Source organism: Vipera berus, assembly GCF_964194415.1.
Source record: "Vipera berus genome assembly, chromosome: 1".
Classification (NCBI taxonomy): Eukaryota; Metazoa; Chordata; class Lepidosauria; order Squamata; family Viperidae; genus Vipera; species Vipera berus.
Window position 1 is genome coordinate 215,651,154 of NC_138202.1, and position 288,358 is coordinate 215,939,511.

At 40.9% G+C, this 288,358-nt stretch overlaps 1 protein-coding gene and 1 long non-coding RNA gene across 2 annotated transcripts; one reads left to right on the forward strand and one right to left on the reverse strand.

Moving 5' to 3' along the window:
• Nucleotides 1–97,003: 97,003 nt before the first annotated feature.
• LRATD1 (LRAT domain containing 1) lies at nucleotides 97,004–99,290 on the reverse strand. Its single transcript, XM_081314463.1, has 2 exons — nucleotides 99,051–99,290; nucleotides 97,004–98,293 (listed from the first exon to the last, which is right to left on the reverse strand). Exon 2 carries the CDS (start codon nucleotides 98,254–98,256, stop codon nucleotides 97,393–97,395), a length of 864 nt encoding a protein of 287 aa, XP_081170589.1. The 5' UTR covers nucleotides 98,257–98,293; nucleotides 99,051–99,290; the 3' UTR covers nucleotides 97,004–97,392.
• Nucleotides 99,291–99,441: 151 nt separating this feature from the next.
• On the forward strand, nucleotides 99,442–106,051 carry LOC308667904. The gene is made up of 3 exons (XR_014026419.1): nucleotides 99,442–99,616; nucleotides 104,249–104,392; nucleotides 105,066–106,051. It is a non-coding gene; the product is annotated as an uncharacterized lncRNA (long non-coding RNA).
• Nucleotides 106,052–288,358: the final 182,307 nt, after the last annotated feature.

Here is a 288,358-nt window from a genome sequence, read left to right on the forward strand (position 1 = left end):
AGTCATTCTTCTGTATGTAATTTTTAAAATTACTGCCAAGAAATGTAAACGCTTTCTCATCTGTAACTTTGTCTAATAGAAACACATTTTTAAAGCAACAATCTGTTATGTATGGTGACGGTTAACACAAATACTTCTGATACGTATGTTTTTGTATACAACTTGTCAAAACACTTGTGTTGGTGTATTTCCAACTACATTTTTGGGCTAACTTTTCATTAGAGAGCACTGAATATGAATAACTCTCATTGGCATTACTCATTACTGCTCATTGGTGCTACACTGGAACCTGATGTGATATTTGATGCTATTTCATTCCCATAAAAATCCGTGGCAGATTTCTTTATAAAGTGGATTGTCTCCTTTCCTGTGTTATATCTATGTTGGAAATAGCTTAGGAACATAAGAACAGTCTGTCTGGTCTAGAACTGTTTTAGTTGGTTATTGCTGTCCAGCCTCTCAGACAAAGAGATTCCTTTCTAATGTTTGTTAAGAGTAAATCTCGCTTAGCAGAATGTCTCTCCCTTTAAGCTGGACTCCTGAGGAATAGATGGATATGCATTTTCAGAAGGCAACTGGACTTCCTTGTTTTTCTTTGAAGAGGTCTTTGCTTCTCACCCAAGAAGCTTCTTCAGCTCTGACTGGATGGTGGGGAAGTCAGAGCTGAAGAAGCTTCTTGGATGAAAAGCAAAACCTCTTCAAAGAGAAAAAAAAACCAAGAAAGCCCAATTGCTTCCTTAAAAAACACCTTTGGGACAATCATGACCTGGATGACTGAGAATCTAGACATATGGATATGCAGTATCTATATAGCATCCGGGGGTTTGTTTTTGCAACCAACTTTGACACTATATTCTTTTGGGATTGTTTGTTTGTTCGTTCATTCATTCATTCATCTCTTTTCTTGGTGCAATTTATCCATCCATCCTACAACTCTGGGATTTCCTGGTGACCTCTCAGTCAAATTCAGGCCAAATCTGTTTTATTTGCTTGTTTGTATGTTTGTTTTCTTGGTGCAACTTCTCCATCCACTCTACAGCCCCTGGGATTTCTTGGTGATCTCTCAGACAAATTCAAGCCAGATCTGATCTTGCTTAGCTTTTTCAACTTCAGTGACGAGATTTTTTTTTTTAAGGGAAGATTTTAGGGTGGGGACCTCTTCTGTCACTGACCTGTGTCCCCTCCCTAACTATGTTATTCACAGGATAGCCTAGAAAAGTTGTGTCCATTTTGTTGTTGTTTTCCATTAATCCTGACGTGATAGATTTTATCTAACTAAGTAGCATTTTCAAGCCCAACCTGAATTTTGTTTTGTTTCAGTTCTTCCTCTTCTTTCCCCATTCCAAAAATGAGTTTATGGGACCTCCCAAATTGGTCTGTTAAAGCCTTCTATGTATGAAACATCTATTGTAGATTGGCTCAGCCAATCTGAATGTATACATGGTTGTGCTTTGACAATAAAGGTTCATTCATTCATTCATTCTGTGCATGACCAAGGGAAAAGGGGCTCTTCAGTCCACACATGTAATCATAAGGGCTAGAAGCATCTTCTTTTTTTCCCTTAAGCCAAAAGGCAGCAATGTAATTGCCACTCTAAAGGCAAGACACTCTTTCACATGCTGCTATATGGTTCGAATATTTAAAATGCTGATGGTGCACTGTATACATTTATTCTTAATCAAAAGGCTGCAACAGTTTCGGTAATTTAGTAAAATGGATGGTTCTTGTGAAAGAAATATTATAATAAGGCTCACTCCAAATGCACTCTTTCAATATTAATGAACATAATACCACACATTGAGAATATGAGAACATTAGGCCTCACATTTACCTGAATGTGAGAAGCTGAGGAGCTGTGTTAAGGGATAATGAAATTACAGGTCATGGACAACAGCATCCGTATAATTGTAGCTTTCTCCCACATGCTCTTCTGCAACCGAGGGTTGACTAGCTGGGTCATCCAGTACATCGTTGAAGGGATTCCTGTAAAGAGAAACACTGGTCAATACCAAATAGAGCCCAATATGGTAAATATTTGATATAGGGGGGAAAATGAAGGAAGAAATGTATTTTAATTAACTCATCCTAGAACTGTGTTGTTGTCCAACTAAGTAGGAAAAGAATGACTGCCTGGGGGTGAGTGGGTAGGAAAGAAGCTTGCAGGAGGTCAGCCTTTAGAGCCATATCCAATGCATTTCAAAGATATTTAGAGCTTTTTTATTGACTTTAAAGAGTACTGGCAGCTACATTTGGAAGCTTACTGCAAGAGAGGACCATTGGGGAAAGATCAAGGCTAGCCAAGAATAAGGGGCAGAAGTTTATTTATTTATTTATTTATTGTATATATTTTATTGGTATTTTTTAACATAACATAAATCATTCAGTAATTTGTAAACAGTATGTTGTCTGGGTAACATTTATAAGACAATCTTTAACAATTAATTTCTATAATCTATATTCCATATGTTAATTTCAGTTGATTTCCCCTTTCGCCAAAGCATCTTTCTTTGTAAAACATTAGATTAAAACGATTCTCATTATTTTGATAAACAACAAGTATATAATTTTTCCAATAATCCTATTTTTCATTTTAGTTGCCTTATCGTAAATCCTGTTACCATGCTTATTTCAGCTTATTTCTCCCTTCTCAAGGCTGTAATTCAAGGGTAGCGTTTCTTAAACTTTTTTACCATCTCATTCCCCCTTCCCACTTGTAAAAATTATGGAGGACCCCAAAAGAGTTTTTATTTCTAGGGGTTATTTTTTTTACTGTTATTTACCATATTAAAAATTAAAATGGACACATTTGCTACTGCTGCTGCTACTCCTTCTGTCAAATGTTTGAGAGGATTTTAACACGATCGCTTTTCAACCTAGGTAGGCAAATAATTTTGATATTTGCAGACCATTTTTCAACATAGTTTGGCAAAAAAAAAGATTTTGCAGGTCCCTGAAAAGGTCTTGAGGGACCCCTATGGGTCCTAGGGTCACATTTTAAGAAACACTGGTCTAGAGGAAGAGCTTGATCAGGAGGCAGTCATGCTCACAAACTGATAGACATAACTGTACTTGTTGCATCCTATGCTATAAAGTGGGAGTGTTGTTGAAAAGCAACATATTCTTACACCAGTTGTTTGGCCATTCTAAGGATAGATTGATGGGGAAATGAGATTGCAGATAACCAAGGCAAAATCTATCCTGCTTCTGCATGAGGCTACAAGGGTGCTTTTAGAAAGGGGAAATGACAGCTAGGAACAGACATTGCTAAGGCCACTGCCTGATACGAAAGAAGAGTGTGCCATTTTAACAACCTCCTTTTGCTCCTCACTCTGTGGATGTGCCAAATGTAGCACCTTGTGTTTATGTGTGTAAAGGGACTGGGTCCTTATCCACCTGGAAAAAGCTCATAGAAGAGGAGGATTTAGAAGTAAGATCATAAACCCAGCTAATCCAAAGGAAATTTAACCAATTAAAACTGCAGAAGGAAGCACTGTCCACCAGAGGAACATCCTAGGTCCGTAGTGGCAAACGTATGGCACACATGCCATGAGCAGCATGCAGAGCCTCCCTGTGGGCACACACACCATTGCCCCAGAGGGACGTGAGGCTGGGCTGTTCCTCTCCCCCTCTCCACATGCGCCAGCACTCTCACTCTCTTTCTCTATCAACACTGGGAGTCAGGGAACAGCTGCAAGAGCTGGGCGGATCCGGGCTGGGTGGTGGAGGAGTAGCAAGGTCGCCAGAGAGAGTGCAACTGGGAAAGGTAGAACCGCCGGGGCTGGGAGGACCAGGGAAGGGGAGCTGGGGAAGCAGGGTTTCTGTGGGCGATTCAAAGGGAGGCGACACAGTGAGGCACCCACACCTGACGCTGGGTTGATTTAATGCTCCCAGCAGAGAGCTTCTTCATGACTTCCCCTCCTGATCAAAGGGCAGCTGATGCTAAGGGCTGGGCTGCAACAACGGCACCCGCACACCCAAAAGTCAGGGTAGGTGGAAGGCCAGGGGATCTCCGTAAGGGTGCGTGAACGAAGGCAGAAAGCGATGCTGTAACCCAACGCCACCTGGCCAGCAAGTCAGCCTTCCAGTTATTTTAGCACAAAATTGCTTTGGGTTGCCCTGTCTGTAAAGTTGAGCTAGACCTGGTGCTGCTGGATATTGCTGCGAGCCGTTGTTTTGGCAAGAAAACAATGGCGGCCAGTTGGACCTTTTCTTTTTTTTTGCCTATTGGCATGGAAAGCATTTGTCTTGGTTGCACTCGGCTTCCGAACAGGTGGCTGTGCCATTTGCTGAAAAAGGGGTGGATGGGTCGTGCGAATCTGAAATACTTCATTATTAGCTGTGTTACTGGAAGCCTTGCATGTTGCAGGTCTAAAGCGTTTCTATCCCAACATAGCCTTTTTCCATTCTTGTAACATGCTGTATCTCCATAGCATTCGCAAAATTATCTCCATAATGTTCCCTTTTTTGTGAATGCCCCATTATCTTAAATGTATCCCTCTTTCCCCAACTCTCCTCCCTCCCTTCTTTTCATCTGTCACCAAATTTCCTTTCTGCACCTCTGTTCTTTTCATCCTATTTCATTACTCATCAGTTCCCTTTTCATACCTGCTATTTGTAAACAAATAGCAACAGGTTGTCAACCATTTATGCAGACTCAGACCTTATTGTCACGAAGTGTGTGCATGCATGAGCAAGCACACATATGCTTTACTTTTATCTTGCATAGAAACATTTGTTTGTTTCATCGGCGATTCAGGAAGACGCATAGCACAGTTTACAAGGATTGATGGGTAACTGCTCCTACTGCACATATTTTTCCAACATATTATAAAAACCACATATTGTCAGTAACAACAGCAAAAGAAAATGCCTGCATGTTTATGTGTGTTTTTGCATTCATCAGACACTACTATAGCTTTAGTAATTTTCACCTACTTCTTCCCATTCTCTAAAGACAGTAACATTTTTGACAACATCAGGCCAAAGGAATAAACATCACACATAACACACAACCTTCCTTCCTTCCTAGACTAACTGAACCCTAGTCAAGACACACTGATATGTGTGCACACACACACATATATACATACACACACACACACATAAAGAGAGAGACACATATAGAGATAGAGAGATATGTACATACACACACACAGAGTATGTATGCATATATATGCATAAGTGTATATAGGTGTATGTATGTGTATATATATATATATATATATATATATATATATATATATATATATATATATATATATATATATATATATATATATATATATATATATATATATATATATATATGGATCTTTGGTTATTCGGGTTTTTCCCCCCGTAGAACTAAAGGTGTAGGAGCGACGTTTCGACGGAATCCCATCCGTCATCCTCAGGCTGGTGGCTTCTGCTTCTGCTTCCTTCTTCTGGGAGAAGCATGTGGCTGTTTGTTCCTCTTTTTTAAACTGCCAGAGGGGGTGTGTTCTGTGGGTGGAGGTGTGCTCTGATTGGGTGGGGGATTAAGTGTGTTCTGATTGGGTGGGAGTGTGTTTTGAATGGTGGGTGTGTTCTGATTGGGTGGGGGTGTGTTTTGAGTGGATGGGCTGGTCTCAGCTGCCAGCCTTAGACCTGAGCTGGTGAGTTGTGCTGCTTTTGTTCGGCTTCGTGTTTGTGGTGGTGCCATGTTTTTATAGTGGGTGTCAGTTTGCTTATTGTGTGGTTTGGAGGGGTTTAAAGTGGCTGATGTTGCAGCTGTAGTTAGGTTTCTGTTTTGTGGTTGTGCCTCGTTATCATTGTGGGTTCGGATTTGCTTTTTGAATGGTTGTGTGGTGGTGATGTCATGTGGTGTTATCATGAGTTTGGGTCTGGTATTCTTGGTGGTTGGGACTCGTCTGTCAATCAAGGTGGGTTTCCAAATGGTTGGTAGGCGAGAGGTATCATCTCGTTTGTTCATGCTGTGGGGGCGTTTTTCTATCTCAATGGCTTCTCTGATTATTCTGTTGTTAAAATGTTCAATTTTGGCGATAGTTTTGGTTTTTTTAAAATCAATTTCATGTCCCGTGGCTTCAAAGTGTTGGAACAGGGATGAAGTTTGTTCTACCTTTCTGAGTGAGTTTTTGTGCTCTTCAATGCATGCACTTATTCTTCTGTTGGTCTGTCCGATGTATGTGGTGGGGCAGGTGGTGCATGGGATTTCGTATACTCCTTGGTTTTCTAAGCCAATTATGTCCTTGGGGTTTCTTAGGATGGTGGATATTTTTCTGTATGTGTAGAATGCTGTTTTGATGTTGTGTTTTTGGAGGACCTTGCTGATTCTGTCTGTGGTCCCTTTTAAGTATGGGAAGAGGGCTTTGCCATTTTCTTGTTCTCTGTCTTGGGTTTTTGTGGGTGTCTCTCTTCGGATTAAGTTGGTAATCGTGTTTCTTTGGAATCCATTGGCTGTTAGTACATTAGTGAGAGTGTGTAGTTCGGTTTTTTGGTGTTGTTCGTCAGCTAGGTGTTTTGTTCTGGAGATGAGTGTCTTGGCTACGGAGTTGATCTGTGCTGGGTGGTGGTGTGAGAGTGCGTTCAGATAGCGGTTTGTGTGTGTTTTTTTATGGTAGATAGTGTGTCCTAGGGAGCCGTTGGATTTCTTGTAGACTAAGACATCAAGGAAGGGAAGTTGATTGTTAGCTTCTGTTTCCATGGTGAATTGTATTTTGGGGTGTAGGCTATTGAGGTGTGTGAGGAAGTCATCCAGTTTTTCTTTGCCGTGAGGCCAGATTATGAAGGTGTCATCTACGTATCTGAGCCAGAGTTTGGGTTTGTGGTTGGATTTTTCTAGAGCGAGGGTTTCAAAGTGTTCCATGTAGAGGTTTGCGATGACAGGTGAAAGGGGTGATCCCATGGGTGCTCCTTCCATTTGTTTGTATCTTTGTCCATTGTAGATGAAGTATGTGTTAGATAGGCAGTGGTTGGTCAGATCTAGGATGTGTTTTGGGGGATTGTATTTATTTAGGATAGCTGTCAAGGCTTCTTTGATTGGCACTTGGGTGAAGAGGGATACGACATCGAAGCTCACAAGTAGGTCACAGGGCTGTAAGTTTAGTTTACTTATGATCTCTATGAATTGGAATGAATTTTGTACGTGTGAGGTGATGGAATTTGCGTAAGGCTGTAGTTGTTTGGCAAGAAATTTGGCTAGATTTTGTAGAGGTGAGCCTATGGAGCTGACTATGGGTCTGAGTGGGGTTCCTTCTTTGTGTATCTTGGGCAGACCATAGAGCTTAGGACATCCCTGGATGATTTTTCTCTGGGAATGATTGTTTTCTGGATCTCTTCACTGATGGGGCTGGCTTTTATTTTGGATTTTGTGGTTTTTTCCAGGTAGGTGGTGGGATCTGTCTTGAGGAGTTTGTATGTGGAGTCTCGGAGTAGGTTGGATAATTTGGTATGGTAGTCAGATGAGTTCATTACCACCGTGGCGTTGCCTTTGTCTGCTGGCAGAATGATTATGCTGGTGTCATTTTTTAGGTTAAGTAGTGCTGTCTGTTCCTCTTTGGGTAAGTTGCTTTTGGGTGGTTTGCTGGTGCAGAGGATGTTGGTAACTTCGAGTCTGATTTTGTTGGCGTCATCAGGGTTAACTATCGCCAAAATTGAACATTTTAACAACAGAATAATCAGAGAAGCCATTGAGATAGAAAAACGCCCCCACAGCATGAACAAACGAGATGATACCTCTCGCCTACCAACCATTTGGAAACCCACCTTGATTGACAGACGAGTCCCAACCACCAAGAATACCAGACCCAAACTCATGATAACACCACATGACATCACCACCACACAGCCATTCAAAAAGCAAATCCGAACCCACAATGATAACGAGGCACAACCACAAAACAGAAACCTAACTACAGCTGCAACATCAGCCACTTTAAACCCCTCCAAACCACACAATAAGCAAACTGACACCCACTATAAAAACATGGCACCACCACAAACACGAAGCCGAACAAAAGCAGCACAACTCACCAGCTCAGGTCTAAGGCTGGCAGCTGAGACCAGCCCATCCACTCAAAACACACCCCCACCCAATCAGAACACACCCACCATTCAAAACACACTCCCACCCAATCAGAACACACTTAATCCCCCACCCAATCAGAGCACACCTCCACCCACAGAACACACCCCCTCTGGCAGTTTAAAAAAGAGGAACAAACAGCCACATGCTTCTCCCAGAAGAAGGAAGCAGAAGCAGAAGCCACCAGCCTGAGGATGACGGATGGGATTCCGTCGAAACGTCGCTCCTACACCTTTAGTTCTACACGGGGAAAAACCCGAATAACCAAAGATCCACATACGAACACCCGCGAAAACCTCAGAAAACATATATATATATATATATATATATATATATATATATATATATATATATATATATATATATATATATATATATATATATATATATATATATATATATATATATATATATATATATATATATATATATATGACTCTGCCATTAAACATAGAAATTCTATAGAAATTGTCATGCTTTGAGGTTACCCATGAAGCACGTTTGTTTGGGGGGGGATCCCCACTCCGATTGTTAAGCTTGCTTAAACCCTCTTCCTCTTTCTCCGCCTCACCAGAACCCCCCTTTGTCTGCAACCAGCCCCTGCCCCAGCCCCTGCCTCATCTTGCCCTGCGGCAATGGCACCCCCGCCCTGCCCCCTCCCTTGCCTCACCTCACCCTGCAGGACGAGCCTCCTGTCCACTGCCCCACCCGTCAGAGACCCCCTGAATCTCTCCCAACCCTGCCTGGCCCCCACAGATATCCCTCCCCAGGAGCAACTTCGAGGTGGTCATGCCCACCCTGGCCATGCACAGTGGGCCACACCCACCCAGTGGGCCACACCCAGCTGACACCAGGCAATACATAAGTGGATTTGGGGTTGCAGTTTGGGCACTTGGTCTCTAAAAGGTTTGCCATCACTGTCCTAGGTTACAAAAAGCATAACAGAGTCACAGTTTGGGAAGGAACCTCAGATTCTTCCATGCAATCTCCACCAATCTATAAAATCTATTGCTATAGCAGCCTTGAAAAGATCAGCATTTAGCCCAGTGCTTTTCAATTGTGTGAACATCAACTCCCATAATTCCTCAGTCAGCTTGCTTGAATTCTGGGAGTTGAAGTCCACATACCTTAAAGTTGCTAAGATTGAGAAAACCTGATTTAGCCTCTGGTTCATCACAGGTTGCAAGAATGAGGAAGCTCTCCCCACTGCTAGCTGCTAGTCATAGTAAACAAGATTGTTGTTGTTAGTTGCGAAGTCATGTCTGACCCATTGTGACCACATGGACAACGTTCCTCCAGGCCTTCCTGTCTTCTACCATCTTCTGGAGTCTATTTAGGCTCACGCCTACTGCTTCAGTGACTCCATCCAGCCACCTCTTTCTCTGTCGTCCCCTTCTTCTATTGCCCTCAACCTTTCCCAGCATTAGTCTCTTCTTCAGTGAGTCCTTCCTTCTCATTAAGTGGCCAAAGTGTTTGAGTTTCAACTTCAGGATCTGGCCTTCTAAAGAGGAGTCAGGGTTGATCTCCTCTAGGACTGACCGGTTTGATCGCCTTGCAGTCCAAGAGACTCGCAGGAGTCTTCTCCAGCACCATAGTTCAAAGGCTTCAATTCTTTGGCGCTCAGCCTTTCTTATGGTCTAACTTTCACAGCCATACATTGCAACTGGGAAGACCATAGCCTTTTGTTGGCAGGGTGATGTTTCTACTTTTTAGTGTGCTTGTTGTGTAGCGGGTTCTTTGGCGCAGGAAAGAAGGCGAGACAAGTGAGTTCAGGCAAACTCATGGTTTATTGCTTGCAGACTGTGAACTGAACTGAGCTGTAACTAGCTGCAATTTATAGTCTAGCCCCTAGGCAGCAGCCAATATGTTTGAAGCAACCATTGCTGCCTAAGGACAGACAATAGCAGCACTGGAGACTTGTAGTCTGGGTTGCTGAAGAGCCGTTAGCTGCTCCAGCTACCCACGTGGTATTACATTTGAGCCCAATACATAACAGTGCTGTCTAGATTTGCCATGGCTTTCCTCCCCAGGAGCAAGCGTCTTTTAATTTCTTGGCTGCAGTCCCCATCTGTGGTGATCTTGGAGCCCAGGAAAATAAAATCTGTCACTACCTCCATTTCTTCCCCATCTATTTGCCAGGAATTGAGAGGGCCAGATGCCGTGATCTTGGTTTTCTTAATGTTTAGTTTCAACCCAAGTTTTGCACTCTGCTTCTTCACTCGTAACAAGAGGCTCTTTAGTTCCTCTTCACTTTCTGCCATTAGAGTGGTATCATCTGCATATCTTAGGTTGTTGATATTTTTCCCAGCAATTTTAATTTGATTTGATTCATCTAGCCCTGCCTTTCTCGTGATGTACTCTGCATATAAGTTAAACAGGCAGGGTGACAGTATACAGCTTTGCCGGACTCCTTTCCCAATTTTGAACCAATCAGTGGTTCCATATCCAGTTCTCACTGTTGCTTCTTGGCCCAAATATAGGTTTTTCAAGAGACAAATAAGATGGTCTGGTACGCCCATCTCTTTAAGAACTTGCCACAGTTTGTTATCATCCACACAATCAAAGGCTTTAGCATAGTCAATGAAGCAGAAGTAGATGTTTTTCTGGAACTCCCTAGCTTTCTCCATGATCTAGTGTATGTTGGCAATTTGATCTCTAGTTCCTCTGCCTCTTCAAAATCCTGCCTGTACTTCTGGTAGTTCTTGATCCACATACTGCTGGAGTCTAGCTTGTAGGATTTTAAGCATAACTTTACTAGCATGTGAAATGAGTGCAATGGTGCGATAGTTTGAACATTCTTTGGCACTGCCTTTCTTTGGAATTGGAATGTAAACTGATCTTTTCCAATCCTGTGGCCACTGTTGAGTAAACAAGTTATAATAATAATAATAATAATAATAATTTTATTTGTATACCGCCCTTCTCCCAAAGGACTCAGGGTGGTGAACAGGGCAATAAATACTAATACAAGGATACAAAAATTAAGAAAAGATTAAACAAAGTGCCCAATACCTTAAAACAATAAGTTAAAATACGTTAAAAGCAATAATAAAACCCAAAACCCATCAGGCCAGGCGGGCTTGTTCAAACAAGTAGGTCTTAAGATCCCGTCGGAAGGAGTGAAGGTCGGGCGCCATCCGGAGCTCAACCGGTAAACGGTTCCACAAATCCGGCGCACCCACAGAGAAGGACCTCCCCCTGGGGGCCACCAGACGGCATTCTCTGACCGGTGGCACCTTGAGGAGGGCCTCTCTCTGTGGGAGCGCACTGGGCAGAGGGAAGTTGATGCTGGCCGCAGGTGCTCCCTAAGGTACTCCGGACCCATGCCATTATAGAGTAAGATAAGCAGTGACTGATGTTATATTAGCTTCATGTGTTCAGCTAAGCCCACAGTTTTTTCAGCTTGGCTCTGAAAAGTACTTGAGAATTCAGTTTGAGGAAGAACTAATTTATTTTAAAAAAAGAGACTGAAAGCACCAGCAAATTTCACATGTTTTCAACTCAAACGGAACATTGACCTCTGAACTGGAGGACAGAAAACCATTTCTTAGGTGTTTCCCCCCCTCCCTCCAGGAGGAGGGAGCTATATCTTCTTTTCCCTTAGCAGCAGAAAAATAGTTATGACATGCTGTATGATGTTCCTGCTATGGGTCCAAAAATCAGGCCTCTGTTCCAGTGGAATTTGGAGCTAACAGAACAATTAAACACCCATGATTTCTTAAGTAATTAATGTCTTGCTAGACTGAACCTTTCATTGCTCACTGTGGTTTATCTAGTGCAAACCTGAAATTAAATGGCCTGCTATAGATAGGCTCATTAGTTAAATGTGAAATTGCTGCTGGGGTTTGCCAATAAAATCCATCTTTTTTTTCTTCCTTTCATACAAAATCATAGAAGCGTGATGCTTGGGGGCTTTTCAGGTCATCTAGTCAAGCGAGGTGCAGGACTAGCTAGCTTCTATTATGGCCTCCAAGGAAGGGGAACATGCCTCTTCTTTAGACAATATATTCATAGACAACTCTTACCATCACATTTTTCCTACCATCTCCACAGAGCCTGCATCCCTGTGATTTCAGCACACTAGGTCAGGGGTTTACAACCTTAACAACTTTAAGTCTTGTGGACTTCAGCTCCCAGAATTCCAGAGCAGAGCTGGCTGAGGAATTCTGGGAGCTGAAGTCCACAAGACTTAAAGTTGTCAAGGTTGCAGATCCCCTGCACTAGGTCTAGTCAAGCCTTTCAGGGTGATAGAGAACAAATCATTACCTACTCTAAATAACAATATTTTAGATAACTGAAGTTTGCTATCCCTTGGCTCCAGATATGACTTTGTCCTGCTGTGACACAGAGAATAAAGTAGTGCCAAATTTACCTAAACACTGTGACACTAAATCACTGATACACAAAGAACCCTGCTAATTTCGGGTCCGGCCATTTCTTTCTAGAAAAGCTAGTAATTTAGAGCTTTCTACTCCAGTTATAAACACAGTTAAAGGCCTCTGGGTTCCCAGAAACCTTGCTGTGTTGAAGAGTTGCACTGATCTATTTTTTGTTTAGCTGTGGTATATATCAACCTTGCATTCCATTGATATGTTGGGCCTCTGCGGGCTCTCTTTTTCCAGTCTTTTTCCATTTGTGAGAACTTACATCCCACCATACCTCTTCCTTCCTGATCCTGGCAGGTCCTTTAAGAAGCAAGGTTGCTTGATGGCTTCCCGTTATGGGAGCTAATTGTTTCGTGATTAGCCCAAGAGGTACACATAACATCAGGTAACATCCTGAACATGATTCTGACGTTTTGACTTGGGGAAGACATACGGTAATTCATTCAGAGGTTTCTGGCGCAACATAGCTACAGAGTTTATGATACAAACACTTTTTAAATTTACATTTGCTGTGGAATGAAGGGGTAAGAGATTTTGTCATGCCAGGATCTATGGCAGCTCAGGGTAAGGTAAAGGATTAAATGAATTCTTGGTCCTTCGTTCATCAATTTGAAGTTGGTGCCTATTTAGAATCTGCTTTTGAGGGATATGGGTATCATATGGAAATGCATAGCAATGATTGAACACAGTCATTATTTTTTTCATTACTATTACAGATCATATGTTTATCCCAATTATGTACTGTAATATTAATTATGTAGATTACTGTTGATCGTCTTATTTTTATTAGCTCACAGCAAATCTAATGAATCTGATCTGTTGCAATGGAAAGAGAATATTTGTTTCATTTCTGATATTTTTCCCAAGCAAAATCACAAATAGAGAGCAAAATCACCTTATTGGCATCAGTTGTTAATCCTTTCTATCTTTTTAACATGAGTTCATATTAGAATAGCAGCTGTAGCAGCAGTAACAAACATTAATTTGTCCTTAGAGAGATAATTTGCATGAAGGGTCTGTTTCTGAATGACCCCTACTAAAAAGAGCCTTGCTTCCCTATTCCCTAGCAACTTGGAGAGAAGAAAGAAAGAAAGAAAGAAAGAAAGAAAGAAAGAAAGAAAGAAAGAAAGAAAGAAAGAAAGAAAGGAAGGAAGGAAGGAAGGAAGGAAGGAAGGAAGGAAGGAAGGAAGGAAGGAAGGAAGGAAGGAAGGAAGGAAGGAAGAGAGAAGAAGAGAAATTAGGCTTCTGTACAAAGAGGCAGTCTTCTTATTCAGCTTTTTCCTTTATTTCTTCATTTCTGTTGTGCCTCTTTTATTTCTTAATCCACAGAGGTTCTGAGTCCACTCAGCCCAGCCTGTTTATTAAGATATTTTTGCTAACAGCACAAAATGGGGCTCCCAGAAAAGGGGATGGAGGGAAAGTCAACATTTCCCAAAACGGGATGCTGCACATTTCTGCTAAAATAAAAGAAATGAGAGGGTGAAATTTATTGGAAGATGAAGGATGGCCTAAAATATGATCTTGTACGCAGTTGCCTTTTTTTTTTTTTTGCTTTGGTTGAAACCAAAATTAAATGGGAATGATGTATGTAGAGGTTCTAAAGAAGGGTTGAATGAGTCATGAACAGTAGAACTTTTGGATGTGAGACAGCAGAACTGTTGCTGCAATTCATGATGTTGTTTGCATTCAAGGGGATATCTACAAAGGAGATATTCTCTCTCCCCAATTTCAGCCTTTGTGACTCTCCGGATATGGAAAATGTTTTAAAATGTAAACTTTTTCCCACACAAACTGAGGAGATTTCAAGCCACTCTCTGAATTTGCTATGAATCAGATCTAGATCTGCATATTCATGACTGTCCTTATATCCTGCCTTAGCTCCAGGAGACACACATGGGGCACAGGGATAGGGAATGTGCAATGGGTTCTGGAGGCAGAGAAATGCCAACATGCCCATGGGAAACAATTGCAGGTAGTCCTCAACTTGCAACAGTTCATTTAGTGACCATTTGAAGTTACAACGGCATTGAAAAAAGTGACTTATGACTGTTTTTCACACTTAGGACGCATGGTCACATGATCAAAATTCAGACACTTGGCAACTGACTCATATTTATGACGGCTGCCGTGTCCCTGGGGTCCTGTGACAAAATTTTGCAACTTTCTGACAAAGTCAATGGTGAAGCCAGATTCACCTAACAATTGTGTTACTAACTTAACAACGACAGTGATTCACTTAACTGTGGCAAGAAAGGTTGTAAAATGGGGCAAAATTTGTTTAACAATTGTCTCACCTAGCAATAAAAGTTTGGGGCTCGGTTGTGGTCATAATCAAGGATTACCAGTAGTCTTTTTACAAGAGAGATTTGTTCCATTTTTCCTCTTTTCTGAATGTAGAAATAATTCATCCTTGACAGTGAATTGTCACATTTTCTTTTGCCCCCTGTAAATAACTATGGGGACAGGTCTCTAGTCATTTTGTCCCACTCTCTTGCTAGGTTGGTCTGAGAATGAAAGACTCGACCCTCGTTGAACAAAGAATGAATCTAATTCCCTCCAAAATCTTACCAGTATATTAAACCAGTGGTCCCCAACCTTTTTGGCTTGGCAGCCCAGCAGGGTGGGAAGGGAATGGTCCCGTGTGAGCAGCAGGCACACACACTCTTGTAAAAAGAGCTTCACATGTGAGCACAAGTGGTCACCACTCACACAAGTGGAGCTGTGCATGCTTGTGTGGCCTAGTTCCGAATGGACTGTGGCCCGGTAGTGGGCTGCAGCCTGGGGGTTGGGGATTCCTGCACTAAACTAGGTATATTTAGAAGAAGGTCACTACAGGAAAACTAGAGCTAGATCATCCTCAACATGCAATGTCTTCTCTTGGCTTGACGATCTCCAACCAGAACTTGCCCACTTTGTTGTTGTTAGTTGCAAAGTCATGTCTGACCCATCGCGACCCCATGGACAACATTCCTCCAGGCCTTCCTGTCCTCTACCATCTTCTGGAGTCCATTTAAGCTCACGCCTACTGCTTAAGTGATTCCATCCAGCCACCTCATTCTCTGTTGTCCCTTTCTTCTCTTGCCCTCAATCTTTCCCAGCATTAGGCTCTTCTCCAGTGAGTCCTTCCTTCTCATTAGGTGGCCAAAGTATTTGAGTTTCAGCTTCAGGATCTGGCCTTCTAAAGAGTAGTCAGGGTTGATCTCCTCTAGGACTGACCGGTTTGATTGCCTTGCAGTCCAAGGGACTCACAGGAGTCTTCTCCAGCACCATAGTTCAAAGGCCTCAATTCTTTGGTGCTCAGACTTTCTTATGGTCCAACTTTCACTGCCATACTTTGCTACTGGGAAGACCATAGCCTTGACTATGCGCACTTTTGCTGACAGGGTGATGTCTCTGCTTTTTAGTGTGCTGTCTAGATTTGCCATGGCTTTCCTCCCCAGGAGCAAGCGTCTAGAACTTGCCCACACTGCGTGTCAAAGACTCTGTGCTCTGCTACAAAACTCTGGGATAGCTCTCCTCTTCACCCTCTAGACAACCTCTTTGTTGCACTGATATATTGTTATGTGTTTAGCCTTAATGGAAAACTGCTGTGGCCTGAGGGCAAGGTCATAAATAGCCTCCATTTCTCTATTTCTTTCTCCTTGTCTGGAACTTGGCCACTTAGATTGGCCACTAACTCTATCTAGTGTCACCTTTCCAAGTTGGGGAATGTTGATTGTGGCTCATTTTTAGTTCTATGTTCATTTCTTTGTTTTTGTAAGTTTATTTTGCATTTTCTTTTTTTAGCCTTGCCTAAAGCTACATGGAAAAAGAAATCAACTGCATTCTGTTTATTTTCTTTCATTCAGAGACCAACTTAAAAAATAAACCAACAAAAATGCATTCAAAAGAAATAAAGCAAACTGAGGGATGAAAAAAGCATAAAATCAAGTAAGATTTATGGATAAAGCCCAAAAGAAGTAAAGTAATAAATTATTGATTAGTACTAATTTACTATCATTGGAAAATTCCCATAAATGCCAGCCAACCAATCCATGCTCAGGTAAATTTACCATTGATTTATGAGGACGAATGCAATACAACAAAACTTGGTGACTTTCTTAAGACATTTCTGGAAAAAATATCTGCTAGTAAGAACTGCACAATGTAGCTTTGTTATCTAAGGAGGAGAAGATGCAGGAATGCTAAACTAGAGAATTACATATAAGATTAATTTCTATGTAGACAGGGATCAGCCTTACTGAGAACTTTTGAAAAGAATTCTATTGTGCATTTTACTTCCTGTCCACATGGGGATGGCATCTAGTCAAATCTAGTAGCCAGGGGTCCCCAACCCCCGGTCCATGGACCAGTACTGGACCGCGGCATGCCAGCAACCGGTCTGTACAAACAAGGAAAGCCCCAGCCATAGGATGCAGGCAGCACACAAATCCACATCCCCTTTGGTCCGCAGAAAAACCTCTCTCCACGTAACCGGTCCCTGGTGCACAAAACGTTGGGGACCTCTGTTGTAGCCAACATCTTTATCAGTGGTTTTCTAGGTATCTTACTTGCTCTGTGATCAAAAGCAAGGTAGAACCAATTGTTCAGAAATAGCAGTAATATATTTGTATAATTAAATATCCCAGATAGGGCTGTGTGACTGTAATGAGCTATAAATATAAGGGGAAATATTCCTTTAAAACTAGCAAATGTACAACCAGTTATTCTTTGCAGAATCAGCAGAGGAAAAGAATGGCAATTTGTCTCTTCAGAGAGGCCATGCATAATGTATAATGATGAAAGAGGCAAGGAATATAGGAAATTTCATTTCTATATAAACTTCAGTGAGGTCACTTAATTTATTACACTCTTTAAAACTGCAACTATCTTTCCTGGATGGATTTTCACTCTATCACAACTCCAGCCTTCTAACTTCTACTTCCATTAGTTTAATCTGAAGATAATACCGTGTTTTTCCATCTATAAGACACACCCTTGTATAAGACACTCTGGCATGCGAGTTTCTCCGTGTCGATCAGCTGTTCTGCGGAGCAGAAGGGAAGATGATGCAGCTCCTTGAGGAAAGTGCAGTAATCAGAAATCAGTGGTAAACTCATTTGAGCATGAAGTGGTTGGCTGACATTTATAGGAATTTTCTAACATTAGTTACTACCTTATTGCTAATCAGTAATTTATTATTTTACTTTTTTGGTAAACATTTGGAGAGATTTCTCCAAATGTACCCTGAGTCTATCAACTACCACTTTTCCAAAACAGGCAAAGCTCAACTAGAATCACTGTAGCTTCAATTTATTTATTTATTTTAAAAAAGAATATTTATAACATAGCTAAGATGTTTGAAAATCCCTAAGAAATTATTCATATTGTGAACTCCTTCAGAGGTTTTTCCTAAGCAAAACTTTAATATTTGCATCAGGGTTTTGCCTGGACCAATATTGTTAGCAAACATAACTGGATCCAGAGTTTTCTACTTCTTAACACAACCTTTTCCTTCTCCAACTGTTTTGCATAAATCATGATAGTTATATGTATAAGTATATATGGCTGTTATATACATATACATATACATACACATAATACATATACATACATACACACACACGCACACACACACACACACACACACATATATGTATGTGTGTGTGTGTATATATATATATATATATATATATATATATATATATATATATATATATATATATATATATATATATATATATATATATATAATTTGTTTTCGTAGATTTTCATAGGTACATGTATGTAGGTCTTGGAGTATTCGGGTCTTTTCCCGTGTAAGATTGATAGTGTCTTGGCAACGTTTCGACAAGGTCCCACTCGTCATCTTCAGGCTGGTGTCTTCGGCTTTGTGCTTGTGTGAGCAAAGCGTGATCGGAGCTGCCGTCTCTCTATAAATATTGGTGGGGGTGTGTGGGGTGCTGGCTTAGTTGCTGTAAGCGGGTTGGTTGGCTGTGTTGTTACATGTTGATTGGTTGATGGGGTTATTGTTTGTGGATTAGTCAGCTGTTTTGTAACATCCTGTGTGGCTGAGGTGTTGGCTGTGTGCCCATTAGTCTTTTGTGTTGTAACGACCTGGATAATGGACTGTGTGATGACATCCTGAGCTCTTGTGTAGTGATATCCTGAGTTCTGTGCTTGCTCGCACAAGCATGAAGCCGAAGACACCAGCCTGAAGATGACGAGTGGGACCTCGTCGAAACGTCACCAAGACACTCTCAATCTTACACGGGAAAAGACCCGAATACGCCAAGACCTACATACCTGTACCCGTGAAAATCTACGAAAACAAATATATATATATATAGGGGTGTTTTTCTAGTCATCAAAGTTACTGGACCCAAAAGAGGAGAATTGACAGTTTCTGCCACACAAGTGGGGAAGATGTGAAAGTTCCCTTCTTTTGCATCTGGCCACCTACAGTATGCCAGTCTGTATAAATCATGACTGGAGAAAAGAAAAGAAGCTGTGTGAATCAGCATTAAAACCCCATAGAAAACTAGAATCCAATACATTTTCCTTTTGAAGTATAGGCTGCATATTTACAGTGTAAAAAGCACCCGATGAGTTTCCCCATATCATTGTCATACTTTCCATACCTTACTTTGAAGATGGGATGGTGAGAATGAGGGATGCTTGCTATCAACTCTCTGGTGCCTGTATTATATATGATGTAACATGATGTAAACATTCCCTTGAGTGTATATGTTAACAGTACAAAAGCATCGTCAAAGCATATATAAGGAAAGCCGCCTGACAGGAATACACGCGGGAACTTTGACAGCTGTCAAAGTTCCCCGTACTGCGCAGGCGCCTCCACTGACAGCTCGCAGCTGTCAAACTCCGGACCATGAAGAAGACTGAGCTGTCAAAGCGTCCGCCACACTGCGCAGGCGCAGCCACTGACAGCTCGCGGCTGTCAAAACACCACACCACGCGGAAGCCGGAGCTGTCAACAGAAGACGTCGCTGATTGGTCCCTGCCTGACACGGCGCCAAAAATAATACATCTGATTGGTCCTCGCTACCAGCTGCCGGCTATAAAAGCCGGACAAGTTATTCTCTGTTGTCTTGCTCCAAATAAACTTGTTGTTTAACTAGCCTGTCGTCCCGAGCGGTCCTTCGGCTACTTCACTGGCGACGAAGGTGGGATCGCTCCGGAGCTGAAGTCACGGCCGAGGAAGAGAGTTCCCGGCAAGAGCTGACACGGAAGTTCTAACTTCCATCGGAGCAACCCAGGACCGGACGACATGGCAAACTTCGGCCGTGTGAGGGAGTTTGATACCCGCCATCCCGAGAGATGGCAATCACACCTCGGCCAAGTTGAAGGATTTCTCCTCGTCAGTAAAATTACTGACGACCGAGCAAAGGCCGCCGCCCTGCTGTACATCAGCGGGCCCCCGGTGTACGACGCAGCCGTCGGGCTGTTCAGCCCAGTGCCCATCACGGACGTCTCCTACGCGGACCTGGTGGACCAGCTGAACAAGTACTACATGCCGGCTCGCTCGGAACTGTACTGGCGGGTGCAATTCGCACAAAAGAAACAACGGCAGGACGAGCCCGCCAACGAGTTCATCGCCGGGGTCAGACACGCCGCGCGGAACTGCTGCTTCCCCGACCTGGAAGACCGCATCAGGGACCAGGTGGTGATCGGTCTGAGGGACGAGAAGCTACAAAAAAAACTGACGTCCAAACCTGACATGAATCTGGCTGAGCTGACCAGGGAGATCATGGCATATGAACACAGCCACAAAAAGAAGCCGACGAACACGACCCCAGAGACCCCGGCGACCGTCTACCAGGAAAGCGCAACCTTCAGCGACAGCGGAGAGTCGGTAGATTTCACCGATGGAGAAGCCCTACAGCGCAGGATGGAGCACCGACAGCCGAGGAGGGGAAAAACGTCGGACCGCCGAGGAGTCAGGGACCCTCCACCGCCACCCCCGCGTTACGTGCAACGAGCCGCCTGTGCCAGCTGCGGGGGCAACCATGCCCGTGGAAGCTGCCGTTTTAGGAACGCAAAATGCCACAACTGCGGGAAGACTGGCCACATCAAGCCGGTGTGCCGCAGCAAGGGCCGGGACAACGTCAATGAGGTGGAGGCAAACCCCCCAGGTAGGCCAGCTGCCCAGGCCAACAGGGAAACCCCACCAGGCAACCGGGTTGAGACAATCGATAGGGTAAACTGCATAAGTTCCAAGGTTAAGGTCTGGGTCAGAATTCAGGGGGTGCCTTGCCACATGGAGGTGGATTCAGGGTCAGCGGTCTCCTTAATTTCGCTAACTACCTATCAGGAGATCTGTCTGAAAGGCCGAAGACAAATTCCCCTGAAACAAACTCAGGTTCACCTTGCAGACTTCCAGAAAACCCCTATTCCGTTGGAAGGGAAAGCCAAGGTCCTTGTACAGTATAAGGGGTTCAAAGGCACCCTGGAGGTTTTAGTTACGCCAGGGAACCGTACCAACTTGATAGGGCTTAACTGGTTCACGCCACTAGGCATCGCCTTATCTGGGGTTAATACCATTCAAACACCCAGCCTGGAAGCCGTTTGCGAAAAGTACGCCGACGTTTTCGAGGGCACTTTAGGGAAATATACAGGTCCCCCCATTTCCCTGCAATTAAATCCAGCAATCCAACCAATTAAAATAAGAGCTAGGAGGGTACCCTTTGCCCTCAAAGAAAAAATTGAAAACGAGCTTGACCGACTCGTGAGTCTAGGGGTGCTGGAGCCAACAGATGGGGGAACCTGGGAGACCCCTATTGTCACCCCAATCAAACCTAATGGCGAAGTGAGAGTATGCGCTGACTATAAGGCGACAGTCAACCTAGCCCTCAGCCCCCATGCTTACCCGGTGCCAGCGGTAAGGGACGTATTTGCTTCCATCCGCTCTGGCACCATTTTCGCCAAGCTTGACCTCTCGCAGGCATATTTACAGCTGCCTGTCACAGACGACACCGCGGAAGCGCAAACCATTGTCACCCACCGCGGTGCTTTTAAAGTTAAGAGGCTTCAGTTCGGCATATCTGCAGCCCCGGGTATCTTCCAGGGTATCATGGAAAAGACCCTGAAAGGAATACCCGGGGTCTGCCCATATTTCGACGATGTTCTCATCGCCGGAGAAAATGAAGCTAGTTTAGCTGACAGGCTGTCAGCTGTGCTGAGCCGGCTCAGAGAAGCCGGTCTCAAACTTAAGCGGGAAAAGTGCTCCATTGGAGTCACTTCTACAGAATTCCTAGGGTATAAAATCGATAGCCAGGGCATCCACCCCACCTCTGAGAAACTAAGGGCTATTCAAACCGCACCCAGCCCTAGGAATAAGCAAGAGCTTCAATCCTTTTTGGGACTGTTAAACTTTTACCATGCTTTCATTCCCCACAAAGCCACTATTGCAGAGCCTCTCCATAGGCTCCTCGACAAGGGTACAACTTGGTCCTGGACCAAGGAACATGAAAATAGTTTCCAATCGTTAAAAAAGATTATCTGTCAAAGCTCAACCATCACCCTTTTCAGAGAAGACACCCCAATATGCATCGCTTGCGATGCCTCTCCCTACGGAATTGGGGCAGTCTTAAGTCACCTATTCAAGGATGGCACACAACGACCCATAGCCTTCTACTCCCGCACTCTGACCAAAGCTGAAAGAAACTATGCACAAATTGACAGGGAAGCCCTAGCGATAGTAGCAGGGGTCAAAAAATTTCATGATTATCTGTATGGAAGACCATTTACGATATTTACAGATCACAAACCCCTGCTAGGCATATTTACTTGGAATAAAATTACACCACAAATTCTCTCCCCGAGAATCTTAAGATGGTCAACGTTCTTAGCAGCCTATTCTTATCAACTAATACATAAACCAGGTAAGGAATTAGGACATGCTGACTGCCTCAGCAGACTGCCCATACAAACCAGGGACTCAGATCCAGCCCCAGCCAGCCTAATTTTAGCAATCTCTCAGCTTCCAGAATGCCCCCTGACAGCAAACATTATAGCTAATAATTCAGCAAAAGATAAAATACTTGCCAGAGTCCTCAAATGGGCCACAACAGGGTGGCCAGCTCAAAACCCACAACCCCAATTCCAACCTTATTATAACAGGAAAAACGAGATTTCAACACATAGAGGATGCCTGCTATGGGGAAATAGGGTCATCATACCAGAGAAAAACATAGACCAAACATTACACATTTTACATGAAGGGCACCCTGGAATTGTAAAAATGAAAGCAATGGCTAGAAGTTATGTATGGTGGCCTGGCATAGATAAACAAATAGAAAAGTATGTGGGTGGGTGTTATACCTGTCAGGAGACCAGGAGCGAACCCCCCCAGGCACCGATCCATAAATGGGAGACTACAAGGAACCCTTGGTCACGTATACATATAGATTTTGCAGGACCTATCCAGGGCCAAAGTTTCTTAATAGCAGTAGACAGCTATTCCAAATGGCTGGAAGTCACGCCCCTTAGAAAAACAACGTCCGCAGCCACTATTCAAGCCTTAAGAAAAATATTCGCAACGCACGGCCTACCTGACACCATAGTTTCCGACAATGGACCTCAATTCACTTCTCGTGAATTTCAGATCTTCGCTACGAAGAATTGTATTAGGCTGGTCACGTCGGCGCCGTTCCACCCGTCGTCGAACGGAATGGCTGAAATTATGGTACGATCCACGAAAGAAGCATTAAAAAAATTCGTTAAAGGGAACTGGCAGAGGCGACTCAGCCAGTTCCTCTTGTCACAACACACAATGCCATGCTCCACGACGGGCAAATCACCGGCGGAATTAAGATGGGGGAGGAGGCTAATAACACGTCTCGACAGACTGCACCCCGACACATACCCAGAAGAAAAACAGCACCCCCACCCCGGCCGCACACTCAACCCTGGTCAATTAATATGGGCAAGATCATACACAGATAAAAACAAGTGGGTTCAAGGGACAGTAATAAAACAAACAGGACCCATCTCATACCTCATAGCTACGCAGGCACAGGGCAACATACGCCGCCATATTGACCAGCTCAGACCCAGACAACCGCCACACAATTCCGAGCAACCAACCAACGCCGACTCACAACCCCCACCGGAAATGCTGCCTATCCCAAACCAGGAAGTTGAACACCAAAACGAAGAACCAGAACCAGACCATCCACCACCCCTTCGCCGATCATCCAGGAATCGAAGACCACCCACCTACCTAAAGGACTATCAGTGGGCAGGGTCAAACATCCAAGAGGAAAGGAACGCACCAGGGGAGGGGTAAGGGGTGTATTATATATGATGTAACATGATGTAAACATTCCCTTGAGTGTATATGTTAACAGTACAAAAGCATCGTCAAAGCATATATAAGGAAAGCCGCCTGACAGGAATACACGCGGGAACTTTGACAGCTGTCAAAGTTCCCCGTACTGCGCAGGCGCCTCCACTGACAGCTCGCAGCTGTCAAACTCCGGACCATGAAGAAGACTGAGCTGTCAAAGCGTCCGCCACACTGCGCAGGCGCAGCCACTGACAGCTCGCGGCTGTCAAAACACCACACCACGCGGAAGCCGGAGCTGTCAACAGAAGACGTCGCTGATTGGTCCCTGCCTGACACGGCGCCAAAAATAATACATCTGATTGGTCCTCGCTACCAGCTGCCGGCTATAAAAGCCGGACAAGTTATTCTCTGTTGTCTTGCTCCAAATAAACTTGTTGTTTAACTAGCCTGTCGTCCCGAGCGGTCCTTCGGCTACTTCAGTGCCCATATCAGATTAACACATGAAGAGATTCTCTGTGTGAGTGGCAATTAAATGCAGGCTTTTATGCACATATTGAAATGAATGGTCTGTGCATCCTTGTTTGTTCAGCCCCACATCCTACCCTTGACTTAAACATCCTACACAAAGGGTTTTGCTGCTATACTGGCAACTGTGTGATATACAAATATGACAAATTAATCAATAAGTGATCATCCCTATCAGATCTGCCTTATGTTGGCTGTCAAAATTGAGAGCAGCTCTCAATGGCAATTCAATGTTCCAATATTTGCTGGGTTCCTACAAAGACAAGGGAGTCAAACTATCTTCCAAAGCACAAAAAGGCAAGACAAGAAACAACAGAGAAGCAACCTAGAACCAAGGGGGAAATTCCTAATGGCTATAGCAGGGGTAAGCAACCTTGGCTCTTTTATGACTCGTGGACTTCAACTCCCAGAATTCCTGAGCCAGCCATTCCTGGCTCAGGAATTCTGGGAGTTGAAGTCCACGAGTCATAAAAGAACCAAGGTTGTCTACCCCTGCAGCAATCAAGCAAAGGAACAGTTTGCCTTCAGAAGTTGTGAATGCTCCATCACTTTCAAAAAGAGACTGGACAACCATTTGTCTGAAATGGTAAAGAATCTCCTGCTTGAGCAGGGGGTTGGAGTAGAAGACCTACAAGGTTCCTTCCAACTCTATTATTCTATGTTCTACATCTTTATTCACTACCAGCTAAGAATTATCCAGATTTTGCAGCATGGATATGATACAAACTACAGCTGGATGTGGCCTTCCACCTAGGGTCATTTCACCTGCACTGCCAGAAAGAAATATACTCACCCAGCTTTCACAAGAGAGGGATAGAGAATTGCCTCAGCACAGATGGAGCAGAGAACTCCCTGGAAATGGTGGTGATACCAGTGGTACTCTAATTGCTAGAAAGGCAGCACATGGGAGAAGAATGGCCTCCTGGAAGAGGATTGTTGGGCTACCCTACAAGTTCCTGTTGTCTAGTAGAGTGATGTTGCCAACTTCATGTCAGTTAATTACTATAACTAGCCTATAATCCAACATTATACTCTAGACAAGTTAGAACCACAGCCCCTGTAATATTTATTCAGCTTGCTGGAATTATACCCTGACGGATCAATCTCCCACAATGCATTCATTGTAATTCATTTTAATTCATTTGAAATTGTGACTCTGTTGACAGTAATATTTTAGATACTATTGGTTTATTGTAATTTTAGATGCTATCATATTTAATATAATTTTAGTATTTACATTATAATTTAATATAGGCTGTATCCTGGATCTCACTTATAGATGTTAGTTAGGTTGTTTTAGAAATATATTTTATTTCTGTCTTTAACTTTGTTTTGTTTAATATCTCTACTGGCCTATGATCGCAATAAACTGAATTGAATTGAATGGCTGGAACTGTAGCCTTAGTAACCATCTTGAGGACAGTATGCTAGTATAAGGTATTTTAGACTGTATGTACTTTTTTTCTAAAAAAACCCCATAATTTCAAAGATAAGGATTACAGGAAACTGTGGAAGTAGTCCACTTAAAATCTAAGAAAATAAAACTCGAAAGCATTAGAATTCTGAATATTCTCTGGCCCATTTATTCCATATTTTTTTCTTTCTGTGTGAAAAGTTTGAAGAGATACCGGCTCAGAAATTGGATGCAGCAGCCATGGGATTTTAATTAAAGATTATGGGCTTCTAATCACCTTGGGCCTACTGCTTCCCACATTTTAAGTTGAATCATCTATTTGGTACAGTCATCAGGCAGTGGGAATGGAAGATGAACAATGCTGCATTTTATGACTCCTTGTTCACTGACTAAGCATTGAGAGACAACCAGGAGAATATATTTTTAAGAAATGACAGGAAAGAGAAGTGCAGTCTATGGTTCTGGTAGCTGTTGCTTAGCAGAAGTACTTTGGGACAGGACTCATGATCACCAAAACAAATGAGATTATTAATTTTATCACCTTTTCATTTTAAGTACAGGTAGTCCTCGACGTATGACCAAACTGAGCCAAAAATTTCTGTTGTTAGCAAATTTTGCCCCTTTTTACGACCTTTCTTGCCGAATTGCTGCAGTTGATATTTTAGTTGTTAGGCCTGGCTTCCCCATTGACTTTGCTTGTGAGAAGGTCACAAAAGGGGATCACATGAGCTTGGGACACAGCAATGGTCATAAGTATGAACCGGCTGCCAAGCATCTGAATTTTGATCACATGATCATGGAGACGCTGCAAAAGTCGTAACTGTGGAAAATGGCCATAAATTACATTTTTCAGTGCCTTGTAACTTTGAACAGCCACTAAACAAACTCTTGTAAGTTGAGGACTACCTATAATCATGTCATCTTATATTGGGAAATTTTTTTGAAAAACTTATGAAAAACAACTTTGCTTACAACCTTGCTTGCTCTATTGTAGTGTTTTATTTTGAAGCACTCTTTTTTTTTACTCCACATTATTTTCTTTTCAAGAACTAAATTTAGCAGTGTTCACTCCAGGTGTGTAAATGCATGCAAAAACAAAGTAAGAGCAACAACATCATCCCTGTTAGAGATTAGACAGGCACCCACTTTGACACACTTCTGCAAGGCCTGGTTCTGAAGGCCTGGTTCTGCCAATGGGCCTGGAGAACCCAGATTGGAATGGAGTCCAGCAAGTGGCTTATTTGATTGTGTGTTGTCGCTGTGTGTGTGTTACTGATTTTTATTCTTTTATATTGTATTTTTATTGTTTGTAAGCCACCCAGAGTCACTGAGAGTGAGTGAGCGGCCATATAAATCTTCTAAATAAATAACAATTGTTGTGTCTGTAAATAGTTTGCAAACAAGGGAAATAGCAGATTGCAAAAGCAGGGTTTAGAGCGGGAGATTCAGGTGCAATCATTGGTTAAAGTAACAAGAAGCGGGAAAAGAGTGTTCGATGATTGGTTACAGTTCAAACAGTTCCACTATAAAAGCTTGCAACATTTGACAGTTGACAGTTGACTTATGTGTATTCAATAAACTCTTTCATTGTGAATCACTCTGAGTCCTCGTCTATCAGAACCAAACAATTGGCGACGAAGGTGGGATAGACAGAAGACCAGAGAACTGGCGAAATAGCTGCGCAAAGGCGGCAAATTCGAAAAGGTGTCACAGTCAACCGAGCGGCCGCAGCGGAATAAAGAAAAATTCTCCGAATGGCGCAAATAGGGTCATTGAAAGAATTCGACCCAAACTTCCCAGAAGATTGGGAAGAATACATTGGACAAGTCGAAGGATTCCTGCTTGTGAACGGAATTACTGACGACCGGAAAAAGGCGGCAGCATTACTAACAATTTGCGGCACACCAGTTTATCGGATCGCTGTTGGACTATGTCAACCACAGCCGGTCTCAAGTGTGCCATATGCTGACCTCTTAGCCAAACTAAAGGTTCACTTCACGCCTAGGAGATCCGAACTCTTCTGGCGGCGCATTTTTGAGAAAAGGAACCAGAGACCGGGCGAATCAATACAAAAATTCGTTGCTGCCGTCAGGGAAGCCGCTGTACGATGTAAATACGACAATTTAGAAATAAGAATTCGGGACCGAGTAGTACTGGGCTTACGAGACGAGCAGCTGCAAAACAGAATAATCGCCAAACCCACCGGCGATCTGCAGGAAGTGCTGGATGAACTTTTAACATACGAATCCACCGGGTATCGCGACCCCCCCGCAGTAGCATGGCAGTGTCTGCCGAAATCAACCAAGAAGGCTATGTGGACTGCGGGGAGGTGGACCAGCAGTGGGAAGAAGACATCGCTGAAGTCTCCAGACGATTCGGGAAATTGGCGCCAAAACCATCCCGAAGTAAGGGGCCTGAACCTAACCGCCGTCAACAACCCGCAACACCGCAAAGACAAACGACAGGGGCCCAACGACCTTGGAGAGACTCCACAACGAGACCGCGCGACAATGACAACCAGTGCGGCAGCTGCGGAGGCAACCATCCCCGCGCCACTTGCCGATTCCGTACCGCAAGATGTAGAGCGTGTGGGAAGACCGGCCACATCCAGGCCATCTGCAGGAGCCGCGCACGCGACAACCGCCTTCATGAAGTGGATGTGTGGCCCGAAGGTAAGGTAACCCCTTACTTTAGTGGCAAAGAGACCCCTAGACCGAGGGTTAAAATTCCAAACCGAGGGGAGGTGGCGCGTGTCAATCGCAGTAGGAAGGGAAAAAATAGCAATTTTCCAGAAGGAAAATTAAAAATCATAGTCCAATTGCAAGGGGTTCCTTGCAAAATGGAAATAGACTCAGGGGCTTCAGTGTCAATAATATCCAGTGAAACCCTTGAAAGGATTGAACAAATAAGTGGAAGAAAAATTCCACTTAGTTCAACAAAAATCCAATTAACTGATTTCCAAAAAACCCCAATTAAAATAAAGGGAAAAATTGCCATTAGCGTTAAATTTAAGGGGTTTAAGGGGTTTTTAGAATTAATAGTTACTGAGGGACAAAGGACTAGTCTAATTGGCCTTAACTGGTTCCCAGCCCTGGGCATTTGGATTGGGGGAATAAATTCAATTATTAAAAATAAGACCCTCGAATCAGTCTGCAATGAATTTGCAGACGTATTCGATGGATCTCTTGGTAAATACAAAGGGCCCCCAATAAAATTTAATTTAGACCCGTCAGTAAAACCTATCAGGCTTAAGGCCCGTAGGGTGCCTTTCGCCCTGAAGCAAAAAATCGAGGCCGAGCTCGACAAGCTTGTAGGCCAAGGCGTCTTAGAACCAGTCGAGGGAGGTTTGTGGGAAACGCCGATCGTCACACCCCTCAAACCTAATGGGGATGTGAGGATCTGCGCTGACTACAAAGCCACCCTGAACCTGGGAATGAAAAAACATGCTTACCCGGTCCCGACGGTGAAGCAGGTCCTCGCCACGATACAGGACGGTGCCATGTTTGCCAAGTTAGACTTGGCGCAGGCGTACTTGCAATTAACTGTTTCTGAAGAGGCTGCAGAAGCTCAGACGATAGTTACCCACAAGGGGGCGTTCCGAGTCCACAGACTGCAATTTGGTATTGCAGCAGCTCCAGGCATCTTTCAAGAAGTGATGGAGAGGACCTTAAAGGGCATACCTGGTGTATGCCCTTACTTTGATGATGTCTTGATAGCTGGAAAAAATGAAGAAATATTAGCAGAGCGGCTTGAACAGGTATTGCAAAGATTTAGGAGGGCTGGATTGAAATTAAAAAAGGAAAAATGTTGCATAGGGGTCAAGTCCACTGAATTCCTTGGATTCAGGATTGACAAAAATGGAATTCATCCTACCCCTGATAAAATCAAAGCAATTAAATTGGCTCCTGAGCCAAAAAACAAGGCTGAACTACAAGCCTTCCTTGGTTTAGTAAACTTCTATCATACATTTGTGCCACACAAAGCTGCCATTGCAGAACCCCTCCATAGACTTTTAGATAAAAAGACCCCTTGGCAGTGGCTTAATAAACATAGAGTGAGTTTCCAAAATTTAAAGGACATTCTTTCCAGCCAATCCACAGTAACCCATTTTATTGAAAATAAACCAATTTATTTAGCATGCGATGCTTCACCGTATGGTGTGGGGGCTGTTATCAGCCACTTAGACAACCAGGGTACACAAAGACCAATTGCATATTATTCCAGGACGCTAACCAAAGCAGAGCGGAATTATGCTCAGATAGACAAGGAAGCATTAGCAATCGTGGCAGGAGTAAAAAAGTTCCATGATTACCTTTATGGTAGGAACTTTACCATACTCACTGACCATAAGCCCCTATTGGGACTGTTTACCACGGACAAACAGACACCCCAAATCATGTCTCCCAGAATGCTGAGATGGTCCATTTTCCTCTCAGCATATTCATTTTCTCTCCAACACAGACCGGGCAAAGACATGGGACATGCTGACGCCCTCAGCAGACTGCCATTAAATATCACTGAGGATGACCCTGCCCCTGTGGGACAAATAATGTCCCTCCTGGACATTCCTGATTGGCCTTTAACTGCCAAAGACATAGCTCTGGCAACAAATAATGACCATATTCTAAAGAGAATTATGGCCTGGGTCCTTAGTGGGTGGCCAAATACTAACCCAGATGCCAAGTACATTCCTTATTTTAGAAGGAAAGATGAACTGTCAGTTCATTTGGGATGCATACTGTGGGGAAACCGTGTGGTCATTCCTGAAATCCACAGACCAGCTATATTATTAGAGTTACATGAGGGGCACCCAGGAATAGTACGTATGAAGGCATTGGCTAGGAGCCACTTGTGGTGGCCAGGACTTGACAATGACATTGAGGAATGCGTTACCAATTGCTATTTGTGCCAACGTTCTAGGCCTGAGCAACAACACACCCATACGCATAAGTGGGAGTTAGCCAGGAATCCTTGGTCCAGGATTCACATTGACTTTGCTGGACCTTTCCAAGGGTTAACCTTCCTGGTAGTAGTGGACAGCTTCTCTAGATGGCTAGAGGTAGTACCAGTCAGTTCATTAACCTCAGGTAAAACAATACAGGTATTAAGGGGCCTCTTTGCCACTCATGGGTTACCTGATGTAATTGTGTCTGATAATGGGCCCCAATTCACCTCTGTTGAATTCCAGGATTTCCTCAAGGCCAACTCGATTAAACACAAGACATCAGCACCCTTCCACCCGTCCACCAACGGCTTGGCTGAACGAAATGTGAGGACCACTAAAGACGCATTAAAGAGAATCATCCGTGGCGACTGGCATCAAAGACTGGCCGAATTTTTGCTGACCCAACATACGACCCCATGTACAGCTACCGGCAAAAGCCCAGCTGAAATGAGGTGGGGAAAGAGACTAACCACCAAATTGGACAGATTACACCCTGACAGACTTCTACCAAGTGCAGAACTGGACATTCCAAACAGATCATTCAAAGTGGGGGATTTAATCTGGGCCAGGAACTATGCACAAGGGGACAAATGGATCCCAGGGGTGGTGACGGAAATATTGGGTCCCTTGACTTACACTATTGAGGGGGAAGGGAATAGGATCAGCAAAAGACACATAGATCAGCTTAGAAAGAGAACTAGTGGTTGTTTGCCAACTGATGGGGATCAAAGTATATTCGGGGGGAACTTTACATCTAGGTTCATTGATAACAACACGCCTGATAGTGGGGAAGCAGAAACTCAAAATAACTCATCCCCTGGGAACCAACAACAATTTAGTCAAATTAACTGGGAAATACCCCCTCGGAGTAGGCCAGCTATAGCTGATCTTCAAACACAACAGAATCCACAAAGTAGTAACAGGGAAGCGTCAGAGTCAGCAAGCCAAGAGTCCAGGTCCAACAGAGGGAACCAGCCAAGCAGACAACCAGATAGGAATGACCCTTGTATCCGTAGCAATAGATACCCTTCAAGAGTCCATAGGCCACCAAAATATTTAAAGGATTTTATACATAAATAACAACAACTGGGGGGTAAGGGGTGTTGTGTCTGTAAATAGTTTGCAAACAAGGGAAATAGCAGATTGCAAAAGCAGGGTTTAGAGCGGGAGATTCAGGTGCAATCATTGGTTAAAGTAACAAGAAGCGGGAAAAGAGTGTTCGATGATTGGTTACAGTTCAAACAGTTCCACTATAAAAGCTTGCAACATTTGACAGTTGACAGTTGACTTATGTGTATTCAATAAACTCTTTCATTGTGAATCACTCTGAGTCCTCGTCTATCAGAACCAAACAACAATGACTCTTGTTCAACGGGGTGGGCCTTATATCACAATCCTCCATCTGCCATCTTGCTGATTCTGACAGCTCCAATGATGAATGCTGTGCATCATCATTCAATCTTTAGATCTATTTCTTAGTTTAGACTTAAGGGAAAACATTAATTATGTGACAAACACTAATTATGTCTTAGATTCTATTTTATCCTTGAAAAATCTCTGATGACTGACCCGTAACTGTCTCCATGAATAGGCAAAGCTTGTTACTGGAGACCTTATTTGAGGAAGTAACACCTTCCTTCTGATTTATGAGGGACCGATACTTCTCCAAGCTCATACTTTTAATCATTTTTAATTCTGTCCTTTTATTTTTGATATCTATTAGACACAAAAATATTTTAAAGGGCTTCTTTAAATGAAACAAACCCCAAAGGTGGTCATTTTATTACCAGCACATGTTGCTTATTTTCAGAAGCAATTATTGTTTGATGACATATTTCCTGATGCTTTTTTTTTAGCTTGCTAAAACTGAAACTCCAAAGCTAGACCATGCTCATGACAATAAATCATGAATTAAGGATGACATAATTATTTATTGATCAGAATGTTACCATTGTGATTAGCAGTGCATTCTATCGTTCTCATCTCCTGGAAAATAACAAAACAACTTTTTTTTCTGCTCAGAAAATATGCAGAGACACAAACTTAATCAACTGAATTTAATATCCTGCCATATCTAGAAACAAAACAAAAAGCAGTAATTTTATTGGTCTGTTTGTTGTACTTCTAAACCATTCAATAATCCCAGCTCACTGGGATGGTGTACAAATATGTGACAGCATATAATGAAATAGATAAAACATCAAAACAAAGGAAACAGAATAATAAGCAGGATAAAAAATAAACAGCAGTACCAACAACAGGAACAGGAATAATAGCAAGGATAATAATAATAATAATAATAATAATAATAATAATAATAATAATAATAATAATAATAATAATAATAATAATAATAATAATAATAATAATAATAAAAGTTGGAAGGGACCTTGGAGGTCATCTAGTCCGATCCCCGACTCAGGCAGGAAACCCTATACCAATTCAGACAAATGGCTGTCCAATCTCTTAAAGACTTCCAGTGTTGGAGCATTCACAGCTTCTGGAGGCAGGTTGTTCCACTGATTAATTGTTCTAACTATCAGGAAGTCTCTCCTTAGTTCTAGCTTGTTTCTCTCTTTGGTTAGTTTCCATCCATCGCTTCTTTTCTTTCCTTCAGATGCTTTGGAAAATAGCTTTACTCCCTTTTCTTTGTGGCAACCCCTGAGATATTGGAACACTGCTATCATGTCACCCCCTCATCCTTCTCTTCATTAAACTAGACATACCCAATTCCAGCAACTGTTCCTTGTAAGTTTTAGCCTCCACTCCCTTAATCATCTTTGTTGCTCTTCTCTGTACTCTTTCTAGAGCCTCAATGTCTTTTTTACATCATGGTGACCAAAACTGGATGCAGTATTCCAAGTGTGGCCTTACCAAGGCATTGTAAAGTGGTATTAATACTTCATGTGATCTTGATTCTATCCCTCTGTTAATGCAGCCTAGCACTGTGTTGGCTTTTTTGGCAGCTGCAGCACACTGCTGGCTCATATTATTTAAGTGATTGTCCACTAGGACTCCGAGATCTCACAGTTACTACTATTGAGCAAGGTACCTCCTAAACTATACCTGTGCATTTGGTTCTTCTTGCCTAAATGTAGAATCTTACTTTTTTCACTATTGAATTTCATTTTGTTAGATAGCGCCCAATGTTCAAGTCTGTCAAGATCCTTCTGTATCTTAAGCCTGTCTTTTGGAGTGTTGGCTATTCCTGCCAGCTTGGTGTCATCTGCATATCATATGAGAATGCAATACACCCACTCCTTGTTTAGCAGCTAACTTGCTTAGTGACCATTTGAAAATACAATGGTAATAAAAAATACTAAATAAAAAAATTAAAAAATGATATGACCAATATGAACGTTTACAACCAAACTTTGTGCAACAATGGACACTGGAACGAGAGTAACACTGGCATAGCTGTATGAGAGAACTTTATCTGAGTGAGATGGCAGCAAAGAGTGATCATCATAGCACTTCTCTCTCTCTCTCTCTCTCTCTCTTCTAATTAATTTTGTAATTAATTAATTTCTTAATTAATTAATAATGAAATTCTTGAAAAGTTATAATGGGTGCTAAAATATTTGTGACAATAATAAAGTATTTACTTGGCACAAAATATTGTAGTATTTGTCCAGTGGTGGGATTCAAATATGTGAACAACTGGTTCTCTGTGTGGATGCCGCTTCTGGAAGTCCATTCTGGGCCTGGGCAAAAAAAAATTAGCTACCGGTTCTGCCAAAGTGGTGCGAACTGGCTGAATCCCACCACTGTATTTGTCCCTATAAATCTTTCCATGAAGAGAATTGCACAAACTCGGCTGCCATTCAAAAGGCCTATTTTGCCTCATATAAGAACTGTTTGCAATATTATAAAATAACTTTTTTTAAAAAAGCAAGAATCTCTAACATTTATATATTGCCACTGTTTAAAAAAAAATCTGACTAGCCAAATCGTATTCAGTCCTTCCTGTTGGGCTGAATTTTGAACTGTTTTTAAATAGTGTATAAACCCAGAGAAATTGCTTTTCCCGTGTACCATTTTTTTGCTGCCGATTACTGTTTCTCTTCCCATAAATTGCAACCATAATGGGGGGAAATTAAACAGCATCAGTAAATTGCAGCTGGAGGGGAAAGTATTTTCATTTGAAAAAATAGGCAGGGAAAAAAGCTTCTCTATTTATTCTCAATCCCACTTAGTTCCTAACTCATTTTCTTCCTCCCCCAAACTAAGAATCTATCTAGTGTTATATTTTGACTTCTGCAAGCAATCCACACATACGTTAGCTTTAGAAGAAATGGATCAATCAATTTAAAGCAGGTCCCTGTGGCTTTCTTTGACTCTTGGAATTTTAGACCATTCTCCTGATGCTATTTTTGTACAGGTAATCCTCGAGTTGCAACCACTACTTTGGCGACTGTTCAGAGTTATGATGCTGCTGAATGAGGGCTATTTATGACTGGTCCTTGGAGTTTGGGCCATTGTAGCATCCTCATGGTCACACAGTTACAATGCGGGTGCTCGGTGCCAGCTCATAATAATCGTATCACAGAAATCCACAGTGACCTGATCATGATTTCTGAGGTTCCCTTTCGGCTTTCCACAAGCAAAATTATGAAGAAGCCTGCAGGGAAGTTAGAAGTTATTCTGTCTCCTGAACCCTTTTTCCCACCTGTGCTCCATTCTGCCTGCCTGTGGCATCTGCATTCCCTGAGACATGCAAGCACCCTCCTTCATAACATCTGCTCATGACATACCCTGCCCTCTGCAGCACCTGTGCAACACTTCCCCACCCCCCATTTTATAATGCCTATCCACAGCACCTCCATCCCCTGCGGCACTCCCATACTCCTGCCAGAGGCTCCCCCACAGCACCTGTAAACTGCCCTGAAATTCTTGCCAGGGACTCCTGTTTATGACCCACATAGTCCCAGGAGTACAACAGCAACTGGGACTGCAGGCTTCCCACTGCTAGGACCGCATCACATGACAGAAATTTCTATCCCAATTGCTATCATAACCTGAGAACTACTGTTATTTGATGTATTATCTGCCAGGGATCGCTTTCTTGATGAGTCCTTATGCTCCTGATGACACTTGCTTTGTTCATGAAACCTCCTAGCTGGACTGATTAGCAGAACAGATTATATATTGCTATGTCTTGATTCCACTTTTTTGATTCCACAAAACTCTGGCAGAAATTTTCAGCCCACTCGAGTCCATAACATTTTTATAAAATGATACATTGGATGACCATTAGAAATTGTTTTGACCTCAAAATGTTTCCATCTTGAAAAAGCTATTCTGTGTGATTGAGTTTGAAACACACTGTGTAGGTTTATACACGTGTGTTCCAAGGATGGTGGTGTGAGGCTAGATCATAACTTCTAAACTCTGAAACGCAGTTTTAACCTTCAGATTTGAGTGTTTTAAATTGAAAACAAAACATTATGTCCAAAACGTTTTGTTTGAAGGTCAGAACAAAATAATTCAGTCTTTTCTCCTCTTTTATTATAATGTTTTATAAGATGTTGTTTTGAGTTTTATTTCAAGTGCTCTCAGCAAGGAAAGAAAAATACTGGTTGGAAAGAATACAAAGGATTATAGAACATAGGATCATAACACTGGGAGGGACATGGAGGTCTTCTAGTCCAACCCCCTGCCCAAAGCAGGAGTCCTTATTGCATCCTGGACAAATGGTTGTCCAATCTTTTCTCAAAAACCGCTACTGATGGAGCGCCCACAACTCTGGGAGACAAAGCTGTTCCACTGATTAACTGTTCTCACTGTCAGGAAATTTGTCCTTAGTTCCAGGTTGCTTCTCTCTTTGATTAGTTTCCATCCGTTGCTTCTTGTCCTGTAGAAAGGACACGGATTCATTTCTCTGGTTATCACCATGGAATCCTATCTATCTGTATTCACACAGAAGCTTCACTAAGTTCACAGGATCTATTTCTATATAACCTACAAAATTCAACATCTTGTAGCTCTCTGTTTCCATTGGCTGTGTTGAGGCTGACGTGTATTAAAGTCCTAAATATCTTGAAGGCACTGCCTGCTTCTGAAATAGAAAATTACAGTCCTACTTATTTTCTTAGATCCATTGACCACTTGAAATATTCTAACTGTCCAAGTTTTCTTACTGTTGTTGGTAAATTCCACAACTGGACCAATAAAAATAAAGCCCAGCTAAATGGCAACACCTAGGTGACACTGGCTGATCTCAGAAGGTTATACAGGGTCAGGCAGGAGGCTACCAAGAAACATCCGGACTGAAATCTAGACCTGGAAGTTCTTCAGAAGAAAATAACAGCCAGAAAAGTTAACCTGAAGGAGATTTTATTAAAATGGCCCAAAGGAAAATGCATGTTTTTGAGTTTTTCCATATCTTCATCAAGTAGGATGTATATAAAGCAGGGGCTGGGGAAGAATTTCTAAAATGCAAATATTTGCCATATATGATAGTCATGAGGCTTGTTCTCATCTAAATATGATGCATGTTATTTGAACACATTTATTAGTGGGAGGTGCAGTCAGTATCATTTCCGTTTCACTTCACTTTTAGACAGTGCTTTTTTTGTAAGAAAAATGGTGCCGGATATATATATATATATATATATATATATATATATATATATATATATATATATATATATATATATATATATTATATTCAGTTCTTAGTAGGATCAGTGGTTGAGAAGTATTTTTTTTTAATTTGGGGTCACACTTTTATACTAAAAAATTAAAAAAAGATTTTTAAAATGATTTTTTAAAATAAAAAATTACCTTTTGCACATAGTCAATCACTATACACACACCCACACATGTCAGTTGTGTAACAAAACATAACAATCACCCCCCACAGTAAGGACTCAGCGCGCAACCACACAATCACGTGCTGAGCAGCGCCATCACAACCAGCGCAAAGTACACATGCATTGGACTTGACACACAAGCAGCCTGCATGCACCATTTTAATGATTTTGCCACCGACCTGCTATGCTCAACAGGCAGATTCAAGTCTACGTGGACCAAACATCAAATTTTCAAAAGTTACTTTTAAAACTTGGAAAAATCCATCGAAAAATGGTGCCGGAACTCCGTTCCGGTGCATTCTATGACAAAAAAAGCACTGCTTTTAGAGAAGGGGGGTCCACCCAGTTCTATTCCCCACTCTGTTTCTCACTCCAAGAGAAGCTGGCAGACTTTGGCAAAGAGTGGAAGAGAAACGAACATGCAGCAAAGTCAAAAATTAATCTGGGATTTTTCCTTCCTTCCTTCCTTCCTTCCTTCCTTCCTTCCTTCCTTCCTTCCTTCCTTCCTTCCTTCCTCCTTCCCTCCCTTTTTTTGCTCTTGAGCATTGTAAATCTCTCAGTACTACAATGTTATAATTATTTTTCTGTGTTTAATGGTAACAATTAACTATAGTTATATATTCCATTGCTTTGTTGTATTTTACTGGCTATGTTTGTTGCTTTTGTACACCACTTAATGGCGCTGACTCCAGAGGTTTATAAATGCATCAATCAGCATAACAATGCTTTGTTTTAATGATTTTTGGTAAGCAGCGGCAGTAAATAATCCAGCAATACCAGAGAAGTAAACTAGCAACCATATTTCTTTTTTTTCCCCCATCTTCCCAGCAACCCTTTATGCTGGTCAGGATATAAACATGGTAGAATTCAGGATCATAATCATCATTATTATATTGTATGTGGCTTTGAAAACACTAGAAAAAAAGCATCAGTCATAAAATAGACCATTTCTGGACACTCCATTTTAAAGCAATAGTGAAGCCAATTCATCACCATGTGGTTAGCTCTATCAATAGAGCAAAAGCTGTTTTTCATTAAGGATTCTGAGGAAAACCTTGGGGAAGTTTCCCTCTCTTCTTTTTATCCAACAGTAAATGAATCAGGTTCAACCAGAAACACCATATGGCTTTGTGAACTGTATGCATCAGAACTGAGGAAGTTGTAGCTATCTCATGATAGGGCCAGATTATCTTCTCACTACTCTCAAAATGGAAGGTTCTCTCAGACTTAGGAGGGATGGGAGTATTACGAAGGGAAAATCACTCAGGAAAGTTCCAGATCTATCCTGTTCCTTTCCAATGGTCTTTCTTCTTGCTACTCTTCCTGTAACACCAGAGGAAATAGAATTGCTCTTTCCTTCTTCTCCCCCTTTCTCCACCAAAGCTTCTGTCTCCTGTGGATACTGATAACCACATGAGCATCAAGCATCCTAATGCCTATACACAACTATTTATGCAATTATAAATCCAATTTCTTAATGGCCCATTCAATACACTTTGCTTTAGATAGCCATATTTATCAGTTACTGCAGAAGAAATACTGGCTGATCTACACAGACATTTTAATGTGACAGCTTCAGTCAGTGGTGGGATTCAAATATGTGAACAACTGGTTCTCTGTGTGGATGCCACTTCCGGAAGTCCATTCTGGGCCTGGGCAACAAAAAATTAGCTACCGGTTCTGCCGAAGTGGTGCGAACTGGCTGAATCTCACCACTGGCTTCAGTCTGGAAAATAATAGCAATAGCAGATTTATACACTGCTCCATAGTGCTTTACAGCACTCTCAGGGTCATTTACAATATCAGCATATTGTAAATGCATATATGCATATCCAGTAATCTGAGTCCTCATTTTACTGATCTGAGAAGAATGGAAGGCTGAATCAACCTTGAACCAGTTAGGATCAAACTGCTGGCAGTGGGCAGAGTTAGCCTGCAATACTGCATTCTAACCACTGCTCCACCATGGCTCATAATGTCTTACACACAACAGAAGGTTGACAGCTATTTATCATAGATACTTCAGCTGGGATTCCTGCTTTGAACTGAGTTGACTAAGTGGCCCTTTCTAATTATATGTAATCTTGCATTTTGGAATATTTTATTCTACCAGAACTACATGGGATTCAACATCCATCTTGAAGAAGGTTGAAGGGAAAAAATATTTTGTTAGTTGAATTGTTTTGTTTTCCACCTTAATGAATGGTACAATTTTAGAACTGTGTGTGTGTGTGTGTGTGTGTGTGTGTGTGTGTGTGTGTGTGTGTGTGTGAGAGAGAGAGAGAGAGAGAGAGAGAGAAAGCAAGAGATGCAAAGAGAGAGACAAAAGAATTATCTGTAAGTGGTACATGGATGAATAAGAAAATGTGTGAGAGAAAATCCATTGTGGGCATTTGCTGGAAGAATTATTTTCCTCCAGTTTTCCACATGAGGGCACATCTGAAGGAAAACCTTTACCATGGCTGAAGAGGAAAATCTGTCTGTTGCTGATTTTTGCCTTTCCCAAGTATAATGGTATTTTCTGTTAAACTAGGGCTACCTACTCAAACATTTTCTCTAAATCATGACAGCTGTGTCAGCAGCACCAGTTGATTGCTTAGGAATCTTCCATCCCTGAACATAAAAAAGTTGTTTGAAAAGACTTCAATCTTCTGCAAAGCTGTTCCTAATGGTAAATGAATTACTTTTTTTTTAAGAAACAATAGCTCTAGGTCAGTAATTGGCAGAGCTACATGAAGAGTGATTACCTCTCTCTCTCTCTCTCTCCCTCTCTCTCTCTCTCTCTCTCTCTCTCTCTCTCTCTCTCTCTCTCTCTCTCTCTCTCTCTCTCTCTCTCTCTCTTTAAAAGCTTCTTTCAACATTTTCCAATCATCCTTTTTTCTGTGCTTGATGCTCATAGCTGTTAAAATAAATAGCAGAATGCCTAACTTATAAGGGATAATAGTTTTGCAATAAATGCAATGATTATTTTGTGTTCAGTCAAGAATACCATGTTAGAATGCTAATGTCTTAGAAGTCCAGGTTAAACAGCATATCATTTGCTACCCATTGTGTATAATTGTTTTTTAGCCAACAAAAAGCTAAAGAGGTTAACCTGCTTCAAAGTGTAGACAAACCTGATGTATTTTTGGCTGTCATAAATGCACGGAGCATGTGTGAAAGAATGAGAGACAGAATTTAGATCATTCAATCATCTAACAGGTAGTAGCTCTTTCCTTGGACATAATGGGAAGGGAATAGCAAAACAGAAATGAACTTCATGGAAGCATTAAAATTGGCAGGGAATAAATAGTGTCAAATCCCATCGCTGGTAGCATTGGATTTGCTGCCAGCTTCTTGTGATTGAAGCTTATTTGCATGTGTGATCATTTAAACTGAACTGCAAGCAGGAGAGCTATATTCTATTAAGTCTTTCAATCCCAAGCATTAATGCTGCATTTTATTAAACAAGCCTTTTTGTTTGTTGCAAACTACAGCTGAGTTTGGCTCTTGCCTTGACATGCTGTGACTGATTCCTGGACTCATATGCTCCAGGGGTAGGAGAAAAAAAATGCACACCTTGATGTCTATAGATCTCATTTACATGGTAATATTTTGGCAGTATGGTTTTATTTTCTTAGTAATCAACAGATGAATCTTCATGTCTACCTTAAAACAAATATAGGCTGCAGAATAGGCAGAGATGCAAATATCCTTTTCTTTTCCATTCTTGGTATACCATATTAGATCAAAATATTTAGTTGCCTATTTTGTCTCAGGGATCAGAAAACAGTTATCGTACTCATAGCAGTAAACCTACAGATAATTGTAATAATTGGAGCCATATATTTCAATGTCATTTATTAGAGTATCCTTATGGATTGCCTATAGCATGGGTGTCAAACTCGATCACGTCACATGAAGTATCATGGCGTATCATGACATTTTTTGCCTTTGCGGAGCTGGGGTGGGCGTGGCCTGCACTTGATGCATCTGGCCCATGGGCCGCCAGTTTGACACCCCTAGCCTATAAGGTTTAAAAGTGGAATCTCCCTATTGCAGTGGTTCTTCTTTCTCTGTGGATGATTCCACTTGGTGCTGGCAAGAAACGAGAGTCTGACCCAAAATTCCTGACATCAAGATTGAGTAACCTAAAGAATTTCCAGCTTCAGTCTTGAATGGAGTTTCATTTTCCATTATAGGAGTGGTGCTCAATTGGGGTGGTATTTTTGCACTAAGAGCTTTTGTTCAAAGGGCAGGTAGCAGCTGTGAGCAGGAAGACCTTCACCCAGATTCATGTTGTACATTGCTGATGTCCATTTTGAAACTAGGAGGCCCTCCATGCAATCACTTAGTTACCTTATCTGTGGATTATTGCAACACACTCTAAATGGCCACTGAATTCCCCCAGAAGCTGCAGCTGGTCCAGAAAGAGGCAGCCCAGGCTGTTATCGGCATGCCAATACTTCATGAGCTGCACTGGTTGCCAATTAGGTATTGGGTGCAATTCAAGATGCTGCTATAAAGCCCTTCATGTCATGAGGAGCTGTTAGTTCAATTAGTTTCATCCATTATGTACAATTGGACTGAGTTGGTTTGCTCTAGGTCCCATCAGTCAGATAGTATCATCTGATGAGAACCTGGAAGAGGCCCTTCTCTGTTGCAGCACCTGCTTTCTGGAACAGCATCCCTCCAGGAATTTGTATACCCATGACAAGGATGTGCAGAGTACCTCTTGAGCTAACAAGAGCGTGCACAGAAAAAGAGGATACTGAGAGTAGTCAAGTTTATGCAGCAACCACACAGATACACTGAGGTGTGTAAAAAAGTTTACTTGTGGAAAAATACAATAGCACAGTCCAAGATAAAACAGTCCAGGTCATTACACGAGTAAAGAGATGATAGCAAATAACAATAGTCCAAGGAGTATCCAATTCAGTCTTCTTACCAGTCTGTAAGTCAAAACACAGTTCTTCAGGTTTAGCAAACAGTAGCAAACCCACAAACCACAATAATCAGCAAGTAACAGCAAAACGTTACAGAGAGAATAAGAGAGAGAGAGAAGCTATGTCTCTAGCTCCCTCTTATGGCCGTTGGAAAAACAGCATTGGCCAATCATCACACATTTAAAGTGATACAATACAGTTTCTATTACAACAGTTAGGCCTAACATATTCTCATTTAAATAGGCTTTTGAAAAATGGCTTTCCCCACAAGTCTTGGGCTAAAGTAGACAGTAGACCTCTTATGGGAATAGGCATGTTAGTTTCTATGTTTTATCTTTCTATCCAAATGTCATTATTCTTTCTTCTCCTGTCTTCTTCAAGTCAATGAACCAACCATCCAGGCTTTCCTATGCTGATGAACAAAGGAGAGTGCAAAACGACTTCCTTTGTACAACTTTTCATGTAATTAGAATATACAATATAAAAGTATATTAGGTAAAAAAATATTAAATCCTGTCTCAGATTTGAATGAATATATGTAATAACTTTCTCCCCAATGGAAAAAAAGAATGTTTTAAGCAAAGCATTGAGTTTAATTTCTAACAGTATGTTTTATTCAAACCTTTTACATGTATTATTTTTGTTCAAACAGTGGAGTCCAAAATTCTGATATTGCTTTTTTTGTTGCTATTGAATAAGATCACTTAAGATCTATTATATTTTTGGCATTGATGTTAATGCCTGTTCCTAATTCTTAGGCAGAATGGGAATCTTTCATTTTTTTATTCTATTAACCATTAACATTTGCATATCAAGAATAATTGTCAGAATATTTCTGTCATAGGAGTGCTTGCAGTAGATGAGATATTTTTGCGACTGAAAATGCTGCAGGACTGAAGTGGGATATCAGTGGATATGGTAAGCATAAAAATCATCACTAAGCCATAATAGGCAGGTATTTGTCTTTTAAATGAAGAATGATGTGTGTTTCAAAAAAATAATGAGAGACTAGAATGTGTAAGAAAAAAAGATAAAAGAGCAAAGTAAGAAAAGTAGAAAAGAAATATTTTAAAAAGTGACTTCCAGTCCTCATCTCAACAAATATGAACAAAGTTAATATTTCTTCACTCCCTATAAGGTTACATGCAAATATCTCTTCTTCCCACAAACCATCCTTTATTCATATACACATCAATAAATCATTAACATTACAGTCCTGGTGTCAGCAAAAAGTCCATAAGAGTTCCCAGAATTTTATAAAAACATGTCGTTGTTTAACCTTGGGTAAACAAACCAACTTTGCACTCCTTCCTTTTGCTTCTAACGATCTTTAATTATTCAGATTTAACCAGTGGTGGGATTCAGATATGTGAACAACTAGTTCTTTGTGTGGATGCTGCTTCCGGAAGTCCATTCTGGGCCTGGGCAACAAAAAAATTAGCTACCGGTTCTGCCAAACTGGTGCAAACTGACTGAATCCCACCACTGAATTTAACCAACAGAAGAGAATTCATTCAGATGTTGCCATAGGGTCTGATGTCTCTTCAGTTTTTCTTTTCCCCAGATCAAAGGCTTCTTTGACCCTTGAACAGACGTCTTTTGTTAATCCATTAAGTAGTCATTATCCTGGTCATAAAGGGACACGGTGGCTTAGTGGGTTAGGACGCTGAGCTTGTTGATCAGAAGGTCGCCAGTTTGGTGGGTCGAATCCCGAGTGCCGCATCATAGAGTGAGCGCCTGTTACTCGTCCCAGCTTCTGCCAACCTAGCAGTTCAAAAGCACATAAAAATGCAAGTTAAAAAATAGGGACCACTATGGTAGGAAGGTAACAGCATTGCGTGCACCTTTGGCGTCTAGTCATGCCAGACACATGACCACGGAGATGTCCTCGGACAAGCGCTGGCTCTTCGGCTTTGAAATGGAGATGAGCACCGGCCCCTAGAGTCAGAAACGACTAGCACGCATATGCGGCGGAACCTTTACCTTTACCTTTATCCTGGTCATTCTGTTGGCCAGCCATTTGTATTTCCACTTTTACTGCCATCTTTGTTTTATAACCCACTTTTTAATTTTTTTGCACTATTTAAATAATTTCTGTATATTCTAATATTTCTGTATCAATTTGAGGTTTGTTTTAGCTCTTTATTCTGTAGATGTCCCATCTATCATTTATCTTTTGGACATAGTCTATGCATAGAAGTAGGTATCATTGCCAACATTGTAGCTACTAGGTTCTGTCCACATTCTTCAAATATCTCCTGAAGTATTTCAAATGTTATTATCCTTTTCTGTCATTTTGTCTCAATGCTAACCAAAGCTAGAAGCAAGCCTATCTCTTTTTAATTTTTCCTTTTATGCCTAGAATTTCTAGTCCTATCTAGTGTTAATTTTCTGAAAACATATGTCTTGAATTTCTGTTATGACTGAGTTATAATGAAGATTAAACAATTTAATACTCTGAAGGTATTGTTTTTGATATAATTATTTACAATATCTTGTAGCAAAAGTTTTTAAACTCCAAATTTGGTCCCTTAATTCATTTATAATGTTCTTAGATCAGGGCTTTTCAACCAGTGGTATGGGTACCACCTGTGGTACATTGGCACCTGGCAGGTGGTACGCGACCATACTACAAACGTGGTAGTGGGGGAGGGGAATGAGCTGAACTGGTGGCAGCACCGCACAAGCCTGAGTGAGAGATAGCTGGAGCTGCAGGGCTGTCAGGGCTCAGCAGAAGCACCAGGATCAGTGCTTCTTCGGGGCTGTCAGGGCTCAGTGGAAGCACCAGGATCACCACCAGGCTCCAGGTGGAGCTCGGCGCTGACCCTGGTGCTTCTGAGCCCAGAAGAAGCACCGATCAGCTGCAATGTTGCAGCATCTTCAGGGTCTTGTGATTTACATTCAGATGCTTGGCAACTGATTCATATTTATGACGTTCACACTGTCCCAGGGTCATGTGAAGTGACCAAAACGTGCTGCAATCACCCAGCATACGGGGGGGGGGAGATAAAAACCAAATACCTCCCACCCCACCCCACCCCTGCTGCCAATCCTCAACAGAAATGCTCACAACAATGAAAACCTTAGACAGGAGGAAGAGCACCGCCAGGCAGGCAGGTGTCTTGCTCAGCTGTGGCTAGGGGCACTTTTTTCAGTGCCATTGTAACTTTGAACAGTCACTAAGCAAACTGTTGTAAGTCGAGGACTACTTCTACATCATTTTTTTTCCTTTTTGGGAGGGGGGTCATCAAATTTTTGACACCTTGCTAGCCGACTGGTGGTACTCAGATGTTGCCATATCCTAAAAGTGGTAGAATGGGTGAAAAGGTTGAAAAGCCCTGTCTTAGATTACTTACTTTTTGACACGTATTTCAAATTCCTTAAATTCTTAAGTTTATAGTTTTTCTTTTATTCTGGAATGAAAGTAAACTCACCAGGTGGCTTTGCAATCTTGTTGTGTTGATGTCATTTAATAGCCCTAACTTAGTTAAGTAGGTGATTTCCAATAGTGATTAGAAGTGTGATGGCTTTTCTTCCTCTCCTGGCATTGAGATCCATGAGAAAATGCTATGCTGTGGCCTCATCTCTCACTCTCTCCTTATCCAGAGAGATTTCATGGGATCAGACTACTTGCTTGTCATTGAGTTGTGGCTAAGTCACTATTCAATTGCTAGCTTGCTATTCCTCACCCAGAAGTTCCCTGTCTTGATCTTCCTTGAGTATATCGCTTTTTTGCAATTTATTTGCATAACAACAACCTTGGAGGTCATCCATTCTAACCCCCTGCTCAGGCAGGAAACCCTACACCATTTCAGAAAAATGGCTGTCCAGTCTCTTCTTAAAAACTTCCAGTGTTGGATCATTCACAGCTTCTGGAGGCAGGTTGTTCTGCTGATTAACTGTTCTAGTTCCACTGATTAATTTGTGTGGTTTGAGTATACCTTTATTTATTTATTTTTTATTTATTTTTATTACATTTATATCCCGCCCTTCTCCGAAGACTCAGGGCGGCTTACAAGCTTAGCAGTAGCCTTCATTCTATGTATATGCCTGCTTGTTAGGGCTTTCACACACACACCCCCAAGCGGCATTATTACAAAGTCAGCTTATTGCCCCCAACAATCTGGGTCCTCATTTTACCTACCTCGGAAGGATGGAAGGCTGAGTCAATCTTGAGCCTGGTGGGATGCGAATCTGCACTAATTGCAGGCAGCTGGTGTTACTTAAGGAGGCATTAGCCCACTGCTCCACCAAGGCTCATAATGCACTAACAATAGTAGTAAGATATCTTTTTTTCAAACTATTACTATATCACTCATAAAATTTAGGAGCAAGTATATCAGAAAATGTATTATAACATTCCACAGGAAAGCCATAAAATCCTAGTGTTTACAATTATCCAATGTTAAGATCATTTTTTAAAAAAATCATTAAAAGAGTAGTAGTATTTATTGCTAAAAACCTAATTGTAGGAGATTGATTTTAGGGGGGGGGGGAGAACCTCATGAGAAACAGGTTGACTATAAGATTTTAGGAGAATTTTTAAAATGGGAAGTTACATCTTCAGAGGAACTATGTAACTTATCTATTTCATTTCTACTAGCTGTAATCTTTTTTTAATCCTTAAGTGATTTGCCAAGATGTAACCAGATCTTCCACCATTTTCCCAATATTTAATGTAAAAATGTTAAAACATCTTTGTGCGTTTTTCCACTCCTGTTTCATTTTTTTCTGTTAAATTGAAAAGCAAAAAAGAAAACTAAACTATGATTACCAAATTCAGGAAAACCAGAATAAAAAGCTTAGTTATAAAAGCATAAAAGCCCTTTCCAGTTACAGAACGTAAGGGCATAGAACAGGGGTAGGCAACCTTGGCTCTTTTATGACTCGTGGACTTCAACTCCCAGAATTCCTGAGCCAGCCATGCTGAGGGGAAAGGCAGAGGTTTCCAAGCTGAGCCATGCTGGCTCAGGAATTCTGGGAGTTGAAGTCCACAAGTCATAAAAGAGCCAAGGTTGCCTACCCGTGGCATAGACTGAAGATCTGCCAATTATGAGGGTCATGATCTTGGAATCATGATTTTAATTTTACTTCCTATACTTTAGGAGGAGAATTGGTTCCACTGCCAGCTTTGTTCAACTGAAGGGCCATCTGTGATCACCTTATGGCTTTCTCATAGGTAGACCAGAGCAGAAAATCAACTGCACAGGAAGGCTACAATGACTTTTATTGAGATTGGTTATTATAACTGAATCTTGCAAGTCTGGCCATGCTGTACCTTTTTCTTCTAATTGTACTGTAGCTCAGTGAATTAGGAAGGTATCTAAGCTGGTCACTGTTCTGGACTTCTGAAAAATGTCTTAGTTTACTTTTTCCCAGACAATAGTTCCTGCATCAAGGTTGTTGTGTAGTGAGTTCGTTGCACAGGAATGAAGACGAGGTGAGTGAGTTCAGCAATAAACATGTTTATTTGCTTGCAAGATCTGAACTAGAGAACAGGGCTGCAGATAGCAGCAATTTATAGCCTGGCCCCTAGGTGGCAGCCAATAGGTTTAAAGCAACCTATTGCCACCTAGGGGCAGCCAATAGCAGCATTGGAGATGGGGTGTCTGAGCTGCTGGGAGCCGTTAGCTAGCTCCAGCTTACCACGTGGTGTCACAATCAAGCCCAATACATTACACCCCTCCCCTCTTAGGACGAACAACATCATAGCAACAAGAATGATTACAACAATACAAATTACAAAGTTTAACAATAGTATGAATAGGCTCCCGTTAACAGTACAATAAGACATTAATCAACATTATAGCTCCACTACTTTTTTGGTACAGTCTCATAGTCCACAATTAACACAAAGTACATACAACATTATAGCAGGAGGTTTGTGTGCCCTTGTGGAACGTCTGAGGGGTTCAGTCACTTTCTGGTCTACCAGCTTACCCACCTGGCCGGGTAGACCAGTGTCTCTTAATACAATTGAGTCAGGATAATTCGGTGCTCTCTGGCTGGCGTCTCCAGGTTGGCCCACCCCAGAGTCAGTGTGTTCAGCAGAGTCAGCACAGTGGCTGTGAGGATCAGGTTGGCTTGCTCCGTCAGGGGATCCATGTTGCACTTCTGGACTCCCCTCTTCTACAGCCAACTCCTCATTTCTTGAGCTGTGAGAGCCTTCAGAGTCTATGCATGGGTCAGCTTGGCTGCCAGATTGGGGACCTTGGAAGGGACTTATGACACAGTCTTCGCTTAGTGGCCGTTCTGGAAACTGCTTTCTGAGTTGATCAATGTGGCGTCTGACAACTCACCCTCCCTCCAGCCCCACTTTGTAAGAGAGAGGGCCTGACGTTTTAGTAATTTTTCCAGGTACCCACAGATACCCATGCCCATAGTTTCTTGCCCACACCCCATCACCCACTTGCAGCCCACTTGGGGGTTTTGGTCAAGAGGCTTCTGCTGCCACTCTTTCTGGATGCGACCTGTCCAGTTTTGTGATCAAATGCCTCCCTCATCGTAGTTCTGCAGGGCTTTTCGCAGTGGCAGTGCAGGGCGTGGAATGCTGGCAAAGTAAAAAATCTGCCAATCTGTGATGCCAGTCCCCAGTCACTATGTATTTCAGTGACTCTTTTGTGGTCCTTACCATGCTTTCAGCTTGACCGTTACTGGACAGATGAAAGGGGGCAGACGTTGCATGTCTGATGAGATTTGCCCTCAGGAAAGCCTGAAATTCAGCAGCAGTGAATTGGGCCCCATTGTTTGAAACTAAGACATCTGGCAGCCCATGTGTGGCAAAGAGTTTGCTCAGCACCTGGATGGTCCTAGCAGTAGTCATGTTTGCAACTGTAATTACTTCAAGCAATTTGGAGTGGCTGTCTACCATTATAAGGAAGAGCTGTCCCTGAAAGGGCCCAGCGAAATCTATGTGAATTCTGGACCAGGGAGTGTGTGTTTCCTCCCACCTGTGAACTGGAGCATGCGGCATTTCAGGCCTTGATTGCTGGCATGTATAACATCCATGCACCTGTGCCTCGATGGCCTTGTCTAAACCTGGCCACCATAGGTAGCTTCTTGCTAAAGCTTTCATACAGACAATACCGGTTACTTGGATGCCTAATGCATCAAACCAATCGAGTCCAATTAGGCTCATTCTCTGCCCCCCTACTACTACAACATCCAGGTGCCCAAAAAATCCTTTAAATTTAATGGCCAAGTTTGCTTCACCCTTGACTGTGACTTTAGCATTTTGAAAATCGGTTAAAATTATGTCAGAGGGCCTTAGCTTGACCCATTTTCTACTGAGACTGCACATGAGATTAAATGTGTCCAGAGAAATGATGGAAACGGCTGAGCCTGTGTCCAACTCCATTTTACAGGGGACGCCTTGTAGCTCCACCTGAAGTTTAAATTTGGGTCTGAGGGGGTGTCGGGCCCTGGTACAGCAGACACTTCTGTGGCTTGCACAAAACCCCACATTGAATGGCCCCGGGGCCCTGGTACCTCTCCTGGTCAGATCTTCTGACTGGCGCGTCAGTGGCTGGTCCCTTTGGTGAGCTCTGCATACTGCTGCAATGTGGCCAGTTTTGCCGCAGGCCTGGCACGTGGCTGACCGGAACCTGCAGTCTGCGCATTGGTGGCGGCCGCCACAACCTGGACATCTAGGTAAGAGATCTGCCTTGTAAGGAGTCTCTTGTTGCTTGCTGCTATGGTGCTGTGTGTCAGGCTGTCTGGGTAGCTTGTCGACTTTGGCCTCTTCCTCTTCTGATTCCTTGGTGTGTTCGGCATCCTCGTGGTGGACAGCTTCTTCGCGATGCGTTGTTTTGGTGGGCTGGATCGTTCAGACAGCTCCCCCAGCAGCTTTGTCTGCCATGACTTCATCCTGGGCTTCAGCGAATGACAGGTTTGCTCTAGTAAAAAGTTTTTGCTGCATCTCCCGATTTCACAGGCTGCAGATGAGCTGGTCTCGAAGTCGCTCTTCGATGTCTGAAAATCGACACAGGCGTGCGGCCTGCCTCAAGGCCACGATATACTCCAACGCAGTCTCACCCGGCTGCTGTATTCGTTGTTCAAAGGCGTAGCGCCATGCAATCATCGACATCTTCGGTTGGAAGTGTTCTCCGAGCTTCTTCTTTAGCTCAGCGTAGGAGACTGACTCCAGCGGCGTTGGTGCGAACAGGTTTTCAGCCAGATCAAATGTTGCTGGGCCACACACAAAGAGCAGCGTGGTGGCCTTCAGTCCATCCTCTGCAACCTGGTTCACCCAAAGGTAGTTTTCGACCTGGGACAGGTACGAGGGCCATCCTTCTGTTCGCTTGATGTCGAACTCTCACAGCCTTCCAACCTTAGGCATTCTTCTGGTGTTCGCGGCTTGTTCCTGTGTCTTCTGATCCTGCTTCTCTGTTGCCAAGGGACTGATCCACTGAGCGTATGGCCGTTAGCGTGTCTGGCTAGCTGACCGTAGGGGGGGAATGCTTTTCCTGCCAGGCGTGCACTGCCTCTCCCCTAGTGACTTGCAGCTCCTTCGGAGAAGCAGGATCCCACCTTCGTCGCCAGTGTTGTGTAGTGAGTTTGTTGCGCACGAATGAAGACGAGGCAAGTGAGTTCAGCAATGACCATGTTTATTTGCTTGCAGGATCTGAACTAGAGAACAGGGCTGCAGCTAGCAGCAATTTATAGCCTTCCCCCTAGGTGGCAGCCAATAGGTTTAAAGCAACCTATTGCCACCTAGGGGCAGCCAATAGCAGCACTGGAGACCGGGTGTCTGAGTTGCTGGGAGCCGTTAGTTAGCTTCAGCTTACCACGTGGTGTCACAATCAAGCCCAATACATTACACCAGTCATCTTACTTACTATCTATCTACAGGCTATCTTGAATCTTCCCTCTGAGATGTACAGTAGGGCAGGGGTCCCCAACCCCGGGTCCATGGAACAGTACTGGGCCGTGGCATGCCAGCAACCAGTCTGCACAAACAAGCAAAGCCCCATGCGCGAGATGCAGTCAGCACACAAAACCATGCACCCTCCAGTCTGTGGAAAAACCTCTCTCCACGGAACAGGACCCTGGTGCCCAAAAGGTTGGGGACCTCTGCGTTAGAGAATCAAATGTAGGAAGTCTCTACAGTACACATTACTGTATATACATCTCTGAAAAAACACAGTATTCAGAATGTAAAAAAGCAGAGTTAAGGCCAGAAAGCCATATACTTTTATGATGAGTTGGGGCCTATCTACTCAACTATTTTTTTCTGACATCCAATAAATATATCATAATTTCTTTTGCTCTCCTTTTCTTTTCCCTTCTCATTTTCTACTGCATCTGTGCACAGACTTGAAAAGGCACTTCAATTCAACAAAGCTCCGATCAAGTGGTCAAAAGCAGGACTTCCCTTTGAGTATTACAGTGGATGTTCTACTCCAGATGATTTAAAGGACTTCTGCATAGGAAGCTCTTTCCATAAGAGGGAAATGGCCAGTTGATTCCATTTCAGTATTTCAATCTGAGGCTTTGTTACTCAATTTCTGAGTGAAGCCATCACATGGTGAACCACATCACTGCACTGGTGTGCATTAAGGAAACATCTTGAGCCTTGACTGCCCCATCCGACAGTCTAACCCAGGCATGTCAAACTTGCGACATCACGTGATGTTGCGCGACATATCACAACTTTTTCTCCCATTGCCGGCAATGGGGTGGGCACGGTTTCAGGGCGACGCATCCAGCCTGCGGGCTAGCAGTTTCACATGCCTGGTCTAACCCATTGTACAAAAAAATAGTTCATCATGCCTGCAAACGGAGGCACTTGTAGTGTTTCTTCCAATGATTAGAAATAAAAAAGGCCAAAAGAAAGCTTTCTTATATAGTATTTCCAAGTGACCCATCATTAACTTTGTGAAACAGTCAGTTGGGAAACCCAGTGGCAGGGACAAAGAATATGCAACAGATTGTGCGCTCACTTCCAAATACTGATTGCTGTGTTGCAAAATGCTAATTACAGAGCTAGAGAAGATGCAGACCAGAGCAAACCAAATGATCAGATGGGGTATGAAAGTGATTCCCTGATGGGAAAAAGTGTATGCTATTTATAAAATAAGTGCAGGGAACATAGCAGAAATTTACAAAATTCATTGCCATATAGCCATGTTGTGAACTTCAATATGCATAGGGCCTTATGAGAAAAATGAATTATACCAAGACACAATGGACGGATAAACAATGGAATTCTCTTCCAAGATATGAGTGTATGGCCACAAATTAATACAAGAAAGGGCAATCAATGGCCACTTGTCTTCATACTTATCATAGACAGTTAAATAACAGTTGCCAGGTATTGAAGACTTGACTTTCCATAAGCAACTAAGGAAACTTAGCAGTAGTGATTTACAGACTTTTCTTTTTTTTAAATCATAGTTTAATGTGATCTTTTAGCTGGCTTATTCGGCCTACTTCCAAGCATGTACAGTTTCAGGAATTGACATGTTCGACTTTTTCCCTGAAAGAGATGATCAAGTTACTCATACTTATCCTATCAACTCCTGATATTCTATAAATAATTATCTCCGTGGCCTTAATGTTTAGGGGTTTTTGTTTTCATATGGACTGCTGAAGATTTTGCAAAAAGAAAAGTCTTCTGAACTGTGCATTGTGGCTTTGTTCTTCTGAATCTTATTCAAAGTCAGTCTTATTTTCAAATCTTCCCTTCCTAGCCTGAGGTATCCATCAGGGACTATTCTATAGTACCTTAGTCGTAACCATGGTAACCAACAAGTTCTTTTTTCTTTTCATTTATGCCAGTTTTAAATCTTGTTCATACCAAGAAAAAATATTATGTTTAAAAACAAAGCACAAACAAAACACATGTTAATATGTGGATTATTATTTTTTTTTACTTGCATTTCAAAATATTAATTGTCCATCTGTTCCTGAAGTTACTCAGGTTTCAGCACCTATTTTTTTTCCACAAAAGCCTGCAATAGGTAGTGATAAAGTACAAATGGGCAAATTTATAATCACACAGAAGGGCAAGGCCAGGATTTCCCATTTTTCTTCATTGGTTGAGATTGATTTTATTTATATAGCGTGGTGTTTTTGTGAGTAAATTTGTTTGGGGTCTTAAATTATATTTGACCTACCTCAGAACAGTCTGCAACCTAGTTGGCTGCAATAAAACTGTACCAAGTGAAGAAAAGATTAAAATATTAAGGTATTTGGAAGATGTAGAGAAGAATCTCAGCTCAGAAGAATATGGGGGGTGGGTGGGGAAGCTTCTAAAGTTTGGGAGAGAAGAGGCAAATGAGAGAAAGAAAGAAAAAAGTAGGCTTCGAGGGCGAAACAAATTGGAGACCTGAATGAGAATGAGAGAATGAGAGAACCCAAAAAAGGATGAGAGGGAAACTGTTACATGAGATGGTACCCTAAGATAATTACAGGGAGTACTTGTTTAGCAACTGTGGGGTGCAAGCAACCAGATACAGATACAAAGGATTCAAAATTACTGATCAAGCAAAGAGCTTGTAATATAGATAGAATAGAATATAAGGGTAAAGTAGTGTATCAGCAGAATCTTATTAAAAAGACTTTTGTTGATTTTTATTCTAAGTTGTATGCTAGAGATAAGATTAGAGATGTAGATATAGATGGATACTTGCTGAAAGCTAATATTCCTGTTCTTACACAAGAACAAAAGGAAGGGATGAACCAATTGATAACTGACAAAGAATTTTTTTTAGCAATTAAACAATTAAAAGTGGGTAAAGCACCGGGAACTGATGGTTTGACTGCCGTTTACTATAAAAATTTACAGTTAGAAATGGTGGAACCTTTAAGAGAATTGTTTAAGACAATTCAATTGGGAGGAGGAGTGCCTCCATCGTGGAAAACTGCCTTTATTTCGTTGATCCCGAAGGAAGATCAGGATGCTACCCAAGCCAAAAACTACAGACCAATATCGCTTTTAAATACTGACTATAAGATATTTGCAAAAATTTTAGCCAATAGATTAATGAAGGTAATGCAGCAAGTGATTCATAGTGATTAAACTAGATTTATAAGTGGTAGACAAATGAAGAATAATGTGAGACATATTGTAGACTTATTGGAATTCTTGGAAAGAAATAATCAGATCCCTGCAGTGCTGATCTTTTTGGATGCTGAAAAAGCCTTTGATCAATTGGACTGGCAATTTTTGATGAAAGTATTAGAGTAAATGGAATTTGGGGAAACAAATTTACAACCTATTAGGGCAATATATCAGAAGCAAACAGCTCATATAATAGTAAATAACAGTCTGACAGAATTATGTAATATTGAAAAGGGCACAAGACAGGGGTGTCCGTTGTCACCTTTATTGTTTGTTTTAACATTGGAAATATTACTGATTAAAATACGAGATTCAAATAAAATCAGGGGAATTCAAATAAGAGATCAGGATTACAAATTGAGGGCGTTTGCGGGTAACCTGGTTATTACAGTAACTCAGCCGGATTACTCAGTTGTAGAATTGATGGAGATAATAATGTTATATGCGAAGGTTTCTGGATTTAAGATAAATACACAAAAAACTAAAATACTGTCTAAGAATATGACTATAGCACAAAAGGCTGCTCTAGAAGAGCTAACGGGATTTGAAATAGTTAAAAAGATTAAATATTTGGGGGTATATCTGTCAGCCTCAAATGTGAAGTTATATAAAAATAATTATGAAATGTTATGGGGAAAAATACAAAAAGAACTAGATAGTTGGAAAAAACAATTGTCTTTATTGGGAAGAATTACAGCAGTGAAGATGAATGTTTTGCCAAAATTTTTATTTTTGTTTCAAATGATACCTATACTTAAAAAGGATTTAAATTTGGAGGAATGGCAAAAAGGAATTAATAAATTTGTCTGGGCAGGGAAAAAGCCACGAGTTAAATTTAAGATAATGCAAGATATGCGTGAAAGAGGTGGTCTTAAAATGCCTAATTTTAAATTATATTATGAGGCTGCTGCTTTGTCATCGATAAGTGACTGGTTTAATTTAACACAAGGGAGATTATTAAATCTTGAGGGTCATGATTTGTTATTTGGTTGGCATGCATATTTATTGTATGATAAGAAGGTGGATAATGTGTTTAAGATACATATTTTAAGGTTTGCTCTGTTGCGAGTTTGGAAAAAGTACAGACACAAGTTAAATTATAAGATCCCTATTTGGGCAATACCTAAACATGCAATAGAAAATATAAATGTGGGATTTAAACAGGATGAGACTACATATAAGGAAATCTTAAGTTTAGAAAGGAATGTATGGCAATTAAAGCCATATAATATTTTAAAAGAAGAAAAGATTGTACAAACTTGGTTCCAGTATGGGCAATTACAGGCAAGATGGAAAGAGGACCAGAAAGTTGGCTTTTCGATGATTGATGAAAATTTGGTAAAACAAATTAGAGATCAAGGTCAAGCACATATAAAAAGGATATATAATGCATTGATAGAAATTGATTCAGAAACAGAACTTGTTAAAGATTGTATGATAAAGTGGGCCCAGAATTTTCAAGAAGTTATAACAATGGATACTTGGGAAAGATCTGGGTTAGAAATGTAAAATTTACACAGGTCCAAAACTTAAGAGAGAATTTTTTTTATTGAAAAGTTTTACCATACATTTTATCTTTAACAATCCCCCCTCCCCCCACCCCTACCTAACCCTCCCTATCCCTCCCCCCGATTCCCCCCTCCCCCCGACTTCCCAGAGCTAAGTACAAGGTATAGAAACAAAGAACAATCATAAACATCCATATGCTAAAAACAATAAACTATTGATTCTATCGCCCTCTAGCTCATATAAAATGACTACAAGCAATACTAATGTTACATATAAAAAGAAAGGAAAAAAAAGAAAAAGAAAAAAGAAAACTTATTCAAATGCTAAGTGAAACTTTTTAGTCCCATATTTGTTCTGAATATAATCAATCCACTTTTTCCACTCCATAATATAACGTTCTTGAGAATGATCTTTCAAGTAAGCCGAGATCTTTGCCATTTCCGCCAGGTCAGAAACCTTTAGAGTCCATTCTTCTATAGTCGGCAGTTCCTCCTTTTTCCAATATTGACCTATTAAGAGTCTTGCTGCTGTAATTAAATTCATCAACAACTTAATGTCCACAACAGTAGCATCTGTAATTATGCCCAGCAAAAACAATTGCGGACAAAACTTTATCCTTTGCTTAAAGATCTTCTGCATATTCCACCAAATTTTTATCCAAAAGGCCTTAACCTTTTTGCAGGTCCACCATATATGAAAATACGTTGCATCTTCACCACCACACCTCCAACATTTAGGTTGATAATTCGGATACATACTTGCAAGCTTTTTAGGATCTAATTGCCATCTATAAAACATTTTATAAAAGTTCTCTCTTAGGTTTTGGGCTTGCGTAAATTTTACGTTCCTCACGCAGATCTTTTCCCACGTGTCCATTGTAATAACTTCTTGAATATTCTGGGCCCATTTTATCATACAGTCTTTAACAAGTTCTGTTTCTGAGTCAATATCTATCAATGCAAGATAAATCCGTTTGATATGTGCTGGATCCTGATTTCTAATTTGCTTTATCAAATTTTCATCGGTCATTGAGAAACCAATTTTCTGATCTTCTTTCCACCTGGCACGTAACTGAGTATATTGAAACCAAGTTTGAACGATCTTCTCATCTCGCAAGAGATTGTACGCTTCAAACACCAAACATTCCTTTCCAAGCTTAAGATCTCCTTATACGTAGTCACATCATGTTTGAAGCTAACATTTATGTTTTCTATTGCATGTTTCGGGATTGCCCACAACGGCATCTTGTAGTCTAACTTATGTCTATACTTCTTCCAAACTCTCAACAATGCCTGTCTTAAAATATGCACTTTAAACACATTATCTACCTTCTTATCATACAACAAATATGCATGCCAGCCAAATAACAAGTCGTGGCCCTCAAGATTTAATAATCTCCCTTGTGTCAAATTAATCCAATCACTTATTCCTGACAACGCAGCAGCTTCATAATATAATTTAAGATTAGGCATTTTAAGACCACCTCTTTCACGAGTGTCCTGCATAATCTTAAGTTTAACTCGTGGCCTTTTCCCTGCCCACACAAATTTATTGATACCCCGTTGCCATTCTTCCAAATTAGAGTCTTTTTTAAGAATCGGTATCATTTGGAATAAAAATAAAAATTTAGGCAGGACATTCATTTTCACTGCTGCAATTCTTCCCAGTAAAGACAATTGCAATTTCTCCCAACTCTCCAATTCTTTTTGAATTTTTCCCCATAGCTTTTCATAATTATTTTTATATAACTTTGCATTTGAGGGTGACAAATACACCCCCAAATATTTGACCCTTTTAACAATCTCAAATCCAGTTAATCCTTCTAAAAGGGCCTTTTGTGGTGTTGTCATGTTTTTGGCCAAAATTTTTGTTTTTTGTACATTAACCTTAAATCCAGAAACCTTCCCATATTGCATTATTATCTCCATCAGGTCCACAACAGAGTTTTCTGGCTGAGTCACCGTAACAACCAGATCGTCTGCAAACGCCCTCAGTCTATAATCCTGATCTCTAATTTGAATACCCTTAATTTTTTCCGAGTTCCGTATTTTTATCAATAATATCTCCAATGTTAAAACAAATAATAAAGGTGATAACGGACACCCTTGTCTTGTGCCCTTCTCAATATTGCATACTTCAGTGAGACTATTGTTAACTATTATACGGGCAGTTTGTTTTTGATATAATGCCCTAATTGGTTGTAAAAATTTATCCCCAAAATTCATTTTATCTAAAACTTTCATCAAAAATTGCCAATTCAATTGATCAAAAGCTTTTTCAGCATCTAAAAAAAATTAGCGCCGCAGGGATCTGGTTGTTCCTTTCCAAAAACTCCACCACATCAACTATATGCCTCACATTATTTTTCATTTGTCTACCACTAATAAACCCGGTTTGATCCCCATGAATCATCTGTTGCAGAACCCTCATCAGTCTATTAGCTAACACCTTAGCAAATATCTTGTAGTCTGTATTTAAAAGTGATATTGGTCTGTAGTTTTTTACTTGAGTAGCATCTTGATCTTCCTTCGGAATCAAAGAAATAAAAGCAGTTCTCCAAGACGGAGGCACCTTTCCCCCCCTCTGAATTGCCTGAAACAATTTTTATAAAATGTTTTATAGGTGGCACTTAGACCCTAAAAATTAGCAAGTATGTATCTGAACTGCCAGCCTAAATGTTGGAGGTGTGGTTTTGAGGGTGCAACAAATTTTCATATATGGTGGACTTGTAAAAAGGTTAAAGCCTTTTGGATTAAAATTTGGTGGAATATGCAAAAGATATTTAAGAAAAGGATAAAGTTTTCTCCGCAATTGTTTTTATTGGGTATTATTACAGATACTACTGTTATAGACACTAAGTTGATGTTGCATCTAATTACGGCGGCAAGACTTTTAATTGCGCAATATTGGAAGAAGGAGGAACTGCCGACTATAGAAGAGTGGACTTTGAAAGTTTCCAACTTGGCGGAAATGGCAAAGATTTCAGCATATTTGAAAGACCAATCGCAACAGAGATATATTGTGGAATGGAAAAGATGGATTGAATATATTCAGAATAAATATGGGACTAAAAAGTTTCATTTAGCATTTGAATAAGTAGTGAATTTTTATGATGTATGATTAGTTATTTGTTACTTTATTAATATTATCACTATGGAGAGTTAAAGTCCGATAGAACTTAATGTTTTATTTTTGTTGTTAGCATATTTTAGTTTATGTTTGTATTATTATACCCTGTATTCAGCTCTGGGAAGTCGGGGAGGGGGCAGGGGAGGGGAGGGGAGGGTTGGGGAGAGGGGAGGGGGAAGAGGGAGTCTACTGTATTTAAAAATGTATTGTAAAACTTTTTAATAAAAAAAAATTACTGGTCAAGCCTATGCACAGGCATCTTCTCAGATTAATTGTCTGCACCTGGGTAGAACTAGGTACTAGATGGCATTCAGGGAGGGTTGGACTTCATCGTCTTCTGACTACATAGAGACTTCAAACTGATTCCTCGCTTGACTCCTCCCCCTGGCTCTGCCAGTCTCTCCCCTACAGCAACTTCAGTTGGGACTGGTTGGTTGCGAAGGGAAGTGGCTGCCAAGAGAAACTCTGACTGTGCTTGATCTCGCTTCAGCTATCCTTTGCTTTAGAGACCTGCAAAGGTTATATGTGCAAGAATTGCTCACCAAGTTACTTCTCCATCACCATCATAACTATGAATGGTCACTGTATGAGGCAGTTGCTAAATGAGGATTACTGTCTATTTGCCAAGGGAGTGAAGACAGCCAATCCAGCTGGGAAGGACAGAGGAAAAAAAATCCAGAAAACTGCCCCATGTTTTTCAATGGAGGAGGCAGCCAGGCGGCAGCTCAGAAAGTAGCTCCCACTCTCTTCTAAGCCACCTTCCATCTGGTCACATGACCCAGAGTGGAATTTGCTATTAAGAATGGGAAAGAATTCTAGAAGCTGTATAGGCTTCCCTTGCCTTGGTTTCCCCAGAAAATTTGGCTCATCTGAGCTCACCCTGAAAGAAAGAACTGCAATTCTTCCTATTTGAAATCACAAAGATACTCAAGGCACTTAAACCATTACAGGTGTGGTTAACCCAACCTGAGTTTCCAGGTTCTCTCATGGGCTGGTGGCCTAGCAAGTCAGCAGCAGGCTTATTTGGCAGTCTTGATGTGAGACCTGTGTTCAATCAAGGATTCAGTTATCTAACATGTCAGTAGGCAATCCGTTATAAAATAAATAACAGCACTTAATGTACCCTGAACTGTCCCAGTAAATAAGCCTGTAATTAATATATTCTTTGGACTAATTAAAAGTATCAAAACTCCAGGAAAACACAAAAACTTTTCAGAGTATTCTCCATATACAGTATGCAGGTTTTCTTCCTGCCTTTACATTGTAATTTTATATAGCAATAGCAATAACTATTGCTCTCTCTAAGAGGTTTACAGAGTCAGCATATTGCCCCCATCAATCTGGGTCCTCATTTTATTGACCTCGGAAAGATAGAAGGCTGAGTCAATCTTGAGCCGGTCAGGATCAAACTGCCAAACTGCTAGCAGTTGGCAGTCAGCAGAATTAGCCTGCAGTACTGCATTCTAACCACTGTACTACCACGGCTCTGTATTCTTATATAAAATACAGTCATCCATACTTTTGACATAATTCCTTCTCTCTCTCTCTCTCTCTCTCTCTCTCTCTCTCTCTCTCTCTCTCTCTCTCTCTGTGTGTGTGTGTGTGTGTGTGTGTGTGTAAATTGGCCACTAAACTACTTGTGCAAGCCAGCTGGAGTTTTCCAATAATGCTGACCTGGACTATTGGAAAACCATGACATCAATAACTAAATCCATGAAGCAGCTTGTTCTCTAATTAATTTTTTTTCAGGTTACATAAAATATCTGAATCTAAAACTAAAATCTGATATCCAAAGGATGTTAGGGAAGATTTAAAATGAGACTGTTAAAGCCTCATTTGTAAAGAAAGCTCGGCCACAAATGACACCGAATTAGTCTATGACAGATGAAATCATCTTTGGGGAGTAAATGCCTACATGTTTGTTGCTACCTATTTATTGTGTACTACATGGCTCCTTAACTGTCATTAGGAGCTTCTCTGTAGTTAAATGTGTTGTGCAAACATGGAGCGGCTGTCATTTAAAGATAACATTCACCAGTGTCTGAAAACAAGTAACAGTAAAGCCACAAGTACTTGGGAATAGCCTAAAAGTTCCTTGCCCTGTCAGTCCATCTATCCCACCCCATTTTAAAAATAGGGAAACAGCCTGAGCTGCACTATGGATTCCAATAAAATGAAATAAATGAATGGCTACAAAAGAGATTTCTTGTTTAAAGGCTGTTTTATGGTTGTCTTTTAGATCACATAGTGTACTGGGACTTCTGCAAATACCCTGACCAGTATCTATATTTAGCACATGCATTAAAGATGTCAATACTATACTATCAAATATAAGCACTAACTGACTGCAAAAAAAAAAAAAACCAACTAATGTACAGCACATCTGCAGTTATAACCTGTGATGCAAAATCAGCAAAGAAAAAACAAAGCCAAACAGTGCACCACCATAATGGAAGACCTGGCTGGAAAATAAGAATAGCAAACTGAGATCAGGTGCAAGACCAATGAATATCACATAAAAATAAGGAAGATTAAAGAAGCAATGGAAATAATAAAGTACCAAACAACTGCTATAGCTAGGAAGATCGGCAGATATGAAGCTCGAATTGCACACTATAGGCAGAATCTCCAATTTCAGTCCAATCAGAAACATTTATGTTTTTAATTTTGTCTATTTTTTGTTTTAATATTTTTAGCTTTTAAAAAAAACACTATTGCTTGTATCTCACCCTCCTTATGTTCATCTATGACCATAATAAAGATTTGGTTTGATGTTCATAGTTATTCATTATTGTCCCAGGATCAATGAATCAGACATCACAAAAAGACAGACATTTATTTTGTGCCAGATAATATTACTAATTGATCCACACAGAATAGTATTATTACTGTCCAGCTATCCATCATGGCAATTGTATTTTTCTCATTTGAAATTGGAGTTACTAGGAAATGAATATGATACTTTTGGAATTCATTGTTGTTAGCTGTGAAGTCGTGTCCAACCCATCGCAACCCCATGGACAATGTTCCTCCAGGCCTTCCTGTCCTCTACCATCTTCTGGAGTCCATTTAAGCTTACGCCTACTGCTTCAGTGACTCCATCTAGTCACTTCAATCTCTGTCGTCCCCTTCTTCTATTGCCCTCAATTTTTCCCAACATTAGACTCTTCTCCAGTGAGTCTTTCCTTCTCATTAGGTGGCCAAAGTATTTGAGTTTCAACTTCAGGATCTGGCCTTCTAAAGAGCAGTCAGGGTTGATCTCCTCTAGGACTGACCAGTTTGATCTCCTTGCAGTCCAAGGGACTCGCAGGAGTCTTTTCCAGCATCATAGATCAAAGGCTTCAATTCTTTGGCACTCAGCCTTTCTTATGGTCCAACTTTCACAGCCATACATTGCAACTGGGAAGACCATAGCCTTGACTATACGCACTTTTGTTGACAGGGTGATGTCTCTGCTTTTTAGTTGGAATTCATAGCACATGTCTATTGATTAAGTGTGAAACTTTGAGGAAATTGCAAAGTTTTGATGATTTAGTTTGACTTAGAACTTCTCAACATCACAACTGCAAGAAACTTCAGAAATTTCAGCAATATATAGCTTGATTATCCTACCACCAGTATTCTCAAAAGTATTTCAAATAGCTAATCATGCTATTATCAAAGCAAACAGCTTTACTTTGATTCTTATCTGTTGCCATGGAACAAAAGAAGTTATTATCATGCTACTAAGAGCAAAACTTAAAATTATTGTTCTGTCTACTCAAATGCTTGAATTTTAATGGCATATCAAAGCTGTATTCAAATGCTCAGAAAGAATGAATACCAACTTATTTGAATTTCATGGAACATATTCTTCCTTTCCAGCTGCCATTTCTATATTTGGCATAATTTCAAATACTTCCTCTTGGATCATTTTCCATAAAGTAGTTATACAGTAAAATTTATATGCATTACCTGCCTTTAGCATTTTATTGTACTGTAATACTGTCAGTGTAGATATTCAAGATCATGCCAATAATAAAAATAGCTGGAAACCCTTTTTCACTTGTGAACTGAAGTTCACAGTCTGCATTTTTATCAGTTCCCTTATTTGTTGTGCATGTTTGTCTGTAGAGCACAATTGTGTTTATAGTAGACATCTTATATGGTCCTCAGTTCCCTAAAGATCATACAACCTGGACTCAAATGGAATAAATAACATACAAACATGATTTAATCTTAAAATCTTAGTTGAATTAGCTATCATTTGTATGTCTTACTCATTGGATTCCCAACATATTCTGTCCTGAGCTTTAATAAGCAAATAACCGTGCAGAGCTTCCTGGTTTCCTAATATAGATGCTATAATATGGTCCTGTCACATCACTGGAGGATTTCTGAGACACATGATTTTTTAAAGCCTATTTTAATATATTCTGCCTCAACCAGGGGTAGGCAACCTTGGCTCTTTTATGACTCGTGGACTTCAACTCCCAGAATTCCTGAGCCAGCTGGCTCAGGAATTCTGGGAGTTGATGTCCTCGAGTCATAAAAGAGCCAAGGTTGCCTACCTCTGCTCTAGACTAATCCTAGACATATGTAGTGTAGTTAGGAGTGCTTATAACCAGCTTTGGATTGTGTACCAACTACGCCTTTTCCTGGAAAGGGTCAGCCTGCCAACTTTTACCCAATAATATCCTCATGTTTAGGGTAGAGTAATGCACAGAGTATGTGCACTTATGACAATGGGATGGCCAAACTGCTGAGTGGGACATCTGGTCATAAGTTGTGATGTTTCTGTTAAAGCAACTATGCTGCTTTCCAGTCATTTTATTGACTGAATTGGTTTAAAATGGCATAGCAAGCCTTAAACAACTGGGGATACCTGACAGACTGCTTTCAACATTATAGATTTGGTTGATTATGGAGTTTCATGGAAAATGCTGGTATTATTTAAGAGATGCCTACTGTTATCTCTTTGTCTCCTAATTCTTAGCTCAGGTCCTTCCTTCTCAGAAAGTTTTTTTTCTTGTTCTTCTTCTGTTCAGTTGTGTCAGAGACTGCCTGAAGACATTCCTGCAGTTTTCTTGGCAAGGTTTTTCAGAAGTGGTTTGTCCTTGCCTTCTTCCCTGGACTGAGAGAGAGTAACTAGCCCAAAGTCATCCAGTTGGCTTCATGCCAATTTGGGACTAGAATGATTTCTAGCTTGGTACTATAACTACTACTCCCAACTGGCTGTGATTTCATTTTCTAATTATTTTTCCCTTTTCCTACTTTTTAAGTGAGCATATTGCCAGTTATTTTAACATATACTATTTCATCAGAAGACTTTAATAACTGTTACTTTATCATAAGCTATTTTGAGATGTTATTGATAATTGGTAGAGCTGCATAGTTACTTCATTAAGATAGAAAATGTTAGACTTTGCAGAATAATATGCTAGAGTAGTAAACAAGCCATAGCAAAGTACACATGTACATATTCATACATGATTTTTTTTTTGCTTTGGCAGTTATTACATAATACAATGATCATACATAATCTGTTTAGTTTTGGCTTAGGATGTTGGGTGGTCTGTAAACAATGTTTTAGCAGGTTACATGAATAGGCTGTTGTGGCTTAGTCAAGAAGTCATGGTTAAAATAAATCACAACTCAGTGCAGTGTAAGAACTGAAACAATGAATCTCGGAAGATTTGAACAAAGAACCAAAGTTATTTTAATTTTCTCCCTCCTTTCCCTGTAAAGATGTGTATTGCGGTCTATGATTCAGGAGAAGCAAAAAATGACTCAGAACTGGATGAAGGCAAACCCCCAGAAATACACTTTGCCTGAGTCTAACGGTATGTAGGAAAAACCTTGGGATGTAATGGTATGTAGGAAAGACCTCGAGAGATGAGCTCAGGAGATGCTGCATAGGGAGAAAGGGCACAGCCAGCAGCTGGATAGTGGACAAAATAAGAAACTCAGGTGGGACCATCCTAGTTACTTAAACTATAAAGGAGATGGTGGGAGATTTGAACTTTCAGACTTACAAGATTCTGTTCGTGTAGCTTCTGTTCATGTAAAGTAGAATTAGCTTATCTGGTTATGTTACCTGTCTAGTCTACCTGGTAAGGGAACATACTGTTTTCCTGTCACTGTTCCCCTGTAATTGGCATTTCGAAGAAGACTTTCCTCATCTGTGAGATATTAATAATAATAAATAATATACCTTTATTGTCAAAGTACAACATGCGTACATTGAGATTAGCTGAGCCTCCCCCCCCGTGCTCTCTCCCCCCCAACACACAGTGGCACAAACCCTCCATCCTACCACACCATGTGAACCAACTACACCACACATCGGCCTCCCAAGTCAATTCTGCATAAGTTCACAGAGATTATGTCCCATTTAAAAGCCTAACAGCCCATGGATAAAAACTATTTTTCAGCCTGTTGGTACGGCTGGCTATATTCCTATATCTCCTACCGGATGGGTGTGAGTCCAGGGTGTGAGTCATCCCTGAGAATCTTCCTCACTCTTTTAGTCTTCAAGACTAAAAGCTTTCAATAGTGCTCTTCCCCATATTAATTTGGCCTTGTTTTAAAGCTATAGAGTTAGTAAACTTGTTAGCAATAGATCAAGTTCTACAAGTACAGGCAATCCTCAACTTACAATAGTTCATTTAGTGACCTTTCAAAGTTACAACGGCACTAAAAACAGTGACCTATGACCATTTTTCACACTTATGACTGTTGCAACATCCGCATGGTCAAGTGATCAAAATTCAGTTGGCAACTGAGTCATATTTATGATGGTTGCAGTGTTCCAGGATCACGGGATCATCTTTTGCAAACTTCTGAAAAGCAAAGTCAACGGGGGGGGGGGGGGAGCAGATTCACTTAAAAACCATGTAACTAACAACAACAACAACAACAACATCATCATAATAATAATAATAATAATAATAATAATAATAATAATAATAATAATAATAATAATAATAATAATAATAATAATAAGAAGAAGAAGAAGAAGAAGAAGAAGAAGAAGAAGAAGAAGAAGAAGAAGAAGAAGAAGAAGAAGAAGAAGAAGAAGAAGAAGAAGAAGTAGTTGGAAGGGACCTTGGAGGTCATCTAGTCCAACCCCCTGCTCAGGCAGGAAACCCTATACCATTTCAGGCAAATGGCTGTCCAGTCTCTTCTTAAAAAACTTCCAGTGTTGGAGCATTCACCACTTCTGGAGGCAGGTTGTTCCACTGGTTAATTGTTCTAACTGTCAGGAAGTTTCTCCTTAGTTCTAGGTTGCTTCTCTCCTTGACTTGTTTCCATCCGTTGCTTCTTGTCCTGCTTTCAGGTGCTTTGGAGAATAGCTTGACTCCCTCTTCTTTGTGGCAGCCCCTGAGATATTGGAACACTGCTATCATGTCACCCCTCACCCTTCTCTTCATTAAACTACACATACCCAATTCCAGCAACCATTCCCTATTACATCAATTCACTTAATAACTGTGGCAGGAAAGGTGATAAAATGGGGCAAAACTCACTTAACAACAAAAAAATGGGCTCAGTTGTGGTCATAAGTCGAGGACTACCTGCGTTGTGTAAAGAATTTATTTATTTTATTTTAGGGGAGCTTCATTGGCTGAGTCCTGGTCCCAGTGTGTGCATTTTCCATACATACTGTACATGACTTTTCCCTTCCCTTCCTCTACTTATGAGTTTTATACACCATGATTATGTTCTAACCCATCCAGATATGACCTTTGTAAGCCAAAACATCCAAAGTATAAGCAAGTGTTTGGATCCTCTGATCATTTTCATCACTTTCTTATGCACGTTTTCCAGTTCTGCTGTACATGGGACGTTTGGATGAGGGAAATTTCCCCCTAATGTACCATTTTATACTTATTTGAATTCTACTGCATTTTTAATTTGGGTAGTTACTCATTCCTTCTGGAGTTGTTCACAGTTACTTAGGGGTTTCTTTGTGTTAAATAGTTTGGCATCATCTACAAACTTACTCAACACACTGCTTACTCCAAGTCAAGACCATTAATGTTTAAAAGTACTAGCCCCAAGACAGATCCTCCAGAGACCCCATTTCTTACCTATCTCCAGTGAGAAAACTGCCCATTTAGTTTTCCTGTTTACTTTCTGTCCCTTAAAAGGATAGCTCCTCTTTATCTCATGACATTTAAATATCCCCAAGAGGAAGTTTGTCAGACTGTTAAATCTCAGTACATTGTATTGGCGGGATTACACCTATCTTGATGCCTGTTGATGCAAAAAACATTTTAAAAGCTGAGGCTGGATTTATCTTTGCAGAATCCATGTTGATTTTCTGTCCCTTGGTGCACCTAGTTATTTTTCTTTTATTACAGTTTCCACTAATTTGTCCAGGAGAGGCCCTGAGCGGTCTTATGATTTCCCAGATCTCCCTCAAATCCCTTTAAAAGTAACCGGCATATTGGCTATTTGAGTTCTCTGACATTAAGCTTTATTTGAAGAACAATTTAGATGTTTTTGATGGAAGGTTCAGCAATTGCACTTTTGATTGTTTAAAGAACTAGGCAGATGTCATCAGGATCTAGTAATTGGTTACTGTAAAGCAGGGGTGTCATTGAGGGCTGCATCAGCATTGCGGTTGCCCTCAGGGGGGCGGGTGGGTGTGGCCAGGGTGGGCGTGGCCTACTGGGTGGGTGTGGCTAGAGTGAGTATGGCCAACTGGGTGGGTGTGGCCAGCTCTACATCATTTGCCTCAAGGGTGCCTATGGGGGCCTGGGCAGGAGTGGGACAGATTTGAGGGTCTCTGGTGGAAGCGGGGTCTCTGGGCCAGGGCCAAGGCAGTGGGGGCCGTTCCCTCACTGTTTCCAGGATGGCTTCACGGGCCACATGAAACCCCCGGGCCTTGTGTTTGACATGTCTTCTGTCAGGTTTTTCAATATGTCTTACAATATTATTTCTTCCTTCCCCCATTTACTTAAATAATTCAGATTCCCCTCACAAGGAAGCAGTACAGATCCAGGTATGTCTCTTACATTTTCAATAGCAAAGACAATTCAAAGAACTCATTTCCTTTGTAGTTTCCCTATCCTCCTTCAGTATTCCTTTCCTTCTTTTGATGTCTAACAGCCCAATCACTTTCTTGGATATAATTTTCTGCTTCAAATTATATTTAAAGAAATTCTTATTTTTCTCTTTAATGCTTTTCTTTTAACCATACACTCCTTAAACACTTTTCTCCATTTATTTATTATTTATTCAATTTCTATAGCTGCCCATCTCAATCAATGACTCTAGGTGGCTTACAATTCCAAAAGTACAGGTAGTCCTTGACTTACGACAGCTCATTAGTGACTGTTCAAAGTTACAACGGCACTGAAAAAAGTGACTTATGACCATTTTTCACACTTATGACCATTGCAGCATCCCCATCGTCAAGTGATCAAAATTCAGATGCTTGGCAACTGACTCTTATTTATGACAGTTGCCATGTCCTGGTGTCATGTGATAAAATTTTGTGACTTTCTGACAAGCAAAGTCAATGGGGAAGCCAGATTCACTTAACAACCTTTTTACTAAATTAACAACTGCAATGAATCAATTAACTATGGCAAGAAAGGTCGTAAAATGTGGCAAAATTCACTTAACAGAAATTTCAGGCTCAGTTGAGGTCATAAGTGGAGGACTACATGTATAAAAAAATTAAAACAATAAAAACCCTTTCAATACAATAAGAACATCCAAAATAAGTACACTGTACATCACAGCTGAGATACTTAGCCAGTTTCTTATCACCTCACACTTTTTTCCCCTCCTTTTTTCAGTCTCCTGTACATCAGTCCACTTATTTCTGAGAAATAGTTGAATGTGTCTCTGTTGGACCCAGCCAATGTTTTCTAACTTGCCCATGTGCATTAAGATAATTGTTTGCTCAGTCCCACAATGAATCTGTTCAGAGTCACCATTTAGGATTTGAATCTGATTTTTCCAAGATCAGCTGTTATTCTGGATCAAACTGCTGTATTGTGATTGATCCCTTTGTTAAGACTCCTGTGCTGGTCTATATAAGCAGGTGTTATCACTATTAACAATTCTTTCCAGATAGCAGAACTCGTGGAAACACCTTTTATCATCTAGAAATACCTTTATTTGCATGTACAGTAGATTACAGCAGATGAGGTGTGTTAAGATGATATTTGGTTGGTATTCCCAAGGTCAGAAGACGGTAATTACTCACAGTGTCTGCATGTGTGTCTGCCAGTTATGAAGGAGCACATGTGTGTCTCCCAGTTATGGAGGAAGAAAGCCTCCAGGGAGCAAGAAGGAGGAAGTCCATCCCAGAAAAGGGGAGGAAAGAGGAAATACATCATAGGGTAGGATGGGGTCTGGCTGCCCACATTGTAATTTCCCCAAAACAGCCACATGGTGGCAGCACAGCTGTTCTGACGCACACAACCACAGAAGAGGTTTTGAACTGTCTTCATCATGATGTGGGCACAAGTGTACTACAGTAATGGTAATTAAAATTTCCCATTATTATAAAAATGTTGCCTTTGCAAGCCTTCCTAATTTCTAACATTTGAAGATTTCTCTGGGCCTTTTGTTCAGATGAGGAATAACCTTGCCCTAAAACCAGATGATGCCAGCCATAGCAGCTCTGTGGAGGATCTGGTAGTCTAATCTTTGCTAGTGTGCTGTGTTTTTATCCTCCTTGGGCTTGAGCAACACTTACTCCTTTGTGCCTTTCCCTGCCGTTTATATAAAGTTGCATCCAGAAAACTTTATATCCTACTAATTCTCTCCACTATGTTCTTGTTTGTAACCAAGGGCTCTATCATTCTCAAGAGACCTCTAGTATTGGGGGGGGGGGGGAAATGAAAATAATGGGAAAATAGAGGAGGGGAAGAGAAAGAGGAAAAAGTGTAGGGTAAAGGGGAAAAGAAAGGGAAAAGCATTGACTTCCAACTCTTTTTGGTGCAGTATATACAATAACATACAACCTCAACTTTTTACTTTTACATAATATATACTAGCCATATCTAAAATCAATCATTCAGAATAGGGCTGGAAAGGACCTTGGAAGTCTTCTAGTCCGATCAGGAGACCCTATACCAGAGGTAGGCAACCTCGGCTCTTTTTTGACTCATGGACTTCAACTCCCAGAATTCCTGAGCCAGCCATGCCATGGCTGGCTCAGGAATTCTGGGAGTTGAAGTCCATGAGTCAAAAAAGAGCCGAGGTTGCCTACCCCTGCCCTATACCATTTCAGACAAGTGACTGTCCAGTTTCTTCTTAAAAACCTCCAGTGATGAAACACCCACAACTTCTGACAGCAAGCTATTCCACTCTCTAATCAGCAAAACCTAAAATCAAAGTTTCATTTTTTTCCCACTTCAAGCACAAGTCCAAAAGCAGTTTCCAAGTAGAAACAAAGTTAATTGCATTGTTGTCTTTAATCAGTCAATATAGCCATCTTTGCTAACGCCATCAACTTTTGCAGCCCTTTGTCCCGTTGTGGGAATCTGTATTTTATATTTGGATAAACGAATAAAAAAATTGAAGTGCCAAAAGACTTCTAGCATCAACACAGAAACACTTGTTGTTGGCATCAGATTTTTCATTTCCTGTCTTGTCCATCTTGGCCCTATTCCTTATAGCAATTTCTGAACAGCTGCACCCTTCTGAGCCACACACTGCCCAGTGTCCAATGGTTTCATCCAAAGATTGGTTTGTGATGCAGTTCTCCCACGGCCAAGTTGCTTTTGGATTAGGTGGAGACCCACATTCTTGTATGAGTTCAACTTATCCAAAAAAAGTTCCCTGGTGTCCAGTATATCTAAACCTACTTCCTGGCCCCATCATGAACAACATTTCTGTTCTTACGCGTCTAGGGAAGAGTCAGAATAAAATTGCCACAGCTTGTGCTAGAGTAATTCTAGCCTTTGGAACAAATCGACCAGGTAACACCCTCTGAACCCAGCAACGAGAAAAAGATTTGTTGTACAATAATAGGATAATTTTAATAAACTGGTATCTTGTGCTTATGCTGTGGAAAATTTCAGAGCTGTTACTGTATTGCTTTAGAGTGGTTTGTTGTTAAACAACAGCTGTTGCTAAGTAGGCAGTGTGAAGGATAATAACTGCTGCTGATTGCCTCAGCCATATTGTGGCAACTTGGTTGGCTGATGCAATTTTTTTTCCCTTTTCTATTGGCAATAGCAAACTTATTGTTCTAAGTGACCATTTATATGATAATTTTAAAGGGAAAATGTAGTGCACATTTGAGATAGCAAATAAGGACAAAATTGCATACACAATTTATGCCAATAATGGAGCCCTCCCTCTAGGTTACGCCAATCTGTAACATGTGCATTGTGCTATTATAGAATACATTTTAGAATTACCCTTTAGCAGAAACACAGTCAGAAATTGACAAGGACATCCATGAGTATTGTTGTGTGGCCAGGTTTCTTTGCTGCATCCTTCTAGCTGAATGCAGACCATGGATTGTGGCCTTTAGATCCTTCCTAAGGACGTCGTATGATCAGATTTGCTAAGGAGTGAAGTCCCAATTGCTTCTTGCCAGAAAGTTTTTGCCGAGTTGCCCAGAGGAGTGTGGGCATTACAGGGAGAGACCAACATCCAATTTCACAAAGGGGCTCAAAGGAGAATCCATCAAGAGCAGCTGCATTGCTCCACATGGAAGAAATGTTCCTTGGCAATGTGGTTCTTCCTGCTTAGTGATCTGGTGCTTTGAAACAGAGGAAGTAATTGACTCCTTGGCCATCGGACAGCTGTTATACAAAGATGCTGCAAAAGCCTGGGGTTGAATTCCAGCAATTTTTGTTCTGTTAATTCTCTTTACAGAACATAAGGATTTGGAACAACTCATTATTCTACACACCATTAACTCAGGGAAAGCAATTTTTTTTTTTACCTATCACAAGGCCTTGACACAGCCTGTGAAGACTGTGACCCAACATAGAGAAAGGCTGCAATGCTGGGAGAAAACCTCACTGATGTCAATTAAACTTAACTTTGTGAAAACACAAATGGTTTCCCTAATTTAAGTTAGTTTAGCTGCATCACGACTGGGATTGGACATTCTTTTCAGAAGGCAGGAAAGAAGCCTCCATAGTTAAATCACTGGTTGTTACATAACTGAGTGAGTAAAAGCCTTGGAATAAATAACAGTATTCCGGTACGATTAGGGATTTTTTTTAAAATGCACCTTAGTTTTTCAGGTAGGATTCACACAGAAGCAAAAGTACATTTTTACTGGCTGTGAGAAAGGGAGGAAGGGAGGGAGGGAAATTATATAATTATTGGCATGTTATATGCAGTCAGCTTTATAAATACCGTCTGCAGAGTTTATTCTTTAAATCATAGACTTGTAGAACTGTGGACTTGGAAAGATCAGAGAAATAAATTATTTCTGGGCAGAAAAATAAGCTAACACATCCAGAGAGAAGACTGTCCAAACTTTTCTTTAAAATTGTCAGAAATTGAGAACCTGCAACCTCCTCACAGGTGGGCTATTTTAGTTTGATATAGATCTTACTATCAGGGACATTTTCCTTGTATTCAAATGAAATTTAGGTAGCTGCATTTATACCTCTGATTTCACATCCTTCTTCTTTGTGACCATGGAAAATAGTTCTTGACTGTCTTCCCTATAGCTCCCTTTATGAGTGTTTAAGCATGGCTATCATGTTTCCTAAGTTTTCTTCTGTTCATTCTGAGAATAGCCGATGATCCTTCAACCTATCTTCAGGGGGAATTTCCTTAAATTTCTGTATTGTCTTTATTGCCCTGCTGAACCTTCTCTAACCTGGCCGTATCTTTTTGGAAATGTGGTGCCCAGAATCGTATACAATAGCTTGAGTGTGGTGTCCTGAGTGCTGAATAGAGAGGAAAAAGATTTCACACATTTTTGATGTGCTGCTGCTGCTGCTTCTAACGCAGCCAAGAACATTGTTGGTCATAAATATATAAGTTGTGCATGGTCGCTTAAGCCCTCTGGAAGCTAAACTGGTTCTACGTGTATGGACCCAGCTAACAAAGGGTGCTTCAATATTTGCCCACATAACCCCTCTCCTGCAGGAGCTATAGTGACTGTCAGCCTGCTTCTGGGTATAATTCAAGATGCTGGTTACCAGCTTTAAGACCTTGCATAGCTCAGGGCTTGGTTATCTCAGAGACTGCCAATTCAGTAAGATCTGGGGGAGAGCTCCTGCTGATGATCTCATCTCCAAAGGAGTTCGATCTGCAGAAGTACCCTAGGAGGGCTTTCTCACCCTTCCTATGAAACAGCTTGCTCTCATATGTAAGAACCACCTCCTTCTTAATGAGTTGCCATTAAGAAGTCAAAATGTAGCTGTGGGAGAGAGAATTTGGAGGAGGAGGATAGATTGGGAGTTTACCCTTGCTGTATGGAGCCATTTGCTCATTGTGTATTGTGTTCTTTTGACTCCCCTGCTTTTTTGTGCATACAGTACTCTGCCCAGAGTTGTTGCAGGTACAGCAGCATAGCAGTATTAGTGATAAATAATAATTATCAATAACAAACACCAAGCCTGGATAGTGGATATTTGCAGTAACTGGAGACAGCAGAACAGAAGAAAAAGAACTGGGGAGGAAAAAAAAATCACAAAACACAAAAACCTGCAAATAAAAGTGGAATGACTGTGGCAAAATAAAGCAAAGATAGTACCTACAATAATAGTCAGGAGAACCACTTGAAGCCCAGTGGCATTGACAAAATCACCATCAGTCAATTGCAAACGACAGCTTTCCTTGGAACACCTTATATCCTGTGACAATACATTTAACTCCACCAAAGAAAAACATCTACCTATCCCAGATCCTAAGGAAGTACTCGATAGGTGGGAAAAATGCCAAATCCAGTCTAAACATCTGGCTGACTGTATGCCAATTGTTCCAATCCATCTTCTACAGGTGGAGTTTCAGTAGATATTGTTGTAGTAGGGATCTTTCTAACCAAAGACCATGCAGAGGAGAACATTGTTAAACAATTTGTTAGTTATTGGGAGAGAATGTATTCTGTCTCTTGGTTGTTTGTGCCTTCACTAACGTCTGGAATCAGTGTTACCCTCAATAACAATGGCTTGAAACCTATGATTACAGACTTTTTAAAAAAATATTTCAAGTTATAAAACTGCATTGGTCCAAGTCATTTGATGCATGTTCCAGCAGTATTTAAAGTCATAATCTGGTATCACCATGAAGGTTATTGAGAACCAAACTAAAATGAACAAGGTTGTTTAAAACTGAAATGAGGTAGGGTTGAGAAACAACTCTATAATTCCAAATATTAAAGATATCTGAGTTCTTGATGGTTCTTGTCAGCCAAGTACCACTTCTATAGTCGTGTTCCTGTTTTTTTGAATCTTCAGGACTGTCTTCTTCTCCTAAACCTGTGGTGGCGAACCTATGGCACGCGTGACACAAGTGGCACGCAGAGCCCTCTCTGTGAGCACACATGCTGCTGCCCCACTCCTAGGCCTTCAGCTGGGTTTTATAAAATCTTTTCGCTTTAGGCCTCCACCGCCATGTGCAAAAAAAAAAAGGTTCCATCAATCAATCAATTCCAACTTCTTGCGGGGAAAAAAAGATCTTGCGAAGTTGGAATTGATGGATTGAACTTTTTAGCTCCATCCAGTCTGCCGTTACCACTGCAGCCATGCCCACCCAATGGGCCACACCCACCCAATGGGCCATGCCCACCAGGCACCTGACGATACATAAGTGGGTTTGGGGTTGCAGTTTGGACACTCAGTCTCTAAAAGGTTCACCATCACTGTCCTAAACCATTTTATAAATATAGCTGGGTAAAGACTTTTGTGATCAAAAAGATTAAATGGATTTCCACCCTCCACTCTCTGATGCAGAATATTCCCCATTTTACTTTCAGGAATATGCTTCCAATTGTTCCAGTCTTGCCCTAACCCTAACTCTAATCCTTAGTTGGGAACAATTATTGTAGAATGAAAGAACACTAAGTTTTCAGAAAGCCTGACAAATATTACATAACCAAATTATTTTTTAATTTTATTTTAATTCCATTTATATCCCGCCCTTCTCCGAAGACTCAGGGCGGCTTACAAGCTTAGCAGTAGCCTTCATTCTATGTATATGCCTGCTTATTAGGGCTTTCACACACACCCCAAGCGGCATTATTACAAAGTCAGCTTAATTGCCCCCAACAATCTGGGTCCTCATTATCTATATGGTTTTATAATAAAGGGGGAAATGGTATGACAATTCCTGTCAGCCCCTTATATCCTTGTTTGTTATTGCTCAAGATTGCTTGGGCCCCAATATCCAATCCTAACAGCACTACTGATAGCCCAGTATCATATGGCCTGTGACCTTCTCCCTTCCAGGTCAATCTTTAAAAATTGTTTTGCTGCCTTGAAAAATTCAATGATTACTAAAAAAAAAATCATCATAAAATGAGAGAGGAGTCCACTCATGAAGGTTCAATTTGATTTATTGCTAAAAGCCTATGCCCAGGAGTATTCTCAATTAATGGTCAGCACTTGGAGTTAGATAAAGGTCTACGGCAGTCAAAGGGAGGGTTGGTCTTTGTCCATTTGTGATTCTAGGCTGATCCTCTTCCCCTTGGCTCTGCCAGTCCTTCTTTTCAAGATAGTTGAAATCAGTATAATCATATCTCTGTCGTATTCATATTTGCTACATTATAAAAGCAGACCCTAGTTGGTAGCTTCAATGAGACAACAGCAGGTCATAGATCCTGTGGAATATTGATTTGTGGTGGAATAGTGTGAGAAAAACTTAATTCGTAATCTCATTTGTTGAAGAGATGAATCAGCTATACTGAGTAGGAGTTACTGTATTTCCAACCAGTCTCTGGGAGGGCCATTGGCAGAGAACCCTCTTAGTTTGCATGCAGGTTCCGATCTTTAAATAAGGTTAGAAAACTCCTACCTAAAATCTGGATAATTGCTGCCAATCAGTGTTAGTAATATCGGTACAGATGGACTAAGGTTTGGACATGAGAACAGCACCCACTACTTTAAAGCCATTAGCTACAGATTTCTTTAACTTCTAGGAATACATTCAGATTATATATAATCAAGATATATTTTCATACTTGAGCACTTATACAATAGTGTGGCTATAGATTTGAAAATGCAGGACCGTGTGACTCTCAAAGTAATGTAATGATGATTGATCACATTTTCCACTGGAGCTACATTCAGATTGACACTCAAAACACTGAAGCAATCTACTAAATGAGGCAAACTAGAAACCTACAGATGGATCTTCTTAGCATGTACGATTCAGTGAGATATGTAATGAATGTAGTCCACTGTAAAATTTCCTTGCAATTTTTATAAAACTGTATCCTACTGTAAGATACAGCTGAGTTTCTGTAGCAGAATCTCTCAACTAAACCAAATGTCTTTAGCTCTCTTTTCTACGAAGTTTAAGTGTTTAGCATTGTGCAAGAATAAGAATCTTTGATCTCTGCAATATTTTTGTGCACACTGTAAGTAAAACATGGACAAAACAAGAAGTTGCCAAGAGAAAATGCTATGCTTGCAGCAGGACTTTGGTCACTTTCTGCCACTGTCATGAAGAGCTGCCGGTAATATCAATCATGATGCTATTAGCTCTCTTATCAGCATTCAGTACCATGGATGATGTTAGCCTTCTAGGCCAGGGGTCCTCAACCCCTGGGCCGTGGACCAGTACTGGTTCATGGCCTGTTAGGATCTGGGCTGTGAATCTGGAGGTAAGTAGTGGGTGAGTGAACAAAACTTCACCTGTGCATGCATGGGATCTAGATTGCACACAAAACCATCACACACACACCCTGGTCATGGCAAAACTATCTTCCATGAAACCGGTCCCTGGTGCCAAAAAGTTTGGGGAGTGATGTTCTAGGCCAGGGGTTCTAGTGCTGACTCAGGAATTCACCAGAGCCTTGGTGGAGCAGTGGGCTAATGCCTCCTTAAGTAACACCAGCTGCCTGCAATTATTGCAGGTTCGCATCTCACCAGGCTCAAGGTTGACTCAGCCTTCCATCCTTCCGAGGTAGGTAAAATGAGGACCCAGATTGTTGGGAGCAATAAGCTGACTTTGTAAAAATGCCGCTGGGGGGGGGGAAAGCCCTAATAAGCAGGCATATACATAGAATGAAGGCTATTGCTAAGCACTTTGATTTGTGCTTAGATTGTAAGCCACCCTGAGTCTTCGGAGAAGGGGACTAAATGGGATTAAAATAAAAAAAATTCTGGGAGTTGAAGTCCATGAGTCATAAAAGAGCCGAGGTTGCTTACCCCTGTTCTAGGCTGTTTGTGAGAGTTGGAGATAGGAGGCAACAATTTAAGTGGTTCTGCTCCTTCCTCAGTTGGAGGTTCAAGTCAGAATGCACAGGAAAAGATCAGTTTTCCAATAGCTGCTTTAACATGAGGTACAAGTTATGTATGTAAACTCCTGGGCCCTACTAGGAGTGATTTGGTGTTTGAAGGTGTGAACATGGTTGAGTAAAAAAAAATCAGATTTAAATCCATGTGTGATGCTTATTTTGGGTAATTGAACTGGCATGATTATGGTTTCAAGTTTGATGAGAGGGAATCCCACTTCCCATAAAGAGCCTGTGACTTAAGGGATCCTCCTGGACTATTAGAGCAGCAGATGAAGATTTAGCAGTGTGATCCCAATGGTATGGCAGCTGTAGTAGTTGCCAGACTGCTTCTAGGACTATCGTTATTTGGAAAACATTGGTTTCCAAAGGATATTTTCCCCGAGGACTCTCAGGACTGTTTGTTTGATATAGCATGAACTACACATGTAGTAGCCAACTCTGTGGCAATTTAAAATATATGCAGTCCTATGAGAAAAATGTAAAGTCAGAAGTAATGTAGAATCCACAGTACATAATTCTAATCAAAATCATGCTCTTCTTCAAAAGCCACAAAATGTAGGATTGGTGAATTTGGAAGCCTCCTTCGTCACTTATACCTGGGTCACTTCACAAGAAGACTCCTAATTTCTGAATATTGAGCATTTTGGCAAAGCTTGGCAAAAAGTCTGGCGCTATTAGATTACTGCTGTTACAAAAGAAAAAATAAATAAAAACAGAGCAGAACAGGTTGCACAGCTGCAGAACAGGTTGCACAGCTTTGGTTAATGCGTGTGTCGTATTATTACCATAAAACAATGCATGTAATTGTAATAGCCTTTCTTACAGTTTATTCTTCCATGCAAGAACAATTTGAAGCTGACTACTTATGGATCCAAGTTTCCCTCTTGACACTTCACTTGGTGCTTGCCTGCCACGTTGTTGGTCCTCCTGGCTCTTTAAGTTTCAATTACAAATAATAAATCAGAAGCTGGCACGCCTCTACATTTCTTATAATACCTCTGGGATCCTTGGAAGTTTTTAGAAAATAAAAAGGGGAATGGTTTCAGCTCTGTTTCTAGTTCAAATTATAATGAAAATAAAAAGAAGGGAAAGTAGCAGGGTGTCTCCTAGGATTAAAGTTGGTAGTAAGGAATAACTATCCCAGCTTCTTTTGTACCAGTGAACCAGCATGCTGGAGGACTTCAGATCTTGAACTGCTTTTAGTGAGACTCACGGTCAAGTCTATCCTCTTCCATCAAAGCTCTTTAGATGACTTTATATTTATTAAACACATTCATATGGCCACTCAACTCACACACACAGGTGACTCTGTGCTGCTTGGAACATTAAAAAACTGTAACACAAAACCCTATTCCACCCATCCCCATGGCAGCAGTAATACAATCAAATCAACCACTTGATTGGCTCCATCTTCATCCGTGGTCCTCAGACTCACTGACAAAAGCCCATTTTCAGGGCTTTTCAGTAAAGCAACAAGCTGGGGGCCAATCACACCTTGGGGGAAATGAGGTTTCAGAGAGAAGTGGCTGTCACCATGATCCCATCAGATGCTCTTCCCTAATAATGGGACCCACGACATCCTCTGCCTTTCGATCTTGGTGGGTCAGGTGGATGTAATAGGGTAGAGCCTGTCCCAAGCCATTTTGGGCTTTAAAGGTAAGAACTCGTACCTTGAATTGTACCCAGAAGCATATTGGCACTAATTGCAGCTCCTGCAAGAGAGATGACACATGTGCAAGTCTAGGTTTGCACAAAACTGTTCAGGCCACTGCATTCTGCACCAGCTGAAGCATTAGGACACGTGGGCTTTCCAAGCCCCGCTTTCCTCATCAAGGTCGTTGTGGAGGAAAATAGGAGAAAGAAGTATCATGTATGTTACCATGGATCCTTGCCCCAAAACTAGTGCTCTACCACTTTTTGCAGTGCTGGGATTGGCTTTTAAACAACTGCAAATGTGGGGGAACCGAAGAGTACCCTGGGATGTGAGGCTATAACTTTGCAGCCTATTGTGTCCTCCAACTACACTGGATTAAAAAAAGCCCAAATTCTACAACTGCATGATAAGTTATCTCATTTAATTCTGACTGCTGGACCACAAATCAGATAGCTCGAAGTACGAATTTTAAGATTGTTATTAATTTTGCCTGGTGGCTTAAGGCAATCAATTATTTCTTCTCAGAATTAATCTCTCTATCCCATCTGCAATATGAGGGTAATGCTGACTTCCTTATAGGATAGTTGGAATATTGCAGTAAGACAAAATATAGGGGTGTTTTGAGCATGTCAAGTATTATCTCAACTTCACATAGTTCCTAAGCAGCTACTTTTACACTTTCCAAAATCATAAAATAAAATATTAGGGAAAATAAATGTTTAGGGGGGGGGAGAAGGTGGCTAGTGTCCAGGAGAAAAATGTCAGTAATTCACACAGCTCTTCTTAATTCACTAAATCCCTAATCCCTTCAATCCCAAAAGTAGCCATGGAGTCAATATAAGAGCTACTTATATTGTAGAAAAACTCTCCAACGCTGAAATTGTGTCAAAGTCGTTTTCAGGGCTCTTATAATGTATTATTGCCACCTTGAATTATTTGAAAAATAATAAAGGCAGGATAAAATAAAATAATACTGTAAAACATTAAGCAAAAAGCCGAAGTTCTCATCCCACTCCGGTTAAATTATGGATCCCATTCATTTCAGCTTTCATTGTTTGGGTGAAGACAAAAAAGTCTCTCTTGATAGTTAAAATGTTGTTCATCCCTGCCTTGAAGAACGGGGAACCCTCCATCTTCTGGTGCACCCCATATATCTTTTCACCCATCTTGAATGTAACACGGTATTCCTCTCTGATGATAAATCAGTTCTATTCTGAGGAGCACAACCTGCACAAGATAAAGTCATCATTATCTAATTTTTCTCATCTAGATTAAGAAATAATTTACTGTACAAAAAAAATCAAAAACAAAGCACCATCGGGGATCATTTGTCAATAATGTCCTTGGAAGCTTTACATTTCATAGGTCAGTGGATCCTGAGAAATGAACATAATAATCTGTCATCTTTTTGTTTTAATCTTCTGCCTCACTTGCTCCAGTCTTCCAAATCACTTTCAACGTACTGCAGTGAAATCTTTTTATTTAACATCCAAATAATGACTCTTCCAAGTTGCCAAGAACTCATTCAAACTTTTTCGATGTGGAAGCTTCACCTTCCTAAATCTAGAAGGTTTGCAAGAGATTGCTTGCAATTTCTTATGGACTAAAAATTAAAAGGACCCTGCACATAATCGGAATAGTCACGGTTGCACATTTGGAATAACCCGTGTCATGGACAGTGTTGTTCTGTTCTCATTCTGAAAACAGGTACATCTTCAGTAACTTCTGACTCCCGTTAAGCCTGGAGTTTGGCTTATGATAATTTATTTTAGTTGCCCAGTTTAAAATCTGCATAATATCATTGCAACCGTCTTTTCTTCTTAAATCAAAAACCAAAAGGTGGGGAACCTTGAAAGATGAGGAAAAAAAATCTTTTGTAAGATGGTTGGAGTCAGATTGCATTACGCTTGCTCAAGGGGGTTTAAATTGTAACAAAATTAAAACATAGTGACTCCATGTACTATTGAATGTTGACTCAACTGACAGAAAATAACTTGCCTGGTTTGTTTTAAAACAAGAAATGCTTTTCTTCAAGTATAAGACAAAGTTCTGTTTTAGGAAAGAATGGGCAAAGCAGTCTAAGTCCTGTTTGATGTCAGTTTTGCATCTATCCAGTGTACTATACGATGTCTAAATAGTCTGTGATTAAGAAGCATACATCAGTAATAGGCATTTTTGTAGGTAATTTCCCCTAACATTAGAAATACCCATTCTTTTGTCTGTGATTTTTGAATTAAGAATTTCATTGCAATGCTTGAAGAAGTATACTGACCAACAGAAAACTGTCTTTCACTCTGTACAGGTACTCCTTGACTTATGACCACAATTGAGCCCAAAATTTCTGTTGCTAAGAGAGACAGTTCTTAAGTGAATTTTGTCCCATTTTATGACCTTTCTTGCCACCGTTGTAAAGTGAATCACCATAGTTGTTAAGTTAATAACATGTTTGTAAAATGAATCTGGCTTTCCCATTGACTTTGCTTTGTCAGAAGATTGCAAAAGCTGATCACATGACCCCAGGACACGGCAGCCATCATAAATATGAGTCAGCTGCCAAGCGTCCGAATTTTGATCCCGTGACCGTGGGGTTACTGCAATGGTTGTAAGTGTAAGAAACGGTCACAAGTCACTTTTTTCAGTGCAGATCTATTGTAAGTCAAGGACTACCTGTATAGTAATTTAGAAAGAGAAATTCTTTAAAAATCCAAATTAAATTAATTTATCTCTAATTCCAGACTAGCAGAGATGCTGGGGCACATTTAACTCTTCCTCCCCATCAATTTTAGAGTTCCCATGCCAAAATTACTATCCAAAATGGAATAAAGAAGAATAGAAAAAAGAAGAAGAAAACGCAGGCAAGATACATTTACCTGATTTTTTTTCCCCACTAAGGGATAACAACTGTGGGAGACATTTAGGCCAGGAAGGTATCAACAAAGAAGAAAAGTTGTCTGCTCCAATCACAATCAGATTCCCTATCCCAACTAGAGACCTTCGGGCTGGATTGGCTTCATCTAACTTAGAGACTTTGCCATCAAGAAGCATTAAGGGAGAACACAGTTCTGACTACAAATGTAAAGGGAAAGGCTTTTCACCCACTACACTTACTCATGATTAACTGAACTGTTAAGTCAACATTCTCAACTTGCATGACCCAGAATCACAACACCAAGTCTGACTAAAATGTAGCTGGTTAGCAATGTTATGAGATGACAGCTACTTCCTGCGGACTACCAAGTTTCTCTTCTAAAGTTTCACCTGTTTTTGGTTGGTATTCCCCATAACAACAGGATTTATGCATCCTCCAGACAGATTTTGAGATCGCAGTGCCCTGAAAGTCAGCAGGTTGCAATTTATAGTTTTAGCCATGTCAACTTCCTATCCATTTTTTAAAATAATAATCAGGATTTACAGTAATGGTCCTATTGCACTGTCTCAGTGATAGAGCTTTGTGAGTAAACAGCACCCAGGGCCACCCTAATATACATTCAACAGCAATAGCACTTAAGACTTATATACTACTTCATAGTGCTTTACAGTTCTCTCTAAACAATTTACAGAGTCTGTATTTTGCCCCCAACAATCTGGACCCTCATTTTCCTGACCTTGGAAGGATGAGAGTCTAAGTCAACTTTGATCCAGTCAGGATTGAAGTGCTGGCAATCAGCAATCAGCAGAATTAGCCTGCAATACTGCATTCTAACCATTGCACCACCCTGGTTCAATGTCCTGTGTGCAATTTTTACTCGTTGCACCCTGAAGCTGAGCCTGACAGACATCCAGGCACTCTTTAGGAGCATGAAGGGAATATGAATTGGATCACTGTCCAAAGAAATGTGCACTATCAGAATTTGCAGATCTCAGGACTTGGATTGGGAGGAAAATAGGTCAAGGTGTTTAGTTCAAGTAGTCTTGCTGTTACTTGAGCAAGCAGCATGTGCTATGATTGATATCTGCTGGTAAATTGAGGTTTACATTATTACCTTCATGGAGAATTCTATTTATTGGAAGAAGTAACAAAATTAAGGATTTCTGGTTTTATGCTTGGACAGAGAATGTCCCTTGTGTGGCTTCCCTTGGTTATGTGATGTTTAACCAGGGCTCACTCCAGCAAACTTCAATTATGGCAACCAGCACAAATGTATATATCCCAATTCCAAAGTCTGACACTTTGGTGCTATAGATTCTCAGAAAAATAGTCATGGTACATTTAAAGTTCCACAGAAAACAGTAGAATTCAAGATACGTCTTGCTGAAATAAGTGGGAAAGGTTAATTAAAACTCAAGCAGTTTGTTTGGAGCGAAGAGTACACTCATGGTAAGAATTAATATAAAACTGATTCTATTGAGAAAATTGGATTCATAGGACTACAAACTACAACATGATGTAATGGAAGCATAAGACAAGCACAGATGAGCATAGCCTGTTGTCATCTTTCGTGTACCTAATCTTTGTCAGCTCCAACAAGGTCCAATTCAGTATAGGTACTCCCTCAATTTCCAACTATGTAGTTGCTTAGCAACTGTTTGAAATTATGACAAGACTCTGAAAAAGGACTTTTGACCGGGTTCCAACATCTGCCTCCCCAGTCACAGAACCACATTTTGGGTGCTTGGCAACTGGGCCATGTTTACAGCCGTTTGCAGCACCTTGAAGTCATGTGACTGCAATGTACATTTTTGTCGGAAACTGGCATTTTCTCCTAGTTTCTGGCAAAACTGCCCGACAGCAAACCATAGGTTCACTTAACAACCAAAGCTTTCACTTAATGACTGCCAGGAAAAAAAGTCATAAAACTGGATCTGGTTATGCGGCAATCCACTTTATGACCATGATGACTTACAGCCATAATTGCAAACTTAATTACAGTCATAAACTGAGGATTATCTGTAATGTTGTTCTGAGCTCAAGTGAACATTTCAGTGTACCTGAGCTTAGAAATCTCATTACAAATACCTCACTGAAAATCCATGTTATTACTGAAATTTAACATTCTGAAAGTAATCTGTATTTGAATAAATTATTTCAAGGTAATCGAGTTATACTATTTCTTAATACTGATAGAAACAATATAAATAATAGGAATGATAATGACTTAGGCTTACATCCTGTATTTCCCCTGGCTGCTTCTATGGCTGGTGATGGATTTGAACTACATGATAATCTCTGACGTTTAGTGAATTTTACATTTTAAAAAGAAATGTAGTGTTTGAGAAATCAAATCTTAAAAATGGGGATGGTCACTATTTACCTGAGAACATGTTTTTTCCAGCTATCAAGCCACACCCTCAAGGTGCAACTTTGCAGTAAATCTCCTTATCGTGCATAGAAACAAACCATCTTAGCACGAAATAAAACAGAGGGAAAGCTGGAACTTGCCCATGCTATACATTGGCTTAGTAAAATAAACCATGACATATTTACTTGTAAGGATTTGGAAGGGGAAATAAAGACAGTGCTTCTACCTCATGAAAAATATTTCTATCTCCAAATGTAAGAAAAATTGCACCTTAATCCAATACATTGGTAATCTATTGTAGGTCCACAAGAATCTTATTTTAAGAGATCTCCCATTCAGTTTTAAAAGAGAGAGAGAGTGCTATGAGGCTGCCACCCTTTTAAGTGAATGTGTATTAATCATCTGTATTTCTCAGTAAACACTGCTAGTTTTGCAGAGCACTAAGTCATGATTTTCTGCATAATCCTTAGTTGGCTGAGTTTGCACATCATATTAAGCCACAAAACACACGGAGTAGGGTCATACTAAATTCAGATCAACCAAACCACATTTTGTTCCTTATTACAGGTAGTCCTCCACTTACGACCTCAATTGAGCCCAAAGTTTTTGTTGCTAAGTGAAACACTTGTTGCCTCATCTCACAGCCTTTCTTGCTACAGTTTTTAAGTGAATCGATGCAGTTGTTAAATTAGTAACACAGTTAAGTGAATCTGGCTTCCCTGTTGAATGTGCTTATCAGGAGGTCACAAAAGGTGATCAGATGATCCCAGGTCACTGCAACGGTCATAGTCATTTGCCAAGCATCTGAATTTTCATCACGTGACCATGGGGATGCTGCAATGGTTGTTAGGTGTGAAAAACGGCCATAAGTCACCTTTTTTTATAAAGTGCCGCCGTAACTTCCAATGGTCACCAAATGAACTGTTGTAAGTCGAGGACTCCCTGTGTAATGTGAAGCGAACACATTGTTCCAGAGATTTCTTTGAAAAGAAACCTCCTCTATAGTTTTTTTTAAAAAAAGTTAAGACTTTTGACTAACGTGTGCATTAGGCAATGTTTTATCCTTTGCTGCTGAACATTATGACTGACCTTTGGTGAAGGGGACAAGGTTTAAGAACTGTGGGTTTAATACTTGTTTTGTCAGAGCTGCTTTTTGTGCACTTTGGTTCTGAGGTAATCTGTGCCTGGGGAGGAACAGTGACTGGAAAATGAGGACCTCTGCTGTTGCCCCACCCCCCCATCAACTGGTTTCTTTCTTCCCCACCAACCCTCTTGGAAATCTGGAGAGGATTGAAGGGGAATTCTTTGCCCACCTCCCCCTCCCCCAGGTCTGGCTAAAGACAGAGAGGGAAGCCACCATAACTATAACGTTAGGAATCTGGTGCTCAGCCAAGCTGAGACTGGTGCTACAGGGCCTCTGGTCTACTCCAAGATTTAAGCAACTTTCTTAAAAGGTGCCAGAAGAAGAGAAGGTTCCACAATGCAGTTAGAAAGAGGTAAAGCAGTTTTTTAGACTAACAACTCAAGTTTCCAATCTTGCCTGAGGTCAGCCCTTCATCTGTGACAACCAGCCAGTTCTCTAAAGACCCCCAAACTCCTTCTCCTCCCTCCTCCCCCAAAAGTGACAGACCCCCTTCTTTTCCTCTATTTAGACTGTCAAGCCTCAGGTTGACTCCCTCCGGAAACATCAGGCTGGCTTGTTCTTTAAAAGGCCAACAGCTCCCTGGTGTACTTAGGCATCAGCGACTGTGTTTATTCAATTCCTCAAGAGGTGACTTTGTTCCCATCACTAAGCAAATGCTTCTGGCGACACGAAAGACCCAGGAGAAAATCATTTTATAACTCTGCTTCTTTGGAATAGCATCCCTCCCCAATGAAATTAGGCAGCCCCCTAAACCAGGGGTCCCCAACCCCCAGTCCGTGGGCCGGTACCGGCCACGGCATGCCAGCAACTGGGCCACACACACAAGCAAAACTCCATCTGCGAGGTGCAGGCAGCACACAAAACCATGCACCCTCCGGTCCGCAGAAAAACCTCTCTCCACAGAACCGGTCCCTGGTGCCTAAAAGGTTGGGGACCTTTGCCCTAAACCTAAGAAGCAAGCAAGCAAGCAAGCAAGCAAGCAAGCAAGCAAGCATGCATGTTCTGATGTTGTTAAAGCTCCAAGAGACAGTGTTTGATCTCACATTTTTCATTTTCAGAAGAAGAAAAATCAGAAAACAAATATTTTATGCCTTCTTCATTCTCAGTGTGAAATTCTGTGCTATTTCATATGCTTTCTCCAAAAAAGGTGAATTTTAAAAGAAAGAAAAAGTTACAGGCACATTTCAGCCTTTTATACTTGAAAGTGTGCTCCTTTGCTGGAACTTTTGTCTCTCCTCTGATGTTATACCCCTATTAAAAGAAAGCAAAGCTTCCACACATCCAAATACAAAATATAACTTGCTCCAGAAACTCCCCAATCTGCAGAAAGTGTCCAAAGAGCTGCATTTTCATTCTATTTACATTCTCAGAACAGAAACAAAAAGCAGAGAAAATCCATTGGCAGAGGATTTTCCATCCCTTATATGAAGGAGCATGTACATCTTCCTTGAGAAATAAAATGATTAACTGAAAAGGTTTCATTTCCCTGCATGCAATCTTTCCAAGCCATGGAGAATAAAGAGAGAGCAATGAAGAGGTTTTTCCCCCTTTTTTTAGTTTTTGGGTTTGAAATTGCTAGCTGATTGAGCATCTGGTGTAATCTTCATGCTCAGTGAAAATTTCATATACATTAAAAGATGAGAAAAGGGAGAAAGTGACCCCATTTTATTCTGAGGCCAACCAAAGGACAAGAAAATAATACATTTAAACTATTCCACCAGTCCTTCAACCTACCTATTATGTCCTTTTCAAGTTTCTTAAAAGTTGAACTGAAATTTCACAAACATTTTTCAGAGTTTCTAACCTCACTTCATAGTTTTTTCTTTTGAATATTCTCCAGTTTCTGGATAAGGTGCCCGTTATCACTTTTCTACACAGCCTTAATAATGTTTCAGGATGTCCTTCGCTTTGCTGATGGATTACATCATAAACTCTTAGCAACCATCTAGATTTTTTTCCCATGGTGATCTGTACCCAATTGGGCTTTTCAGCGCCTCGAACATTGCATCCATTGTCACTAAAGTCCATCTACCTTGCTGCTCTTCTTCTTTTGTTCCACTTTTCCCAGGATTATAGGAACGTCCAAGAGAGTTGGGTCTGCACATAATGGGGCCAAAGAATGACAATCTGAAGCCGGTCACTTATGTCTTAAGGGAGAACTCTGGATTTTTTTTTCTAGTGATCCATTGTGGTTTATCCTCTTGTCTGTCCACAGTATTCTCTTTTAAGTATGATCTTCATTAGATTTTTTTTAACATAGATAAAAGATAAATATGGGAAAATATAGAAAAAGAACATAAGAAAAGAAGAAAAAGTGCAGTAGAAATGAAATATTTAAAAAGTTTAAAGAAGCAACTTCTGATCTTTCTTACAGCAGGCACATACTTTTTTTCTTCCCCATCAAGGCTACCTCACTTATTCTGATATTCAACCCTTTTCAATCAGAAAATCCAGAAATCCTAGCTATCCATGGTATACTTTGAAATCTTCCATTTCAAAAGCAACAATATTCTTACTATTTCACTTTTCTAAGTCCACTTGGCATTGTAAGATATAAAAAAACAGCACTTGGACTGCCATTATGGTAGTAAGCAACACTTAATTTCCCATCACTCATTACTTGCACAAATTGTGTGGAGAATTTTGAGAACCCATTTGACCACATAGCTTTTAACATCAACCCAAGGTAAGACAGGGATGTATAACTATTGCCATTCTTGTTTCTCCTCTCCATGGACTTTGTTACACAGAGCTATGAATAACCCTAGCTTGGGCACCCCATGGACAATAGCCTGTCTAACAGATTTAGATTTTACAGATGACATCACACTGCTTGGCAAAACAAAAGGGTGCTTGCAAGAAATGGCCACCAGTTTAGATAATGAGATTGCCTTACGTATATATTTTCAGAAGTCCACGTTCATCCACGTCGGAAGTGTTCAGGATAATGTGCCTATAACAGTCTGTGGCCAGGCTATAGAACAAGTGCAACAATTTACCTATCTTGATAGCACTATGTCTATCAATGGAGGTACAGTTAAGGACATTAACCATCAAATTGGAAGGGCAACGGATGTATTTCAATGCATGTGCCCAATTTGATCTACGATAGTCCTAAGTATTTCCACAAAGATTAAACTCTTCAAGAGTGCTGTTATACCAACTGCAATATATGCTCGCAAAACACGGAAGTATACAGCCAAGATGATTAAAACAGTTAAATGTTTTCTAACAATGCTGTTTGAGAAGACATCTCCACATCTCATATCGTGACCACCTCACTAATGAAGAGATCCTACAAAGATCTGATTTAGAACACCTATTGAAAATTGTGAACGAACTCTGAATGTGGCTTGTTGGCCATATATTACGTATGCCTAAAGACCGGCATCCAAAAATTGCACTACGTTGGATACCTCCTGGAGGAATGAACAACACAAGGCTGGCTTAGGAAAATATGGTGCCAAACACGTAAGGAAGATTTTGGGATTACTAATCACCCTTGGGATGCCGAAAATGCCCTGAATGATCAAAACCATTGGAAATCACTTACATCCCAATGTGCCCTGCGTAGGAGCTAATCATGATGATTTGACCACACATTTAAATCCTATATCGTGCTAGCCCTCCACAGATTTTCTTAATAGATCACCAAAATATCTAAGCAGAATAACTCCAAAATTAATAAAGAAAAGGAGAAGAGGCAAGTATTACAATTTGTGAAACCATTTTAGGTTTTAAAAAATCCCAACAATCCAAAATGTTGTGGGATCCATCATGATATTGAACTTTACAAGCTTGTAAATCCATTACAACCAGGCATCTAAAAAGAAGTGCAATGCTACAGTGATTTACATGTGGCTTGTGAACAAATCATAATTGCTGGTGTCACACAATGCCCACTAGAATAAACTATGGTCCACAAAGTACGGTAGCTGTTGCCCACAAGGTGATAATGCCCAATCATACAAACCCTGGGATGCTTATAATACAAGTCTGGACTGCAATTGTTAGATAATGAAGTATGCTGGTGAAAGTCGATTAAGCCAATAACAGCATGTTTAGCCTTCAAGCAGCATTAGTGAATGAAAAATGAATACAAGAAAATTCTCCCCAGATTGAATGGCAGCTGCCGACTGCAAATGACACAAATACTTTAAAGATCTACAATCAGGTGTTCTCTTCACAGTTTCACTGTTTTGAGGGCAATTTTTTGGATTTATTTTTGAAGCTTAGCCCCATCCATCTATTATTTTATAAGTCAGCTGTAATGTTACTGATTCCATGAAGTCACAGACTAGAATTTTTCCTCTTATCATCACAGATTTTATTTTCAGACCTAACCTGATAAACATCCTAACAGGAAATTAAAAGGAATGGAAAAGAAAATCTGATTTAGTAACTGTTGTTTAACTGGCTAAATTTAGAAAGACTCTTTGGACATTATTGGCAAAAAGATCATTTTAATGCTGCTTGCCCTAAAATTAACTGATATGTTTTATAAAAGCAAATTATGATCGAGCAAGCCTTGGAAAGCTCTCCAAAGGTATTGCAAGAATGCTTAGAATAGGAAAATTAAGGGAAGATGAACTACCATAATAAGAAATCAATTAATATTACGTGGAAAAAATAACAACTTTTTAAAATTTCTGAAAATAGAAAATCAAGAAAACATAATTAACTAAAAATCCTAAGGTATGTTTCAGCCAAAAACGTATAGCTTCTTTTGCAATCCTATGTATACAGAACTAGTCTTTCTACTACCCAGAACAAAGGATTTCAGATTAAAAGCTTACTGCTTTGTGTGAAACTTTTAAGCCCTTATGCAACTCTGCTGGTGAAATCACCAGAATTTAATCTGCTTCACTGCACTTGGCTCAATCAGAATAATGATTAATTAATTTCTTCCTGAGTAATCCACTACCTTGTGCAAATAATCAGAGTGAAACAGAGAAGAAAACAGCAATCTTAACTACTATTAGAACTTTCTGCCTACATGTAGCAGGGCTATTTTTCATGATGACTGATGCCTTCAGAAGATTTATATTGCCCTTCCTTATATGCATCCTATTGTCGATGGTAAGTTTGCCGAGACTGGATGACATTTACACCCACTGCAGCCCTGCTGTGAAGCCATACTTTTCTTTTCCCCATAGAATTAAATGGCACAAAGGAAAAGAAGGGTTTCATAGATTGGAACAACACTGTGTCATGTCCAGATTTTGTTTCTTGAACTCACTCACATAAGAATGGAACATTAAAAGAAAGGGATGAACAATCTTCATTAGGAATGAACAAACTTATTTAACTCTGAATATCATTTTCCTGATTATAAATTGATTTCAGCCTGCTCCAATTGGACCCAGTTAAAACAAAGACAGCATGAACATTGATATACCTTGTACTGTTTAATATGGATTTCTCCTAATATATCTATTTCATATGCACTTTCCCAGAAGTAGATGCTTTCCCTGAAAGATTTCTACTTAAAAGCAATTTTGTCCAATCATCCCCCATAGGCAAGCATAGGCAACCTGCATCCTGCAGGTACTACAATTCCTACCATCTCTTGCCACTGACCATCAAAACTGAGTGCCTTGGGGGCTGGTTCAAATCACCTACAAGACACCTGGCTGTTTATACCTGTTCTTTTAGGGCACTCTCCCTTTTTATTGCTTTTGAGCAAAAATGAGTATGTTGCCTACTGTATTGCAAATTCTGGAAGGGATAAGGTTTTGTAAAGATTCACAAGGTGCAGTGAATCAGAAGGATCGGATTTGCTCTCTTCTTCCCTTAATCAAGTTATAATAGGTTAAATCAAATCTGTACAATATGCAGTCCACCGAATTGAAAGAAAATACTATGGCATCCGGTTAATTGTTAATTATTATAATCAAACGTTCAGTAATATTATTCAGCTCTTGATAAATTGCCATCCTAGATTGCCATTAAGACTGGGGATGGAGATCTGATGGGAGTCCAAATTGAGCAGATGAGATAGAATTAAGGTAGTTATTACAAAGGGGGTTGTCATCATTCAGTCATTTTATTAGTTTCAGTAGAAAGCCCTGAACAGCTTTAAGAATTCAAGTAGCTGCTTAATTTCTAAGCGCATGAAAGTCTATTGCAAAACCCACTTAAACTAGGTGCTTGAATTTAAGATGATTTAGTGCTACTGAAACCATGTCACGCTTAATAAAAAACCAATGGAACCAGATTGACTAATACTTTTAGCTGGAGTGTGTGGATCATTTTCAAAGTTTCAGCCAAGTGTATTGCTATTTATATGTTGAAAGCTGAGCTTGAAGAGAATGGCTTCTCTAAATTGCTCATTCTCAGCGCTTTTTCTTTCTGAATGGGACTATGCTATATGCAATAATGCATACTGCTATTTTCAGTTGTGGAAGCCCTTCTACAAGTCAGTCTTCTAATTAAGATAGGATAAAAGAATTCAAAATGAATTACAGAAAGTCCTTGACTTATGACTTATGACAATTGAGCCCAAAATTTCTGTTGTTAAGTGAGGCATTTATTAAGTGAATTTTGCCCCACTGTACGGCCTTTCTTGCATCAGTTGTTAAGTGAATCACTGCAGATAAATTAATAACATGGTTGTTAAGGGAATCTGGCTTCCCCATTGACTTTGGTTTTAAGGTCGCAAAAACTGATCACATGACCTTGGGACACAGCAACCGTCATAAATATGAACCAGTTGCCAAGCATCCGAATTTTGATCACGTAAAGTGCTGCAATGGTTGTAAATGTGAAAGATGGCCATAAGTCACATTTTTCAGTGCCGTTGTAACTTTGAACGGTCACTAAATGATCTGTTGTAAGTCGAGGACTACCGGTAGTTATTCCCGTGATTATCCCAGTGTGAGAATAACTTATGTGTAAACTGGAATTTTCATTATGGGAGTGATTCAAAGAGAGTTTCCAGAAGCGAATATATGGCAAAATATTTGGCCTTGAGAAAGACTCAAACATGCTTAAATGCTGATTGTTCTGTAAAGCAGTGTCAACCTGAAATCAGTACTTGAAATGGAATATAATTTGGACCTTAGATTCTAAAATATGCATACACAAACCTCCTTTTCAATGATCCAAGCATAGAAACCTCCTTTTCAATTATGCCTATTGAAGTAAATTTTAAGGAATGAACATGAAGTCCCAAAAGATGGAGGCTTAACACTCACCACAATCTCAATGCTTCAAGAAATTGGCATGCTTTTACAGAAAACACATAATAGATATACATAACCATTGTTGATGTGAAGTACAAACCACCACAAAGCTACAGCCACTCAAATCTTTTATAGTAAGCACACTCCTTATTTCAAAAGACCCTAAAATAGTGCAGAATGGATTTATTTTGTCTTTAGTCTGACTAAATCAGTATGGAGTGTGATCAAAGGGAATGATAAAATATTGCAGGATCCAGCCTGAATCCGTCACTGAGACCAGAGGCTTTTCCTTCTGAGCTTTTCAGACTCATGCCAGAGCCCATCTTCAGGGATGTTCTCTCTAGATATTATCTCTAGAGAGCAGTTCCCTGAAGATGGGCTCCAGCATGAGTCTGAAAGCTCTGAAGGCAAAACCTCTGGTCCCGGTGACCGACCCAGATTGGATCCTGCAACATTATCCCAGGACACATATATTTACCTTCATTCGTGATAAAAATTATTTGCTAAATAGGCAGGAGGGGAAGATATTTTAACCCAGGGGTCTTCAAACTTGGCCCTTTTATGACTTGTGTGGACTTCAACTCCCAGAATTCCTTAGCCAATGTGCCTGGCTGAAGAATTCTGAGAGTTGAAGTCCACAAGTCATAAAAGGACCAAGCTTGAAGACCCCTGTTCTAACCTTTTGTCTTGGAAAGTTTAATTCAGTCAATCATCACATATTTAAGAAAGGGGAGGAGTGTTTTTCATGTGTTACTTCTCCTATTATGAGAGCTCTGGTGAAGGCATGTCTCCCGCTGACATCACCGAGATGACATCATTCAAATGGAGGAAAGAGGGGTCATTCCATTGGAATGTTTGCATATTATACCCTTACTAAGGAGTGGAGTCCAATTCAGGTGGTGGCCTTCAGTGACTATTGGATGTATCAGTGATCTTCATATGGATTACAGCACCAATAGTGATTGTGCCAAACTGTTTCGCAGAAAGCAATGCAGATGCACATGTGGCTACGTCAACTATTTCTGTTCACACATAACTAAAGCATTGCATTGGTGATCATATGAACAGATGTTAAACCAATACTGATGTAGCTATCAACCAAGCTATGAGCAGCAAGCATATATCTCACTATATTCTCAGTGGAGTTCTTTCCAATTGAATATTTACAGGTTATTAAATCCGAAGGAAGTAAAAGCCCTTATTTATCTAATGAATTTCTAAAGATAAGAAAACATAGAACTAATGAACCAACCAACATTGGAAGTCAGTTTTCTTTCTTGCTAGTGCCTCAGATTTGATGTATTTTTTGCCATGCTCACAATTCAACTATCAGTCAGTTATTCTATAGCAAAATAATATATTGAGGCAATAGCTATTAATTTAAGACTCGTGAAGATTGCATTGTGAAGGGCAAAGAAATGTATAATTTTGTATGCTATTGCTTAATAAGCTTTCAGAGTAGGAGTATGTGCAAGAAATTGATCAGTTGAAAAACATCACATTAATATAATTAGAATGTACTCCGCTCAGAATATTGAGAGATGTCCCTATTTTTCTTTACTCAGATTTGATTAACACTAAGGACAGACAATAGAATAAAGATTGAAGTACTCCGCTCTTTCAAGGTTCATTTTCTGTACTTAACAACAACAAAAAAGTCAACCAAATTGGGCTTGTGATCAGTTTGAATTTCAAAGCAAACTCAGCAACAATCTCTTTGTGGCTTTTGCTATGAACTATCAACAAAGAACAGCTTATTATTGTGTGGAATCTATACTCACCTTTTTTAGTTTTCCTGAAGAATATTCTGGGCAGGCAGAGAATAGAGCAGCATACAATAGCTATGAAATATGTGGGAGTCCAAAGCTGAAATGATCCATAAATCACTTAAGCAAAGTAGGGCCATGGAAGAAAAAGAATTATGCTTGAGTAATTGCACAGAAGAGTTCAAGTATTATTCCAAAGAAACATACAAAAGCATAATTATATTGCTTGCATTCAATCTGATTCATAGGTTACCAAGTCATAAATCCCCAAACCAAAACAATTTGGCTTAGTTCTATCTAAAGATACAGTTTCTATGTATTTACCTCAGGATAAATCTCACTGAATCAGACAGTATTGTATGTGACTGTAGACGCATAGCAGAAAGACTGCAATCCTGAGTCTGCTTACCTGAGTCCACTGAAGATAGAGGGACTTACTTTTGAGTAAAAGGATAGAGTAAATCTATAAATAGAAACACAAATTCCAACCCATAGCTATGTTATGTTATTGTTGTTTTCATTACTATTCTTATTGGTTTCTTGAGAGGTATGGATTGTGGGAATAGATTAAGCCTCTCACCTCCAGTTCCCCTCAAGCACAGAACTATAACTGGAGAAATAAGCAGTAGCACAATCCTATGCAAGTTTATTCAGAAATAATAGTCCCCAAGAATGCATATGGGATTAAAATAGTTTTTTAGATCACTGAAACATGGCTGCCTTCCAAGCAGAAGGAAACATTTAAGAAACCACTAAGAACATTATCAAGTGCAATACAAGTTAAAATCTTGAGTGGATTATTAAAAAGAAAACCATATTATTTCCCTTCCAATGTGTTTAACTGAACAACATTTTAAGGCTTGTTCGGCCCACCACACTATTTAGTTTAAATCTACTGTGTGTGTTGTAATTTTTGATCCAGTCCAAGTCTGCCTTCCCCAACGGTGCCCTAACTATAAAACACCTAGAATTGACATTCAGGAGAATTTAAGAGTTAAATGGGAATTCTAAAAGCAATAGTCACAAGGTCTCAGAAGGCCAAGTACAAAATATTTATATTTCATAGGGTATAATCACAAGTAGCAGCAAGCCCCAGTTGCCTTAATGTGGGGATGTTTCTGAATAGATAGGTATGGAATTGCAGTTTTAGTCTTTTTAATCCAAATCACTTGGTTGAAACATAGGATAGGCTTAATGAAATTCTATGCCCCAGCTTCCCAATTTTAGCCAGACTATGCCTGTGAAGTCTAAAACAAAAACAACAGAAAGGGGAAAAGCATTATAAAGGGACTAAATCCCCTTCATCTTTTTGAAATTCCAGTGCAGTTCCAGGAAACAGAACAGATCTAACTTATTCTGCAGTTATTGATACCAAGTTGGGAAGCAGGTACATTTAATAAGTAACTAAGTAAATAAATAAATAACCATGTTTATCACATGGCCATTTGCACGGTGCCAAATGCTGAAACATGGGATATCATTATGTAAGTGCTGTGACTTTCCTACATGTAAAGATTATATTTATTATAAAGGATATAATTACAATCAACACAGCATTTATGTGCCAATGTCACCACCGATGTGCTGTCATTTTGGCAACAGGCAACCCTAAATAACACCACATGGCTTTACCATAAACTAAAATCTCCACTCCAAACAGGAGACTGTTAATTGCTGAAGGCAGGGAAGGCAACTGCTACCTCTTAAAAGAAATTATAACTATGCAATAAAGCTAAAGCATTTCTCGGTGACCTTATATCCATATAAGGGATTTTTGCCAATTCAGATTTTTTAAAGAATTCTCAGGGTAACACAAGATTTCCTGATGACACCCCTATCCAAATACCAACCTCATTCTGCTTAGCTTTTTCAAGATCAGTCAAGGTCACTGAGGAAATGCTTCATAAACACCAATATGGCTTAATTTAAAGGATTATTTTTTTTGCTGTTTAGCCATGCAGTGGCCTAAGCACAGCCTTTCACAACCTAATGCCACCTGAACAGATTTAAGACTGTAACTCCCTGGGACTGCAATTGTCCTGGTGGCAACAGCTGCATAAAGTTAGACCCAGGACTGACACTGTATTGTGAAACCCTTTGCATGCTTACTCAGAAAACAAGCCCAGATAAGTGCATCAGATGGCCATTTTTTCCCCTCACAATTCTACTGCATTGTTTATATCAGTCTAACACTCTGGAACCTGATAAACGAGCCTTTTAGGAAACAGATTTTAGAAAAACCCTGGTGAGTAATTCTACGAGATTTTTCATCCCATAAAATTGCCATGCTGTAAAGAAGTAATTGCATTCCCTCTGGAGGTAGTGGACTTCGAAAGCATCAAGGTCAACTGCGGCCAAAATATCAGGAGGGCACCAGGTTGCCCCCCCCTTCCCCATCAACAACCCATCAAAAGTTCTTGCATACTCAGAACAGGCAGAACTCAAAAAAACACACACATACACAAAACCCGCCCTAACCTCAGTCCCTTAACAAATAAAAAAAAATCAGCCCTCGTTCTTAGGAATTAAAGCCAGGAACGTTTGCTTTTTTCTTTTTTTAAAGGGGGGTGGTGGTGTAATTTTTTCTCAAAACATTTTTATTTAAGCAGGATGGGAAGTATAATGAACACGGATAGCCCCGAGCGACTTTGTCCACAGACTTTGTTCATGGCGTGGCTGGCCCCACCCCACCCTCCGGGTCGTCGGGCTCACGGTGGTGACGACGATCCCTGTTCGTGGAAGGCGAACCAACCTCTGGCCGAGGCCAAGGGAAGGGCAGCCGCTGGTTTCGTTTGGTTTTCCCTCCATGGGAAAAGACCGGAGGAGGAAAGGCGGAAGAAGCCGAGCAACCAGGCGGCGGAGCGAGTCTGCGGGGAGGACGGGTGGTGCTTGCCGATCTGGCCACGGCTGGTCACCCTTCTCCCTTCCCCCCCCCCGGTCGCGCCGGCTCCGCTTTTTATTCTTTGCCATCCACGATCGCCAGCTCTTGGATCACCCTCAGTTTACCGCTGGCATCGATCCTGCGCTTCTCTCTAATGAGGTCCTCCAAGCTTTGGAACCGCACCGTGTGGCCCTTGTTGTCTGCCAGGTGGATCTTGAGATAGTATTGCTGCTGAGGCTGAGAGCCCGAGGCCGGTTGGAGCTCGCCGCCGGCTTTGAACTCCCGTTTGCCGAAGCGGCACCAAGCGGCGAAGCTCTCCGAGTTCGTCCAGCAAATCTCGTGGCTCTTTAAGCCCAAGTGGCTGCAGGCGTTCTGCACTACCAGCTCGGCCACTAGGGGGCGGAAGCGGTACCAGCTACTCACCACCCGGCCCACGTTGCCGGTGGCCGCCGCCTCGTACAAGCTGTCCTGCCGAATCTGGCCCTGGTGCAAGTGGATGATCTGAGCGTTGCCCACGTAGACTGCCCACTGCGGGGGCGGCGGAGGGTGGTCGGACGGACCCAGGTAGAGCAGCTCCAGCAAGTCTCCCGGCTTGCACAGAGCCGGCAGGGCTGACGCCGGATAGACGCTCAAATCGCCAGTCTGGGAGTCCCCGCTCACCTTGGAGAAGATGCATTCCTGGCCGCGGAAGGCGGAGAACTGGGTCTCGCTCAGCACAAGCTGCGGCGGGTGGTGGCGGGTGGGGGACTCTTGGGCCGGGCTGCTCGACCCCTTCACGCAGTACTTGTCCGGCTGCCCGCGCTCGTCCAGATCCTCCTCCTCGTCGGAGAAGAAGTATGCCACTCCGACGCGCAGCTCGTCTTTCTCGATCCCCGAGGGGTCCCCGGTCGGCAGCTCGCTGTAACTCAGGTGAGTGATGCGATCCAGTTGATTTCCCATCAATGACAGGGCGCGGCGAGAGCAGGAATCGCCGGATCTGAGGGACAAGCAAACGGGAGAGAAGAGCGGGAGATTAACGCCAATGAGGACCTGGGGGGGGTTCGAACATAACAATGAACACGCACCCGACACGAAAAGGGGCGCAAGCGGGTTCTCAGCGCCCCATCTTGGCCAAGGAAGAGAAAACTGTCGCCGGCCGATTTTTCTTGCTTTTTGTTTTTCCCCCTAACACGCCCACCCTTTCGCTCGACACTACCTTTAGGACGGGCAGGGGCTGGTTCCTGGTCGCCAGAGGTTGCGAGAAACCCTGGGCTGCCCTGTTTGCCAACAACCCCCCCCCCCCGATCTGCTGCCGCCTCTCCTAGGAGACCTAGCGGTGCACAAAGGAAAAAGAGCGGCGGCGGCGGCGAGGTCGCTGTTTGGGACGGCACCCCAAAGCTCTTCCCTCCCCAAAGAATCAAAGCCGCATCCGGGCTCGGTGTTGAGATGTCCCAGCGAGTGGATTCCTCCCGCCCTTCGCTTTGTCTCCAGTTGTCGTTCCCCGCGTCTCCCGTTCCTTCTCCAAAGCGGCGACGGCGGCGGCCACTTCTCGCGGAGAAGTCGGCCGATTCCAAGTCGCCGCTCTTCGGCTTCTCGTGCACGCCTCGGTCCTCGCTCTGCCTTGTCTTTTAACTCCTGGCCCGAAGAAATCCCGCCAAGCAAAAAACCCGTCCCGCCGGCGGCCTTCCCAGAAACCGAGCACTAGACGCGACGGATGCAAGGTGGGAACGAGCATGTCGACCACAGCTGCGTACCCGGAATCGCCCAGATGCCGACCAAGCCCCCGAACTCCTTTAAAGTCCTTTGGTCGCCATGGGGAGGGGGGGGGCTGCTGCTGCTGCTGCCGCTGAGGCCGAGGAGTGGAGCCAGGTGCCCCTCAGCAGGACCCGCCGCCGCCGCCGCCGCCGTCCAAGCGCTGGCGACCCCGGCCCCCCGAGTATCTGAGCTCCCGCTCGCGCCCTTCACCTGCGCGGTCCGACTCAGCTCTGGGCTCCCCCTCGACAGCACCGGCGAGTCTAAAGTAACAGATACTCCTGACGCCAAGGCCCGCCCCCCGGTCGCGCTCATTGGCTGCACGGCTCTGCGCTTGGAAAGCTCGAGCCATTCTCTGGGGTGTCAATCACGGGAACTCCAAGGGTGGGATTCCAGACGCCCGCCGTCTGCTCTCTCCCTGCGGCGGCGAGACCCCGACCGGCTTCCTCTGCTTCTCCTGCCCGGCTCCCTTGGCGGTGTTTGAGGTGGCGGCTCCGCTTGTGGTAAGCAGCCGCCGTAGGAAGGGAAGCCCAGAGCTAATCCCCGCCCCCAGCCGGTATCCCACCAGGTAACGCATAACCGTGCCATTAATAGCACTTAATTCGCCCATTGTTATTTGTCCATAAGGATCTTCCTAGGCTTCCAAACCGCGCTTAGATTTAAGAGTCCAGCTTTTCTTTCAACGTTACCCAGAGTTCCCGATTACACGTAAACTCAACTTGGTTTGCAAAGGGAGGGAGAAAAAAAAACCCACACAATTCGGAATCACGAAGGAAATCTTTGTGTATTTCTCGAGAATGTGCCCATTACGCTTAAATGAGTACCCATTTATGTGGTTTGCGGGTGTGGGTGTGAATGGAAGGGGAAGGCTTTATGGCATGTTCTGAACAAAAGCAGTAAATACAACTATCAGAGGTTGGGGAGTTATAATCTCAGTTGCCACAGATACCAAACTGCGCTGCCTTCCCAGTTATCCTGAGAAGGAGGGGATTTTGCAGGAATGATTGTCAGCAGGGGATAAAAGAGTTGTTTTGGAAGTGGTGGGCTCTTTTTCTCTGGATGTCTTTAAGCATAAGCTGGATATACAGGAAACCCTTCCTTAATTTGGATTTCTGCACCAAGCAGGGAAATGAACCCAGTAGTCTGAATGTCCTCTTCCATCTCTAAGGATGGCATAGACTAGTTTTATTCTCAATTTGTAGAGCATACCTCCATACATAATCAGCTAAGTTAAAATCAGTTATTAATGATCCTTTATAAAAGACCGATAGAAGAGTTGGACCAAAATGCATACGGTGTGACAGAGCAGAACAAAGCAAGGAAGTCACTCTAAAGCTAATAATAACAATATTATTACTAGGCAGTAATGAGTAAAATGTGCAAATTAAATAGCTCTGAAAAACAGTAGGCAGCAAGAGAAGAGAAAAGGGAAGATAGGGAACCAAAATCCATTAAGAACTATAAACATCAAGGGTCAAAGGCTAGTGAATAAAGTAGGTTAAAAGAATATAGGAAATGGACCATAACTAGACAAAATGAAGAAATATAAAATAACCAATAGCATGTTTGCCAATTTGCAGAGTTCAGGATTGAAAATATTTTATGAGGGAGCAACCTTCAACAATGATAAATCCCATTATTTCTTTCAAATGTGGGGAGTTTTCAGTATTCTCCTTAACCCCTACACAAGCTTAGCTGAGTTGGTCTTGGTGATGTTTACTCCACCGCAGGATTCATTTTGTAGCCAATTGCTGTTATTACTGGCATCAATTCCTGTGTAATATTGTGAACTTTCTTCAGGTAATTTTTAGTGATCTGTCTCTATAAGATCAAGATACAAATGCTGGCTTTTTTTCATTTCGTTCAACTTGGAGCCCTACTATTGAGACTGCTTTTTAATGCATATGACTTATAGGTAAAGGTTCCCCCGCACATGCGTGCTAGTCGTTTCCGACTCTAGGGGCCGGTGCTCATCTCCGTTTCAAAGCCGAAGAGCCAGCGTTTGTCCGAGGACATCTCCGTCGTCATGTGGCCAGCATGACTAGACGCCAAAGGCGCACGGAATGCTGTTACCTTCCCACCGTAGTGGTCCCTATTTTTCTACTTGCATTTTTACGTGCTTTCGAACTGCTAGGTTGGCAGAAGCTGGGACGAGTAACAGGCGCTCACTCTGTTACGCGGCACTCGGGATTCGACCTGCCAAACTGCCGACCTGATCGACAAGCTCAGCGTCCTAACCATATGACTTATCTCTATTGAAATAAATGGTGAGCCTTTATGGTTGTATTACCCATCCAGGCCCACTTTTGCTTCAAATCCTGCCTTGAAATGTATTTATGGGAGTGTCTATTGTTAAATGATAGGGCACATACTTTAAGAGAGCCTAAACTAGTGATGGCAAACCTTTTAGAGACTGAGTGCCCAAACTGCAACCCAAAACCCACTTATGTATTGTTGGGTGCCGGGTGGGCGTGGCCCATTGGGTGGGTGTCGCCCATTGGGTGGGCATGGCCAGTTGCGTCGGCGTGGCTGTGGTGGTGATGGGACACTGGGTGGGACTAAAAAGTTCAATCAATCAATTCTAACTTTGTGAGATCTTTTTTTTTCCCTGCGAGTTGAAATTGATTGATTGAACCTTTTTTTTTTTTTGCACACGGTGGCGGAGGCCTAAAGCGAAAAGGTTTTATAAAACCCAACTGAAGGTCTAGGACTGGGGCGATGGTGTGCGTGCCCACAGAGAGGGCTCTGCGTGCCACCCGTGGCATGCATGCCATAGGTTCGCCACCACAGGCCAAAAGCCTGAGAAGGAGGGGGAGGAGGAATATTGGTATGTTAGATCTATTTTGGATGCAGTAAAAGAGTGGTAAGTCAAAGATAGCAAAAATATTCCCTCTGTTTTCTCCAGAACAACCTTGTGAGGCTGGCTAGGCTGAGAGAGAGTGACTGGTCCAAAGTCACCCACCTGGCTTTCATGGCAAAGGTGAAACTAGAATTCACAGTCACCTGGTTTCTAGCCTGGGGACATAACCACTAGACCAAACTGGACAATTTGCTGCTGCCCAGGAAGATAATCACTTGACCAGGGAAGAGACCTGGGTTTTAAGTACGTATGTAAGTAAAGCCGAGGAAAGGGTTCTTGACTTTTTGGATCTGGGGTTTTGAGAACATTGTGTAGCTCTTTCACAAAAGATTGATGGGGATGCTGCCCATTCATAATGGGGGACATAATCAGTTATAAGCACTAATGCTCCCTGTCATTTTCTTCTCAACTGATGCTATATATTATCCTTTTCCTTTTTTAGGAAGAGATGGGGATGCCTCTAGTCTAGCCAAACTACTGGCTATAGCCACCCTCATTTTGGGGGGGGAAGATTTTTGGAAATACACATGCCAGAAGGTCGCTTTTGGTTTACAGTGTGCTGACTTTCCATTTTAGTTATATAAAAATGAATTTTAATATAGAAGTTAGCTAAGGCAGAGAACATTCTGTGCAATTCAGTAGTCATGGACGGATTACTCTGTGGCAAACTTGTGTGAACTTGTATGAACTTCCAACAAGGTGGTGGGTCAAATAAATGCTCCACCTCAAGCACCTGAAAGATCCAAAAGGGTTTCCTAAAATGTTTCTCTTTTTTCTCTTATCTTCTGATACTTGTTGAAACTCTGGATATTCTGTGCCATAGAATAGCATTCTAGAGGCAGGCTTTAACTGACCAGTAGGCACTGTCACATCTGGAGGGAAAGATTGGCATAGTCATTATCCCTCATAAGTATTGCTTTCCTTTTAGAGCAGTGGTGTCCAACCTTGAGAACTTTTAAGACTTTGGACTTCAAATCCCAGAATTCCCCAGCCAGCTTTTTAGAGCCAAGACAGCCCCCCCAGTTTAATGACTAGTTGAGAGCTGTAATTTGAAAGGGATGGGGCTTGAGCCTAAATGAAGGATTTCTTGAAATGAATGAAAATGAGCACAGAGGAAAGTCCACTCGGAGTGTTATACCATCGCAATGCAAGCAGTAGCTGAATGCCTACTCTTCTGCCTCTGTCACATGTCCACAGAACGAGCTTGTGTTGTTCTTCCACACTGCAGTGCTTTCAGGACCAGAGACGCTACATTGCCTCGTTTTGTAATTAGTTTTGCATGTCGCTTGCTTTCTCCTGCTGTATCCGTGGATAGGAATGCCTTTGTCTACAGCTGGCATCTCATCAGGAACTTGCTTCATTTAGATTACTGTTTTAATTAACTTCAGAACACAAGCATCAGTTCATTCTCAGCAGCCTGACAATGCAAGGACCTGCCAAATAAATAGACTGCATTTCAATGTCAGAGTGGTTCAAGGTGTACCCTTGTCAGCTCCTGAACAAAAATAAGCTGCTTAGTAGTCAGATTAGCCATTGGGTTTGCATTGTGGTTTGTGTGACTTCTTTCTCTTCCCAGCCACAAAACAAATGTTTACTTGCCTTTCCAGCTGCAGCAGTAGTTCCAATATGTAGCATTCGTGAATTGTTGGTTAAAAAGAAGACTCTTGTAACCCAAGAAAGCATAGTTAGAAGCAATTTGCTCCTCTGAATTATTGCTGTGCTTTGATGGGAACCTCAAAATGGGAAAAATAAACCTTTTGTGGTTCATTGCTTATATATTGCTATAGTATACTAATCTACCTACATCCAGCCTTTTAGGATATGTGTCAGCCTTCCCAGGTAGACCAGACAGAAACATGATCAGATGAGCTAATTCTATTTTACTATAAGGCTACATTAACAGAATCTTCCAAGTCTGAAAATACAAATCTCCTGCAGACTCCTTTAGAGCCTGAGAAGCTAGGGAGGATCCATTCTGAGCCTCTTTCTCCATCCATTATGCAGCTGCAGGCTATGCTCTCTCTTATCTAACTTTTCCCTAGGCCAGAGTCCCCCTTTGGGGCACCAGGAACCGCTTCCGTGGAGAGAGGTTTTTTCGTGGACCGGAGGATGTGCGATTTTGTGTGCTCCGCATCCCGCGGATGGGGCTTTGCTTGTTTGTGCGGATCGTTGCTGGCATGCCGTGACCCTGTACTTGTCCACAGACTGGGGGTTGGGGAACCCTGGCCGAGGCCTTTCTCACATACCATTACACATGGATTCAGAAGGAGATCCATTCGAACTGGGATTGTGCTGGCTTCTCTCTATACTAATGCTATAATCCTATATGGTTTTGCCCAGGAATAAATCCCATTGAATTGGACTGGACCAACTTCAGAGCAGATACAGATTGGATTGCACATCTAAGTCATAGTTCAAGTCTGCCTACACAGCATCTCTTGATTCTCATATTTAAAAATACTTTGGTGTATGGGTAGTCCTACGGTAAGTATTCCAGGTACATGAACATTTTGGAGAAAAATACTTTAGATTTTACAGACTGTAAGAGCAATATGGTATACTTAATTAGAACTTGAGATAAGCCTAAAATACCCCAAGCATAAGCCAAACTCTTTCCACATAGAGTAGAGTAGCAATGTATTTTCCTACAACTGGCTGTAGGATCAGGGTTGGATTGCTTCCATGTGGGCAAATTCTTGGCACTTTCCTGATAATAGTTCATTTAGTGACTGTTCAAAGTTACAATGATACTGAAAAAAACTGACACATGACCATTTTTCACAGTTACGACTTTTGAAGCATCCTCATGATCATGTGATCAAAATCCAGATGCTTGGCAACTGGTAAATACTTATGATCGTTGCTGTGTCCCAAGTTCATGTGATCACCTTTTGCAACCCATCCAGTAGTATCTCTTTCAGTGAACACCCTCATCAACTACTGCTCTGGAAAAGTATCAATGACTAAACTCAGCCAGCAGGAAAATAGGGTTAAAGTTAGCGCTAGGGTTGATTTTCTTATCATTAACCCAATCTCACATATACAGATTACGCATTCCACATTGATTAACAATCAAAGTCATAATGGCTTAGCAATATAACTGAATGACTACAAGCAAACTGCACTATGCTCCAACTTGCTTGTTTCTTTATTTCAGGTTGAAAGGTTGTTGAAGTGGCCAAATAAGAATGAAGGTGCAGGAAGACATGATGCTGCTTCTTTCTTGAAGTTCAGAATGGGCAGGATCTGGGAGAAGAATCCTGCAGTTAGAAAGTCACAGGCATATTTTTTTAAAATCCTTTGAATGTTTTCTTGTGACCTCTGCACAGGAGAGGAAGTGAATGTTATCTTTTCTGCCTCTAATCTCCTGATTACAGGTCTGGAGAATTGCAAAAGAAGAGGGCCTGAGACTCCAGGGAAAGGAGAAGATTCAGTATCTTCTCTCCTCTTTTATGTAATTGTTCTCAATGGAGCTACATTCAAAGGGGCTTGCATTGACCAAATAGGAATTCTCGCTCCAGCTCCATATTTGTAACATATTCATTTATCCAAATATTAAATCTTCCTTCCTTCCTTCCAGCAATTTGTGAGGTCCACAAACTCCCAGTTTAAGCCCTTCCAAACATATGTCTCAGTCATCAAGGCAGTTTGTTGCCTATGTGAACTATGTGAGTTTTCATGAACTGCAGGATATTTTCCCCAGATTTTCAATGCGGCAGCACTGTTTCTTGTTATAATGTGTAGATTCCTTTCTTTGCTTCCTCCAAAAAAAGTTCAGTAGATGAGGACAGCAACCTGCAGCAGTCCTGTCCCAAAGCAATACAATTCTGTAAAAAACATTGCCCTCTTCTCAGTGTTATTGTAAAGAGTTGTCTATTGGACAAAACAGATAAATAATAGGGAGAAAAGATTTCATATTTTTGTTGAATCATCAGTTTGATAGCTTGTAGTGTTAGCTTTCATTTCAGATTTCTTTAAACAGAAATGAAAAATAGTCTATTTGTTCATATGATTTGTTTTTCATGCTGAATTTGTTTTGGATTATCTATCTCTAAACAGTTCCTTATAAAACCAGTTTTAACTAATCTACAGTCTAAACATTAGAACCAAAGAGGTCATGGCAAAATTATTTCTAGTGTTTACTCAAGATTCTTGTCACCATTCTCCATCAAAAGCTGGTATACTCATGCCATGTTTATGCCCCTCCCATAATAGCAGACAGATTGAATTTCTGCTTTTGAACAAAAGTTTAAAGTTCGCTGTGGGTAAACAGGATTTGTTTTATTTTGGCCTCAGCTTTCACTCAGAAGACATGCAAACATCAAATCTGTATTGTTATGGTGGAGACTGGGAACATTTAGAAAGATCAGCACTATCTATTAATACAACCTATGAAAGGACTAAATGGTCAAGGCCAAACTTTAAACAGATGCCTCCTTAATTAGCTTTATAATAGATTGAACAAGCTTGTGAAACATTGCCAAATCTTTAAATCATATTCAAACACACACGTATAGCCTAATAATCACATTTCTTGAAACCTTTTAGCAAGGCTACATTGACTATTTTCTGGACAATTATTGCCTCACCTTTCTCACCTACAAGCAAAACCTGTTTGTTTGGGTGTGTTCTTGCCACAGCTGAAATGTTCTCATGCACTGATTTTGAAATGTCAGCAATCTTGGCTTTGCTGCCACGCTTGTTGGAATCTGCCAGAAGCTCCACTTTGCCTTGACCCTGAATAATAAGGGTCAGTTGAGGGAAAACCAGCTAGGAAAGTCAGCCACACCTACCTGCTAGATTTGGAGCAAGATTCATAGTTCCTTCGAGAGAAATATGCCCCAGAAAGAAGGAAGGAAACTACAGTTCTTTTCTGCTTTTCATTTTGGCCCAAAGAACCATTTCAAACCCAAGTGCAAAAATGGATGGCCTGACTGACACACTGGTAAAGAAGATGGATTAAAAAAAACTACCAATAATTGTTAAATGTCCAAATAAGAATAAAAATATTCTGAAATCCCCTAGCTCAGAGTTCCCCAACCTTTTCAGCTTTGCAGATCGGCCGGCGGGGGGGAGAGAGGGGAAGATGGACAGGGGATGGCTTAGTGCAAGTGGTGGGCAAGTGCACTCAAAAGCTCCATTTGCACAAGTGGGCATGTGTGCCCACCACTCATACAAATGAGCACACGCATGGACGCTCACCTATCTCTTCTGCAGCCTGGTTCTGAACGGTTCACAGCCCATTACTGGGCCGCAGCCTGGGGGGTTTGGGGACCCTTGCCCTAGCTCTTAGAAATGCTTTTAGGAAAAAGAAGAATATGAAATACTAGGCAATATTGAATAGAGTGTATATGAGGGTTTTTACAGAATCTACAAGATAGATCTCATAGCCATCTTCTAAATAATCCTGAGAGATGTCAATTTGAGATGGAATTGTGACTCCTCATTTGAGAAACCTTACAGCAGGAGAGCGGTTTAGCTGTTTAATAGAGCTATGCACAAATGCCTTGTTTTTATCCTATTGGTAGGTAAAGAAAGCACAGGACCACTTTGCCAGAATTCTCCAGCAGTTTCTCGAGCCTGTCAGTAGCAGTAACATTGAGATCAAGCAATAACAGCATCAACAGAGCCAGTTTGATCTAGTGGTTAAGACATTTGGCTAGAAATTAGGATACAGTGAGTTCTAGTCCCACCTGAGGCATGAAAGTCAGCTGGGCCAGTCACACACTCAGCCCAGCCCACCTCACAAGATAGTTGTTGTGGGGAAAATAGGAGAGGGAAGTATTAGGTTCACCACCTTGAGTTATTTTTAAACAATAATAAAGGTGGGATAAAAATCAAATGTATAAATTTTGGTTACCATTTTATCTGTTCCATGCTGTCAGAGATGCAAAGAGAACCAATGTTGTTGGACATTGGATATGGCAGTAGGATAGTGATCACTATAAGAATAGGGGAGAATTTGTGAGAAATATTCTGCAAAAGTGTCCTTTTCCATAGTAAAATACTGAGGTGGGACACCTGATCCTTCACTAACACATAGAACCTCCATGCTCCAAATCTCAATCCAATCGACACCATAACTGATTGGAGAGTGCATGCATATCCGTATTTGGGGGAAATAATCTGACTGCTGTGATGTTCAGATTGCTGACAATCTGCAAAAATGGAAACTTCCAAAAATGCCAGAAGTCAAGGATTCGTTCTTAAATCATTTTTAAGATATCTAAATCTGTTGTTTAGGAAGCCCCTTAGATGAATGGAGCAGTATACAATCACTCATAAAAATAATACATAATAATACATGTTCCATTAGAGTTTGATAACACATAATCTGTGTTCTATAATAGGAATCTGCAAAGAAGCATCCATCAGATGAAAAAGAATCAACAAAGTAGGGAATCAGGTGGATTCAAAGCAGTCTGAAGTCTTTTAAAGTGTCATAAGGTTCTCTGACATGACATTTAGTGCTTTGGCAGTTATAGAGTTTATATAACGTTTCAAGGCCACTCCCATTGGGCTGAGGAATGTGACATAAGTTTTTGATGGCCAATGAATGTTATCAGCTCATTAAACTCCCTGCCCTTCCCTCATTTGCTCAGCTACTCAGGAGCTTTGGGTCTTTTTTTCTAGTGCAGAGGTTCCCAAACTCTTCAGCTCCTCAACCCCCTCATGAAGTTTCAGATCATTGACCCCCAAATGTTTATTATATGAAACTAATATAATAAATACTACTTTAACTGATAGTACTATGAACAACAATAACAGATAGTCCCATTGACGCTTGACTACTTTGAGCACTCAACTGGAAGCAGCAAAATTCTCAGTGCTCTGTGCATGGGCTGAAGCCCAGTCGATCTAATACTTGCTCTTAACAATGAATGGGCAGTTGGATACACAGGTGCAAGCTCAACATTTACTCTTTTAAGTCTGAAGGCTACAAATAGCTATGCATCTCACCATGCTTGCTTGCTTTTGCTGCCTCTGCTAACTTACATTCAGAATAAGTTCATTGCCACTCACCTATGAATGACTCCCCCCAGGAGAGCTTGCCAATTAGTTATGCAAATGCTCCAGTCACACCACATACTAAGAAGCAGAAGCAGCAAAGCTACATCACACAATAAAGTCGCTTCAGGAGACATTCTTCCAAATCCAGCCCTGAAGAGGTCAATCCTTCCCAGCCTGGTACCCCAATTAACTCGATGGAATACTACTGTGTTATATATATATTTCCATCATTTCTCCATCCGGGCGAAAAGTATTTGGGCATCTATGGGGCGTTTGGAAAGATCCACTCCCCCGGGTTATTTTTGCGGTAGGGCTTATATTAGGTCCACCCCCAAAAAATCAGGCTATGGCTTATTTTTGGGATGGATTTTATTTTTGGGAAAACATGGTAGCTCCTGAGTGGGGAACTTCTCAGGTAACTGTGCCAATCTTACTGGTATCCCCCCAAAAACAAACAGTCCACAAGGACAAATCAGTAATAATTCTGCAGTATTGTGTCAAGTTTAGAAGTCCAAAAGAGCAAGTGGAAAAGAACTGAGTTTTAAACAGCTCTGGGGATAAGATATTTACTACTCTAAGTCAGTGCATCTTAGGCAGTTTTCTGTGCTGCCCTCTTCTCTTATTTCTGCCTCAAAAGAGGAGAAACTCTTGAAGACATCCAGCTGATACCAACAGCAACATGTCTTCTAATGAATCTTCCGTTCCTCCTATGTTCACCCCATGCAGCATTTAAAGATATTTCGATACCATTATAACTTTGAAGAAGCTCAGATCAATTCCCTTTGTTCTCAAATCTTGAATTGCAAATTCAGGTTGAGCTCCACCTTCTTCCAATCTTCAATCTATGTTTCAAATCAAATCAAATCAGGGCATAGTCTAAATAAAGCAGATGATGTCAACTTTGCATCAGTAAGAACTAGCTACAAATCTCTGTTGACAGGTTCACTGGATTATTTTAAGCAATCTAATATTGCTCAACATAGAGTAACCCAGGTACAATACAATAATCAAATATATCATCATTCTATTAGGTAAAGAAATGTACCCTTTATCAGATTTGCAGTTGAATGCCTAATTTGTATTTTTACAAAGACAATAGCTAATTCTTTATTTGAAACAAGAGAAACAGTGGCCTACTATTTCAAACTATCTGGAATATTGATATAGAATCTGTTTTAGAATTATTCTTCTACATACATAAGTCAAGTGCAGGTGTGTTTTTAATGCTGCACTTCCTCATTTTTATGAGCTGAGCCAATATTCTTCAGATTGTAGTTGCCCCATCTATTTCTTCTAAAACAAACTGAATATGTAAATAAAATACTTAAAAATTAGCTTAAAAATAACATTATGACTGTTTTCATTATCACTTCAGGTAATGAACTTAGTGAACCTTTGAGTCAACCTTGACTTTGGCAACTTCATGTGCATATTTTGTTTACAATATCATCGAAGTGGCTTGTTATTGCCTCCTGGTTTGTTTGTTTTTTCCTTTTTTTAACTGGATTTGGAATGAAAAAGCCTAATATTCATTTATTTCAGCTGATCACCAATGAATTTTGAATATATTAAAAAGATTTAGTCTAAAAAATTATGTTTTAGAAACATTAAAGGATGCCATTTTATTTTACTATTTTAAAGCTTTTACACTGAAGCTTCAAACTGAGAACACATAAAGTAAATTGACACATTTTGTTCAACAACATATAAAGAAAATCTTTGAGGGAAAGTACTTTCAGTTCTAGTAACTGAATAACAAGAACAGAGACAGTGATGATCTAGATCTATGCTAGGCAACAACCAATCCCAATGATAATTAATCAAGATTGATAAGCAGTCACCTGATATCTTCATAAGACCATTAATAAGATCTAGTTTCCTTCCATTTCTTGCTTTCCAAGCAAAATTTAACGATTTGTTTAATAACACCCCTTATGGATAACTTCTAGCCTTAATAGCTGTCTGACAACACTGAAGAACATGCAAAAGTAGAAAAGGATTGCAAAAAATAAATCCAGAATAAAGAGCTTTTTCATACTCTCTAAACTATGATTCCAATATACCTGTCAAGCAAATTATTTCAAACTTGTACCCAATGTTTTCCCCCATTGTCTATGCCAGGAAACTCAATTTTCCTTGTATGTAACCTTTCCTGAACATTCCAGTGTTTCAATACATCTTTTGTTTCTTTTGTTGTGAACCTTTTATGTTATTAGGGCATTGTTGTTTCCTCATTCTTTACTCTTCCTGGAGAACAGCTGCCCAAAGGTTAGCTCCTTCCTCCAGCTGATCATCTAGCTTTCAAAGGCTTAAAACAGAAAAACAAGTTTGTTGCCCAATTGGTGGACAGAGAAGATATTTAATTTTTATCCTGCCTTTATTACTTTATATGAAACTCAGGGCAGTGAGCATACTTAATAGACCTTCCTCCTCCTGTTTTCCTCACAACAACCCTGTGAGGTGGGCTGGGCTGAGAGAGAGTGACTGGCCCAAGGGCACCCAACTGGCTTTCATGCCTAGGGTGGGATGATTTCAGAGTCTCCTCATTTCTAGGCCAGAATATTAATCGCTACATCATATTAATATAAAATCCACTTGAGTAAAATCCTTAGTTCTGATTTGCCCATATCTTCCTAAGCCCTCCAGATTTCATTTCTGCTCTCCAGGAAGTCCTGCTATTCTTTAATTTGATGAACTAGCTCATAAAGAGCTTGTGTTGAGTTTACTGTAGATAAATACATGAATCATGGGAGGATAGGAACATGCTAGCAAGGGATATTATTTTTCTCAAGTGAAGCCGAAAGGGAGTTTTGTCAGTTCAGGGCCTGTGTGCTTAGGGGGAAGCAGAATTTCTAATGACAAATGCTGACTGGTTGGCATATGTAGCAGTCATCCCAGCAGTCCCCCAAGATAGATGTCAGGCAAAGGGAAAAATGTCTCGGACAGAATCCAATTAAATTCTAACACTCATATTTTAGAAGTTTGGGGATGAACTGTTCATCTAGAGAATCTCCCACTCTCTGTCTCCTGCTTCTGTACCATATGACAACAATGTTAACTAGCACTCTCCTAAATGAGTGCTCCATTTTGAAGTTGCTCCCAGTTTTGGAAGGTGATAAGTGGAGAACCTGAAAAGGAATAGGCTATGGAAATATGTGATGGGAGGGCTTGAGTCTTTTAAATAGGTCTTTTAAATAGATACTTACTGCCTAGGCCAGGGGTAGGCAACCTTGGCTCTTTTATGACTCGTGGACTTCAACTCCCAGCATTCCTGAGCCAGCAAGGCTCAGCTTGGAAACCTCTCCCTTTCCCCTCAGCATGGCTGGCTTAGGAATTCTGGGAATTGAAGTCCACAAGTCATAAAAGAACCAAGGTTGCCTACCCCTGCCCTAGGCCCATCCGCAAGCACATCTCATGGAATTTGGTAATAGAGGAAGGTTTAACTCACTACAAATTCCAGCATTAATATAAATAAATGTCAAAATGCTTCTTTCTAAGTTTTCCACAATAGGCATTTTAAAAGTTGAAATGGTTTCCTATTAATGCAGACGGTGAAAATGATTGACTTTACACTGAAATGCATCTGCCTAGACAGTTACTTTTGACAGATAGCTCTGTGACTCTAGAACTCCACATAGAAGAAGCTCTCCTAATTACTTTTTAGGCTGATTTTTTTTTCTTTCCCTTTTCTACCTTGGTGCTTATTTTGATATGATTTGATGTGCATTTCATATTATATTAAATGGGTTTTGTCTCTTGGTGAAGTACCCAAAAACAATAAAAATCCAGAAAAAATATGAAATATAATAAAAAACCTGGTGTGTATTATTCTGTGCCACTGCAACTGTCTTTCTCCTGAGGATGCCAGATAAATTGCATATAAACGTAAAGCAATAAGATAAATAGACTTGCCCCTCAATCCACAAAGATCAATAATATTTTCATAGATTTCAATTATCATAAATAACCCTCATATTCTTTTGACATAGCAAAAGATTAGTATGCAATTTGGGTCACATTTGCTTTTCTTGAGTAACTTTATTTTGCTGATTTACTCATAAAGCTGCACATCTCGCATTCTCTTCCTCTTAGGATTTCTGCCTCCAGAGCATCTTCGGTGTTTGCTTCCCATTTCATTATGATGAAAAAAGTTATCAAGTTTTGGAGTGGTGGGCAGAAGAGAAAAGGAGAAAAGAGAAAACTCATGCAGAGAAAATGAAGTATATTTAAAGGATTAGAACATGTTAGCTCAGTTTAGTGAACTGTCTACCACATTCCTATTGTTTTGTATGGCTGGATTCTACTGAGTTCTCCCTTTTGTCCTCTACTTGTTGGGTTTATTGTTTCTGTGGCAGGCATGTGCTATTAGGGCCTTTCACAAAATCCCCTTATTGCTGCCTTTTGATGCATCACTGCTGGATTAAAAAAAATGGGTTCCAGAAAAGGATAGAGAGTACCAGAGCATTAAGTGGTGCTACAACTGGATTGGTTTATTGCTGAAGGTTACATGCATCCAAAACTGCAGGCTAGGCAGAGAGAAATGAAATATCCATATGTTAATTTATATCTATATATGCAGATTTAGAAACAATTTCTAGTAATTTAAGTAGATATGCAATCAATCTTAGTTGGAGAAAGCTGAAGGAAGAAGTACCTAACAGTTATCAACTATTTATTTATTTTAAATGGCACAGGTTCTGAAGTTGAGCTTGATTCCAAGTAACTTTAATATGTAATATATCCAGTTAGTTTTCTTGCAAGACATACTGAATTAGGGTGCTATTGTTTCCTTCCCCCCCCCACAACTTCCCAAGCTGACCCCCCTCCCCCGTTTTCTAGAAGTTTACTAACCAGGTCCAATTGCCATTTAGCTATTTAAGTACCAGTCACATGCTGCAACCTCAAGACTTTATTCAGTCTGTTCAGTATTTGGCATGTCTGCATGCTTGCATAAAATTAAACAAAGCCAAATTGAACTTTATAGATTGAACTATATTTAGAAAATTCAGAACAAAACACCGTCTTCTAAATACAATTCAAATTGGACAGGTGTATATTTAGAAATAATTATAAAACAATGATTTAAACTTGTTTTGAATCACAGCATTTACATATCTGTGCAAGACTTTCCATGATTTGTATTCAAGTGGATTTTGTTGCAGTTGCCCTCTCCTGCCCTATCTTTTTCCATTAACCTTAAAGTTAGAATATTCTACAGCTTAAGCTATGTCAAAGAAGCAAAGAGGAGCAAGAGAAAAATGCAAGCAGATCCACATTGAACATCCAACTGGCAAGGCTGAATAAATACCTTCCTGATCCTGACACCATCTCTGTATTCTGGGCCTCCCTCTGAAAACTGCAGCATGTATCCTGTGCCTGGAGGAGATGCCACTTCCTATCTTCTTCATTTGCTGATAAGAAATTGTGGCTTATCTTGGACAGGGCTAACTTAAGCTTCTCAATCAATTTATGACCTTGGACTGTAAAATGACTTTGACAAACATCTCAGTGGGCCAGAACAAATTAGAAGAAACCTTCCACTTTGGTTTTCCTTGGTTAATCGGGTTTTGGGTTTTTTTTTAGCCTTTTTCTCCTATTTGTTTCTATGATGGTTTGCTTCTGTTTAAAATACGTGCCAAAAGTGTGTAGATTTATGTGCACTCCTGCTATAAGCAGTTTTCACCAGCAGACATACTTTGTATGCATTTTAAAGTTTTCAACCACATGGCAAGGGGTTTGAACATGCAGTAGCGTATTGAAGGAGTGGAAAAGTTGGATTTCACTTTATAGCTTGACCTCTGAAGGCTACATGATATAAGGGAATGGAGCCCCCCCCCGAAAAATCAAGGTCCCTTAGGCCAGGGGTCCCCAACCCCCAGTCTGTGGACCTGTACCGGGCCGCAGCATGCCAGCAACCAGTCCGTGCAAACAAGTAAAGCCCCAGTCCACGGAAAAACCTTTCTCCATGAAACTGGTCCCTGGTGCCCAAAAAGTTGGAGACCTCTGCCTTAAGACAGTGCTCAATTTCTAGGACAATTTTATCTGATCAGTCCCTGCCTTCTTCATTAAGTCCCATCTAGTGCTTAGAAAGGCTCTCTAATTGGAACCAAGCTCATTGCTCTCTTTTTGACCTTATCACTAATCAGCGCTTGACACAAACTACTCAGCTGAGGAAGGCACCTTTTTTCCTCTGAACTTAAGGAGAGAGAAAGTAGATGGCAGGCTGAAGCAGCACTCTCTGAGGCCGTAGCCTGGCAGACACATCTGGGAAGTGCAACCTTTTTTTCTTCAGTGTTTGCAACAGTTCCACCACACTTGACAGAGAGAAGGCAAGGTAAAGCAGCTCCTTTCCCAAGCCTCCATTTTTACTGTCGGTTTCCTCATGGAGAAACTTTTACACTTCCTATTTTAGAAGTTTTTTTTAAAAAAAAATATGGGAGGGAAATAAAATACTCTAGTGACCAAATGAATCCCGTGGGTAGAAAATCGCTCCAGTGTTCCTCTTTCTCATCTACTTCAGTGTCGGAGATTCAACAGTAGACAAATAACAGCCATAGATATTTTAAGATACCCAGAGGATTTTTATAAGGTTGACGTATCTTCTTCCCATATCAGAGTCTTCTGTCTGCCACTGGAGATCTGAAAAATCCTATGTCATATGCACTCCCAAGACCACTGAATGGCAACAGTCTTTTTACATAATATCTTGGGATGAGTAAAGTGCTCTTTTCTTTTTGTTTCACTTTCATTGCCACTTTTTCATGATTCATTCATTTTCTATGAATAAGTTTGAGTTTTTAGAGTGTCTCTACATGGGTAAGTTGTTCTTGATACAAAATAAGATTTTCAGCATATTGCCTCTTTCTGGAAGCAGGCCCTGTATGCTAGCAGCTGTGATATACATGGGACTAATTACTCAGACTGTTCTAGGTTTATTACTAGCTGTTTCCCCCCCCCACACACACACCTTTCCTTCCTACGTATCCTGGGCAAAATGTCTTCTTGAGTCAAAGTCATCAACTTTTCATCAATTTCTTCTATAAATTGTAGGGGGGAAAAGAATGCCCATTACGCACAAGAAAAGTTGCAATTATCAAGGATTGCATTGTTGTTCCATTAGCTGGTTGCTTCTTTTTCTTACATACAAAGAGTTCTTATTAAATCTTTCTTTTATAACTGTATTGTGGTTTAATATCACAAATTTGTAATATTTAAAAATTGCATCTTCCCTCAGGGCCTTATGAAAATTATATAAATGGGGATATTTTTTCCTTCTCCACTCTTGAGCAAACATACATTTTTTATTTTATTTCCACTTCAAAAGGCTTTTTATTTGCCTCTCTCTGATTTCTCCTATTTCCAAATATATACCAAATATTTTTTTTAAAAATACTATGTGATATTGGATTGAACAACAAGACAGAAAGAAATGGAATCTTGGTGACAGTTGAGTTTTGTAAAACACTCTGAGCTGTGCTTTCAAGGTTTATGATATTTTTAGAGTCAACTGATTTATTGAGTCAAATTCAATTTGAGAGTCATTACTTTTTGGGGAGAACAAATATAACTTATTTTTTCATCTTTGAGAGTGAAGTTCCAGAGCTTGGTTATTCAGTGGTAGCTTTGCCTGTATTGTCTTCATTGGCTTACTGATTTTTTTACTAGATAAGTGCACTTTATATTCTGCAGGACCAGTGTACAGTAATAGTGTGATCTGTTGTACTGAGAAGGCAGATATAAATCCTCTTTAGGTATTTGTGAAAAGAATGCATGTAGGATAGTGCATCATCCACAATTTTTCTCTGTTGACAAGTATTGCTGAAACTTAAGGTTGGCCAAGCATTGTTGGAATTCACCATGAAACTAGGAACTCACCCTAATCAGGTTTTTGATACCATGGAAGGTTGTAATTACCTTCATCTGAATTCACCAACTGCCACTCCTCTCTGGAAGAGTTCTCTTCTGAAGAACAAGAAGAATTGCAGGTCCCTACCCAGGAATACTACCCTACGGGCTTACACCTTAAAGATGAACTATGCAGTCATTTGGAAGACACATCAGATGAGGATGAGTTTGCAAAGATATCCCAGGTCCTAAAGAGAGATGGTTCTTAATGGTACAGGATTAGTGCCTACTTGGTGCATAGGCTGTAGAAAGTAAGGAAGATGGCCTTGACAGAGACATGCAGGAACCTAGGCACAAAGGGCTGAAGCAATTTTTAAGTCTAGAAACACAAGATTACATTCAGAAGTGATTTAGGTAAATTCTCCCTAATTTGCTGAAGTGTAAGGAAGATCAGGTACAGCACAAGCAGACTTGCAAAATTCTGTTAGGGTAATCAGTGTTATTTTTTAAAAAAGTAGTTTTAACCTTCCTGTGGAGTTGACTTCCAGGTCTAGTCTTATTAGTGGAGCTGATATACGCTGCACAAAGGTGCTTTGTAGTAATGACAGTCTTGTCTGGGGTCATATTTCACAACTCAGTCAAGAAGCATGGCCCATGGAATGCCTTATTTTTTGGGGGGGAGGGGGCACAAAAACTAAAACACCTGGTTGCATTGTCCAAAATTTGCCTTACTTGAGATACTAGAATAAGCTGTTGGGATGCTCCCTTGCTCTAGTCCTGTTTGGACTTGACAAATTGAACTTTGAGGTTTCTCTGTTTCTGTGAGGTCGCTGGACTTAACGTGACTTCCCTTTTCAGATTGCTCCCTATAAATGGTTTATTGCTGGCTCAGGCAGTAAACCTGACAATTAAACCCTCACCATAGATCTTCCCTGTCTACCTGGGGAGATTGCAGTTAGAAAAAGCAGGGGCCATGCGGCATCTTCATTACTTGTCCTTCATTCTTCTTTAGGAGCAGAATGAAGAAAGTACAGAGACAAATCCGTTTCTAAATAATTTAAGAAAGTGTCTTATACTGTTATGACTATTTAATTCAGTATTGCCAACACTGATTAGAAGCAGCTCTCTTTAACATGTCAGGGAGGAGCTTTTCCAACCCTGTTGGGAGATGCAAAGCCTTTGAGTTGAGTTGAAAAGAAACCTTTTCAATGGAAAACACAGGCTGTGTCCCTAAGCTGTAGCTTTCCCTTGATCCCTTCAAGGGAAACCAGAGTAGGAAACCATAATTCCGAATGCAAATACTATTTTTATTATAAGGTTACATTGACAGAATCTTGCAACTCTGACTGTGTCGTTCTTCGACTCCCCACCCGCACCCCCAAACTACTTGAGAACTAGGGAGAGATGCTTTCATATGTTACACTTTTGGTCTTAAAGAGATTCCAGAGCCTGAAAAAGTTTTAAAATCCCCAGTGTGGAGCATGTTTATTAGGAAGCGCCCTGCCAAGGCAATTAAATTGATCCCCAGTTAAGTGTGGGTGGGATTGAATAGCAAGTGGTGACTGGAGACTTGCCTTTCCAAGACTCTCTGGACAGCCTGCTTGAATTCTAGGCTTTGGGGAAAAAAAAACTTTTAACATGCTAAACTGCAGGCTATTTAATATCTTATTTTCTCAATTTTTATTGTACCTTTCTATCATGTTTTGTTTTGTTTTGTTTTACCCCAGGAATGTACATTTCTGATAAAGCTCTAGGACATAATTTATGTAAACTAGCAAACCAATAATATCTAATAGAATTCAGTGGGTGAGATTAACGTTTGCATAATTTTCCTTTTACAATCAGCAATAGAAGAGAACTGTGGCTGGAATATTATAACATTAATATCATACTAATGTAATACATGCTGTAGAGAACGACCCAGAGAACAATAGTTGGAATGAAATGTTCTGAATTCTGACCTGAAAATTCTGGCTGATGTTCTAAAAATTGCCTCTTTCTCTCTAGTCCTGTTAAATAATTAGAATCATCATGGATATTTATCATATGGCAGTGATGCAGAAACAACCATTGCTTCATCTGTTGAAACATGTTTAATTCGTATGTGCTATGTTTTCAGTTTTTTTAAAAAATATACCAAGATTAAGGCAGCTTGCAACAATTAAAACTATATGAAATGGAACAGCAAACTGAATGCAATTAAGTTCAGCAATCAGTAAAATAATTTAAAAGAAATAACAAATAACAGCAAAGAACCTTGATCCTGGACTAGAGACTTGAACTGAAATGGCTGTTAGATATTGGGCTGGCAGCACTTCATAATCACCTAAGAAACCACGGTAACATATGAAGCTTGGCCTTGGTTTGTGACAGCACATCTGTGGAGTCCTACTGAGCCAATTTAGCACACTCAGAAGCAAATACTGTCCTGATATCAATGGCATTCTTGAATGACAGCTTTATGGCATTAGAATCAAAGATGTGACGATAATACATGTCTGTCAAGAACTGTTTATAAAAAGAAATGAAACAAAAACAATAATGCGGAGGTGAGATTATTTGAGTTCAGTCCGGTTAGGCTTTATCTGAATATGGTTAACCTTGGAAATATTGAGAAACACATTATATGCAATGAATAAAAACATAGCTCTGCAGCTATCTATGGAACTTTGTTGAGTTCGGAGTTATATGAAAGGAAATAAACACCTGAAGGAGGTCTCACTTTCTCAGTTTCAGTGTGGTTGCTATGAGATTCTTCCCTTCTTTATTCATACCAGAAGCTTGTTCAAATTACAGACACATAACATTCAATACTTGAGCAAATAAAATAGGTCATTGGTCATTTGGATGGGCTGATGCAAATCAGACAAAAGGATAATTTTCACTGCTTGAAGACTGTTATGGAAGACCATCTTGGGTTCTGATATAGCTTTCAACCTATATTTGGGCTTAGTGCAGAATGAGAGTTCCAGGTTCTCGTCACACCAAATGCCATTTTTGCTCACCAAATCCCCAGATGTTAATTGAGGTGGACCGAGCACCATGTCTTTGCCCAATTTCTTGAACCCGCAGGGAAATGACAGGTCAAAGCTACAAGTGCTCAACTTCTGTGGGGAAAGGGGACAGTCAGAACCCAGAAGAGTTGCAAAAGTTCTCACCATTGGGGAAACCGCCTACATCCAACCTCCACAGAGCTCCAGTCTTGCTCCTGTTGAAACATTCAGTGCATTTTCTGTTGAGCCATAGTTTCACTGGAAATATGTCAGCATGGGACCATGTGAGCAGGGAGCAAACACAACATGTTGAACTGTCTCCTCAGGCTGTCCTGAGGATTATTTTGCAATCATCATCACCTCCCAAAGAAAGACCTGATTTGGTTTTGTCAAGTGCATATCTTGGCTCTGTTGATGAGATCTGCATTGATTATCTTTGCAATGGTCTATCGAGGCTGAAACCTTTTGAGCACAGCTTTCAAGTGCCCTCAATCAAGCCCAGATGTGACAACTAGATGGCTGTTGATTAACAACAGTTGTGATTCTGCAAACTTTGACACCAGGATGCTTTTTTCCTCAGGGTCTTGTCAGAAAATAGAATTAAGTACTTAGTTGGAGCCCAGGGATAAAACTTATTCAGAATTTCCAGAGCTTCTGTCTCTTACTGTATTTTAATGCACATACCTTTTAATCTTTCCTTTTATCCAGGGATTTCCATTTAATATATTATTAATATATACTAAACCATATATATTGAACCATATTCCCCTTATCTTCCTCAATACACAGTGAAACAGAGATCAAAAGAAAAAAAAGGGAAGGGACAGAGAAGATGGGCCACTGACAGAGAAAGCATGATCAATCCTTGGACATGTTAGACAATATAGGACAACTGTTTGGAATAAAATGCAAATTTGTTTCCTTGATTTCTACCGCCAACTTATTTTGTGGCAGAATGGCACTGCCAAAAGCTTACTGGCAATGACTGTAACTGAATGCTCAACATTCTCTGCATGTATGTGCTGTACACCACAAGCTGCTATGGAAAATATTCCTCAGCCATAAACAGAAGCATGAAGCCCAGCGTCTGGGCATTTTTTGCAGGGATTTGATGAAGATTAAGTAGAGAGCAATTTCAATGAGATGATGAACTGTAGTAGAGGCAATTAAATGTTCCACTGATTATGGCTAATGGAGCTAATTAGAGAATATATTTTGAAATCAAAATGTCCATGACAGTGAGGGAAAGAGCAGAATAGAGAAAATGCAGAGAATAAAGTGTGTCAGTTGTTCAAGGCCTTTTCAACTCCTGCATCCCCTGCTGGTCACACTTTATCCTATTTTATGCAAGGCCAAAATTCCTTCTTGTCACAACTTTGCTACTCTTTCCATCCCTTGGGTGCTTAAAATTGTTTTTATGTAATTGTTAGGTCAAAGGCTTTAGATCAGTCCCTGCCTTTCAGTCTAATCTCCTGCACTGGGTTCTTTTGCAGATATTGTGTACACAGAGTAGAAGAAGATATACACAGGGTTAGAGCTGTTAGAGGAAAACGAAGTCAGAAATACAACAAGAAATACATTAAGTGTAACCAGTGCTTTTTTGGTAAAAGAAAAAGGTGCCGGAACTCACATATGTCATACAACTCACCTTGCCTACCCTATAAGGTTCCATCCAAAAAAGGTGCCGGAACTCCGTTCTGAGCATTCTATGACAAAAAAAGCCCTGAGTGTAACACCTATAATTCTGTAATTATTTCACCATCCTGTGGTCTTGCAGATCAGATAAACTGTAGAGAAAAGGAGAAAAATAAGTGGCAAGAAGAAGGAAGATACACTTCTCACTCTGGATCCCAAAGAAAGTACTAAGGAGAGCTAAGAGGAAAGAATATCTTAATTTTAATTTTATTTGGGAGGTGGGGAGAAAACCCTCCATATTATTTTTTTTAAAATCATTTTATACATATTTCTCTGAGCATACAAATATATATGTAATTTTGCCTAATGGCACATTTTTGCCAGTTACTGCCGAATTATTTTACCCACTTAGCTACTTACCCTTCACTTCCCTAACAATAAAAATGTTTACATTTGCAAAAGTATACAAACTTCTCCTTGCCCATGGGCAGCATGATACAAATGCTTAAACAAATCTAGTTTGGGAGTAATTTGACTGCATGGGATTACTGCACTGATTCAAATGTTAATATATTTTATATGTCCAATGAAAGGTAATCCAGAATTTAAGATGCTATTTTCCAAATAAAAAATATTAAAAAAACACGAGTAAAAACATCCGTGCAATATATAGCTTTCCTTATTTTGACAACCTAGAGTTACCAACTGTAGTGATTTCCTGAAATCACCTAAACAATGTGCATATACTTGCTGAAAGCTTCACTCACAGTCCGAGGGCCAGGACAATGGAATGCACACAGCCATACAATAACACACTTGGTTTATAAAATTAATTTATTCCCACAACTCTTACATATGAACAATTACTGCATGTGGAAACATACACATAATCATCTCTCTGGTGAAAAGAGCGAGGAGGAAAAAAACAACCCAGAAGTTGGAGAGGGGTTTTATTGGGTGTACAGGTAGTCCTCGACTTAACAACAGTGACCGTTCAAAGTTACATCACTGAAAAAAGTAACTGATGACCGTTTTTCACACTCTTTTATAAACCTTTTGCATCTGTTTGCGTTTTTTTAAAGCACATAAAAGCACTTTAATGCATTTATACACTTTTTTAATATCAGTTTTCTTGGCATACATATATAACCATACGTTTTATAGCGATCTTTTCTAGTTTGTGAAATTTTCTATGCGGCTCTGCTAATCGCTTATGTCACTGTTTGCAATATATAAGCAATTTTCAGGGCAAGAAATTGGATTCTCTGTCCCTATTAATGCTACAATGGATTCTTGAAATGAAATGCATTCCTTCAACATTTCTACCATGAGTTATCCTCACTGAATAGATTATTGCTTCTTGGGAACCATACAAAGGATTACACTATAAATATATAAACGGCACAGGTATTTTTACCACATTCTTTTGCATTTGGACAAAGCTATATTTTTTCATAAAAGCCTACATTTTAGTTATATGCATTGTCACTCCTCTCATTTTAACACACTGCAGACAAATTAGAAAAGTATCAAGGTGGTCTTTTAACATTTTAACAATGCTGCTTTCTTCATCTGACTACAATTAAGCCACTGAGATTCTCTTTCAGAGCAAACAAAAGAAGGGGTGTGTGTGGTGCTTGCTTTTTCGCCTAAATTTGTTATTCTTGCCATGCGAAATATTATGTAATTTCTGCTGTCATTTGGCTGTTCCAATTAGAGCTCAATATTTAGAAGCTCTCTTGAGAAAATATTCTTTTTATCAGGGGTTTTTTTCTCATAGAACGCTCAGAATGGCGTTCTGGCACTTTTTTTTTTTGCAAAAAAAAAAAAGCTGCCTCTATTGGCTTTGGAAAGCCTATTGCAGTCTTGGCTCTTTTTTATGACTCATGGACTTCAACTCCCAGAAATCCTGAGCCAGCCACACTGAGGGGAAAGAGAGAGGTTTCCAAGCTGAGCCATGCTGGCTCAGGAATTCTGGGAGTTGAAGTCCTTGAGTCATAAAAGAGCCAAATTTTATTTATCAAATTTTCATCAATCATTGAGAAACCAATTTTCTGATCTTCTTTCCACCTGGCACGTAACTGAGTATATTGAAACCAAGTTTGAACAATCTCCTCATCTCGCAAGAGATTGTACGGCTTCAGACACCAGACGTTCCTTTCCAAGTTTAAGATCTCCTTATACGTAGTCACGTCATGTTTGAAGCCAACATTTATGTTTTCTATTGCATGTTTCGGGATTGCCCACAACGGCATCTTGTAGTCTAACTTATGTCTATACTTCTTCCAAACTCTCAACAATGCCTGTCTTAAAATATGCACTTTAAACACATTATCTACCTTCTTATCATACAACAAATATGCATGCCAGCCAAATAACAAGTCGTGGCCCTCAAGATTTAATAATCTCCTTTGTGTCAAATTAATCCAGTCACTTATTCCTGACAACGCAGCAGCTTCATAATATAATTTAAGATTAGGCATTTTAAGACCACCTCTTTCACGAGTATCCTGCATAATCTTAAGTTTAACTCGTGGCCTTTTCCCTGCCCACACAAATTTATTGATACCCCGTTGCCATTCTTCCAAATTAGAGTCTTTTTTAAGGACCGGTATCATTTGGAATAAAAATAAAAATTTAGGCAGGACATTCATTTTCACTGCTGCAATTCTTCCCAGCAAAGACAATTGCAGTTTTTCCCAGCTCTCCAATTCTTTTTGAATTTTTCCCCATAACTTTTCATAATTATTTTTATATAACTTTGCATTGGAGGGTGACAAATACACCCCCAAATATTTAACCCTTTTAACAATCTCAAATCCAGTTAATCCTTCTAAAAGGGCCTTTTGCGATGCTGTCATATTTTTGGCTAAAATTTTTGTTTTTTGTACATTAACCTTAAATCCAGAAACCTTCCCATATTGCATTATTATCTCCATCAGGTCCACAACAGAGTTTTCTGACTGGGTCACCGTAACAACCAGATCGTCTGCAAACGCCCTCAATCTATAATCCTGATCTCTAATTTGAATACCCTTAATTTTTTCCGAGTTCCGTATTTTAATCAATAATATCTCCAATGTTAAAACAAATAACAAAGGTGATAGCGGACACCCTTGTCTTGTGCCCTTCTCAATATTGCATACTTCAGTCAGGCTATTGTTAACTATTATTCGGGCAGTTTGTTTTTGATATAATGCCCTAATTGGTTGTAAAAATTTATCCCCAAAATTCATTTTATCTAAAACTTTCATCAGAAATTGCCAATCCAATTGATCAAAAGCTTTTTCAGCATCTAAAAAAATTAGTGCCGCAGGGATCTGGTTGTTCCTTTCCCAAAACTCCACCACATCAACTATATGCCTCACATTATTTTTCATTTGTCTACCACTAATAAACCCGGTTTGATCCCCATGAATCATCTGTTGCAAAACCCTCATCAATCTGTTAGCTAACACCTTAGCAAATATCTTGTAGTCTGTATTTAAAAGTGATATTGGTCTGTAGTTTCTTACTTGAGTAACATCCTGATCTTCCTTCGGAATCAAAGAAATAAAAGCAGTTCTCCACGACGGAGGCACCCTTCCCCCCCTCTGAATTGTCTGAAACAATTCCCTTAATGGCTTTATCAGCTCCAATTGTAAATTTTTGTAGTAGACCGCAGTCAGTCCATCCGTACCTGGCGCTTTGTCCACCTTCAATTCCTTAATTGCTAAAAGAATTTCTTCTTCTGTTATCAATTGATTAATCTCTTCCTTTTGTTCTTGTGTAAGAACCGGGATGCTAGCATTCTTCAAATATACATCAATATCTGTTTCATTAATCTTCTCCTTAACATATAATTTGGAGTAAAAATCCACAAAAGCTTCCTTGATAAGATCCTGTTGAAACACAACCTTTCCTTTGTATTCAATTTTATCTATATTAGAAGCCCTTTGTTTTTTCCTTAACCTGTAGGCTAACCACCTACCTGGTTTATTGGCATTGCAAAAAGTATTATGCCTAGCAAACCGTAGGTTAGTTGCCACCTGATCAGCCATCAACTTATCAAATTGTCCTCTTAACAGGTTAATGACCTCCTTAATCTTCGCATCCGATGGATTCAAAATTAGGGCCTTTTCTTTTTCCCTAATTTCATTCTCCAGTTCTTTCCTTCTAACTTCCAAATTACGTCTGTATTTATTATTCATATACCGTATATACTTGAGTATAAGCCGAATTTTTCAGCCCACTTTTTGGGCTGAAAAATTCCACTTCGGCTTATACTCCAGTCAACAAAAAAACTTACCGAGGACTTGTGCGCGGCCGAGGCTTTGGTGCTTCCGGGATCGCCCGCACCTCTCCCAAGCCACCGCCGTCCGAGACCTGCCGAAGTTTGGGGAGGTTTGGGGAGGTGCGCGCGCACCTCCCCAAACTCCACGCCTTGCCTGCCTGCTTCTTTCCGCAGCGGAAAGAAGCAGGCAGGCAGGGCGCGGAGGAACGGAGACTTGCCGACGTTTGGGGAGGTTTGGGCGCCTCCCCAAACCTCGGCAGGTCTCCGTTCCTCCGCGCAGACCTGCCGACGTTTGGGGAGGTTTGGGCGCCTCCCCAAACCTCGGCAGGTCTCCGTTCCTCCTGCCGACCTTTGGGGAGGTTTGGGCGCCTCCCCAAACCTCCCCAAACCTCGGCAGGTCTCCGTTCCTCCTGCCGACCTTTGGGGAGGTTTGGGCGCCTCCCCAAACCTCCCCAAACCTCGGCAGGTCTCCGTTCCTCCTGCCGACCTTTGGGGAGGTTTGGGCGCCTCCCCAAACGTCCCCAAACCTCGGCAGGTCTCCGTTCCTGTTTGGGGAGGTTTGGGCGCCTCCCCAAACCTCCCCAAACCTCGGCAGGTCTCCGTTCCTCCGCGCAGACCTGCCGACCTTTGGGGAGGTTTGGGCGCCTCCCCAAACGTCCCCAAACCTCGGCAGGTCTCCGTTCCTGTTTGGGGAGGTTTGGGCGCCTCCCCAAACCTCCCCAGGTCTCCGTTCCTCCGCGCAGACCTGCCGACGTTTGGGGAGGTTTGGGCGCCTCCCCAAACCTCCCCAAACCTCGGCAGGTCTCCGTTCTTCCTGCCGACCTTTGGGGAGGTTTGGGCGCCTCCCCAAACCTCCCCAAACCTCGGCAGCTCTCCGTTCCTCCGCGCAGACCTGCCGACCTTTGGGGAGGTTTGGGCGCCTCCCCAAACGTCCCCAAACCTCGGCAGGTCTCTGTTCCTGTTTGGGGAGGTTTGGGCGCCTCCCCAAACCTCCCCAAACCTCGGCAGGTCTCCGTTCCTCCGCGCAGACCTGCCGACCTTTGGGGAGGTTTGGGCGCCTCCCCAAACGTCCCCAAACCTCGGCAGGTCTCCGTTCCTCCGCGCAGACCTGCCGACCTTTGGGGAGGTTTGGGCGCCTCCCCAAACGTCCCCAAACCTCGGCAGGTCTCCGTTCCTGTTTGGGGAGGTTTGGGCGCCTCCCCAAACCTCCCCAAACCTCGGCAGGTCTCCGTTCCTCCGCGCAGACCTGCCGACCTTTGGGGAGGTTTGGGCGCCTCCCCAAACGTCCCCAAACCTCGGCAGGTCTCCGTTCCTGTTTGGGGAGGTTTGGGCGCCTCCCCAAACCTCCCCAAACCTCGGCAGGTCTCCGTTCCTCCGCGCAGACCTGCCGACCTTTGGGGAGGTTTGGGCGCCTCCCCAAACCTCCCCAAACCTCGGCAGGTCTCCGTTCCTCCGCGCAGACCTGCCGACCTTTGGGGAGGTTTGGGCGCCTCCCCAAACGTCCCCAAACCTCGGCAGGTCTCCGTTCCTCCGCGCAGACCTGCCGACCTTTGGGGAGGTTTGGGCGCCTCCCCAAACGTCCCCAAACCTCGGCAGGTCTCCGTTCCTGTTTGGGGAGGTTTGGGCGCCTCCCCAAACCTCCCCAAACCTCGGCAGGTCTCCGTTCCTCCGCGCAGACCTGCCGACCTTTGGGGAGGTTTGGGCGCCTCCCCAAACGTCCCCAAACCTCGGCAGGTCTCCGTTCCTGTTTGGGGAGGTTTGGGCGCCTCCCCAAACCTCCCCAAACCTCGGCAGGTCTCCGTTCCTCCGCGCAGACCTGCCGACCTTTGGGGAGGTTTGGGCGCCTCCCCAAACGTCCCCAAACCTCGGCAGGTCTCCGTTCCTGTTTGGGGAGGTTTGGGCGCCTCCCCAAACCTCGGCAGGTCTCCGTTCCTCCGCGCAGACCTGCCGACGTTTGGGGAGGTTTGGGCGCCTCCCCAAACCTCCCCAAACCTCGGCAGGTCTCCGTTCTTCCTGCCGACCTTTGGGGAGGTTTGGGCGCCTCCCCAAACCTCCCCAAACGTCGGCAGGTCTGCGCGGAGGAACGGAGACCTGCCGAGGTTTGGGGAGGTTTGGGGAGGCGCCCAAACCTCCCCAAACAGGAACGGAGACCTGCCGAGGTTTGGGGAGGTTTGGGGAGGCGCCCAAACCTCCCCAAAGGTCGGCAGGAGGAACGGAGACCTGCCGAGGTTTGGGGAGGTTTGGGGAGGCGCCCAAACCTCCCCAAACAGGAACGGAGACCTGGGGAGGTTTGGGGAGGCGCCCAAACCTCCCCAAAGGTCGGCAGGTCTGCGCGGAGGAACGGAGACCTGCCGAGGTTTGGGGAGGTTTGGGGAGGCGCCCAAACCTCCCCAAACAGGAACGGAGACCTGCCGAGGTTTGGGGAGGTTTGGGGAGGCGCCCAAACCTCCCCAAACGTCGGCAGGTCTGCGCGGAGGAACGGAGACCTGCCGAGGTTTGGGGAGGTTTGGGGAGGCGCCCAAACCTCCCCAAACAGGAACGGAGACCTGCCGAGGTTTGGGGACGTTTGGGGAGGCGCCCAAACCTCCCCAAAGGTCGGCAGGTCTGCGCGGAGGAACGGAGACCTGCCGAGGTTTGGGGAGGTTTGGGGAGGCGCCCAAACCTCCCCAAACAGGAACGGAGACCTGCCGAGGTTTGGGGACGTTTGGGGAGGCGCCCAAACCTCCCCAAAGGTCGGCAGGTCTGCGCGGAGGAACGGAGACCTGCCGAGGTTTGGGGAGGTTTGGGGAGGCGCCCAAACCTCCCCAAACAGGAACGGAGACCTGCCGAGGTTTGGGGACGTTTGGGGAGGCGCCCAAACCTCCCCAAAGGTCGGCAGGTCTGCGCGGAGGAACGGAGACCTGCCGAGGTTTGGGGACGTTTGGGGAGGCGCCCAAACCTCCCCAAAGGTCGGCAGGTCTGCGCGGAGGAACGGAGACCTGCCGAGGTTTGGGGAGGTTTGGGGAGGCGCCCAAACCTCCCCAAACAGGAACGGAGACCTGCCGAGGTTTGGGGACGTTTGGGGAGGCGCCCAAACCTCCCCAAAGGTCGGCAGGTCTGCGCGGAGGAACGGAGACCTGCCGAGGTTTGGGGAGGTTTGGGGAGGCGCCCAAACCTCCACAAACAGGAACGGAGACCTGCCGAGGTTTGGGGAGGTTTGGGGAGGCGCCCAAACCTCCCCAAACGTCGGCAGGTCTGCGCGGAGGAACGGAGACCTGCCGAGGTTTGGGGAGGTTTGGGGAGGCGCCCAAACCTCCCCAAACAGGAACGGAGACCTGCCGAGGTTTGGGGACGTTTGGGGAGGCGCCCAAACCTCCCCAAACAGGAACGGAGACCTGCCGAGGTTTGGGGAGGTTTGGGGAGGCGCCCAAACCTCCCCAAAGGTCGGCAGGAGGAACGGAGACCTGCCGACGAGCCTTGGTCACACAGGGTATTCCTGTGTATTCAGGCTTGCAAAATGGCGGATCGAGCCTCTGCTGGCGGCAGAGGCTTGCAGAACGGCGGATCGGCTTATACTCGAGTCAATAACTTTTTCCAGTTTTTGGGGGTGAAATTGGGGGTCTCGGCTTATACTCGAGTCGGCTTATACTCAAGTATATACGGTATATTAACACCCCTCTCATATAGGCTTTGCTAGCATCCCAAACCATGTCCATAGAGGTATCCTTGTTCATATTAATTTCAAAAAAATCCTTCATCTGCTTTTTACATTCTTCCACATTTCTCTGATTTCTAAACAAATTCTCATTTACGCGCCAGGAGCGCCTATCTCTATTGTCCTTGTTGATCTCTAACCAGACTGGACTATGGTCAGATATAGTTCTTGCACAAATCTTTATCTTCTTAGTCCTAGAAAAAAAATCATTAGTCAGTAATATAAAATCAATCCTAGAAAAAGATTGATGTCTATCAGAAAAAAAAGTATAATCCTTTTCATGTAAGTGTGTATCTCGCCAAATGTCTCGCAATTCCAAATCATCCTTCATTTCAAAAAAAAGATTTAGGTAATCTAGCATGACTCAGGGCACACTTAAAGAAACCAGATTTATCCAGCTGTACATCCAGGACACCATTCCAATCTCCCATAAAAATAAAAGATTTATAATCCAACTGGGTAATCTTTGTATGTAATAAACTAAAAAAATCAGTTTGTTGTTGATTAGGAGCATACAGTCCAACTAAAAGCGTTTTTTTGCCCTCTAACAGCAAATCTATCATAACATATCTTCCTTGTTTATCTACCGGTACTTCAATTAGTTCCGCTGTCAGAGTACTCTTGACATAGATAACCACTCCATTTTTCTTATTAATTGCAGAAGCAATAAATTGCGTGCCCAGCCTTGAGTTCAACAAATACTTTTGGTCCATAACCCTAATATGCGTTTCTTGCAAACAGATAACATCAGTCTTAAATTGTTTTAAATATTGAAAAACTTTCTTTCTCTTCTGTGGTGAATTTAATCCATTAACATTCCAGGTTAGAAACTTAGTCGCCATTCTTGGCATCCCGAAGCTTCTGGAGCACGTCTGCCAGGGCCCCTTTAACTTCCTTAGGCCGCGCTCCTCCCACAGCTTCGCTATAAGTACGCTTTGGAGGTTCCATAACTTTCTGCTGATCTTGCTCTTGCTCTTGTCTCACTCGTCTTAAGGCGGCACGCGTTATCCTCTGCTCTCCAACAGCTGCCGATGAAACTGTAATTTGATCCCCTCCAGCACCATTCTCCTCTATCTGTATTCCTTCAGCATCTTGAGGCTTTCCCTCGCCATTTCCCTTTACAGGTTCCAGAAGTGGTAGTGGGGTTGCTTTTAAAACTTTACTGTAAAAATCACGTGCCTGAGTCACTGTAATCAGACGATATATTTTACCTTCATGCATCACCACCATGCCCACTGGAATCTCCCATCTAAACTTGATGTCACATTTCTTAAGTTCCTGTGCTAGAAAGGCAAAATCTTTCCTTCTCCTTAAAATCTTTGGAGGAATCTCTTTTAAGACCAAAACTTCTTGCTCGGCAACCACAAACTTAGTATCATAAGCAACTTGAATAACTTCATCCCTAATTGCTCTCTTTGTAAAGTAAACCACCACATCTCTAGGTAGCTTCCTCTGCCTTGCAATCCATGAGTTCACACGAAAGATTTTATCTATACTTCCCTCAATTTCAGCTGCTGATTGACCCAGTACCACTTCCAAAGCCTCGGAGACCAGCTGCTTTAAATCTTCTTTAGGATTCTCTTTTAAGCCCCTGATTCTGATAGCAAACTCCATCTGATGGTCCTGGACGAGGCTCAAGTCTCCATCCATTTTATCCCTTATATTTTCATTCTCTAGTACTTTTGCTTCTAATATAGAATTCTTTTGACTAAGATCCTCCACTTTTTCATCCAAGTGTTGCACACATACAGCCACAGCTTCAATTGTAGGCAAGATGTCTGCCCTCATTGCTCTAAACTTCTCTTCCATCTTCTCCTCCAGTTTCTCCTCCAGCTTTTCCATCATATCTGACATTAATTGTGAATGCTTTTCGAAGGCATCCTGTAAATCCTTAAGCGTCAATGCCGGAGCAGGTGCAGAAGGGAGCAAAGCTTGCAACGAAGTCTGTTGCACCGGGGAAGCCCCCGCACTCCGGAGAACTTTGGAGGCTTTCGTCGCCATCTTCCCCCACTTTCACTTGCTGCGCACTTTCACTTTAAAGCCATAAAATCCATTGAGCTAGAGAGTAAAGATAAAAGTCCACTTCACCTTGACCTCCTGTACCGCTCTGCCTGCGTCTTCATACTCAAGAGTCTTCTGGCAGGGGTGGTTGCTAACGCTTGGCTCTGCTCCAAAAATCATGGAGCAGAGACGCTGCGCAGCCCGGAGGAAACCCAGGCTTCGGGGGGGCTCGATCCTTCAGCCGCCCAAACTTAAAGCTCAGGCGGCCCCGGAGAGCTCAACCCCTACCTGGGGCCTCACCCCCTCCTCTTCTCCCGGGGAGGGGGCTTCCGAATCACCAAAACAGCTGATCGGCGCTGTTTTCAATGATTCAACAAAGCTGCAGAGCGGACAGCCCGGAGATGGCTGTCTTCAGCGTCGCATCACCACCGGAAGCCCCACTTTAAACAATTCTTAAGAATGAAATATTCTTAATTTGGACTTTACTTTTACTGTTTGGACTGTTGTGTGTTTTGAAAAATAGATTATTAGAATCTAGTTATGTTGCACTTCAGTCTTTAAATAATTAACCTAGTATATACATAACAATATATGATGTTTTCCATGGTGAGCTTAACATCATTATTTATTAAAAAGGCTAAAATAATTTCTGGTGGTATTATCTGTACATTAAAATTTTGTTTAGTCACAATCTTTCACTTTTCACATTCTGGGCAAGCAGTAGTCATGTATCCTACCAAAAAATGTTACATGTGTGCATAAGCATGGTCAGTAGCATATGCCTTTTTAAAAATATCAAACATGCAAAGAAATAAAAATGTCCAAAATATCTGTATTACATCCAGAAATGCCAACTTTGCAACCAATATTTCTCATCCATAACTATGGCACCCTAAGGATACCTGCATACATGCAAATGCTTCTCTGGGATCAGTAACGCAGCAAGGATTGCTTTTTCCTTCCAATAACATAAACCTAAAACCAGTTTATTGCATTTGGCAATTGTACTAAAAAAAATATCTCATTGTCAACCAATATAATTCATTTAATTTGAAATCAAGTGAAAAATTGATTTAAATTGTTTTATTAAAACAAATTAATGGCAATTCTTTTATAAGAAGTTGCCTCAAACAAAATGAGTTTGACATGCCTGCTCTAGATAGCTGAATGCTCCAAAATAAATTCTAGACCAGGCCTGTACATGCAGCCTACCAAGCACCCTTGGATAGAGCACAGACTTTTTTTAAAAAAATAATAATAATAAAATCACCACCACTGCCCTGAAAGTCATGTTGCCTAGTGCCTCCATAGCTTACCATGACCACGAGCTCCAACACTGTAGATGCTCCTCTATCACCAAATCATTGATTAGCCCACCAACATTCTTTTGCAGACCACAAAGATTTTTAATTTATCAGTGTGGGCCTTTCCCTTCTACAAGTTGCACAGATCTCTTCTAGATTTTCCTCTTGCCTTTCCGAGTTAACTCCTTGGTCTGTCATTGAGCAAGAATTGACTTTGTAGGGAAGCATATTATCATTTGATGTATATTTAACATATGTTCTACCTTTATTTATTTTATTTTATTTATTTTATTTATTGAATTTATATACCGCCCTTTCCCGTAGGACTCAGGGCGGTTTACAGGGCATAAAAAACGTCAATACAAAAATTAAGAGCAATTAAAAAGATTACCGGTAAACTAAATCCCTGAAAAAATATAAAACATATAAAACCCCAGTTAAAACCCCAATTAAAACTCAGCCTGGGCCGGAAAGCTCGAAGAGCCAGGTCTTCAGGTCTCAGCGAAATGATCGAAGGTCGGGGGCAGTCCTAAGCTCCACGGGCAACTGGTTCCAAAGGGCAGGCGCACCCACTGAGAAGGCCCTCCCCCTGGGTGTTATCCGCCGGCATTCTTTTACCGGCGGCACCCTGAGAAGGCCGTCCCTGTGGGAGCGCACAGGACGAAGGGAACTTGATGCCGGCAGCAGGTGTTCCCTCAGATATCCTGGACCCAAGCCATTTACCAATTATATAATATTTGTATGCAATCCACATGGCGAGGTTTGGGGCAACTTACAATAGAAAATATATATTTTTAAAATCAGAAGATTAAAACATAAAACAGGGCTTTTTTTCTTTTAGAATGCTCAGAATGGCATTCCGGCACCTTTTTTTGCACACACACAAAAATGTTTTTGCACAAGCTATGCTACTCCCTCTAAAACCAATAGGAATTGCTGCTGAGTACGCCAAAAGACCTGGCCAGCAAATGTTGCACCGGCAAGTTGTCTGCAGCGAAGGCGAGTTGGCAGGAACTTTGCATCCCTCCCTGCTGCCCAACTACACCATCTCAACTAGGTAAGTAAGAGAGGACAAGGAGTGGGAGGTGGATTCTGTGGAGTCCATGTGCATTCCTTCCTTGTGCTCACCCGTGACAGCCAGGCTGGTGGCCTACCCGGTGCTGGACCTGCGCCACCATCGCCTCACCCTGCACGCCTAAGTGGCCGCCCTGCATTGTCTGGCCCGCACCGCCTCCGCCACACGCCCCGCGCAGCCCTGCCATATAGAGCGGGCCCTGCTGCTCCCACAGCCCCAGCCGTGCTGGCTCCGGCCCCGGGGGAAAGCCCACCACCAACACCCCTCACACCCATGACTGCAGCAGTGCCACCCCCCTGTCCCCCCCCTGCCTCCTGCACCCGCCTCCTGCACCCGCCAAAGGTGCACCCGGCACCTTTTTTTTTTTTTTTAGAAAAAAGCCCTGCTTTTTATCTTCCATAAATTGAGAGTGCCTTCTGTTTGTAACCTAATTATGTCAGAAATGAAGTGCTGAGTAGCAATGCCTGCACTCTGAAGTTTTGCTAAATCTCACTTTAAGGTACAGGTGGACTTCATAAGAGAGAAACCTCACTGGGCACCAAATTTACTTTTACCTTCCCCCAAATTCTCAACATGTTTCATTTTGAGGCCTTCATCTTAAGTGTTCTGAATTTTGTCTATGTGACGTTTCTATGATATCGCTACTGGCACTTAGAAACATTTTGCTGAAGACACAAATTCCTTCTCTACTGTAGTCTGAGAACAAGAATGGTAAATGTTCCTTGCATGATCTCTGTTGTTGTAACAAAGCTGTGCTACATTATTCAGGGAATGTGAAATACATGAGAGCCTAAGAATTTTTAGCAACCATTTGCTCTCTATCCTTCTTCCACCTATCAGCTATTCATAACACAAAACAGAGGGAGAGGAGTAATATATCGGAAGTTTAAACAATCTCATGGACATTTGGCAAATATAATTGTTATATGCATCAGAGGCAGCAGAATAAGTATTCTAGTAGATTGTCCTCAGTTGATTTCAGATCCCATTAATTTTCCTAACCAATAGTGCCAATTTTATTTTGAATATTCTCTGCTATTTATAAGTAACTCTAATCTCCAGGTAATCTTGCCTTCCTTTACACCTGCACGGTATAGTGGCTAATGTACTAACTTGAGCAAAAGTCCATCTCAGCCATACACACTTGCTGATGACACTTACCAGTCATAGTCTCTCAGCTCAACCTTCTTCACATGCTTGATATGGGGAAAAATGGAGATAGGAGCATTATGTTTGCTGTCCTGGTAGCTAATAAACAAATGAATAATAATAATAAAACTGGATCTGTATTATCTAAATAATTTAAGTATTCAAGAAAGGCAAGTACCCAGAATGTATTTGCAGGGTTCTGCCCCCCCCCCCTTTTTTTTTTTACTTCTGACTGAACAGTTTTGAAGTTGGAAGGCAACCACTTTTAACCAGGTCTGCAAGACATGGACAGGGATGCTTTCTCCTTCTCTGAAAACTGGAATAGTGCAATAGAACTTATCTTCATGGATCATCAGTCCCAGACTACAATGTGATTTATTTAACTAGATTTTCAGAGGGCTGAATGGGAATTCTGTGTGCTCAGCAAAAGGAATCTTTATAAACAAGGAAGGTTAGATGAAATCAGTGCTTTTTTTGTAAAAGAAAAAGGTGCCGGAACTCACACATGTCATACAGCCCGCCTTGCCCTACCCTACAAGGTTCCATCCAAAAAAGGTGCCGGAACTCTGTTCTGAGGGTTCTATGAGAAAAAAAGCCCTGGATGAAATAATACTTTTTCCAAAAAAAACCAAACAGGAACAGGGAACCTGTTTCTACGACATATGCTTGCCTACTAATGCTAAGTGCCAGGAATGAGCAAATCTACTTTGCGGAACTGGAGTTGTTGAGATTTTCTAGGAGCCTGACAAGGTTCCATCTTTGGCCTCGGGCCTGATCATAGCAAACTTGCCAACATGCAGATGATCAATAATTCTTTAAACAGACACATTAGTATGAATTTAAACATATTCTGGCTGAAAGATTCATCCAAGAAGCAATTTGTTCCAGGGGTGCATGAGACAGAAACTCAGCCAGCTTGAGCTTCCCAGGCCAATATTACACTTTCCTGGAAACCATTGATGGTCACTTTGGTTAAATGCACTCCAAAAAAAAAATTAAAACAAAATCCAACACATTGCAAAAATGTAGTGTTAATATCAATTAACATCTAAATATTATTTCTGACATATGATAAATATAGATGGAGCAAACAGATTTCAGATTTTGATTGGAACTGAACAGCTTTGCAGGTCATCAGTTTCACCTGAAATCTTAATCCAAATTATAAATAAATAAATACTCAGAATTCCATTTTGGAACACTGGAATTTTTATTTTTTTCCATTGACATTTATGGGGGAAAAAATTAAACAGCAACAGCAGAACTGAGTGAGATATAAGGATCTGGCAGCTTTTTCTGAAAGGATCAGGGAGATGATTATTGTTTTAGATGCCAAAATTGTACACAATCCTTTCATTTTAAAGAAGTAGTACTAAAGCTACAGTCTTAACCAAAATTATGTGAAGATCTTTTAACCCAGCGGAGATTATTGCTATATAAAGCTGTACAGGATTGTCCATCAGATTGTAATTCTATGCACACCTTTCTGCTAGTAAGCCTAGTTGAACTCAGTGGGGCTTTTTTCCAAATAAATTTTTTACAGCACTGCCAATTCACATTTTAATCTTTGGACTATTGGCTCCAGGCATAGGAAAAACATGTTTTCTCCCTTTAATTGGGCTGAGACAAGAATGTATGTCCCTGAGTAAGTATCAAAGTGTGGAACACACAGTTTTTAATGCCAACTTCAACCAGTCCTTTCCCATTAGCTCCCTGAAACAAACAAGAGTGACAAAAATAAAGGTGCTAAAAAGCCCATAGGGAAATAATTATCAGTATCTTTCATTAAGTTGCACTCCAGGGTCCATTTAGCTTAATTTATTTATAATAAATCTTCCTTTTCCTCCTTTGATATCTCTTCAGTGCCTGCAGACTATCTGCACAAAAGCTGACAATAGTAGTTTATTATTTCCTTTTTTAAGACCACAGACTGCATATACATGGCAATTAAAGATAATTCAGCACTCCAGTTTGAACAAAGGAAATGCTAATATGTCTATCAGTAATGGCTGCTCACAGTAATAAAGGGAAGAAGCATCAAATAATTAAGATGTTTTCCCAACTGATTTTTTTTCATTATTATTTAAATATACTTCCAAACTTGTAGCAGCAGCATCCATGATGGCATGTCAAGCCAGCCCTCCCATCATTTACCTCCACCTTCTTTCATTTGTATCTCTTCCCCCTTTTTAATAATTTCTTCCTTGACAGTATGAATTCCACCCTGGCTTGGCACTGCATATTAAAAAGTCTAAGCTCAGAAAGGTTCAATGTTTTGAAAGGAATATGTTCAAAATTTAAAGTTTTCACCCAATATTTTGGAAAGAAGACTGGAGAGGGTTATTTATTTATTTATTTGGAAATCAGATTAGTGGATGCATTTCAAAATCAGGAAACTTTGCATATAAACTAATTCTTCTGAAGTCACTGAACGTGTAGGTACACTGCAGGAAAGTGTGTTTCATTGTCAATTGGTTCTCTGCAGGAAGCATTGGCAAATCCCTAAGGCAGGGGTGTCAAACTCAATTTCATTGAGGGCCGCATCAGGGGGCCGGGTGGGTATGGCCTGGGTGGGCGTGGCCTACTGGGTGGGTGTGGCTAGAGTGCATATGGCCTACTGGGTGGGCATGGCCAGCTCTACATCGTTCGCATCAAGGGTGCCTATGGGGGCCTGGGCAGGAGTGGGACAGATCTGAGGGTCTCTGGCAGGAGGAGGGTCTCGGGGCCAGGGCCAAGGCAGTGGGGGCCGTTCCCTCACTGTTTCCAGGATAGCTTTGCAGGCCGCATGAAACCACTTCGCGGGCCGGATCCGGCCCCCGGGCCTTGTGTTTGACATGTCTGCCCTAAGGGAACTTGGATTTCTAATGGAAAATTCTAGCACTTGGAGGCTTTCATTTCTTTTGCAACAGCAGACCATAAGAGACCCAAGAGCATAGGAAAGGAGGGATAGGTCACCAATATGTCCTGATTTAGCAGCTGGTCTAAATTTGGTGCCTTGCATGTGTATAACACATCTTATCCATTGAAATGTTTGGCTTTTTTGCTACATTCTTATTTTTAAAGATGGTTCTGCCACAAGTTTCTGCACATCAGATTCAGCCTCTGGGTGAGATCTTGGGTACTTAATTCTCCATCCCATAATGTCTTAGTTAAAGGTTCTTTTCTCCCAATTTCTTTTTCAGGTTCCACTCTTCACTGCTATGGATCAAGGCTAGTATAACCGTGATACTGGATTATTTAGGAAGTGGCAAGATGAAATATGGAAAAACTCTGGTTCCCAGTTGGAACATTGTACCAGATGCACTGCAAGCATCATATGGTATAGTTTGAACATGGGGGTTGAAATATCAAAGAAGTGGAGACATAGCAACATGCCTTCTGCCCCAATGCTACGGTTATCCAACCATTTTCCCCTCCAGTTTTTGCCTTATCAAGAGTGAAAAAATAATAATAATGATATATACTGTTTTGTTGGTTCAAAAAATAAAAAAGGAAGGGGACACATATTCACAGAATTTTGAGATGAAACATATGTGAGATGTTTGAATTGCTCTTGTGAAAAGAGCATCTAAGAATCAGAATCTTAAGAATCCCTTTCTGAAGTAGGTTTGCCTTGATGAGGACCATAACAAAGGAATAACATTGAAGCCCTTTTAGAGAGGGGACAATTTATAGCTATTAGAGATCCTCCCCATCGCATTTGGGCTGGATACCCAACAATGGTTCAATTTATAAAAAAATCATTAGAATACCTTGCTATTTCTGTTAAAGCTTTGTACCATGTCTCTGAAAGCAAGGGAGCAATTTCTGAGGGCTCTAGTTCGAATTCAGTTTCATAAAATGCTTAACTGTGATGGAAAAACCACTGGCTTATTCTTAATCAGAGCTGCAAAGTATCACTCAGAACAACAAAATGGTGGACTTGATTAGATCAGACAGTTGTTTCTGGTCTACTTAACTGTGTATTCAAGGCTACAGAATGAGTAAAGGATAGGTAAGTATCATAGTATCAACTAACTGAACTGTACACACTTTAAAAAACAATTCAGAAAAAGTGCTTAGGACCTTAGTATGCACGGCCCCATAGTTTTTAGGATGCTGTGCAAACCCCCCTGAAGAAAAGCAGCCACAGCTTTCATCAATTAGTTCATTACAGCTAATGACACTTTCAAAGCAACAGCACTTCCCTCTCCCCCCCCCAAAAAAAAATCTCACATGGAAATCTAAAAGAGGTTGGATTGCTTTAAAAAGTAGCAGAGGTGTGCAGATACTAGGTCTGAAACATTCCACCAAATCATTTTAAAAGAGTGTACGTTCCCAGGATCCAGTTGTATCACCCTAGTTGTATGATTGTAGTACTGGGGAAATGGTGTTTACACTTCTGGATTTTCTGCTTAAGATAGAAACCAAATGAAACATTGACTTCGGGATTTTCTGATTAGACAAGGGTTTTTTGTTATACAAAAATGGCTAGTATATACTGAGTGTGCAAAGTAAAAAGTTAAGGCTGTTACATTATACTAATTTTAGTGCACTGAAAAGAATCAGAAGTTGATACTTTTCTTTTTTTTCCTCTTCATCCTACACTTCTTTTTTTCCCTTCTCCCATTTCCCCATTATTTTCATTTTCATTTTATACTCTTAACAAGTTTAATACAACTGTATTTAAAATTTAGCACCGGAGAAAGGGTAGAGGAATGGGAAATGGGAGTCCAGTACAAATCACTATAATATCATATGCATCATGATGTCATAATGCAACTGGTGTAAATTTCCTCATTGGTGCAATTCATGTAAATACCAGGAAGCACATGACATTCTCTGCTCTTCCCTTTCCCATTCTGGCAGACAACTAAGAGAAGGAAGATTAATGTATTCAGAAGAGTTAAGAAAACCCTGAAAAATAATTTCACCAGTTTTATACAAAGAATCTGTATACTAAATCACTGACAGCCATATAGTGTCGACTCTATGTCTTTGAAAAGACAATGCCTGCAGATTGTGGTGTACTATGTCTCTGTGTTATTGTAAGTAAACCCTTTGGTGCCCATCCAAGGAAGCTTAGGTAAAGGTAAAGGTTCCCCCGCACATGCGTGCTAGTCGTTTCCGACTCTAGGGGCCGGTGCTCATCTCCGTTTCAAAGCCGAAGAGCCAGCGCTTGTCCGAGGACGTCTCCGTGGTCATGTGGCCGGCATGACTAGACGCCAAAGGCGCACTGAACGCTGTTACCTTCCCACCGTAGTGGTCCCTATTTTTCTACTTGCATTTTTACGTGCTTTCGAACTGCTAGGTGGGCAGAAGCTGGGACGAGTAACAGGCGCTCACTCTGTTACGCGGCACTCGGGATTCGACCCGCCAAACTGCTGACCTTCTGATCGACAAGCTCAGCGTCCTAACCCACTGAGCCACCGCGTCCCTCCAAGGAAGCTTATTCCATAGTAAATAAGTTTAGGTTTGCAGCCTGAGTGAATTACAAAAAGCAACACAAACAATGGGGCAACAGGATTTAAATGGGAGTAAGCCTAATTTAGCTCAGTGGAATTTACTCCTAAATAGACATAAATGGGACTTGAATATTTTAAAATATATATAGCATAGATGGGTAAAATGTCCAGAAGCATGGTCCTGAGCTCCCTCCTTCCCTCCCCCCCTCAAAACTGATGCTGGCTGGGGAATTCTGGGAATTGAAGTCCACAAGTCTTAAAAGTTTACAAGGTTGGATGTCCCTTGCTTATAACTTAAGAGCTTTCTTTTAGATGGCTCTTTCCACTCCAAAGGCTGCCACCTCTGGCAGGGAGGTCTTGCTGTATGGGCAGGTACCTTCTCACAAAAATTAAACTAATTGAAAGTATGTAGTAGCTTGAGAAAACTTCTTGAGAATGAATGTCTGTGGATCTTTGGCAAAGGAGCTGCAACCTAGCTTACCAGCCATTTTGCGGTGGCATCAAAACCAGTCTTTTCCATAAAAGGCATGGCTGAAGACAGGCTAGTTTTGTTAATTATCTCATGCAGATTATTGATAAGAAATAGTTAATGGACAAAGCTTTAATCTAGGCATATAACACAGGTAAGCAGAGCAGCAGAAGCCCTGGAGACATCCAGCTGAGCTCAGCTCAGTTGAGCATCCAGCCAGAGCTGAGTTGAGGAGCGCTATAAAATCAGCAAAGCGGGCCTATAGTCAGAAAGTGCAGAATTTCTTTCAAGATCCTATGGACCCGAGACATATTACTGATTATAAGGCAAGTTCCCTGACATGTAAGGGTGACACAGACTCTCTAAACAAGCTAAATATTTTTTTGGGTGGTTTGAGGCCACAAACAACGTTCCAGCAAGGAAGGCTGTTCCCCTTCCTGATGAGCAGGTGCTCAGGTTTGATACAACTGCTGTTCAGAAGGTCCTGTGGAAAGTCAACACTCAGAAACCTGCAGGTCCTGATAATATCCCTGGGCGAGTACTTAAAAGAGTGTGCTGACCAGCTGGCCACTGTTCTCACAGACAACTTCAATCTCTCGTCGCATCAGGCCGTGGTTCCATCATGTTTTAAGTCTGCAATCATTGTACCAGTGCCTCCAAAAACTAAAAGTAGAGTTCCCAAACACATTCAAGTTATAGGTTCACATAACCCCCAACCCCAAATCAGGAAGGGGCTACAGACAGAATGTGTGTAACCCCTTCCCCCCAAAAAAAGGGCTCAGTGGGTAAAGAACAGGCATATATTGCTGTGGGATTATATGAATTGTACGGCTTAGAATTTATAAATGGATGTGGTATTAAAACTTGCTAATTCCTATATTATGGATTATTATGGGAGTATTTAGGATTCTTCCTGTCCACTAATCATTAAAGAACTTTTATTTTTCTGTTCTCTAATGAACTTTGTCTCCTGATATTTTCCTCTGTGTTGGCATTAACCAACCCATATATTGAAGCCAGAAGAAATCAAAGTCCATTAGATACCACAGGAAACTTCTACCCTGAACATATTATCTACTGTGAGAGTTATCAGAAGTAGCCATTTCGCAAAGGGACTGAGATATATTGTTAGAGAGTAATGTGACAAACTGGTACAATCTGGAAATAGTCATTGTTGCCTCTGACAAGTATGGAGCTGCTAGCAGCTTAAGGGACAATAGATGATGAGTTCTATTCACATTCCTGTTTTGTTGATTTGTCTAGGGCACAGGTCGGCAACCTGCGGCTCCGGAGCCGCATGCGGCTCTTTGAGCCGTCTCTTGCGGCTCCCAGCCGCCCGGTGCGCGCGCACCTCTTCCAACGGGCAGTGGTGCGCGCGCACCTCTCCAAATGGAGAGTGGCACCGCCCGTTTGGAGAGGTGCACGCGCACCTCCCCGAATGGGCGGAGGTGCGCGCGCACCTCCCCAAACCTTTGGAGAGGTGCGCGCGTACCTCCGCGCGAATGGGCAGCGGTGCCGCTCTTTCAGGAAGCTGCCATGGCCCGTCTGTGAAGCTGCCGAAAGCGGCAGCTTAGCAGACGGGCCGCGGCAGCTTCCTCAAAGAGCGGCGCCCCTGCCCATTCCGAGAGGTGCACGCGCACCTCTCCAAAGGTTTGGGGAGGTGCGCGCGCACCTCCGCGCGAATGGGCAGCGGTGCCGCTCTTTCAGGAAGCTGCCGTGGCCCGTCTGTGAAGCTGCCGAAAGCGGCAGCTTAGCAGACGGGCCGCGGCAGCTTCCTCAAAGAGCGGCGCCCCTGCCCATTCCGAGAGGTGCGCGCGCACCTCTCCGAACGACCGGAGTTGCGCACGCACCTCCCCAAACCTTTGGGGAGGTGCGCGCGTACCTCCGCGCGAACGGGCAGCGGTGCCGCTCTTTGAGGAAGCTGCCGCTTTCGGCAGCTTCCTCAAAGAGCGGCGCCGCTGCCCCTTCGCACGGAGGTACGCGCGCACCTCCCCAAAGGTTTGGGGAGGTGCGCGCGCAACTCCGGTCATTCGGAGAGGTGCGCGCGCACCTCTCGGAATGGGCAGGGGCGCCTCTCTTTTTGAGGAAGCTGCCACGGCCCGTCTGCGAAGCTGCCGAAAGCGGCAGCTTAGCAGACGGGCCGCGGCAGCTTCCTCAAAGAGCGGCACCGCTGCCCATTCGCGCGGAGGTACGCGCGCACCTCCGGTCGTTCGGAGAGGTGCGCGCGCACCTCTCGGAATGGGCAGGGGCGCCGCTCTTTGAGGAAGCTGCCACGGCCCGTCTGCAAAGCTGCCGAAAGCGGCAGCTTTGCAGACGGGCCGTCGCCGTCGGGCAACCGGGAACCGGTTCCATCTCATTTTTAAAAAAATGGCAGCCGCGTGCGTCCGCGCATGCGCAAAAAACCTTTTTGCGCATGCGCGTGCATGGACACACGCACGCGGCTCCCTCTTGTTTTAATTTGTGATGGAACCGGTTCCCAGTGGCTCTTTTTCTTTTTTAGGTTGCCGACCCCTGGTCTAGGGGTTCACTATGGAATCTACCATACCCTATAACAGAACTGAGCAGAAGCTCCTTATGTTCTTCTACTGCTCCCACCAACCTTATTAGTAGGATAAAACATATGTGATTATCATTACTTTAGCCCATGGGCTGAAATTGCAATATGTAAGACTAGGCTAAATAGGGAGTAGTATTCAGTCTTTCGAAGAGTTTTTTAAAAAAGTCCAGATTTTTTTTTTCATTTTTGGAAATTCTCTTTTAATTGAAATCAACAGGGGAGTTTTAAAAAAAACTGCCTTTGAACCAGACATCTGCCAAATGAGCCAATGCTGATAAGAAACTTTAGCACAATTAGCTATGTTGCCTGTGTTTAAACAAATCTCAGCCACCTTACAGTCTCAAAACAACCAGAGACATCAAGTAGACTGTTGGCATTACCACCAAAGTTTTATTCTTCCTTGACAGTGTCTTGATTTAGAGGTCAACTTTATGAAATCAAAAGTTTCACTTTTGTATGCTTAGAAATCAGTTTTTTATAATCCTAATCATAAATAAGACTATGAGCATCAATAAGCATCTGTGCTTACGTACAAGTACATTGTCAACTCTACAACGAACCTGGCTGCAGCCATTTTGCTTGTTCTAGGTTGCCACAAGAATGGGAGGGGGTGTGGTGGTGGATTTCTACTGTCCAAACATTTTACTGTCCCATGGGAACCAAGGTCATTTCTGCCTATTAGATGGGGGTGTGAGCATTTGGTTAGAAAGCCCACCAAACTCTTCTATTGGGGAATGTAGCTGATTGCCTAGCATTGGGGTGGAAAGTTCAACTTTGTATTATTGTCTCTCTTTGAAGGGAATTTCAGACTTGGTTTCACTTTTGACTGTGCTGATACTATGTAACCCAGGGGTGTCAAACTACCGGCCCATGGGCCGGACGTGTCATCAGGAAGCCACGCCCACCCCATTGCCGGCAATGGCAAAAAAGCTCCGATACGTTGCACGACATCACGTGACATCGTGAGTTTGACATGTCTGATGTAACCAATAAACATGTTCTTTGAGGAAATCTCAAGCCTTGGAGTTCTGATTTATTTGGTCTTGTCTGTTGAAACGTTCACATTTCATCACAAGGCTGATTTTCAGGTAAAAGAACATATAACTGTAAGATTTATGATTGCACTACATGACTGTATAGCTAATACATTTTTTTCCAATACTGAATGTTTTTTTCAAATGTTCCCTTAGAATAAATGAAGACTGAAACTGGCTACAAGATTGTGATCTATCTATCTATCAAATTTATTGGCTGCCCATCTTACTATATGGCAGATTACAGACATAAAAATACGTCTACATCAAAACATGAATAAGTTAAAACCAAAGATTAAAATCAAGGACACATGGATAGGGTGGAGGTTGAATGGGGATAGATGGGATCTGTTGTTACTCGATTAAACACCTCCACTGTGCTGTAAATTGGTCATGCATATGAAAGAAAGAAAGAAAGAAAGAAAGAAAGAAAGAAAGAAAGAAAGAAAGAAAGAAAGAAAGAAAGAAAGAAAGAAAGAAAGAAAAAGAAAGAAAGAATGAAAGAAAGAAAGAAAGAAAGAAAGAAAGAAAGAAAAAGAAAGAAAGAAAAAGAAAGAAAAGAAAAGAAATGAGTTACTGAATTTTTTTTACTGTATTTTGACCAATTATTGGTCCCCTTGTGTGTGGAAAATCCCAAATCCTATTTCTCATTATTGCAGTCATTCAGAAATTACAGCTAGCACTAAACTAACCTAAAATGCTATCTGAGGATGGATGAGTGAATCTGTTCATTTCAATTTGTCATTTTTCCAATCTTAAATTTCATTTGTCTCATTTTTATTTAAACTTTCATTATTGATCTATCTTTTCAGAAACACCTGCATGAAAATATGCATTTATTTTTGTGTGCTGTTCTTTTAATAAGCCACTTTGCAGACAATTTATTTTTGCAATTATCTTTGTCCTAAGATCATATATTTTAAATGGTACTTTCATGTTACAAAACATGCATTTTTTAAAAAATAATCTAAATTTAAAAAATTTAGAGACATGATAATTTTAATATCTAATAAATAAATCTTCAGCTTTTCAAAATGCAATTAGCTTCACTTTCAAGTAGCAATTTTGAATTCTCTAATTTCTGTAGATACCATAGTGATAAAGGACTAATTTCTATTTTTCAGACTTGAGAACTTTTTGAAGGTTGTATACAGCAGATTGGAACACACTAAAAATTATGGAAAAATCCAGGATTTGGGCAAAATGGTGGCAGCATACATTTTCAGCAAACAAAAAGCTGCAAAATGGTGTAATTTATGGTAACTCAGACACTTCTGAATGTGCAAAAGTAGATTTCTTTCTTAGTATTTAACAATTGCTTTTATTGAATTGCATACACTTAGTTTTAGAATATAAAACTTTCCCCAAAGACCACTGTCAGACAAAATAAGAGTAAAATTTGTGTAATTAGGAAGCATTTTGCATATTATGCAAATAGGAACCCTCAGCAATTTATTTGTTTGTTTGCTTGAGGAATAATATATGGGGAAATGTGTACATTCAAAAAGGTTGAAGGGAGCCATATAGCATATTTTCTAAAACTTTCCATTGATGTTCCTTCTTAAATATTGTCTATTAAGTCCATAAGTCAGCTCTAGGATGAATATTCACTAAATGTTTAAATGTTGAAAACTATTGTAAGTAAAATCCTTTGTCAGTTACCTCCTTGCAAACATAATAACATCAGAAAACATGAACAGCAGAAAGTGGAACATCTCATTAAAATTCTACTAGCTAATTCAGACTAGCATATTATTAAAAATTTAAACACTTTCTGTAAGTACTATTTTCCTTATATTAAATTACCTAATCAGAAAAGATTCAAATTGATTAATAGAGCATGAAATTTATGGTTCCAGCAAATAGAAAAGGTCCAACTGATTTGAAAGGCTGCTTTATTACAGGAATTGTCTGTTATACTAGGATCTCATAATCTTCAAAACAGTTTATAGCGCTTAGCAGGATATAAATTACCCATTTTATGTTAAAAACATTCAAAATTGAACTCAAGCATGATTAAAGGGAAAAAAGGGACTCCACTTTTAAATGCTGCAATGCAAAATATGAACATTTTTTTTGTTTTGGCCTTAAAATATTTGTAGAGGTTCTAGAGCAGTTTTATTATTATTTTAATTCTTCCAGACACCATTTCCTCCCTCTGTTTTTAATGCTATTCTTATCTTTCTCATCTTCCTTTTTTAATATTGGTTTTCCTGTAAATTGGATAACTTTATCATGAATATGAAGAAATAAATAAGGGCTAAATATGTAACAAAACCTTAATTTTCTTTTAAATTGGATAAACTTTTACAGAAGAGTTTGACTATTAAGTTTTGTGATTGTACTAGGAAATGGGAGGTTTGGAGAATTGGAGAATGAAATAAGGGTGGAAGATACATAGTGTCTATGTGATTAGTCATTCAACTTTACTGAATAACAATGATTTTCCAGTTTGACTGAGCAAGTACGTGAACTAGCAACCCTCTTTATGAGCTTTATTTCCAGGCTGTAGCTTGATGCTCTACAACAGGGGTCCCCGACCCCCAGGTCATGGACCGGCACCAGCCCGCGACATGCCAGAAACCGATCTCTGCAAACAAGTGAAGGCCCATCCACGGGATGCAAGCAGCACATGAAACCATGCCCCCTCCCATCAGCAGGAAAATCTCTCACCACAGAACCAGTCCCTGGTGCCCAAAATGTTGGAGGCACTACTCTACAAAGAGCTGAAAACGGAAGGTTTTAATTCTTTCCCCCAATGCTACTTGGTTGATTATAGATGAATATTTTCCATTTTTCTTTGATACTGAAATAATTCCAAGTTAAGGGAAATATGCATCAAAACATGGCAAGGAATAGAACCCAGGAATGTTTAAGTTACATATGTAAAATGTAATATGTTGTCGTTATCTATCTCATTCACTTCCAATTTTAATAAATAATATTTATTTGTAATTCTGCCTTTATTATTTTTACGAAATAAATAATTCTAGACAGCGAAATATCCAACATACCTTCCTTCTCCTATTTTCCCCACAACAACAACCCTGTTGTTGGATGTAATAATTTGCACCATTTCAACTCTGAGCAAAGTACAGGGCATAGTACTTCTACTCTTTAAGTGTAAGAGCAATTCAACATACTTTCTTTAGGCTTTCTGTAAAATTCTGTAAACTTCGGCAGAATCAGAGACTCCCGTCCTCCCCTTTTTAAAAAAATGACCCTATTTCCCACACACCCACAAATATCCCTGCTGGGTGAACAGGTTCAAGCAGTTTTGGAATGTGTTAGTATAAAGCCCGTGGAAGAATGGGAAGAATAAAGGCTCTATTATTTCAACACATCAACAAAGTGAGTACACGGGGACTACATGAATCAAGATACAGAGGTCCCAATCATTGATCAAGAGACAAATCAAGGAATAGATGGATAGAAAATGTGAAGAAAGGTAAATTACATAATTGAGCAGAGCAGCACTGAAAAGAAAATACCCAATGCTCCCGCCTATATTTTTCCTGTCAACTTTAACTTACTGGTTCCAGTTCTTTCAGGGTTGAGAACCTGGCCCCAAAGCCAGGTCAGGTAAGATTCCCAACTTCATATTACTCTGAAGGTACTGTGACCAATACTGACAGTATTGTGACGTACAACTCTTTTTCACAGTGATGACCATTGCAGCATCCCCACAGTCATGTTATCAAAATTCAGACGCTTGGCAACTGACTCATATTTATGATGGTCACAGGGTCCTCGGGGGGGTCACGTGATCCCCTTTTGCGACCTTCTGACGAGCGAAGTCAATGGGCAAGCCGGATTCTCTTAACAGCCCTGTTTACTAACTTGCCAATTGTGGCAAGAAAGGTTGTAAAATGGGGCAAAATTCACTTAGCAAATGTCTCGCTTAGCAACAGAAATTTTGGGGCTCAATTATGGTCGTACGTTGAGGACTGCCCGCATGGGTTTTAAGCTTCACCAACATTTTATTTTAGATTAGATTAGATAACATTTATTGTCATTTTTTTTCTTTCCCCTGTGGGCACAAGGGCACACATTAAAAATGAAATTTAGTTGGTTCCTCTCATAGTGTACACATTCATAACACGCATTTAAAACATACTATATGCAACATATATTAACATATATTAAGCATTCTACTTACTCCTGAAAAGCCCCAGGGCCTACAAATTGCCTCTGCCCCCCTCCTCCACCTTCAAGATGCAATCTTAAGATGCTATGCTGCCGGCGTCAACTTCCCTCCGCCCTGTGCGTTCCCACAGAGAGGGCCTCCTCAGGGTGCCATCGGTCAGAGAATGTCATCTGGTGGCCCCCAGGGGGAGGGCCTTCTCTGTGGGCGCCCCGGACCTATGGAATCAGTTGTCGGTTGAGCTCCGGATGGCACCTGACCTTCGCTCCTTCCGACGCGATCTGAGGACCTATTTATTTGAAGAAGCCGGCCTGGCCTGATGGGGGATGTGTTGGGGTTTTTATTGCGGCTTTTTTATACTATTATTTATTGTTTTAGCTTGGGCTTATATTTAATTCTCTTTTAACTTTTGTACTTTGTATTTTATATGTGCCCTGTTCACCGCCCTGAGTCCTTCGGGAGAAGGGCGGTATACAAATATAATAAACTTAAACTTAAACTTAAAATCCTAGCATGGCCCTGAGCTGACTGAAGCTGCTGACCTCTGAGACATACCTCAGACCTAGATGTCTTCTGGTCTTTTTCCGATTTCTTGTTCCTGCCTCTAACATTGCTGGTTTCGCAGTCAGATTTTAACATGCAGACAGGCGAGACCTTCTTTCTGTTTTGAAGTCTTGCAATCACCATTTACATTCAATACAATGCAAAGCCTACGTCCCTGGTTTTGCACTTGCCAAGCGAAGGAAGTATTACAGTTCAGGTGTGAGTTTGTGGTTACTTGTGCCAAGAGTGGGACACACACACTGATTTCCCAGAAGCGAGAAAACCTCTGCTAGGGGTTGAAGGATTTTCACCTAACGCAAACAGAATGTTCAGTTGAAAATGCCCACCTGATCACAATTTAAAACAAATCAAATTAAAAAACAAACAAACTTCTATTTCATAATGTATAAATAATATAATCTTCATGTCACTATTCATTTTGTTTGTTTGGGCTGCTCTCAAGACCATAATTTTTCCAAAACAGCTTACATGTTAAATCAATAGCATTCAGCACTGCAGAGGGTTTTTTTTTATAAAATTGCATCAAAGGCATATACCCTTAATGAGATATTATACACAAAACAAAAATACAATTTAAGATAAATAATGTGAACTATTGTTTTATGCAAATCAGAGTGGCATTGCTCTTAGATACTTCCTAAGCAATTACATTTTTTTTGTAAAATGTTGTTATTAGACTCGTTCTTCAGCTATTTGGAAGGGTTGCTTGACCCTTCAATATTTCACCTTTAAATTTAAAAAAAAAAGCCAGAATAGCAGATTGGAGAGATATGGTGGCTAATGTGGTGGGGGGGGAGGAGAAAAATGTTACTTTTGACAATTGCTTGGTAAAATTATCCTTGGAGTCCAAGAGAAACAATTGTATACAAAGGCATGTATAACAGAGGTAAGAAGGTTAATCGACATCTCTCAGTATAAAGCTCAGCTGTCTTCTCTCTCTGAGAATGTGTCTGCTTAAGTTTAAGTAAACTTATGGTAGGGTCAACCATATCCAGGCTGCAAAAATCTAGATCAGGGGTCCCCAACCCCCGGTCTGTGGGCCAGTACTGAGCCGTGGCATGCCAGCAACTGGTCTGTACAACAAGCAAAGCCCCTTCCATGGGATGCAGGCAGCACACAAAACCACACACCCTCCAGTCCGTGGAAAAACCTCTCTCCATGGAACCAGTCCCTGGTGCCCAAAAGGTTGGGGACCTCTGATCTAGATGGCCACCAGATGGGAGTAAAGAGTTACAATTTTGTACCTCTTTGCTGACATCAAGGCTGATAAGGATGTGCAGAGTACCTCTTGAGCTAACAAGAGCTTGCACAGAAAAAGAGGATACTGAGAGTAGTCAAGTTTACGCAGCAACCACACAGATACACTGAGGTGTGTAAAAAAGGTTTACTTGTGGAATAATACAATAGCACAGTCCAAGAAAAAGTCAGTCCAGGTCATACACGAGTAAAGAGATGATAGCAAATAACAATAGTCCAAGGATTATCCAATACAGAGTCTTCTTACCAGTCCGTAAGTCAAAACACAGTTCTTCAGGTTCAGCAGTAGCAAACCCACAAACCACAATAATCAGCAAGTAACAGCAAACGTAACAGAGAGAAAGAAGCTATGTCTCTAGCTCCCTCTTATGGCCATTGGAAAAACAGCGTTGGCCAATCATCACACATTTAAAGTGATACAATACAGTTTCTATTACAACAATCATAGTTTATATATATTGCCAACCCAACCAGTTAGGCCATAGTCATCTACCTAATAAAGGCAATCCTAATAAGAAAATTGTGCGCAAGCCTTTCATGTTTGCCACTGTTCAAACCAATGAGTAATTGTGCTTCTGCCCTCTTAGCAGATGTCAAAATAACAATATATTGAACAGTTCTGAACTTCAGGAAGAATCTTTTCTAAGTGAAGAGCCAAAACTCCATCTCTTAATTGATGGCCATTGTACTGCTGTTGTAATGCTTCATTTAGAAAGAGAGACCAAGTGTCATATTGTTTTGATATGGCAAGTAACACCTGTTAAATCAGCAAAACAAAGCAAAGCAATAAAGACAAATTAGGAATCTCTGCTGGTTCCTCCAAAATGATCTCTGCTCACCAGTGTTCGTGGACTGGCCCTGGAGGGACACAACCTATCTCACAAAACTGCTTTTGTGGGGAAAACATGAAAGGAGAAAGAAGCTATTTAGCTAACCAAAGTTGCAAACTGAAGCATTATGTGTTGGTTTTCCTGAGAGCAATGATTGGTAAATTATAAGTATAACAGAAAGGGCATTTACCTACAGGGAATAGATTATAGGGATAGGCAAAGCCTAGCATTCAGCTAGCTACATACTATCAAGAGGAGTTCCCTATATGTGACCTGGCAAGAAAAACACACAGACGTGATCTCAGGTCAGCATTTTCTGAGACAAAGAAGAGAGACAAAATAAATACTTAGCTGTCTAGACCCTATTGTCCCCTTGTGGTGAGTCCTTTGAATCACCAACAAGCAACATCAAGGAACAGGCAAAAACTAGAACTCCTGTTAAGAGCAGCCTCCCAACTTTTGCACTTCTGTGACAACCCTCCAACTATATACTTACAGTTCTATCCTGTTTGGCCTATAGTTGGACACTAGGCTTGATGTTTGAATGACTTCTGGAAGTTTCTGGCCCCTGAATCTTGAACTATCATTGAACAGATTACTCTAGTAACTCCACCTCTCTCATGACAGCAGATAACTCAAGTTATAAGGCAAGTTATGGACCCTGCAAAGTTTCCAGCTCTTGTCTCTTCGCTTGACTGATCACTCACCTGATTCTTATTACAATCAGGAAGGTTACAACGTGGCAATACAATAGGGGATCTTCAAACTTGGGCCTTTTCTGACTTGTGGATTTCAACTCCCAAAATTCCTCAGCCAGCATGCCTGGCTGAGGAATTCTGGGAACTAAAGTCCACAAGTCAGAAAAGGCCCAAGTTTGAAGACCCCTGCAATAAAACCTTTCCTGGTTTGTATTTGCATTGGCTGACACAGGTCATTCAGCTTGCCAACTTATATAGCTACTGCTTAAAAGTCTCAAATCATCCTTTTAAGAAAAAGGAAAGACAAAACCACTCCACCATATAAGCTTGGGTCATTTTATCATTAAATAAGAACAGTGGAATTATATCTGCAGTGCTCATTAACAAGCCAAATTGCAAACAGAAGAGAAATAGTGTAATATTGTTTGCTCCAAAACAAGTTTCCAGCCCTACTGATATTTTTCTTTGGCTTATTCTTCATAACCTGCTTCTCTGTTCTTGCTTTTGTTCATCCTTTCCATCCCTCCCTATAACAATTATGTAATTACTGCTGCTTATAAACTTGCAGTACTTAAGAATGCTGAAAGCACATCTGATCTATTAATGCTTCCCCAGGATAACTAATCCTTGGGTGAGTCTCCTTCCCCCATGCATGCTTGGAAGCAGCTACCTGATGAATTTCAAATACCAAAGAGGCCAGCACTTTAGATAAGCTCCCGATCGATCAGATGTTTAATATGCATGAATTTGCATGGCATTATGGCCAACCTTTTGATTTCAGGGTGAAAACTGCAAATTACAGGTTCCAGAGAGAGCTGAGTGTGTATGTATGCCTTATAAGACTGCCAAGAAACAAGACTATATTTTTACTTCCCAACTCACCCTCATTTCTAAAATTCTATGATCATCTCATTAAATTCAGGGGGGGAAAATACAGCATTGAAATGGTAATCCTTGCTGCCTGTTTCAGTATAGAACTGTGCTGCCTGCTACTTCTTGAAGATTATGTTCCCAGGCTGCAGCCAAGTGTTAAAGTAAACATGGTTTTTACATATATCAACTGCTGTATTTTGCTGTTGATTGTGATTATATTGAGCCATATTCTGTATTATCTATGGACTGTGATCTTGGTGAATGCTCCTAGATAAAGATCTCATTGTAAAATCACTCACGTACTTTCACAGAATTATACAGATTACAATGTTTTTCCACTATGTTTTCTTACAGCTTTTTCTCTTTTCCCAGAAAATACTTTGAGGAAAAGACAGAATAGTTGCATGATATCATGAAACTAGAAGTACCCTATATTGTCTGTCTTTTGTGGAAGCTATAGAGGTGTTTTCAAATAATATGTTATCCCACCAGCTAACTACACAAATCATCATGCATAAAAGAGCTTCCAAATGAACTTTTTAATAATAATTTGTTTCCTGTCATCCATTGATACTCCATTCAAACAATACAGAATAAAGAAACATAGAAATGCATTGAGTATAAGGGTAGAAATCCTTACATCTTGAACAAACTGTTTGGCTTTACTTGGGAGAGATGAACATATGTTTAGCTTCATTTTAAACAGAAGTGATGCAATTTAAAGTAGTGCTCCGACTGATGTCCATTTAGCAAAAGCATGTTTAATCTTTTGCATCAGATTTCCCTACCTAAAAGCAAAATTATTTTCAGCTATTGTAAAATTGTACAATAGTTTTGTTGTACAATTGCACTGTTTGTGGTAGCAAACTTAAAGTGTATTTATTGAAAGTGAGAAGCAATTCAACAGAAGGGTTTTGAAGTTCTAGACCAGGGCCATCATGTCGGTATTTACACTGAAAATAGGAGGGAAGGAGGCTAAGCTGATCCCTACAGAGAGATGTTGTAAATCATTTATACATTTCTCCATCGTTGGATCCAAATCATTTCCCACTCAGAGCTCATATGAAGTTCAAAAACTTTCTGCTGGAGTTCACATGGCATGATTTGTTGTTTGCAGAATGATTCAGTCCAATGAAAGGCTTATCACAAGCTGCCTTTTTGGCACTGACATGCCACCTAAGCTGTGGCAGGCTTCAGTCAATAAAAGCAGAATGTGATCTGCCTAACAATTCCATGACAGGCTTTCTTAAAATTCTGCACCACTCCATCTTCCAAAAGTTTGCTCACTGTTTTTTCTCTCTTCGATGATAACTGAAGAGCATTACATTCTCTGTCGCATAAAAGGGCTAGTCAAGGGCTTGCCTTAGAGCTAATGTAGTAGATAGAGAATTGAACTTTTGACCAGTGAGATCGGAGTTCAAATGTTCAGATACCCTGTTCATAGGAAAACCCTGAGTCAATCAGCCTTACTAGGCTGGTGAGAATACATTGAGAAGACAATGTACATCATACTGAGATACCCAGAGAGGATCAAGACAATTGAAATATTGCAACATATAACCACTGACCCAAATATTCTCAAAGAGTCACTGAGTTCAGTAAAGAATATTTTGTCTTACTGTGCTGGTTGTTTGTATGCTATTTGTTGAATATTGCTATTATTATTATTATTATTATTATTATTATTATTATTATTATTATTATTATTATTATTATTATTATTATTTGTCAATCTTCACGTTACCCAGAAAACTGGTTGTCTATGGAGATTCTCAGTCATGCAGGCCATGGTTGTCCCAAAGGTGCTTTTCAAGAGGCAGCTGGACTTCCTTGTTTTTCTTTGAAGACATTTCGCTTCTCATTCAAGAAGCTTCTTCAGCTCTAAGCGAAGCGAAGCGAAACGTTTTCAAAGAAAATCAAGAAAGTCTAGCTGCCTCTTGAAAAAGCACCTTTGGGACAGAAAACCGGCTGTTAAGATATCTAAAACTGCAATGCACAAACAAACATTGTTGAAATGATTGTGAATACCACTTGTGCTGAGTGTCATGCAGTGAATACAAGGAGCTAAATGCCACAAAAATTACAGTTTAAGAACTATAGCTCAGCAGGTACTTGAAGTTTTCCCACTGAAACCAGTAAGGCTTCGGTCTATTTAGTGTTGGCTACATCATGCACTCTGACAAGGCATAATCCCCTTGAAAGTTTCAGTCATTTGCATTTCAAGGACACTTCCTAAGAAGACAAATTTACACACTTCAGGGGTTCTCCTACTGTACAATTTAAGGTTTTACATCAAACAGAAATAACATTGACTACTGGATTACTCCTCCACTACATTTACATTCCACTTTTCCTCCAGGGAATTGAGAATAGCATCCACATTTTATTCACAACCAATATTAAGATCAACACCTGGCAGCACCTAGCTGGCTGATTATGAAAAACTTAAGGTGATTAATATTTGGATAGGGGTTCACGAGAAATTCCTTGGTAAGCTACAGTGGGAAGTTGGGGGGCAAAAAGTGAAGAAAGCAATGGCAAACTTTATTTGTGCAACAGCTAAGGAACTAAAACATTCTGTGTACCTGTGTTCATGCATTATCAGAATCAAGTGTGACTCAATAGATTTGATTATCTGCGAAGCAAGAATGCCATCAAAAGATGACCCAGAAGGAATATAATGGAATTCACTGAGACTGTTCTTACTTTCTAAGAAATAATTTCTCATAGTGTGTGGCAGCATAAGTACATACACGGCTCAATTAGATACTTTTGGATTTTTTTTTCCCTACAAGAGAATTTCAAAAACAGGCTTAGGAATAGATCCCCCACCCCCGCTATGAAAAAGCTCTCCCTAAACCAGTTTGAGAATGTCTCTTAACACACTTTCCTTATAAATATTTCACTTCTACAACTGTTTTCAAAACTGGAAAGTCCAACTGCTAGTTTTGAAATCAAACCCTCAAATCCTGACTCTGAAAAACCAGTCCAAAACCTTTTACTAAAAGATTGGGGGGTGGGGATGGGGGGAAAGCTACAGTACTGTAAAAATGGCACCATGTGCCAACCTCACAATATGAAAAACAGGAACTTCTCCCTACCCTCCAGAACAGGGGTGTCAAACTCAATTTCATTGAGGAGTGCATCAGCATTGTGGTTGCCCTCAGGGGGCCGGGTGGGTATGGCCAGGGTGGGCGTGGCCTACTAGGTGGGTGTGGCTAGAGTGTGTATGGCCTACTGGGTGGGCGTGGCCAGCTCTACATCCATCAAGGGTGCCTATGGGGGCCTGGGCAGGAGTGGGACAGATCTGAGGGTCTCTGGCAGAAGGAGGGTCTCTGGGCCAGGGCCAAGGCAGTGGGGGCTGTTCCCTCACTGTTTCCAGGATGGCTTCGCAGGCCACATGAAACCACTTCGCAGGCTGGATCCGGCCCGCGGGCCTTGTGTTTGACATGTCTGCTCCAGAAGCACACAGTGCCAGCCATTCACGACATACTAATGTGTATGATACCACAAGAGAACTATTTTTCACACTACCTTAATATAAGGATCTCTTAGTGCTTGAATAGTTTCAACTCTGAATTGTTGACTGAAGGTGAGAAATGTCTCTAACAAGACATTCTATTTCCACATCAATGAACAGGACGAGGCACCACCCAGCCTATTTCAGAAAGAGAGCATTCCAAAAAATAAACATTCAATAGCATTGCCCTTTCAGGAAATGTTTAAATATTTGAAAACATTTCAAGAGACTTAATCCCAATAACATTTCCATTTCCAGTACATCTGACTGATTGATTTCCCCCCCCCCTTTGTTTGCATAAATCCTCTACAATTGTAACAGTGATCGTAAACAGGTTCCTTGTTCACTGTCTGCCAATTTGGGGATGGTGTTTTCTTCCCAACTCTGAACTGTTTCCCCTTTCCCCTGAATCCGTGAGGTGAACAGCGCTGCTTAGACAGAGTGGGACTGGCAGCTGGTCTGAGCTACTTGCTATTGTGCATGCAAAGCGTCCTCTTCAGTTTGCCTATGTCAGGCAAAATAAGAGGTTGCCCACTTGTGTTTTTGTCCTCCCCTATTTTGGCATTGCACATTCAAAAGGCTCATCTTGAAGTCAGAAAACTTCAATTAGCTCAAAATAGGACTCAAAATCACTCGTAAGGAACAGATATGCAGGTCCTTGACTTACAACAGTTCATTTAGTGACCGTTCAAAGTTATAATGGCACTGAAAAATGTGACTTGAACGTTTTTCACAATTACAACCTTTGTAGCATCCCCATGATTATGTGATCAAAATTCAGATGGTTGGAGGCTTCTGGTTCTGGACTTTCGGTGCTCCCAGACGTGCGAGGGAATTGCTCCTCATGTCACCTGGATTTCTTCATGGGGGGGGGCCTGTAAAGGGGTCAAAAGTCACCCTGAAGGGGTGATGAGTGGGGGAGAGGTCACTCCAGTTGGCGGTAGAAGGGCGGCAGCCCTCCCATCGGCTTGGAGCTACTCTCCGAACCGAAGAAGAAAGGATCGGCCACTACCATGGCCCATCATTTAGCCATTTCCTGCCGAAGCCAAAAGCACAACAAAGCACTTGAAAGCACTTGAAAACTGGGTGAGAATTGCCTTCTTGTTTTCCTAATTGTCTACTTTCCCTGTCAAAAGCTTCTTGAATTTGCTTCCCCCTGCGAGGAGAGAGGGAAGGGATTTCTTTTCCCCACCCTCCTTAAGAGCGGCCTTTGTCTACATTGGGAGAGAAAAGAAAAAGCCTTGTATTAAATTATACTGATTTATTGGACTTACTGCCTTTCTACCTTTGGCCCAAAGTTCCTATATTTAGAGAAATGGACTATTCTACCTATTAGTCTAAAAAAGGGGACCAAAAAAGAAATAAATAAAAAGATACTGTCTTTTGAAGTACTCTGAGGATTTCTAGTGAATACTATTGGCAAACAAGCTTGCTTACATTTTGGACTGACCTTGGCATTAAGATAAAAACCTGAAACAGCTGGAGGTGAATTTGGCTTAGACTTGTGGAGGTGGACTCTTACTGATTTTTGTTTGAAACATAGACTCCACCAAGGCCTACTTATAATTATTACAAAATGGAGAAGGATCAGCCACAAACCTTGCTTGATTATAACCTCATACTTGAAACAATCTACAGAGTCACTGAGATGTCTATCTCCAGATTTAATAATTTACATGCCAACCTTAAGTCATAAATTGAAACCCAGACTGCAACGAAAGAATTTACACTTCAGAATATAACAAAATTGGAAGATATTACTATTGAGACAGAGGAATATAAGCAACAACTATCCAAAGAATCAACAACTCTAAAAGTACAAGGAACTATCACTATGGCAAATAACCTTAAGGACCAACAACAAACTATGGGAAAACTTAATACTCAACTTTTGACTCCATCAAAAGAGCCTATAACTTTAGAAGTATACTATGTACAAGATAGTGATGCTAACATAGAGGACGTGGAAGATCAACAAAGACAGTTTTCTGAAAGCCTGGATAGCAAGCATTAATTATAAAATTGTATAAGACTCTCTATTTAAAGCAAATGAACCCAGATGGAAGAGGAATCCAGACTGAACTGAAGATAAAGTTTTTAGAGCAAATACAGAGACTAGAACTAACAGGGCAACAACATAATGATTACAAATGGTTTGGTTTTTGTGGACCACTGATGGCTAGATGGCCTCCTTCGATTCAAATAATATGTATTGGAGCGAAGGGAGAAGACCTATCTGGTAATTCAAAGGCCTTGGTTTGGAAACCTGATTGGCAAAAAAAGAAACCCAGAGTTATATAACCACACTATTGTATGCCGGTGCTTTGCTTTCTGGGGTCATGTCTAGTCTATGTTTAAACCTCTGTCTTAGTTTTTAGTGGTTTGGAGCTAGCTTAGGGTAGTAGATAGACAACAGATGCCCCATTGGGAGAGCTGAAAAAAAATCATTAGAGGGAGATCAACATGGAGAAAGATCTACCTATGTGGTCACTAAGAATTGATTCCAGCTTGATAGCACATAATCAGTGGGGGAAAAATTAGATAACATGCTTTCTTTGGATCTAAAAATCTTCTCTGAAAATGTCTCTTTAGATATCTTTACAAAAAAGAGAAAAAGGATGCTGAAAGATTTGTTGTCTTATGAAAGCCCATTCTAGTGAAATTCATGTGGCATCTACTCTGAAATTTTGGCACCGGATACTTTTTTTTAAAAAAATGTCCCCAAACTTTTAACTTATAATTGGGTAGTGATAATGGATTTACCAATAGATTGACAAGGAGAAATTAAGTAGTGGTACATGCTTCTTTCCCTTAGGGGGCATGGTACTGTTGTTTGATAATATAATATAGAATTAAGCATACATTTCAGTCGCTACAAGGATAGATTTCATTTTGTTCTGTTCTCGATACGGAACACCTGCCTAGAATCAGATTATCTTTATCACGTTTAGTACAAAACCTTGGTAGGATTAGGCAAAGAATTCTAAGAACAAACAAAAAAATACAGGAATATCTTCCTTGTTCTTGGTAAAAATAAAGCAAATGAGACAACTGAAAATGAGTGGGATTGATTATGGTTTGGAGTCTACATAAGCTGATCAGGATCCCCCATGATATGGAACTTTAACGCAGACCTAACCAGGGAGTGCTGTACAGTATATAGGCCAGATTAAAGTGGGTTCATTCACTGCCACCTTTTTAGAGCTTCTTTTCCATCACTCTTTTTCAAATCTACAATATTCTTGAATTTCTTTCATTGCTGACTTGTATTATTTTTTTCATTTCCTTGGAACAAAGTCATTCATAAGTATTCATACTGGTGTTATCATTGTTTTAGAATCCGAAATTCAAGTACCTGTGAGCCAGGGACAGAGCAGTACAACATGTTAATCTTTTTTTTTTTGAACAATTCTGTAGATATTGTGGCATTTTTAGAATGTTAACATCAATACTGCTATGAATGTTATTATATTTAGTCTATTCCTGCTACCTTTAATGCTTCAAATTATAACTTTAATGTAGCTTTTTGTGTGTGTGGAGAGAGGTAGATAAAATCTACCCTCTTTATCTAACTAAGAATAATGTAGAAGAGTTATTGGTCATAGGAAAAAGTTACTGTGCTGGAAATACCTGAGAATTACTGTTTCAGAAGACCGAGTTAATCAAGACAAAGTGAGGCAGAGATTCATATTATAATGGCAATGTATCTATCCCATACCAAGAAATTATTAAAGGTTTGAAAATCATGTCCATTTTCCACAGTGCATGGAGACAGGCAAGAAGCATGAGAGCTGCCAAGTAGAGCAAGGGGAAAATCAAGTGTGAAATTGGAATTTTTTTCTGAGTCACACACTAAGAATTGAGCTTTACTGTTAGACACGAAACAACGTGAATGAAGGTGTTGAGGTTGTGCTCTTCATGCAATGACTATTTATCATGTCTGGGTAAATGAGTTAACCCAACTTGGCAAAACATTCTAAAGATTATGATATAACTGACAAGAGACAAACTATGGCAAAGAAATCGTTACTGGCTAGGTCAGTGGATCAAGAATATTACTGAGGACAATCAAATGCTATTTCTCTTCTAACTGATGACTCCTTGCAAAGAAAGCAGAGAGTGCGAACACTGCAGAAGGAGGATAACAGAAGTGGGACCTTTTTTATGTACAGATCAAAACACACACACAAAAAAACCTTATTTTTAGGCAGGTTATCATTCTGCTTAACTCAGTCCTAACTTCACTGAATACAGTAGACTTTTTGCAGGCCTACCTATGGACTGACTCAAGGATATTTTGCAAACTTGGCATGTAGTTCATCTTTGCCTTAAACATATTTTGAGCATGCACTAAAGCATTTTTTTAAAAAGAGGGGACAGAAGAACAAAAAAGAATGTGATTCCCAGCGGTCCCTTAAAGCCAATATTTTAGAAAGTAAAAGAGGAAGCTAGCACATGTGTGGTGGAATCTAGCCTTTTTACTTCCTCCGAGACATTTCTGTGAAATGCATCATTGCATCCTGACATTGATACAAACTACATTGATAATGCCATTAAAACCTTTAATAAATTGCAAAAGATGGATACCAAGAGTAAAAGAAGAATAGATACTGAACACCTAACAGTCCTTCATAACCTGTGCTGTTGGGGATTAAAGTCTCACCTTGCAAATTAAAGGAGCCATGGTGGTGCAGTGGTTAGAATGCAATATTGCAGGCTAATTCTGCTGACTACCAGGGGTTCCATCCTCAATAGCTTAAGGTTGACTCACCCTTCTATCAATGGTGGGATTCAGCCAGTTTGCACAGGTTCGGTAGAACCGGTAACTAACTTTTCGTTGACTTCGGCGAACTGGCTGATGCCTTAGCCCTTTTTTGCAAGGCCCAGAACAGACTGCCGGAAGTGTGTGGACGCCACTTCTGGAAGTCTGTTCTGAGCTGGAGGAGGCCTCCCAGGACCAGAACAGCCCACCAGAAGTACGTGGATGCCGCTTCTGGAAGTCCGTTCTGGGCCTTGGAGGCCCAGGCCCAGAATGGACTTCCGGAAGCAGCATCCACGTAGAGAACCAGTTGTTCAGGTATTTGAATCCCACCACTGCCTTCCATCTTTCTGAGGTTGGTAAAACGAGGAGTCATATTGTTAGGGGAAATATGCTCACTCTGTAAACCACTTAGAGAGGGTTGTAAAGCACTGTGAAGCAGTATATAAGTCTAAGCGCCAGGGCTTTTCTTCTCATAGAACACTCAGAATGGTGTTCCAGCACCTTTTTTTTGCAAAAAAAAAGAAAAAAAGCTCCCTCTGAAAGCCTATTGCAGGGCTAGGCAATCTTGGCCCTTTTTTTATGACTCGTGGACTTCAACTCCCAGAAATCCTGAGCCAGCCATGCTGAGGGGAAAGGGAGAGGTTTCCAAGCTGAGCCATGCTGGCTCAGGAATTCTGGGAGTTGAAGTCCTTTTGTCATAAAAGAGCCTGCACTAGAGGAGGACATTAAAATTATTTACAGGGTTACTTCTTTAGGAACTAAACTTTTAGAATCTAAAACAGCTAATTTTAAAAAGCCAACAGGAAAGAACCTCACATTTTTCCTCTGCTTCTGTCTTTTGGAAGGTAAAATTAGATAACAAAATAATCTATTTCCTATGTTAACATCTCTGCAATGAAATCAATAAAGGTAACAGGAAAGAAATGACAAACATTTTTCTCAATGTAATATGTCTAATTTAGCTGATGCTGGGGAAAAATAGTATCTTTTGTATATACTCTTGAAAACTATTTTGAATCTAACCATCTATTACAACTAAACCACTTTAAATTAAACAATTCTTAAGAATGAAATATTCTTAATTTGGACTTTACTTTTACTGTTTGGACTGTTGTGTGTTTTGAAAAATAGATTATTTAGAATCTAGTTATGTTGCACTTCAGTCTTTAAATAATTAACCTAGTATATACATAACAATATATAATGTTTTCCATGGTGAACTTAACATCAATAACAACATTTATTAAAAAGGCTAAAATAATTTCTGGTGGTATTATCTGTACACTAAAATTTTGTTTAGTCACAATCTTTCACTTTTCACATTCTGGACAAGCAGTGGTCATGTATCCTAGCAAAAGATGTTACATATGTGCATAAGCATAGTCAGTAGCATATGCCTTTTTAAAAATATCAAACATGCAAAGAAACAAAAATAAGTCCAAAATATCTGTATTACATCCAGAAATGCCAACTTTGCAACCAATATTTCTCATCCATAACTATGGCACCCTAAGGATACCTGCAAACATGCAAATGCTTCTCTGGTATCAGTAACGCAGCAGGGATTGCTTTTTCCTTCCAGTAACAGATTGCTGGGAAATACCAAACGTGGCCTTAAGAATTCCAATGTTTGTTACAAATTTTTCTGGATGTGGTTGGAAAGAGGCTTAGAAATGCCAGCACAAATATATCACACTTGCTGAATGTGCTCACGCAACTAATTACAATCTTCAATTATATGTGATATATCCAGGGCTTTCCCCATAGAACACTCAGAACGGTGTTCCGGCACCTTTTTTTGCACAGAAAAAAAAAAAGCTGAAGGAAACTGTTCTGGAGAGCCAAATTCTCCTCAGGCAGCCAGGTTGCAGAGCACAGAATGCATCTCAGCGACAGGCCTTCAGATGGCTCAAATTGAAGGAAATGTGATCCATACAGGCTAATTTAAAAGTGTGAGGGTAAGAAGGGCCGAGTGTGAACAGGTTGCTTAGCAACCTGCTTAAACAGCCTCTGTAACTTTCAGCTCCTGGTGCCTTGCCTTTTTTAAGCTGGGAAGTTGAAAAAAAGGCTAAAAAGAAGGCAATAGAGTGCTATCAAGAAAAATGTATAGATATAGCCAGCAGACGTTTAGGGAACCTTTATTTTTCATACACTGTTCAAATTTTGTTTTAATGTCATGGTGATACACAATCAAATGTGTTGTTGTTGTTAGCTGCGAAGTTGTGTCCGACCCATCACAACCCTATGGACAACGTTCCTCCAGGCCTTCCTGTCCTCTACCATCTTCTGGAGTCCATTTAAGCTCACGCCTACTGCTTCAGTGACTCCATCCAGCCACCTCATTCTCTGTCGTCCCCTTCTTCTATTGCCCTCAATCTTGCCCAGCATTAGGCCCTTCTCCAGTGAGTCCTTCCTTCTCATTAGGTGGCCAAAGTATTTGAGTTTTAGCTTCAGGATCTGGCCTTCTAAAGAGCAGTCAGGGTTGATCTCCTCTAGGACTGACCAGTTTGATCGCCTTGCAGTCCAAGGGACTCGCAGGAGTCTTCTCCAGCACCATAGTTCAAAGGCCTCAATTCTTTGGTGCTCAGCCTTTTTTATGGTCCAACTTTCACAGTCATACATTGCAACTGGGAAGACCATAGCCTTGACTATACACACTTTTGTTGACAGGGTGATGTCTCTGCTTTTTAGTGTGCTGTCTAGATTTGCCATGGCTTTCCTCCTGAGGAGCAAGCGTCTTTTAATTTCTTGGCTACAGTCCCCATCTGTAGTGATCTTGGAGCCCAGGAAAATAAAATCTGTCACTACCTCGATTTCTTCCCCATCTATTTGCCAGGAATTGAGAGGGCCAGATGCCATGATCTTGGTTTTCTTAATGTTAAATTTCAACCCAACTTTTGCACTCTCCTTCTTCACCCGCAACAAGAGGCTCTTTAGTTCTTCTTCACTTTCTGTCATTAGAGTGGTATCATCTGCATATCTTAGGTTGTTGATATTTCTCCCCGCAATCTTAATTACAACTTTTGATTCAACTAGCCCTGCCTTTCTCATGATGTGCTCTGCATATAAGTTAAATAGGCAGGGTGACAGTATACAGCCTTGCCGGACTCCTTTCCCAATTTTGAACCAATCAGTGGTTCCGCAATCAAATGTAGTCAGTCTTTTTTTTTTAAATCCCAAAGCATCTGTTCGTTAAATACAGTATAACAAATTTTTGGATGATGGAATTATTTTTTATCTAACGATAACTAATGATAACAGCTCTTAAATCTGTTATTTTGTTTTATTTTTGCACAAAAAAATGTATAATTTGCATTTGCATTCATTTACAAATAGAATATGTTGTTAAAATGTATTGGTGTTGAAATAATTAGTGCACACATATACCTAAAACCAGTTTATTGCATTTGGCAATTGCACTAAAAAAATATCTCATTGTCAACCAATATAAATCATTTAATATGAAATCAAGTGAAAAATTGATTTAAATTATTTTATTAAAACAAATTAATGGCAATTCTTTTATAAGACGTTGCCTCAAACAAAATGAGTTTGACATGCCTGCTCTAGATATTTGAATGCTCCAAAATAAATTCTAGACCAGGCCTGTACAAGCACTCTTGGACAGAGCACAGACTTTTTTTTTTAAAAAAAGTAATAAAATCACCACCATTGCCCTGAAAGTCATGTTGCCTAGTGCCTCCATGGCTTACCATGACCACGAGCTCCAACACTGTAGATGCTCCTCTATCACCAAATCATTGATTAGCCCACCAGCATTCTTTTGCAGACCACAAAGATTTTTAATTTATCAGTGTGGGCCTTTCCCTTCTACAAGTTGCACAGACCTCTTCTAGATTTTCCTCTTGCCTTTCCGAGTTAACTCCTTGGTCTGTCATTGAGCAAGAATTGACTTTGTAGGGAAGCATATTATCATTTGATGTATATTTAACATATGTTCTACCTTTATTTACCGATTATATAATATTTGTATGCAATCCACATGGCGAGGTTTGGGGCAACTTACAATATTTTTAAAATCATAAGATTAAAACATAAAAGCAGGGCTTTTTTTTTTCTCATAGAACGCTCAGAATGGCATTCCAGCACCCTTTTTTGCACACACAAAAAAGCTTTTGCACAAGCTATGCTACTCCCTCTATTGGCTTTCAAAAGCCAATAGGAATTGCTGCTGAGTGCGCCAAAAGACCTGGCCAGCAAACGTTGCACCGGCAAGTTGTCTGCAGTGAAGGCGAGTAGGCAGGAACTTTGCATCCCTCCCTGCTGCCCAACTACACCATCTCAACTAGGTAAGTAAGAGAGGACAAGGAGTGGGAGGTGGGTTCTGCAGAGTCCATGTGCACTCCTTCCTTGTGCTCAACTGTGTCAGCCAGGCTGGTGGCCTACCTGGTGCTGGACCTGTGCCACCATCACCTCACCCTGCGTGCCTAAGTGGCTGCCCTGCATCGCCTGGCCTGCACCGCCTCCTCCGCCTGCCCCGCGCAGCCCCGCCATATAGAGCTGGCCCCGCTGCTCCGACAGCACCAGCTGTGCCGGCTCCAGCCCCAGGGGGCAGCTCGCCACTAACACCCCTCGCACCCGTGACTGCAGCAGCACTGGCCCCCCTGCCCCCTGCCTCCTGCGCCCGTCAAGATTAGAGTTCAAGCACCTTTTTTTTTTTAGAAAAAAAGCACTGCTAAGGAAGAATAGAAGAGCAAAATACAATAAAGGACACTTCTACAACAACTAGACACAAATGATGTGCATTGTTACTTGAGGGGCATCTTCCTAAATTCTGATTTTAAAAGCACCTAATTGGGCTCCAAACTAATGGCCTTTTCAAAGCTGTAATAAACTTTGATGACTGTTCAGGCAGGACTTGTTGTTAGTAAGTTTTCATTTTATTTAAAAATGGGGTGTCATATTATAACTCATAGTTGCAAATTATAACCTGTTGTAACTTCTGTATTATTGTCATTGTTTTTATTTTTAAGATTTTATTCCCTGCCCAGAGTCACTTGGTTAGACAGGCAGCAACATGAATGAATGGAATTAATTAATATGTGTAGTTAAGAGGCTGTTAGGGAGAGAATATATTGGATTTCAGCATGTTTCTTACCATGATGAATATTGGTATGTGTGCTGATTATGGGCTGTGCCTGATAGCCTGGGCTGAAAAGCTATTCTACAGAGCTATGTTTTAGGGTTTGTAGCACCTTCCTGAAGAATCATATTCTTCATGGGGAAAGACATAACTAAGAGCCAGATGTTGGGAACTGCACTAAACGGTAAAGATAAGACTATGTTTAATCCTTTATCAGTTTTTTTTCTCCCTTCCAAATGACACTTGGGCAAATTGCTTTAGTGTTGATTTAAAGGGACAGCCAACCACCTTCTTCTATTTTATCACTTCAGCGACTGCCAAGATCACTCACTGCATCAGCTGCTGCATAAATGAAAGGGAAAACAAGCAACGGAAACCCTGGGGGCTATTTTCGGTATTGAGCACTTAAGGACTTGTCTGCAAAGGATTCCTTCATTCAGTCAGTAATACAGTTGTTAAATGAATCTGGCTTCCCCAACTGACTTTTTTTTGTCAGAAGGTCACAAGAAGATCAGGGTCTAAAATTATCTGGCCATATACCTACGGGTAAAGCAAAGGTCTGGAGGAGGAGTTACAGATAGTTCTCGAATTACAACCACAACTGAGCCCAAAATTTCTGTTGCTAAGTAAGACATTTGTTAAGTGAATTTTGCCCCATTTTATGACCTTTTTTTGCCAAAATTGTTAAGCAAATCACTGCGGTTGTTAATAACACAGTTGTTAACGTGAATGTGGCTTCCCCTTTGACTTTGCTTGTCAGAAGGTCACAAAACGTGATTGCATGACCTCAGGACATTGCAACCGTCATAAATACGAACCAGTTAACAAGCATCTGAATTTTGATCACGTGACCATGGGGATGCTGCAATGGTTATAAGTGTGAAAAACAGCTATAAATCACTTTTTTTCAGTGCTGGTCATTAAATGTAAGTCGAGGACCACCTGTACTAAAGAGATGGGGACTGCTCAGCTGCAATAGTTAATCTGCAAACACCCACTTTTATCAAATCAGTATTTTTTTTGTAGTTTATGCTCATTAACTGCACTTTTGTAGCTGCAGAGCCCTTTTGCAATTACACTGAATTCTCTTGTACCAGTTAACAAAGAAAGTAAAATATTACCAAAACCAAACCAGGATAGTAAACAGCCTTATTATCCTGTATGCATGGTGATTGGATAGCTTTCTAGTTCAGCGCTTTTCAACCTTTTCACTCGTTGTACCACTTTTAGGATAGGGCAATATCCGAGTACCACCAATCACCCAGCAAGGTGTCAAAAACCTGAAACCCCCCCCCCCAAAAAAGGAGAAAATGATAAAGTGCAGGTAGTCCTCGACTTACAACAATTTGCTTAGTGACTGTTTGAAGTTACAACGGCACTGAAAAAAGTGACTTATGACCATTTTTCACACTTATGACTGTTGTAGCATCCCCAGGGTTATGTGATTTACATTCGGATGCTTGGCAACTGATAGCGCTGGTGGAGGCTATCTTAGGCGTTAGTCACCCAATTACTCCATGTGCAAAAGCTCTCGCTCTCTATCCCCACTTTGCTGGCTGCTGCTCCCAAGACCCGGTCTCCCCTAGCCCAGCCTATTAGGAATAATCCAAATCGGGGTGAAATTGCTAAAACAAGGCAGTTGCAATCCGAAAGGAGGAGAAGAATGCCATGTGCGGGGACACTGACGAGGTGGGGGGAAGGTGGAAGAAAAGGGAGGGGGAGTTCTGGCTTTTATTTGGAAAACGTTTTGCAAACAGACCAAACCCAACCAACCGCCAAACCCAGGGCTTCTGACCTAGACCCCCAGTTGCGACCTTTGGGATGAATCTGGAGAAAATTTGCTACCTGCCAAGGGAGTGGATGTCTGTCCCCTTCAGGCTCATGCCTGTCCCCTTCAGGCTTACGCTTGCTTCTGGGGGAAGGACCACAATGAGTCCCAGGGGAGGGGCACTCTTTGCTCTTAGTGCACCCTAGTAGGTTCCTGCAGGCTGCCGGCAAACAGCATGTTTTCCGGCAGCAAGTAAGCTGGGAAGGAGCAGGGGAGAGGTGGGGGGAGGCGGGGGGAGGCGGGGGGGACACCGTGTACCACCAGCCAGGTGCTCACGTACCACCAGTGGTATGCGTACCACCAGTTGAAAAGCCCTGTTCTAGTTAACCGAGGCTTGTACAGTATTATGGCTCATTATTTATTCCAAGCAACAGAGCCTACATTTTAGAAATAAAATATCTTTTGAAGAAACTCCCCAGTCAGTTGAAGGCTTCTAACTGCAGATTGTAAAGTACAGTATTAGTTTGATTCAATAGATTTTTACCAGATCCAAGAAGCATGTGTCAATCTATTACATTTGGCAGCCGAAATAACTCAAACATTACTTTCCACCAGTCACAACACAAGTCTTATAGATTTCAGTGCTGCAAAATTCAGAGCATGGTTGTTCAGATCTAATGTTTTAGAAATTTCTTTATTATAACTTAGAAAGACAAAGTCAGCTTTACCTTTATGATTCTTTTACAATCCCAGGAGACATAAACTGATGTTAAATGAGATCATTCAATTTTTATCACCGTACTTGGAATTAACATAGCCCCAATCCAAAGACTGGCCTTATAAAATGCAAATCCATACTTTGTGAGAATACTTGAAAACTGTACCAGTGAATGTTTGTCTTTCATGCATAAAGGATTTAGCCAATTTTTGGTTCTGTGCTTGGGTTTTCCCCTTTTTTTCTACAGCTATCAAGGCCATGTGTTAAAATTTCATTCCTGAGTGGATCACCCACCCAGCACACTGTAACAAAACTCTCAAATAAGGCGTGTTTTCCTCAGCTGTCCAGGTTTAATTTATTAAATCACAGAAAAATCCGACACTCTACCTTGCCTCCAAGGTAAACAACTGATGTAAGATTATCTTAAAACGCTCCTTTTCTAAACAGTGTACTTTATCTTCTAGCTTTTTATTGCTCCAGGCCCCAACTGATTTACTTGGCTTTTCTACCCACCTGAAACAAAATAAAAATCCCCATCTCCCCTTGCAAAAATACCACAAGTGGTCATTTACCTCAAAGCACTTCTTGGAGTGCCTTCACTCCTTCCCCTGGTTAACAAATAAAGTGTCACAGCAGTTACAAGGCCAGGAACTCACCCTTGAGTTGCAGTCAAGTAGCTCTCGGGCAATGAGGGAAGATCCCACTCCTCAAATGTGATTAGCCCTCATAAAAGTGAGCCCAGCTTACGTATGCATATGACTTCAACTGGCAATCACAGTCTCCCTGACATCTGTTGGCAATTTCAGCTTTCTCTGAGCAAACCTGAATCATACCATTTCACCAGGAATTGGGGATGGGTGGGGGTGGAGGGAGGAGATTGGCCCTAAGTGGAGGCTAGCTCTACAGCCATATTAGTGGCAAATAAAGGTAACAAATGAATAAAATAAACATTTATGACCCTCCTTCAGGAATTCAGCTTTTTGGCTTTCTGTCAGGTTTAATTTACTTGGATACGGATTACTGTTTGTCAACCTTGGCAACTTTAAGGGTTGTGGACTTGAACTCCTGTAATTCTGGGGACTGAAGTCCACAGGCCTTAAAGTTGCCAAGACTGACAAACACTGACCTGGAAGAAACTTAAGTGTAGGTTTTCCTATTGCTGAAAGAAAAATCAAGCCCAGTTCCAAGCCGGGAATAAAATTGGAGGCTGCTTTTGAAAGAAGGTTCTTGTTTATTGAAGAGCAGAACAGCAGGCAGTTCTGGGACAGCTGAGCAATTGATTTGATGAGTACAAGTACAGTTTTACAGCATTTTGTATTTTGGAGGCTTGCTTTATGTGCTTTTGTTGTTAGATTTGTTTAGCTTGCTTGCAAAGGCTAGCAATGGGTCTAAAATACTGACTTCCTTGGTCCTAATCCTTTCAAACAAATGTAATTAATTTTATCCCCTTATCTTTAGTCTGTCTGTTGCCTCCATTGAGCTCTCCTTGTGAATCAACAGGACTGATTCAATGTTTCTGCTTTTTGCAATAGCCAGGGGTTTCATGAGTGAAACATTGCTTCTGTATGTCTTTTCCTGAACTTTGGAGGGCCAAGTAAAAAGGTAAAAACTAGCATTCTAACCACACTACCGATTCTCCCTATGAGCCAGGAGTATTATTTTTATAGATGAATCACTTTCTTGTACCCTCTTGGATCCATGAAGTACATTACAATATATCCCAAATTAGGAGCAAGTAATATTTCCACATCATGACTATCTAAAATGAGTAATATTTTCCCTCAAGATAGAATGTACATGAAAGCATGCTATAATTGTCCTACAGCTATGATGTAGTGATGGATGTTTCATGTTTTCCATTTCATTATACCAACAGCCCACATGAGCATAGAGTGATAAGATATTTTGGGGTAGGTCAAAAAGGAAGTGAATAAATTGATGCCAACTTCCCCTATTTTCCATTTCCAGTATAACGTTCCTGGGGAACAGAAAATGCTGTGGTGGGTGTGAAAAATGTTAAGCTTGTGCTTATGTCCTATTACACAGAAACATTTATTTTGGGCCAGAATGTATAAATATTGAAATCTGGTGCTTGTGTGAGCAAGCAATTAAGTATTAAGCAGCAGGAGGTGGGATGCAATTTAAGGGTAATTTTAACATAAAATTTAAAATATACACTCAGTGATTATCTTCTTATGGGGGAAGAAGGGAATGTGTACAAAAAAGCTAACATTAAATTGTAGCCTTCCAATATTCCAGTTGAGGAAAGCAAGTAGAAATATCTATATGGTATGAAAATAATCAACAGAAAGTGTTGAAACAAATGAAGGCTTGGAACCAGACTACCTCCATCCTAGAAGAAGGGAAAGGATCCCACTGAGAAACCCACAATATTTTAGAATTATAGAGGGTCTCCCAAACGTCTGGAATTGAATCTTAGGAGGACTGCAAGGGAAAAGTCTTACTTCTTCTTCCTCCACTTGAAGTATTGTGTGAACAGCATTTATACTAATGGAGCCTTGAATCCAAACTAAGAAGTCATCAGAAGATAGCTATGGGATTTCAGAAATTAATACTGTGATTGTGAAACCATGATGGGCTTTTTCCATGGTATTTAGAAATTAAAATATTAGGTCCACCTGTAAAATTGGAGAAGCACTTCCAAACACGAAATCAGTGGAGCTGGCTACAGATGAAAAAGTCTTCAGAAAATGGGTTGTACAATTGTTGTGGAACAGTAAACCTGCTTTTAGTGCCATAGGCAGCTCTAGTGTGGTGAAATGTGTTATAATAACACTGCAGTGCCAGTGTGTTGCGTAAAAGCATGTGCTGTGATAATGTGCAAAGGACACGTGGTATGGACTAGTAAAATGTGCAATAGTCAGGCTTTTTAGTTATTGGGCTGAGCAGTGATTGTGTTGTAATAGGAAAAGAACATTCATTTTTTTTTTCATGTTTGATGCTTTATTAGCAACAAGTTTTGCATAGTAAAGGGAATGAACAACTGCTTCAGGGATGTTGGTATTATCCAAGAAAGTTGGATAATTTAGAACCAGCAGTTCTCTACTATCCACGTTTACTAAGTTTAGCCCTCGGTCTAAGTGCAGCAACGGGAAGGAAATTAGAGCTGACTTACAATTTCTTCAGAAGCACTATTTTGTTGTTGTTGTAGCAATCAATTGACACAGTGTAAGTGACATTAACCTACAAGAAGATTTTACTTCTTGGAAATGCTTCTTTTCTTTGTGCCAAATAGAGATTTTCTTTGTCTCTTGCTTGGAAATGTGAGGTTTGAGATACAGCCTGAGTTTGATTAGGAAACTGAGCATTCATGCTGAACAAGAGACCTATTGTTTTACATAATAAATATATTTTGGCAAGATGTGAGATTTGTCTTTGTATATGCAATTTGTTTATTAGATTGGTGTGCTATCCAAATTTCCCATCTATGAAACTAAAAATAGCATACTATCAAGTTTTAATACAAGTCTTCATATGATACATTTGATAGGAAGCATTAATATGGTATTGTAAGCTTTTTACAGTCAAGAGCGTAACATGAAACAAAACAGAATATAAATATGGCAGAATGTGTTACATTAAGCAACATAGATAATTAAAGTATAAATATTCATGGCTGAAAATGTTAACATTATTTATGCCTGGGCCAAAAGATCTTTAGTTTCTTGCCAGAAACTATATAACAAAATATTTCTGAATGGCTGATTTTTCTGTGATTCTTTTATATCTCTTCGTGGGGAGGGGGATCACATTAAGTCCATTTAAAGCTGAGCCAGAACTGGTTACAATTTGTGAAATATATTATTACCTCTTTAGCGGCCTTGTTTGTTGTGGAACAAAGTTCGGCCTATTGAAACTGATTAGAATTCCTAAAGACCATGACTGCATTATGGGACTTCATAGGTACAGCCAGGAGGCCTGTAGGAATTCAGTCTGACTAGAAGTATGTCCAATTTACTTTTACATTCCAACATCTCATTTTCTCCTTTAGTTTCTCATCTGCCAAAGATTGTGCTTATATTATTCCCTATGGAAAGCTGGCATCTGCAAATGCTAGTTTCTCTCTTCCAATGGAGGAAGAGATCGGCTTATTTTCTGTCAGACTCTGACTCATCTCCTAAGCCAGTGTTTCCCAACCTTGGCAACTTTAAGATATGTGGACTTCAACTCCCAGAATTCCCCAGCCAGCATATGGACTGGAAATTGCCAGGTTGGGAAACACTGTCCCAAACCATTCTCATATACCATATTTTCCGGCATATAAGATGACTTTTTAACCCATGAAAATCTTCTCAAAAGTCGGGGGTCGTCTTATACGCCCAGTCGACTTATACGCCGGAAAATATGAGTACATAAATCAATCGAGCGCCCCCGTTCTTGCAAAGCAACTTCAAGCCTCCTTAGTCCAGTCCCCCCTCCAACGTGACCTTCCCTTCCCACCCCCAAGAGCCTCTAAGCCCCTTCCCCTCCGCCTTGCAAATGCCAGACCCCAGGAGCAGCAGGAAGCCCCTCACCCTCACCCAAGTGGCATCTGAGCATAAGCAGAGCGTGCCCTGCTACCCACTATCTCTCCCGGCAGCCCAGACAGCGGTACTTGGTGGCCTGGCACCCCTCTCACCCGCAGACCACACAGTGGCCCTCGCCAGCTGGCCTCGGCATGGCCGCCCCAAGCCCGGCTCTCCAGCACGTCTTCCGGGCCTGCCTGTATTTTTTTTTCCTGTTGTATATCGCCTGGAGTCACTTAGATGAGATGGCAGTATAGATATTTAATAAATAAATAAATAAACCTTAAGCGCTTTTGACAACATGTAGTGCTTTGTAGCAGGTGTGGCTGATATATCAGCTGCAGTCCTGTCTGGAAACTGAAAGTTCAGTTGCAATAGACGGCAAGGGAAGCATAATCCCATAAACTCCCATTTGGATAGTTGTGCGACATTAAATAGGGGACTGCTGCTGAAGCAGATTTGGTTAATGCAAAATACAGTTGCAATACAGCTGACTCAGACTAGGTCAGGGATAGGCAAACTTGGCTCTTTCATGACTCGTGGACTTCAACTCCCAGAATTCCTGAGCCAGCCATGCCATATACCCCTCTGTTGTCTTCACAGGCTTTCGATTTGTTCCCTAGGCCAAGTTGAAGTATTACGTGTGCAGGCAGATAAATAGCTCTTAGAGCTACTAACATGCTGTTTGTAAAAGTTTTTTTTTCTAGTAAGGAGACAGAATATAGCAAGCAGTGGGAAAACATGAGGAAAATTACACATAGAAAATAACATCTTCTAGATAACTGTTTCCCTTAAATCCATGAATGAGACTGCAATTCCAATACAAAAGCCTGAATTAGAAGCACAGCTTGAAAGAGTCCTACCTGACTTGGTACCGTAAGTGTAGGAGAAGTAATGGCAGAAGCTGGGGGCAGAGTCAAATAGAAATCAGCCTAAAGTTTCTACATAGCCACAAGCAGACTAAGTCCAACTCATCTTGAATGTAATTGACCCTTATCCAGCACCAATTGAATTTCATAGGTAGTCCTGGACTTTTGTGCCTGTCAATAACTTATGATGAAACTCTTCCTTCCATCCCAAAGATGCTTTTTGAGGCAAATGGACTTTCTTGTTTTTCTTTGAAGACGTTTCGCTTCTCATCCAAGAAGTCTCTTCAGCTCTTTTGGATGAGAAGCGAAAGAAATTCCAGTTGCCTTGTGAAAAAGCATCTTTGGAATATGACCTGGATGATTGAGAATCTCCATAGACATCTTCCTTCCATCATATCAAACTCAAATTCTGATTGCATCCATGCAATCTTCTTGGCAACAATACTGAAGTTGCTTTATATTGCCTTCCTCATTGTCTAGCCAGAAAATTTAGGTAGCATTTGGTTAGATTGCAACTTTTCCTATATGTTGTTGTTGTTGTTAGCTGCGAAGTCGTGTCCGACCCATCGCGACCCTATGGACAATGTTCCTCCAGGCCTTCCTGTCCTCTACCATCTTCTGGAGTCCATTTAAGCTCACACCTAATGCTTCAGTGACTCCATCCAGCCACCTCATTCTCTGTCGTCCCCTTCTTCTATTGCCCTCAATCTTTCCCAGCATTAGGCTCTTCTCCAGTGAGTCCTTCCTTCTCATTAGGTGGCCAAAGTATTTGAGTTTTAGCTTCAGGATCTGGCCTTCTAAAGAGCAGTCAGGATTGATCTCCTCTAGGACTGACCGGTTTGATCGCCTTGCAGTCCAAGGGACTCGCAGGAGTCTTCTCCAGCACCATAGTTCAAAGGCATCAATTCTTTGGCGCTCAGCCTTTCGTATGGTCCAGCTTTCACTGCCATACATTGCAACTGGGAAGACCATAGCCTTGACTATACGCACTTTTGTTGACAGGGTGATGTCTCTGCTTTTTAGTGTGCTGTCTAGATTTGCCATGGCTTTCCTCCCCAGGAGCAAGTGTCTTTTAATTTCTTGGCTACAGTCCCCATCTGCAGTGATCTTGGAGCCCAGGAAAATAAAATCTGTCACTACCTCCATTTCTTCCCCATCTATTTGCCAGGAATTGAGAGGGCCAGATGCCATGATCTTGGTTTTCTTAATGTTTAGTTTCAACCCAAGTTTTGCACTCTCCTTCTTCACTCGCAACAAGAGGCTCTTTAGTTCCTCTTCACTTTCTGCCATTAGAGTGGTATCATCTGCATATCTTAGGTTGTTGATGTTTCTTCCGGCAATCTTAATTCCAACTTTTGATTCATCTAGCCCTGCCTTTCTCATGATGTGCTCTGCATATAAGTTAAATAGGCAAGGCGACAGTATACAGCCTTGCCGGACTCCTTTCCCAATTTTGAACCAATCAGTGGTTCCGTGTCCAGTTCTCACTGTTGCTTCTTGGCCCACATATAGGTTTCTCAAGAGACAAATAAGATGGTCTGGTATGCCCATCTCTTTAAGGACTTGCCACAGTTTGTTATGATCCACACAATCAAAGGCTTTAGCATAGTCAATGAAGCAGAAGTAGATGTTTTTCTGGAACTCTCTAGCTTTCTCCATGATCCAGCGTATGTTAGCAATTTGATCTCTAGTTCCTCTGCCTCTTCGAAATCCTGCCTGTACTTCTGGTAATTCTCGATCCACATACTGCTGGAGTCTAGCTTGTAGAATTTTAAGCATAACTTTACTAGCATGAGAAATGAGTGCAATGGTGCGATAGTTTGAACATTCTTTGGCACTGCCTTTCTTTGGAATTGGAATGTAAACTGATCTTTTCCAGTCCTGTGGCCACTGTTGAGTTTTCCAAATTTGCTGGCAAATTGAGTGTAGCACTTTTACTGCATCGTCTTTTAAGATTTTGAATAGCTCAGCTGGAATACTGTCACCTCCACTAGCTTTGTTGTTGCTCAGCTTTTCTAAGGCCCACTTCACTTCACATTCTAGGATGTCTGGCTCGAGGTCAGTGACCACCTCACTGTGATTATCAGGGACATTAAGCTCATTCTTGTATAGTTCTTCTGTGTAATTTTGCCACCTCTTCTTAATCTCTTCTGCCTCTGTTAGGTCCCTGCCATTTTGGTCCTTTATCATGCCCATTTTTGCATGAAACGTTCCCTTCATCTCTCCAATTTTCTTGAAAAGATCTCTGGTCCTCCCTATTCTATTGTTTTCTTCTATTTCTTTGCATTGTTCATTTAAGAAGGCATTCTTATCTCTTCTAGCTATTCTTTGGAATTCTGCATTTAATTGGGCATATCTTTCTTTTTCTCCCTTGCCTTTCGCTTCCCTCCTTTCCTCAGCTATTTGCAAAGCTTCCTCAGACAGCCATTTTGCTTTCTTGCATTTCTTTTTCTTTGGGATGGTTTTGGTTGCTACCTGTTGTACAATGTTGCGAACCTCTGTCCATAGTTCTTCAGGCACTCTGTCTATCAGATCTAATTCTTTAAATCTATTTGTCACCTCTACTGTATATTCAACAGGGATATGATTTAATTCATACCTGACTGGCCTAGCGCTTTTCCCTACTTTCCTATATGTACTGAACCTTTAAAACTATGGTTTTTACAGGTTTCTCATTCATTACTTGAAGTGAGGAACATATGAAAAAAAGTTGTTTCAACCATAGTCTCCTAAAAGAGGGTCTTTGTTCTGATTTTCTTTACAGGAACATACAGTAAATTGCAATTTGGTGTCTGTTGCACAATTTTACATAGTTTAAAATGATATTTTGAAGTTTCACTATAGTGTATTTTATTGTATTTCAGAAATTTTGTGTGATTTTTATTTTGTGTGGGTGATAAAGAAGAATATGATGAAAACTGGCGTGCTTTAACTTCTGAAATTATGTTTTGGGATGTTTAATAGATATATTTATTTACAGCTGATTCTTTTCCTTCCTACAGAATAGCTCTTTTGTCTACCAGGTTTAGGAATTCGAGAGTAGATTTGTCCATCAATTTATTTTTAAAAATCTGATATGGTTCTCTATAAAACCCTCTCCAGCTTGCAAAATATGTTTTGCCAGGAAATGAAATGATGAATTTAGGGTTATGATCTAACTTTCTGTAGATGTTTGAAATGGGGAACTGCAATGACATTTATTCAACTTTATTTTTTAAAGATCTTTATTTTAACTTGACATTTTGACCACATTGTTGAATGATGAATATGTCGTTACTATGTGATATATTTTCAAAATCCAGATACATGTCAAATACATTAGAGACATGTCTTCTAAAAGAAGTATCTTGTTTCTACAGCATGCTAGAGAAAATGCTGAAGAAGATAAAAATTTGTTGAGAAGGGTCATTGGTTTCATCCTGTGAAGAAATTGCATTTTTCACCCAGTTTGATTTAATACCCAGATTGATTTTTGCTGCTGAAAATCATCAGACAAACTATATCTCCCGTTACTAATGCTTCAATAGTTCCAAATCATTTCCCCAAAATCATCTATTATCCAGATATGTATCTTTTATTAATTGCTATTATTTTTTTTCCTGCAAAGGCAAGTTAACTTTATGCTCCAAATTTCTGCATATACAACTTTATACAACTCTATCTCATTCGTATCCTATCCTTTTTGAAAAGTCTCCTTAGATTTAAACCCAACGGAAAAGAAATGGAGAAAAGTTGAGAGATGTGCATCATTCGGATTGCATTAAAATGCACATTGTTTCAGATCATGAGGCGTTAATGAAAATATTGGTAGTATACATAACTTCAATGTATTACAATAATTTTTAAACTGTTAGGGTTGAAAAAGAGTCAGAAATCTAATAATATAATTTAGCATCCTTCACCTTATTTTGATTCTCTAAAGTAAACTGTTTTCATTAAATTCTGCAAAACAATTGTGGATTTCTGTCCATTTAACTATACCTGAAAACTAGTAATGGACAACTTTCTTAGAGCACAGAAAGATGCCTAAACTTTGGTATTGGTACTTCAAGCACAGAATTCACTACATTGGTTGGGACAGGTTCTCCAAGGTGCGGTGATTTTTCTGCATCTATATTGCTCCACTGAATTTAGAAATGCTTCCTTGATTGTGTCTGACAGTATGCATAGGATGACAATGTCAACTTTTGATTCTTCTTTCCCCCAGCATCACTGAATGCCTTTTAAACCTTACTTTTGCTCTGGCACAAATATTGTTGAGATCTTTACAATACTTTCTAAAAAGAACAGGATATTTATTCTATCCAATTTATAAGCCTAAAGGTGCACAGAAGAGCAAACTGTACACACACACACACACACACACACACATTGTCAACTGTTGGCATATGCAGCAAAAGAAACTCCTGGGACATTATTTTACCAAGAATATAACTTTACCGATAGATCCATACAGGCACAGAAGAAGCGAAGCTAACTTTGAGGTTTTTGCGTGAAAAACAGCATGGTTATTTCCCCCTTTTCCCCATTTGGGCCACCCTTACGTTCCTTTTATTTTGGGAAAACTGTGCCTCTGGAAGGTTCCCATTGCACTGCCTTGAAGTATCAGGATCTTCTCAGGCTGCAAACAGCTCACATAAATTCCTCATCTGCCTTCCAGCTCCCAATGCATTCCAAGTATTCTCCTCCTCCCTCCCTTAATTTCTTTTGTCAAATTGCGAGTAGAGGTGCATTACAAGGTAGCCTTCTCTCTCTCTCTCTCTCTCTCTCTCACACACACACACACACACACACACACACACACACACAGAGAGAGAGAGAGAGAGAGAGAGAGAGAGAGAGAGAGAGAGAGAGAGCACATTGACAGCTTTAATTGCTGCCTTTTCAGCTGGAGGTTTTTAGCACTGAATTATTTGTATAATGTGAGTTGCTATAAGAACAATTCACTAATTCAATCAGAGTCAGTGTTTTTTTTCTGTAGTAATTACCAGTTAATTACAAGATAGACAATATTTATCTTTACAATGTTTTTTCTTTTTTTTTTTTTTTGAAGAAATACAAAATAGCAGCAGTTTATTGTCCTCTCGAAATTTAGTTCACTTCCAAAGCAAAACTGAATGAAAATAGCTGGACTTTGAAGATCATTTTTTGCAGAATTTCACCCATTATTTTTTAATGTCATTTCTGGTTATTTTTACTACATTTAACTCTTCCAGAACATACACAAGGTGGGTAACAAAATTTAAAAACAAACAACTAAAGCAATGTTAACCTCTTCTCTTCAAATCAGTTTTGAAACCCTAAAAGATATAACAGTATAACCCTCAAAAACACAACACAGATATAACAATGCAAATACAATTTGAAAATGCAAGGAAGACAGGTGTGAAATAGGCAATTCCACATTTCATTTCTCTCCACAGTTTCTAAAGGCACAGTGGCAAACAATGCACAATGGCAAAACTGCTAAACAATTCCATACTTTTACATCCAGTTCAACTGTGTGAATATTTACAGTTGTTTTTCCTTTTAGGTCTAATGAAGGGGATGAGAAATGAATTAATTTGTTAATACCTACAGATGCAATTCTTGACCCAATGGTATAACTCATCAATAATTATTTTCTGCACCTTATTGGAATTGGTTGTGTATTTATGCAAGGTTTCACACTGATTCTAAACAAACTGGTGCTTGTCTCAGTAGAATTTGCCTTTAATCCAGTCATTTAAAAGTAGTTTCAGAGCAGAAATATCTTGCTTTTTAATTAAGACAGTTTGGATCTTGGGAGCCATGTATTCAAAACTAATTATCGTCATCATCATCAAAAAAATATATATGTTGTAAAGTAACATTCAAAGCCAGTCAGCATCTGAACAGTCATATGAATAAGATCTAGTTTTGGCCATGTGGGCCCCAAGAGATCCCTTCAACTGTTCCCTTTCCTCAACAGGGAAAGAAAGTTACTCTTTAAAAGACAAGAGTCAGAATTCCAGGGAACCAGAGCAAGAGTTCGCAGTGCCTTAACTGAAAAATGGTGTCCATTTTCTGGATCAGAGGTACCCAAAGAAACCAGTTCCGTGGAGAGAGGTTTTTCCATGGACCGGAGGGTGCGTGGTTTTGTGTGCTGGCTGCACCTCACGGATGGGGCTTTGCTTGGTTGTGCAGACCAGTTGCTGGCATGCCGCGGCCTGGTACTGGATGTTTCTTATACCAACTAAAATTACCCCAAGAAGCCAGAGAGCTGCAATAGAGGCAGAAGATTTTTGTTATAAAAAATATTTCCATGTTTACCTTTTATGGGAACAAATTATGGGAGTTTTGTTTCACACATCGGGGTTAAAGGAAGGAGACCCCTCAAGCACAGCTGGTGGTAGTAGTAATTATGAAGTACCTACACTAAGGCAAGAGTGTGGATGCTAATTTTGTTTTGAAGGGAAGGAGGTTTGAGATATCCAGCCTTTTACCCTATATGGTCTTAGCAATTTTCCCTATCTAAAGCATTATTTCACTTCTGGAAAGCCAATCAATGTGGAAGAAAAATTAGCATTACTCACCCTGCCCTCCTCCCCCTATTCCACATATAAAAATCCCAATTGAATCTTATTTGACATTGATAAAGGAACATTATTCTTTGTGAACAGTAGACCAAGTAAGGGCAGAGGAAAGGAACCATTTTGTTAAGAGCTGCATTTGCTTGGCAATACTCAGTGGGGGACTGCAGGTCGGTGATGAATAGAGCTAGAAGAAATTGTAGGCAAGAAGGATGAGATGAAACCAAGTGGAGAGGGCAGCTTATTTTTTCTTGCAGCTGAGAGGGCAAGATGCCATAGAAAGCTGAATCATTGCTAGAAAGCAACAACTAAATCCAGCCCTCTTATTTTGAGCTGACACAGCTTTGAAAGGAAAACACACCATGAAAAAGTTCAAAGAGTTTGTAAGTTGTGAGCCTCTTGGGGTTGTTCTGGAGTGAAGTGGCATCCAAGATGAATAAATAAAATGAAAAGATGAAACATGTTGGAAATGGGTGAGGAAAATCCCTAAAATGCTTGCCAACCTTCCTCTGAATAAGATGGAAAATGCCCAAGAGGATTTAAACCTACTTTGCAGTATGATAATCATCAGAAGCGCCGCCCTCAAAGGATGCAATCAGCTTGAGAAGAATTGTTAAATCAGCTCTCCTTTTTCAACTTCATGGAAAAAGAGTGTAATAATGGTGGACAAAGATGCAAAGATTATTGATGTAGTCTATCTTGAGCTTGTGTTCTAAAAATGAAAGATGGATGGATTTTACAAATAGTATAATTACAGTCTGTCTATCTATCATCTATCTATCTATCTATCTATCTATCTATCTATCTATCTATCTATCTATCTATCTATCTATCTATCTAGACTGTATAAAGAAAAAAAATAAGGAAAGGGGTAAGGGAAGTTTCAGAGAAACGTACCCTCTCTTTGTAAGGTTACAGTCTATCCCTTCTAATCAACAGACCCATAAATAACAAGTTCACTACTTTTTTTCAGCAAAAAGTCCATAAGAGGTTCCCAATCACTAATCAATGTGGTTAACTATATTTATTTAAATTTCTTTTAAATATCACATTTACTATAATAGGTGGGGAACATGCCCAATATCCTTTCTCCTCCTATTTTTCCCACAACAACCCTGTAAGGTAGGTTGGGCTGAGAGAATGACTGGACCAAGGTCATCCAGCTGCCTTTAATGCCTAAGGCAGGACTAGAATTCACGGGCTCCTGCTTTCTAGCCTTAGTGCCTTAACCACTTAAACCAAACTGGCTATTATTGTACTTTCTCTACACAATTTTGTCATCTCTGCTAATTCTGTGAGTATTTCCGTCTTTCCAGTTTTGAACATATAATAATTTTGTAGTAGTTATAATATATAAAAGCAATCTTCTACAACTCTTTTCTGTCTATCCCTCAGTCCCAAAAAGAAGCATTCTGGTTCCAATTGAATATTAATCTTTAAAATTCTTTATAAAACCATATGTATCTAAACTCAACATTTTATAAGGTTTTTGTTTTTACAATCCATCTGACATAATAAAATGAAGCTTCGTGTTTTCCACTTTTCCAATATAAATTTGAAGTACCTCTAGATAATTTTTCTGGAGTCACGTACCAATGGCACATCATTTTATACAAGTTCTCTTTTCAATTATAACAACGTCAGTTTCAATTCTTTTAGCCACATATTTTTCCCATCCATCGGTATATTATGTCTAAAGTTCTTAGTCCATTTTATCACACACTCTTTCATTTGTTTTGCTTCCTTTTGAAATTTCAACAAAAGTATATACATTTTAGCAATTACATGTTCATCATTTCTACATACTGTAGTTCTATTTCAAATTCTGTTTGGTGCTGCTCAAATATTTTTTAAGTACAGTACCTGAAGTTTTGACCCTGAATGGAATTCTCTGGAGATTATACAAAGTTATCATTGGGAACTTATAAATACTGCCATATTCTGGTTTGCAATCTTGAGGGGTTTTTTATTGAAAAATATGGCACTCTTCCAACATATGAGGGGCTGTCAGAGAAAAGAGCGAGTCAACCTATTCTCCCAAAGCACCTAAGGGCAGAACAAGAAGGAACGTATGTGAACATAACAAAGAGAAATCTAATCTAGAACTAAGGAAAAAAATTCCTGAAGTGAAAACAATTAGCTTATGGGACAGCTTGCCTCTGGAAGTGGTGGATGTTCCATCACTGGAATATTTAGTAAGATATCGGACAGCCACTTGTCCAGAATGGTATAGAGCAAGGCTTTTCAATCTTTTCACCCATTGTACCTCTTTTTAGGATATGCCAATATCTGACTACCACCAGTTACCTAGCAAGGTGTCAAAAACTTGATGACCACCCCTCCCCCCAAAAGGAAAAAAAAGTGATAAAGTACAGGTAGTCCTCGACTTACAACAGTTCACTTAGTAACTGTTTGAAGTTGCAACGGCACTGAAAAAAATGACTTATGACCATTTTTCACACTTATGACTGTTTCAGCATTCCCAGGGTCATGTGATTTACATTCGGATGCTTGGCAACTGATTCATATTTAGGATGGCTGCAGTGTCTCAAGGTCATGTGATCCCCTTTTGCAACCTTTTGACAAGCAAAGTCAATGGGTAAACCAGATTCACTTAACATTTTATATCAGGGGTGTCAAACTCAATTTCACTGAGGGCTGCATTAGCATTGTGGTTACCGTGGGTTCCTTCCTTTTTCCCTCCCACCCTGCCTCCCTCCTCATTCCCATCTCCCTCCCTCCCTCCTTCCTTCCTCCCTCCCTCCCTCCCTCCCTCCCTCCCTCCCTTCTGTCCTTCCTTCCTTCCCTGATCCTGGTGCTTCTGCTGAACCCTGACAGCTGATCCACAGTTCTTTGGGGCTCAGCAGAAGCACCAGGATCAGTGCTGGGCTCCAGCTGATCTGTGCTTCTGGGTGGCTCCACAGAAACGCGGATCAGCTGTAGCTGCGTGCACCAATTCTGGGCTCCTGCCCAGCTCAATTGCTCGCACTTCACTGGAAAACAGTCTGGTTGCTAATTTAGTAGAAGCGCCAAGATCAGCGCAGGGCTACAGATGATCCGCGCTTCTGCGGAGCTGCCCAGAAGCGTGGATCAGCTGTAGCTGCTCTCCTGGGCTCCCGTCCAGCTCACTCACTCACTCACTCAATCTTTACCTGAAAACACGTGCTTGATAAAAATGCCGCTCGCTTGCTCACCCTTCCCCAAAAAACACGCCGCTCGCTCACTCATCCTTCCTCTGAAAACAGGCCACTTGCTCGCTATTCATCCAAAAACAGGCCACTCGCTCTGTCTCTCTTCACTGCTTTGGTAAGAACTTCTTTTCTCAGTCTGCCCCTTTTATACCTTTTCTTCTCTCCCCCCCCTCCTCCTTTGCTCTTCCGGGTGCACCAGAAGCTCCAATTAGCATGTCGCCACATGGCAGATCCTGGGGATTCTGCCAAGCTCTGCAGCTCCAGCTGATCTCCAGGTCTGTATGACTCCACTTTAACTGGTTCCCTCCCCCAATACAATTAGCTAGGGCTCACATACCACTAGCCAGGTGCTAAAGTACCACTGGTGGTACACCTTATTCTTAAGGCACAAGAATAATTAAGAATAATAGAATTGCCATTTGTGCTAAACACAAAGTTTCTATGGTTTTTCTGTTGTTCACTGTAGTAGAGAGAGCCAGTTTCGTATAGTGGTGAAGGCAACAGGCTAGAAAGTTCCAGTTCCAGTTCCAGTTTTGCCTTAGGTATGAAGCCCACTGGGTGACTTTTGGAGCAGATTATAGAATAGAATAGAGCTGGAAGGGACCTTGGAGGTCTTCTAGTCCAGCCCCCTGCTCAAGCAGGAGAACCTATACCAGGGGTAGGCAACCTCGGCTCTTTTATGACTCATGGACTTCAACTCCCAGAATTCCTGAGTCAGCTATGCTAGTCTATGAGTCATAAAAGAGCCGAGGTTGCCTACCCCTGACCTATACCATCTCAGACAGGTGAATGTCCAGTCTCTTTTTAAAAACTTCCAGTGATGGAGCGCCCACGATTTCTGGAGGCAAGCTGTTCCACTGGTTGATTGTCCTCACTGTCAGGAAGTTTCTCCTTAATTCCAGGTCGCTTCTCTCTTTGATCAGTTTTCAACCATTACAAAACACATTAAGGTGGTGGTGTCAACTATCCTACATTATCCTTTCAATCAAATATTTAAAACATGTTTGTTTTCCCTACCCTAATAAAAATACAATCCAATAAACATTATACAATCCAATCAACATTAATATGGGAGCACGTGGCTCAATTTTTTTCTGGATTAATCGTGCTACACACCACTGATTCAGCTGGAGGCTTCTTTATCTGATCTAAGAATCTACAGTTTGCTACAGTTTGTAAAGCTGACTTGCAGGAATTTATTGAGGGAAATTCAGCAAGCTCGTAAGGTAACAGGTCAATGTGTCACTACTTATAAAGCTGATTCAGTGGACACAGTATTTAAAGAAGGAATCACTAGAGATTGGAGCCTTACTGGAGGAAATGCAAAAGATAAATTATACTGTGTTTCCCCGAAAATAAGACCCAATCAAAAAATATACATTGGTGATGTATATACTGGCCCCTCAAACCCATAGCAAGCTTGTTTTTTCCCACGGGACACTGCATCAGTTGGTGTTCCTATGAGAGAGCCAAGGAGGCTAGTGTAGTTCCCCAAGCTGTACCTTCTTGAGAAATCCTGAGAATAACTTGTTTTTACTTATTTAGGCTGTTTTGTACAATTTGCAGAGTAAATGTATTCAGCTGGAGTCATCCTGCTCAGAAGACATTAGACCTGCATGTTTCTGGGATGAAGGAAAGGGTTGTTGCTGCAAATGGAGTTTCCTGTATGCTGCTGCAGCTGCTGCTATGAAGGAACGCTGAGAAAGAGCTTCAACATGCTTGATGAAGAATTTACTTCTTTCCATTGTCTGGGTGCCCAGAATGATTGAGATGGATAGCAGAGAACACAGCGGAGGTTGGAGTCATGGTGGGAGGCTGCACTCTGGCCACTGCTGGGGAAGTGGTTTGGTGGGCGATCAGGTTCCTCTCTTTATGTGTTGGACTCTTATTGGTGGGTGGGGGGGAGAAGGCAGGTTTATGAAAGCTGGCACAGCTTTCCTTCAGTGTAATCTATATCATCTTTTGTTGCCTTCCTTGACTTTGGTGCCGCCATTGCTTTTCCTTGCCGCCAGCATATTCACCATATCTTCTCTTGTTCTCATCTTTAAAGGGCTTTTGTGCCTCGGCACAGGCACTACCACCCTCAGATGCTTTCGCTCCCTTCCTTGACTTTGGTGCCACCATTGCTTTTCCTTGCCGCCAGCGTACCCACCATATCTTCTCTATCTCTGATGTTCTCATTGCCTACATGCCTCAATTCCATCACTGCTGCCATTGATCAGAGAGTCAATGTCCAGTGGTGGAAGTGCCACAACTGAGGAATGCAGGCAATGAGAACATGAAAGCTAAAGAAGATATGGCAGGTAAGCTGGCGGGAAGGAAAAGCAATGATGGTACCAATGATGCTTCTAGCGTACCCACCATAACTTTTCTTGTTCTGATCTTCAGAGGGGCTGCGTGCCTCGATACTGGAACTACCACCCTCTGATGGTTTCATTTCCTTCCTTGACTTTGGTGCTACCATTGCTTTTGTTAGGGAATTTGTTGTGCAGGGTCTCCTTGTGCTACCAAAGAGTTGCACAGACAAGGAAGGGTACTGAGAGCAGCAAGAATCACACACAGGAATACACTGAGTTATAAAAACAAAAAGTATTTTACTTTGAGGTGGTGTAAAAACAAAAATGCACAGTCAAAAATAAACAGTCCAAGTCATACACAATAGCAACAGTCCAAGGAGTAATCCAAACTACAAAGTCTTCTTACCGGTCCAGAGGTCAATACACAGTTCAGCTTACAACAGTAGTAAACCAACAGCAGAGCAAAAAACAGTAACAGTAGAGATCAGTGAATTCAGAGAGAGAGAGAAGCTATGTTCCTAGCTTCCTCTTATGGCCATGAGAACACTTACACACCCATTGGCCAATTAACTTCTTAAAGACATAGCATTATGGTTAATATATTTTCAACCCAACATTGTAGGCTAACACCATATGCCTAACATTCTCCCCTTTGGGTAGAATAATATATAACTCTTACAATCTTATGCACATTCTTTCACAATTAGCATTGTGTTTCACAGCACTTTGTACCTTCGTAAAATGGTCTGCAATATTTACATCAGATGAACAATACTCTAGCTGTATTAATTTATCTTTGATACATTGTCTGACATTCAAATAACGAAGATCAGTATGTTTAGATCTTGTTCTTACTGCAGCATTATTAGCCATCTTTATCGCAGCTTGATTGTCCTCATATACAATGAATGGATCATTTACATTTAAACCCATATCTAACAATAATTGTTTGTACACTAGCAGTTCTGTACATAACACTGATAGACATGAAAATTCAGCCTCCATTGTAGACAAGCTTATGTGCTTTTGTCTGATGGACTTCCATCCAATCAAAGAATCACCCAACATAACAGCCAACCCTGAAGTAGATTTACGAGTGTTTGTATCAGAGGCAAAACTCGCATCTGCATATGCAGTAAGGATTAACTCACGATTTGGCTCTAGATATAACGAGTAGTGAATAGTCTGCTTCAAATACCTTAATACTCGTTTAGCTGATTGCCAGTGTCTAACAGTTGGATTATTGTTGTACCTAGCTAATTGATTTACACAGTAAGAAATATCAGGTCTAGACCAATTACTCAGATACATAAGACTTCCTATCAAAGATTGGTACATAGTCTTATCAAATACAGGACTCTCAACATTAGTGTCCTTAAAATCCATAGCCATCGGAGTTTTTGCTGGTTTACACATTTCCATGTTGTATCTCTTTAATAACTGAGATATTTTACTGGCTTGTGACACCTTAAAACCCCTATTTGTTTTCACAATATCTAACCCCAAATAGTGGCTAATTTTCCCAAGATTTCTAATTGTGAATTTATTTTGCAATCTTGAAATGATAGTTTGTGCTTCTAACTCAGTTTTTGTTATTATTGCAATATCATCTGTGAATAATAAAATAAAAGATAATGCTCCGTTGTGTTCTCTTCTAAACAAACAAGGATCAGCATTACTGGCTACAAAACCTATTGCACTTAACTCATTAACTAAACATGTATTACACTCATAGCCTGATTGTTTCAATCCATAGAGGCTTTTCTTTAATTCCCAACAATCATGGTCTCTATCACTGGTCAATCCTGGTGGTATTCTTAAATAAATAGTATGTTGCAATGGAGCATGTAAATATGCAGTTTCAACATCTACATGATTAACCATATATTGGTTTTTAGCCGCCCATACTAAAGCTGCTCTTAAAGTAGTTGCCCTTAGACTGGGTGCAAACACTTCGTCATAATCCTCAGTAGTTTGGGCAAAACCTTGTGCAACCAAACGTGCCTTATGGGTTATAGTTCCATCTACACCCTTCTTTATTTTATATATCCATTTACAACCTATAGCTTGCTCACCAGGTGGCAGTTTTGCTTTCTGATAAACCTTAAGATTCTGCAAAGACTTCAACTCCCTGTTCATTGCAGCTTTCCATGATGCTTGTTCCTTTTCAGGATACATCCTGATCTCATCATAGTTAGATGGCTCTACACTAACTTGACATACTATACTAGCTTCATAGCGATCAGGTGGATGTCTGATACGCATTGAACGCCAAGGAATTACAGGGCTTTGAATTTCTGTCTCCTTTCCTTCCTCTGATTCATCTATTATCTCCCCTATCTCCTCTTCATCTTTTATATTTACAGGAGATGTATTATCAATACTAGTTACGTTATCAGAGGAGTCCTCAAACACTAGAGGATCAGTATTAACAGCTTCTTGCTCTAACCTATCCCAACCAACGTGCTCAAGGAATTTTGCACTAGCACTGTTATATACATTAGTTGTGCCTCGTTCCCAGAAACGATAGGATCTATGGTTAGATTCGTAACCTACGAAGTATAATTGCCTAGCCCTATGTTGGCCTTTACTCCTGAGTTGTGCAGGAATGTGGACCCAAGCTGGGGTGCCAAATGTGTGCAGGTAATCAAGGTTTGGTCTTCTACCATGCCATATTGTATGTGGTATTTTACCAGTAGAAGTATTAACAACTATATTCAGAACATGGTTTGCACATTTTGCTGCTTCCCCCCACAGTCTATCTGTTAAGCCTGAATCTCTTAACATGGTTCTCATCATGGCTTGTAATGTTTGTCCACGTCTCTCAACAAATGCATTATGTTGAGGCCTATAAGGGGCTGAACGTTTATGCTCAATGCCAGCTGATTGTAGCATATCAACAAAACGCTTGTTTGTAAATTCAGTACCATTATCAGTAATTATGCACTGAACCTTTCTCTTTGTTTTTCTCTCCACAAATTTCAGCCAGTTTGCAAATTGTTGGAAAGTGTCTGCCTTTGACTTAAGCAGATAACAAAATCCATAACGAGAGTAGTGGTCCAATATACTTAAAATATAACAGGATCCTCCTAAACTTGGTTTCATGGGTCCAATTAAATCAGCAAACACAACTTCCAAAGGTACAGTTGTTTTGAAGCCGTTTAACCTGTTTGCAGGAGTTACCTTGCTCTTTTCCTGATTACAGGCATTGCAATTCAAATACTTACTACATGGCTTCAGTGTAATTCCCTCTACTAACTCAACTGTTTTACGTAGTGAGTTAAAGTTTACATGCCCTAACCGCCTATGCAATAAATGTATGCACTCATCATGTGGCTTCTTGTTCTCACATATTGAGTTAGCTTTAACTGTACTAACTTGGTTACTTGTGAGAATGAATAAACCATTTTTCAAATTAGCAGTTACACAGGTTCCATTCCTCTCAATAGTGCATTGCTCCCCTCTGAATATTACCACAAACCCAACTTTAACCAATTCCCTTACAGATAACAGGTTGAATCTTAGTTTAGGTATATATAACATAGGTAACTGTTCATCAATGCATGGACAATAGGAATTACCTTCACCAGAGGCCTTCATCCTCCAACCGTTTGCCAGTGAAACATATTGGTTGCTGTTTTTCATAGTAACAAACCTCTTTTTCTCTTTAGTAATGCATTGTGAAGCCCCACTATCAACAACCCACAATTCATTATTTCTGGATGTTGGTTCATCAGAAACAGCCAAACCAATGCCCTTCTTAGCCTTCCCACTGATATTCACATTCTGTTTTTTACCCTTTCTACAGAATTTGGCTATATGCCCTCTAGCCCCACAAGAATAACATTTCTTGACGTTGTAAGCAGTGGAGAATGGCTGCTCCTCTTGTGGCTGTGTCTCTCTCAGCTGGTCTCTGTCACGCCTCCTTCTGGACTCTTCCAGCAGTCTCCCAGTAATGTTAGTCAATGTCAGTTCCTCTCTGGTCAGGACTTCCAAAGAAGAAACATATCCATCATAACTCTCATCCAAAGATGACAGAATAATGTAGACCTGATGCAACTCTGAAAAAATCAGCTCCTTTTCATGAAGCTCTTGAAAAATTGCTTTCATGTAATTTAAATGGGTCAGCATATCTCCATTCTTCTGCAGACGAGCCCTAAACAGCTTACGTGTAAGGTGTATATGTGCACCCACACTGTCTCGAACATAAAGCCTTCGCAAAACATCCCAACACCTAGCAGCAGACTCCTCACCACGAATATGGACAAGCTGCTGGTCATTCAGTGTTAGTCCAATAATGCAAAGAGCTTTCTCATTGCTACGTTTAAAGTCGTCTAACTTCTTTGCATCCTCTTCGTCATCTGGATTCCAAGCAGTAGTATCTGGTGGGTTATTTACAACAGTCCATAGTCCTTCCTTGCGCAAAAGCAAGCAGCATTTCGTGGACCAGGAAACATAGTTTGTCCCATCCAACCGGGTTATCCAGGAGATGCCTGACAACAGGTCCTGTGCCATTTTACACCAAATAGCTAACACAAACTCAGCTAGGAATACTGTGTGTACTTACTCTCAGTACAGGCCTGGGCCCATAACCAGTGTTAGGGAATTTGTTGTGCAGGGTCTCCTTGTGCTACCAAAGTGTTGCACAGACAAGGAAGGGTACTGAGAGCAGCAAGAATCACACACAGGAATACACTGAGTTATAAAAACAAAAAGTATTTTACTTTGAGGTGGTGTAAAAACAAAAATGCACAGTCAAAAATAAACAGTCCAAGTCATACACAATAGCAACAGTCCAAGGAGTAATCCAAACTACAAAGTCTTCTTACCGGTCCAGAGGTCAATACACAGTTCAGCTTACAACAGTAGTAAACCAACAGCAGAGCAAAAAACAGTAACAGTAGAGATCAGTGAATTCAGAGAGAGAGAGAAGCTATGTTCCTAGCTTCCTCTTATGGCCATGAGAACACTTACACACCCATTGGCCAATTAACTTCTTAAAGACATAGCATTATGGTTAATATATTTTCAACCCAACATTGTAGGCTAACACCATATGCCTAACAGCTTTTCCTTGCCATCAGCGTACCCACCATATCTTCTCTTCTTCTGATCTTCCCAGGCCCTAGAAAGAGTCCATTCTGGCACTGCCACCACTGGGCATTGACTCTGATCTTGCCACTCTTTGTCTCTTAAGTGTAGTCTGCCTTTTGTTCCCTTCCTTGACTTTGGTGCCACCATTGTTTTCCCTTGCCGCCAGCGTACCCGCCGTATCTTCTCTAACTCTGATGTTCTCATTGCCTACATGCCTCAATTCCAGCACTGCCACTACTGGGCATTGACTCTATAAACATGCCACTCTGTCTTTTTAGTGTACAGTCCACCTGATGCTTTCATTTCCTTCCTTTACTTTGGTGCTGTCATTGCTTTTCCTTGCCACCAGCGTACCCGCCGTATCTTCTCTTGTTCTGATCTTCAGAGGGCTTTTGTGCCTCGATTCTGGCACTACCACCCTCTGATGCTTTCATTCACTTCCTTGACTTTGGTGCCGCCATTGCTTTTCCTTGCCACCAGCGTACCCGCCGTATCTTCTCTAGCTCTAGCTCTAACTTTGTAATAGTGTGACCCTTTCGAGGGATTTTCAGACTTGAGTTCTCTTTTGACTGTGTTGATACTTTGTTAACCAATAAACATGTTCTTTGTGGAAACCTCTAGCCTCACAATTCTAATTTAATTGGTCTCATCTGACACAAACTGGGGGGTGGGGCAATTTCAAAGACCCTGGAGAAAAAGAGCAAAGCTCTTGTGTTTGCCAACCGATGTGGGTGCCGAGGTCAACCCTGCAGGAAGGAAGAATCCATGGTCACTGAAACCAAGCGATAGCAATGCTCGTTGCCAATGCAACAGGATAGCTCCAAAGCACCAGTGAAAGGTGGAGCTTAAAATAGGGAGTGATACTTCACCTTTGAATCGCAGGAGATGTGGGTGGCAGCAACTCCTCCCCTCCCCCGTGCCTCTGCCTCCATCTGCTGCTTGGAGGGTGGGGCTGGAAGCCCCCATGAACTCGCTACCTCCTGTACATGAAAAAATAAGACATCAGTGAAAATAAACCCTAATGCAGACATGTCAAACACAAGGCCCGGGGGCTGGATGCGGCCCGCGAAGTGGTTTCATGTGGCCCGCGAAGCCATCTTGGAAACAGTGAGGGAATGGCCCTCACTGCCTTGGCCCTGGCCCAGAGACCCTCCTTCTGCCAGAGACCCTCAGATCTGTCCCACTCCTGACCAGGCCCCCATAGGCACCCTTGATGCGAACGATGTAGAGCTGGCCACGCCCACCCAGTAGGCCATACGCACTCTAGCTATGCCCACCCAGTAGGCCACGCCCACCCAGGCCACACCCACCCAGCCCCCTGAGGGCAACCGCAATGCTGATGCGGCCCTCAATGAAATTGAGTTTGACACCCCTGCCCTAACGGGTCTTTTGGATCAACAGGAGACTTAAGTCTTTGCAGAGTCTGGCTTGCAATTTTGTTAATTTCCCCCAGTCAGAGCTGCATTCACTGATCTAGTATAGAGTCTTCGGTTTCCACTAGAAGGCCTCTAAGGTTCCTTCCAACTCTGTTATGTTGTTGTGTTATGTTATGGATGTTCTCCCAGCAAGTATGAAGTACCAGTGGTAACATAACATTTTAAAGAGTTGTGATGCACTGAGCATTCCTTGGCCACTGAAGCAATTGATGATATCCCTGTCCTTCAACTTCTGGATTCCTGATATGGTAGCCAAATGTTAGGACTGGGAAAAGGGATTAACATACGCCATCATCAGAACTAATTTTATTCAGTGCAATACTGAGCTGCCTGGAAGACAACATTAAAACTCTGCTGTGCTCATCTTATTTGCAAACAACAAAGAGAACATGAGTAGAATTTAGATCCATTAATAGAAACATTTAATGTATTTTCTCTGTTGCAGAGCAGCATAATACATATTTGTCAAAAGAACCGATTAGCCATATATCCAGTTAAAGCATCATTTATTTAGAGAGATAGGCCCACAACCTGAAATGCTTCAGATCTCCTTTTACTTACAGAGAATTTAGCAGACTGTACCAAATAAACAGTTATCAATTATTATTTATTTGTGGTTAATTTATACCAATTATTCAAGAATTTAGGCACGTATTCACAGCTATTGGAAGATGATTTTGATAGCTTTGACTAATGTCTCTAAGTTTCTATACAGTTAATTCAGCAAAGGTTATTTTATGTATAGGCCATTTTTCAGGAAGAAAATTCTTCTAATGAGATCAAACAGGTTTAAAGTCAAACCATTTTTATATTCAAAATATTTGTTTAGCTTGAAAGGACACCTAATTGTCATCGATTACATATTAGTTTAAAGATTTTATGTCTGTCTCTGTATTTGCGAATCTTGACTGGAAGTTGTGTAACAATGTAATCTGAATTTAATCCTAATTAAATGTTTGGTAAACTGATTTACTCTAAACAAATCATTTGTGAAGTATGATATATGTTATAAGACCATTTTTATGCTCTGTGACTGAGGACTATCCCTGTAACTTATTTTGGGCCAATTATTTTGCAAATGATTTTTTAAAAAAAATGGAAAAAGGGCATGTCTTTAGAAAGGGCATGTTTTGATTGGCTGTTAGGTCTTTGACAATGCTGCAAGTTCACAAATGATTTTGTAGCCTTCTAGGATCTTAAAATAGCCAAGCCTTCCTTTATTTTAATTATCAGCTTGACCAATGAAGAGGCAGATCATCTGGAAGTTCTCCATAACTAGTAATCTAATCAGTGGTGGGATTCAGCCAGTTTGCACCACTTTGGCAGAACCGGTAGCTATTTTTTGTTGCCCAGGCCCAGAATGGACTTTCGGAAGCGGCATCCACACAGAGAACCGGTTGTTCACATATTTGAATCCCACCACTGAATCTAATAATAAAACCCAGTGATATTGATGGGACAAATTATTGGGTCAATTAACATTTTTTATCTTGCTACTCTAATTATTATGTAGACCTCATGTTAATGTTTTTCAATTCTCATCTTCACTTACTAAAATATAGGTTCAGAGAAATAACAAAACAATATCAGAGCTTGATAAATTTTGTATTTGTGGATAGTATGTACTATACATCTTTTACAAATTGGTGAGTCTATCTAATTTGCAATCAGTTTCTCATCTCTCCAACCTTAGGTTGGTTTTATTCATTTCTGGATTATTTCTTAGTTCTGCTTCTTAAAGTCTTGATTAAAAATTTGCTTTCCTTTCTCTTGATACAAATGTGTTTGTACTTTATTGAAAGCAAAGTTTCAAACTATTAATACTAGAGGTTCACTTACCTTTGCCACACAAAAATATATAACTTTGATCAGTTTCCTTGATAAATAAATGAAGAAGTATAATGTTTTTGATTTGTTTGTTTAATTCCCTTTATCTAGTTTTAGGATCTGTGTGCAGAACAGATCATGCTTTAGATCATCTTTATGCAGAAATATTAAAAATTCAAAAGGAATACCACCATTTCCAATCCCAATCCCAGATGAGAAATGAGGAGGGTGTCAGAGTCTGCAACAAGGTGGACGAAATATCTATGTTGCATCATTATGCATCAGACCCAAAACAACTCCTGAGATGCAGGCATGCAAGATGCTGCAGACTGGATGAAGTGGGCAAAATGCAAAACTGCATATCCTGTTAAATGATGGGAATAATGCAAGGAACACCAAGAAGAAGGTTAAACATTCAAAAGGATTCACAAACTTTTAAGTACTGCTGTAAATGTAATATGCTTCATGCATTTTCAGAAAGCATTATCAAATAAATAGAAAAGGTAAAGGTAAAGGTTCCCCCGCACATGCGTGCTAGTCGTTTCTGACTCTAGGGGCCGGTGCTCATCTCCGTTTCAAAGCCGAAGAGCCAGCGCTTGTCCAAGGACGTCTCCGTGGTCATGTGGCCGGCATGACTAGGCGGCAAAGGCGCACAGAACGCTGCTACCTTCCCACCGTAGTGGTCCCTATTTTTCTACTTGCATTTTTATGTGTTTTCGAACTGCTAGGTTGGCAGAAGCTGGGACAAGTAACAGGCGCTCACTCTGCTATGCGGCACTCGGGATTCGACCCACCAAACTGCCGACCTTCTGATCGACAAGCTCAGCGTCCTAACCCACTGAGCCACCGCGTCCCTGTAAATAGAAAATGGGAACCAAACAACTGACACTACCATCTAATCAAAGTTAATTATTTTTTTTCGAATTAAAATAGCTACTTCATGATTTTTTTAAAACCTTTTTCTGATTTAACTTCAACTCTTGGAAATCAACCCTGCCTTTAAAGTTTTTCTCTTTGCAGGACCCTTAATGAAGCTGGAAGAACTTGCTTTGCCATTAGTCAGTATCGATTCATATTACAATTGTGCAGGTCTTAGAAAATGTCCACTAAGTATTATTTATTTTGTTGATGTATTGGTTATAATTTTGAATTTATAATTCGTTTGTTTACCTGTATTGTGCTTAGTAATAAGAACAAACCTATAACAATTGCTACTAATCTTCAGTTCAATGACACCTCCTTAATTGTTCCTGAGCTTTACAGTTTGCAAACATCAATACTCAATTCCAGCTTCTGAAATCCCTTCTCTATTTGAGATGGCCAAGCAACAGAAAGTTTTTCTCGGGCCTCACAGAAAAAGTTAGACCCAAGCACAGTATGCCTAACTATTTGAAATTCTCTGAAACCTTCAAGGCAATAAAATATTCAATTGCTCTATACTGACATTTGGAGATTACCCACGTAGAAGGACATTTTACCCTGTTTTTTTTGTATTTTACAAAGAATAAGGTTTAGACTGGTAATTACGGTTAGTGATATTTAATGGTATGTTACAGCTAAGGAAGAGACAGGGCAAGTATTTCAGTTGATATGAGAATGAATTTATGGTTAGGGGTAAGCATCCTTTAGGTCTGTCATAAATATAAGATTAGATTCAAGGTGAGTTTTAATGCTTAGTGGTAATCTTAGGGTGTTGTTATGGCCAGGTACACATAATGATTTTCTGGTTTGGATAAATATTTATATTCCAAAGAAGGTGAAAATTGGGGTAGGGTTAGAAGTTTTTAAGAATTTGGATTATATTTAACTTTTGATTATATCTAGGATGAGTTTAATGGCTAGTGATAGTCTTATATCCTGGTTGGAAATGTTCTGATTTGTACAGATCTACTCGCCTCAATTTTAGATCTCCAGAAACTTCCTTTTTCCCTAAAAAACATTAACAAGAACACAGATAGGTGTCATATGTGCATAGAGGCACAAATACCATGATTTAAAAAGAAGCAGACTGGCAAATGATTGTTTTGTCTGTGTGATATGGAATGTTGTAAATACTATGGGCTATAAAATAGAAACCACAACAGATACCACTATGCATTTAAAATGGGCTACCTTTGGGTAGTTTAATCATGAATTCATCTGACAGCTGCCCTTGAAAGGTTGAAGATCCAGTTTCCCATTTGTTGAAATCTCCTTGCTTGCTTCTTCACCAGCCAGTTCTAGTATGGCCTTCCAAACATCCAGCTGAAGACTGTAGGCCTAGTGGTGATCTAAGATGAAATTACTTTTGCAGGAAACAAGCAGAGCATTTCAGAGCTCTTTCAGGAGAAAAGTGATGATGGTTCCTAAGACTTGTAAGCAACGCTTCCTTTTTTATTCCTTCTTTTTCTCCCTCCCTTCTTTTTCTGGTCTTTTAAAAATCATTACTTCAGTTAATAGCACATTAATGGAATACAAGATAACAGCTGAACAGCTCAATACCATGAAAAGTAACACCTTCAAGGTTAAATGTCCATGACTGGGCAGTTATTGTGTGCAGAAGGAGAGAGGAAAAAGCTCAGCTCAGCTCCATTGTGTGCCTGATCTGAACAGGGAATAAATTGAAAATCAGTCACATTTTGGAAGGAGGAAGGAGCAATAAAGCTACACAATTTGAAATGGAATAAAATCAAAATTGCAAATGTTATTATACACACACTGTAATGTCCCACTGCAGACTTCATTGCACAAACTGGCCAGTCCCCATAGAAAGGAATAAATAGATTCTAAATCTGACAGCAAAAACCAATCTAGCAGAAGTCCTGGGGGGGGGGAAGGAACACTTCAGTTCCTTGAAACATTCTAGCAGTGATTTCAATGTGTTTGTTCTTCAGCAACACAATTAAAAAGACCAATTTCATTGTGAAATAACTGAGCTGGAATTTATGGGAATGTTTACAACTATTCATTCTGGATTAAAAGAGGGCTTTCTTAATCAGCTCACCAGTGCAAGAATCCTTGTCAGAATCTCAGTGATTTTACTGATGGCCATGATCAGTGAATATCTCTTCAGCTTTTATTTCTACCTTTTACGGTCTCCTTCCCTTCATCATGAACCATGGTAATTTCTTCAATCCTCTGTTAGGTGGTGCTCTCCGAATTTGATTGAGTGGATTGTACTGCATCAAAGCTAATGCCATACAAGTAGTCTCCATTTAGCAATAGCCTCGTTTAGTGACCATTTGCAGTTATGACAGTGATGAAAAAGCAACATTACACCCAATCCTTGCATTTACAACTTTTGCAAGTCTGCAAAGCAAAGGAAACTGAGGTAAGATCATAAACACAGTCATGGTTTCACTTAGCAACTGCTTTGCTTAATGGCAGAGTTGCTGATCCCAACTGTAGTCACTAAACAAGGACTACCTGTATAACATTTGTCACACTTCAATAATTTTGCAACCATTGATTAGCAGGCCTCTGAAAATGAGCTCTGTTCAAATGTTCTGAACTTATATTTATGGAGAGGAAAGAGGGCTACAGTATGTGCATCCCGATCTCTATGTTTCCTGTTTATCTCTGATCTTTCTATAGCAAAAGTTGTTTGAGTGATCATATGGCCAAGGAAGGTCTAGAACTGTAGGGAGGTTGAATGCATTTAGGATCCAATTTCAGATCTTCCTATCCATCACAGTGGTCCAATGTACAGGAAGTACACCTGACAGGGATGAGCATTTGAAGCTGGTGCAATATAAAGGTAAAGGTTCCCCTGCACATGCGTGCTAGTCATTTCCAACTCTAGGGGCCGGTGCTCATCTCCGTTTCAAAGCCGAAGAGCCAGCGCTTGTCCGAAGATGTCTCCGTGGTCATGTGGCCGGCATGACTAGATGCCAAAGGTGCACGGAACGCTGTTACCTTCCCACCAGAGTGGTCCCTATTTTTGTACTTGCATTTTTACGTGCTTTTGAACTGCTAGGTTGGCAGAAGCTGGGACGAGTAACAGGCGCTCTCTCTGTTACGCAGCACTTGGGATTCGACCCGCCAAACTGCCAACCATCTGATTGACAAGCTCAGCGACCTAACCCACTTAGCCACTATGTCCTCTGGTGCAACATACATGGCCTTATTCCCTCATAAATTATAATAAACATTGCTAATTTTATTTAGTTCCCCCCCATTTATAGATCTCTTGGATAACAACAAAGTCCATCACTATAAGTAAAGCAGGTCAGGGTAGGATAAGATCCTTGAAATGCCATTCTGTAAGTGGCTTTCCAGAAATCCCAGGTAGATATAACTGAATCTCCTGCATTGTCTTCATTTTATTTTCTTGCACTTTAAGAACAGCAGAACTTTATACTTTCTATTAGTGTCAATGTAGCACTGGCCCATTCCTGGTAGAATATACAGCTGCAGTGGGGTTCATTTTACTGAATTTCCATGGTGTGTGTTGGGGGGGTGAGAGGGGGAGAAGATATAGGAAATGGTTGGAAACATTTCTAGAGCTGATAAGCACCATGTTCACAATAAAGCATCAATGTAGAGCAGGCATGTCAAACTGCTGGCCTGTGGGTGGGATGCAGCATGCTGAAATCGTGCCCACCCCATTGTTGCTAGTTTGACATGCCTGATGTAGAGCATCATTCTAAAAATGCTTGTGTTTTTTTAAAGGCAGCCATGAGCCAACATTAAATGAATTGTTGCTGCAGTTGTAGGAGGGGGTTAATTATAAAATGTGACATTATAAAATAACCCCAGTGTGAAATCTACAGGGCTAGAATTCCTTGTAGATTATCAAAAATAAAAGTCATGTAATAAAACCAGACAATTCATTGTTGGAAGAATTGGGCAGAAAGACTGAAATATTGATCAACGCATTCTATAAGAACAACAAAAAAAAGGATTGTCAGAACAGTACACTCAGGATTGTACTGTTATTTACAGGTAAGGAACAGTGCTCATAATATACAAATCAATGTATCGAAATTAAGCTTGCTCCTGTCACTGAAATTTAGACAGACAGAATCCCACCTTTAATATTTTAACAAATACCTTGAGGTGGCAAACATATCCAACACACGTTTTATTTTCTCCACAATGACAACAACCTTTTGAGGTGAGTTGGGCTGAGAGAGAGTGGCTGGCCCAAAATCATCCAACTGGCCTTCATGGCTAAGGCAGGACTAGAACTCACCAACTCCCAATTTCTAACCTGGTGCCTTAACCACTAGATCCAACTGGTTCTCCTATTCAACACTTGCTTCTGTTGCTTGAGTCTGTTAGAGCCATGGTGGCACAGCAGTTAGAATGCAGCATTGCAGGCTAACTCACAACTCACTGCCAGGAGTTCAATTCCTTCCATCTTCATTGGCTCAAGGTTTATTCAGCCTCCCAACCTTCCAAGGTCAGTAAAATGAGGGGCCAGATGGGTGGGGGTAACAGGCTGACATTTGTAAACTGCTCAGAGAGTGATGTAAAGCACTATGAAGTAGTATATAACTTATAAGGCTAGGTGCTATTGTTACCCTAATATATGGCTCCTCTTTGGGGGTTGCCAATGCTCACTTCCTTAGAGCCTTGCTCTAAGCCTGAGTGCCTATTGCCTTGCAGCTTGCCAATCCAGGTTCACGAACGTTACCACCTTCAACACTGAATTAGGAAAGACTCAGATTTTTAAGGAAAAGAATAATAAGGCTCTGCTGCCTGCCTGCCTCCCCACCCATTACAGCAAGTGGAGATATATTAAAAATAGGAGCACAGGGGACAGGTAGGGGAGGGGGAGGGGGGATTGTTAAAGATAAAATGTATTTTAAAACTTTTCAATAAAAAAAATAGGAGCACCAATCTCGCCAAAGATGTGTGTTTTATTATTCCAAGCTGCCTGCTGATAGCTATCTGTGTTGTTCCCTGCTCGCACCGCCATAGATCATTTTGTTTCTTTGCTCTCTTTTGCAGGCTTGCAGCTGTCTCCGAAGGTGCCTGCGTTTCCATTTACCTTCATGAGTCTTTTCTTTCTTTCTTTTTTGTTGTTGTTGTAATATGGCTCTTCTTTCTGACACCTGAATTCCAGACAACCATCCCCAAGCAGGCTACATTTCATCTCGAGCTATAAAGTATCTCTGATGCTTCTGATGATAGTGCAGTTGAGTAATCCTTTGCACAAGGCAAGCTGGAGTCGTAGATTCCAGCTGAGGAAAGTAATACAAAATAGTAAAAAAAAAAAAAAGCCAAAGACATCCTGAATGTCAGGGCTTGCTGGCAATTGCAGACTGTGGAATATGGCTTTGTTTTTGTTTTATTATCTCTTGCTGTAACTGTAGTTTGGTGTTACAGATCAGCTGACAAGAAAGATTTACTTCTTTTGGGGTGTTTCCCTTCCCCCTCCCTTTGTATTTGATATGAAAGCTTGCTTATCTCTAATGAAAACAAGCTTCTTAAATGCGCTACTGTCATCCAGTCAAACATTGCACCAAATGGATTCTAGAAGCAAGGAATGAGACGGGAAAATACCTTCCCTTCTCCTCCAATAGGAAGTAAAAAGACCCAATAATAGATGAGATTTCTTGTTACTCTAGTATTATGACAAGAAACTGGAGAGAACCCTGTTAACATTTCTTTAAAACTAATGCTCCCCAAATTCCACTTCCTTAAATAGCCCTTCTTGGAGCACTTCAGGTTTCTGTGATAGATTTATTTTATCTTTTAAATATCCCCAGGAGCTAAAAGCAAGACGAGTATTATTTTAAAGCACAATTTGTTCCTTTCTTGGAGAAACACTGCAGATTTATTTGTTTAGCTAGGGCAGCCTCTCAGTATCTCAAGTAATTGCTCGTAAATTACGGCATCATTTAAAAAAAAAAGAGAGAGAAAGAGGGCTAAAACTTGGAGGGCCTTTGGTGATGAACTCTGAACATTTTGCAAATGTCGTTTACTTAAATTAGAGATCTGCCAACAGCGGAGAACTTCAGAAATATAATGGGCTTGACTGCTGCATGCCTATGTTTAAAAAGAAAAAGGTCCTTATGTTATTTTGTGAACTCAGTTACCAATTAGTTCGCCAAGAACAGTAGTGTGGGAAGTCAGCACTCCCCACCCCAGGGAAAGAAATATTTTGGGGAATATTAAAAATCAGAATATTATATTTCTCCAAAGGATCTTAATGGCAGACCCCCCACCCCCCAAGTCTCTCTGCCCCAAACAGAAACCAGGTCTGCAGAAATGCAGATGTGATAATCTTGTCAGAAAGATTGGAGCCAGGAAGCTGGGATTAGAAAGACAAAGATCCCTAGAATCAACAATCCCTCACACCAAAAAAATCCAACACTCATCAGCCCCAGCCCCAGGGAAACAGGATATCACCTTTGGGACATAATAGGATTAACCCACCACCATCAGAATAACAGAAAGGCACACTCAGACTCAGGTCAAAGTTCATGCCACAGGAACGACTCCAAACAAAAGCTCAAGAAGGTATAAAAACCCACCACTCCCTACTACATGTGGCCAGTTTTTCCAGAGCCATCTTTCTGTCTGGCTCTCCTCTTCAATAAACTACAACCTTCTTTCTAAAGCAGTCTCCATGTTGTTTATTCCTAGCTTGAACTGGACCCCGATGAAGATTTTTCTTTCGACAGTAGCATGGACACTAATCTGGCCTTTAATAATGCTGGGTGTTCAAAAAATGTTTGGCCAAGTGGGCCAGAACTTTCAGCAAGGCCGACTCTTGATGAAATTCAATTAAAAAAAAGTTAATTTATTATGCTGCCCAATTCCCAGTGACTCTGGGCAATTGCAGCAAGGACTGCATTATATGTTAATGTTCACTTTTGTTTTTTTAAAGCAAGCATTCTGTTTTATTATATGTATAGCGGTATTACTAAAAACAGGAGCATGGGAGTCCACAATTTTGTTTTTGCTAGGAGAGTAATTATGCACCTGAGCATATGCAGGGTGCCTTTTTCTTTTCCTTTTCCCTTGAGCAAATGCACTTTATCCTATCCTTTGCCCACTGAATGAAGACTGGAAACATTGAACAAAGTGCTAAATCCAAAATCTAGGATCAGGGTTTACCTGGAAATGAAATTAAGGAATAGTATTTTTATGAGCACATTCTCAGCTGTCTCTCTCTGTGTGTGGGGTGGTGGTGGTGTCTTCATTTAGAACTGACATTATAGGATCCTTCACACAATTCATTCCTTGCTGTGTTCTGCCCCTCCCCCAATTCCTCAGCATTTCTTCATTCCAGCAGCCTCAGTTAAATAGAGTTAGACTTTGTTGCAAACTTCACACTAAAATAATACTGTTTGTAAATATACTGGAAATCACTATGAGACACTTTATCAGCCTTGCTGTGTTTTGTTCTTTAGTGTTATATGAAATTTAAAGGTCATGTCTGAGAGTGATGGGCACCAGTGGCTTCTACTAATGGGGGGCAAATAAAGTCAAAATGGCTGCCACAGTGGTATGATCAAAGTTCTGCCTTTTTGCACAAGCACCAACATCAAACACCAAAAGGCAGAACTTTGATCATACCACTGTGGCAGGCATTTTGACTTTATTTGCCCCCATTAGTAGAAGCCACTGGTGCCCATCACTCTCAGACATGACCTTTAAATTTCATATAACACTTCAGAGCAAAACACAGTAAGAATGATAAAGCGTCTCATAGTGATTTCCAGTATATTTACAAACAATATTTTTTTAGTGTGAAGTTTCAATTGATTGCATGGCTGTGACTTCCATCTTGACTTGATGAATACTATGTCAAAAGTCTTATACTTGAAACTGTCACTTCATATACCTCATTCTCCCATTAGCTGTTGCAGTTTCAAAAAACAAAAACAAAACTCCAAACCAATACCATTCTGATGAATATGAAATACTACTATTTTAGGTACGATGACTGACAGTGTATACTTTCTCAGATTCTGGAACTTCAGGAAATGAAGTTTCAGGGTATGAAACACTGAGTTCAAATTACATGTATTTGTATCTTTGTTACCTGCTGCTTATTAGGTATCTGTGATGTCTCCCTTGGACGACTCCCCAGACTCCTCCTCAGATGTCAGCTCAGTGGAGGATGAGGCTGTTCCTGGCACATCAGGAGCTGAATTGATTGATGGCTCTGAATGGCCTTCCGGAAGAGATTTGGAGGAGGCTTCAGCTGGGGAAAGTTTGCAGTGGCAGACAGCCAGTGAAGAGGAGGAAGAACTGCCTTCTGCACCTGATCCGAGAACACATAGGGCAGAGAAAAGGAAGGAGCAGCAGAGGTCAGCCAGACTACTTGAGAGGAGAAAGCCACACCCATCTTGATGGGCTGCACCAGTAAGCTGGCTATTTATAACAACAGAAAGATGAAGGTGTTGCTGAGAACATCTTTGTTTTCTAGCTGTGTGTTTTTGGTCATCGTGTTTCCTGCTTGACTCTGGATTGGCACTGTTTGGAATTGATTTGTGCCTTGTAGAGTCTGGACTTTTCTTGCCTTGTGAGCTCTCTTATGTGTGGATTTTAAGTTTGTCTGGTGGAGTTATTTTGTTTGAGCAACTTTCCATTGCTTTGTGGACTGTTAGGCCATTGTTCTGTGGACTAATCTAGGCCTGCTCATGGCTGAACTTAATTGGGACAGTTCTGAGTTTTGGTGAAGGGAATTGCTGGGGAATATTAATAAACCATAGGGGTGTGTGTGTGTGTGTGGCAGCACAGTATCAGATGCAGATGGATGGCACTAACGGTGGCCTGAAGGAGTTAAAGTCTTCCTGTCTTGCTAAGATATGTGTTTGCTTCCTTTGCACTTCTGTTTGTAAAGGTAAATTAGGCAGATCAATTAAATTGAATAAAAGAAATTAAACCAATTAAAGCAAATAATAAAAAAGGAACCTTAGGCAAGCAAAAAGTAAATCAAATGAAGCTTAATTAAAGTATTACAAATCAGAGTTTAATTTCTCAAAGGATAAAAAGCAATATTATTATATGAATATTGGTGAAGAGATCAGAATTTTCCAATGGTATCACTCAGCTGCAAAAACCCTATTTATGTCATGGTTAAAGCAAGCTGTTTGTGGATTAGAGCGCTTGTTACATGAAAACAAAATGAAACCATTCTCACCAACACTGACAAGGCAAGCCGTAGAATACAAACTGAGAGCAAATCCCACTCCTTAATAGCACTGATGATATTACCTAGTTTGAGTAATGAAACATCTTCAAAAAAACAACCAAGCTCAGAAAGCACCAAGAATCCCTCAAAATAAGGCCGACCTTTTTCCTCCAGATTTTAAAAATCAAGAGAAGAACTGCTGACCTTCCAGATGTTGTTGATCTACAATTTGAGTAATTTGTCACTATCAGTCATTAGATCAGGGGTGTCAAACTGCCGGCCTGCAGGCTGGATGCGTCATGCGGAAGCTGCACCCACCCCATTGCAGGCAATGGCAAAACCGTCCCAATGTGTCTCGCGATGTCACGTGATGTCACGAGTTTAACATGTCTGCATTAGATTCCTGGGAGTTGTTCAGCAAAAGCTGAAGAGGTGGCCACAGATTCCTCATTCCTGATTTTGAGTTGTACAACTCCAAGTTGATATCATTGAATAAAGGCATTTTTCATCAACATTTAAAATTAGATGTACATATTTCTTTAACCATTTGTGAACTTTAAATGAAATATAAATGTAACATCCATAGAGGCTATAAAGTCAATTAAGAATATTACTACCTATGAATGTCAGAAGAAGCCAGGAGCAGAAATTGGGTGAGGACCATACTGATAGCTTGGGATTAAAGATATAGTTTCTGAATCTTCCTTCTTAGCCCCTGGAGCAATTTTGTATAAACATGTATATTAAACTTTGGTGGGTTTTTTGTTGAACATGATACTGCTATTAGAACACCTCTGATCTGTGATCGCTATCCCATTCCATCAGAAAACATAAGGAGAACATTTCGTATGAAAAGTATAGTATTTATGAAAAGCAGTGATATTTTGCCAGTCCATGGTGCTAGCTCCCCAACTGATTTTTAAAAACCCAAAGTACTCAGAAAGTGGGAGGGCTATATAGGAAAGCAATGACATTGCCTGAAATTCATTTAAAATTGAATTAATTAAGGATAACATTCCAAACTAATGAGCTAGAGAGCAAGTAATCTTTGCAAAGTGAGCTTAACGATCAAGTTGTTTGAAGAGAGTTCTTATTGCTGAAATCAACACTGATTTCTACATCTTTGCGTGGAAGAAATCCTTTGTTCAATTAAATTTACTCTTAGCAGTTAAGACGCTGGGCTTGTCGACTGGAAGATCGGCAGTTCAAAACCCAAGTATTAAAACCCAAGTATTAAAACCCAAGTATGATGGGGTGAGCTCCTGTTCCTGCCCCAGCTCCTGCCAACCTAGCAGTTTGAAAGCATGCAAATGCAAGTATATAACAGCTGTCCATGTGCCTCAGTGTATAATCATGCCAGCCACATGACCACAGAAGAGTCTTTGGAAAATCGCTGGCTCCCTCAGCTAAGAAATGGAGATGAGCGTGTGCGCGCACACACACACACACACACCTAGAGTTGGACATGACTGGTCAGGGGAAACCTTTACCTTTTTAAGGCACTCATATCATGCAATGTAAAGGTTTTGAAGAGGCTAGGTAGGTCAGGAGTCTTCAAACGTGGCCCTTTTATGACTTGTGGACTTCAACTCCCAGAATTCCTCAGCCAGCATGCCTGGCTCAGGAATTGTGGGAGTTGAAGTCCACAAGTCATAAAAGGGCCACGTTTGAAGACCCCTGGGCTAGATTGTATTGGAAATTCAACGCATCTGTAATGTTTGGAATATATCCTTAATAGAAAAAATGTACAAACTTAAAAACCTTGTGTGGCAATCTGAAAGCTGCCATCAGTCATACTTTTCTTATCTGCTGAAACACTGTCAAGTTTATGTTTGAAGTGTGTGTGTGTGTGTGTGTGTGTGTGTGTGTGTAGGGATTTCTCACTCAAGGAATTTGCTATTTAATATCCATTTTAAGATTTAAACAAACAGATGTGGAAGACTAAAGTCAGATTTCACCCTGATGGCAATTTTGGAATGAGAACTATAGCTAAATATTAGACAGGAAGGCAGAAAAAGCCTCGCCAATCTCACTAAAACTATTGCGGGTCCACTGAGCTCTCAGCTAATGAGCCAACTGGTTCAAAGCTTTATAATCATACTTGAACATTGTCTATTCTCTCAGCAGGCTCAGCAACTACTTTGGATGGGCTGAGTTGCTATGCTATCATTCCTCCTTGACTTGACAGAAGGAAAAGCCTGCCTATCTGGCTGCCTAAAGCACAGGTCACACAATTCGGGGTATGCTCACACATGTATGCTACATGCTTACACAATTTGGGGTATGTGTGAAAAAATGTTTGTTTTGCATCTCAGTTGAGAACTTTTAACCATCTGCAAGAAGTATTACCCTTTTAACTGTAGCAATCATCAATTAAAATCATTATTCATCTATATAAGATATTTGTCCTTTGGTTCATTCATTCCTTTTGTTGAGAGGTGTAAATCTGGAGGGACAAGAAGATTTGGAGGAGGGTTCAAAGTAAGAGTGGGAAGCTTCAGTCAGGGACAGGCCAATGAAAGTGGCCTTCTTATGGCCCCAGAGTTGTTTGGTGCTGGATATCCTGCCTTGCATTGTTCCCCATTATGTAACCTTCAGGCAATTACTCAAAATATGACATACAGTATGTAAACTTCCTGCAAGGACTGCCTCTGACAGTTTCTTGCTTCAAAAAGTAAAAGGAATTTAGCTGATTATGGGGTTTATTTTACATACAAGTAGGTGGGCAGGGCAAAGACCAGACAAAAAATAGATGTGATTAAAATGTAATCAATTAAATTAGCGACCCCCCCCCAAGACTTTTGGGCACCGTGGACCAGTTCCACGGAGAGAGGGTTTTTCCGTGGACTGGAGAGGTGTGTGGTTTCATATGTGGTCTGCATCCCACGGATGGGGCTTTGCTTGTTTACGTGGCTCAGTTTCTGGTATGCCACGGACTGGTGCCAATTCATGGACCAGGGGTTGGGGACCCCTGAATTAAATGCAGGATATTGGATTAATTAATCTTTAGTTAGGAAATTTCAGAGGATCTTCAACATTTGCATCCAAAGCTTGAATGGTAAATTTATATTGTTCTAAGTTTGTTGTTGGATGGTAGGAGAAAAACCCATTCTCCCACAGTGATACCTTCTGCCAAAATGATCATGTTCACATAGGAGATAAGTAGCTGCAAGTTGGAGATTTCCCTTACACGCAGCACCCATTACTGGGAGAGCACTTTAGAAAACAACAAGGACTACCTTTTAGGACATATGAACAAACGCTCCATTAACCAAGATTGTGATACTGTGAGGATAATTTAGAGCTCATATTTTAGAGATCACAACAAGGTTGAGTTTGCTCTGATATGATCTTTAATACAACAGCATCTGTCTGACATTAGTGGAGAAATATCAGAAAAATGATTTTTTTGATTAAGTGGGCCAACTTACAATAGGTTCATTGCCTTCCCTTACATTATTGTCAACAGTATTTTTTCTCTGTGTAATGACATTAAAGCTAATAAAAGTTTTGATACTATGAATTAGTTTCAATACAATAGAAATTTATATTTATTTTTGTGGGAGAGGGGGTCAGTAATGCCTAGAGGATTGCAACTGCCTATTAATCGAATTTTCTGATTTTTGCTGAGAAACCCAAAACTTTGCTCATGTATACTCAATAGGGAAGTGCTGAAGATTTTCAGAAATTATAAATTCTGAAATATATTGTCTATTTTACTATTATAAGCTATTGATCAACCTAAATTACTGAAGTTTTTTTTGAAAGTGTAAATCCTGAAATACATTACTCTAAGATAAAGTGATCAGCTTTGAGAGTGGTTAATGAAACTCTTCCTTGATTAATGGGAGCAACTAAAGAGACGTTTGCTTAAAATATTGAATGTACTTTGAGATTTCTATAAATCAGGAAAAAGTAAGCAAATCTATCTCATTTGTTCCTATTGAAGTGCTAGGTCAGGTTTATCTAGCAATATTAAAAGTTATTAAACATACACCAGTATCTGTCAATCCATATGTAGTGTGTAGCTTATTTCTAGGCTTAAATTATTTTGCTCTGCACATCAGATTACCGTATTTTCCGGTGTGTAAGACGACTGGCCGTATAAGACGACCCCCCAACTTTTGACATGATTTTCAAGATTTTTCGTCTTATACGCCAGAAAATCAGCGAGCCCGGGAAGGCACGCCCTCCCCTCTCACTGTGGAGGAAGCAGGGAAGGCTGGCGTCTGGCGGGAGCCGGCAGGGCAGTCCTGCGCACGCGCACACTCCACGGCTGTTAAGGAGCACTCCTTAGCAGCCGGGGAGTGTGCGTGTGTGCAGGACTGCCCTGCCGGCTCCCGCCCAACGCTCTTCCCTCTTGAGGCAGCATTGCTCCCCGGCTCCTAAGGAGTCCTCGGGGATGCTGCCTCAAGAGGGAAGAGCGTCGGGCGGGAGCCGGCAGGGCAGTCCTGCACACGCGCGCACTCCCCGGCTGCTAAGGAGTGCTCCTTAACAGCCGGGGAGCGCGCACGTGCGCAGGACTGCCCTGCCGGCTCCCGCCAGACGCCAGCCTGCCCTGCTTCCTCCACAGTGAGAGGGGAGGGCGTGCCTTCCCGGGCTCGCTGATTTTCCGGCGTATAAGACGACTGGGCGTATAAGACGACCCCCCAACTTTTGAGATGATTTTCATGGGTTAAAAAGTCGTCTTATACGCCGGAAAATATGGTAATAAAGAAAGTGAATCAGTGAAGACTTTCTTACAGTCCTTTGGGAACACCAAAAGTTTGCATCTTTATGCTCTTCATAGGGCTATTAAATAATACTTTGTCTTTTTGACAATACTTTTAACCTGACCCATTTATAAGAAGCTATAATAATCTGCTTGATCAGCACCACTATAATAATTTGTAGCTTTAAATAGCTTTATTAATAAATATGTTTTATTGATTTTTCAATTTCATATATTTAGGAACATCGGTATGAAACATATTAAAGCTATGGAAGCAATGAACTTCATTTTGCCCTGTAATGTAATTTTTATACAAATGCAGTTAAGAGTTTTATAGTAACATTTGTGATCAATGATATTTCTTCAGGTAAATGTAATAAAATATACAAAGCCTATTAAGACATGCAATGTATTTGTGTACATCCTTTTCTTCCTAGGCTCAGTTAAACCTTTATTTTAGTCATAGAGCTGCACGAGGGGGATCAGATGCAACTTCCTAGACTAGTCTCTCCTTGCTACCTTCTCTTCCACTCTTTATCTCAGACTCACCAGAGATCCTTCCTCAAACTTTCCAAACTCTCAGAACCAGCCTCAAAATTGCCCCAATACAACAGTTGTAAGAACTCAAGATGAGCTAATCATAACTTACCACCATTCTTCCCAGCTGCCCAGTAAGGAAATACTGAGGTTGATCTCCACTCTGGTTTGCCAGTGTGACTTTATAATAGTAAAGGAGTAGATCTGCTGAACCATCTCAATCCCTGTTAAAGCATCTTCATTATGGAGCAGAGTTTATGACACATCTTTTCATTTTAACCTACCTTCCACTGAAAACAATATGATGGGATATTAACACTAGCACTAGCACTTTGACTTAAATACCAATTCACAGTGCTTCGCAGCCCTTTCTAAGAGCCAGCCTATTGCCCCCAACAATCTGGACCCTCATTTTACTGACCTTAGAAGAATGGAAGGCTGAGTCAACCTTGAGCTGGCCAGAATCAAACTCCTGGCAGTGAGCAGAGAGTTAGTCTGCAATATTGCATTCTAACCACTGTGTCACCACATCTCCTAGCTTATGTAGGTTATATGGATATAAGTAAGCATTTGGAGGATCAAATTTGGTTTCTTATTCAGTATTGCCAAAGTCAGTGATGCAATTCATCCCCATCCCTAGCATTCTTCTTTTGAGGATCATGTACAGCACTTTCTGTCGTATGTAGAAACACAACCACTGATAGCTGACAGTGAGAAAAAGTACATCTCTGGGGCAGATGCACTTCATCTGCAGCAAGATATTTGCTTAATTTTGTTAGTAGCATGGCATTTCTACTTTAACCCTCTGCCAAAGAGTGGATCTAAAGTAGTGGTGTCCTGGAGGTAGCTAAATTTTCCTAATTTTGTGAGCTAGTTTATAGCAGAGATAAACCTCTTGAATCTGTTGTTCCATGGCTAGCAAGCAGTAGTGGCAATGAAGCCAGTGGAGACATTTCTTAAACATTTAGCAACACACCACTAATGAGACAACTTTTCAGATGTGTAAACCTCAACTCCCAGAACTCCCCAGCCAGCTGTTGTACAATTCCAATCAAATGCAGAGTTAACCCTCTTGAGCTTGAAAATAAATTGATGCATCTCTGGATGATCTTAGAGACTTCAGGTGAACAACCAGTGAGCCAATTGCATGACAGAATCATTTACAAAAACCCCCAAATACTGTGGATTTAATAATACTTCTACTTAAGGGCATTTAATTTAGTTTTAGTTCATCATAGATTCATTCCACTGCAGTTTGATTGACTCTAACATGGCTATCAAAGGCTAAGTGGTATATGGTGTACAGCTCATTTCTTCAGCACAATAACTCACTGTTTTAACCACAAAGTGAAGTATTTGCACTGGGACTATAAGATTGTGAAGTAGCCATTAAAACCTGGAATCTTATCACAAACAGAGGAACATAAATTACAATACCTGTTAGCTTAAAATGTGATTATGCTTATTACTATTTAATCAATCAGGGATTTATTGCTTCTCTCACATCCTATTCCATTTGCAGGCACATACAGTAGACAAGAGGCAAGATTAAATAACAAAACCTGGTGTGCTTTATTAGCATTTGCCTTGGCAGAATTTAATGTGTTTCATTTAAAGCCTTTATGAGTAGGTCTAATGCATTTTTTTTCTTTTAAAGACCCTATAACTCCTTGCATCAGGGTGGAGTTGGGGTGACTGATTGGAACTGAGTTTTTACTAACTGGATGCCCTTCCTGACACCTACATGGAGTTCACAGCAGATATGTTTTCTTTGTCCAAAGAGAAAGGATCAAACTCATAGCCTCCTGATTGTGAGGCAAGGGCTCCAGCTCTAGGCCACCACTCTTCTCTGAGTAGGTCTAAAATGGATAAGAGCAGAAATTTTCTGGAGGTAATCATCCTAGTTAATTCCATTGTCCATAAGAGTGAGCATGCAGGAAGGCCCTTGGAACTAATAGTAGCTAGCATCATGCCCAGAAGATGTTTTCACCCAATTTTGACTATCAGTCCATTTTCTATATGTCCTCACTTGAAGAATTTTGCAAAGTAATATTTCAAAAGAGCTGTTTAGGGGAGTGAGGAAATCTCATTCTATCTGCCAGCTACTGTAGATTCACTTCTTAATAGAGCTGGCAAAAAAAAATGCCCTTTCAAAATCCTGTAGCAAGTTTGAGTGAACAATTCCTCTTAAGTTGCTCCACAGGAGTGAAAAAAAATTCAACCATTTCTCAAGAGTAGATCTCTCCTTTAACAGGAACTGTTTACTTATCCATCGATCAAGCTTTCAGACACCAAAACAAGCATCAAGCTCACCTGGGCATCCCAGGGTTCAGATGTAAATCTGTGTATTATTCACATATTGATTATGACCCCACGCCCATGGGGGCTTATTGGAATTGTTAAAAGGGAAATATTGATTTCTCCTATGAATGCTAACTTGAACTGAACTTGGAAGAGGAATGAGGGCCCCCAAAATCCACTTTTCTCAGTGTTGTGTGGAATTGCAGTCTTACCACTTTCTATCATTTCTGAACCTAGTAGCAGCAGTGCTGAAAAAAAACCCTTCATGGGTTGTGTTTCCTCATGCTGTCTTCCCTTGAGCATGGTAGAGTTCAAATAGCTGGATAAATGTTTGCACAATGAAAGGTAGGATATTCACATCCCACTCGTCAGCTACCTCATGATTAAATAAAGTTAAGCACCCCACCTGTGAGAGCTTTTCCTCTCCTTTGAAAGTATGTCTGAGGCAAATTCTTGTTCATCAAAGTGAATGAGAATTATAGAAAAATTCAGGAACATTCTCTCTGCCTGGTCCTAGGCTTTAATAACAATAATATTGTATTTGTGAAATGCCTAAGATGGCTGGTTAAGTTGAGGCCTGCACATCGTAGAGAGGAGAAAGAACAGTGGGAGCCCAAATCCTACATGACATTATGAAGTACCTACTTTATTGGATAGAACTGAGAATTCTTGTTCTGAACTGAAGCCTCCAGGCAAAAACTGGGATTAAAATTGCAGCTTTCTTACAGCAACAACAACCATATGCAATGAGACAAAATCTTAGCCTAATTGCTGCCTACTGGTACCTCTGACTTGTGGGGATTTGTTTTGGGATGGCTTTTTTTCTCATAGAACGCTCAGAACGGAGTTCCGGCACCTTTTTTGGATGGAACCTTGTAGGGTAGGCAAGGCGGGTTGTATGACATGTGTGAGTTCCGGCACCTTTTTCTTTTACAAAAAAAGCACTAAGTTTTGGAGATAGCACTTGCTGCTTTTGGTATTTAACCTCTACTACTACCAATAGTGCTCTTCTCTACTGCTTGTTTGTTAGTAGCTGCTTTTTAATTTTGTATTTAATTGAATTTTATAGTGTTTGTTCTATTGAGCTTTGGTTATGTAGAGTGTCAACAATGGCATGAATTAAAATGTGGGTGCCATCTGGAGCATTATAAATTGAAAGATGTGGTTGATGTGGCGTTAGATTTTTTTATTTGAATGGACCTTACTTTCCATTGAAGGGGATGGGTGGGTAAGGGTTTTGACTATGAAATGAGTATTCTATTCTACCATTAAATAAAAAGCATTCTGCTGAAATGTGCAGTGGCATTTACCAATAAAATATGCTTTTAAATGGCTGTAATTCATATAATGCAACCTGGTAGTTTTCCTAGTTTTTACTGAGATTGCACATCAGATTGCTTCCTCAAAAAATGTGAAGAACATATACCAAATCAACTGTTCCTCATCTGGCTCAGTGTTCTGCATTCAATAGAAATGACAAGTCTCTCTCAAACCTGTCTAGAAATGCTGGAAATTAAATATACAGTATCTGCCATCTTCCTTGGGATATTTCTTTACTAAGTTTATATTCTATTCCAATAAAAATAAGTTTGATTATAATAAGGTAAAGGTAAAGGTTCCCCCGCACATGCGTGCTAGTCGTTTCCAACTCTAGGGGCTGGTGCTCATCTCCGTTTCAAAGCCGAAGAGCCAGCGCTTGTCCGAGGACGTCTCCGTGGTCATGTGGCCGGCATGACTAGACGCCAAAGGCGCACGGAACGCTGTTACCTTCCCACCGTAGTGGTCCCTATTTTTCTACTTGCATTTTTACGTGCTTTCGAACTGCTAGGTTGGCAGAAGCTGGAACGAGTAGCAGGCACTCACTCTGCTACGCGGCACTCGGGATTCGACCCACCAAACTGCCGACCTTCTGATCGACAGGCTCAGCGTCCTAACCCACTGAGCCACCACGTCCCTTTGATTATAATACCAGGGTGTTAAAATATAGTTAAATGCATATTACGCTACCAAACAACACAACAATACATTAATGTTCTCATACTACCATGTCAACTGTGGTGAAGACTCACATTTGGGCCTCAGAAAACAACTCTCAGTTGGGCCTGCACTGATCCTTTCATAGTGGATATCATCAGGTATTCAGCATTCACTCAAAAAAGATAGTTCTTGTAGATACCTAGGTAAATTTAATTTTAAAAGGAACTGTTGGAGATGTTTTATATATATTTTTTGAAAAATATTGTTATATATTTACAGTACAATTTAATGTGGATAGTTATTTCAAAGATTATTTAATTCATTGTAAAAGGAAATGAAAAAATAGGTCATTTTGATTATAAACAGTTATAAATACACATCAAAGTCAGCTTGCTGAATGTCAGTAGGAATTAATGAGCTTACAAATACTCAAGTTGAGTTTTACACTCGCCTGATTTGATTTCCGGACTGTTGAAATGTGTTAAAAGGTTGTTATTTCTCAAGGCACCCATGAAAATCACTGGAGTTTTTGTTTAGTTTGGATAGGTATATATATATATATATATGCTGTGTGTGTGTGTGTGTGTGTGTGAAAGCTGAGAAACATTCTTGTTATAGAAATAAAATAAGCCATAGGTGTTTCCCACTCCTTTTCTATGAAGAATTGTAGAAAGTTCAAGTGCAGTTGTGGGAATAATAGACTAATTAGGAATTAAGGATGTAGTTGTTGATTTTTTAATGAAATGGCAAAGATGTCTCTTTGATGCAGACTCATCCCAGAATCCTTTGCAATGTGCCTTCTGGGGTGCATATATTTGCACATATATCACAGGCACTTCCCTATAGAAGACTTTTTATGGACTGTATCCAAAACAGCCCTTCTGTCAGGTTCCAAAAAACAAAAAAGGCATGCCGAATTTCTTCTAAGCAATATACTCGGAAAACTCCTAGGGAGGAGTTATTTTGACTTTCTTTGTCCCAACCAACCTATCTAAACTTTGCTGTCTCCTGTTCCTCTTCAATGCAGCCCCTCCCTCCTGGGAATTCCTTCACACCTTCCATATTTAAAAGGCTTCTGATCCATGGATATTCCAATTTATAACAGAAAAATATTTGCTAATATCCCTTCCAACCTATAGATGCCTGTACATGAATACCAAAGAAAGTAGAACTTAGGTCTGCAAAAAAATGGAAGAAATGTGAAATGGTAAAACTAGCCTCCTACTTTGTTTCAGTGGGAATCTTCCTCCAGACCAGGGCTTTTTTTTTCTCATAGAACGCTCAGAACGGAGTTCCGGCACCTTTTTTGGATGGAACCTTGTAGGGTAGGCAAGGCGGGTTGTATGACATGTGTGAGTTCCGGCACCTTTTTCTTTTACAAAAAAAGCACTGCTCCAGGCAAATTCTCCAGTCCCCACCTTCTGTACATGGAAGCGCTCCTTCCATTGTAGAAAGCCACCTTTACAAAAGTTTTGTCTCCATGCTTAGCTGGAGAGTCTGTTGTACTAGCAATGAATTATTCCAGGGAGCGGAAACAATCTACCACTGGAGCATTAGATGGAAAATGAGAATGGCTGCTAAAACCAACTTGACTCCCTCAAACAGAGTATATGAATAAAAATAGTATCTATAAAATATTCATATAAAGATGTAGCCAAGATGAGAATTTCAGGAAACTGCAGTTTCAGTTCCTGGCCACAGATAGTCTAGGAATTCTTCCACTTCAGTAGAGTCACTGCTATGTATATCTCACAAAGTCATCATGGCAATGGTCTTTGGAAAAGGCTGAGACAATTTATGCTGAGGAATACTTTCAAAAATTCAAATGCTTCAGAAGTTCAGGAGCTCACATGCTAGGAAATTAATGCTTATGATCCTCCAATGCAGATCAGAACCCTCTATGGAAAAAGAAATGCCAGATGTTCAAGCTGGTTTGAGAGAAAGCAAAGGAACATAAGACATTATTGTTGATAGACGTTGGATAGCAAAAAGAAGCCAGAATGCATTTCATTTGATTATAGAAAGACCTTAAATTGTGTCAATGTATCAGGTTGTGCAAAACGCACAGAAAGATGGGAATCCCAGAGCATCTCATAGTTCTTATGAGAAACTTATATACATGTCAAGAAGCCACAATACAAACCAAATATGATGACACAAACTGCCTGCAGGTTTGCAAGGGAATTTGATAAGACTGTGTAGTTTTCTCTGTTTATTTTTCCTTGCCATATATGTTATAGCTATGTCTCTAAAGTACGCTTTAGCTGTATCCCATACAATTTGTACTGTTGTATCTTCTTTATTATTTTCTTTGAAGAAAAATTTCATTTCTTTTTTCGCTAACTCTATGAATTCTTTTTTTTTTAATATGGATTGATTTAAAGTCCATCTTGGTCTTTTTTGTATTCCTTTCCTGGTCACTTTCAGAGGATTATGATTTGCCCATGTGCCTATTTCTATCTCAATATCCTGTATGTTCATTCTCACATCAGCAGTCATCCAAATCATATCAATCCTTGACCAAGATTTTTGACTATTTGAATAAAAGTTGTATTGCAATTTTTGTGGATTAATCTCCCTCCAGATGTCTTGGATTCCAATTTCCTTCGCCATATCAAAAAATGTCTTAGGTAACCTTGTTCTTCCAGTTTTTCCTGTTTTATTACTTTTATAATCAATTTTTCCATCTATTATTGCGTTGAAATCTCCTAGTAGGCAGATATTTTGGTACTCCATTTCTATTATTTTTCTATGTAAGGTTTTTTTTTCTTGATTGTTGTTTGGTGCGTAAATTGCCACTAACAGTATTTGCTTTTGTTACAGATGTATTTCTACCATTAAGATTCTTCCTTCTTTATCTGAATATGCCAATTTAGAATCTATTGTCTCTTTAATATATACAGAGACTCCTCTTTTTTTCTGATGCATTGATGCATAGTAAAGTTTCCCAATTTTGGGGTATTCCAATAATTTATGATGTTCTTTTATATGTGTTTCTTGTAGTCAAATTATATATAGATTCAATTTCTGTAACTTCCTTACAGAATTCCTTGGGGAATTTAGTCCATTTATATTTACTGAAAAGATTCCTTTTTCTTTCAGAGAAAACAGCAATATGTACCGGTATTATTAAAAGAAAAATTTGGAAAGTTAGAATTGATAAGGCTGTGTAGGATCAGTGTGGTTTTAAAATTGGAGGAAAAAATATCAATAACCTATGATATGATAAATATACCATTCTGAGAGCTAAAGATGAAAAAGATCTGTAAACTCTAGTAATAAAATTCAAAGATCACAAAAGGGGAAAAATGTGACTAAGATTAAACGTAAAGACCAAACTAATGACAACAGGTACTAGCCTTAAAAATCACAATAAAGATATTAAAGGGTGGATAGTTTCTGCCTTTTGAGATCAACCATCAACAGTACAGGGTAAAGCAGTCAAAAAATATCCCACAGACTAGCACTTGTTACAGCAGTTTTGAAGGCCTTAGGAAAGATATTTATATGTCGTGATGAGTTTATGCTGTACCTACATGGATCAGAATTATGTAAGCCATGCTTTGACCCTTTATGGAAGCAAAAGTGGGACTTTGAAGAAGCAAGATACCGTATTTTTCGGACCATAAGACGCACCCAGTTTTTAGAGCAGGAAAACAAGAAAAAAATATTCTGAACCAAATAGTACTGGTATACTAGGAAGGAAGGAGGGGAGAGAGAGAGAGAGAAGGAAGGAAGGAAGGAGGGAGGGAGGGAGGAAGGAAGAAAGAGAGATAGAGAGAAAGAAAGAAAGAAAGAAAGAAAGAAAGAAAGAAAGAAAGAAAGAAAGAAAGAAAGAAGAAAGAAAAAGAAAGGAGAGAGAGAAAGAAGGAAGGAAGGAAGGAAGGAAGGAAGGAAGGAAGGAAGGAAGAAAGAAAGAAAGAAAGAAAGAAAGAAAGAAAGAAAGAAAGAAAGAAAGAAAGAAAGAAAGAAAGGAGGAAGGATGGAGGGAGCAAGGGAGAGAGAGAGAAAGAAGGATGGAAGGAAGGGAGAAGGAAGGAAGAAAGAGAGAAGGAAGGAAGGAAGAGAAGGAAGGAAGAAAGGAGGGAGGGAGGGAGGGAGGAAGAAAGAGAGAAAGAAAGAAAGAAAGGTAGGTACCGGTAGTTTCTTTTCCATGAATAGGTTTTCTAAGATGCCGAAGCAATTTCAAACAATTAGCAGTATTATCTTGCAAATGGGAAATCACTTCCAATAAACTTTGCAGAGAAACCTGCAGGGACAACTCCTCACGGCTTTGCCTATGAGGTTTAGTTTAGCAAAAACTTTCTTTACCAGCGAGGTAAAAGAAAGAAAATGTGCGCACGCAGGGAAGGGGAGGCAGTTAGAAGGCATGGCAGGCACATCCGTATTTCCTCCCCTGCTGACCAATCACAGGGGTGGGGCGGAGAATTCCATGTCTTCATTCAATCACGTCTCTCCAAAGGAGCTGATGGACTGCGCTGACTGAACGGGAGACAAGTGTTTTCGCTTACCTTCAGACCATAAGATGCACCTCGTTTTTCCACCCACTTTTGGGAGGGGAAAAGTGCGTCTTATGGTCCAAAAAATACGGTAAGTAGAATATCCACACCTTTACTCTTTAGTGCTGGAAAGACTCTTAAGAATACAATAGACAGCGCAAAGAACAAACCGATGAATCATTGAACAAAACAACTGTCAAGCCCCGCCGGCCTCCCGTCCGCCCGGGCCTCGACAATGCCCGTGCCGCCGCAGCCGGAGCCCCGCCGAGCAGCCGGCCGGTCCCCAGCTGATCGGCGCGCCCGAGCAGCAACCTCCTCGAGCCCTGGAGGGCGTGGCCCCGTATCCTGCCGGGGCAAGCCGCCGCAGCCCCGCCGAGCAGCTGGGCAGTCCCCAGCTGATCGGCGCGCCCGAGCAGCCGCCTCCTCGAGCCCTGGAGGGCGTGGCCCCGTATCCTGCCGGGGCAAGCCGCCGCAGCCCCGCCGAGCAGCTGGCCGGTCCCCAGCTGATCGGCGCGCCCGAGCAGCCGCCTCCTCGAGCCCTGGAGGGCGTGGCTTCGTATCCTGCCGAGGCAAGCCGCCGCAGCCCCGCCGAGCAGCTGGCTGGTCCCCAGCTGATCGGCGCGCCCGGGCGGCGCCTTCCCCGAGCCCCGGACGCTTTTTCGGAGGGCGTGGCTTCACCCGGGCATCGCGGAGCACGCTGCCGCAATCCCGCCGAGCAGCTGGCCGGCGCTCAGCTGTTTGGCGCGTCCGATCCCGAACAGCTGCCGGGCGCGCGCTCGCCTCGTCACCGGGGACGGCGCCGGGCACCCACCGGTCCGGCGCTAACGTTTGATACTCGGCGGCTGGACCCTGGACTGCGGATGGCGCCCGGGCGGCAACAGGCTGCACCCAGCGAACAGGCGGACACGCCCCAGCAAACTGTGGAGGGGTGTGTGGCTGTGCCTGTTTTGCCACCCTCCGTTACTGGACTCGGGGGGAGCTTAACGTCTGCAACGCCAGCACGGACTGGGGTGCGCGAGGGAGCGGAAGGACAGAACTCACCTGGGAGGGGGCTTGACAGGCTGCAGCAGCGCACACGTTGGGTGGTGGCTATGCACGGTGATGGGTGGGGTCTTCATGGGGAGGCGGGCGGATGCCGGTTTGCTTTGAAGGGGTGGGGTTAGGGTGTGGTAACATGATAAAAGAGCGTTGAGGCTAGGTGCCTCAACGCTGACTTTACCGCGGTTTGCTTTGGAGAAGAAATAAACCTTGTTACCCGTTCCCTTTGAAGTGCTTTTGTTTCCTGGCAAAGGACGTCGTGACAGTAAGTCAGCGTGCTCCGCGATGCCCGGGCGAAGCCACGCCCTCCGAAAAAGCGTCCGGGGCTCGGGGAAGGCGCCGCCCGGGCGCGCCGATCAGCTGGGGACCGGCCAGCTGCTCGGCGGGGCTGCGGCGGCTTGCCTCGGCAGGATACGAAGCCACGCCCTCCAGGGCTCGAGGAGGCGGCTGCTCGGGCGCCCTGGGGCCCTCCACCACTGCCGGTTACTGCCGGTGATTCTGGGACTGACATGGCTCGACAAGTGGGGTCCCACGATCTGGTGGGGGGAGGGTTGCCGGCACCTGCGGTTGGGGACAGGGCCACAACCACCACCACACGCATATGTGGGTCCTGTAGAGCGGCCTGGTGGTGAGCGGGTCCAAGGGGCAGAGGGGGTGGCGGAAGCCTGCTTCCCACAGGTGTACGCCGACCTAGCAGAGGTTTTCGACGAAAAAGAGTGCGACGCTCTGCCACCCCACCGAACGACGGATTGTGCCATCGAGCTGGAGCCGGGCGTAAAACTGCCGAAACCGCGCATGTACGCGCTGACGCCTCGCGAGATGCAGGAGCTACGTCGTTACGTCGACAAAAACCTCGCGAGGGGGTTCATCCAACCTGCCCGATCCAAGATAGCAGCGCCAATACTATTTCGGGAGAAGAAGGATGGCACGCTTCGCTTGTGTGTCGACTTTCGAGGCGTCAACGCGGTCTGCGTTGAACATCTGTATCCGCTGCCACTCATGAAAGATCTTCTGGCACACCTGTCGACGGGACGCATCTTCACGAAGCTAGACCTACGGGAGGCGTATTACCGGGTGCGGATCAGAGCTGGGGATGAGTGGAAAACGGCGTTTAACTGTCCGCTGGGCAGTTTCCAGTTCCGTGTCATGCCGTTCGGACTCCAGGGAGCCCCAGCCGTTTTTATGCAGATGATAAACCAGGTGCTTCACAAGCACCTGTACCGCGGGGTGTTAGTGTACCTGGATGACATTCTGATATACACTAAGACTATGGAAGAGCACGTTGCCCTCGTGCGCCAGGTGCTTCGGAAGCTGCTGGCTGCCCGCCTCTATGTGAAGCTCACCAAGTGCGAGTTCCACAAGACGAGGCTGGATTATTTGGGGTATCGCGTGTCGGCGAGCGGCATAGAAATGGACCCTCGCAAAGTGGAAGCCGTCCTGCAATGGCAGGCGCCGCGGACGCGGCGACAGCTTCAGAGTTTCCTGGGGTTCGTGAACTTTTACCGGCAGTTTATTCCAGGTTTTGCAGCGACAGCCCTGCCGCTGACGGACCTGTTGCGGACGCGGAACTCCGGGGTGAAACCACGTCCAGGGTTGAAGCTGGCATGGACCACCACGTGTCAACGGGCGTTCGAGACATTGAAGACCCTGTTTGCGAAGGAGCCGGTGTTGGTACATCCTGACCCCGACCGTCCGTATGTGGTCCAAGTCGACGCCAGCGACGTCGCGGTAGGGGCTGTGCTGTTGCAACGGAACACGAAGGGCGTGTTGCAACCCTGTGCCTATTCTTCCAAAAAACTGTCATCGGCGGAACGTTCGTGGGCGATCTGGGAGAAGGAGGCGTTCGCTGTGCGCGCGGCCTTGGAGACGTGGCGACACCTTCTGGAGGGGGCTGCCCATCCCTTCGAGGTCTGGACAGACCACAAGAACCTGGAGGTTCTGCAGTCCCCGAGGAAGCTGGCGCCCAAGCACGTCAGATGGGCTCTCTTTTTCCGGCGCTTTAATTTCGTCCTGAAGTACGTACCGGGGGGGCGGAACTTCCTTGCTGACGCACTCTCATGGCTGCCGCAATACGACACCAAACGAGAAGCGGTCATACAAGAACTCATCCCGCCTAATGCATCCCCGAGCGCGACCCAGGCAGTCTGCAGCGTGGGGGACGATTTGTCCCGTGCCATGGACGAGGCCTTAGCTACAGACGCCTGGCTGAAGGAGCATCCCGGACTTCTGACTATGCGTGACGGCTTGGCCTGGCACGGAGATAAGCTGTATGTGCCTCAGGCACTACGCCCCGCCATTTTGCGCCGTTGTCACGACGCCAGGCAGGCCGGTCACTTCGGCTTCCTGAAAACGTTACACTTAGCACGCCGTCAATTTTGGTGGCTGTGCATGAAGGCGGACGTGGAACACCACGTCCGGGGATGCCACGTCTGCGCCACAGCAAAACCCCGTGTCGGGAAGCCATTGGGTCTGCTACAGACGGTTTCGGACCCCGTACGACCATGGCAAGACATCGCCATGGACTTCATTGTCGGGCTGCTGGACAGCAGAGGGTACTCGGTAATCTGGACGGTCATCGATCTTTTCTCCAGACAGGCGCACTTCGTCCCCTGCAAGGGGCTGCCGTCTGCCAAACGGTTGGCACGACTGTTTATGACTCACATCTATCGGCTGCACGGGGTTCCCCGACGGGTTATTTCGGACCGCGGGGTCCAGTTTACAGCACAGTTCTGGCGAGAGTTTCTACGACACATCGGCTCTACCCAGGGCCTCAGCTCCGGTTACCACCCAAGCACTAACGGGGCCGCTGAAAGGGCCAACGCCACGGTGGAAAGGTTCCTCAGGAGTTATGTGTCGTATCAGCAAACAGACTGGGCAGACCTCCTGGTGTTTGCGGAAGTCGCCCACAATAACGCCGTGCATAGCAGCACGGGTTTGACACCATTCCAGGTGGTGGCGGGGTATGATTTCGTCCCTGTCCCGGAGTGTGGACAGGGATCGGCGACACCCACCGGGCCTGGGGAGTGGATGCACCAATTAGGGGCCGCCTGGAAAACCGCTAGGGAGGCGATGGTGAAGGCCCAGGCACGGGTGAAGGAGCAGGCAGACAGGAAAAGGGAGCCCTTCGACACCCCCAAGGTCGGGGAGTGGGTGTATCTGTCAACTAAATATTTGCACTTACGGGTACCAAGCAGGAAGCTAGGCCCCAAGTTTCTTGGCCCTTTCCAAGTGATTCAAGTGATCAACCCCGTGACCGTCCGTTTACGGCTACCAAAGTTCCTAGGAAAAATCCACCCGGTCTTCCATAGTAGCCTACTAAAGCCCGCTAGGGGAATAACAGAGAAGGCGGGTGAGAACGCTCCGGGGCCTGTGCACGTGGACCGGTATGAAATACAGGCAATCCTAGATTCCCGGGTACGGAGGGGGCAGGTACAGTATCTCGTGATGTGGAAAGGATATCCGTTAGCCGAGGCTTCATGGGTGAGGAAAGGAGATGTTCAAGCGGACCGTCTGGTCACGGCTTTTCACCGTACACATCCCTCCAAACCGGGGGGTAGCACTGGGGACTCAGCGGCTCGTCTTCGTGGAGGTCTATCTTGTCATTCTTCTTTTGCAGGAGGGCAGATGGTAGGGGGAGCCGACTGTCAAGCCCCGCCGGCCTCCCGTCCGCCCGGGCCTCGACAATGCCCGCGCCGCCACAGCCGGAGCCCCGCCGAGCAGCCGGCCGGTCCCCAGCTGATCGGCGCGCCCGAGCAGCAACCTCCTCGAGCCCTGGAGGGCGTGGCCCCGTATCCTGCCGGGGCAAGCCGCCGCAGCCCCGCCGAGCAGCTGGCCGGTCCCCAGCTGATCGGCGCGCCCGAGCAGCCGCCTCCTCGAGCCCTGGAGGGCGTGGCCCCGTATCCTGCCGGGGCAAGCCGCCGCAGCCCCGCCGAGCAGCTGGCCGGTCCCCAGCTGATCGGCGCGCCCGAGCAGCTGCCTCCTCGAGCCCTGGAGGGCGTGGCTTCGTATCCTGCCAAGGCAAGCCGCCGCATCCCCGCCGAGCAGCTGGCCGGTCCCCAGCTGATCGGCGCGCCCGGGCGGCGCCTTCCCCGAGCCCCGGACGCTTTTTCGGAGGGCGTGGCTTCACCCGGGCATCGCGGAGCACGCTGCCGCAATCCCGCCGAGCAGCTGGCCGGCGCTCAGCTGTTTGGCGCGTCCGATCCCGAACAGCCGCCGGGCGCGCGCTCGCCTCGTCACCGGGGACGGCGCCGGGCACCCACCGGTCCGGCGCTAACGTTTGATACTCGGCGGCTGGACCCTGGACTGCGGATGGCGCCCGGGCAGCAACAGGCTGCACCCAGCGAACAGGCGGACACGCCCCAGCAAACTGTGGAGGGGTGTGTGGCTGTGCCTGTTTTGCCACCCTCCGTTACTGGACTCGGGGGGAGCTTAACGTCTGCAACGCCAGCACGGACTGGGGCGCGCGAGGGAGCGGAAGGACAGAACTCACCTGGGAGGGGGCTTGACAGGCTGCAGCAGCGCACACGTTGGGTGGTGGCTATGCACGGTGATGGGTGGGGTCTTCATGGGGAGGCGGGCGGATGCCGGTTTGCTTTGAAGGGGTGGGGTTAGGGTGTGGTAACATGATAAAAGAGCGTTGAGGCTAGGTGCCTCAACGCTGACTTTACCGCGGTTTGTTTTGGAGAAGAAATAAACCTTGTTACCCGTTCCTTTTGAAGTGCTTTTGTTTCCTGGCAAAGGACGTTGTGACAGTAACCCAGAGTTGTTCCTCAAGGCCCAAATAACCAAGCTCCAATTATCCTACTTTGGTCCCATTTTGCATAAACTTAGCTTTGTGGAGAAGGCACAAATGCTAGGAAAGGTAAAAGGAAAGAGAAAAAGATGACCAGCAACAAAGTAGATGGACACAATTACAGTGGCGATGAGTAAAACATTGGGAGTCCTGAAAGAACAGGTTAGAGATAGATCACCACAGAGAAAATCTATCTATATGGTCATGAGGATCTGAAAACAACTTGATGACACATAATTAATCAGTAATGAATCTGTCGAAGCAGAATGGAAAACTCCCAGCTCCAAACCACAGCAAGAGACTGGATTATAAAATTAATGAAGCTCACTGAAATAGGAAATCTGACTGATTTGGTCAAGAAACCCCCCCCCCCCCAATAAAGATGCTTTTTTAAAGACCAGAACTTTCATATGGACTTTATATGGACTTTTTGCTGAAAGGAAAGACCGAGCTGATAATTTATAGATTTGGAGATTAAAAAGGTTTAAATAGGGAGAAGAAAGAGTAAGATGGCAATTCGAAAGACAGAAGAAGGGTAGTGAAAATTCTATATTTCCTTTTTTCTTTCTTTACTTCATCTTTTCTTTTTATTATATTTTCTTTTCATTTTAATGCTTTTATTATAGTGTAAAATTCTAACAAAACATGTTTCCTTTTAAAAAAAAAAGCACTCATCTCCAGTAAAGGCCAGCAGTACCCAAGGCCAACCAGATTATGAAGAAAAAATGGAGAGCAAGCCTCTCCCTTACTACAATAACACGACACTAAATGAAATAACTAAGAAGTTGCTATTCTCTCTTGATTGTCCCAAATTAACTGCTTGAAGCACCTCTATTGCTGTACCGAATGACAGGCCTGGCCCTGCTATAGCTTCAGTTATATTGTTCTCCCAACCTTTTCTATACCCTGCACACCTAGAATGCTTCTGATACATTCTCGCTCCCCTTGTAAAAGTTCAAAATAATGGCAACGAATTATGCATATACACTATAATTTTGAAAACCCAAGTTTTTGCACCCCCTGGAATATTGTCTCGCACCCCCAGTTGGGAACCCGTTCTATATATATCCTTAGTATCCTTTCTTCTTCCTTTCTACCAGGCAGAGCAGTATTTGAAGCATAGTGACTACTAGCAACATACTGTTGCTCTTCATATTACAACATATATGTGATGTGACAAATTAAAGATTAAATTAAGGAGCCTTAGAATGGTATCAGGAGCTCAAAAACCTATTAGGAGTTGGATTTGGAGGGATAACTTTCGAGCAAGCAGCTGAGTTTCTTTAAAGACTATGTTTTTTATTTTTATTTTAAATCATTACACTTAGAATTTCAACTAACAATTGGCATGGAACTTAATTCTATGCCTGAACGTATGGTGGTTTTGTCTCTCTGGATAATAGCTTGTAATGCTTCATTTGAATTATGGATTAACTAAGCTATCAGCACGTGACTGCTCATACTTTTTTCTTTTCAAAATTTCTCAACTGAATTACTTCAGAAGCACTGATGCACATTTCAAATCTTTGAGATCCGAAACATTTCTATGATAACAATTAACTCCAATTTATTTAACCCCAATACTAAACACTCCAGAGAAATATTAGACAAATTCAAACTCATCGCTCTGGGAAATGTTATGCTGAATGACCAATCTGTTTATCTCTGTAATCTTTTTTTATAGACAAATGTCTCCAAAGCTTAAACTGTCACATTTCCAATTAATAAAGATTTTTTTCCAAAACTGTATTACATTTTTAAGAAAAGTATAAAATACAAACAAGCAAAGAAAAAAGTTAAAAGAAAGGGAGATGTTAGGGGAAAAGCAAAATTGGGAGTGCAAACTAAAGGGAAAAAAGCTACCTAAAATCTAAAAATCAATGACACATTGAACTAGAATGAACCATAACAAACAGTACAGACAAACATTTAATAAAGAAATCCCTGATCTAAGGATGAAGTTCATTGGCCTCCTCAAGGTAAGTTTTTAAAAAGTTGTAGATTAGATTTCTTATTTTGGTGTTACAAGAAACCTACACAGGTTGAAAAGTATTTACACAACAGTTATATTTTCTTTCTTATATTTTATTGTTGTTTTTTTAAAATAGAAGATAACAAAGAAATTCTGTTGGCCTCATTAGAAAATTCCTTTAATTTACTAAACAGTCATAAATTACATAGATTAGAGTTTACTGTGGAAAAAAAATATCTCATACTGGAGCTTTAATTTGGTGAGACTTCTCCATTCATTTCAACACACTGAAATGTCTCATGAATAGCTGCCTCCTTGCAAGGAGTTGACAATAGAAGTATCTGTCTCTTATGAATTCAAAAATGATGTTTATTACAAATAAGAAAAAGAAAGAATAAAACTTTCTTTTAGCTTCAGGTAATCAGATGACCCAAACAATTTTAGTTGGATGGTAGCAAGTCTCCTGGTTTTATTTAGAATGTTTGCCTCCTTTCTGCTCTTCCAGGTCTCTTTTTTTTATTCCACCTTTATTATTTTAGGCGGCAAACATACCCGACATTCCTTCCTCCTCCTATTTGCCCCCCTCCCCATAATAACCCTGTGAGGTGGATTGGGCTGAGAAAGAGTGACTGGCCCAAAATCACCTAGCTGGCTTTCATTTCTAATGCAGGACTAGAACTCACCATCTCCTGATGTGTAGCCTAGTGCCTAGTGATCTTGGCTCTGATTCAGCAGCCTTCCTCACTTTCAGCCCCAGAGAAGATTAGTTTTGCTCTTACTAGAGTTCCTTCTCTCTGGAGCACCACTTAGTTCTCTGCTTCTCTGAAAAACTAACTCATCAAAATTATGTGGCTGCTTCCAGGCTCCATCTTGCCTACTTTTTTCAGCCATCTCTCAGTCATCCAGGCCTTCTTTCTCTTTGGTCCCTCTCTGGTAATCGGTTTCCTTTTGCATCTCTGGGCCATCTTCCAGAAATCTTCCTCCCTTTGCCTTACCACAAAGGGCTATCTAAGCAAGACTGAACTTGTTCTCCTGTTCCTGGATTAAGTGTTCCAAGCCCTTGCTGTTAATCCTGTGGTAGCTGGGCTGAACAAATCTAGTGAAAGGGGGTGGCTGTGGTTGCCTAACAATGTCTGTGTCTGCTTTCTTATTCACTACAAGGATGCTTTTTTTATTTTGTGGGACTTCTGCCTGTGTGTTATGCACACACAGAAGTCCCTAAATAATAGTTGTTGTGTAGCCAGTTCTTTGCAGGCAATAAGTGAGATGGAAGGTTGCAATCACGAACATGCTTTATTGAAGTCAAGTAGAACAGAATTGAAACAGTGGCTGCTGCGCAGCTACTTATATAGTTGGCCACTAGGCGGCAGCCAATAGTTTTAAAGGAACCCATTCCCGCCCCAAATCTACCAATGATCTTCTTGGAGACAAGAAGTCTGGCTTAGTCAGTGACCGTTACACAGACACACCATTGAGCAACCTTTAAGCAGCATTTAAACAGACACGTTAATCAGTACGAAGTAAAAATCCCAATACATTGCAAATTGCCTTTGAAGGATTGTGTTGCTCAAGCTGTCAAAGTGTTGCTTAAACTGCACAACCCAAATCTCATGTGGTCATATATTTGCATACTCATCCAATCTTCTCACAAGCAGATTAGGAAGATTATGTATCTATCATTCCCTTGATAGCAACTGGCAATCACAGAGTTGAAAAACACACAAAGGTTGGAGGTAATCTATAGAAATGGGTATCAGCAAGAAAAAATGATTTTTTTAAACAGACATCAGGAAGAGCCTTGGCTAATATCATATTAAAAACAACTACTAATTTCAAGAAATGAAAAAAGGAAAGAGGAAAAGGTGTAGCTGAATAATAGGAAACATGAGCTCTTTAAGTTCAAGGAACAACTGCAGACTTTTTTAGGTAGGACCAGAAAAGTCATTGGCCATATGTCTTCATGTTGAAGTCAGAATTACTGTAAAAAAGGGAGGAATTTTCTTTATAATTGGAGACAGGAATCCTATGCGGATACATAGGATTGTATGATACACCAAAGGCGTGATGGAGCAGTGGTTAGAACACAGCATTGCAGGCTAACTCTGCCCACTGTCAGGAGTTTGGTTCTGGCTGGCTCAAGGTTGATTCAACCTTCTGTCTTTCCGAGGTCGGTAAAATGAGAACCCAGATTGTTGGGGGCAATATGCTCTCTGTAAACCACTCAGCTGTAAAGCACTGTGAAGTGCTATATAAGTCTAAGTGCTATTGCTACAGTTGATTCCCTTTGACCATCTTTCTTGTTACTATCAAAGCGGCGTTGTCGAGCATCTGACCACTATTGATATCTTCCAGGTAGAGATATAGCAGGTCCCAACTCTTCCTCCTTTTTTTTACACGCATGCATTGAATGTTTGAGAAGGTTTATAAAAATAGTCCTCAGACTTTTATATGCTTTGAATACCCGTCGGTCTGTCTGTCTCTCTTATAAAGGAAAGAAAATCATAGTGATCAACAATGAATCCTTCCCCCTTTTCTCAATGAAAGAAAGAAATGCTAGCAACAGCACAAGTTCATTAAATTACCATTCTTGCTATTCAATTTAGTTTAGTTCTATATTTCCACATCAAAGAATGGTTTCCTAGTAGTTCAAGGATCTTTGGAACCTATATGGGGAAAAAAGAGGTATGTAGCACACAGGTGTTCCAGGCAGAAAGTCCTAAATTCCATGCCTGGCTCTTCCAGGTACTAGGAGATAAAGCCTTCATATTTTTCAAGTGAAATAAGCCTCTGCCCTGTGATTTAGTGGTGTCATACATTTGACTCTCTTCATTCTTTCTGACAAGAAAAGTCAGAAAGACTCGACAGAACTGGCTGCTCTTGAAAGCCTGGGCTACATTATACCTTCATTCTAGGGACAATCTTGTGTACTCTTGCTTTGCGCACCCCCTCTCCCTATCCAGCTATTATGCCAGCTTTCTAGCATTTTTAAGAGAAGAGAGGATTAATACCATGCCAGACTTTTCTTTTTTCTTATTTTTAACCTAGAAAAAGAGTCCACATTTGAACAGGAGAGTCAGTTTTTGACTACATTTTTTGTGCTGTCTAAAAAGGACAACTGCTGAACTGACTGGCAATTGCCTAAACTTGCAAAAATAAATGTGGCAGTTGCTACAGGATGCTTTCCTGCAAAGATTAAACCAGGTAATTTAGACTTTGCCTAGTCTCAGATGAGTTTTAAAACAGATTCAAAATGGTTTATTCAGATGAAAAACACAGTGGTCTGAAATGCCCCATTAGAAATCTCTTCAAAAAGAAATTGTTTTTCGTAAACAATTATGAAAACTACACGATAGTACAATTAGGACTATCTAAGTTTTTATACTCTTGTAACATAAAGGATTAATGAAAGAAAACATTGTACCTTTCATGGGCTAAAATGTCTGTTAATCTGTTATTCATTCTTATCTTCCTATTAAATGGGAAGAAAATGGAGAGTAGTGAGATCAGTTTAATAATTTCAAGATAAAATGGATTTCTACAGCGGCAATGATAGCAATATGGGCAGCATGGAATATAAAATGATTAGAATGAGTTGTATGAGGAGAGAGTAAATCCATTTCACAAAGTGTGTTATCTAGTTCAAAGCAGCCACCCGTGAGTATCTTAGTGCGGTCTTTTACCCACTATCAATAGATCAAGCTCCTCAGTAGATATGCAAAAGAACGCCTTTTTGTGATAGATATAAGAACAAAAAGATCTGTTTATAATGTGTTCTTAAATGGGATTTTCTGTAAAATATTAGGAGAGGGTATAAACACAAATGCTTTAGCTGTGTCAAAAAAGAAAATTAAAAATAAGAAACATATGGAATTATAAAGAAAGAAAAGTCAAACAAAACAGAGGTTTACAGGACATATCTTCACAGATATACAAAAGCTACAGAAGCATTTCAGAAATGATAGGCACTTGTCATTATAGCATTAGCTAATCTACCTCGTTTAGTAGTTCTTTTATAGGTTGCTAATAACATCAGCTCTGCAGACTGTTGAATACTTGGGTCCATATGTTTATCTTCCCTATTCCAAAGAATGAACTTGGTTGTATAAAATCTCCACTCAAAGGAAATATTGCAGAGAACTTTACACCTGAAGTAAGTTATAATCTTCATCTGTTCTACTGATGTGTATGTGTGTTTGTGTGTATGCATACAGTTTGATCTAGTGGTTACGGCACCAGACTGGAAAACAAGAGACCATGAGTTCAATGCCATGAAAGTCGGATGGGTGACTTTGGGCTAGTCAATCTCTCTCACCCCAACCCACCTTAAAAGATTATTGTTGTGGGGAAAATAAGAGGGGGAAGTATATTCATCACCTTTAGTTATTTGGTAAAATAATAAATGTAGGAAACAAACAAACAAATAAACAGCAGAGATGAACATCCATATGAGACTTGTTTCTGCCAACTAAATCTCCAAACTCAAGTGCAGTTTAGGGTCACTCATTCACCCACTCACAGTCTGTTGCTCTTGTAAGCCCCCCTTCCTTTCTACCTGGGTTTTCCAGATAGGCGCTGCTAGAGCAGAAATAATTAAGGACACATCCAAATCACTTTGAACTTAACACTAAGGCACAGGATTCTTTGAGATACAAGGATACCAAAAGAATTTTAAGTACCAAACTTTAATGGATACAGTGTACATTTATTTATTTATTTTATTTTAATTTAATTCCATTTATATCCCGCCCTTCTCCGAAGACTCAGGGCGGCTTAAAAGCTTAGCATTTGCTCTTTTTCATACATACACACCTCATCCACACTTACTAGGTTACCAACCACTAGCTAGAGGAATAGGAGTGCCAAGTATGGATCCAAAGATTTAATTTTAATTTAATTTAATTTAATAATATTTCTATACTGCCCTTCTCCCGAAGGACTCAGGGCGGTGAACAGGGCAAGAATAAAAATACAGGATTACAAAAGTTAAAAAAAATAATTAAATACATGCCCATACTAAAAATACATCTTAAAACCCCAATAAAATGACAATAACAAACCCCCCCAGTCCCCTCATCAGGCCAGGCCAGCTTGTTCAAAAAAGTATGTTTTTAGGTCGCGGCGAAAGGAGCGAAGATCGGGCGCCGTCCGGAGCTCCACCGGTAGCTGATTCCATAGCTCCGGGGCGCCCACAGAGAAGGATCTCCCCCTGGGGGCCACCAATCGACATTCTCTGACCGGTGGCACCCTGAGGAGGCCCTCTCTGTGGGAACGCACAGGGCGAAGGGAAGTTGACGCCGGCAGCAGGTGTTCCCTAAAGATGACTCAAGAGTTGGGGGTGGGGCTTCAGGATCCCTTTTCATTTCCCAAAGTTTTTGTTTTGTTGATTAGTATGTTGTTGTTGTTAGCTGCGAAGTCGTGTCTGACCCATCACAACCCCATGGACAACGTTCCTCCAGGTTCCTCCATTAGTATGTACTCAGGCCCAATTTCCTTTGTTTGATTCAGGTTATATTTATCCTTTTGTTCCTTAATTAGTTGTTTCCTTCTTTTCCATCTTCCTAAAGGGATATTTTACACAAGATTCCAAGCTTTTTGTCTTCTCTAATTATGTTTCTGCTTCATCTTTAGTTATGGCAGCTTCAGCACCACCTCACAAAGTCATTTTACCAGTTTAACCCAACAAATAGGAACACTTTCTTTGAATTATATGTCTGTGTGCTTTATACTTTTTGCCACTAAACTGTACCCATAAAGGACTGTAATTTTTCAATGGGATCAGCAATTGAATGAATGGTAGATGCTATTAGGATAAAGTAAATATTGGGTGTTTAAACTTAAAAAAATAGTTTTGTCATGCCTCTCGGAATATTGTCAGAAGAAAGAAAAAAACACAATGCTTATTTTTTAAAAAGAGAGATATGGGACTCTGCTGCACTTCCACAGGAAACTATGCAGCTTGTAGCAATATACTACTTTCAATGATAAACGAAAGAAATCCTGTATACACTCAGCATTTTTTTTATTAAAAAGTTTTAGAATACATTTTAGCTTTAACAAACAACAAAAACAAAACAAAAAAAAGGGAAAAAAAGAAACCCCCCCAGCCCCCTTCCCTCCCACCCTCCCCAACCCTCCCCAACCCCACCCTCCCTTTCCCCTCCCCCCCACTTCCCAGAGCAGAATACAGGGTATAAAAATACAATCATAATCTAGCTTACGCAAACAATCCTGAACTATATAGACTATCGAACTTTAACTCATATAGATAAACTCCAAATATATATATATATATATATATCATATCAATAATTATTCTAAAACAATATAATACTTTTCAATCTACCCAATAAAAACAATCACAAATAAAACAATTTATATCAATTGTCTAACGCTGTTCTTCTTCCCAACTAAGCTTTAAATTCATATTATCCTGATATATTATACAAATTAAAATACCATAGATTACTTCCAAACTTAAAAAATTTTTTTTTATATAATCACAGCATTCTTATATTCTTATATTCTATTACCTACTCCAATATTGCCCATAAAAGTATTACAAATTAATTTCAATCACACATAAAACAATTTATATCAGTTTTATAAAACTATTCTTCTATCCAACTAAACTTTAACATATTAAAACCAAATTAATACAACCTTTCCTTCTCCTAATATATTATACAACTTAAAATACCATACACTACCTTCCAGGCTTAAAACTTTCCATCCAAATAACAAAGCATAACCTACAGAATATCAATAAACACTACTAATCTTCCCAATTAAATTTTCATAATCATCTCAAAACTAAAGCAACACAAAATATTATATAATTATTTTATAAGGGTGAAAAATGAATCCCCACATACTCAATCCTTCTAGCATCCTTATTACATTATTATCTCTTGTAATTATGCAACTAAATCCTCAGGTTTGCTTCATTCTTCCAGAAGCAGCACACCTCTTCCAATTTCTGGCCTTCTCCCATGGTGATGAAATTTGACCCACTCCTGTAACTTTCACATCTGTCTGCGTTAACCCTTCAACATCTTGTGGATTCTCTCTGGAACGTTGAGGCTCTCTGTCACCTTTTTTCTTTGTAGACTCCAAAGACGATATGGAGACTGCTTTTAAAACATTACTGTAAAAGTCACGTGCCTGAACCACCGTGGTAAGACAATGCCTCGTACCTTCATAAGTCACCACCATACCCTCTGGTATTTGCCATCTAAACTTGATATCACGTCGTCTCAATTCTTGTGTCAAAAAAGCAAATTCCTTCCTTTTTCTTAAAATTCTTGCAGGAATCTCTTTTAAAATCAAAACTTTTTGCTCATCCATTACAAAATCAATATTATAGGAGGCCTGGATAACTTCATTTCTAATCTTTCTCTTTGTGAAATAAACCACCACATCTCTGGGTAATTTCCTTTGTCTTGCAATCCACGAATTAACACGGAAGATTTTATCTATATCTTCCATTATTTCATCTGCTGGTCGCTCCAACACCCCTTCCAAAACCTCAGAAACCATTTTTGTCAAATTTTCCTTAGGATTTTCTTTTAGGCCTCTGATTCTCAAAGCAAGCTCCATCTGAAAATACTGTGTCGAAATCAAATCATAATCCATTTTCGCTATCATATTTTCAGTTTCTGTCATTTTGGCTTCCATTCTAGTATCATTTTGAACAAGATCTTCCACTTTTTCATCCAAAATCTCAATGCTTTTAGCCATATTTAACGTTGCAGATGTGATGTCTGCTCTCATTTCTGCTAATTTCTCTGTAAACTTCTCCTCCAACTTTTTCTCCATTATCTCAACAAATTGTTGCATTTGCTTTTCCATAGTTTCTTGGAGCAAACTCTGCAAATCTTTTACTGTAAAAGCTGATACAGATTCAGATGCAGAGGACAATAAAGTTTTCGCCAAAGACTGCTGCCTCAGGGCAGGAACTTTAGAAGATATAGTCGCCATTTTCACCCTCTATTGTTAACTACTCACTTTCACATGCAGATTCAGCAAAGTCCATTGAGTTAAAGATCAAAACATCATCTTCACCAAAATCTCCTGCATCGCTCTGCCTGCGTCCTCGTTCTCATAAGCTCTTCCTTGCTAGCAGGGATGGTTGCGAACACCCTGTTCTGCTCCAAAAAACTCGGAGCAGAGACGCCTCGCAGTCCGGAGCATGCCCAGGCTTCAGGGGGGCTCAATCCTTCCGCCACCAAAACTCTAAGTTCTGGCGGCCCCGGAGAGCTCTACCCCTACCTGGACGCTCACCCCCTCCTCTTCTCCCGAGGTGGGGGCTTCCAAGCCGCCGAACAGCTGATCGGCGCTGTTTTCGGCGGCTCTACGGAGCCGCGAGGCTGACAGCCAAGAAATGGCTGCCTCCGGCGTCGCCTTGCCATCCGGAAGCCCCAGCATTTTGTTTAACATGTATTATTCTTTCAGGTGTAGATGTATTTAAAGGGTTGCGACCATAGATGAAAAGCTAAATGTACTTTATTAATCAAAAGTGGAATGGGCTACAACAAGAAACAACAATACAATCATAGAGCAAGATAATTTTGTAATCATATGCATATTTGCTGCAAAGGAAATAGGAAGCTTGTTTCTATTTCTTTTTTTTCTTTCTGTATTTTTCTTTCTCCTTTAATTCTGTGTTGGTTTTTATTTGCTCTTTAAAACATTTAATAAAATTTATGTAAAATAGTAAGAAACAACAACGAAAAATGTAATAAAAAAGAAATTAGATTAAAGAGGCCATTTGTTTAATAAAAGCTGTAACCAATATGGCTGTCACAAGTACAACTCCGTGAACAAAAGAACGTCTCACAAAAATTTAATAGCATATTAAAGTACTATAGAAGTGAAGGTAGTTCAAGTTGAAGAACGAGATGATTGCGGCTGTTTGATAGAGAACAAGCAAATGTGGCAAATATTACTATCTGGTAGAGAGATTGGAGTAATCAGGGACTAGCAAAGTGTGGCCTATTTCCTGCTGACTGCTGGGAAGGAAGATGCAGCACTCCAGGGTGTATGCTGTCTTGTCCAAAGGCTGAAATGCAAGGCCTCGGTTTTGAAGTTTATGAATCTTGGACGAGATGGCAGGCCTACTCTGTGGCAGCCACTGTATTATGGAATATGTTACCCTTCACAGAGGCTTGAATGCATCTTGTATTAAGAACTATGGTGAAAAATCTATCTGATCCCTCTTTCCTGTTTGCTACCCTGTGTCATTTGGCTATATAAATTTGAAAAATAAATAAATGTGTCACTATATGTTATATTTCTTAATTCATTTTTAATTTTTATGTCATTTCTGATTTGTTTGTTGTATGTGTTCAGAGTTGTAAGTTTTGAGCAATTAATGAATGTAGTAAATGAATAAATAACTAATGTGGGTTTTCTTTGTGGAATAATTTGTATAGCAATATTATCCTGAAACAATAAATGCTATGGCTTTTTAGCCTAATTTGCTATTCAGAAAACCCACAAGAAATTATAACCATACTCTTCTTTCCTTTTAACTTATTTTATGTGGTTACATTTTTTACTTAACTGATTTAAAAGTAGAAAAAACAAAAATTTAATAATTCTCAGATAATTTCAGTTTAATTTCTAAAATAGTCATGCATATATCACAACTGGACTGTAGTGTTTTGGATTTTGTATTGACTTATTTATGTTTTTAATTTATATAGTTTTCTTTTTTTATGATTGTAAGTCCAGAGTTACTTTGAGTAAGATTGGTGGCCCATAAATTTTATAAACAAATAATAAAGGGTTACACATCTTTCCTTCGAATACTTCAGATATTTTGTTCTAGAGTTTTAAGTTAACTTCAGCTTCATTTCTTCAAAAGTTAGAGACAATGAAACAATGTTAATATCTATTAGTATTTGCAAAATACTGTTTCAAATATGGGCTTTGTTGGGGGTTGGAAAAGAAATAAGCTGATAGAATGCCAGTTAGTTGTGTCTCTGCAAGGTCTTTGGGAAAGCATATTTTTTTTAAGCATTGTGTTAAGTATTCAGTTCTTACAGGCATTGAGTGAGATGAGAAGGTTCAAACAGGCATTGAGTGAGATGAGAAGGTTCAAACAGCAACAGACTTTATTGAGCGTCTAGACATAACAGAAGCAAGTTACCAACTGCTGTGCAGCTTTTATATGCTTGGCCACTAGGCGGTGACCAATAGATTTAAAATGGCGCCCAAACCTACTAACCTTCCCGCCCAAACCTACTAACAGGCTGGAGACAACAAGTCTAGCTCAGCCAGCAACCGTTATATAATACACAAGAAATAGGTCAGACATTTAGCAAACAGTTATACATAAAGCAGTGAGTTAACAAGTAATGCCAATACATTACACATTGGAAGTCCTTTTAAATTCCACAGTATGGATATCTGAGTATGTATCTAGCGTATTGGAGAATCTAGTTTTTCTTATATCTATGGTCCAAACTTGGCCTTGATAATGTATTTCAACCTGGATAATCTAGCAGAAATTCCACACACCATAACCTGGTCACTTATCTTGTGCAGGTTGTATATTAAATCTAGTTCACATTTCTGCTGAACTGATTATCAGGGCATTAAAGGGAATAATCTGATAAAAAGCAATATTCTCAAAATTTCAATAAAAGTTCATTTTTTTTACTTCAGTTCATGTATAATGTCTATCTGTACTGAGTTTCACATTAGTTTCATTTGTATTAGTTTGGTTTTCCTCTCCTAACAAGATTCTAGCTGGAAAACTAGTCAAAGAAAAAAAAATCTGGGTACCATTCTACTTGGTTGTAAAGCTATGAATCAATCCTCAGACTTTCATTGGAGTTGCAAGGGGCAGGAAGTAGCAATGTTCATTTCAGACTGAATGTCAAAGTTCCAGCAAGCAATCCACACCCAGCATCGAGATATAAAGAGTTTGATCTAGAGATCAAGGAATTTACAGAGGGAAGCACAAGATACATAGCTTCCAGTAAACCTGCTACTGACTTTATTCCAACAAGAAATCTATCTTCTGAGGCATCCTTAAACACTCACGTCTTCTGCCCTATGCAGTGGGTGCCATTAAAGCTCTGCAGCTTTACTTCCTAGTGTTCAGTTCTGCAAAACCTCAGCTCTTATTGGGGACATTCTCTTTGCCTCCAATTTTAAATCAGTATCATTTGCTATGGTCTCCAATTGGTTATTCACTCCCTAGCCCTGGCTGTCATTTCTGGCTTGTCAATTTCTCAGGCTAATCCTTTTTTTAAAAAAAAGAATCTGTTTATCTGCACCCTGATGGTGGCTTTACCTTTATAGCCCTCACCTGCATTTATTTTCGCCTTAAGTTTTAATATTTACATTGGTTTCAGAAACGTGAGCTTCAAAAAAACTGTAAATAGTGAAGTACAAAAATACTACAGTGCCACCACCAAAAATGCCATGATTAAACAGTGAAAAAATGAAATCTAAATATATTGCTATTATTAAAATAAATGAAAAGCGACAAAAATACAAACACCGTAATTGAGAAGATATAAAGATCTATATAAGAATGACAGTGATGTGAAGTTGGAATCCTTAAGCTTATCATTAAATTTAGATCATAGGGAGATATAACTTATATTCTGCTGCTTCAGGGCAAGAAATGACAAACACAGGTACATTGGCTAAGCAATTATAAAAAAAATGGCAAAAGCCTATAATTTGCTTTCTGTGGTGGTCCATCTTTTTATTATATTCTCAAGCTTGCTTATTTTGTCTTTATAAATACTGTAGAACAATATGGTCATGCATTCTATTCCCCCTTAAAGGGATGCTAATATTTCTGACAGGCTGAACAGATAGTATACACTTTTAGAAAAATACCCAAGTACAGCAAGCAGGATAACTCTATTGCTAACATCCCGAAGCAAGTGAAATTGCAGAGGTGACTAGGTGCCCAATAAGTATAAATGTTTCCTATTGTCCCCTCCACATACTTGCAAGGCTCATGAGTAGAGAGTAGATTAACCAGGGCTTTTTTTCTCATAGAACACTCAGAACGGAGTTCCGGCACCTTTTTTGGATGGAACCTTGTAGGGTAGGCAAGGTGGTTTGTATGACATGTGTGAGTTCCGGCACCTTTTTCTTTTAGAAAAAAAGCACTGGGATTAACAAATATCAAATTCTTGATAATTTTGTAGGACACTGGAATTAATGTTCTTTTGCTTCAGCCTGGAGAAATGGCATATAAATGCTTTCTATAAAGTATTGTAGGAATGTATCCATTTGAAACATCATGAGAAATTGGTATGAGAAACAAAGAAAGAAAATGAATAAATAATTCCAATTTCACTTCTCAACTAGTTTAAGTGTTCACATTAGCTTGAGGCTGAAACAAGTGTGAAATGGTTTTGGAGCTTAACCATTTTTTCCCAACTTTCTTTCCATAAAGTCTGTTGGTTGAGCAGGCTTCATCATCTGGGGCTTATTCTGTGTAGCCCACCAACTATCGCCTGTTGCAAATCGTCACTTTCAGAATGACCTCTGAATCCAAGGCTTTGTTATAAACCCAAGAAGTGAATGGATTTTACCACCCGTCCACATAAAAGTTCACTTATGGGTACCCCAAACATTTTTCATTTCAGCAGTATGGTTTATGAAGGAGATGTTATGTTATTGCTATGAATGGGGAGAATCAAAAATCCCTTCAGCAAATCAAACAATGATGGACTAGCAGATCTAAATACATTCTGCTAACTCCATTATTAAATGGAAGCACATAAGTGTTTCTATTTGAACTATCATGAATGAATATGGTAGAACATAGTAAGACAGCAGTAGAACAGCATAACCACGGCACCATTAGGTAACTGATGAGGGCTCAGCATGGTCCTAAGGTAATGCCGATGTTTGTCCTGGCCTCATCCACACTATATGATGAGTGCCTACAAGGTACAAGATATGGTGCTATTTCAAAGGGACAGTATGTTGGAATTAGGAAATTTAAAACAAATGTTTTAGAGTTGCCTGTCATCATGGCCATGCAGGAACTTCAGTCTGAAGTCAATTCTGAACATCTAAGACTCATTTGGCAGGGGAATAGAATGGACAGAGCAGACTCAACTTTGAATATGACCTGTTCTTTAGCCAATTCAGGTATTATGTGTTGTGTATTTACTTATTGTTATATATTTACACAGTGTGTTATAAAGAAGTAATAGGACTGAGGTAAAAACCGCGGCAGCTTTTGACAGCTGTCAAAAGCTGCCGGGCCGAACTGCGCAGGCGCCAACCGACTGACAGCTCAACACGCGCTACCGATGACAGCTCCGAGCTGTCAAACCCTGACGGCCCCGATTGGCGGAAACAAACGGCGCGGGAACAGACTCACCCCTGATTGGTCAAACCGCCGACAGCTGCCAGTATAAATAGATGTCATGTTCTTATGTTTGTCGCCTGGTTCAGAATAAAGAGTTAAACTGTTAACTCGCTGTCTCGCCTGCTTACTAGTTAAAGCACTGGCGATGAGGGTGGGATGCCTGCTTGCCTAAGCTGAAGTCACTACCTAAGGGAAGAAGAGATCATACCCGACAAACACAGACTCAAGGTGTTAGAGAGCCTCCACGAAGGGCACCCTGGGACCGTCAAAATGAAGGCTCTGGCCAGGAGCTATGTCTGGTGGCCAGGATTAGATAAGCAGATTGAAACACATGTAGCCGGCTGCTATTCCTGCCAACTAGTTAGAGCCGCCCAGCCACATGCTCCCATACACAGATGGGAAACTACAAAGACACCCTGGTCTCGTATCCATATAGATTATGCAGGTCCATTCCAGGGATAATCATTCTTAATAGTCGTGGATAGCTATTCGAAATGGCTAGAGGTGGCACCAGTAACTAGCACAACTTCAACTGCCACAATACAAGTTTTAAGAGGGTTATTCGCAACACATGGGCTTCCAGATGTTATAGTTTCCGATAACGGCCCCCAATTTACCTCCTACGAATTCCAGAGTTTCACAACGGCGAACTCTATTAGACACACCACCATGGCTCCTTTTCACCCATCGACGAACGGCTTGGCAGAGGTGATGGTGAAATCAACCAAAGAGGCACTGCGGAAAATTATCTCCGGCAATTGGCACCGAAGACTGGCTCAATTCCTTTTATCACAACATACCACCCCATGCACAACTACTGGAAAGTCCCCAGCGGAGCTCCGCTGGGGCAAAAGATTAACTACCAGACTAGACCGTCTACATCCTGACAGATCCCCTCCAGACCCAGAACCACCCCTCCAACATAGAACTCTCACCACAGGGCAAGCTGTCTGGGCGAGGAATTACGGGGGGGGGCAACAAATGGACACAGGGGGTGATCATTGAACAAACGGGCCCCCTATCATACATCATAGACATTGGACATAATATCCATATCCGCAGACACATCGACCAACTTCGGCGTCGCAGTCCTCAAAACATGGGGGAAAGGGGTAACGACGAAATGCTGACAGAAGCACCGCCGCAAAGTCCTGCACGCCAAAATTCCCCCTATCGGAATATACCACTTCAACACCCCGCTCCAAGTGACGCGGAGCCTCCGGAGCCATGCCCCCTGCCCCCTCAGCCAGAAGCCCCTGGGGAAAGGGAACAACCAACCGAGACAACCCCCCGACGCTCCGGAAGAATAAAAAGACCTCCCACCTACCTAAAAGACTTTGAATGGGGAAACCCGAAAAAGAAACAGTTGGGGAAACATCAACTCGATCAGAGGGAGGGGTAAGGGGTGTTGTGTATTTACTTATTGTTATATATTTACACAGTGTGTTATAAAGAAGTAATAGGACTGAGGTAAAAACCGCGGCAGCTTTTGACAGCTGTCAAAAGCTGCCGGGCCGAACTGCGCAGGCGCCAACCGACTGACAGCTCAACACGCGCTACCGATGACAGCTCCAAGCTGTCAAACCCTGACGGCCCCGATTGGCGGAAACAAACGGCGCGGGAACGGACTCACCCCTGATTGGTCAAACCGCCGACAGCTGCCAGTATAAATAGATGTCATGTTCTTATGTTTGTCGCCTGGTTCAGAATAAAGAGTTAAACTGTTAACTCGCTGTCTCGCCTGCTTACTAGTTAAAGCATTATGCATGCAGTATATAGGAACAGTTTTGCAACAGTCAATGCAGTCAGTTGCAGGAGAACATTGGTAATGAATACAGCTTGCCTTAAGTAACATTTAACTACCCTGCAGCATTTCCAGACTCAAATTTCTATGCAGTGAAGATAAATTAAATCAAGATCAATAAGATAAATTAAATACATCAATAAGATAAATTAAATCACCCTAGAAGGTCAACTTGTACAGGGTAGAATGAAAAAAATGCCTCTATAGCTTTAGCTTAAATATGGATATTTTAATAAATGAAATGGGAAAATCCCTGAGATGAATTATTCAGTTAATAGCATTTACATCTCCACATAATTACTGCCTTTCTCTGAATATTACTGCCAATGATGACAAGCTTTTTAAAGCTGTCCTAAAAGAAGTCCACACTTTGTCTTTCCAGCCAGTACATTTCACCTCTTTATTTGGGTTAAGTAGATGCCCATGAAGCTATATCTTCACTTTTGGGAAATGATGGAAGTTGTATGATGTCAATCAGGACCATATGGTGGATGGGATAAGATAGTGTGATACAACTCTTGGGTGGCTTATGTTGTGTGAGACCTAGTGTTGCCATGTTGCATCAAAATGTCTTATGCTTCTAAGCAGCTCTGTGCTGCTGAGAGTTGGTTTTGAAGTTTCTTCTGTGAAACTTGTCATAGTCACCCACTTTGTTCTAGATCAGGGGTCTCCAACCCCCGGTCTGTGGACTGGTACCAGGCCGCAGCATGCCAGCAACTGGTCTGCACAAACAAGCAAAGCCCCATCCATGGGATGCAGGCAGCACACAAAACTGGTCTGTGGAAAAACCGTTCTCCTTGGAACCGGTCCCTGGTGCCCAAAAGGTCGTGGACCTCTGCTCTAGATCACCCAAATCAGCTCTTTCCAGGTCTCTTTACGTTTGGATCCAGCAACACATAGTGCTCACATTACCACAGTCATCACCATAAACCACCTACGTTTGATGATGAATTTCAGTAGGAACTCCTTCAGCAGTCAAAAATTCAGCCATGGACAATTGCTTAAAGTGCACAGATGAGCACTTAACTGTAGGCCTCAGTTTCACAAATAATAGCAACATAGTCTTTTTTCACAGGGACGTCTTGCTAACTGATATTGGAGAACAGAAACTAAAGTAGGCCTCAGAGTTTATAGTTCATTTGTAGTGCCATCTATTGATGACTGTCTTACAACATAGGAGGTATTATTTTTCATTTGACTTTCTCCATAACATTCATTTTTAATCATGCTTTAAACATATATTCCATTTATTTCAGCTTAAAGGAAACAGAGTACCAAAATCACAGTGTAACACACACACACAACCACCCTGTAGAAAGCAGTGTTTTTTGAGTGCTTAAATTTTGTCTCAAGGTGATATAGAGCAAAATACTTTTCAGATAGGTATCCTACTTTTTCCTCCTAAGTAGGTTACTGCTTTAATTCCTAATCCATTTTGCATTGTAGAAATTTATCATTTCCAAAACTCCAGAGTGCTTCATAAATTTTAGCCCATTTCTTTGGATAGAGGTGTAATTGTAAAATGAAATCAGGTTTTGTTAAGAAGTTACGTTCAGAATATTTAAAAGATCATTAAAGCAAAGAACCCATTCCACATTTTGCATTGGCTTATTCATTTTGTATCATTATTTCCAGCACTTGGGATTATAGTCTATTTTACAATATTGGAATTGCTTTATGAGAATTTTATTGTAGGAAAGTTTTAATAATTAAGATTTCAGGCTTAATATATATATATCTATATATCTATCTATCTATCTATCTATCTATCTATCTATCTATATATCTATATCTATATCTATATCTATATCTATATCTATATCTATATCTATATCTATCTATCTCTATCTATCTATCTATCTATCTATCTATCTATCTATCTATCTATCTATCTATCTATCTATCTATCTATATCCTTGTTCATGTAAATCCTAAATTTAGTTGATCCCAACTTTTTGTATCCCAATAGGCATCATTTTACTAGAACTGTCTGTCCGTAATTGCTTCTTTGAGTTCTTTTAAGCTCCTGCTTCTGTCATTGGGGATAGTATTCATCTACTGTACCATATCCTCTTCTGGCTTCTTTTTTTGACTGCCTTTGCTTTTGAACTTGGTGGAGTATATCTCTGTTGACAGCATGTAAAGCTAACATAAGAGCTTATCTCAAAAGGGATACCTTTTTTGATAATTAGGTGAAGGCCCAGAGAAGAGAAGAATACACAGTTAGGCAAATAATGAAAGCATCATTGCAGCGCATGCTCTGCCTCTTTCTTACATGTGTTATGACTTTGCACACATATACAAATGAGGTGGAGCTTGTCTTGTAATGCTGGGATGTTGCTTTTGATGAAAAGCTTTGATTCTATGATGCCTCTGATACCACAGCATTCCACGCATAATTATTCAGAAGCAACATCCTACAATTTTAATGCATTTCAATACAGACTAAGCAGAATGCATCTATCTCTGGTGTTATTCCATTATTTCCTCTTTCATTCATGTCTGACTTCAAGAAAGCAATGAATGAAAATCAAAGTCTTGTGCAGCCTAAGCCTTGTGGATATGTCAATAGATATGATAAAAGCAGAAATAGTCAAAATGTAGATTTTCTTAAGATCTATCCTTTTTTTTTGCTAAAGGTGATTGCCTCCTGCAGTGGCAATCTCTTTTCTACCTCATAGAGTCCTAAAATTACTACACTGGATTTCCAGTGGAATCTGGATATTACAGAAAAAATAGGAACTTCCTCTGTTACTGCACCTACATTATGGAGCTGCATTCCATGGAGATACAGATGGCCCCAATCCTGTTGACTTTTCACAAGATGTTAAAGATCTGGAATTCGTACATTTTGGCATTTGGCCTGCAAGATTTAATGAGGCTTATTGGTTGGTTGTTAGTTGTTTCAGTGACTAAAAAAAATGATTTTTTTTCAATTCCAGGCATTTGGTGTTTGTGTTTGTGTGTGTGTTTGTGTGTGTGTGTTTTATGAACTGTATTTTGTTCTTGGGTTTTCATTGATTGTTAGCTGCCTAGAGTCACTACAGTGAGATGGGAATTATAAAAAATGTAGAATGAATGGGTGAATAAATAAACGTTATGCCACAGAATCATAGAGTTGGAAAAGACATTATAGGTGATCTAATCCAGCCCACTGCTCAGTGCAGGGCATCTGATAGATGACCACACTCCCTCTGTGTTGATCTCATAGATATAGCATATTTTTAAATGAGTTTCAATGTTGTGGCTTAGAAATAGAGAGCTAACTTGCTATTACTATGCAGCTAAAAGTGGTAAAAAAAACAATAAGGGACTGTTAAGAGCTTTAAAGTGGGAAGTGGCTGTCAAAATGGCAAAATTCACTTGACATGAGCAAGTGTAAAGTGATGCACTTTGGTGCCTAAAATCCTAACAACTCATACAGAGCTAGCAATAACTGAAAAGGCAAAAGATCTTGGAGTAAAGCTAAACAGTTCAATGAAGGTGTTGTCACAGTGTTAATCCACTGTAAAAAAAAAAGGCTACAGCACATTAGGGATAATAGGAAATGATATTGAAAATAGAGATACCAATATCTTCGTGCCCTTATATAAATCAATGTTGCGATGGAATACCGGGTGCAGTTTTGGTCATTACACATCAGAAAGGATATAGCGTACATTATATTTTGGGTTGTTATATATCACCCATAAAATATATGTTTTAAAAAAGGATATAATGGAGCTAGAGAAAGTAAAAAAGGCAACTTTTTTTGATCAAAAGGTTGACCAAAAAACCTTTTTAATCAAAAGGTTACAGCAGCTTCTCTATGAAGAAAGGTTGCAATACTTGGGGACTTTTAATCTAGGAAAAAAATGATTGAGAGGAGACATTATTTGGGGGTGTAGAAAATTATATCTACTGTGTATAAAGCGAACAAGAAGAAGCTATTTTCTCATTCCTAATTTACTGGAACCAGAGGTCACACAATGAAATTGATTCTTGAAAGAATCATGACAGAAAAAAGGATTATTATTTTTTAACACAACATGTAATTAAACTCTGGAATTCACTATCACAAAATGTGGTGCTGACTACCAGCTTGGCTGCTTTGGGAAAAAGTTGGCCTAATCCATGGAAGCCATGGGGATTCATGGCTATTGTTGTGTCCAGTTGGTTGACAGATAACACGGAGACGGTTCAGGGTTTAGACTGTTTATTCTAGCTGCACGTGGTAGAACTGAACTCACATGGCCCTGTGTTGCTTATATGTCCGGCAAGCGCCGGACGCTAGCCAACCACCCGACTGGAATCTCCTGCCTTGCCTCAGGCACCCAACCCGGTGTCCAGGAATTCCCGCCGGCTGGATTAGCCAATCACGAGGCTGTGCAATTGTGTACAGAACAGCTATTAGCCTTGATGGGGAGTATGACTGCCTCTGAAGGCCATCTGATGAGAGATAGTAGGCTTCCTTGGGCAGTTGGATGGACAGTATGAGGACAGACTGCTGGATGAGATGGGCCAGCGGTCAGATCCAGCAGGGCACTGCTTATGGATTTACATTCTTAATTCATATTGAAGTACTGTTGCCTAGCTGATAATAGTTTCAAACAGGGGTCTCTTCTTGAATGCTGGATATCGAAACTGGGACCTACTTACCAGAGGTAAACCACATGTTCTGGACCTAAATTACAGCTCAAATAATTTGAGTTGTGTTATTTGGTTAAGAGAACGTAATGTCCATTACTCTCTCATAAAGCAACAGTTTCTCATTATTCCTGGGGAAAATATCAACGTCAGACGCTGCTTGTGCATTTGCTAGATACCATTTCCTTGCTTTGCCCCCCCCCTTCCCCTGAGCTTTTCTTGTCCAATATGAACTTCTCTGGCTTTCCTCACTAACCTCTATCTCTTCTTACCTATCTGTCATTTTACCTAGCAGCTACTGCTCCCGTTGCTACTGAGCTCTAAAGTAAGTCCCGATGAAGTGTTACTCCTAAGACTGTAGCTCAGCTCTCATGATTCACAGGCAAGAGCGAATGGTTGCAGATGAAACTAAGAGATACAATATACTGGCGTATTTTCCCCCCCCCCATTAACTGACAAGCAGGGAGAAGAATGGGATTGCAACATTCATGATTATCACCTTCGCCTTGAGAAAGAGCCGTTCTACTCTAGACTGTTTTATTTGCAAATGTTTTCCTAGCTGAGGTTCAAAATCTATGTGCCACTATTCAAGAGAAAAAAAAAGAAGCAAAAGGATTTGAACATTAAACAACAGCAAGAACTCAGTTGTTCAGTCTCTGTCAATCCAGTCAATCAATTGTCCTTCTGCTATTGTCATTTGTTTTCTTTTCACAGGGAGTTTCTGCACCTTTGTTAAATAGCTGGAACTGTGTTTTCTGATACCACCCTAAAGGTCTCCCTTTTGCTTTATCTACTAGAAAAGGGCTACTGAAGTTCGTAATCAGGACCGTGTGAAAGATTCACAGAAAAGATCATCTGAAGCCATGATCTGTTGATTCTATAAAAGAATCATCTTATTTCTTTATATATGATATACGAAATACTCGCAAATTCCAGAAAACTTGATGTGATTTTCCAGATGATTGAAAACGTTAACCCTCTCTGATTTTTTTTAACTATCCAGACAGTCTAATGCAGTTTAGTATATTTTATAAATTCATTTAATAATATATTAGTATTTTCTCTTGACTCTCCTACCATCCGGTAGGAGATATAGGAATATAGCCAGCCGTACCAACAGGCTGAAAATGTTGTGATTCAGGGTCAGCCTGTGGGTTCGGCAGTTGGGTCGGACGACTCAGAGGAGGAGGGGGGTGTTGAAGACCTTGCTGAGGGGGTTGAAGATCTTGCTGATGATAGCCCTCAGCTAGGCCCCTCCCACTTGGTCACCACGGAGACCCAGCTGTGTGAGCCTGACAGCGTGGATGAAGATGACCCACAGCTGGCCCTGTTTAAGGACGCCCGACGCAGGAGGCAGTCAATTAGGAGTAGACAGAGGAAGGCAATGGGGCTTCTCGGAAGGAGGCAGAGAGAAGCCACGCCCTGAACTCTATATAAGGGGAATGTGTGGGGAGGGCTGGTTTGCTGAAGGCAACCGCTTGGATAGTTCGTGTTTCTTAAAGCTCCAGTTTCTTGGTTCGTGTCTTGTTTGTTTTTGTAGTAATAAATTTGGCAGGCGTAATTCCAGCCTCTTGCCTTATTGTAAAAGGGGTTGTCCCTGTCTTTTCTGCAGGGCCGGTAGCAGGCTGGTACAGAACAGAAAAATAGCTTTTATCCATGGGCTGTTAGGCATTTAAATGGGACATAATCTTATGCAGAATTGACTTGGGAGGCCGGTGTGTGGTGTAGTTGGTTCACATAGTGTGGTAGGATGGAGGGTTCGTTGTCACTGTGTGTTGGGGGGAGAGAGCACGGGGGGGGAGGCTCAGCTAATCTCAATGTACACATGTTGTACTTTGACAATAAAGGTTTATTTATTTATTTATTTCTAATACTGCTAACCTTGGCATTCCTGCAGATTGACTGCCTAAACTGAACGCTTGGGATCTGCTATACAATTATTCTTGCAATTATTATTGCCTTCCTTTTGTGGAAATATGTAAATCGTATTTTTAGTCCATTCTCATCACTGAAAGCATTGTGCGTATTTGTAGCCCAAGGTAAGAGTTACTTTGCTAAGACAAGCTCATAATAAATTTCAACAGCTAGTTCACTGGCTGCACTATTCAAGACCTTAGCACTGGGGGTGTGTCTTTATGCAGGAGAAAAACCTTGTATATTTATTTATTAAATTTATTTGCCGCCTATCTTGTTTCAGAGCAACTTGGAGAGCGTACAGCATTAAAAAACCGTTATGAGCAGAAGAAGCTGCCTTATGCCAGGTCAGGCTATTGCTTCATCTACTCAGTACCTTTCTCCAGTGGAAAGTCGGTAGATTTTGCACAGTGTGATAAGTCACCATTTGCTCTATGGAACAAGAAAGAACTGAGGTCACCTTAAGACATGAACTCTGCTTTTGTATATTAAAACACAAACCATGGCTTACAAGAATATGCACAACTTTCACACTTGTGAGATTCTTTTATTATAGCCCTTACGATAAAGTAATATTTTTCCTGTTTGGTCTACTTGGAAGGCTGACATCAATCTTGCAAGTCTAAAACTACAAATCCCCTGCTGTCTCTTGTTACTACCTGATTAGTTAGAGCAGATTCTTCCTAATTTTCTTTCTCTACCCATTACTTGGTTGAGGTCTCCTTCCTGTTTTATCTGATTGTTCTCAAGGGCTACGCAACATCTCTTCCCCTCATCTTCCAGGTCATTGTCACATTCCATTATAGTAATATAAGCCTCCCTCATCTACAATCAAATCATGGATGAGGTGGGCTGTATTGCAAATCACTCTAGCATTAAGCAGCAGCAGCCAGAGATCAGGGCCACTAAAATTCCAGAAACCAGGAGTCTTCGGATCATGCACGGAAGATTGATATTAAATACAGGGTATGTCTTCCCTGCGAACAGCTTGCTCCCTGTCTACCACCATTCCTCCCTGTGCCCTTCACCACTACAATGCCCTCCCCTGTCATCTCTCCCCATTCCCTATCTGGCTCCTCCCCTCCCTCCAAGCCTCAGGGCACTGGGAACCATCTGCATCCAACTTTACAATCTAGGTGTCAACGCTGCTAACATCGGATGTTTTCACATTGACAACAGATGGAGATGCAACCATTTTCTCCTTTTGCTTTTGCTTAGAGTTAGAGCTAGATGATGCTGGGGGCAGGACTGTTCATGAGAGTTTAGCTAGACATAACAATACTGAAGCTAGTGTGAGAAACAAGGTTATTGCAATAAGAGATGATAAAGAATTGGCAGGCTGGAGAGCTAGAGGGGAAGGCTGCATTTCAAACTAAATGGGGAATGTGATTTATGACTGTTAATTGGGGGAGGGAATTGTGCTTTGATACTATGTGCTCAGGGGAGGGGAACTTAAGTTTTTGGCTTCGATTATGTTAATGCTGATGCTATGCCACTCAAATGAAGATTCTCTAAGGTAAATAATGCCTCGAAGTTCTTTGGAGAGTTTCATCTGTCGGAACCATGACACTAGGCAGACAGGGTCTGTGCAGATTTTGGTGCTTCTGGCAAACATTCAGCATGTCCATTACATTTTTCTAATATTTGTTTTATTTCTATAAAAATAGTAAAGTTTTACAGTTCTCATTACTCATGGAGAAGTCAGTGTGTATGAGTTAGGTGGCTGTATAAATTTGTTTAATAAATAAATATTATGGAATTTATCAATAAATAACATCAGCTGGTGGATCACGACAAGGTTCAGAAATCAAATATAGTCAGGCATAGTGGGAGACTACTAGGGAATCCTAGAACTATAGGCAACATAACATAAACATAAAATAAAATAAAATTCCGGAAATCAAAAACCCTACCTTGTCAATTAGAGGATTCTTGGGAACAGAATGGGATGTGGCATATGGGCTTTGAAGTAATCAAAATACAGTGAAAATGGAAGGCTTGTTCTGGGTGAGGGTAGCATACTTTTACCAAAACCAAGTCACCACTGGGGAATTAGGGAGGAATCTTAAGACAGTCTATATATATTTACATACAGTATGCCATTTAGAATGGGAATCTTTTAAAAAAAAACATATTTTGGATTAAACTCATTATTATGCAGCTCATGATGAACTATGCAAAATCAGATTTTCATTTTAAAACATTCAGAAACACTTACTATATTGCAAAACATTTTTCCATCTCAAATATCACAAAAGGTTTTAACCTTCAACAGTATTTAGTTTTAATGGCATACATGAAAGAGAGTGACATTACACTTCAAAGCTGCTGAGATGATGCATTTGCAATCATAGTGTCATAGAGAGATCTATAAACAGCAGTGAGGAGACTTAAAGTGCTTCTGCATTTCCCCCCATTTTTCAATCACAGTTCCACTTTCAGTAATAGCCATCTCTGGGAACAACCCATCATTGGAAGGCCATGGCAACTTTATGCTATAGTATGAATGGAGGGTTAAATTCAGTATTTGCCTATCTTCCTTCAACAACAACAATAATAACCACCACAAATACTGAGTTGAATATTATACTGAGATCAAAGCAAGATGCTGCATACAATTACTTGGAGGTAAGTCTCACTGAAATCAATGGAGCAAATTTTTGAATAAATATCAAAATTATGCAATCTAAATGTCTATCGAGATTCTCAGTCATCCAGGTCATGGTTGTACCAAAGATACTTTTTCAAAAGGCAACTGGACTGTTTAATTTCTCATCCAAGAAGATTCTTCAGTTCTGACTGGATGGTGAAGGGTGAAAGGAATTATATTCCTTGCAGCCATCTGATTGTTAGCACTCTTTCTGAGAGTCATTGAGGCCACTTGGAGGTTTATTCTGCAATCTAGGATCAACTTGCAGACAAGCAATTGACTTTAACCTATGTCAGCGCAGCTCATTTGAAGATGTAAATTAAGTATATGCTTCATCTTTTCCTGCTCACACCAACAGAATGCTAGAATTTAGCCCAAGATACCGATTAAGACAGGGGTCTTCAAACTTGGCCCTTTTATGACTTTTATGACTTGGCCCTTTTATGACGCTGGCTGAGGAATTCTGGGAGTTGAAGTCCACAAGTCATGAAAGGGCCAAGTTTGAAGACCCCTGGTCTAGAATCTCTCCAAATTAGTTAGAAAGTTATAGCTTCAGTTTGGCAAGATTTTTCTGTTAGATGGAAGCTAATAAAGGATTGAACTGTCATTTCTCTAGGTTTGGACCTGATATGAATGCTGTACAATTAACATTCATTTTGAAGATTCTCCTTTGAAGGAAAACAAGTGACAGAGTGCACTAAATCAGATAGAAAGTTTGTGCTAACTTTCTATTAGAAACTGTTCAGTGGCTACTTCTTGCCCTTGTAGATACTATTATATCGATGAAGCATCATAAAGGGGAAAGGAACAAATAACTAGCATATGTTGTGACATCACAGCACAGACTCTACACCCTTTGAGCTTGCATCGGGACATCTCACACAAGTTGGTAAGGAGAAGAACTTGCATTGTGATGTCACAATGTACATTTCACTGTTTTGCCAAAAGCTCTGTTTTTGTAGTTCTACAGGGTATAAAAGAGCCTTTGTAGTTCTACAGGGTATAAAAGAGCCTTGGTGGAGCAGTGGGCTAATGCCTCCTTAAGTAACACCAGCTGCCTGCAATTAGTGCAGGTTCGCATCCCACCAGGCTCAAGGTTGACTCAGCCTTCCATCCTTCCGAGGTAGGTAAAATGAGGACCCAGATTGTTGGGGGCAATAAGCTGACTTTGTAAAAATGCCGCTTGGGGTGGCCTGAAAGCCCTAATAAGCAGGCATATACATAGAATGAAGGCTATTGCTAAGCACATTGTGCTTTAGATTGTAAGCCGCCCTGAGTCTTCGGAAAAGGGCGGGATATAAATGGGATTAAAAAAAAGATGGAAGAGAAAATTGCAAAGGGCTTGATAACAAGGAAAGGATAAGGTTTGTCCATCACAATCCTCACCACTATTCTGCCAAAACTTTTCCTGGGATTGCCCCACTTTCTTTCTGTGTTTAGGGGTGACTGAGTGTAGCTCTTCTACCTAGATCAGGTAATTAAACTCATCAGAGGTATATTTCACAGAGTAGAGAAATCAATTCTGTACTAATGGTGTAATTCAGAAATTAACTTGCACTTTCATTTTAAATGTGTCATTGTTAATCATTTTTTTAAAGCTCACTTCAGATTTGGGCATGATTAACTTGAAAAGCTGAAACTGTCTCTTCTTCTCTTTCAGACCTTTTGAGTCTTGAGCTCCAAAGAACTATCAAGGAAACTAACCTCTCTTAGTCTTGAATTGGGCAATGCAATAAATACAAAGCCACTAGTATATAAAAGCAGAGCAAAACCCACTCCCTTCTAGCACTGATGACGTTACCTAGTTTGATAATTAAACATCTGCAAGAAAAAAACCAAGCTCTGAGAGACCAAGGGCCTCACGGTTATGTGGCTCCTTTACCTTGGCAAAGCCTGAACCCTGATTAAAAGACACATAGATAATTATCATTCAGTTCCTGTCACTGATCATACAATATATACATATACAAGATGGTGTAAATCAGCATAAAATATATCTAAACCTAAAATGGTAAAAGAAATTGATTTTACAGTTAAAATTGAGAAACTGCTTACTGTCTTATCAAGGGACTGTGATACATTTTTCTTCTCTGAGTCTACAGATCATTCCACAACATTCTCAGTCTTTCTTTTTGTCTCTTGGGACCTGAAACAAAAAGTGGTTTGTCCACATCATAGAAACTCTGGCAAGACTTCAGTACTAGAGTGTTGTATATCTTTACAAATATTTAATTTAGGAGGATGTGTGCTATCAATCAACATCCCAGACCCTCCAAGATAAACTCTCTTTTACAGTTTCCAAAATAAACTGCTTTTGGTAAGGGCTTTGCAACTTGTCACTGTGAAAATTCTTCTGAAATTGGGATGTGTTCTTCTATTGAATAGCTAATCTGCTGGCTTCAAGGAAAATGGATTCTATACACATAATGACTCAGAACCAGTTACATATCTAATCCATGATTTTATTCATGTCCATTATCCTCCATTTAATATTGGCTCTGATGCTTTCTAACCTTAATGAAAATTACTTGATCGAGAAATTATCTGACCAGGAAAATGAGGTATTTACTATTTACTATTAACTCCTCATCTTCTCTTTAAACTCTGTGACTCACATAATAGTAGCATTTTACGATGAACATACTAGTACAATTTTGGGGTGAAAGCTCATTGTGGCAGTGCACACAAACAATATGCACAGACCTGCATATACAACCCATGCCAAATAACAATAGTACATAGCGTGATGCTTCATTTCTTCAGGTAGCATGTACTCAGTCTTTTATATGAATATGTGTAAGTAAATATCACCAAACTCAGCAGAGCTTACAAAGGATGACATAAGTTCAACTGGAGAAGCATGCAAAACTTTAAAGAAAGATTTTTGTTCAGCCAGAATGCAGCCTTTCAACATTAGAGAAGAAAGACAAACAATTATGTGTACTCTGTTTGAAAGTGTAAGCCACCTTCCGTGCTCAAGTCAAACAAAAATACAGCATACCCATTAAATTACAAAAATACTACAGTTTCCACTGAATCTGGGTAACTGCTGGCATTTCTGAAATTACATAATTAGAAATGCCCATCTGACTGAACCATCAGATCTCCTGGAGTTACTCTGATCACAGCAATTTCTTTCTGTTTTGCAGGGGTCACCCAGCAGGGAGTAGCCTGCAAGCAAGATCTTTTATCTAAAAAGTATTTAAGAAGTATGCATCCTAAAGCAAAGAAAAACCTGAAAAATGGCAACCAGAAGCCTCTGGGAAAGGGGCTGGATTTTACCGAGGAGCTACACAAAGAAAGCCTGTTAGTGGGAAATGGCAGTGAAGGAGAAAGAAGTGATCACTGGGGAAGCAACATGAATGGGGAATAGGCTTTAAAACAACTAATAATGTTAAGGGAATAGCAATGAAAACAAGAAAAACATCCACAAAGCACTCAGTGGGGGGAAATAGCAGTGGGGAGAAAATGGCTATGAGCGGGGAAAATAACAGCCACTGGAGGAATAGCACCTGATGGGGATAGAGCACATTTAAGAAGAGGGAATAGCCATGAAGAATCCCCGGAGGCTAATGATGGAACACTATGAACATTGCAGTGTTTAGGGATGAGGGCAAGTCTGGGGTCTGCCCACTCCAAGCCTTTTTCTTAGCTTCAGAAACAAGTTTGGGCAAGCAGGAGAAAGGGATGCTGGTGGGCAAGCCTTGGTTGGGGAGTCAGGAGTTCAGCAGCAGGAAAAGGAGGAGGTAAAAGGAAAAGGGGGACTGAAAAGTCAACCTGTGAGTAAGTGAAGGAAAAAGGAGGAGAAAGCTGAAAGCTACACAGATAAGGCAAGGCGATCAAACCGGTCAGTCCTAGAGGAGATCAACCCTGACTGCTCTTTAGAAGGCCAGATCCTAAAGCTAAAACTCAAATACTTTGGCCACCTAATAAGAAGGAAGGAAAGACTCACTGAAGAAGAGCCTAATGCTGGGAAAGATTGAGGGCAAGAGAAGAAGGGGACGACAGAGAATGAGGTGGCTGGATGGAGTCACTGAAGCAGTAGGCGTGAGCTTAAATGGACTCCAGAAGATGGTAGAGGACAGGAAGGCCTGGAGGAATGTTGTCCATAGGGTCGCGATGGGTCGGACATGACTTCGCAGCTAACAACAACAACACACAGATAATTGGATAATTGGGGGGGGGAGAAGAAGGAGAACCAAAGCATCAGGTGGTGGTGCTTTCCTACTCATCAAAGTCTTGAGTTAATGATGGTGGATAGAACTTCCAGCAGCTCACTGAAAGATGGAAAGAAGGGAAGGGGTCCTATCAATGTTGCTCACCAGTGCTTTGGGGCTGGCTTACTTTTGAAGCCAGCCTTCCTCGGGAGCTGGGCATTCAAAGCAATTCAGGGATGGACATTGGAATATTCTTGCTATGCAGTTGATTAAGCAAGATCACCTGTTTTTTCCAGGCTTCCCTGAGCCAGACCACACACTGGAGGGACTAAGCTCAGCTCCCAGAAGTCAAAACAGCATTTGACTAGATCCAATTGACTCCCTTCTGTGGTGATTGATAGTAAATACTCAAAATTTCCCTTCCATGAATGATTTTGCCCTTGTGACTCCAATGCCATAGGGGAGGTGCAGATGTCCTGTTGCTGTTTTTTTTTCCTATTTGACCTTGCACAATGTACTAATTTGGAATAATGAATGGTATCTCTCCTACATTCTAGCAAATCATAAAATCACTGTTACCCATATGTAGTCAAATTTTGTTTTGCTTCTGTCAGGATGAAAGTTAGCCCTTTGAGGCAGACCAGATTAGGAACCGAGGTTATTGATGCTAATTCTATTTATCTTGCAAGTCTGAATGTACCTCCCTCTCCCTCCCCTCTTCCTAAAATCACATAAGTTTAACCAGCTTTGACCAATTGACCAAATCAATCAAACCAATTAAAAACTGATTTGAAAACCATGCACTTGAAGAAAGTGTCATACAATATATGCATATCAGAAGTACTTTCTCCTCTGAATTTGAGAAAACAGGACTGCTTTTCTCTCTTAGTGCCACCCACCCACAGTTCATTTCAAACAATTACAAACTCGTGTAAAAATCTACCACTACTTGATGTTTATTGATGGCTTTTTGACTGATTTTTAAGTCAAGCCAAATACCAAATATATGGTATTACAGAATACAACTTACAAATGCTGTATATATTAGATGAACAACTGAGTCCATCTAGTTTCCCGATAACCTGATTATCTCAAGCAGAAATTGACATAAGTGTAGGTGGCTGGTACAGTCCATGAAGATGTCATATGCATCATGAGATCGTTGTGCTAATGATATAAATTATGAATCTGTGTCACTTGCATCATGATGCAAATGACACATACTGCCTAATTAATGTCATTAATGCAATCATGTCCAGATAAATGGGGAGTTAGTTGCTGACCCCCACTGATTGTCATGGGCATATATGAATTCCTTGAAGAATCTAAGCAATTTGTTCCCATGGTTTTCTTATGCAGACAGTGAAATCCAGCTACCTTCAGGTTTATTATTAAGACTGACAGTCACAGAGAATTTCTTCTTATTTAATCAAAACATGAAAAGAACACTCCAGTATATAAGCCCAGATACTGACTAAATGATTAAAATTTGATTAGAAGAATGGAAGAGAAAAAAAATAGCCACTCAGAATCATTGAAAGTTGGGCAGTCATTATTAGGGTTCGTCACACAGTCAGCCAGATGTTCAGAGTGGATTTGGCATTTCCATCAACCATTATATTGCTCTTTGCACAGTCACCCAAATGTATGATTATTATAATATTAAGTTCATCACACAGTCAGCCAGATGTTCAGACAGGGTTTGGGCATTTTTGTCTACTTATCAAGTCTTTTTTAAGGACCTGGGATAGGCAGATCTGGATGTTTGATGGCGTTACAGACATCATCACAGGATGGAAGCTGTTCTGGGTAAAGCCGCCTTTTGCAATTGACTGATGGTGAATTTGTCAATGCCAATGGTATTCAAGTGGTGCTCCAGTTGTTTTGGGATTGGACCCCAGGCCCAGTGGTGGGATTCAAATATATGAACAACCAGTTCTCTATGTGGATGCCACTTTTGGAAGTCCATTCTGGGCCTGGGCAACAAAAAATTAGCTACCAGTTCTGCTGAAGTGGTGTGAACCAGCTGAATCCCACCACTGCCCAGCCCCCTATTACTATTGATTGGTCACATAGTCAGATGGTTAGATTGGATTTGGCATTTTTACTGAGTCCTTCCCAAGGGTCTGAGATAGATGGATGTGGATGCTTGATGGCATTAAAGATATCATTACAGAATGTAAGCTGTTAACAATAACAACAACAACAACAACAACAACAATAAACAGCATACATCAAAATGAAATGTTCCAAGTAAAGTTTCCTTTTTCAATTGACTGATGATTATTTTTATCAGTGCTGATGGTGTTAAAGTGGTGCTTCAGGTGTTTTAAGATTGATCTTCTCCGATTCTTTGCCTCATTATTTTGGATGGGGCAAGAAGAGAAAGAAAAGTTCACTTCTTACTTACTTGCTTGTATGGAGAACATGCTTTTATGAAAACATGGAATTTCTCTAAACTATGAATTAGTAACACTATGTGAGAACAGAATCTTTTATGGAAGCTATTCTTCAATTTGTTTTAGTTTTCATTTTATATGCTGTTTTCTTCCTTGGTACGTATTGATATTAACTTTAATTTTATAGCAGAATACTAAATAATGATAGAAAAGAAGTCACATATATAATTAGCTTTACTGATATTCTTTGGAGTGTGGGATTCCCTAATCTGCCCTATTCTGAGATCCTGAATAAAGGTCAAGGCCTTACCTTTCCTACATTTACACAATGTAGACTTAATTGGTCTATAATAAAGTTAGTCAGAAATAACCCATGTTTACAACCCAGTGTTAGAAAAACCTTAGGAGAAACAAACATAAAAAAATGTTTTGTCATTGCCTTTCAAATAATGCTTTTCAGTAAGATAAAGAAATCAAAGCAATAGCAATAGCACTTAGACTTATATACCACTTCACAAGGCTTTACAGCCCTCTCTGAGTGGTTTACAGAGTCAGTATATTGCCCCAACAATCTGGGTCCTCATTTTACCTTCTTCAGAAGAGTGGAAGGCTGGGTCAACCTCGGGCCAGTGAGGATCGAACCCCAAAGAGTAAGCTTCCAGTTTTAGATTATTAATGTAGCATTGTTAGCTAATGATTTGGCACTATGAGTCAGTTTTGGCACATCTGGATCAGTATGCCAGAAGCATAACCAAAGACCAATTTTATCCCATCCATACTGGTGTTGTTCTCTGAAAACTAGGACATCACATTTTTACACTACCTTAAAAGCCAAGCTATTTTTGCTCATCTACTGTACTCCAAACATGTACTGATAGTTGGCTTTGAACACATTGATTAAGCATAATATTCACAGGCACACATGAAAAATGAATAAGTATGAACATGAAGGCATAACTAATTTGTTCATTTCTTGATCATCTACAAGTTTTAAACACAAGGATATATAAAACTAATTCTAAGAATGGGAAATTGGAAGACATAGTAAGATTAGAGATTTGGCTGTTGATAGAAAATTATTTCTGTTGAATATATTCCAACAATATATATTCTGGCTTGGTTTCATAGAAGACAAAATGAAATCAGTTTTATTAGCTCATCAGATCTTACTCAATAAGAACATTAAGAATGTGTAAAGAAAATAAAATCAAAAAATCTTTAGGATAATTTGAAATCTAATAAATACAATGTGTTATCTCAAAAGTGGTTATGGTATACATTTTCTTTTAAATATACTTGAGCAAGTCTTGTAATTAACCCTACAGTAAGAATAATTCATACATGATACTAACACTGGCTATAAATGGCAGCATATTATTTCAAATCATTTAAAATTCTGTGGGTGGGGTTGTAATCCAATTGATACATATTACCACATCTGTGGATAATTCCCACTTTGGGGTTGATTATTTGACAGGGGGGATTTGGAAATACTAGTCTTCAGTAATTAACATTATTATAGCATTGTTTCTTGTTTCCCTAGGACTTATAAAATCCTGGAACAGAAGTTAGCTGAGTTTAAATTGTTGGTTGCTAGATTTAGAAAAGCAAAGCATTTTGGGGGAGATGAAATGGATACTGAAAAATTAACATAACAGGAATATAGCTTTATTCACACTGAACGTCATATACTAATTTTTTTTCACACTATATTTATGGGAAAGTACTTTTGAAGAAAATGTTAAATATAGATATTTTAGCATATCTTTTTAAAGTTTGTAAATGATGTATATATTTGCATACTCTGCAGATTATTTTGTGGTTGAGTGGGTGATGGGTTGGTGTATGAATGTTTTTATTTTCTTTGCTTTTTGTGTAATTCTCTCTCTATAGTTAACTGTAAATTTTAATAAAAATAAAGAAATACCATTTCCCCCATGTTTAGTTCACAAACATTTAGAAGAAGGACATCATTAGATTGATATTGTCCTTGGTTTGTTATAGAAGTTTAAATAGCAGACACAGAATATTTTTTCAAATGAAAATAATATACCAACTCTGAAATAGAATGAATTCAAAACTGAAAACAAAACCAACCTGCTTTCAACATTGTTGTTGTTAGTTGCAAAGTCATGTCCGAACCATCATGACCCTGTGGACAACGTTCCTCCAGGACTTCCTGTCCTCTACCATCTTCTGGAGTCCATTTAGGCTCATGCCTACTGCTTCAGTGACTCCATCCAGCCACCTCATTCTCTGTCGTGACTTTCTTCTATTGCCTTCAACCTTTCCCAGCATTAGGCTCTTCTCCAGTGAATCCTTCCTTCTCATTAGGTGGCCAAAGTATTTGAGTTTTAACTTCAGGATCTGGCCTTCAAAAGAGCAGTCAGGGTTGATCTCCTCTAGGACTGACTGGTTTGATCGCCTTGCAGTCCAAGGGACTCACAGGAGTCTTCTCCAGCACCATAGTTCGAAGGCCTCAATTCTTTGGTGTTCAGCCTTTCTTATGGTCCAACTTTCACAGCCATACATTGCAACTGGGAAGACCATAGCTGTTGTGGCCCTGACCCCCGAGCCTGTCCGAACCGAGGAAGAGGACTCTGAGGATGATGGGGAGGAACTGGCAAGGCTTTCCTCTCCGGGACCCTCCCCTCTGTCTCCATCAGAAGGCCGACAGGAGCAGCCTGTGATTAGCCAGGCTGGGAGTGAGCCAGAGCAGCTGCAGCAGATGGAGAGCAGCGGAGATGAATCATGGCTAGATCCCCAAGAACGGCGCAGAGCCAAGTGTGTACAGCAGCGTAGGAAGAGTAGGAGGGTCAGGGATTAGCTGAGTCACTGAGCCACACCCCACAAGGTACAAAAGGGGGTGTCGCTGCTCTCAGGACTTTGTGATGAACAATAATTTAATCAAATTCTGGTCACATCTTCGGAAGTCTGTTGGACTTATTACCAGTTTGAAACCCTGGCCTGAATTCTTGACAACGCTTCTGTACTTCTGTTTCTGGACTGTTTGTTTGGAGTCATTTTGAGTAATGGTTTGGAAGTTATCTCATTCCAGCGAACGCTTGAGGTAACGAGCATATTTTGGCTGACTGTTTGTATTTTGCTGCCAAGGTCTTATCAGAAGGCAATTACTAAAGCCTGAGGAATTAACCCTTGCTAGTCATGCCTGCTTGTCTGTCTGTTTGTACCCCGGGGAGGGGGAACAGAACAATAGCCTTGACTATATGTACTTTTGTTGGCAGGATGATGTCTCTGCTTTTTAGTGTGCTGTCTAGATTTGCCATGGCTTTCCTCCCAAGGAGCAAGCGTCTTTTAATTTTTTGGCTGCGGTCCCCATCTGCAGTGTTCTTGGAGCCCAGGAAAATAAAATGTGTCACTACCTCCATTTCTTCCCCATCTATTTGTCAGGAATTGAGAGGGCTGGATGCTATGATCTTGGTTTTCTTAATGTTCAGTTTCAACCCAACTTTTGCACTCTCCTTCTTCACTCATAAGAAGAGGGTCTTTAGTTCCTCTTCACTTTCTGCCATTAGAGTGGGATCATCTGCATATCTTAGGTTGTTGATATTTTTCCTGGCAATCTTAATTCCAACTTTTGATACATCTAGCCCTGCCTTTCTCATGATGTGCTCTGCATATAAGTTAAATAGGCAGGGCGAGCAGTATACAGCCTTGCAAGACTCCTTTCCCAATCTTGAACCAATCAGTGGTTCTGTGTCCAGTTCTCACTGTTGCTTTTTGACCCGCATATAGGTTTCTCAAGAGACAAATAAGATGGTCTGATATTCCCATCTCTTTAAGAACTTGCCACAGTTTGTTGTGATCCACACAATCAAAGGCTTTTGCATAATCAACGAAGCAGAAGTAGATATTTTTCTGGAACTCACTAGCTTTCTCCATGATCCAGCGTATGTCAGAAATTTGATCTCTAGTTCCTCTGCCTCTTCGAAATCCTGCCTGTACTTCTGGTAGTTCTCCATCCACATACTGCTGGAGTCTAGCTTGTAGGATTTTAAGCATAACTTTACTAGCATGTGAAATGAGTGCAATGGTGTGATAATTTGAACATTCTTTGGCACTGCCTTTCTTTGGAATTGGAATGTAAACTGATCTTTTCCAATCCTGTGGCCACTGTTGAGTTTTCCAAATTTGCTGGCAAATTGAGTGCAACACTTTTACTGCATCATCTTTTAAGATTTTGAATAGCTCAGCTGGAATACTGTCACCTGTACTAGCTTTGTTGTTGCTCAGCTTTTCTAAGGCCCACTTCACTTCATATTCTAGGATGTCTGGCTCGAGGTCAGTGACCACCTCATCGTGGTTATCAGGGACGTTAAGCTCATTCTTGTATAGTTCTTCTGTGTGATTTTGCCACCTCTTCTTAATCTCTTCTGCCTCTGTTAGGTCCCTGCCATTTTGGTCCTTTATCATGCCCATTTTTGCATGAAACGTTCCCTTCATTTCTCCAGTTTTCTTGAAGAGATCTCTGGTCCTCCCTATTATATTGTTTTCTTCTATTTCTTTGCACTGTTCATTTAAGAAGGCATTCTTATCTCTTCTAGCTATTCTCTGGAATTCTGCATTCAATTGGGTGTATCTTTCTTTTTCTCCCTTGCCTTTCACTTCCCTCCTTTCTATTTGCAAAGCTTCCTCAGACAGCCAATTTGCTTTCTTGCATTTCTTTTTCTTTGGGATGGTTTTAGTTGCTACCTCTTGTACAATGTTGTGAACCTCCATCCATAGTTCTTCAGGCACTCTGTCTATCAGATCTACTTACTTAAATCTATTTGTCACCTCTGTTGTATATTCATCAGGGATATGATTTAGTTCATATCTGAATGGCCTAGTGCTTTTCCCTACTTTCTTCAGTTTAAGCCTAAATTTTGCAATGAGAAGCTCATGGTCTGAGCCACAGTCAATTCCTGGTCTTGTTTTTACTGACTTTATAGAGCTTCTCCATCTTTGGCTGCAGAGCACATAGTCAATCTGATTTCTGTGTTGACCATCTGGTGATGTCCATGTGCAGAGTTGTCTCTTGGGTTGTTGAAAAAGAGTGTTTGCTATGACCATCATATTATCTTGACAAAATTCTGTCTGCCTGTGCCCTGCTTCATTTTGTACTCCAAGGCCAAACTTGCCTGTTATTCCGGTTATCTTTTGGCTTCCTACTTTAGCATTCCAATCCCCCATGATGATAAGGACATCATTTTTGGTGTTAGTTCTATAAGGTGCTGTAGGGCTTCATAGAACCGGTCAGTTTCAATTTCATCCTCTTCAGCACTGGTGGTTGGGGCAGACTTGGACTACTGTGATATTGAATGGTTTGCCTTGGATTTGAACTGAGATCATTCTGTCAGTTTGGGGATTGTATCCCAATATTGCTTTTCCTACTCTTTTATTGACTATGAAGGCAACTCCATTTCTTCTGAGGGATTCTTGCCCACAGTAGTATACCTGATGGTCATCTGAATTAAATTCACCCATTCCTGTCCATTTTAGTTTGCTGATTCCTGACATGTCGATGTTTAGTCTTGTCATCTTTTGTTTGATCATGTCCAGCTTTCCTTGATTCATGGATCTTACATTCCAGGTTCCTATGGAGAAAAAATCTTTACAGCATCGGACTTTCCATTCATCACCAGATACATCCACAGCTGAGCATCCTTTCGGCTTTAGCCCAGTCACTTCATTCTTTCTGGCGCTACTAGTATAACCCTCTGCTCTTCCCCAGCAGCATATTGGACGCCTTCCGACCTGAGGGGCTCATCTTCCAGTGTCATATCTTTTTGCTTTTTGGTACTGTCCATGGGGTTTTCATGGCAAACATACTGGAGTGGGTTGCCATTTCCTTCTTCAGTGGATCACGTTTTGTCAGAACTCTCTGCTATGACCTGTCCATCTTGGGTGGCCCTGCATGGCATAGCTCATAGTTTCATTGAATTACACAAGCCCCTTCGCCATGACAAGGCAGTAATCAATGAAGGGGCTTTCAACATTAAAATCTCTGCAAATAACTGTATACTGCAAATATCTGGGTCATTTATTTTTCTCATTAAGAAATTACTCTGATTGGAAAAAGTGAAACAAATTTGGAGATGATAAAAAAGGAAACCATATATAGGTTTGTCCAAGGTAGTAGAACCCTAATTTAAACTGGATTTTTAGACTTCCAAGCAATTTTCCATATGAATGATAATACTTTTATCTTGGAAGTTTTTGATTAAAAGTAAAAAGAAAAGGATGGAAAAATTGAAGATTTACTTTTGCAAAAACATATGCTTTTGCTTTTGCAAGTTATTTTTTTAAAATAACTCTGTTGTTATGTGAGCTGCACTGGTTGCTGGTTTGTTTATGGGTCTAATTCAAGATATTGGTCATTACCTTTAAAGTCCTTAATGGCACACATTCAGGGTATCTGAGGAGCCATCTCATCCCAAAGATATTGGCCTGCCCCACTCACTCCAGTGGAAGAGGCCTACATCCGATCCTATGTGCCAAATAATTTTGACTGGTGGGCAGTGGTGGGATTCAGCTGGTTCGCACCACTTCAGCAGAACCTGTAGCTAATTTTTTGTTACCCAGGCCCAGAATGCACTTCTGGAAGTGGCATCCACACAGAGAACTGTTTGTTCACATATTTGAATCCCACCACTGCAGGTGGGGTCCAGGAGAAGAGTCTTTTGATGGCCTCTGTCCTTTGGGATATTCTACAGTTCAAGATGAGATTGGCCCCCAACCCCCTGACCTTTCAGAAGAACTTTAAAATATGACTCTGCTGGCTGGCCTGGGGCTGCAATAGGGGCCCTCTATGCTGGGGTGGCTGATGGAATAGAGAGAAGATTCCTTAACCCATGCTGCCTAACCTCTTCATTTTTAGTTTCTTATTTAATCTTAATTTTAATCATTTTGTGTTATTTTTTTAACCTTTTTATCATTTTGTAAGCTGCCTGGAGTCACTGTAACAGTGAGATATGTAGTATGTAAATTTAATTAATAAATAAAAATAGTAAAATATTTTTTGGTCATAAAGGAGTTGACAGTTCCCAGAAATTGAACCTACTCCTATTATGGAGAGCAATAGTATGTTGTTTGCTGTAAGTTCCTTTTTATTCTAGGTCAGACCTGAGTCCAAGATGATGTTAATGAACAGTCAGTTCATCCTTGTATTACTGTCTCCTCCTAAATGAGCAACACAAGCAGTATCAAACCTGTCAATCACCCGGGAAGCTGGGAAGAGATGAACAAGTTCTTCTATTAGAAACAGTTTTGTAATACCCATTACCACTAGATTAAATGGCTTTTTCTAGACAGGGCCTAAACAACTGTTTAAGACACCTAACATTTTTCTCCCTTGTAAGAACTAAACTTGGTCAAAAATAGCCCATTTGGGATTCCACTGAAACTTGTATTTCCTGAAGGATATTGGGAAATGAGCAATATGGTGAAAAGACAAGACAGCTTTCCAATGAAGAATATACAGACAGTATTTCTGGCTACAAGTGGAACCTTGTCTGTTGAGGAAAAATCTCCAGTAAATTCACTTGGACCTCTTTGTAGGTTAATGGGTGTAGATTTCAGAGTTAACATTTTTAGAAGAAAATGCATTCCTCCGGTTCTTCTATCCCTGCCAGAACAACAGCTAAGCAAATAGAAGAGGATTGGCACAGGCTCTTGCCCCTCATATTATGAAATATGTCATTACAAAAATCTCACATAGATCCCCTGTCATAGTCTAAGAAATATTGATGGAAAATAAAGATGGTTGTATCAATGTCATATACATTTGTTCTTATGTCCATTCTATACTCTTTCCCTGCTGAATAGCTTCATTGACAGTCGATTTGGTATAAAAGTTATGGCATCAGGCTAGAAAATGGGAGATCATGAGTTCTAGTTCTGCCTTATCCACATAGCCAGATGGATTATCTTGGTCCAGTCACACTCTCTCACTCTAGAAAAGAGATAATGGCAAATCTGAAAAACCTTGCCAAGAAAACTGCAGGGACTTGTCCAGGCAGTCTCTGAGAATCAGAGAATCAACTGAATAGAATAAACATAACTCTTGTTAGATTTATATCCTGCTTTTATCTTGTACAACCCAACGAGATGTATATGGTATTTCCTTGTGCCTTGTATTTTCCTCGTAACAATAATCTTGGTATGCTTTTGCAAACTGAGAACAGGATAAAAAAATTCAGTGAAGAAGAATTCTCCAATAATAGTTATTATTTTTAGAATTAAGGTTATGTTACCTACGTAGGACTTTGTGCTTTTTATAGATTATTACAATCCTTCTGACAATTGCTGTCAGTTCCTTTAAGCATCTTTTTCAGATGAAAAGCCGGGCACATATCAAATATATAATATTAATAATAAAGCTAATGTTTGCTCTGGGAGATGCCAATCAAACTATGTGAAAAACAGTCCAAACAAAATTCTAAGGCACTCTTTTATCAGTTAATATTACTAAATAAAAAGCGCATATCAGTAGGATTTCTTCCATTGATCAAAGTTGCTCCAATATTTTATAAACATTCCCTTAGATCTTTTTGTTTACTGTGTTATCGGAGCAAGACCAAACAATTAGTGGCCTTGGATAAACTAATGTTTATGTTTGATAAAGCAGGACCAATCAATTCTCTTCAAAAGATGCTGCTATTTTTGCTAAGAATGATGGAATAAATAAAATCTGTTCTATTTCACTGTGCCCTTGAGGCCTGACTTTGTAATGGTTTCTTCTCCCTTTCTTTTTTTTTTTGGGGGGGGGGGTAAAGTTTAAAATTTGAAGGCAAAAAATGGTGGAGCAGCACTGTTCACACAATTAAGTTGAACTTACTTTATTGTATGAGGCAGCAGAGATGGGGTCATTTCTATTAATCTTCTAAATGAACAAATGGACACCAGAGTGACAGGCCATTTGACCAGATTCTTACAATGCCCCCTGGATCAAGCACAAACACAAGATGAGCAGCATATAAATTTAATAAATAATAAAATCATCATCACCATCACCATCAGAGAGAGTCTCCAGAAGGAAAACAACAACAAATGAACATGAACAAGAGAGGCAATACTTGGCTTAGCAATAGCACTTGTGAGAAAAATCTGGGGGTCATGGTAGACCCCAGAATAAGCGAAGCAGCAATTTGCCACAGCTGGCAAAGCAACTAGAGCAATTTGGGATTGCATCAACAAAGGCGGAACATCAAAATCATGGGAAGTGATAGCATGCTTATGCTGCACTGGTCAGCCCGTACCCAGAATATTGTGTCCAGTTCTGGTTGCCACAATACAAAAAGGATGCTGAAGATCTGAAAATGATGCAGAGAAGAGCCAGAAAGATGGCGAAGTGGCTAAATCCTACAAAGAGGAGATAAAGGCACTTGGTACGTTTAGCCCAAAGAAGGGAGGGCTAAAGGAAGACGGTCTTCTAATACATGAAGAGATGTCAAGGGGAGAAGGTGTAGATTTATTCTCCACAGAACGTGAAGGTAAAATAAGAACCAATGGGTAGAAGCTTTACAATGAGAGATCTAATCTTGAAATAAGGAGGAATCTCCTGACTCTGAGAGCTATTAAGAAGTGGACCAGCATGTCTCCTGAACTCATTGATGCTCTATCCCTTAATGGTTCAAGGTAAAATTGGGCAGATGGTCTGGAGATTCCTGTGCTAGGCAGGGGGCTGAAGTAGAAGAACTCCGAGTCCCTTCCAATCTATGATTTTATATCATTCTATGAATGCCTCACAGAGGGCCTTTCCCACTCGCACATAAATGCATGCATACACACACACACACACACACACACACACACACAGAGAGAGAGAGAGACATATCTTTGCATCATTTTTTTTGCTGTATCCTCATGATATTTTCATCATCTTGTCCCCAGTTTACGCTCTTTGTTGCATTGGTTTTAAAGTAGTATAGGTAGTCTGAAACTTACAACCACTAGTTTTATGACCATTCAGAGTTTATTTATTTATTTATTTATTTAAATTTATATACCGCCCTATTCCCGTAGGACTCAGGGCGGTTTTCAGGGAAAATTAAAAGTTAAAATACATCACATACAATTAAAAACGATTAAAACGAAGATTAAATTAATCCCTGAACTTAACTAAAACCCCATTAATTAAATAATTAAAACCCCTCAGTCTGGGCCAGACAAGGGCCTCGGAACAGGTGCCGCATGACTCGTAAAACACTTTCAGCTATTGTAAATTGTCGCATTCCTGATGGTCCCAGGATTGCATCTTGGACACTTGTTTGCCTTTATGACCTGTTTCAGCATACTGCAGTCACATGATGATGATTTGTAACATTTTTGTGGGTATTTAAGAAAAACTGTTATTCAGAAGAAGGAGTTCACTTAACGACTGTGCAGTGGTTCACTTAGGAGCCTTGGTGGAGCAGTGGGCTAATGCCTCCTTAAGTAACACCAGCTGCCTGCAATTATTGCAGGTTCACATCCCACCAGGCTCAAGGTTGACTCAGCCTTCCATCCTTCCGAGGTAGCTAAAATGAGGACCCAGATTGTTGGGGGCAATTAAGCTGACTTTGTAATAATGCCGCTTGGGGTGTGTGTGAAAGCCCTAACAAGCAGGCATATACATAGAATGAAGGCTACTGCTAAGCACATTGGTTTGTGCTTAAATTGTAAGCCGCCCTGAGTCTTCGGAGAAGGGCGGGATATAAATGGGATTAAAATAAAATAAATAAATAAAAATAAATAACTGTCACAAAAGTGTCAATAAAACAGGTGAAGTGACATGAGTGCCTTGGCTTACTACTGCAATGCCTTATGTCCGAATTTCTGGTCCCACTTGTGGACATAAGTCGAGAACTACCTGTATTTTTTTCTTTATTCTGAAACCATCCTAGAACACCCTCAAAATGTGTAGAATCGTGCAGGTCACACATTCCTTGAATGGAAGTGAACTGATTGCAGTATCTGGCAACATAGACAACAGTGACAGGGAAGGGGTTAGCAACAAGGAATAGTCAATTTTATGTTGGTATAGTATTCTCCTAACTTATCTGCTAGGGAAAGGCCCCAAACTCTACTTCTATCAATAGTGTTTTTTAAAAGTTTATATGTCCTCCAATTTTCAAATTTAGTGTTTTTTTTCTAAATTTCATGTTCCAGTATCCAGTAAGTTTAGATTGGAATGCTTGCTGCTTTTTTTCACTGGAACTTCGGTGATTTCTTTTTTATTTTATTCTTTTAAGGATATCATTTTTGTTTGTTGGATTAATAGTGTATTATATATCACATAAAATAAGTACCCCTGGCATATTTGTTAGTTTCATTTAGAAGCATGCCAATTTTTTATGTTACCCAAAACAATAAGGATTTATTTCATTTGTGTACTATTTTTTTTTCTTTCCAGGGAACTTTGAATGGTGTACGAGAGTAAACCCAATAAGACAATTTAGATGGGGATAACTTTAAGAATAAGTCTTACAGAACTCAGTAGGATACATTTTAGAAGGAACATGCCTCAACTGGAATATGTCGCACAGCAGAATAGTATTATGTATACTGACCAAGTTATATTGATCCAGTTAATAGATATGTGCAGTGCTTTAGATCTAACAGCCCCCAAAACTGACCAAGGTCAGGTTTCTTTACTTTGCTTCAGGGCCTGTCTCTCTAATACAGTCTGTCTGGGAAAACATAGTATTTATATTGTTTTGATATATTATGAACCACTTGGAATTGTTTGGAGTTTGGTGGCATGAATGGAATGGAATGGAATGGAATGGAATGGAATGGAATAGAATAGAATAGAATAGAATAGAATAGAATAGAATAGAATAGAATAGAATAGAATAGAATAGAATAGAATAGAATAGAATAGAATCTACACTGTAAAGTTTTATACCACAGATAGTGAGGGTTTAACTGACTCATTACTCCACACAAAAATGTCTCACCACAGAGAAATCTAAATCTGAAGGGAAACATTCTACCATTGTTGTCACATTTGGGGAAAAAACGTAATTTAGCTGTGTGGTACCAAGAATCATTTAAATTGCATTCCTCCACCAGTCTGAAAATAGAGGCAGTTGTATGACCAGAAGAAAAGAAGGGAACCTATTGTCTGATTAAAATCAGACTAATTCTAGAAAGCTCTCTGAGAGCTGCCCATCAATTACCAAAAGGTTCCACCTTAGGCCCAGTCCTCTTCAATATCTTCATAAATGACTTAGATGAGGGAATAGAAGCGGAACTCATCAAATCTGCAAATGACAATAATAATAATAATAATAATAATAATAATAATAATAATAATAATAATAATAATAATAATAATAATAATAATAATAATAATAATAAAAAAAGTTGGAAAGGGACCTTGGAGGTCATTTAGTCGAACCCCTTGCTCAGGCAGGAAACCCTATACCATTTCAGGCAAATGGCTGTCCAGTCTCTTCTTAAAAACTTCCAGTGTTGGAGCATTCATCACTTCTGGAGGCAGGTTATTCCACTGGTTAATTGTTCTAACTGTCAGGAAGTTTCTCCTTAGTTCTAGGTTGCTTCTCTCCTTGAATAGTTGTCAGGAATAGCCAACACCCCAAAAGACAAGTTCAGGATCCAAAAGGTTCTTGACAGACTTGAACAATGGGCCCTATCTAACAACATGAAATTCAATGTGGAAAAGAGCAAGGTTTTACACCTAGAGAGGAAAACCAAAGGTACAAGTACAGATTAGGAGAAACCTGGCTCAAAAACAGTAACTGTGAGAGGGACCTTGGAGTCCTAGTGGATGATCATTTAAACATGAGCCAGCAGTATGCAGTAGCAGCCAAAATAGCTAATACAATCCTTGGTTGTGTAAACAGAGGCACAGAATCAAAATCACATGATGTATTACCACTTTATAAATCCTCAGTAAGACCATCCCTCGAATACTGCATCTGGTCACCGCATTACAAAAAATATGTTGAGACTTTGGAAAAAAAAGTGCAAAGAAGAGCAACTAAGATGATTAAAAGCCTGGAGACAAAAACATATGAAGAATGGTTGCAGGCATTGGGCATGGCTAGTCTAGACAAAAGAAGGACTAGGGGTGACATGATAGCAGTATTCCAGTATTTGAGGGGTTGCCACAAAGAAGAGGAGTCAACTTGTTTTCCAAAGCACCAACCTGGAAATAAAGAGAAACTTTCTAACAGAACAATTAACCAGTGGAACAGCTTGCCTTCAGAAGTTGTAGGTGCTGCATCACTGGTTTTTAAGAAAAGACTGGATAGCCACCTGCCTGAAATGGTATAGGGTCTCCTGCTTGAGCAGGGGGCTGGACTAGTAGACCTCCAAGGTCCCTTCCAGCTCTATTCTGATTCTGATCAGAATTCAGATGCTTGGCAAACTAATGAAATAAAAATTGCTAGGGTTTTGTTTGCACCTATGCGACCTCTTCTCCAGTTTGTTAATAACTTTCTTTTTAAAAAGCCATAACTAACATTTTCAAAACAAGCAGATATTTTTTTTCCAGTTCCAAAAGGCCAAAGGATATAAGACACAATACATGCAATTATGATTTTTTTTGTAAAAATAAAATATAGACACAGACCTAGCTTTAATATGTGATCATGAGATAATTAGAAAATAAAATACAGAGATGCAAAAAGCAAAAGATAAATAGAAACATTTGAGTTCAAGGAAATATGCTTCACATGGAGTAAAAAATCAACTTGCAGCTGAGGCACAAGGATTACTTTCATTTATCTTTAGGGCTCAAAGCTCACTCAGAATTTTGGGTGAGAGGCCTTGAATTTAATTGTAAGTCAGGATATCAAAACTTTAAGAAGTTTAACCTGTTTCATTATAAAGTAAATTCAATGCAAAGATTGTGAACCTCAGTGTTCTCAATTATAAATGATTTTTAAAACCACTGAAACTTTCTTGCTAAATATTCAATTGGCTTGAAAATTAGAGTGATCAATGAAGTCTGGCAATAATTTATTTCTAAGATTTCATTTTTGCTTTTCTGATTGTAGAAAGCATATTGTCACAATAAACATCTCATAAAACCAGTTTAGCACTTAATTTAGCTTTGACTAAAAGGGCAGGTTGTGAAAAGGATGGTGAAATCAGAAATAAGGAGATTTACACAATTCCTGAAGAAAGACAATCCATAGTTTAAAAACAACAATGAAAGTCCTCATCTGTGAGCCTGAGAAAATGACTTCATAAAATGAGGATATCTTTAAGAGGCTCACTCCAGCTCACTGTAACATCAGTATTAATGCTTATATCAAGAGAAGCAATACTTCAGAAAGTCAGGCCCCGAATCTTAGGTTAAAATTAACACCTTAAATTAAATCTGGAAAGTGATTAGCAATTAATTATCACTGTGATTCCCATCAGATTTTATTCACTTTTTTATTGGATGAATAAATTTATACTTCATAAATGTTCTGATTAACCTCTAGGAACCAGACTAGAAAAAGTAATATTCAGCACCATTTCAAACAAATTAGAACAGGGGTGTCAAACTCAATTTCATTGAGGGCCGCATCAGCATTGCGGTTGCCCTCAGGGGGCCGGGTTGGTATGGCCAGGGTGGGCGTGGCCTACTGGGTGGGCGTGGCTAGAGTGCATATGGCCTACTGGGTGGGCGTGGCCAGCTCTACATGGTTCACATCAAGGGTGCCTATGGGGGCCTGGGCAGGAGTGGGACAGATCTGGGGGTCTCTGGCAGAAGGAGGGTCTCTGGGCCAGGGCCAAGGCAGTGGGGGCTGTTCCCTCACTGTTTCCAGGATGGCTTCGCGGGCCGCATGAAACCACTTTGCGGGCTGCATCCGGCCCCCGGGCCTTGTGTTTGACATGTCTGAATTAGAACAATAAAATTAATAAATATTTGGATGTCATACGTATGCAAAACTATACAGCAACTATTTAAGTAAAACAGTTTAAAATTTTACCCCAATACAATACTTAATCAGGATTTTTTTAAATATTGAGAATAACATATACTTCTTAGCAAACACAGTCTTTTGCTGATATATTCTACATCAGGAGTCCTCAACCTTGGCAACTTTAAAACTTGTGGACTTCAACTCCCAGAATTCCTCAGCAAGCTTTGAGGACCCCTGTTCTATATTGTGGAAAATAAGCCCCTATTGTTTTTTAAAGCACTTGTACAAGGAATCAAGATATAGAACAAGGAAAAAAACCTATAAAAATTAGTAAAATGTTAATAAGGCACATGCCCTTTTTTTTACTTTATACATACCTACGCTGAGTTTTGAAAAGTTGTACGTTTTCAGATTGGCCCAATGTATACTTATGCAATGAAAAGAACAGTGAGATTGCCAAGAGCACTGAATTCTTCCTCCCCAAACACATTAAGCATTTACAATGAAGGGTGTTCACATCGATCAAATCTTGTTCCCTGTGAATTTTCTGCATTGTCTGCATGTATTTGCTCACATTAAAAAACCAACTTTAAAAAAAACCAACAACAAAAGCTTTAAAATCTACAACATTTGTCATAAATGTAAATACACATACATAATGCGCTATTCCTTTTTGGCCTAAGGAACATTTATAAATCACAGGAAAAAAGGGGAAGAAGTAGAAAGTAAAACACATGAAAAACAGGAATTAAAAGCAGTCAGTGTTGGTGGAGGGTGGAGGTTGAGCCCTTGCCCGCCCCCCCCACCCTTTTCTGTGAGACTTATTGCTCTCCCCACTCCTACTTAACATATCTATGAAGCTGCTGGCTGATATTATTAGATGTATCATTGTTATGCTGATTCTACTCAGTTGTATATCTCGGGGCCCAACAAGTAATGCTGTGAAGGTTCTGTGGCTGTGGGGATTGGAATGGGGAAGAATAGGCATCGGTTCAATCCTAGGAATGTGGTATGACTTTGGATTTTAGGGCCTCCTGGGTCAGGTGATCAAATATCTTTATTTCTAGATGGGGGCTACACTATACCATGCAGAATTTGTATAGAGTAGATTCACAGCTCTTGTTCGAGGTGTGACAGTTGTGGCCAAGGAGACTTTTGCCCAGCTTCATTTTATGTGTCAACTGTGCCCTTTTTTACATTAGGAGGTGCTCTGTATGGTCACTTGTGTTTTGGTCAGCTGATGTCAGCTGAGATCTAACTGAGAAACCTGTTAGAACCTTGTAATTTTAATACTACTTTTATTAGAATAGCAATAAATAATAGACTCTTGCAAGTCCCCTTGCCTATTCTCAAATAAAAGGACTACATTTCAGGTTTACATATGTGTGCGACAGCACTTCTCATACGTGTTTTTTTGCAGATTATTATTTCTTTTCTTATTTTGAGCCATGCATTGGGCCCTCTTATGGAAAGATTAATTAAAATGCATAATTAAAATGTATAACTCAGATAACATTCTAAGTAGCAAAGAAGGAATCTTCCATAGTTACTGTACTGCTTTCTATGCTAAGTTCTACACTGTTTGGGGCATATAGTGTATTTGCATTTCCACTGTCTTTCCCATTTTAAATCTTACAGATATTATCAGGTGCAAAACTAATATTAGCCAGATGTGCAGATAGTATGCCCCAATATAAATGCCTGCCTAAGGTCTATGGAGATTGTCAGTGATCCAAGTCACGATTGCCCCAAAGGTGCTTTTTCAAGAGGCAACTGGATTTTCTTGTTTTTCTTTGAAGAGGTTTTGCTTCTCATCCAAGAAGCTTCTTAATGAGAAACAAAATGTCTTCAAAGAAAAACAAGAAAGTCCAGCTGCCTCTTTAAAAAAGCACCTTTGTGACTGCCTGCCTAACGGTTTTTTCTCCTTCACAATAATCAATTCCAATCACTCACCTGATGGAAAGGATGTTTTTTTATTACAGAAAATATAATATTTAAAGAATTAAGAAATATGTTTCCAAACAACATGGAGTGGAAGGGAAATTATTGTGAATAGAAACTGGACAAATAGGCAAGTAAAATCTAGAAAGTTAAATGCACAAATTGTACAATTCTTCAGTAATAGGTAATAGAATCTTTCCCCATTCAGCTACACCATTTTCTTGATACTTTTTTTAAAAAAAATAATAATAATAAAACACAAAACATTGATCACTGACACCCATTTTCTTTTATCTTCCAAAAGATAGAAAACCTATCAGGTTGGTGTTATTATGGTTAAAATATGATTGGGAAGAAAAATTGATTCCTGCCCTTTGCTTTTTATTGTAATTTACAGTTTGAAACATTTCATTACCTTCCCAGAGAAGCAATTCTTTACTATTATTTCTGCTTCTATTTTATGCCACAAATCACTACAGTCTATACATAAGAGATGGCCAATAAGCTTTTGTGAGTGTATTCATTTGTGTGGACATATATGGATTTTTCAAGAGATGAAAAATTATCCAGTAATTTTCTTGCTGTACACTTGGTGTGTGCTGTTCATTTAACATTCTATATTAAAAATTATAAGACTGTGTATTAGAAAATATGTTATTAATAATCCATATTTAGAAGTTTTCTATGAGAAATCTAATATAAATGAACAGAAAGCATTAAAACATTTGTGGAAAAAAATCAATTGGATTAGAAAATTATTTCCAATTTGGAGGAGGAAATAAAATAGGCCAAAGTACACCAGTTGCAGCGAAGTCTCCCTTTCCTTTTTTAAAAAAAGTAATGTATATTTTTGACTTCTTTCTAAATGTCAATTTTGTGGCTGGATTATGGAGTGCTGTAATCTGATCCTGAAACATCCGACAGCGCATAGAAGAATTTCTGAAGTGTTTCTATTGGAAAATATGGCATCTTATGTTCCTCCATTGAAGTCTTTTCACAAATAGGTCATGAAGCCATAAATATATTTATATTTCTAGTTTGTCTAATTCACTTATCACAGATATAGTGTTATCATCTAGGTACCTCAGATGTTTTAATGTGCTAGGGCAGGGATCCCCAACCCCCGCTCCGTGGACCAGTACCGGGCCTCAGCATGCCAGCAACTGCTCTACACAAACAAGCAAAGCCCCATCTCTGGGATGCAGGCAGCACACAAAACCACGCTCTCTCCAGTCCATGGAAACACCTTTCTCCACAGAACGGTCTCTGGTGCCCAGAAGGTTGGGGACCTCTGTGCCCTTAGGGCACTAGAGGGAAGAAAATGGTGAAAAGAAATTGTATGAGTAAGAGTCATTTGTTCTGGATTTTATTGGATTATATCCCTCTATTTTTTCAGGAGCTCAAGGCAACATATATAGTGTTCCTTTCTTAAACTACAAACTTGTGAGGTAGATTAGGCTGAAAGAGAGTGAGTGACTGACCCAAAGTCATTTACTGAAATTCCATGGCTAAGGAGAGATCAAACGTTGGGTCTTTTTTCTCCCACTTCAACAATGTAACCACTATGGCACATTTTGTAGCAGATGCTATTGGATGTGACTCGCTTCCTATGCTCAGATAGCAGAGTGGACCCATTGTGAAAACTTACATTAGGAGCCTTGGGAAGACCATAGCCTTGACTATACGCACTTTTGTTGACAGGGTGATGTCTCTGCTTTTTAGTGTGCTGTCTAGATTTACCATGGCTTTCCTCCCAAGGAGCAAGTGTCTTTTAATTTCTTGGCTACAGTCCCCATCTGCAGTGATCTTGGAGCCCAGGAAAATAAAATCTGTCACTACCTCCATTTCTTCCCCATCTATTTGCCAGGAATTAAGAGGGCCGGATGCCATGATCTTGGTTTTCTTAATGTTAAGTTTCAACCCAACTTTTGCACTCTCCTTCTTTACCTGCAACACGAGGCTCTTTAGTTCTTCTTCACTTTCTGCCATTAGAGTGGTATCATCTGCATATCTTAGGTTGTTGATATTTCTTCCAGCAATCTTAATTCCAACTTTTGAACCAATCAGTGGTTCCGTGTCCAGTTCTCACTGTCTTTAAGAACTTGCCACAGTTTGAGTTTTCCAAATTTGCTGGCAAATTGAGTAATCCATGAAGGGGCTGTCCACCCTAGACAAGTTCAAATCACCAGGACCAGATGGAGTACACCCCAAGGTTCTGAAGGAACTGGCAGATGTGATCTCAGAACTATTGAACTACAGGTGAAACTCAAAAAGTTAGAATATTGTGCAAAAGTTCATTTATTTCAATAATGCAACTTAAAAGGGGAAACTAATATATGAGATAGACTCATTACATGCAAAGCAAGATAGTTGAAGCCATGATTTGTCATAATTGTGATGATTATGGCTTACAGCTCATAAAAACCCCAAATCCACAATCTCAGAAAATTAGAATATTACATGCAATCAATAAAACAAGGAGTGTACATAGAACAATATCGGACCTCTGAAAAGTATAAGCATGCATATGTACTCAGTACTTGGTCTGGGCCCCTTTTGCAGCAATTACTGCCTCAATGCGGCGTGGCATGGAAGCTATCAGCCTGTGGCACTGCTGAGGTGTTATGGAAGACCAGGATGCTTCAATAGCGGCCTTCAGCATTGTTCGGTCTCATGTCTCTCATCTTTCTCTTGGCAATGCCCCATAAATTCTCTATGGGGTTCAGGTCAGGCGAGTTTGCTGGCCAATCAAGCACAGTAATCCCATGGTCATTGAACCAGGTTTTGGTGCTTTTGGCAGTGTGGGCAGGTGCCAAGTCCTGCTGGAAAATGAAGTCAGCATCCCCATAAAGCTCATCTGCAGAAAAAAGCATGAAGTGCTCCAAAATCTCCTGGTAGACGGCTGCGTTGACCCTGGACTTAATGAAGCACAGTGAACCAACACCAGCAGATGACATGGCTCCCCAAATCAACACAGACTGTGCAAACTTCACACTGGACTTCAAGCAACTTGCAGTGTGTGCCTTTCCATTCTTCCTCCAGACTCTGGGTCCTTGGTTTCCAAATGAGATGCAAAAGTTGCTCTCATCAGAAAAGAGGACTTTGGACCACTGAGCAACAGACCAGGTCTGTTTTTCTTTAGCCCAGGTAAGACGCTTCTGACGTTGTTTGTTGTTCAGGAGCGGCTTGACAAGAGGAATACGACATTTGAAGCCCATGTCCAGGATCCGTCTGTGTGTGGTGGCTCTTGATGCACTGACTCCAGCCTCACTCCACTCCTTGTGAAAGTCCCCAACACTTTTAAATGGCCTTTTCCTGACAATCCTCTCCAGGCTGCGGTCATCCCTGCTGTTTGTGCACCTTTTTCTTCCACACTTTTCCCTTCCACATAACTTTCTATTAATGTGCTTTGATACAGCATTTTGGGAACATCCAACTTCTTTTGCAATTACCTTTTGAGGCTTTCCCTCCTTATGGAGGGTGTCAATGATGGTTTTCTGCACAACTGTCAGGTCAGCAGTCTTCCCCATGATTGTGATTCGTACTGAACCAGACTGAGAGACCATTTAAAGGCTCAGGAACCCTTTCCAGGTGTTATGGCTTAATTAGCTGATTAGAGTGGGACACTTTGAGTTTAGAATATTGCACCTTTTCACAATATGCTAATTTTCTGAGATTGTGGATTTGGGGTTTTCATGAGCTGTAAGCCATAATCATCACACTTATGACAAATCATGGCTTGAACTATCTTGCTTTGCATGTAATGCGTCTATCTCATATATTAGTTTCCCCTTTTAAGTTGCATTACTGAAATAAATGAACTTTTGCACGATATTCTAATTTTTTGAGTTTCACCTGTGTATCTTTCAAAGATCCTGGAGCACTGGGGAACTACCAGAGGACTGGAAAAGAACTGATGTAGTTCACATCTTCAAAAAGGGGAAAAATGGATCCAGGAAACTACAGAACTATCAGCTTCATCTCAATAGCTGAGAAGATTCTGGAAAAGATAATCAAGCAACGAATCAGCGAACACCTAGAGGCAAACAAAGTCATTACAAAAGCCAACTTGGGTTTGTCAAAAACAGATCATGTGAGACAAATCTTATTGCATTCTTTGACCAAGTGACAAAATTAGTGGAACAGAGGAATACCGTGGATATAATTTACTTGGACTTCAGTAAGGCATTTGATAAAGTAGACCACAACCTACTACGCAATAAGATAGAAAAATGTGAGTTAGACAACATCACCACCAGATGGATTCATAGCTGGCTGACCAGCCATAGTCAGTGTGTGGTCCTCTATGGAACTGCATCTACATGGAGGAAAGAGTGTAGTGGGGAGCCCCAGGGCTCTGTTCTGGGCCCAGTGCTCTTCAACATCTTCATCAATGATTTGGATGAGGGGATACATGGGGAACTCATCAACTTTGCAGATGATACCAAGCTGGCAGGAATAGCCAGCACTCCAGAAGATAGGCTTAAGATAGAGAAGGATCTTGACAGAATTGAACATTGGGTGCTATCTAACAAAATTAAATTCAGTGGTGAAAAAAGTAAGGTTCTACATTTAGGCAAGAAAAACCAAATGCACAGGTATAGTACCACAGGTGGTACCTTGCTCAATAGTAGTAAGTATGAGAGGGATCTCGGAGTCCTAGTGGACAATCACTTAAATATGAACCAGCATACGATTAGGGACTGGAGGCTAAAATATATAAGGAACGGTTGCTGGAATTGGGTATGTGTAGTTTAATGAAGCAGGGGACGTGGTGGCTCAGTGGGTTAGGATGCTGAGCTTGTCGATCAGAAGGTCGGCAGTTTGGCAGGTCGAATCCCGAGTGCCATGTAACAGAGTGAGCGCCTGTTACTCGTCCCAGCTTCTGCCAACCTAGCAGTTTGAAAGCACGTAAAAATGCAAGCAATATTCTTATCTATCACTAGAAGAAGTGAACTATTGCAGGGGACAAGTGAACATACTTTTTCTCGGTCTAGGGGATGTTCTTTGCCGAGCCACATATTCTTTCATTGTAATTATGTTTGAAGAGCTTTTAGGATGTCTGATGTCCCAGGCCTTTATATTGTTGCAACCTAAGTAGAGACCCTTATGTTTATTCAGATCAGGAACTGACAATCAGACACCCAGGGGCAACTTGAAGCTTTGGAGTGGGCCTTTTGGCAATCCTCCTCATTTAGTGCTGAAAGTGAGGCAAACCCAGTGGTGGGATTCAAATATGTGAGCAACCAGTTCTCTGTGTGGATTCTGCTTCCAGAAGTCCATTCTGGGCATGGGCAACAAAAAATTAGCTACCAGTTCTGCCGAAGTGGTGCGAACTGGCTGAATCCCATCACTGGGCAAACGCCAGGAAAAGAGTCCCCCTGCTGTCTCCCTCCCTCCCCTCTCTTGCATGCTTAAGACAAAAATGGACAAATGAAAAATACACAGGAGGCTCTATGAATTTAATAAGCACAGATGACTTGTATACGTATGAAGCTAACTTCCGGAATAATTTGCTAATTGTTTTGCTTATGGAAGGTATGTCTTGTCTTCAAATGCCTCTCTTCATGATAAAAGAGTGCGTATTTGTACCATATTTATGCCTGCATCTAAATGTAGAGGATTATGAACAGTTATCTACAAAAATATGCAAAGGTTAAAAAAAGATATAGCAGAATGTACAGTAATATACTAAATTGGCCAGAAGTAAATACAATATTTATTGTAATTATTCTTTTAATAAATGTACTGTATGTCTGTCCTGCCTGCTTTGCTCTGTCACGCTTTTTCTCAACGTAGCCCTTAGTTTGTCATAGAAATATGAATATGGTCTTCAGATTCCTCAAATTCAGGAAAAAAGATGTGCAACCTGGAACTCTAGAAATATATCTCAGCACCCTCTAGAAGAGGGGTGTCAAACTTGGCACGTCATGTGTTGTGTTGCGACATATCACGACTTTTTCCCCCTTGCTGGAGCTGGGATGGGTGCGGCTCCTGCGCGACGCATCTGGCCCATGGGCCAGCAGCTTGACACCCCTGCTCCAGAAAAAGTTGGGTGAAGCCCCGAAAGCCTTTCAAAAATGTTCATAAAATGCAACTTTTAAATTAGGCTGAACAGGAACTGCTTAATATCTAAGGAGGATTCATATCAATTGCATTTCATTAATTTTAGTCTTTATCCTACTTTTTCCTACTGCTTCGTTTGGTCCTACATCTTTGAGGGACTGTTGCCAGAAAGAAATTCTCTGCTGTCCAGGCCAGTTTACGATGCCATTTAAAACCTAGAACAACTGTAAAATGTTGAAACAACAAAAACAAACTTAAGAATCCATAAAACAAATGGAAGGGCTTACAACTCACAAGGGAACAGGGAATCCATATAATACCATTTATTTCTATTCTTCCCTAATTATGAGTGCATAATTAGCTGATGCTTCACTTGAAGCTCATTGGCCTGGTTTGCATGAAAGGTCACACACTGAAACAAAAATACTTAAATCAACTCCAGGAATCAATAACTATCTGATAGTGGTTCTTTGTCAAATGCTGGGCGCATACAATGATTGTATTTATAGCAATAGGATATAAGCTACTGTACATCAATATAAATAAAGAGAGACATTGTGGTAAGTGGTTAAGGTACTAGACCACAATGGAATGCCTCAGCTTCAAGTCCATCTTTATCCACAAAAGCTGATTGGGTGATTTTGAATCGGTCACCTCTCTCAGCTCACTCTACCTGAGAGTAGACATTAGGTTGTTGTTGTGGAGATAAAAAGACCCCCCCACACACACATACTTAAAAAAACACACAACAACCCTGACATAGGATCCAAATCTGCTTTGGAGTGAAGCCTGAAGCTTACTGAGCTACGAATTCCAGAAGCTCCAGGCAGTCTGGTACATGGTGAAATACTGGAAATTATAGTTCAGTATTCCCTGGAGTAGCACAGAATTTGACAGAGGAGAATATTTGTAGCTCAGGGTTGAATTGTGGGGTCTCTGTTGCTCTCTGAACTTGGTTTTTTTCTTGCAGACCTTTAATCAGTGCACTGATAATGTATCCTAGTTTGAGCATGAAACATCTGTAAGAAAACCAAGCTTCAGAAAGCATCTGAAGGACCCCAAAAAACTTGACACCTGGGTGTGCCTGAAAGCACTGAACTTTCATTGCTATCCATGATCCGGGATGACTCTAGGCTGAGACCAAGTAGGCACCACTCTAGGGGCATCAATTTTTAAGGGGTGCCAAAATGGAAAAAGGCTTCCAAAAAGGCAGTAAAAAAAACAAAAATTAGTAAAAGCAAGCACCCGCTAGTGGATTAAATAAAATTTTGCAGAATTGTTGTCCTATGACAACAACTTGTGCTGATGTAATTAAAATTACTTACGTGAATTGAGGGGAAATGTCCGCCTTCCCCCCAAAAAGGGGGGGAGAAACAAAAAAGTTGGGCTGAAAATGTTATGTGTAAAGCTCAAAAACCTGAAGGAAAAGAGAAACAAGAGGGCCCCTTTTGAAAGTTTTAACAAAATTAGAAGACGAGCCAAACCATAAGGGGATGGTGGTGGTGCTAGAATATTATCTTGTGTAGGACGGCAAAATATGGTCCATGATTTCACATCCAAGCATATATTCCAGTGTTTATCAACCTCAGCTGTTTCAGGGTGATTGGACTACAACTCCCAGATGAAAAGTCTGGGAAATGAAGTCCACTCATTTTAAAATGGCTGAAAAACACTGGTCTATTCCTTATAGTTTGGAATGGTTATTCTCCATTAAACAGCTGCTAGAGCTATAAAGCCTAATGGTGTTTGATGGGCTTTTTAAAAAACAAAACAAAAACAAAACAAAACCAGGCAAATTTAGAACTATATAACTGAGCTTTCCTACCTTATCCTCTTTTTAAAAGCTCCTACTTTCCCCAATTTTCCTAATGGCAGACTGTTCTCTGGGCAATACATGAAAACAAATGTCGTGGATCTCCTGTACGTGAGAGTGGAATGAGGGAGAAATATGAAAGAGCTAAAAATGATGAATCTCCTCTTGAAAGAAGAGGGTCGTGATGAGAGACTTTCTGTAGTGTTGGCAACCGGGGGAAATGCTTCCTAAGTAGACACAACAATATTGAATCTGTCGCTTTCATTTTAACAGAGCAACTATCATCATTGTAGGAGCAAACAGAAAAATAGCTGGGCTTACTTTTTTTCTTTTAAGAGTAATTCTTTCTTTTTGCTAGGCTTGCTTCAAATGAAACAATATTAGACTGTAAGGTGATGGGCCCTTAAACCTTTTGCTGAAGTGACCTGGTTACATGCTCTAAAATCTGCTTTAAAGGCTCTTGTAGCATTTAAGTTTTTTTAAAAAAAATCTACTGTTTTTTGAATATAGCTGAAATCAGCACAAAAAAGGGGGAAAAGCCACTTCTTTATTAGCCTCAGGAAAAAGTAATTTCCCCCCCCCCTAATACTACGCTGATGCTCAGAAAACAGGGCAGTGATCATTTGTTGATTTTCCTTTTCTACATTCACAGGTGGATGGGTGGTCAATCAAGCAATACACTCTCATCTGCTCAAAAGTCCTCTTTGCTCCGTTCCTCCTTTCTTTCCTGAAGAACAGAACTGCTGAGCAAGGACATATTGCCACAGTGGCCAGACTTACCCATCACATTAAGTCATGGCTTTCTTAATCCATACTTTGATGGATAATTCAGAAATAATTGGGTTCACACATAGTTTGCATTTCAACTGGGTTTTTCCCAGTTGCAATGTATGGCTGTGAAAGTTGGACCATAAGAAAGGCTGATACTTAGCATATGTTTGCATAAGATTGCTATATGTAATACCCTGTATTCTGCTTTGGGAAGTCCGGGGAGGGGGAGGGAAGGGAAGGGGGGGTGATGGGGGGTTATTATTAAAATTTTGTAAAACTTTTCAATAAAAAAAAAGAAAGGCTGAGCGCCAAAGAATTGAGGCCTTTGAACTCTGGTGCTGGAGAAGACTCCTGCAAGTCCCTTGGACTGCAAGGCGATCAAACCGGTCAGTCCTAGAGGAGATCAACCCTGACTGCTCTTTAGAAGGCCAGATCCTGAAGTTGAAACTCAAATACTTTGGCCACCTAATGAGAAGGAAGGACTCACTGGAGAAGAGTCTAATGCTGGGAAAGGTTGAGGGCAGTAGAAGAAGGGGACGACAGAGAATGAGGTGGCTGGATGGAGTCACTGAAGCAGTAGGCGTGAGCCTAAATGGACTCCAGAAGATGGCAGAGGACAGGAAGGCCTGGAGGAACATTGTCCATGGGATTACGATGGGTTGGACATGATTTCGCAACTAGCAACAACAACAACAACATAGTTTGCAAAACACATAGTGCATTGATTATATAGCACGCTACAGAGAATTCTTGTCTTACAACCATAGTGGAGTCTGCCCATCAAGATTGTCAGTTGTGACAATTGTAAAATAGGTTATCCACATGACCAATCTGATTTTCAATCTTTTTTGTAATGGTTGCTAAGTGAGCTATTGATTTGCTCTGGCCCAGCTTTGCCAAACCTGGAAGTAAATGCTGGTTTTCAGCAAAATCATTGTAAAATGCAATCACGTGACTATGGGATGCTGCAAATGGCCATAAATGCAGGCCAGTTGCTGAGCACTCAACATGAGTTCACATGTCATAACTCTAAAACTGGATTATAACTATCTCTGGTGAGATCCATCATAAATCTGAATGGTTGCTAAGCATTTGGTCATGCATTGAGAATGCCAAAATTAGACAAAGCAAGTTATGATTCTCATCATGAAGTTAATGGATGGGTTACAACTATCTAATATTTAACTATTGTTCATTAGTTATTATATCATTTTTTTATGATGGAATGGCACAATGCAATAAACATGACTAATGTATAATTCTTGCCCACCACTCAAATTAATACAAAACAGTATATACTTGGAGAGAATGTGTCCAAAAAATATACTAACAAGCGTCTAACTAATAAACAAGTGTTTAGAAGAAAATGGCAACCAGTTTGAACATGTAATGTAATTTATATGAGAAAGTTTCTGTGGGGCCTGACATTTGGTATATCCTATATAACAGAAACTTGCATACAATTTTTTTTAAAAAAATGCATTTTTAAAAAAAAAAAGATTCATACAAGATTTAATGCAATTTATGTATTTATTTTATTTATATCCCACCTTTATTATTTTTATAAACAGCTCAGGGCAGCAAGTATCTAATATTCCTTCCTCCTCCTATTTTCGCCACAACAACAACAACACTGAGAGGTGAGTTAGGTTTAGAGCAGGCATGGCAAACTGCTGGCCCGCGGGCTGGATGCATCACGATGAAACCACGCCCTCCCCATTGCCCGCAATGGGGAAAAAGTCACGATACGTCACACGACGTCACATGATGTTGCGAGTTTGACATGCCTGGCTTAGAGAAAGGGACTGTCCTAAGGTCATCCAGTCTGCTTTCATGTCTAAGACAGAACTAGAATTCATGTCTCCCATTTTCTAGCCTGATCACTTAACCTCTAGACTAAACCGGATCTAAATGAAAATGAAATAATAACTCAATACATGCATATTGTCTTCATACATCCTGACTTGGGCTTATACAATTGTTTTCTATTAAAAGCCAGTTTTATGACAATAAATAGGGATTAATACATCGTGAAGTAAAATCCTGTTATATAATATTATTTAGCTGGGAGAAGAAGAAAAAAGTATCCCTTAACTTAAACTCACCTATTCATTTGTAGGAGAGGGTTAGGACACTTCCTCCTCATAGCTCAGTTAATCCTGAAGTCGTCTGAAAAGCATCTATTTCTTGAATTTCTCAACCACCAATCTTCAAAAATGATACTGATTGATTAGCTGCCATCCAAAGGGTAATATTTTTAATGACCACACGGATAGACTTTCTTCAGGATGGATCTGGCCCCTCAGTGGTCCGCTCATTGCTGTTGTAATTGAATCCATTCTCTTACTGCTGGCAATCTTTTCTCTTTCTCTCTTTTCACTTTTCTCAGCATTTTGGATTTCTCAGGGGAGCTGGATCTTTGCATATGTCCAAAATGTCCAGGACTGTTATAACTAAGCCTGGTCATTTGTGTCTCAAGAATTCTGGATCAATTTGTTCTATGATCTATTGGTTTGTTTTCCTGGTTATCCATTCAAGAGCCTTCTCCGACCCCAAAGTACAAATGTATCAAGTCAGCCCTCCGGGATAAACCAGACAGGAAACAGAACTAAATGAGCTAGTATTCTAATTCTACTATATTCGCCTGGTGCACCAGTTGCGACCCTATTTGGACCAAGATGCCCTACGCACAGTCACTCATGCGCTCGTTACCTCCCGGTTAGACTACTGCAACGCTCTCTACATGGGGCTGCCCTTGAGGACCACTCGGAGGCTTCATCTGGTGCAAAATGCAGCTGCGCGAGTAGTAATGGGAGTTTCTCGATACTCTAATGTAACACCTCTTCTCCGCGAGCTCTATTGGATTCCAATTCTCCTCCCAGTGAGATTCAAGGTGCTGGTGATGACCTATAAAGCCCTAAATGGCATGGGTCCGGATTATCTCAGGGAGCACCTGCTGCCAGCATCAGCCTCCCAGCATCCTGTGCGCTTCTTAGGGTTCCGCCGGTTAGGGAATGCCGACGGATGGTTCCAAGGGGGAGGGCATTCTCTGTGGGCGCGCCTGCCCTATGGAATAAACTGCCGGTAGAACTTTGGACTGCCCCAGACCTTCGCTGGGACCTTAAAACTTGGTCGTTTGATCTTGCTGGCCTGGACTGAGGGGGTTTTATTTTAATTTTAATTTTAATTTTAATTTGTTTAATTGTGGGCTAGTTTTATTTAATTCTATTTTAAAGTGTACTTATTTGTATTGTTTTAACTCGCCCTGTAAACCGCCCTGAGTCCTTCGGGAATAGGGCGGTATATAAAATCAATAAAATAAATAAATAAATAAATAAATATTGTAGTAGAATTAGAATACTATAGCTACATTAACAGAGTCTTGCAAATCTGAAGGTACAAACCTTCACCACCATTTTTAACTGCTAGATCAGTTAGGATGGGTCCTATCTAGGTTTCTACTTTTGACTATTAAGCGACTCTAGGCTTCCCTTCTCTTGCCTATTGTTTCCTAGGTAGCATCTCTTTCCCTCATCACCTTCAAGGTCATCCACACATTCCATTGCAATACTTATTTTTATCCTGCTTCTTTAAAGTCCAATTTTAGCATCCATAGAGTGTCACAGGGAAAACCATTTTCTGTACAATTCTAATCTTTGTAGGCAGACACGTCACAGCATTTGAGTATTTCCTTGAATGCCTTCATTTCTACTCTGCATGTGCTGGTTTATGGCATATTTATTTTCTCTAAATTCTGGTTTACTGGTAAAGGCAGCAAATAATCCTGTCCTTATATTTTAATGCTAAGGCAGATAAGGTCAACAGTCTCCCCTATCTTCCAAGTGAACCAAACCCTAACCAATACTTTCAAAACATGTCAAGCTGCTCTTTCAAATAGTGATAAATCCATATAGGAAAGGAACCAATGAAACACTTCAATACTTCAGAAAGTGCCAGAAGCTCTCCAAAAGCTACACCAGGAGTCCAATCATTTGTGATATCCAAACCAAAATAACCATGGAGGATAGTACCTAGCAACCACAGGAGAGTGTGTGTGTGTGTCTGCAGTAGCATAAAGTGGCCAATAAGAACTGGATAGTTTCAAGCACCTGACCACGCCATCAACCACTGTGTTAACAAAGTTTCTAAGATCATGTCTATATTTATTTATTTATTTAATTAATTAAATTTTTATACCGCCCTATTCCCGAAGGACTCAGGGCAGTTTACAGGGCAACATAAAATATGATATAAAAATAGTATAAATTAAAATAGATTAAATTACATAAGCCCAACAATTAAAACAATATTAAAAGCTAAAACCTCTTCAGTCCAGGCCTGATAGATCAAAAAACCAAGTTTTCAGATCCCGGTGAAATGTACGCAGATCGGGGGCGGTCCGAAGTTCCACCGGTAAATCATTCCAAAGGGCAGGCGCGCCCACAGAGAATGCCCTCCCCCTGGGGATCACCCGCCGGCACTCCTTAACCGTCGGCACCCTGAGAAGGCCCTCCCTGTGGGAGCGCACAGGACGATGGGAAGTTGATGCCGGCAGCAGGTGTTCCCTTAGATAATCCGGACCCAAGCCATTCAGAGCTTTATAGGTCATTACCAGCACCTTGAATCTCACCCGGAGGGCAACCGGAAGCCAATGCAGCTCACGGAGAAGAGGTGTTACACGGGAGTATCGGGAAACTCCCATAACAACTCGCGCGGCTGCATTCTGCACCAGTTGAAGCCTCTGCGTGGTCCTCAAGGGCAGCCCCATGTAGAGAGCGTTGCAGTAGTCTAGCCGGGAGGTCACGAGCGCATGGGTGACTGTGCGTAGGGCATCTCGGTCCAGATAGGGCCACAACTGGCGCACCAGACGAAGCTGGGCAAAAGCCCCCCTGGTCACGGCTCCTATATGGTCTTCAAAATTGAGCCATGAATCCAAGAGGACGCCCAAGTTGTGAGCCCTATCGACGGGGGGTAACACCTCACCCCCCATCATTAGTGGTGGAACAACCTGGTTAACCCGAGATGCCGGTATGCACAGCCACTCAGTCTTGGCAGGATTGAGACGAAGCCTGTTTCTCCCCATCCAAACCCGGACCGCATCCAGGCAACGGGACATCACGTCGAGTGCATCACTGGGTTGGTTCAGGGTGGAAATAAAAAGTTGGGTATCATCAGCGTACTGATGATACCCCACCCCGAAACCACGAATGAGCTCGCCCAGCGGTTTCATATAGATGTTGAACAGGAGGGGAGAGAGGACCGACCCCCGAGGGACTCCGCAAATGAGAGATCTCGGGGCGGACCTCTGCCCTCCCGTCAACACCGACTGCGAGCGGCCCAGGAGGTAGGAGGAGAACCACCGCAAGACAGTGCCTCCCACTCCCAACCCCCTGAGACGCCGCAGTAGGACACCATGGTCGATGGTATCGAAAGCCACTGAGAGATCTAAAAGGACTAGGACAGAGGAACATCCCCTGTCCCAAGCCCACCAGAGATCATTCACCAGTGCGACCAATGCCGTCTCCGTGCTGTACCTGGGCCTGAAACCCGATTGGTACGGGTCAAGATACTCAGTTTCCTCCAGGAACAGAGGAAGCTGATGCGCCACCACACTCTCAACAACCTTTGCCAAAAAGCGGAGGTTGGAGACCGGACGGTAGTTATTTAAAA

What these genes read in the sequence shown, in the direction of transcription:
- LRATD1 (XM_081314463.1), bottom strand. Translation starts at nt 98,256, where the DNA reads ATGGGAAATCAACTGGATCGCATCACTCACCTGAGTTACAGCGAGCTG.